Genomic DNA, 262,371 nt, shown 5'->3' with positions numbered 1-262,371 from the left:
GTTCTGTTTCCTCAGCTGCCACAGAAAGAGTGTGGAGTATCCTCTAAACCATGTCCTGTGGATGAGAAATAGCATTCTATGAAATGCGTGTAGGAACACACACACACACACAGCTCGGAGAGCCATTGGTAGATGCTAGGAACAGACAGTGCTGCAGATGTGGGAACAGCCCTGGTAAGCTGGCTGTCGGCATATGTTCCCATAGTCTTCTAACTTAAGCACATTTGTCATTGTAGCCACCACTCTATTTCTCCAGCTCTGCTGTTCTATACCACACTCCCAAATGACTTTCTGAGATGTGTTTGGATACAGGCTAACAAAATGTTGCAACTTGTGAGCACTGAGTTCCCTAATGCAGGTTCTATATTATAATGGTTTACACAATGTGTTTTCAAAGGTTGATGTGACTAATGCTCTTTTTTTAGATCCATGTCTGGTAACTGGAGAGATCAGTCGGTAGAGTGTTTGTCACGTGAGCAGGACTGAGACCAATTTCCCCAGGTGAAATCTGAGTACAGCAGCACTCCTCTATCATCCCAGTGCTGGGGAGGTGGCTCTCCCTCCCTTCCTGAAGGAAAAGAAAGAGCTCAGGAGCTCACTGGCTGAGTAACACAGCAGAATCAACGAGCTCTAGGTTCAGTGAAACACTCAAAAGCTAATAACTAGAGATAGTAACTAGAGAACATATTTAGTGAATGGTGACCTCAGGCCTTGACACACACGCACAAAACCACACAAACATGTACACATACACTCTATATTCTGAATGGAAATTGGTGTATTTTGCTTTAAAAAAAAAGAAAAGCTAAAAGTAAATCCATTTAAAATTGCCCCTTGGCCAACAGTGTGATGCACACCCATAATCACCAAGCTTAGACAGAGGCAGGTGGATTGCTGTAAGCTTAAGGATGGCCTGGTCTATATTGTAAGGGCCAGACCATCCGGACTGCATGGTGAGACTGTCTTAAAAGGGGGGAAAAGCAGAAAAAGGTTTGATGAACAGAATATATAACCCATTAAAAAGTTTTCTCACAGAAAAATCTGAATAAATAAGCACTTGCTGTCCTTGTGACTACCATTGGATATGAAGACCGCCAAAGGTAATGTTCCAAACACAGTTTCAGAAACTGGGATTCTGGAAGGCATTTTCCTGAGGGTCAGATTTGGCTTCTGTGAAAGATGAGAGCAAATAGCTAGATATGTAGCATAGTGTTTCTTATAAATTAATCATTAGACTTAATCTGAAAGAAAAACTTGTTATAATTTCCAGTCATGTTTTTCTTATTGAATTTGATTTTTGGCCATTTATGGTGATAAGGGGATTAATATAAAATGCTCTTCAGCTTTCTGTAATTGTTAAATGGATTAACATGAATGATCAGGAAGTCCCAGGAGAGTTGTAGTCTGACTTTAGAGATTAAAAATCAGGAGTAAATGCTGAGATCTGATAATGTATTTAATTATTAATAATAGCTTTATTGATATACAACCTTTGAAATATATTTGCCTTATCTGGATTCTTTCAAGTAGCATGATGTTTCCAAGATCTTTCTGTGTGTGTAACATGTTTCAGTATGTATTCCTTTTATTACCAGTGACCACCAAATTTTTGTTTATCCCTTCTGTTGACACTTGTTTTCCAGATTTTGATATATTTTGAATATGTACATGTTTTTGTAGATAGTTAGGGTTTGAATGGCTGCCATACAGATACAGACACCATGTTGTACAGTCACCTACTCTTAAGAGGAGTCCGTTAGTCTTTGCCACAGAGACCCTCAAAATTGCCCCTAATTGTTGAGTCCCCATGGACTTATATGTGGTCCTGGGTATTAACCTTTATGGACTCCAGATGCCTGGGCCCCTGTACCCCCCTCACTGGAACTACTTCAGACCTGTTTTCCAGTGTACTGAATGTATGCCTGCCACTGGAAAGTGCCTCACTACTGTCCTAATTGTCTAGCATTCTTATGCTTGTGGCAAACTTTGTGCATGAGGATATTAAAAGAATCGCACATTGGGACCAAATAATATACATCCCTTGGATACAATGCTAATTCAGTGTGGAAAAAAATCAGCCACTACGCTAGACCACAGAATCAGAAAGGAATGCAAAAGTACGTGATCACTCAATAGATGCAAGGTGTTTGTCAAAATTCAGCAGACTTTCATAATAAAATAGGGATACAAGGAACATGTGTCCGTGAGAAACTGTCTCCTATTTCTATAACAAAGTATAGGCAATAACTTCAAAAAAGAAGAAAGATTCACTTTAGCCTATGGCTTTAGAGGTCCCAGCCTAAGGGAGGCTGATATTTTGCTTTTGGCCCGGTGATAAGGGAGGTCACTTGTGTGGGACAGCTGTGATGACAGAGCAAAGCTGATCCACCTCCTGCCCAGGATGGAGAACGACAAGGCAAGAGACAAGTATCCCACAGTCCCTCTAAGGAGCTAACACATCTCATTATATCTGAGTTCTTGTTCCCAAGAGTTCAGTTCTGGGAGACAGCCCTTTAAAACTGTAGCGCTTTTTGGAGACACTTAAGACACAAAGTGTAAGAATGTTGTAACCAGAGGATAAAACTGAGAACATATTCTGTAAGACCTGGAATGAGGTAAAATATCTGCTCTGTTATGATCAGCATGTTCCTGGAAGTCCTAGTCAAAAATTAAAGGTATCCAATGTGAGAGTGAGATGTAAATTATGTCTAAAATGATGTGATAACATAAATAGAGAATTATAAAGATCTATTCAGAAACGGTAGATGGAACTAATAATTAGTTCAATGGAGTTGCAAAATCAAAATACAAAAATCTGTGTCATTTTAGACACCACAATGACCTAAATAAATAGGGAACTTTAAAAAGCAAAACAACTTATATTGGAAACAAGAATAAAGTATGCAGAAACTAAGGAGATGAAAAATGACATGAAAATTATAAAATATTGATAAATTTGAAGACTTGAATCCAAAGACATATGAATTAACATTCCATAGTCAAAGGAAGCTTACTCAGAATTTCAATGACAATGTTTAAATATAATTTTCATATGGAACCATTACACTCTTCAAATAGCCAAAGCAACTGAGTAAGGAGAAAGCTGGAAGTACTTAGACTTTCTGATTTCAAATTACATTTCAAAGCTTTAGTATAACACCATGGCACTGGCACAAAATCAAACACATGGGCAAACAGAACAGAATGGAGAGCTCAGAAGTAAACCATACAGATTTGGCTAACCTTCAGCAAAGATGTCAAGAATCCAAAAGGGATAAAGGAACAAAAATAAATAGTAGGGATTGCACCAAACTATAACACTCCAATAGCAAAGAAAACAGTCAGAATGAAAAGTTAGCACAATGATTAATATAAATCATTCACCCACTAGGTGCTTTGACCATGGAGTTAGGCTCTTAAGAAACCAAGTGGGGCAGAGGTGGCAGCCAAAACAGGGACAGTAGTCCTAGCCATGTCACTTGACAGTTTAAAGGCTCATATGGTAAGTAAAATATTACAAATATGCATTAAAAACAGATTCCGACCAGAAAAAAAAAAACCTCTAAATGGGTTACAGTATGTGTAAAAATACACATAGGATTGGGAAAGTTTTTAAAAATAGAATAATAAAAATATAGTAAAGATGGGAAATACACAGAATCTGGATTCTGCATGTTTTTGTGTTGTCTTTAGATTTTCTAATTGCTAGTGAAGAAACAAGAGCTGCTAAGAAACACTAGATTATGAAAACTGCTAAATAAACCAACCTATTTATTTGAAAAATATCTTAACTTCAAAATGGAAGTCAAAAGATATGTTACTTTGAGAAAGAGGTAAACCAACCTATACACTTAAAAAATGTTTAAATTCAAAATGGAGGTCAAAAGATATGTAACTGTAAGAAAGAGATTATGCTTTTATTTTCACAGGAAAAGAGAAGCTGTGGATTCATTCTAGGTTAAAGATGATCAGGTTTGATTGGGAAAGACTCCCTAAAATCCTAACTATAAACATAAAAAAATATAAACCTAGTAGCACTATAAGACTTGTAATATATATTTTACCTGCTCAAACAAAAAACAAAAAAATTATCTTTAACTAACTTGTGTACCACAAATTCCATACTTATAATGCATATTACTTCTAAAAGTTTATGTATTTTCATAATAAGGGAACTAAACATCAATGAAAATGATTGGCCCAGGTGATATAGAATCTCAGAATGCCTCTGTTACATCTTCTCAAAATTATACATCCAAAAGAACTTCATGGTTGTTGGTTGAGATGGTCCAGCCTCACAGACTACTCCAGTCAGGATGTCATTATTATCCCAATTTTCTCAAGTTCCCCCCAAAGATACCAATGCCCCCAGGCAACAGGAAATAGTCTACAGAATGATGCCCACATTCCCAAAATATTAATTATGGATAGTTGCTATCAAAGGGAAGTTGATTTTAAGTTGCTATTAGTAATGGTCAGGAAAGAATCTGAACAAAAATGATTAGATTTAGAAATCTTGTTCTGAAAAGAAAAAGGGGGATATAAAAATTATAGGATAAAAAGGTATATTATTGAATCTTTTTAAATCCAAAAAACAATTACTAATCTTAAAATATTTTACATTATTATGGATTTTAGTTTGTTGTTACAAATTTAAAGTTATTTTTACTTGACTATATGTCTGTTTCTACTCTTGTGTGGGGTATTATGCTTATGCAACTCATTTTAAAATGTAATGTATAATTAAGAAATACAGATTAATGGTCATCTATAATAGTTAAGCTTGTAATATTAGATATGTTTTCAAGTTTAAGCAGATATATTTAGATAGATAGATGGTCTTTAAACACTTTAAAGACCTACAGAATATGGCATTTAAAATATTTTAATAGCCTAAGGCTTTTCATGACAGTGAGGCACATCTACTTCTGCTTGCACCAACCAATCTACTTCAGAGAAGATGATGGGCATCAAAGAAACTATGTATGGTAATTTGGGCATAACTGCCCTTGCTTCAGTTGCTGACAGTATATGCTCTAAACTGGATCAGCAGGATGCAAAAACAAAGTGTTAGTCAAATTTTGCCAAGACAAGGTAGGCCAGTCCTTCAAAATTCCCTGCTTCTCAAGAAAGTCTGTCAGGTATACTAGGCCTATAGGCCAAAGTGGATGCCCCAACATAGCAGAAAAACTTCGGGTAACTATCCAGGCAGTCAAATGTCCCTGACATTAGATAACATTACATATTCTGGGGTCTTTGATGGAGTTGAAGACTAAATAATTAGACTTAAAGTTTTCCTTATATGTGATAAAAAGGTAAATTATGTATAAAATTTTAGACTCACCAAGATAAGATAAATAATAAAATATTTTCTCTAAATTTGCTAAATATAAATAGACTGGTTATTCTAACTGTAATTCTTATTTGATAACTGTGTTGCTGTCTATAATTTTACTATATTAAAGTTAAAACTTTTCTTATTAAAAAAAAGGGGGAATGCTTTGAAATAATCCTTCTTTACACTGTAAATTATACTGTGATTGGCTTAATAAAGAAGATGACTGACTAATAGCTGGATATCATAAGGTTAGGCAGGAAAACCAGACTAAGGACAATGGGAAGTGTCTCTGGAGTCAGAGTCTCCAGAGAGACAAGGAGAGGAAGCAAGAGGTACAAAATGAAGGATAGGTGATACCACTTGGCAGAATGTAGATTAATAGAAATGGGTTAATTCACTGGACAGTCGTGGTACATGCCTTTAATCCCAACACTAGGGAGGCAGAGGCAGGCAGATCTCTGTGAGTTTGAGGCCATCCTGGTCTATAAGAGCTAGTTCCAGTTCCAGGACAGGTTCCAAAGCTACAGAGAAACCCTGTCTCAAAAAAACAAAACAAAGCAAAACAAAAAATGAAAGAGAGAGAGGGGGGAGAGAGGAAGAAGAAGAAGAAGAAGAAGAAGAAATGGGTTAATTCAAATTGTAAGAGCTAACTAGTAATAAACTTGAGCTATTGGCCAAGCATTTATAATTTATATTAAGTCTCCATGTCAGTTATTTGGGAACTGGTAGATGGGCAAGAAAAGTTCATCACAAGTGTCTAAAAAAACAAAAATTTAGAGATCTTATATTAGCAACTTAACAGCAGACAGGAAAGCTGTAGAACAAAAAGAAGAAATTGTGTTCAAAAGGAGTAGATAGTAATAAATAAACTCAGGGTTGAAATTAAAGAATTCAAACAAACAAAAAATACAAAGAATCAGTGAAAGATATAATTGGTTCTTTAAGAAAAGGTTCTTTAAGAAAATTAATGAAAATAGACAAACCATTTTCCAAATCAAATAAAACAGAGAGAGAGAAGATTCAACTTAACAATATTAGAAAGAGGGGACGTAACAGACACTGAGGAATTCTAGAGAATCCTAAGGACATACTTTAAAAACCTGCACTCCACCAAATTGGAAAAAAATTAAAAATAATAGATGATTTTATTGCTATGAACCATTTATCAAAGCTAAACCAAGATAAGATAAGCAATTTAAACGTATCTAAAATCCCTAGTGAAATAGTAGCAGTAATTTAAAGTAATTAAAAAATAATAAAAATCCCAAGACCAAACAGTTTTCCACCACTTTCAAAGAAGAATTAATGGCAATATTCTTCAAATTATTCCACAAAATAGAGCAAAATAGAAACAGAAAGAACATTGTCCAGTTCATTTTGTGAGGTCACAATTATCCTAATACCCAAATCACAGAAAGGCCCAACAGAGAATTATAGACCAATTTCCCTTGTGAATATGGATGTATAATTCTCAATAAAATACTTGCAAACTGAATCCAAGAACTCATCAAAAATGTCATCTAGCCGGGCGGTGGTGGCGCACGCCTTTAATCCCAGCACTCGGGAAGCAGAGGCAGGTGGATCTCTGGGAGTTCGAGGCCAGTCTGGTCTACAAGAGCTAGTTCCAGGACGGGCACCAAAGCTACAGAGAAACCCAGTCTCGAAAAACCAAAAAAAAAAAAAAAAAAAAAAAAAAAATGTCATCTACCATGGTCAAGTAGGCTTTATCCCAGAGTACAGCAATTGTTCAACATATGTAAATCAGTAAATGTGATTCACTATATAAACAAACTGAAAGACATAAAACAAAGATAGGACTTTAACAAAATCCAACTCCCCTTCATGTTACAAATCCTGAAAAGATTAAGGATATAACCTAAACATAACAAAGGCAGTTTGTAGCAAGCCCACAGCTAACATCAACTCAAATGAAGAGAAACTCAAAGCAATTCCATTAAAATTAGGAGCAAGACAAGGTTTTCAATTCTCTTTATATAATTAGTACTTGAGCAAAGTGCTAGAGTAACAAAACAATTTAATGAAATCAAGGCAATACAAATTGAAAAGGAAGAAGTCAATGTATACTTTCAGATAATATAATCCTATATAGAAGTGACCTAAAATTTAATCAGGAAACTCCTACAGCTGATAAACACTTTCAGCAAAATATCTAAATACAAAATTAAGTCACAAAAATCAGTAGCCCTCCATATACAAATAAACTGAGAAAGAAATTGTGGAAATAACATCATTCGCAATAGTCACAAATAATATAAAACATCTTGAGTAACTCTAACCAAGTAAGTGAAGAACTTGTATGATGAAACTTTAAGACATCAAAGAAAAAAATGAAGATATCAGAAGATCCAACTCAACATTATGAGAGAAAGAAGCTCCAAAGACACCATTTAGTTTGTTTTCTGTTGGCCATGGACTGCTGGGCATTGGGCCTACACATAAGAGTTTACTTCCCCAGTGAGACTCCCTTGGAAAAAAACTAGGTTTTCATTTGTAAACAGCTATCAATTAGAGATAGCTTCTGGGCTAGGGATGGGGGCATAAGGGTGAAGGCTCTAGATAGGCAACAGTTCAACTTCCCTGTGTTCAATGAATTGTATAGGTATTGTCTTCAGCAATAGGGCCTAGCAGTCACTTTGTGAAGATCAACCAGTAACCTTGGCAATAGTCTGAGTTGTTTGGGTGTCCCCATGGGAGGAACCCCTTTGACCAATGACTCAATTATATGTAGCCCAATTCCAGTACTGGATGCTTCATTTGGTGACAAGAGATTTCCAGTTGGAGATCTGCTTTCTCCATGATTTGGTGATTGGATTGCTTTCATATGTGTATATATTTTGGGAAGTTTCTACTGTATTAGGTTTTCATAATACCTCTCAAATGGCTCTGAGTTTTAGCGGTCTCTCCCTCTTCTCCCTTCCTCATCCCTCTTTACTCCCCATCCACATCTGATCCCTTTGAAGGCCTCCGGGTAAGGAAGAAGTGTGAGTGTGTGCATATTTCTTTTACTCCCTGTCCATCCTCGCATATTATTGAAAGTTCTGAAACCAAGAATATCAAGCTTATAATAAGGGTTCCTCTCTATACTTGGTATTTGTATACACAACCTGGCATTTTCCATGTCTGTGAGCTAAGGGAGATGTGTAATCTCAGTCTTATAGATTAGAAATTAGGGATACAAGTCCTGCAGCTCCTGTCAGTCCATCCACTATACAGTAAACCTTAGACTCTAGCCTCAGCTTGTTCACCTTCCTGTTCTTCAAATAGTACATCCAGTAATTCTTCGGTAGATCCAGAATTTGGAAGCAAATTCAGGAATATGTTAAAATCTTGGACAAAATTCTAACATTTAATGCTCACAAGAGATCATATCACCAGCCAGGGAAGGAAAAATCTGTAAGGAATGTGAGCAGAGACACACTTTAACTGACCCGAGAGTTCACAGAAAGCTGCAGTGATAATGGACAGGGGCACAGACAGGGGCCACTTCCTGGGACACTCAGCCATGCTCATCAACCGAGTGACCATACAGTCAAGCATTGCTACGTTTCTGTTAATGTAAGAATTTATACAAGTTTAATTTTCCTGGCTTTGATATAGTTCAGAGAAAAACTTTAATGAAAGACAGTATCTTAGAACATAGGTTAAGAGAATTAAAAACAGGTGAATCTGCTGAGGCTGCCAAATTCGTTAAGGAAACTAATTCCTCACCAATAGCAGGGCAACCACTTACAGCGTTTCTGAACCCAATTTTCATCTCTTCATGAACTAGGATGTGAATAAACTCCTTCCTTAATTTTTCATATAGGTATTAGAGGTGAAATATTTGTAGACTTTTTTCTGACGTTAGGGATTAATACTTTGTTGTTTTGTTTGAATGGTTGAAAAAAGAAACTATAGTCTGAATGGATTCCATCTGTCTTAATAGGAGTACTGTGGATTTTAGGACTGAGAAGACTCAGGTTTTCCCATGAATGTGTCACTGATGTGTTTGTTAGCCTAAGTCATTCATGTTCCAATAATAGGGAAGATGTATGTGTGTGCACATGCATTCATGTGTATATATGTACACACACACACACACACACATCTAATAAATCAGATATAGTCAACTTGACAACCAAGAGTAAACATCACAGTGGTTCAACATAATTAAGTTTTGTAAGATTTACCATAGAGCCCTGATGTGGAGGATGCTGGAGAGCAGAGCGATACAGCCATTCACTCTGGTTCAGACTGAGGTTTCTAAATGATTTCAGTGAGTGTTACTGGGAAGTCCTCAGTTTTGGAAGATTACTGTGTGTTCATATGTGTGTTTTGTATCTGAGTGTACATGTATTATACTTAGCTATCATATCTTACTACATATGCATTACCACTGACCAAAAAAGCAGCACAGTTGTCATGCATGTGGCTTCTGGAATCATATTGATGAATTCAAATCTTCCTTCAATTGTTCAGCTGCAAGTCCTCAGACAAATGTCTTTGATTATCACTTTTATTTGCAAAATGAAGACACCACCACTAGAGTGTAGTAATTTTTAAGATTGCTCATTAATTACCAAGTGCATAAACAATGCTGTGCAATACTAAAAGTTGTACAAAAATGACCATCATCTAACTGGAAATTTATTGGATTAATTCAAAATGCTTATGGGCATGTTGACAATATTTAAAAATTTCTCCCAAAGCAGAAAAAACTATGCTTTCCTCTTCTATGCCCTAGTAGTGGCTCACATATTGCTAATTCCTACAGTTGTATTGCATAAGGAATGTATGTTGGCACGGTGGCTGCAAAATTTGGAGAGGTTTTTGTTGATAATCTTTTTTTTTTTTTTGCCAAAAAGATGAAAGATACCAATTTTTGAGTTAGTATTTTCACGTGTTTATGCTGGGAATGTGGAAACAAAGAGAACAGCCGAGTCTATTGGACTCTTACCCACCAAACACTGAAAGCCTTGGAAGTTCTATTTCTACTTGAAGTTTATAATATGTAACAGCTTAGATTTTATATAGTCTTTGCATTCATTACTCATAATTGTGTCCAAATACCTGACAACTTAATTGGAACGATAAAGTTTTTATTGGGTGACATTTCTAAGGGACACAGTTCATCATGATAGGGGAAGCATGGTGGCAGAAGTTTGAGGTTCCTGGCCACATTGCTCCTGCAATCAGGAAGCAGATAGTGGACAGGAAGTAGAACTGGGGTAGCAAATTTCATGGTTCAACCCCAGGGACCCACTCAAATTCTACTCCCATCTGAAGACTAAGCCTATGGGGGACATTTCACGTTTAGAACAGGGCTTTCTGTTCCTGGCCCTAATAGGTTCATGGCCATCTAATAAAGTACAATGCATTCATTCTTTTTCAAAGGTCCTCAAGTCTTCAAGAGTCTCAGTACTGTTTAAAATCTCTCTTGAAGCTCGAGGCAACCCTTAACTATGAGTACCTGTAAAATAAAAACCAAACAAAAGTATCAAGTAATAAGTTCCAATACACAGTGACTTAGTAGACATTCTTATTCAAAAGGAAGGAATGGAAACATGACCAAGAAACACTGGACAGCTTGTGAATGGACCAGTTACACTGATCAGCTCATCTGCCCCAACTCTAGCACATCTGGGTGAGAGACAAAGCTTCAATCACTCTCAAAGACCCCACTTTCCCCATATCACCAGTGATGGAGCGAGGCAGTTTGTCCATGCTCCAGCGGTAGTTCCACACCCATGCCCACAAAGGAGTCCCTGATTAAATTCAGTGGATCACTAAACAAAAACAAAGATAAAGTAGTGGGAAGGAGACTTGGGGAGAGAGGTGGGGAGGTTGGCACATTAGGGAGAGGGATAATGAATGCAACTGAGTATGACCATAATTTATTATGTAAATGTATGAAATTTTCAAAGAATAGATGATTTTGTAAAGGTTAAATGCACTATGGATCTTTACAACATGAGAAATGTATGTTAAAGATGCTTAGATGGTTACTTTAGGCCAGGACCATGGATGCTGCCACTTTCTTAATGAATGAAGAATCACAGATAATCAGTTCTTTATTTTGATCGAAAAGATATTTTTTATCAGAGAGGAGAGACGGGTTTTAGTTTTCTTAGAGTCACAAAGAGACACAGTATATTTAGGCACTGAGAAAGTACAGTATAGTAAGAAGACAAAGGTAAGTGGTGATACTGGGTCCAAAGCAAGGATGAAATATATGTTGAATTTCATCCAAATTTTTATGATGTCTATAACATTCAAGCTTTGCCTTCTTTTTAAAAACAACTTTGGGCATTTATTTAAACAACACTTGATTCTCATAGTATCATTATGCAAGTGTATCTGACATCCCACAGCACAAATTAAGGCCAAGGTTAGGAGTTCAGTGCTCTGTGCACTTAACTGAGAAGGCGATCCCTTATCTGAAGTTCCAGATGAAGGAAGCCACCAGAAATTCTTCACAATAAATATGGTTTCTGAATTAAATGGAACTTCCAAAACCCTTGTAATAAATACTTCCTGAATTGACTTTTAATCCATCTTTAAAAGTCTAAAAATCAAACAAACCCTCAAGCATCAGGTGAACTACTTTTAAGAATAAATATTGGTAATATAAACATATTTTCTGGCAGTAAACCCTAAACTTATTGTCAAAGATTTTTCAGTTTAAACCCCTTCTGTTTGAGTACGCAGGAAAGGCTTTAGAAAGATAATGTTTGGTTTAAACTTTTTTCTTTAAAGAAGAAAAAGAATGGCATACCAGGATCTTGTCATGTTATGATCTGTAAGGTGTCTGAATTTCTAATGAACAGAAAGTATCTTTCATTGAGTATATACTGCAAACTTTGGGTATACATTGTTGCTTTGGACCAAGAATGAAACTGTATAGAAAATAGGCACAATTTCTTAGACCCCCAAAATTAGTAAAAATATTTTATGATAAACATGTGTCCATATTTTCTAAATAAATATTTACTCTTTAGTTGTACTTTGAGGAATTTCTTGGTGCAGCTTCCATGAGTCCATTATTCATGATGCACTGTGTGGTGATTTGCTGTTTGTGTGTAGCTCCCGGCTCTGAAGATGCAGTTCTGAAGATGGAGAAGACAGGCCTTCATGAATGACTGAGCTGGGTTTTACAGCAAACATTTTCAATGCTAAACGTTCTCGTATAAATAATTCACTAAGTGGACTTCCAAGTAAGATGGCAGGTGAGAACTCTCACTGATTTGACTTAGTGACTGAAACACTCTGGATAGTCTGCCCAGTCTCTGTCCCTGAAAACCATGATCGCTGTGAATGAATTTATCCAATAGTGAGATCTGTCCAGGAAAGCAGTCAGGGAAGCTGGGAACTGGTGTGTGGAAGCCAGCAAAAGGACTGCCTGTGGAGTCAGCGGAGACCAGTGAGAAGTGCTTCCCTTTCCACATCCGCATGGCAGAGCTGCAAAACAGTCAGCTGGACCACCAAGGATGGATATGCCCTTGGTGGGATTTCTGGGAGCTGAAGACTTAAGAGCGTGAGGTGTATGAAGTTCATGTCATTAGGAGTCACCGACAGTGGCTTACAACCCTCTCATCCCCCAACACCAGGATGACAGAACAGACTGACGAAGAGCTATGAACCCTGAGCTGTGGAACCAGGGGTTCCACACCTCTACACCTTTACACCTCTATGGGTATAAAGTATGACACAGGAAAACTGGGGCAGGCCTCCTCCTAAGACCACTGCAGAGGCAACGGGAACCCTCCCTCTAGAAGGGCTTTCTTCTACAGTGTTGCTGAACTAGACAGATGGAGGAGGGAGCTGAGAGCTACACTGCTGATTCAGTGCAGTCCTGGTACAACCCAGAAGGTAGTCAGTCTAAACTCTACTGTCGTAACATGTACCCCAAATATGTTGTACTTGGTTTGAAGTGTAATGTAAAATTATATGCATATGTCCACCAGTACAGTTCACTGTATAAAACACCACAAGGAGAGAAGGTAAAACCTATTCCACCAAGGAAGAAATGTTGATGTAACTTTTAAAATCTAATATAATTTATCATATTTCTTTAAATTTTGTATGTATCTTTGGAATATCTCCCCTTGCAGTGTTCTTGAGTTATTATGTGTGGTACTCCTTCGGGCTGTATGACTGTTCTGTTTGGTTTCCTCATTCTATCACGGAGTACTTATTGTGACAGACTTGTCCTGAGTTGTCCTGAAGAGATGAAACATACGCACGTCTACTTACTCCAGAGAGAGAACTGAGGACAGACAGAGTTTTATTGGGGTTACTTACAGGAATATGGATGACCGGTTACTACAGGAGCAGAACTGACTCAAAGACATCTGCATCACCGAAGTCCACCCCAGCATTGAGCGACAGCTCACCATGACAGAAACCTGAAGCAGTTTGACAGGTTGGAGAGTATCATTCCCTCCCAGACAGCTTGGCGAAGCTTTGCTTTTCTGGGCAGTTTGGCTTGTCTCTGCATCTTTCAGGCTGCTGGGCTGGTCTGAAAATCTCTGCAGCTAGGCTCATCCGAGAGTGGAGTGACTCAGTACACTTACTGCTTGTATGCTCTTGCGAAATGAAGAAGGCTACTGAATCTGCTCAGTTTTAGGTATTTCCTGAGGGCATATCAAATTGTTTTGTTTTAATGAAAATTTCCTGCAGGATAAATATCCTGTTGTTTCACCTCCTTGTAAATATTATATCCTAAAATACCCTCTTATCTTACTTTCCCTTTACATCCTATGTCTTAAGATGTTTCCCTCTGAGATGGAAGGCTTAGCCTCTGAGGAAACTACTATAAAGCTGTACTCTACAATATTCCTCCTCCACACAAACTTGATTAGTGTGGGTTCTCTAGAAGGGCAGAACTAACAGATGAATCTGGTACAAATGTATTTATTAGATTGGCTTACATAATACAGGTTGAGAATTCAGTAACTGCTCAGCCTACAAGGCTAGGTGCATCACCAATGTTGGTCTGATTCTGAAGGACTTCTGGATTGTGGCTGACCTTGAGCCTCTGTAGGAAAGCTAAAGAAACTGTATTCTTATGTCAACAAAGGATGGCAGTAGTGCTAGTAACAAAGGCAAGGGACTCATCAGCAAAGAACAAAGGCAGGCAAACCAGTTCTGCCCTTCCTCAGACCTCTTTCTGTCTGAGCTACTGTCCAAAGGTGCTGGGAACTCTGGGTAGAGTCTTCCTTGTTAATTAATCCTTTCAGGAAACACATACCCTCACAATGAAAACAATACTAAGGTGGAAATCCATACCTATGAGCACTTATATTTTTTTAAAAAAGAAAAGGTAGACCCTGGGAGATCTTAAATCAACAACTTATTGATATATTGTAGAGTCTCATAATAACAAGAAGAAACCAAACCTCAAGATGAGTAAAATAAAAAGACCAATCAGGGTCAGTGCAGAACCTGGTATAAATGAAAACAAAGGAACAGCAAACACCAGGGAGAGTAATTTGGAGATATTTTTGTGCATTTTACTGCAAAATTCTATTTATTGTTAAAAAATTCACTTTTCCTTTGCAGGTACTGCATCCTACATTTTATGTAAGACTCATCTTAACTTTCTTTACTTTTTTTCTAATTTGATATGGGAATTTTGTATTGGCTCTCTGCTATTGCCTTCATATATCACAAAGTAGTTTAACAATTCCCCATTGTTGAATATTAGGTTGTTTCCTAGTTTGTCCAGTATATGTTTAAACTTGGAAAAAGCATGCTTGCACCAAAGGTAAGTCATGTGATCAGTTTATGTAGTGTTCAAGCACAAAGTGGCTGACAGAAGGGTTGCTCTTCTTTCCTTGTTTGTTTGTTCCAGAACTTTCTACTGTTTACATACATTTCAGCCTCACTGCCATTTTCGGAAGCTTTATTTGCCTCACGTTCCTTTTTTGGGTTTGGAGAAGGCTTAAATATAAAAACCCATCTGTGAACCATATTGCAGATTCACACTGAAGGCTAGAAACCCATTTTTAATTAAAACTTTATTCAGCACTCCCAGTTCACTTTGTCCTGTTTTTATTATGAAACACTCCAGTCTTCTCCCCAAAACACATATGTCTGGAGCATTTCAAGATGTTCCTTGTTGTTCGCGCGGAACTAGTCTCTGTATGCTGTCAGCTCACTGCCATATGTCCCGGCTGTTCATTTTGTTTCCCTTTCTGGTGTTTATGGAGGCAGCATCTTGTACTCAGCGCCCGTTCGCTTTGTTCCCTTCTCTTTTGTGAAGCTTTGTCAGGTGGTGGGAAAGCAGACTGGAGACGCCGGAGAACACATCAGTACGCTCCGCGTCGTGGGATCAGGGGAGGCTGTGGCCTTTCTGAAACTCCTAACGTGTGGGGGCAATGCGTCCAGGGACACCTGAATTCTTGGTCCATGTGCATGGTTACAATGAGGAGACTACTTGGTTGGGCTTAACGACAACACACGTGGTAGCAATTGCAGTTCTTTAATATAACTATTAAGACCCAGACTGGGGCTTGGAGAGCGTAAAAATAGATCCGCCCTTTCTTTCAGCAGTGATGCATCTCTCATCATGGTCTCCGAAAGCCTCTGAATGCTCGTCCACACCATCACAGATGTTTTTGAGCAAAGCTGTTATGCTTCAACTTGGGGAGAACTAAGGGACTCTGAGCTAGCTGAAAAGCACTGATGTTTGTGTTGAATCTGGAGAAAGCATTGCTAACTACATCAGAAGGCTTTCTTACCTTTAAGGAAAATTATTAGTCAAAGTAAGTCTTGTTCTCTGTGTAATATAAATTCACAAATCACCAAGGTGTCTGCTGTGAGCTCTAATGAGTGGGTTCTTAATGTCTGAAATACTCAAATAACTAGAGTTAGGTTTTATTTGTTCTAGTAATTAATTCAGTCCGCTCTCCTTAAACATACTGAACATATTTCGTGTTTTCAGATTTATTGAAAATTGCATATGTTTAAGGCATGCCCTGTGATTCTTTGATACATGTATCACTGGGCAATCCTGGCTTGCCCATATGAGCAGCAGTTGTTGAAGCAGCCGGTAAAAGTATGGCTACTGGGGTAGGGAAGAATCCTTTGTATTGGTAGTGTGGCCTCTAAGCTAGCTTGCTTCAGTTTGGGTCTCTCCTCATTGTTATTGTTGTTATTGGTTTATTTTATCATATTTTACAGTTTTAGAGAGATCCAAATCAGAATTTTGCATATAATTTTTATTTTTCCCATTTATATTTTTGGTGTTCATCTTTTTCCCTGGCTGAGGGTGCATATTATTTCAGAACTTCACTTTCCTCTCCAATTTTTTTGTGCATGTTATAGTGCAGCCTCAGAGTCAGGTTATTAACCAAGTCCTATATATCTGGCCACAACCATTAAATTCTTTTTTTGTAGCTATATAGGAATAGTAGTAAAGACAGGCTTCATCAGAAACCTTCAGATTTCTACAGACAGTGCGAGTTGTTTGGCCAACTGCTCTCTTTCTCCTGTCCCTGAGCTAAGAGGAAGCAAACTCCAGGGCTACTACATTCACTCCCAGGGAGCCCCACTCCTACTGTGTGCTGAGGCCCTGCATGTCATGGAAGCGATCAAACATGGGGATTGACACGGAATGTTTCGTATGGAACATTCGAAAGTGCCCAGTGGACTTAGGTCTCTGTTAATCATATAGCTATAACTATGTTATTAATTCATTTGAAATTTCTCCAATTTATAAGAGTTTGTGCATCTTTATTTTTCTTAAGATACATGAGATAAGATTAAAAGATAGACTGTGCTTGTCTTACTGAGATTTAAAGACAGAAACAAGCCAAAGAAAATTAAAACAGAGAAGATTAAATTCCCCTAAACCAATCTGAATGGGAGCTCCCCCTTCCTCATTCTTCCTCATTTTATCCATGCCTGCTCTCTCAGAGAGGTCCCAAATATATTTATTTTTATTGATGATACTTCTCTTGTGTGACCATGCACTGTTTTCACTGGGTACATTTTCTTAACAATTTTGAGGCCCCGAAGCTTTAAAGAGGTGTTTTTACCCATCCTCTTTTATGTCTAGAAGCAAGGCTGTTTAGAGTCAGTTAGTTGATTAGACAGTCTGACTCAGAAAATGGGATGACCATGAACTTGGCTGAAGATTCAGAGACATAGCTAGGGGACAACAATTATTACCAGGCTTCAAATATCGGAAAACACTTTAGGGGTATAGCACAGAGAAAATGAAACACACAGGTCCTAATGGGTTCTGCTGTGGGAATCTGTAGGGCAAGTTGGAAGGAGTTATATGTGGAACACGTGATAGTCTTTTTGCTATTTGTCTGACTGGGTTAATTGAAGCCTCTTACTACTCGGTCTTGAAAACCAGAAAATAGCCATTAGCTCCTCCCCATGATGTGAAGGAAATGGAGAGGTTTGTGGCTCAGCTAGAGCCTGTCTTCAGACATAACGGGGATAGCCTGGATGACCACACGTCTTACACATGGGCAGATGAAAAGTTAAAGGCGCCTGGTTCCCCATTCTGGTCCCATCCCAGACTGAGGCTGCGGCGGGTGTAAAGGATGCTGACTAGGGAATAGTTCGGGATCATTTCCGGTGTTGGCAAGAGAAAAGAAATGGGCAGTGATGTCAAACTCCAGGTCTGACGGTGGTCTTGACAAAATCACCCAGATCTCTGGCACATCTCAGTTGCTTTGTGAGGCCTCTAGAATTTGGGCTGCCTTCCTTATGGTGAGGCCTCTATAAGGAGTCTCTACAGCTGAGACAGCTCATGACCAGGCTGGTAGATGATGGCTGCCTCTCTGTAGAGCAGACTGTACCCATGGCCCCAGGTCCTCTCTTTTCCTTTTAAATTAAATTAAATTTTATGTAGATGAGCATTTTACCTGCATGATGAAAGTACACCATATGCATCCAGTACCTAAGAAATCCAGAAGATGGCGCTGGATCCTCTGGAACTGAAGTTATAGATTGTACTGAGTGCTAAGAATTGAACTAGCATTGTCTGGAGGAGTAGCCAGGGCTCTTAGGAGCTGAGCCATCTCCCCAGCCCCTAGTGTCCCCATGACTCCCACTCCTCACCAAGTGTTACTATAGTGCTTGTGATACAAACCCCTTGGAAGTGTGGCTTGACACAGACAAGCTCCATCACCTCCTTTCCTAATTTCCTCCCCAGGAGAATGTCTGAGGTATCTCTCCATTCTTCAAATTACTACATCAAAAGACATATTACTTCTTCCCTAAAGAGCTGCAGGTCCAGAGTTAAGTGTGGGACTGCTAGTGCCTTTCCAGGTAGAGTTCATACAGACAGTTGCCGCATTGACCCCTTCACTGTATGCCTCCCATACTGATCACATAAGCCTGGCAGAGAAGAGCATCCACAAAGGATGTGCCGAGAGTGGACACAACCGTGGGGGATGGATGAGTGTGTGGGGAGGAGCCCCAGCTCAAGACATGGCAACTCGGAAGTGGGCTTGGCAAGATGCATCCATCCCCTCAGCTCTCAGGCTCTGCTTCCTTGCAAAAGACAGCAGCTCTTAATGAGGCTGAGCGACATGAGGGGGCAGTGTGGAGATGCCTGCTGTAGAGTAAGGAAGGAGGGTTTTGAGTGATTGGTTTGCTTTCTGTGCCCATACTTCTAATCTCAGGGAAATGTGTACCTCTGCAATGGGTTTCCAGATTCCTGGGTTATTTCTTCAAGAAGTCACCAAGAGTTTGGTTCTGATTTTGGAATAGATCATTTGCTTGAGCTCTTTTTCTATTGTTCGCTTTGGTTGGAAATTGCAAATTTACTGACACAGAAGGTGTGACCCGAATGATGGATGCTGAGCCTTAGGAGGCTATCAGCCCCCTTCACAGGAGCTGTGTCAACAGAGGGTTGGAACAGAACAGGGAAGATGTCAGAAAACCTCTGACCCAGGCTAGGAGTACAGGAGGGCTATAACAGGGGCCTCTGGGGAGTCCTCCTATCCCAACCATCTGTAATTCTGAAATTTACATGCAGACCACACTAACAGATGGATCAGACTTGACATTTTATTCAAGAGGCAAGGCATAGAGTGTTCCTTTCTCCCTTTCAGCAAAAGCGGTAGATTTAATATAAGATCACAGTAAAAGTCTGACATTTCTTTTCTGTGAATCTGGGCTAAAGCTGAGATTTGATTTTGAAATATGAACATAAACTGTAACTACCTCAATTTAAGTCACTAGGATTTATATTTATATATAACCTTTAAAGTTCTCCCAACTTTTTACCCCAGAGAAAGGAGGAAATCATAGTTCTCTCCCTGCTGGAGGTCTGGAGCGGCTTTCCTTCTAGGTTAATGGAAAATCTACACTGCTTTCGCCTGGCCTTCCAGCAGCTTCTACCCTCTTGTGACTGATACGAACTCTCACACTTGGGGACATTGCTGTAAGTCTCCCACATTAAACCAAGTGCTATTTGTGGCTCGATCACTTTAAATAACATTTTTTTCTGGATACTTTTAAGCATACTATTTGTTTTGAAACTGTCTCTTCCTAGTGCAGAGTTTCTGCTTAATGTTCTTATTGCTTGTGGCAAAGCCATTTCGACTGCAAATGACTCCCCTGTGATGCTGCTTGTGCGGCTGCCACTCAAGCTGTCATGGGGCTCGTTTTCCCTATTCACCTTCCAGCCACCAATCCACCATGGGCTCAGCTCTCTTTATGTGTAGAGTGGAGTCGGAAATACTTGGTATCAAGATCAAAAGCATCAAATCTTTATGCTCACCTCAATGAAGAGATGGGGACATTGAAGCACAGCAGGAGCACCACAAAGCAAATAGCACAGTTACATAGGAGGCCAGCATTGACCCCTGGACTTGTACCTCTTCTCTGGCACTGAGACGAGGTGAATTGAAGCAAGGTCCCCTACATGGTTGCAAGCAGAGCTGCCAGCTGGCAAAATGGACAAACAGTTTCCTTTCAAGTGAAATGGTAGAGTGTTCTATCATCTTTCAATACAGAGAGAGAGAGAGAGAGAGAGAGAACATAACGAAGGCTAGAATAGTGCTGAAATACCTTATAATATAGGCTAAGTGACTTCGTGTCCACTCACACATAAACAGACAGAGCCTGAACCTGGCACTGATAATGAAACCTTCCAGAAGAGCAAAGCATATGGCAAGGTAACATGGTTGCAAAGCTTACACGGGAGCACAGCTGTGTAGGAGGCTGCTGTGTCACTTTGGAAACTGATCTACAAATGATGGACACGTGAGAGTGATTTGTGTGCCCACAGTAGACTTACCCAGGACCTTGGGGCAAATGCAGGATTCCACATAGCCTTTCCTCCAGCCCCAATTTTATCATAGCTGGCTCACTCATCACCTTTGAAACACCTTTCATTTGTAGCTGATGTGCCTCCAAATTATTGGCGTTCTGGATATGAAAGTGCCCTTCCTTTGAATTTATCTCATGCTGTCCTGCAGCTCACATGGGAGTGGTCATCCTCTCTGGAAAGGTGGTAATGCTTGCCTACCTTCCCTAGGAGTTGTAGGAATTTAATAAGACTTCATGCCCAGCAGGATTGTGGAACCCAAATGCTGTATAGACAGCTGCTTCTAATTATTTTTCTTAGTTATAGTTGGGAATCAGAGAATTAACAGAGGGAAAATACTATGTAGTGAATTCATGAATTAATTTAAATATACCCCATAATTTAATATTCACTCATTCACTGGATGTTTTTTGAGCATTTACTAAGTTTCCTAACATATGTAATCTCTGAATGAACCTAGTGAACACCTTTAAAGTGCATTGATCTATGACAAAGAAGAGATGAAAAGGAATTGTAAAGCCAGCCTAAACTTTTCGTGATTGAAATGACACCACATATGGGGACTCAGAGGGACACAGACCACCAGGTGAGAGGCATCAGGAAGTCATTGGAAGAGAAGGTTCCTGAGATGTGCAGGAGCTAGGAGGCCCAGAGGAAAAGGTAAGGAGCTGAGTATTCCAGGAAGAGGGAGCTCCATGAACAAGTTAAGACAGAGGAAGGACAACTGTGGGAGGAACTCTATAGTCTCCTCTAGACGGCGAAAGTGAGACAAACACATACCACATAGACACACACACATAGACACAGACACACAGACACACACACACACAGACATACACACAGACAGGCAGGCACACACACACACACACACAAGGGCAATTTGTGTGGCCATGATAGACCCACTCAAGACCTTGGGATGGACACAGAATTCCAAATGTCTACTTTCCTCCAGCCCCACCAATGTCAAAGCTGGCTTGCTTGTCACCTCTGCAGCAGCTTTTCTTTCAAGGGACCTGGGTTACTGATGACACCCTGTAGGATCTTAAATATGTCCCACCCTCCCTGGAAGGCTGCATTTTCCCCTGACCTTCCCCTCAACTTCTACCCACACCATTTCATTGTTTGCCTCTGACCCTGTCTCCACTCACAACCTCATATCCCATAAACAAGCAGTTCTTGGAGTTCTCTTTTGTGTATTCAGATCTGGGGCTCTGGGAGCAGAACACAGGTACCCTGATTCCAGCATGTGACTCTTACATTTCCACTGCCTTGTACTCCATTATTACAGCTCAAATAGAGATGTCCTGGTTCTCAAGAGTCCAGATGAAGAGTAAGGTACACAGAAAAACCAACTTAGTGCACCTTCCATGTAGAACAGGGCCAGGGCCTATTGCAGCTTATCTTAACGGTTGGTAGCAAGACAGAAGAAATATGCATTATAAAACCTTGCAATTAGAGGCCACTTCAAAGGTATTTTGTTGTTGTTATTGTTCTCTTTTTTTTGCCTGGCACCTTCTCCCCGGCACCCTTCAAGTGGCTAGAAGTGGAGCGGAGACTTGATAGTGGACCAGCGTTACCTCTTCTGTGTGTGTATGTGTGTGCACACGTGTGTTCAGGGGTCACAGTCTCCAGGCTTTGCCATCATTTCACAAAAATCTGGAAAAGATTGATTTCTTCCTAAAAGACACTTGACTTGGTTTTCCAGTATGCTCCCAGATTAGGTTCTGGGAGTTTCTTGGGAAGATATCTGAGGAAACTGCATTGGGGAAGTAGAAAGAAGAGACAGGAAGGGAGAGGGACATTTGCAGTTATGTGGATGGGCATGCGGGTGCTGTGTTCAAGACCCAACCACCTGAGAACCTTTGCAAGATGATTTAGAACAAATAAATCAGTGACTAAACTGTGTCGCTTGAGTATAGCTGTGTCCTGTTCACCTTGGAGTCAGGGCTGCACCAGGTGTGTTAGCTAACTCTCAGTTGTGCTGTATACCAGTGTCCTGTTCACCATGGGGTCAGGGCTGCACCAGGTGTGTTAGCTAACTCTCAACTCTGCTATATGCTGGTGTCTTATTCACCATGGGGTCAGGGCTGCACCAGGTGTGTTAGCTAACTCTCAACTCTGCTATATGCTGGTGTCCTGTTCACCATGGGGTTGGGACTGCACCGTTATTAGCTAACTCTCAGCATTGGTAGTCACTCAGAACCTTTCTACTACCAGAAAATGGTCACAGGAAAGTTACAGCAGCTCTGAACAGGAAGCCATAGTAAACATAACTCATGAACACCCAGAGAAGCACTGTCAGCCTCTGCTCCACTTGCCAGATACCCATTCTCTCCCTGTCCTTCATCAGTCAATATCCCAGCTCTGCTTTACCAGACAGATACTAAAAGGAAGCCTGACTCTGAGGAAAAACTGGAGTCAGTATTCACAAATGAGTGGGTGTGATCCCTATTTTATGGGAGCCTGTTATATACGCTTGAACTTTGCACATGCTGACCTTTTACTTTGTACAACTTCTCGAAGATTCCACTCCTCCCTCCAAAGTCCAGTTCCAGTTCTCATTCTTCTATTTTGCCCCATCCTCATCAATTACTTCAGCAGCAGGCTGTGCCACCTCTACAGCAGTGTCACTCTGAGGTTCCAGGCCACCCGTGTCTGTCACACCAGTTATGATCTCTAGCTGGGAGTGGGGAGACCAGCACAGAGCACGTAAGCATGGCAAGTTTGCGGCTGCAGCGTGTGGCACATGTCTCCAGGTTCATTAAGAGACCATGGCTAAAATATAAATATCCACCTCTGGTGTCCACATGCATGTGTTTATACATGCATACATGAACAAGAACACATTACATATGATGTGGAATGTCCTTCTGTATGCTGCAAGTATGTGCTGCTTTTATTGGTTGATTAATATGCTGTTTTGGTCTATGGAGGGGCAGAATATAACTACATGGGAAATCCAAACAGAGATAAAGAGAGAAGGGAGGTAGAGACGCCATGTAGCCTTCAAAGGAGTGATATACCAGGATATTACCGGTAAGCTACAGCCACGTGGCAAGACATAGATTAATAAAAATGGGTTAATCTAATTGTGAGAGGTAGCCAGTAATAAGCCTGAGCCATTGGCCAAACAATTACCATTAATATTAAGCCTCTGAGTGTTTATTTGGGAACTGGTACGTGGGAAAGAAGCATTTACATACATATGCTTGCATACACACAAAAGTTCAAGGTCATCTTTTGCTGCATAGTAAGTTTGCAGCCAGCCTGATCTACCTAAGACCTCTTTCCAAACAGAAGGAAGGTCCGTCAAAATTCAGTTTTACACTATGTTCCTGTTGAAACTCATTTCCTCCCAACTTTTCCTTAGAATCTGCTACCCACAAATGACTTGTGTGAATGGTTTGAGAGAAGTCAAAATGAAGCCAGAATTCTCAGTCAGGGTCCATGAAGAAAGACAGAGCATGCTGTCCTCTGAGACAAAGGCACAGTGGTGTCAGAACGTCTCTGAAAAAAAAAATGTTTGGAGGCAGCAGAAAGAGGAGAGATTCAGAGATGTGTCTGCAGGCCAATAAAATGGAGTTTTATTTGTCTACATTTGGAGTGATAGATCATTGACATGGTGATCAAAGGCGGCATTGCGGAGGACCAGAGGAGAGGGAGAAAGCCATTATCAGCAGCATCTGTGCCGTTCAACCAAGATGCCTGAGACTCAGCTGTTTCTGATAGCTCAAGGAGTCTCTTCCTAGGCAAGAAGACTTCCAAGTCTCCAAGTCTCTGTCTCACCATTCACAGAGCAAAGTTCAGGGCCTGAAAGAATCTATGAACCCAACAAGCTTTTATTGGCTTCCTTTATTTATAAGTCCAAAGTCAGGTTGGACATAACCGTTGATTGCTGCTCCTAGGCATGAGTTATATATAGAGGAGACAGTGCTGTAGGACAGTGATAAGGGTCACAGGGACACAGTCTATGCACTGTGGGGTTGAGCGGGACCTTGACCCAGGTTGAGGCATCCATAAAGTTTCCTGGAAGTTGCTCAAGGTCATAGTCTCTGGTATATTGCCGGGAAGGAGTTTTGGCAGATGAAGGCAAATGAATAAAGACTGTGGAGTGCCCACAATAGAAATAACCAGGCTAGCTAAGGATAAAACAATTATATTTTTATTTATTTTAAGGGGAAAACTTATGAAACAGGAAACGAGAAATCCAAGCACAGTACTGTCCAGCGGGAAAAGGTGCAGAGCAAGCACACACGGAGGTGCACACCTTTTACCCTGGGTCCCAGGGAAGCCAGGCCTTATCTAAGACTCACCTCTAAAGATGGTTCACTAACAAGATTCCCCATCAGCCCACCCTCAGGCTGCCCTTTCCTCTCCCTAGGGCTGTTTGATTCTTGTTGCTTTTGACATATTTTGTCTCTCCATCTAGGTTCTAAGCCTCTAGGCTGTGGAGACTGCAGGAGTGGGTGTGAGGGTAGGAGAATTAGAACTGTGCCAAGCAGAATCCTCGTCTAGGAGCACCGTGCCCTGGCCACCTGTCTCTTACGTCTGCCCTTCACTCTCGTGGGATTGGCAGCCACAACTGGGAAACCAATGGCATGATAAGGCCCTCCCCACTGGACTCATGCTACACAGTACTGGGTGCTGAGGAGGGGAAGGGAGGAGAGAGGAAACAGAAAGGGGAAGAGGATAAGGAAAGTGGGAAAACAGTGTATTTGGATATTTTTAATAGACTCTTATACTCATTTTCTTACTCTGAATATATATCAATGAAGATTCTGGAGTAAACCGAGGAAATGTTTTCGAGGTAGGGCAGTGTAGCAGGAAGAGAGCTAGAGCTGGAGACCCAGGGTGAGTCCTGCTCTGTGACCCTGGGCAGTCCTAGTGACCTCTCTCGTCCTCCATGTCTCCATGCGTCAAGGGTTCTGGATGGATGTTCTTCACAAGCGTTCACTCGCTGCCTCTGTGGTCTCCAGTCAGCACAGCGAGATGGGAGGAGAGCCTGCCGCTGGTCTCTGGGCTTCACCAGGGTTCAGAAGTTTTTAATCACTTCAAATAATTCCTGGTCTACGGAGTCACGCAAAATAGCCCCAAAGAAAGATGTTGACGGCCAGCAGGATGATGGCGTTGAGGTTGCAGACACGTCTCCAGAGCGGCTCCTCCTCAATGCTGGTCAGCTTCTGCTCTAGTGCAGCCTTCTCCGCTGAGCTCAGGGCTTGCTGTGGAGCCCCAGAGAGTCCACAGAACCAGTTCCATAGCCATTTCCCCAAGGACCTATGTAGGGCTGAGTGACAGGCCATAATGAGAGAAGGTCAGGACCAGGAAGGAAGAAAGGATGGAGAAAGGGGAGGTTGGACAAGGGATGAAAGAGTGGGGGATGGTAAGACATGGAAGGAGTGCGGGGAGGACATTTTGTAAGGCTCCAAATTGCTCTAAATTGGGTCTCCTGGATGAGAACTTTGTGATAGCAACCAAATAGTCACTGCTCAGAATCATCTCGTTACAGGAGACAGTGTGTTCTTATTCAGAGCACCAGTGCAGAGTGGGGACAGATAAAGAATCCATTTTACCCAAAAATGGGGAGTCTCTAAACCAGATGGACTCGTTTTCCCAGCTATGGGGCCTGACATTGGACTAGAGGTCAGGAACCTGGCAGCAGGGCCAGTTCTGCCCTCAGCCTTGCAACAGGTTGTGTGTAAAAATCATCCACCCCTCCTTAGTAGCAGGTGCTTTCTCCCCCATCTGACTTAGGGACATGTCCTGCATTATCCTAAGAGTTGTTTATGCATCTAATGAGAATGGGGGTTGATAACACTACAGGGGCTACCAGGGCTGGTACTGGGAGAGGCTGTCTAAGTGATGTAGGCCGGGCCTGTCGAGTGAGGTGCAGAGCTTGGGATCACACAGCTCACAAAAGCTAAGCTTGAAGGGACTGCTTCTCCCCTGTCTCGAGGTTTCTTTGCTTCAGCGAGAAGGCTCCCCTGCAGGAGCAGCTGCCTTCCCTGTCTCTCATTCCTCCACAGGGGTGTTTTGTCATGGGGCTGGGCTTGAGAGTTAAGGACTTTATTTCTACTGGAATTTATGGCTGACTCAGAGGACCATTTTCCTTCCTTAGGTATAGCTATTCAGAGGGAGCAGGCATTCCTTGGCATCAACAGGAAACACTTTGCCCTGGACACAGGGACCAGCCATGGGTCTGTCTGTCTCTGTAACAGGGATCCAGTCACGGGCAGTCTCTCCTTTTCCCCAGACACCCTTTCCTCTCCACCTTAATAGCTGCCTCACTTACACTACTGCTTGAAGAACGGTCTTTTCAGCTCATAAACTTTTTAGGGGCAGACTCAGGCTTTGCAGTGATAGAGCCTTTGAGACCCACCCAAAATCAGGTGCAAGGCTATAAAACATATATAAAAAATAAAGCTACAGTTTGTCAATCAAAATACATTGAACCTCAGTGGGGTGACTGGTAAGGCCAGGGAGAGTGGCTTTGGCCTGGGATGCTTATGAAATGAGTATCTCTGACTGTGGTGTCTGCAAGAGGGCATCTCTCCTCTACAGATTGCTCCATGGACCTCTGACTACCACCGTCTGGGCAAGGAGTATTGAGCTCAAGGTATCATTAGCTACTGGCAAGTGGCCATTTGTCTGGCATGAGGACCCCAAAGGAAGGAGAAAGGCCTCAGAAAGCGGGAGTTCCTTCAAGCCTGAGACCAGTGCATACAGAGCATCGGCAACCGTGCGGGTCCAGCAAGGGCTGCTTTGCTAACAGGGTCTCAGTTTAACCTGCTGCAGTTACAGAAGCGGGCACTGCAGAAGCAGGCACAGCACTCAGGCTCTCTGAAGTCCGATAAAAGTTTGCCCAAATCTATGCAGAGCTGCTTCAGAGAATCTCTCTAACTAAGGCTGGAAGGAAATACAGCACTTAAATTTTATTAAATTTCTACTTCATAAGGATACGATAATTGATTTTTGACTTTAACTTGCAACTGATGTGACTTTTGAAATTTTAAATTTTTCTTTGGGAATATTATAACAGAAAAATCCCTATAATGTTGCCATTCTATAATTGGAGTGTCTTAATATTGTTATTTAATCTCACTACAGGAAGGTTATGACCTCATTATATTTTCCACTGGCACATTATGACTTCCATTTAATTATTGTGGTATCCCAATACAGTTAACAATCTCTGGGAAGCCAACTGCTGCTCCAAGAGTCTGGCAGAGAGGTGGCCATTTTTCTCAGGTCTTCCTATGATAACAACACAGGCTGTGGGCATGCTCTACACTCTTCAACGAGGGACAGTCAGGCTTCTGTGTGACTACAGATAGTATCATAGAGACAAGAGGGGAATAAATATATAAATGGATACAGGGATAAAGCTGCCTGCTTCTTTGTGATGCCCGAGGCTCCCTTCCATGTGGAGGAAACTCAAGAGGCATAATGCTGTTTGGTTTTCCGCATGTTCGATTTTTCAGGCTGTGTCATTGGCTAGATCTTTTGGAGAAAGGGTAGACACCCCTGTCTAATGCTGTGTTAAGTATTAGGAAGAACACCCCTCCATGGATAGACTTTAAATCTAACCACCACATGAGTTACCAAGAAAACCTTTCTCCTCTGTCTTAACGGGTTTAGTAGTCACCTACGGAAGTGAAAGGATGGTTTAGATAGTGTTCTTTCAGAATCCTACATCCTCAGTGACCCCAAAATTCATCCTGGGGGAATCCTCAGAGTTATATTTGTCCCCATTGTTCCTTTGTGACATGTGCCCCAACATGCACCCCACCTACCTCTTGATTGATCAGATGCCTGGGTGCTGTTTGCTTCTTCCCCATCTCCTGCTGGGCCCTCTGCATCTGGCCTCTCTGCCAGTCCTGGGGTGTTTTCCCACTCTGTCTCATTCCCACTCACAGAAGCTTCCTTCTCCAGCTCAGGTAAGGGACAGTTCCTTGTCCACCAGGTCAGGCGAGCAAGCTAGAGAAAGAGGAGATGACATTTGGAGTCAGAAGGCCAACCTGCTGTAGAGAAGGAAGTCTCATTCATGGGAAGCCTTCAGAACCATACAAAACAGGGTGAGGAGCAAAGTAAGGTTGTGAGGAGGGCACCTTGGTTTCCTCTTTCTTCAAGTAGGGCGTCTTTCTTGAATAATCACTCTGTCAGCCCTAGGCTGGGTGCTGGAATTGAGATCTGAATCGGGAATTCCCCAGCAACTTGAAACTCAACCCGAAAGAATTGAAATAGATAGGAAGCCTGAACACCAAGGAAAGACTTCAAAGGTCCAGGGGAGGGGTTGATAGCTGGCAAAATCAAAACCTGAAAGGCAGCGAGGGCTACTGCAGACCTTAGAAAATCCTGTAAGCTAGGATGTTCAAAGCTCCCTTGCAGTGAATTGAAGTGGTCCAGCCCAGAAACTGTTGAAAAGTGAAACAAGAAATAATTGAAAGAAATATTAAGTGCTTGAGAAAACAGGAGGGCGAGGTCCATGCATTTATTTATGCATTTATTCCTTTCGCAGTGCAGACCTAGGCCTTACACATATTAACAATCAGCCACCCATCTATCTCTCCATCCCAGGAAACAGCAGCCTCGTGAGACATTAGGAGAGTAAAATGTATAGGACATGGTGACTTATGGAACCATCAAGTGAAGAAGAGGAGAGACTGCCATGGCTCCTGGTTCCTGGTTCAGCTGATGACATGTGTAATAGGACCCCTCCAAGGGAGAGAAGATACAAGGCAAGAGTGGGTTTGGGTTTTTGTAAAAGAGGAGGAGAGTAAAGGTGTGCAGAGACCTCAGAAGCAGGAGGCCATGTCTGGACACAAGAAGAGCTAGCCTTACTTGCTCATCTGTGTCTTTTGTCTGCGGGAGTCATAAGGCCATTTTACTAGCTCACAGGCACCACACAGATGAGAATAAACACAGTGGCTGCCATTCAATGTTTAGGGTCTAGTTTCTACTAGGCTCTGTCAGAGGTCACATTGTGTCCTATCGGAATTTCTATGCTGAAGTTTTTGCTCTCATATTTCATATTATAGCTACATATAGAGATAGGGTTATGAGAAAATAATTAAGGCAAGGTGGGATGAGAGGGGCAGGCACTATGGAGATCGTGTCCCAGACAGAGGACAGAGTCGGGGAGAAGATGGCTATCACTACAAAGATCGGGTCCCAGACAGACACAGAGAACAGACTCAGGAAGAAGATGGCTATCACTAAGCTTTAGAAGAACCCTCAGATAAAAACAACCTGCTGGTCCTTGATCCCAGGCTTCCAGGCTCCAGAAAGGTATGTGACATAGTATTAATGTTTATGTCATCGAGTCAGGGCTAAGTGATTACTATGGCTTTAGTAAGCAAAACAGGCTGAGGGGAAAGCCTTCAACAAACTTGGCATCAGTAATCAGAGGCTAGGGGGCAGTTGGCTCTCTGGTTCCTTTCTCATTATATCCTTCTTTCTTACTATAAAAAAAATGTTATTTCTTGTAGGCCATCTCAGAGCAACATTGCCAATGTACCCACTCCTAGAGCCCTGGGCTTACCCTCTCTCCTTAAGCTAAGTCCTTCTATGCTTTCTACGTAGCTACTAGCTTGTGTTGGCATCTGCTTTCCGGGCACAGTTGTTGGTAGGGATCATTTATCTTTGTAAACCCAGCTCCACGCCTGACACCTAGTAGGTAGACACTGAGTAACTTTGAACTGAATGGGTTACTCCTCACCTGAAAATTCATACCCCAGTGAGCCTGTCCTCCAAGCGATACCTGCTTGGTAGTAGCTGAGACCATAATTCATAAGATAAAACCCAGTGGGGGCGCAGGGAGGGGGAGGTTTCTGGGCATTCGGGACAGAGGAATTGTTCCCAGAAGCGTTAGCCTGAACACACCACTTGCCTTTTCATCAGGGATGGGCTCTGTGTAGAAGCTGATTATGACAATGATGATGGCAGTAAGTCCACAGAGGAGGAGGGCAAAGTACAGGTAGTGGAAGTCCTTCAGAACAGCCGGCCTCCTGTCTGCCTCCCCACAGGCTGGGGCAGGGTATGAGAACTCCAGAGCCATGCGCATGATTCCCACAGCTAGGCCAAACATGAGGCCCCAGAAGGCACCCTAAGGAGAGAGTGGAGACACAACAGGAAGAAACTGGGGTGAGGTAGGTCCAACCTAGGAAGTTGAGGGACACTCTTCCCTAATATCTCCTCCTACTGGCTTATTTCAGGGGAAATTTCAGCCGCGAAGTTCCCCATTGACACTCTCTGTCTTGACTTAAAAGGCAGGCAGAGTGCTGTGCTGAGAGGGACATGAGTTTCTGAGCTGCACTAGAATTGAGATCCCGGCTCCATGAGAATGTCTTGAGCCCATCAGTGTGAAAATGCTGGCTCGGAGCTTTCTTATGTGCAGTGAACAGGGAGATTGGTTAGTACTGAGTCACAGTGCTCAGTATTCAAACTTCCCATCCTGGCACATCTCCCTCCCTCCCATACCTATCAGGATTCAAGGTAGGACAACTGTGTAGACATCTCCCCACGAGCTCACAGTGCATCAATATTGTTGTCCTCGCTTTGCTTATGTGCAGAAGGATACAGGCCTACAGGTGGAGCAGAGACCAAAGAGCCTCAGGCTGCCCTGCGCTTTCACACGTCTCTGTCTCTCATGTCCAGCATTCTCTTCCTCTACCGCTGACCCTTCAGGAACTGTCTCACATGCCACTTCTTCCAGGAAGTCTGCCCCTCTCCTGGAAGTCTCTCCCCTGGCTCTTTACTTTCCCAGAGTGTGTGTGATGTGTGTGGGAGGGGCAGCGTTCTTGCACTCACAGGCTCAGTGATCCTCTTGCTGAAGATGGCCAGCAGGAAGAGGGCCGTGATGGGTGGGGCTAGGTAGCTGGTGATAGACTGGATGTAGTCAAAGAGCTGCCCACTGTTGGAGCTCTGGATGATGGGGATCCAGAGGATGCTGATGACTACCAGGAAGACTATGAACAACCTGTGGGAAGAGCACAGGGCGCTGTGAGCACCACGCACAGGAGCATGGGCAGGATGAGGTGTGCATGGGAATCAGGAAGGGAGGGAAAGTGAATGGTCCCTGGGCCAGAGAAGGTCTGTGGATTAGAATCTCAAGTACTAAATGGTAGAAATTACACAGTTAAAAATCCCAGGAAATGGGACTTCAGAATTCAAGAAACCTTAGTACTCATCCATTGGATGGGTTCAAGGTTGTTCTGTATACCCACTGATGAGTGATAACCCATGCTCCCCCACCCCCAGGTATGCACTGCAAAGTCCCTGCTGAGCTTGCCTTTCTTCCTTTTTGCACTCAGCCACCTAGAGTGATTTACTTCTCCAGGAGGCTTCCAGTCTTACATTGGCCCTGGGTCTCTGCTTGTTCTCTTTAACCCCTCTCAACCGATTGCCACTCAGACCTAACACTTTTGGTGCCTGATTTTATGAATACAAACAAAACAAAAATGACAGCAACAACAAACAACAACAATAAAACCACACTGCACTTTTCTTGGATGGGCTGAATGCAATAATGCATATGACCAGGAGATGGAGCCCAAATCCCACGGATGGAGAACTATAGCCCTGTTGGTGAGCAGAAAGGAGGACTACTTCTAAGATTCTTTCCTCTCCTCTCTTTTAACTCCCACCTGCCCTTTCTCGGATCCTGTTAGACAGGTCCCACCTGTCCTCTTTGATGCTCATTCCCTCTACTGTCCTACTCTTAAATGCTGGGTTACTGTCTGGGTGTGTGCAGATGAGCAGGCCATAGGGCAGAAGCAAAACGCCAGGAATAGACAGTGAGTGCGAAGAGTGGGCTGTCTAGTCCCACATCTTTAACCACAAAAGAGGCTGGGATGTGCTATTCAGCTTCGAAGCCAGAACCTGGGAGACTTGAGTTGTGAAGCAGAGATTTCAACCCTTTACCCTCATGTGAAGTCTCAGTCTGTGGAGACTAAGAAAATTTACCACTAAGTTATGCTTTTAAAAATATAAACTACTACATTCAAGGTGAAGTTCAACCTTCCTTTCTTGATGTTCAAAGCTTGTGAGTCAACTGTTTGGAGACAACCGCTTTATGGACGTCTCCCTCAAGATTACCCTTCACTGTCTCTTGAAGTTCCCTCTTTGTTGTAAGCTGGGGATGCCCCGAGAGCTCAATTGTGTATCATGGATCTGTGTGTCCCCAATTCAACAGTGTGGCAAAGGATGCATGTTCTAGGTATATCTGGCGGGTTCGTAGTATTCATATTGTCCTAGAGTAACAGCCAGAGATTGCCCAAAAGACTTCATGGGGTGAGGTGCTCCCCGAATTCCATGTGATCAGTTAGGGCTTACATGCATTATTATCTCACAGTGAACTTGTTAGTTAAACAGACAAGCGTAGATTTCTTCCCATCTTCTGTTATTCTGAAGGGGGAGAGAGGTGACATAGTTTTGGAGAGGGATTTAATGCAGAGTCACACGGAACCCACTGTCTGACTGTGAGCTTGGGGTCTAAACCTAGCTGATCTTCCCAAGAAGCAGGGATGGGAGAGGGGAGAGAGAGTTCTCCAGCGAGAGGGCGCTTTGGAAGCATAGTCAGCACACCTGCCTACCACCATCAGCTCTTGCTCAGTTGCCTGCCTGCGGAAGCGCTGCCACACATCTATGGCAAACAGGGTGCTGCTGCTGTTGAAGATGGAGGTGAGTGAGCTCATCAGGGCAGCCATGATCACCGCGATCATCAGGCCACGCAGACCTGGGGAGAGACAAGGCCGAGTGGAAAACTGTCAATTTAAGGGCTCTGCCAGGATGTTGGAGGTTGCAGCAGAACCACATAAAGACAAGAATTTTGGGGTGGAGATGGGATGAGGTGGGTGCTAGTGATGGTCCCATCTAGGACAGATATAGAATCCGGACACCCACAGTGCTTGAGTCCAGGTTCTGGTCAGCCTCTGTCTCGGCTTTTTGGCTTTGGGTGGCCCATCAGGACTCTCCAAGCCTTGGTTGCCCTCTGTATATTACAAGATGTGCATGAATCAAGACGATAAGAGGCTTCCTGCAGTCTTGATATATGTTTTGGTACTATGGCCATGGATGGTGGTAGATCCCTGGGACTGGGGCTAAAAGGGTGCTGGTAACATATTTTAATTTTTATGATGCATTGTCTATTCTTTTAAAAACAGCATTTTATACCTCATTGTGGTCATTACCCGAAGTCTCAGCCTTAGAGACAGAAACCTGGGCTGTTTCCTGGCTTTGTGGGTAACTAGATAAATGATCTTGGGACGAGGAGTTTTCTCTACTTGTACCCAATTTTTTCACCTGGACACTGGACATATTAGAGTGTACACTGATATTTGAAATTTCTACCACTGATGGCCAAACTTCTGGAAATGACCTTTCATCACTGGGGTGATGACTCCCAGAAATTCTGAATCATTTGTTTCCCTCTGGCTAATAATACCTTTCTGATCTCCCCACCTGATATCATCATTATCCTCAGCCCTTCTCTTAACTCTCCCTGTCCCGTTTCTTAACTGCTTGGCCCTAGCTGGGCCTTCACTCTCTCTACAATTTCTCTGACTGGCTGTAACCACTAAAGACAAGCAATAACCACTCATCTCTTGCCTTCCAGTTCCTCGACTCATTTATGTTTCCTTGACTTTCCCCTCCCATTCTCTCTCCATACTGAATTCTTCAAGCACAGTGGTCTGTTGAAAGCACAAACTTCATCATTCACGCTTGAACCAAAGCTCCCTCCTGTCTGCAGTGACCTCCTTTGCTCTCAGAGAAAAGGCTGTCCTGTGTGGTGTTTGGCCATGACATTCCCTTGGAAAACGGTCTTCACTCATCCTTTCTGCTGATGGTGCATTGCACGGTCTTCCCACCCTGGTCATTTGCACACACACTATCTTCCTAGAATGGTGTTCCCCATGCTCTTGGTTTTTGACAAGTTGTATCTTGTGACTCAGCAGTCTTTTTTTTTCTTTGGAATATTTTTTTCTAACAGGCTCCAAGATTGGTCAATGCTTCCTTGGAGCTCTTCTGCTCACCATATCCTATACTCTCTAGGAACCCAGGTATAGTCCCTGGAGACCAAAAAGAACTGGGATCAGAGAACTATCTTTTAGAAATGTGTCTCCAATACCTGGAACACATACCTTAGGAAAGCTTGAGGAAGCGTGTGTGTGTGTGTGTGTGTTCTGGCATGGGGCCAGAGGTGGGTCTTTCTCTTCTCTCTTTTCATCTATTTGTAGTGCAGTCCTTCCTGGGTCATGATCCTTAAAGGAAGAACTGGGTGGTGGAAAGGGGTGGGAGCTAAGACTCACCCACAGGCATGAGCGCCATGACCAGCTTTGGGTAAGCAATGTTGGAGCATCCCACTCTGGCGCCACACACTCTTTGACAGATGTCAGGGTCTACGCAGGCAACTTCATCTGCAAAGGAAAAGAGCTGTATGATGCTGTGCCTCCTTAGGTTGGCCTCCTATTTGCTTTATGATACTATGGGAATATGTTCTGGAGACTCCAACTTAGTCTATAGGGTGAAATGACAAGGGGTCTGACCACCTACAGGTATGTTGTGCATGAACCACACTTCAGAGATTGTTAGAGTTCTTTGATAAAAACAAATATCCTTGGGAAGATCCAATAATGTCTTGTTTCTTCTCCATATAAAGGGGAAAAACTTAAAATGGCCTCCAAATGCAGATTTTTTCTACTCCAGTACAAAGTCTAAAATGCTTCCTGTGTTCCCTTAATTGAGAAATCCTCTGGTTCACTTGTCCCAGGAAAGCCTTCCCTGAAAATGCCCTGCAAACCCCACAATGCATAGAGAGCTGCACTAGTTCTTACCTGGGTACAGAGCCCGGCTGATCATGCCAGGCATGACAATGAAGAACATTGGGAAGATCTTTAGGTAGCCACCTAGCACTGAGCCTCCCTTGGCATGGGAAAGACTCTTGGCAGAGAGAGACCTCTGTACAATCACCTGAAACAACGTGAGATATACATAAATAGCAGTGGGGATACATCACTGGTCAGAGAAGGACTTAGTTCAGTGCAGGAGAGCCCAGCACTAGTCACCATTTGCCTCCACTCAGTCCCAGGATGATGTCCAACCCCTTTGTACCCAACGGCCTGCTTGTTTGTTTACTTGTTTTCCTGCTGGGCCAGGCCAGGCTGGGGAATATTACCTGATCTGTGCACCAACACCAGGTGGCCAGGACTGTGAGCCCAAAAATGAGACCTGGCCAAGGAATGTCCCCATTCACAGGGTCACGGAGCATGTGAAAGGCATCGGACCGTGGGAGGTGACAGGTGGTGTTGGGAACTGTGGCATTGGGAATGGCCTGCTTATATAGTTGCTGCAGGCCTGGGTACCAGCCCACCTCCTTAAAGCCTGTGGGAAGAGACATGGTATGAGAAATGGACCCGGAGTCCCCCACCAATAGCCTTAGGTGAGCCTCTGGGTTTGGACTGACTTGAGAACTGGGAATGGATGAGAATGCTGGGTCTTGGGATCAAGGTTCTTGATTTGGAATAGAGAGAATGCTGACTTTAGGGAGGTCTGGCCTAGAAAAGAGGTTTGGCCTTATGCTATAGAAAGTTCTAGGGAGTCAAGGATAGGGTGCGTTTAGACCTCTTTCTTACCCAGAAACATGAGGACTAGAGCGCCCCCTACCATGATCACAGTCTGTAGAGCATCTGTATAGATCACAGCAGTGAGTCCTCCTGGGTACCCAAGGAGAGCATACATCAGTCAGTATCAATGGGAAATTTCTCTCTGGGTACCTGCCCTGTGTTTGGCTACATTGGGGGAGACCAGAGAAGACACAGAGCCCTCTTAGGAGGAAACCCTGGTGACAGATCCTTCTCCATCTCTTCTCTCTCTATCCCACCCAGGGACTATGCTGGCTGGTTACAGACCAGTGTATTCTGATGTAATTCTTTCCATCCATGGCAAGGCCTGGTCACCACACCATCAACAGCTGCTGTTCTTGCCATTAATATCCCCAAGCTCTCTGCTTTCCCTCCCAAAGTCCACCTAGATGTCTCACATCATTCAAAGACGACTTAGCCATAAGTAGTTCTGTCCTGGGCTGTTGTCCCAGGGTACCCAGTTCTATGAACTGAAGGAAACAGAGTAGAATGGGTTCTTGGTTTTGCCATGGTGACTATGGCCCAGACAGCAGTCCATTGATTTCCTACCTTGTCCCACACAGCCAGATCTCAGCAGGACTACACGTCTCTCTCATTACATGCCTTTGCCAAGTATATTTGTCATCTCTGCTTCTCCACTCCCTTTTCTCTTTTGCTGTCTTTCCATCTCCCTCTGTGTGTTCTCTCATAGCATATGTCTGTCTTCATTAGTTTTTCTTCATATCTCCATATCTTGCTGTCTCTCTCTGGATTATCAGTCTTCTGCCTGTCTCTTTCTACCTTTTATCATTCTATCTTTCAATATCTTTGCTAGTGAACACTTCCCTCTTCATCTCACGGTCTCCACATATCAACATGGCCTCTCCCCCTTCCTACCTGCGATGGTATAGACAGCTGTCACCAGTAGCAGGATCACCGTGGAAAGATAGAGGTTCCAGCCTAAGGACATCTGGATGAAGATGGCTCCAGAGAAGATATCAGTCTGCAGAAAGCAAGGACCCAGAATTCCATGCTACCCAATACTTTCAGGATGGTTGTTGTGGGTGTGTCACCCACCTTATCTGATGTCCTCAGCCTTCATCAAACAATGCAGACAAGGCTGGAGAGCCATGCTGGTGGGTTTGGTCTTGGAACTAAAGTGCCACATTATGGAATGTGGGCTTGACCTTGCAGACATGGAGGCATGATAGAATTGAGAGTAAAACAATGCTGAATAATGTTTTGAATAAAAAGATAAATAATCAGCTATCCTTGAAAGATTTGTCTGTGTATTATGAATGTCAGGATACAAAATGAAAGTGGGAGATGGAGGAAGTAAGGCTAGAAGCTGGAGGTAGAGAAGAGGACATTTGGGAAGAGAGAATAGGAACTGTGCAGGTTATTGACTGCTCCACAAATTAGCACAGGCCCACAGGGCTGCCGGGGGAGGCAGCCATGGGTTCTGGATGATCCCTATGCCTGGGTTATTATGGAACTTGGGGGTAAGGAAAGCCTCAGCTAACAATGTCTGTCCTCAAATTAATTTCATTACTATATCCGGCACCTGGTTGATTCTGTTCCCTTCAGTCTATTCCTCAATCCATTCCATGATTGTTCACAAACTGATGACAGAGTCTAAAATATGGTAGTGGGAGGACCTAACCATCTCAGGGCATGGGAGTCAAGATCCAGTTCTGATTCCAGACCTAGTCCTTTGTGTAGACTTGGATAATTCACTTGACATGTCTAGGTTTGTCTTCTAAGTTTAGTTCAATAAAGCAACAGTAAAGATTTTTCATACTCTAACATTCTAGGTGATTAATAAAGAATTGTCCAATGAAGTATCAGTTAATGGAAATGTGATAGAGTGGACTCTAGTTTGATAGTTCATTGTGTGAAAGATCAATATTCACTTAAAACATTTCCTATTCAAGTGTGATTTCCCCACTTCTGGATGGCAACATTCTCTGAAGTCAGGTTGATCTATCTTTCCTTTCTTTTATCCTTCATTCCATCCACAACCCTTTCATTGTATCCCCTTCCCCCTCCCCCCTCTCCCCTTCCTTCTCCCCATCCCTCCCCACCATCAGTGAGCTCAGCATGATGTCCATGGTAAGAAGCCACCTGCAGTCATACCCACCGAAATCTTGGTAAAGATGTAGAGGATGAGAGACAGGACTGACATGTACACCTGGATCCTCTGCCCTCCAAACCGTTTCTTCAGGTACTGGGGCATGGTGACCACACCCGCTGCAATATACACAGGAACAAAGATCCAGCCCAGGGCCACGAGCAGCCATGTTGCCTGGAGAACATAGGGTAGCTATTTTAGCTGTAGAAAGCTTGTCAGCTTCCTGCCCATAGGTAGCATGTTGGATGGGAGAAGCCCTGACGGGGGAGATGAGAGACCTGGGTCCTCCTACCAGCTTTTCTGCATAACCCCAGAGGAGTTCTCTTTCCTCTTTAAGGCCTTAATTTCATCATCTATATAATGGGTACTCTGTTTACCACACAACCTCCCAAGTACCTCTAAGATATCTTTCTTCTCTAAGGCCAGGAACAGGAGATGGTTCTGACCCTCAACACTCTGGAGCCATCAGGTCAGTTTCCTTACATTCCACTCGAAGCCGCCCACAGCAAGGCCTCCAGCAGCCCCTGTCCCGGCCAGGCCGATGAATAAGCCACTGCCCACATTGCTTGACATCAGAGATGCTCCAATCTGCAAGGCACAAGTGAGGTTAAGGGGCAAGGGGCAGAGTCAGTTTGGAGCAATCTGGGCTTAGGATCACTTACTATGAGGAGGCAGCTAAAGGCTGTGATTTTTGAGGCACTGGATAAAGAGAACCTTTCCGAGGGTTTTCTTTCTCCTCACAACACCAGTCATTTCTCACTATCCCTGTGAACTTCTGGGTTCCAGAATCAAACATCCTCAGGTAGTTATCATGTTAAACAGACATACGTTTGCCATCCTTAGATTTTTCTGCTCCAGTTAGCCAAATCTTTCAGACTCCCAAAGGCTGTCAGGGTTTTCTCTTCTTCTTAGAGAGCAGAGTGTAAGCCGTGGTGGTCAGGGACAGTGAGCATCACCAAAATGGAGGTCAAAAATGACTGGCATTATTATGAGTGTGAGAGTAACTGAGTGAGGGAGTGAGAAGGGTGTGCAAGAATCTTTAAGTGTAAGGCTATGTGAATGAATGCATGAAAGTGAGTGGGAGCGTACATGTATGCACATGTGTGAGTATATGTGAATGCTGGCCTGTATGAATGTATGTGTATGACTGTGGGGGGGTGTGACTGGGAGAAGGAGAGAACATGTGAACACATGAATGAGCATGTGAGAATTTGTGTGTGTGTGTTTGATGTGACTAGGTTTCTAGGTAGACCTCATCTCCCTTCATCCTACTTTGGGAAGAGAAGTTAATTTTCAGGGATCAATAGAAATATAGGGTATGGCCCAATGGGAGAAATGCTTGGGGTCAATTTCTGGAGCTGGCTGGGAGCTCGCCCCTGATTCTCAAGTCAGTGTTGTTCAGTATTAAGTGCAGGTGTCAGTCGTTCCAGAAAGTGATTCCTACTTCTTATCCACCTATGGCCTGAGACCCAGCAACTTCATCAACCTATGGGAAATGCAGTGCCTCCCTCTACCCCAGGTGTGAGTATATTATTCCTAAGTCTGTGTGCCCACTCAACTCTGAGCATCCCTAAAGCAGGAAACTCCTTATATATCTCAATAGATCCAGAGCCCTACATAAGGTCCATATCTGGGGACACAGCAGGGGGATGGAACTCTCCCTGGGTGTGAAATACCAGGTTGGATACCTGGTTGAGCACTGCAAGTGTTGAGGATATTTGTTTTATAATTATGTTTTTGTTTGTTTCCCATGAAACTCTGAGTGAAACTTCAGAGAGAGCAGGGAGCAACTGCTCTAGCCTTTGATTGACAGCTAACAAATCCTTCCCTGCAGCCCGGATGCCTTGGTCAGGCAGTTGTCATACTAGCTGCTCCCACTGGGTGAATGCCTAGACTGTCGTCATGGCATCCCAGCTGCTTCAAATGACTCAGTGATCCATTGAGGAGACCACACTCCAGCTTCAGAGAAACACTGCAATTGTGATGCCACAGAAGTTACAGATGGCTGCTTTGAGAGGCTGTGCTCCTGTCCGACACTTCAGAAAACCTGCACCAGGTGGGGAAGATTGCTCTTTGGGCTATATTATCTTCAGTGGATAGCAGAAGACTCTACTCATCCTATAGCTACTCACATAACACAGAAGGGGAAGCAACTTCCCAAGAGCACAGAGAAAGTCTGTGATTGGTGCAGTGTGAGGCTTGTGATTGGTCCTTATTTAGGGAGTGTGATTAGTGGAATTAGAAGCTAGAGACATATTGGCATACCAGGCTGTGATTGTATTCCCCCAAACTTCCTGCTGTTTCTCGGTGTTGAAACATTTTGCCTAAATAGTTGCTTTTCTTATGAGGGATCATTATCGCAAATAGAACATGTTGGTTTTGGTGTTGCATGAAGAGCAGATATTAGATCATAGGGCATAAAAACTGTAGTAGTAAGTAAGCAGCTAAGAGTTCCAGAGACCCACTGAGCACTAATAACCCAGTTATTCAAAGCTCTGATACACAACACTAGGCTGAAAATTAATAATAATAATAATAATATGATGATGATGATGATAATAATGATAAAAGCCATAAACTGCAAGAAGCTTATTATGAAGATCGGGATGGTAGCTGAAAGTAAAGGACTGTAAATTTGGGTCACTGAAAAGTTTGTGGGAGACAGTGAGGGTTAAAGATTTGAGGGCTTCATCATCTAAAGCTAAACTCATTTAGGCCCTGGGTGTTAGAGCTCCAAGCTCAGAGTAACAACTCCTGCCCTCAGCACCCAGAACAATAACTCTCTGGTCCTAAAAGCCAGGGCCATGAGACTCCAGTTCTAGTACGGAGCTGTAAGTATCTGTTTGGAATCCCAGCTTATAACTTCTAGAACTGAGTGCTATCAATACTATGCTTTTTCCCCTCCCTGCCCCCCGGCCACCTCTGGTTTCTGTCTCCATAGAGCAAAAGACTCCCAGACAGTCATCTGTGACATGCACAGGAGGCACCCAGGGAAGATGGTTCAGGCTGCTGGGTAGGTTGTGGGCAAGAAAGGAATCCAAAGTTGGGCAAAAAAGGAGGAGGGTGTTGATGAAGTTCTGGCAAGAAAGGCTTAGAGAAGGTTATAAATGGCCAAAGCTGGGAATATATGCTGGGAGAGGAGGGAGGAAGGTCAACTCACTGGCCACCAAGTCATGGATCTTCCAGCCAGGAAATAGCCACCAATGGTCCCTCGGCTTGCACGAATAGAAGACTAGAAAGAATATGCAAAGATGTCAGTACTTCCCAAGCCTCCTACAGTCCCCACCTTCCACTCCTTTATTAATTGCCCCCTTGGTACAGGCACCTTGGTGACAGAGACGACAGGACCTGAGGCAGAGCAGGGTTGTCTGTATACTTATGGCATCACCGTTTTATAAACTATGGGTCTGTGGGAGAGTCACGCCCTCTTCATTAGTTTCGCTCTCCTTCTAGTTCTCAGGACTCATAGAAAAACAAAGGAGGCAAAGGCTGTCCAAGGTCTTCAAGAATAGCAGAATGTCGTGAAAACTCTCTGGAAGGTAATTAGTGCCTCCTTATTTTCCATCTGTTGGTGACCTCTTCCAAGGGGTGGGTTGGAATCTGTCTCAGGTTTTTAGTGACTGACTCTTCCCTGAGCTAGCCTCTTCCTTCTCCTCAGACAGATACCCACATCGGACCGGGTACTGTTCTAGTCATTCTGAACACTGGCCGGAATGAAGAACTCTATTTGGGACATGTGTTGATAAGGCCTGGAGTCAGAACACACCATTGAACCCATTGAGGATTCTGGAAGAATCCAGTAGGTGACCAATCCACGGCCTGTTTTGGGGTGTGCTCTGAAGGGTGAGGAGACACAAGGAGTGTGAGCTCTTTCTCTGGGGACATAAGCCCAATCTTCTTGGTCAAGATGCTAACAGGACTGCAGTGATAGCTGAGCTTTCTCCACATTTGTGCTATTGATGTGGAGAAGAGGGCATAAGATAGGCTCAGGGTGGCTAGGGGTGTCTCTGCAGGGCACGATGAAAGTCTGTGGTGTTGGCTGATAGTGGGGAAGGGTGTGCTGAAGTTTGTGTTTGAAAGATTCCAAAGCCTTGTGTGTTAAATACTTAGTCCCCAATGCACTGTCAGACATGGGATTTTAGGAAGTGTTTGGATTATGAAGCGTCTGACCTAGTCAATATATTAGCCCCTCTGATAGATTAAAAATTGAATGGGATATTGTGAAGCAGTAGAAACTATGAAAAATGAGCCCTGGTTGGAGCAAATGGGCCATGGAGGAGCTGTCTTGCCGCTATTTTCCTCTCTGTCTGTTTCCCAGCATCCATGAGATGACCACTCTCCTCTGTTGCAGGCTCCTTTTGCCTTCTCACTCACCCATTGTAATGGAGTCAGCTGACCATGGTCTGAGCTCTGAAGCCTGAGGCCTAAATACATCTTTATTTCTTTAAGTTAATTAACAAAGCGTCACAAGAGAAAGCTGACACAGGAGTGGAAGTTACTTCTGAGTGGGAAGCAACAAGTCTGACCAGATCTGAGAAAAGAGAAATCTTTGAAGTAGAAGAAGGAAAAGCAAAAGGTGTTTAGTCACTGGAGAGTGATGCACGCATGTACAGGGCCTGACGTGTGTTAAACTTTGGCTAGAACATTCTTGTGTCACCTCCGATCATCTTGGTGGCAACAGTAGCAGTGGAAATTCATTTCACAGGTGATCAATTGAGCCACAGGAGCAGAAAAGGATTTGTCCAACACACATGGGAATTAGGGTTCTCATGCTGGCCGCCTTGCAGGGACTGTTGAGCTCCTGTTTGCCCACTTCTTCCTCAAGCCAAGCCTGGAAAGTGAGGGCTAACACCCCCTCCCCTCACAGAAGAGAGGCCTGAGGTCATAGGTGTTCCTGACCAGCTGAGACTTGAGTGATAATCTACCTCGCAGCAATCTGAAGGGACTGGCCTCTCAGCAGAATCCTGTCTTGATAAGAGCAGCTGTCTATGACCTGCTACCTGCATGCTGGGCACTGTGCCAGGTGCTTGTCCTGTTATTGAGTGATTGTGTCTTTCAATAATATTAGCAGCAAACACATGGGGAAACAGAGGTTTCTATGTCCCCAGGGTCACATGGCTCTAACCGCTAGAGTAAGATCTGGGCTCTCAAAGCCTTGCACCTGCCCGCAGCTGTGTGGTTTCTTTGAACTATAGGAATATTGGAATCTGGAAGGCATTGTTGCCTGACAGCATGTGAGTTTGAGCTCATTGTTCAAGACAGTAGTAGGAGAGGAAGGCTGGGTGTTGAGCCTACTCTGAGTTGGGAGTCCTAAGGGAAAGGAGAGGAGAGCCAGACTCACAGTGACTAAATGGGTTGAAGTCAGAGCTCCTGGCTTGACCTGCCTCTGGTTCACTGTGTATTGCTCAGGCAGGCCACAGGTCTCTCTGGCCTCAGTCATCCTTCTACAGAAGGACAGGATGGGAATGGGTGATTCCTGAAGCACCATAGTATCAGCTTCCTACTGTTGTGTATTCCTCATTTTTTCTTCTCTCCCTACCCCTCTCCCAGCTCAGGATGAGAGGCTTCTCTGCCTGTCTGTCAGGCTTCAGCATTATGTAGTTCTCACTCACCCAGATTCCCACAGCAAGGACGAAGACAAAGTAGATGACCACCACCACGATGTCATAGGCATGCAGGCCGACTCCAGAGCCCAGGGCTGAGTGTGGTGCTGTCTCAGCACTGGCTGCATCCACTGAATCTCCAGGCTCCATTGCTGCTAGCTCTTTGCTCATCTGTTACTGTCCTTTCCGGCAGATTGGACTTTGATGTCCTCCTGGCTTCGTTCCTTCCATTTAATGATTAAACAAACCCAAGTCTCATTAGCATCTGAGAAAGTGAGGATTCCTGCTGGCAGGTGAAGTCCTGCCCACTCTTCTCCTAACTGCAATGCCTTCCCTTGTGTTACTTCTTCCCGCCTCCCTCCCTCTCTTTGGCGGCTGCCATTGTATAAATCTGCATGCAACATGAATCTGCATGCCTGTATGTGGATGCACGCGGCGTGCACATGCACACACACACACACACACACTTTAGAAATCAAGGTACTTAAGCAGCTGTTCTGTGTAAGAACTGAGGAAAGTGAACGTGGAGCTGCGGCTGAAGTTCAGTCATCAGCTTAATACAACTTTCCTTTATCCAATAAGAGCAAGAAGAGGGAAGACAGAAAGAGTCTGTGATCATCCCTATAAAGCCACTGCTGCCCCCTATGCCCTCACCTCTAACCCACCAAGGTTCCTTGTTTTACAGTGGAGGAAATTGAGACGGGACAATAGCTAAAGTTTTCTTGCAAAGAACGGGATCGTTTGTGTCCTGGCAGGCCAAATTTACATCTTCTGATGCTCAATCCACACTTCCCATCCTGTGCTATGACAGATGAAATGGATGAGGTCAAGGTCTAGCTGGAAAAAGGCAGAGTTCTTCTAAGACCTGGTTTCTGGTCCTCACCTTGTCTTTTACTACCCTTCTGATAACTTTCGGCAAGTTGTCTTTGAGTTTAAGTATTCTTCTTATCATCAGGCCCTGTGTCCTGCCTGCCTCACTGCATCAAGGAGGTTAGAATGTGCTGCCAAGATTCTTTGCAAACTCCGGGCTACTTGGCTGTCAGTGCTAATATAGATATACTAGGACCAGCCACCACCTAGCTAACAGACCCAGATACCAGGCACAAGGCATGCCTGTTAGTATCATCCTGGAGGAGCTACATTTGTACCTTTCAGTCTGTAAGTGTTGTGTTTTTGTCCATATACAGGCCAGTCTCAGATTGGGGTGGATAAAATCCCATTGACCATGCAACTCCATCATCTCAGCCACAATCTCCTCTCTTTTCATTAGGGGATAAAGAAAGTAAAAAGCAGAGCCATGGATTTCTTTTGGCTTGGCCCTCTAGCTCAGAACAGCAGGTATAGGGCATCTGGAGCTACAGGAATTGGAAGTGGATGTACCAGGGTAGCCAATTGGAACTGGGTATAGCAGAGTATAACATCCATTTGGGTTAGGGGCCAAAAGGACAGAGAGGCAGATTTGTAGCAAAATGTCTTTCACATGCATTTACATGTAATAAGTGTTTATTAAACAAATGCAATGGGCAAGGAGCTCAGCTATTGTTAGCAACATCAGAGAAATGTGAAGGACAGGCACTGGTGTGTGCTCTGTGAGAAAGGTAGCTTGCAGTTGCATGTTAGGGAGGGACGGAGGCTAGGTGTGAGCTCAGGTCATGGAGGATGACTTAGGGCTGCCTATGGCCCTTTCCTTCAGAGAAGGATGAGGATATAGCAGGAAGTAGAGAGCTGAGTCTAGAATGTTCCACCTTACCTACTCAGAAAGGTCATCTGGATTCTCAGGGCTCTGCTGCCTCCTCCTAAGCACTGAAGGCTGTGCCCAAACCCTGCTGTTGGTCTGATCCTAACCAACAGGTTTGGCCACACAGTATCAAAGCTGAGAGAACAAGGCAGCCAACTCTGCACTGTTGCAGCCATGGAGCTGACCTGTCTTGGTGTCACATTGAGGGACCCTACACCCAGAGACATCCCTAGGAAAGAGCCAGCCTTATGCCTATTCTAGGTTCTCCAGTCAAGCCTTCTCAGGAGAGCCCTGTTCAAGTCAGAGCATCTGTGCCAAGAGCTCATCTCTGTAGGGATATTTAATCTGTGTTCTAACCAACAAGGCTTGCCTAAGCATCCAGAAGCCAGCTCTAGAGAGGGCAGGATGCACAGGAGAGAGAAGGTTGCCTGATGAATGAATACTGAATTATTAAATTGTCCGAGGCACTTGGAATTACAATTTCTGAGTACTTGAGGCTATACCTTCAAGCTTAAAATGTTAGAATTTCCATGTAATTGTAACCAGAAAATGGCCTGGACTTTAATTTAGGAATGTGGAAAGAATGTCCCACTGAGCAACCAGGATCATTTTCCTGAGTCCAGCCTATTTTACCTTCAGTTCACAGAATATGGAAGCAGACCCACATGCCCAACATCTTAGCCTCCCTGGGGCTCTTGGTTGGATCTGTGTAATTCTTCTTGGATCCTGGCTAGTAGACTCCCTAGCTTCTTGGCCTTATCATTCTTGGTCACCAGCTACCATGTCAATCCTCTAGAATAGCTCATGTCTTCCATAGTCTTAGCATTACCTGTTGTGTCTGTCATGTTCTTTTCCCTTTGGTGGTTTTGCAGCATGTAGATGAACAGATGGCCCTGCCAGCTATCACAGGGCACTGTCCTGTGGGCAGCTTATGTGCATTCTCCTTTCCCCACAGCTCTCAGAAGTGGGGTCATGACATTTCCTTGCTGTTTCCTTGCTACTAGACTGAAATATGGCAGGTGGGGGAGGGGGGCGGTTGACTCTGGTATGCAAAATGCTAGCTCTCCTCTCCAGGCCTTTGTGCATGCTATATCCCCCACCATCATCTTTCCTCTGAAACTCTCTTGGCTCCCATCCTGGGAACATCCTGAGCTCCAGGACATGCTGACTAACTCTCCAAATGCATCTGCTGATTTGCAGCCTGACCACCTTAGACATGAATCCTAAGAGTTTTTGTCTTGCTTTTTATTCATGTCTCTCACTGACGGGAGCAAAGCCATTGATGGGAGGTAGTGATATTGCCTTTTAGAAATCCCTCTTGAGGCCAGTGAGGGTGACAGGCAAGAATGAAGCAGCTGATGATACAGTGCAGACAGAGGAGGCCATGGGCCAAGGTGGAGAGGAGAGGCCCTGGCTACTTTCATGAGCAGGATGTGTGCCAGCCTTCATGGGTATTTTCCTTAGGGTCTTCCCCATCACCTGCAAGTCCTTCCCCTCACTTTATCCCTAGTGCTGTATGTGTGGGACAGACTCAGTTTCGATTCAACCCTAAGGACTGACCTTGCCTCCAGGAAAGATCTCGTGGAAGGTTTTGACTAAGTAAGGAAATTACTAGTGGGGAGGCTTTGAGCACATGGCATCAGCTGCTTAAGCATCTTGATTACTACCCAGCCTTCCCCTTTTCTATGTACCATGGAATCAAATCATTCTGTTTCAGGAAAGGGAAGGCCCTTTCATCCAGCTGTCTACAAATCCCCTATCTCCTTCCAACATTGCTTACCTTAGTAATTCTGGGCAGGCTCTGTGTACCTCCTACTGGCTTGCACCCAGGCTGCTTGCAAGTACTTCCTGTAAAACCACTCTTTTCCAGGCTTCTTCTGACAACTTCCTCATCCACAACAATGAAAGGCAGAATGTTTAAGACTACTGCCCACGGTACTGGGTCACTCCCATCACAGGCAGTGACATATGAGCATCTCAGTTGGCTTTATTGTTCCTACTTTAAGTTAGGAAAAGAATTTATTAGTAAACTCCTGGGGTTTGTTTGGGTTTTTAATTTGGGCTCAAATGACTCTAAAATTGCCCAGCACCATGTCCCTTCTCTCCTAGTCTCATGTCGGGAGACAGAGAGAGAGAGAAGAGAAGAGAAGAGGAGAGCAGAGGAGAGGAGAGGAGAAGAGAAGAGAAGAAAAGAGAAGAAAAGAGAAGAAGTATCCCTCCTTATTGTCCAATCCAGTTGGATCACTGAGCAGGGTGCAAAGGCAGTTCAACTGGGTACAGCCCCCCATACTGAGTCTGGGTTTTAGTTATATGCCAATGAATATCACTGCAGTCTTCACTCTTCCTTCCCATTGGCTTTTACATTCTCAGACCCCAATGCCTAGGGATGCTGGTTTTGTATGCCTGTGTTCAGTTCAGTACAAATGCAGAGCCCATTCACGCACTAGCACACTGTGCCAGGGCCAGATCTGGCTTATCCATGAACAACCCAGGGCACTACACTACCCCTAAGAGTGCAACACCAGCAGCACCTCACCATAGAACAAGGCTCACTCACAGGGGTGGAGGGAGAGGCAAGTCTGGAACCTGGCAAGGAAACCATATGGTTTGTGAGGCCAAAATGGGTACCCACTTCTTTATAGGTCCTTCGCTCCAGCTACCGAAGGCCAAGGAATCAGAAGTCTGCTGTCCATATGGTACCTGAGGAAGATGCTTAATTCTAAGAGGAAAGAAATACATAGACGTGTATGTCTGAGTAAGATGGCAACATAATACCAGGGATGGAGAAAAGTGGAGGAAGGGAAGGAGGAAGACTTACATTCTAATCACCAAAGACATACCTGCACAGTCTGGCCTGATCAAAACCTCCTGGGCTCAGTGTCTGTACCTCAGGCTCCTCAGTGACAAAAGACTGGGAAGGAGCCGGGCTCCTCCCCCAGAGGGTGGCAGGCAAGGCCCTGAAATCTCACTCCAGTTCTTGGACCTTGGGTTCTGAGGGACAGTGTCTGCTCTTGTGGCAAGGTGTGATCTTGGAGTACAGAAAACACATTTTGTCTGGATTCAGAGTAGCTCAGGCCCCCAGGAGGGGCAGGAAGGGAGACCCAGCTCGGTATAAGCTCTGTCACTGCTGCTGGGGTCACAACCTTCTCTCACACAGGGCAAACAGGTTTTACAAGGGCAGGATTACAGAGTTTCGGTTTCCAGAAGAACAAATTCTGGCCTCTTAGGTATATCAGGACGTTGATCATATCATACTGTATCTTAAAACACAGTAAGAAAGTACAGCTGGAGAGTTCTCATCTCATGCTTCAAATGTGAACTTGCTGGAGCTAATCGTTTTACAATGTAAAATTACAATTGTTAAATGAAGACATCAAACCATCGTACTATGTATAATTTCTATTGTTAACTATAGTTTAAGAAGACTGGAGAAACTAAAATGAAATTCTCTCCTGTTCCCCCCAACACATGAGGAATTGACAGCTGAAAGCCACCAGGGGAAATATTGGCAGTCAAGATATTTGAAGTGGTATTAGAATTGGAGAACACATCTCAGCCTGACAAGGGACAGGAAACTGAGGAGTAATAGTGAAGACACTGAGTCTAAAGTACTACAAGCCAAGATTCATTTAGATTCTTCCACCCACTAGCACAGGCATGGGGACAAAATACCTCACAGTTCTCTCACCCGTTTGTTTTTTAGAAGAAGAAGATAATTACCATTTCACAGGCCGATGGAGGAACATAAAAGTCACTGAGGTCCCAGCAGATTCCAGGATGGAGTGTGATAGTCTCTGTCTGCATGACCTGACACTGAAGCTCAGTGAAGCAGGAGACTGAGACCTAAGTGTTACTGGGAGGAGTATCTTATAGACAATGCCCAGAGACTTTGCGTTTATATAATAGGAAGATAGCACACACGTTCTAATCCATTGGAAACAGCAAAATATGACAGTAGTTAAAGAACAAGGTGCTTAAATAGGACTTCTGTCTCACTCTGACTGAGACCTGGAAGTAGATTAAGAGACTCCAAAGCATCATAGACTATTGTCTTTGCCTTTCCTCCTAATTGCCTACCAGAACTTAAAGGTAAGACCCTATTGTTGAAGACACTATACATTTTGGATATACAACTTGGAGAAACTGAGCTGGAATGGACATGGAAGCCTCTTCCCTGAGGACCAGCTCTCTCAGTTGCTGAAAGTGCTTTCCAAATTATTAAAGGAGGAAAGTAATCAGTAGTTCTCCACAGATGTGAAGTCTATAAACCACAGCAATGACCAGCCCAACAAGATACCACCACTGGTGCAACAGAGACACTTGGGTTAGTGGATAGCCAATAGTCACATAATTGGACTTGAAATTCTGCTTAAATGAAGGGAATTGTGTTTAATCACTGTAGACCTAGCCAAATACCCATGGCTGCTAAGGCCATGTAGCCTTGAGAATGTACCACTGCTCTTTTCCTATACTGTCTTCAAAATGCTTATCCTCATATGCATAGATAAGTAAGGCTATCATGCCTCATCAAAGAAGCTTATTTTTTCAACAAACATAAACCACTAAAGAAACCCCCATCTGGTCAAACATAGAGACAATTGATCTCAGGGTGCCCAACACAACACATATACCTAAGGCTTAGGGAACATTGAGGAAGGAGGGGAGTACTTTACATTGCAAGAACCAGAGGATCAGGATGTCTGCTGTGAGATGGTGTCTTCCATATGTAACAGGAAAAATGACACAAATGAGATTGCAACAATGTGGCTGCAAGTTGACATGCCAACAAGAACTCTGTGCCTAGATGAAGAGCTATGGACAACTGTTGGCTGCACAGAAGGAGTCGGTCTTCTCGAGGGATGAGCTCCCTCATAGGTTAGCTAATCCCCAGTGTATCTATAAATACATATACATACAGCCACATTAATGACATCAATAAAATGTATGTGTGTGTGTTTGTGTGTATGTGTGCGAACAATAATAATTAAAAAACATGTCATAAATTTGAAAGGGAGTACAGAAAGAATTAGAGGAGAGAAAGGTAAGGGGAAATGATGTAAATATAGCACTTGTGTATAACATTTAAAAATATTAGAATGAAAAAAAGTCTGTGGAGTCCCTTGGGACATGCTCATGCTTATTGTAACTATCAGTGATGGGATAAGCACATGTATATACGTATACACACGTAAACCCATCTAAGGTCAGCTAGGAGAGGTAGAGTTCACATATGAATTATTTAAGAAGCTCTTGGTGTGGAAGGGAAGTAATTAAGAATAATCATTTATTTATCAGCAAAACTAGCTATTTTCAAAATTGCAGTAAAAGACACAAACACAAAGAGGCAAATGGAACACTGGATCTTCCATACAATCTTTGTGAGCAGTGAGGCAGACCCCAGGTGCCTGAACTCCTTCTCACCTTATTTTGCCTTATTTTGTCTGTGAGGCTAGAGGCCCACATCCCGAATCTGTAGGTAGTGATGGGACCCATTGGGATTTCATTTTTACATCCAAGGTGCAAAATAGCCTGAGACATTCTTGACAGAATCCAGCGTGTGAGAAAAGTATCTGATGATGCTGATCTTGGCTCAATCTTGATCTGCTGTTTGCAGGTCTCTGTGTAATTTTCCTCAAATCCTCACTTCTTTATCGGTGACTCTACCCCCTCACCCTCCTCATTCTCCTTGCTTTTCTTCTCTATGCCTTCCCTTCTCCCTCTCTCTCTTTTTCAAAATCTACAGGTTTTACAACTGTGAAGTTTCAGAGAACATTCTTAAGGACACTGCTAGGATATCTCTAAAATTTTAGAAACGTTCCAAGATAACTGTTCTTTAAATCTCTGAAACTCTAGATCTCTGTGAAAGTCTTTCACTTCCCTTTCTCATTGGAACCATATCCTCAGAGACTCACTCACTTGTCTTCCACAGCCCACTATCATTTGGCAAATGTACACTGGTCAGAGAACCTGGTGATTTCACAAACACGCCACACTCACTACTTTCACCTGTACTTTACAAAGGTGTTCACATCAAATTAAATCCAGTGAAGAGGCTGGCATTTGGGGTGAGTCTATCTAAGGTTCGATTTTGTACTCTTTATGGTACTGTTTGCATGGCCTTTGGAAAATTGTTGGCCTTCCAAAATTTCCTATTGTAACCTACAGAAAATAATAGAGGATACTGTGGGATTTTTATATTTATTCATTTACTTAAATTTTTTGAGACAGAATTTCTCTGTGAAACAGTCCTGACTATCCTAGAAATTACTCTGTTGACCAGGTTAGCCTCGAACACACAGAGATTCACCTTGCTTCTCAAGTCCTGGGATTAAAGGCATGTTCCATCACTGCCCAGCTATTGTGGGATTTTGTTGTGAGGATTGGAGCGATAGATTACATGCTTCAGCTATGTTGTTACGGTTCTGAAGACAGACGTAGCTAAATGCCAAATGCCTGGGAGAACACCTGTGACTCATGATTTTTCTATCAACTAAGAAATAAGGAATGAAGAAATAGTGCTTATGTTTTATACACCATTGTTAGGAAGATAGAATAACTGGAAAGTCCCTTGAATTTTAGAAGTACATTATGTAAGTTCATATTCTGTTGTACTATAGATTTGACTTTGAAAGTGAAATACCAAGAGTTGGACACAAGGTGGTGCCATGAAACAGGTTTCAGCATCTACCCTGTTTGCATTGTGAGAAGAGAAACGGAGCATTAGGTAATATGGATATCATCTGTGAGTCCATCAGCTTGCAGTTTCTAGCATCAATGAAATTGGCTGAATAACAGGAAGTCTGAGCTGTTCTGTGATAACACATCATTGTTTTGAGTGTGTAGAGTAGTATCATTCAATAAAACCCTCAAATGACAGAAGTGTTCTGAAGATGGACACTTATCCCACACTAGCTCAGAAATGAATATAATAGAGGGTTATTTATTTAAGGGTAGACTCACAGATCACAATCCTCTGCTTGAACGAGGAACAGCAACCGAAACTCACAGCCAGAAGAGAGGCCAGATGTGCACTTTATACAGGCATTTATAGTATAAGGGGCTATGCCCAAGTGGGCTGGGTAACTTAAGGGCTACTGGCAGTAGGAATTCCTACAGCAGTGTTCTGTAAATGTGTTATTTGAATTTATACCCTTTAACATACATGTAAATACTTGAGGTGTGGTTACTAACTAATTTAAAATATAAATAACCAGAATTCTAGAACACTGCAGGTTTTTTAATGATAAACAAGGACTATTTAGCCAAGACTCTCTTTGAATTTTAATATTTAAATTCATTTTTCATCCCAAGTTTCTCATGGTGGTGAGGAAGAAGAGTTGGTAGAGGATGCAAAGATGAATTCAAAACACTGTAATAGAAGTGAGTCAGTGAGCCTAATTTCAGTAAGAGGTAGAAATGACTATTGTCTTTTTCTCGAAGTGCTAACCAGGTGAAAAATGCTTTCCATGGTAGCCTAATATACAGCATTCCTACGACACTTTGAAAATGAGAAAAAAATCATGGTTCAATATGGCCCAAAGACTTCTTACTTGTGCCGTGAAATTTAAGTGTCCATCTAAGTGAATGAGCCACCCCTCTCTGCATAAGGCTGATCAGTTTAAAGTAGAAGAAAACCACACCCACTGGGGCTGCTACAGGAGGATTTCTGAAGGGGGCTGACTTTGAGATGGGCAGAAATAATGTAATAAAGCTTTATTAAAGGGAGGGAGACATGGTACCAAGTGGATAGATAACATGGAACAGTGAACAGAAAATGCTCTATGTTCAATACTTTGAACATTATTAAGCAATATTGAGGAAGATTTTATTCTCTAGTCTGAAACCAGTTAGGCACAATTTAGTAGGTCCTAACTTACAAGAAAACAAACAAGACATGCTTCATGACGAATGTCACTTCAAACTGCTGGTGTGAGAGTCAGAATAAGAAGTTCCCATAGGAGACGGAGGGTTCTGCAGCCCAGGGAGGAGAGGAAGCAGGAAGGAGACCCCAGAGTCTCTTTGGAAATGTTTGATGAAGTTGTAATGGTTTATGCTGTCATGGCAACGTGGGGACAGCTCTCCACCAACCTAACAATGTAGCTGTGTTTTGGGCCAGGTGTTTCTTGACTAATGTACTAAGTCATCCAAACAAATCCTTTTCTAAAGAGTTATCAGATGTATCACACCTTTTTGAAGTGCTTTTGAATGTGATTGACAAGCATTTCAGGCAATGGTGTTTGTATCTATATTTACAAGGGATATTTGTGGTTTTCTTTCTTTGCTGTATCTTTATGTAGACAGAATTTTCTTTCCCTCACAGTCTTTCAGTCATTCAGTCCCAAAGAAATACACAGAGGCTTATATTAATTATAAATTATTGGGCCTATTAGCTCAGGCTTATTATTAACTAGCTCTGAGAACTTAAACTAACCCATAATTCTTACCTATGTTTAGCCACATGGCTTGATACCTTTTCTCAGTAAGGCATTCTCATCTTGCTTCTTCTGTGTCTGGCTGGTGACTGTGTTTCTGCCTTTCCTCTTCCCAGAATTCTGATTGCCCTCCTATACTTCTGGCCTGACTACTGGTCAGTCAGTATTTTGTTAAACCAATATACGTGACAAATCTTTACAGTGTACAAGAGCATTAACTCGCAGAAGCAGGCTATTTGTGGCCTCATCAAAAGAGTTAGGCAAACTCATGGCTGCATGTAGAAGACTAAACATAGATCCATATTTATCACCCTAAGCAAAACTCAAAACCATATGAATCAAATACATAAACACAAGGCCATATATCTCAAATCTTATAGAACAATAAGTGGGAAATAGTTTTAAACTCATTGGTACAGGAGAAGACGTAATGAACAAGACACTGATTCATTATTGCACTGACACTAAGACTAACCATTAATAAATGGGATATTCTTAAACTGAAACCTTCTGCATGACAAAGGACATCATTATTCAGACAAAATGTCAAGTTTCAGAATGGGAAAAGATTGTTATCAATTTAATTACACATGCAATAGAGAATTAATATGTGAATTACATAAGGAACTAAAAAAGCCTTGAGCATCAAGAAAACAAAGAATACAATTAAAAATGAGGTACAAAACTAAATAGAGACATCTCAAAAGGTGTAGCATAAATGGTTGGGAAACACTTAGATAAGTGTTCAATATCCTCCATCATCAGATCATACAAATCAAAACGACTTTGCATCTTCATTTTACTCCAGTAAGAATGTGCTATGGGACAATGGTCTGTACCCTGTCAATTTTATTTTAATAAAATGCTGATCAGCCAGTAGCCAGGAAGGAAGTATAGGTGGGGAAATATGAACAGGAGAATTCTGGGAAGAGGAAAGATTCAGTCTGCAGTCATCACCCAGCCACAGAGGAAGCAAGATGTGACTGCCTTGCTGAAAAAGGTACCAAGCCACATGGCTAACATAGGCAAAAGTAATGGGCTAATATAAGATGTAAGAATTAGTTAATAAGAAAAGCCTGATCTACTAGGCCAAGCAGTTTGTAATAAATGTAGAACTCTGTGTGTTTCTTTGGAGCTGAACGGCTGCAGGATCGGGCAGGACAGAAATCTCGGTCTACAAGAAAGGCCAAGATTAATAAAATAAACAACAGCTCTTGCTGGTGAGGATGTGGAAAATTAGGAACACTTATTCATTGCTGGTGAGAGTGAAAACCTGTAGAGCCTCTATGGAAATCAGTTGATGGTTCCACAGGAAGCTGGGAATAGATCCATCTCAAGATTCAGCTATAGCACTCTTGGACATACATTCAAAAATGTCCACATTCTACTACAGAAACCCTACTCATAATAGCCATAAACTGGAAACAACCTAGATGTCTAACAATGAATGAATGGAAAATGAAACTGTAATACCTTTACACAGTATTATGTTACTCACCTCTTAAAAAAATGAAACTGCATGTACTGGCTTTGTGGGAGCCTAGCCTGTTTGGATGCTCACCTTTCTAGACCTGGATGGAGGGGGGAGGACCTTGGACTTCCCACAGGGCAGGGAACCCTGAGTGCTCTTTGGACTGGAGATGGAGGGGGAGGGGAGTGGGGGTAGAGAGTGGGAGGAGGGGGAGGGAAAAGGGAGGCGGGGAGAAAAAAATGAAATAAAAAAAAAGAAAAAATAGAAATAAAACAAAACAAAAAAAATGCTGTTATAAAAAATGAAATCATTAAAATCATAGGCAAATTGATAGAAAGCTCATTCAGAGTGCTAACCTAGACCCAAAGAGACAAATACTGTATGCTTTCTTTTGTGAGTGGATGTTATGTTTTAAGACTTCAACAGGCTTGAAACAATCCACATAACCACAGGGGTTAGATATAGAGTAATGGACTAGAGGAGTAAGAGAGGATCTCCCAGCGAAGAGGAAACAGCATTTATAGTTATGGAGACACAGATGAGAACTGAAGGAGGAGGATTAAATTGGGAGGAGGAAGAAGAGAAAAAAAGAAAGGAAAATTAACACTTAGGTCAAATGGAAACGTGGTATTGTAAAAGCTTCTTCAAATATACATATATGAAAGAAATCTAAATGGAATCACACAATAACAGAAGAGAGAATCTCTGAAATAGACATCTTTGTCATCCAAGTGAACCATCTAATGCCAGGGATGGGTCACATCTAATTCAGTCAGTCATTGACTAAAGTGGTCATGGAAATCCCAGAATAACTCAAGCTGAAGGCTTTTGGATGCTCTCCACAAAACTGATGGTAAGATCCTGCTGCTGAAGACAATACTTACATATTTACTGAAGTCAAGCTAGTGATTAACTAGAGCCTTCCCCCCCTCCACTGACTAGTGTTCATAATACTAGAATGCATTCTTCACAATACCAGACAACCCAACTAAAATTCTAAGGTCTTCATTATTTTCTGATATGCTGGGGCAATAGTGGCACAAACATCCATGGCACTAGAACTGGAGACCACAAAAACCTGGAGAGCCAGGGTGAAAAAGTAGAGATTGGCTGTAAAGAAACCCCACGAACAGGAGAGGCTGTTTGTTGTCTGTGTGTTTCTCTTTAACTGAAGATTCCACTTGAAAGCCAGGGTTTCTTCACCAGGCTTCCACTTGAGAGAGTTCAACGGAAGGAGGGAAGCTAGTAGAAAACATGGGCAGAAAAAGACAGCAAGTTGCTGGTTGGGTAGACCAGGCCTTCCTGCTTCTACTCTGTCCTGCCTTAGAGTCTGGCATGAAACAAGTCAGATAGGACCTTGCTTTGGTTCTTCTTCCTGACTAAGTCAGCTCAACCTCCTTAGCGATCAGAGAAATGCAAATCAAAACAACTTTGAGATATCATCTTACACCTGTCAGAATGGCTAAGACCTTTGCAAAAGTAATGCACAATTTGGTGTATGTACGTCCAAAATTTTACACTCTGGTGAAATCATTGAGTGGTTAAATCCCATTGTTGTTCACATCAGTCTAGATGTCCTGAGTGCAGTTTACTGACCCCCAGTGGTCTGTCTCTGCACCTGCATTTCATCTCACTCCTCACTGGCTTGTGCTTTCCTTGATCCACCTACTGTGAGCTTCATTCTCCGGCACTGTGGTGTGCTTTTCTTTGCTGCCATTGCCTTTGCTCTCCTACTCCTGTCCCTTTGCCTTTGACTCTCACTATTTGTGTTCTTCCCATAAGCTCCAGTGAGCAAGGATGGGCTGATCTAGCTCATATATTATCCCCTGCATATGCTAGACACATACTACGTGTCTGCTCTTAATTGGACCGAATTTTCTTTCCAAAGACACCACCTATTCTGGCAATGGATATGTTAGTTCATGCCAGACACACTGTTGGTTCCAAGAAGCTAATTTTAGTGAATGGGTCATAAACAGAGAACACACCCACATAGAGAGCTGTGAAGGAGAGGAGATGCCAGTTTTAACAGCAAGATACCTGTCAAACCTGTTTGTTAAAGCTGCTTAAGCTTCCAGCTGGATGGAAGGATTTAAGTGACAGAAAATAGATTAACAGGTGGAGAGTATATAAGTTTTATTAAACATTTGTATGTTCAGAGTAGAAATTGTTAATACTTTAAAAAGAAAACATCAACCGCAAATTCTATGGTGTTATTACTCTTTACAGTGGAATAGAATTCCATTGTGAATATGTATCATATTTTCATCATCCATTCATCAATTGTTTCCCTTTCCCAGCTATTGTGAGTAGAGCAGCAGTGAACACGGCTGCGCAAGGATCTGTGGAGTAGGATGTCGAGTCCTCTAGGCATATGCCATGGAGTGGTGTAGCGGAGTAGTTTTTCTCTTTAGCTTTTGAGAATTCTGCACACTGCACAGGCTCTGTGTTGTATATTTTGGATTTATATCCTCTACTGTATGTATGAACGGGGAAGATTCCCACCTGTTCTGTGGGATTTTACTTCACTCAACTGATAACTTTCTTTGTGGCAAAGAAGCATTTTAATTTTGATGTCATAATCATTGGTTACAATTCCTGAGCATTTAGAATCCTAGTCAGAAAGTCCTTCTATGCGCCTAGCAAAGGGGGAGGACAAGTAACACTAAAGTGTCTGAAAAAGCCATAGAAAAACATTGTGTTGACTTAAAATACATACTAAGTGGAGTTGTTTCATGGGGTGATAATATTCAATCCAAGAGCCATAGACTATATCAGAAAACCCTCAGTGGAAGGCATGGGAAACCTCTTGACAAGTTGTCTTTCAAACAATATAAGTTCTTTCCATTGCCATTAGTTGCCTTGAGGACATTGAAGGAAAGTTGTTGAAGACATCATAGGCTTCGGGCACAGAGCTTGGAGAAATTCCACTGTACTTATCTGGAAACCTCCTCCCTGAGGACTAGCTCTTACAGTTCCTGAAGGTGCTGTATTAGTTCCAAGGGAGAAAAGGAATTAGTAATCCTACCCAGCTGTAAAATCTATGAACCACAGCAATGACCAGCTCGGTAAAATGCAGCCAATGGGACAATAGTGGCATTTATATTTTGAGGGCAACAACAGCCATGTCATTGGACTTAAGACCCACTTAATAAGAAGGAATTTATGCCGGGTACTTATTTTGTTAATTTGATTTATATATGCATTTGACATCCTGATGGGTTTCCCCTACTGTTCCCTCCTCCCACTCCCCTCCACCTCCTCAATCCACTTCTCTTCTGTTTCTGTTCAGAAAGGAACAGGCTTCCCATGGGTATCAACAGAGCATTTGTGTTCTGCAGTTTCAAACTAGTTAAGTACCTGAGGATAGTGAAGGCATGGAATCACTTTCCTAAACCAGAATACTCTCTCTAGCTTCATTTTAAATATCTACCCTTAGACCACAGAAAAGTGGAGCTCTTGCCCCTTGTCAGTGACTGCCCTGACCCCAGCCTATGGAGACTATAACAAAAATCCACAGATGGTCAAAATGCAGAGAACAATTGATCATGGGTTTCCTACCCCCAACTGATACATCTACAGTGCAACCCTTACATCTAAGATTCAGGGAATATTGAGGAAGAGGATAGTGAAGAGAATGGGCAAATCAGGAAATGCTGTAAGAGACTGTTGTTTATACATGATAGGAAAGTTATACTTGTAAAATCATAATAAGGTTGATTAAACAAGAAAGACATACATAATGAGAAAATTATTTGACATGCCAATGTGGATAGGGAGGTGTTTTATAAGGCTTTACCTATGCCTTTGATGAAGAGCTACAGACAGTCAGTGGCTACCGAAAGAGCAAGAATGGGTCTTTTCCTGCGGCTAGCCTTCTGTCAGGTGACTCCTTTCACACCAAGAAGTCATCCCTCAACGTTTATACATATGAACAACACTAAAGACTCAGCAGGCTGGACATGGAAGGACTTGAAGGGGGAGAATAAGAGGTGGAAATGGTGTAAATATAGTACCCATGTATGAAATTCTCAAAAAATCAATAATTAAATTAAAAAGAGGTAACAACCCAAGGACATTAGAGCTGGGCAGCCAATGGTGAGAGAGTTACTAAGAGATATGTGTGCTCATGGAAGAGGTGGAGTTAGCAAGGGAAGACAAAGATTATTATAACGAGAATATTTGCACTGCTCCATTTCATCATCAGTTATCAATCTCTGATAGGTCTTTGTTTTTAATGGAACAAGTTGGTTCTTTTCTCATGGGAAACTTTGCAGCTAACTAGAGACAATGAATAGGAATCACATCTTCCATGTTTCAAATACCCACAGCTGGAAGTACTCGTAGGCTAGCATTAGTTGATTTGGGTTTTCTTAATGATGGTGACTCTAATTGGAATCAGATGACATCTCATATAGGTTCAATTTGCATCTCATTGATAGCAAAAGATATTGAATACTTTTTCTTATTTATTGATGATCTGTATTTCATCTTTGGAAAACTTTATGTTCATTTCATTATCCCATTTATTAATTGGTTTGTTTGCTATTTTGCTGCATGTGTTCTTGAGTTCTTTGTGTATTCTGTACATTAATATTTTGTAGAAGTATACCTAGAAAAGAATATTCCTCACTGAATACACACTATTTTAACAATATTAAAATATTAGAAAATATAAGAAATTAGAAGGGGAAGTATTTGGAAAATAGAAAGGGGCTACAGAATGGTGGGGAGGACACAAGAAGAGGAGATGAATACGATCAAAGTACATTATATACATAAGTGAAAATGGGACAATGAAGCACATCATGTTATACATTTAAAATATAGCATAAAAATTTAAAGCACAATATATAGACTTCTCATATTCAAGAAGATACTCTTCATGCTATCAGAAGAGAAAGGTAAACACCAACCTCGCTATAAATCCTGTAATCTACAATAGTGACCTGCTTATATGATATGCTGATTCAATAAGGGCACAAACTTTGTGGGAGTAACATACCACATATGATTGGATTTATAGCCTACTCCATAATATGGAAACCATGTGTGATACTGCCTAGATGACCAAGAACCTCATATTAGACAGGCCCAGGGGACTAGGGAGAAATGAACTGCTATTATTCTGCTAAAGGAACAACAATAAAATTATTCCTAACTGCATTCTGCTATCCCATTAATTAGTGCAGCTAACTAGAGGCAATTTCCATTTTTCAAATACCTACGGCTGGAAGTACTCGTAAACTAGCCATTAATTGATTTTTGTTTTCTTAGTGATGGTGACTCTAATTGGAATCAGATGACAACTTGTATAGGTTCAATTTGCGTCTCATTGATAGCAAAAGATATTAAATACTTTTTCATATTTTACTCTGCCATCCTTAGAGAACCGTGCTCCTTCAGTAGATGGCAGCTATCAGAGAGATCCACACTGGATTGTATGCAGAGAGTGAAAGACCGAAACAGTGAGTCCTCAATGGAATGTCGTCATCAAGCCTTCCCACCAGGACTCAGGAAATGATGTAGAAGAGGAGGCAGAGACATTGTAAGAGCCAGAGGGGATGGATCGCACTAAGGAAACCGTGTCCTTCAAACACAGTGGGACTGATGCACGTATGAATCAAAGATCCTGTGACAGCATCACAGAGCCTGCCCATGTTCAAGCCAATGGGGTCCCAGTGTTCAAAGTGGGAAGTGGACACAAGCTCCCATTCCCAACTAAGACGCCATCTCCAATAGAGATATGCTTGTAATGGATACAAATCAATTTTCTATAATGGAGTATCACTGTGGTATTAATCATACTGAAGGTTAATCATCATGCCTATGAGTAGATGGCCAACACAAAGTGAACTAAATTGTATTTTTTTGTAGATTTTTTGTCTCATATCAATTTGTTTGGACATTTTTGTCTTATTGGTCTTTCACTTATATTTTGGTTCCTGGATTTGTATTTAACAGTTTGTGTGTGTTTTTTTCTTATGCTTTCTCTGTGTTTTTTTATTTGTTTGTTAATTTTTAAAGCTGGTTTGTTTGCCTTTTTGGTGCTTACCTGTTTGTTTTCTAAAGACAGGGAGAAAGTGTGGAGTTGGTGGGTGGAGGAGGGGAGGATTTGGGAGAAATTGGGGGTGAGAAAAATTATTTTCAATAAAAGCACTATGATCTTGCTTATGAAAAAGTCTTTGGCAATTATTACTTGTCTTGTTCTTACCGTCCACTAAACTGAAAATTGAAAATATTTAGGAATGAAATGTAATTGATATCCAGAAGTATTTAAAGCATTTGTTAAGTAGTGGAGTGGAAAAAAATTAAATAACGTATTTATAATGGTAATTTTGAGATTGTATGATTGTCAATACAAGCAAGACCAGTGTTGTATGTGTGTGTGTTCTCATAAATGAAAAAATAATTTATTTATTAAATTTAGAAGGAAACTATTTAAAAAAAACATGCCTGATCTCAGATATCATCACAAAACAAGTAGGTTGTGTTGGAACAGCTCTACTCTAAACAACAGAGCTCAAAAGTGACACAGCGCAGGATGCTTGTGTGTGTGAGCTCATGGGGCTTTTGCAGAAACAAAACAAATAGAAACCTTCCCGTTTTCTCAGTGAAAGGATACTGATTTTAGAATGGTGAATGACAGACACCACCCTGGAGGAAAGTGGTTGGACCTGGAGAGAGATTTCCAGCTCTGAGCTCCAGGAGGTGTTAGTGACTAGTGGCGATGGAACTTTGCTGAAACACCTGCAGACACTGAGAAATTTTGAGGGACCGGGAAAGAAATTCTCTCTGGATTCTGGAGCTCAAGTAGGTGACCTGTGTGTGGATGTTGGACACAGGGTATTTCCTGCCTCTCTAAGTCTAGATTTTAACTCTAACTTCCTACTAAATAGACAGTTCTTCATTATATGTGAGGCTTCGAAATCTGACAGACAGTGAAATCCTTCAAAAGAAAGGGTTTGCTTTTCAAATTCATTATCAAGATAGTTGGCGTTGTTCAGTGTGCCATGAATTTCAGAAAGTATGCCATTTCCACAGACTTTTTTTTTTAAAAAGAACCCAGAGAGGAAATAGTGGGACCGATGGTTTAGACTTGACATTCATAACACGTCTGTCTCCAGTTAGTAAGTTCTCCTTACTGATTATAAGTTATATAATAAGACATATGTGATAAAGTTTGTACACATAACTATCCAACAAAAGATTATCACCAATACTTCGTTTATTTAAAAATACTCTTTATCAAGGGATTTTTATTGAGGTTTAATTGAAATGCAAAAAGTCTGCATTATATTCAAGATAAATAATTTGTAAAGTTTTAAATATGTGTGCAATCAAGAAATTATCACTAGAGTAATATAACAAGTAACTGTGACCTCAAAACTGTCTTGGTGAGCTTTTGGGATCATTCCTTCCTATCTCTTTTCTTTGACTCTAGGAAACCACTGATATACTGTTATAATTATTTGCATTTTCTAGAATATTTTACTTGTAATTATAACATATGTACCAATTTCATCAGACTCTTTTAACTTATCCAAATCCTCTAGAAATTGATATCAGTCACTCATAAAGAAATCTGTCATATTTTTATTGATGCATATATTATAGGACTAGTTTAGCTTGTTTATCCATTCTTCAGTCAGAAATATGTTGAATTATTTCCAGTCATTGGCTTTTATACACTGTTCTTACGTACAAGTCATTGTCTTCTTTTTTTTCTTAGTATTTATAATAAATTTTATTTTGCTAGTACCTAACATGGGCCTCCATAGTTTTCTGACTATATAAACATGCAGGTTATATGTCATATTACAATATTAATTACTATCAAAGAGTTAAATAGACAGTTAAAAGACAACTACTTAGAATACCTGCTCAGCTCATACATAATGATGGATTTTCACTGAATATTTCAGTCCTACTTTCAAGATTTACTGAGGAACGGTATTTGTGTCAAATTTCTAATTTCTAGCCGGGCGGTGGTGGTGCACGCCTTTAATCCCAGCACTCGGGAGGCAGAGGCAGGCGGATCTCTGTGAGTTAGAGACCAGCCTGGTCTACAAGAGCTAGTTCCAGGACAGGAACCAAAAGCTATGGAGAAACCCTGTCTCGAAAAATCAAAAAAATATATATATATATATTTCTAATTTCTTTTTTATCTTACCATTTTTATCGAAAAATGATCTTACAATATATTCTAAATTACTCATTTCCCCTCATCCAACTCCTCCCAGATCCTCCCTACCTCCCTATCTCCCCACCCAACCCCATGTCCTACCTTGTCTTCTTTTTTTATCATCTTAGATATATTTTTATTACTTTATAGATAATACCAATCAAAATTTCCACTTCCTCCCCTTCTCCCACTTCCCTCCCTCTTCCCCACTTACCCTCCTCCCCCCCTCCAGTCCTGTGGGAAGTCCAAGGCCCTCCCCCCTCCATCCAGGCTTAGGAAGGTATGCATCCAAATAGACTAGGATCCCAAAAAGCCAGAACATGCCATAGAGACAAATCCCAGTGCCATTATCATTGGCTTCTCAGTCTGCCCCAATTGTCAGCCACATTCAGAGGGTCCAGTTTGATCCCATGCTCATTCAGTCCCAGTCCAGCTGAATTTTTTGAGCTCCCATTTGCTCAGGCACATTGTCTCAGTGGGTGGACCAACCCCTCGTAGTCCTGACTTCCTTGCTCATATTCTCCCTCCTTCTGCTCTTCAACTGGACCTTGGGAGCTCAGTTCAGTACTCCCCGTTGTGGGTCTCTGTCTCTATCTCCATCTGTCGTTAGACGAAGGTTCTATGGTGATATTCAAGATAGCCATCAGTCTGACTACGGGACAAGGTCAGTTCAGGCACCCTCTCCTCCACTGCCCGGGATCCTAGCTGGGGTCATCCCCGTGGACTCCTGGGAATCCCTTCAGAGCCAAGCCTCTTGCCAATCCCAAAATGGCTCTCTCAATTAAGATATCTCCTTCCCTGCTCCCATATCCGTCCTTCCTCCATCTCAACCATCCCACTTCCCCAAGTTCTCCCCAACCCTCCCCTTCTCCTTTCTCTCTACCCCTCTCCTCTTCCCCCCACCCCACCCCCATGCTCCCAACTTTTGCCTGGCTATCTTGTTTGCTTCCAGTTTCCAGGAGGATCTATATATGTTTTTCTTTGGGTTGACCTTATTACTTAGCTTCTCTAAGATCACGAACTATAGGCTCAACGTCCTTTATGGCTAGAATCCACTAATGAGTGAGTACATACCATATTCATATTTTTGGGTCTGGGTTATCTCATTTAAGATAGTGTTTTCTATTTCCATCCATTTACATGCAAACTTCAAGATGTCATTGTTTTTTTTTTTTTTGTTTTGTTTTTTTTTTTTTTCCGCTGAGTAGTACTCTAATGTGTATATGTGCCACATTTTCTTTATTCATTCTTCCATTGAGGGGCATCTAGATTGTTTCCAGGTTCTGGCTACTACAATTAATGCTGCTATGAACATAGTTGAACAAATGCTTTTGTAGTATGATTGGGAATCTCTTGGGTATATTCCTAAGAGTGGTATTGCTGGATCCTGAGGTAGGTTGACTCCCAATTTTCCAAAAAACCGCCACACTGATTTCCAAAGTGGTTGCACAAGTTTGCATTCCCACCAGCAATGGATGAGTGTTGCCCTTACTTCACATCCTCTCCAGCATAGGCTATCATTGGTGTTTTTTATTTTAGCCATTCTGACAGGTGTAAGATGGTATCTCAAAGTTTTTTGATTTGCATTTTCCTGATAGCTAAGGAAATTGAACATGTTCTTAAGTATCTTTTCACCATTTGTAATTCTTCTGTTGAGAATTCTCTGTTCAGCTCAGTACCCCCTTTTTTAATTGGGTTATTTAGAATTCCAATGTCTAGTTTCTTGAGTTCTTTATATATTTTGGAGATCAGACCTTTGTCTGATGTGAGGTTGGTGAAGATCTATCATTTAGTAGGTTTTCTTGTACTTTTGTTTCTCTTGTCATTTGATATTAAGAATGAATATCCTTAATAAATTCAAACATCAGGTTAATTTTTCTGAAAGTAGTGGGGGGGGGGGTGATGGGAGATTCTGGGATCATATCAGTAATTCAGTGATTACATTTCATATCATGTCTCCTTGTTGGCTGTAGCCTGCTTTTCCAGGTAGTGAGCCAATTAATGGTCCTCCCACATCATTGAGTGTAAGGCATATGATGGAAGAACATTATAGTGCTATACAATGTGCTATTTATTAGATAAATAAAACATATTCCATGAACTTTTAATGTGTGTACACTAATCACACAAGGGCCAAGGAGACTTCCTCTTTCTTTAATAGTAGAGGGATTTTGCTTATCTCCATGACCATAGGGGTTTTACTCCTCATAATCTTGACTCACATCTACAGCATATGGTGATAGGTTAAAGTCCTGTATTTCTCTATTGTTTGAAATCCTTTATTATTGTTGGCTGCTAGGCTGATTTAGCAGACTGACACAGAGAATCAATTTATGTCTATGACTTTAAGGTGATGTGTGCTTACCTGATAAAATGCAGGATACCCAGCTAAATTTGAAGTAATTTATTCATCTAAATATGCCATATACAAATATTTGGTTATATTTATATAAAAATTAATCATCTGCTTAAAGCTAAAATTCAAATATATACCATAATTTTGCTTATAGGGATAATTTAGATAAAATTTGAAGTTTCAATTTATCAAGACCCAATATTTTGTCTATTTATTTATTTATTTATTTATTTATTTATTTACCCTGTTATTAGTCCCTGGAGACTTTCTAGTTTTCTACAATGAGTTTTGATCATATTCATCCACCAAATCATCCCATATCCATTCCATCCCTGTTAAGTCAACTTTGTATCCAATTTTTGAACTCTTCAAGATCAATTTTATGCTGCCCAGATATTCTAGGAATTACAGTCTTCCCCTGGAGTGTGGTCAACTTTTAAATACTTGTACTCTGAGAAATCTGACCCTTCCTTTCCCAGAAGCTACCAATTGGTGATTGCTCTATGCCCAGGGATAGGATTGGTGCCCAGCCACCTTCTATGTTTGGCATTGATTGAGTTTTCACAGGTTTTAAGCATGCAGTCTTATTGCATACCCAGAAGGATATCTGAAGGTGTTTTCTTGTAATCATACATCATCTCTGGCTCTAATACTCTTTCTGGCTCCTTCTAAACAATGATCTCTGAGCTATGGGAGGTGGAGCAGTGAGGAATACATATTCCCTTTAAGGCTAATCATTTCTTAGTCTCTTATTTTCTGTACCTTGACTAGTTGTAAGTTGTAGTTATCTGTCTTAATCACCATACACTGATAATAGAAGCTTCTGAGATGATGAATGGGAGATGAATTATTTGATGGGTACAAGGATATGTCATTAAGAGTCAATTCAATATTATGTCAATTCAGCAGCATAGTAGAGTTGGTATTCCCTAGGGTCTATGGGCTGGTCTAGCTGTACTTAAGTAATAGACCATGATGAAATGCAAGAAATTGAGGCAATACAATAAAGGTACTGAGACAATCTCTCCTGATCAGAACATGTGTGAGAACATAGGCATTCTATCAAGCACTGGAAAGCCTTACTCTATAAAAGGGAAAGTATTAAGTTTGTCCTTTTTTATAGTTATTAAGAATAGCTGTCTATCTAGAGAATCTATGCCTCATGTCTCATTGTCTACGACCACTTTCTAGTCTCAATTCTAGATATTATAAAGCTTAAGTTCTCTTACTTTTCTGGATACTGTGGATGCTTTCTTTTTCTGCAAGTGATGATGTCTTCAGGTAAGAAGTTTATTTAATTTTCATTTATATTTTTCTTTAAAATACTTTCAAAATTCTTTTGACCATTTCATACATGTGTGTAGTGAACTTAAGTTATGTTCAGCTCATTTCTTGTTTGCACCCCTTCCTTCTCCTGATCAGACCTTTCTGCTTCCCTACAAGTCCCACAGTCCTTCTACTATCTTTTTGTGCCTGGCCCTTTGAGTATAATTAGAATTGCCTGCATGGGATTGGACAGAAGGTTATTTACTAGGACACAGGCAACTTATTCTGCTAATGGTTTCTTCCAGAAACCATTAATTGTCAACAGACTCTCAGGCCTGAGTGGAAAACTCTACTCCTGAACCCCTGCTTCACCCATGATGAAATATTGATGGATTTGATAATGTGCAGCACTGTGTCAATGAACCCAGGGCAGAGCACTCCACCATCAGTGGGTGATGTAGAAGTCCCATTTGGGGCAGACCACTCCACCATCACTTATTCTCAGCATCCTGGCCAGTTATGGGCAGAGATCAACACAGATCTCAGATGGAGGAAGGGACTTGAAGATGAGTGACTCGTTTACTTTTTTCTAATTGGTTTTTGCTGTGGAGAGAATGTAAGACACTCTTGCAGTGACTCATCCTGCACTGAAGGAGCAGAACGTCATCACTCCATTGTTAAAACAAGTAAAACATTAAAAAACAAAACACTGGAAATCAGAAAGTCATTGTAGCGCCATAAAAGTGAGGTCACTAGGAGACCAGAAACCAAAATAAACATCCCATTCTAAGTTGTTCCTATGGGGGAAATCCAACATAGTTCCCAGCAATTAACAATTCTACGGCCCTGTGAAATTCCAAAATGGCTGCATCGGACAGATTCTTCCCCCATATGACTGTTTTTTTTTTTTTAAATAGAGAAATGAATTATTGTTGCTTCCTGCTCCCCCATCTTCCCAAATATATTTTTATAAGTGCAATGAAAGTATTGAGTTTTCAAAAAACAAAACATTGATGGACTGTAGGGAATATAGTCAGAGCTGAACATTTGGATCAGCTAGGTATGATGGGCAGTTTTTAAAGTTTTTTAGAACAAAGTTAAGAGGCAGCGGTGGTTTTGGCGTCAGACTTACTTTGGTATTCTTTGTTCTTCCACAGAGAAACTGATGGTAACCACTCCCACAAGACATGTGGTAGCTAGAGCAGGAGGCCAGGCTGAGCTCAGCTGCCAGGTGACCCCACCACGCAGTGTGGAGTCTATGGAGATGCGTTGGCTAAGGCATGGCCATTTCCGATCTGTTAACCTGTACAGAGGTAGCCATGGAGCGCATGGAGAAGCTGCACCTGAATATGTGAACCGCACAGAGTTTGTGAAAGATGCCATTGGGAAGGGCAGAGTGGTCCTCAGAATTCATAATATCAGCATTTCTGATGATGGACCTTACCAATGTTCATTTAATGAGTGGTTTCATTGATGTGGCCAGCTTGAACCTCAGTGTGGCAGGTAAGTTGTTTGTAGAGCATAGCATGCCAGTGTTCTTGTGTCCAATAAACTGAAATACTTGAAAATTATCTTGGTGGCTTTTAAATTTTTTTTCATATTTTAAGTTTTTAAGTATCAAAGTTTTATTATCTATTTTAAATAAATATTACATATTTATTCCAACACTAACAATTATCCTGTACATATAAACGCTATTTAAAAAGATTCATGAAACTGAAATCTCTCTATAGATATATTTCTGATAAGATATGATCATAATTTAAAAGTTAATTAATGATTAATACAATTATACTAATTATTTTTGTGCTTTGACAATTTTCCATTATATAGAGACTTATAGGGAAATACATGTAGAGGAGATTATAACCATTTAGAGCAAAAAACATTTTATTTTATTTTATTTTCAGCATGACTTCCCAACAATAAGTGAGAATTTTATGGGTTATAGGGGTCCCAGCAGGGCTTCCTTTATTCTTTTATTTCCTATCATCTTGCTAGACAGGTCTTGGAAAAAAATATGTATAGTAAGATTTTTCAAGCATCTCTATTGAAAATTCCAACTTTCAGCCTTTAAATTTATAAAACCAAGGGATAAAAGAAGCCCTGTTAATTATTGTCCAATGAAAATGAATACATTGACATTCAAAATGTAATCACAGAGATTCAAGCCAAGGGGGAAAACACTAAAACCCAATCTCCTCTGGACATATTCACTCAATCTGTGCTTTCCCTCACTCCTAAGGATCCTGTAGGAGAAAGTATGAGGAAGCACAAAATTCAGACAAAGAAAATATTAACTTCTAGATTATCCCTGATCATCAAAGAATGTTTTTCAAATTTAGTGACCATAAAGGAATAGTAGAAAGTTATTTGGAAATGATAACTGTAAGTTGAGCTGGATTATATGTTGAGTATATTCATAACTCTCTAAGTAACTGCTAGGATGCACCAATTTACATATCCTTAACAATGGACAAAGGAATACTTGCCATTGACCTGTGTGTTTCATATGTGTTGATCTTTGAGCATACATATAGATTGCAAATATTTCCCCTCTTCTCTCATCTCTATAGTTATCTTTTTACTCTGGTTTATTCCTTTTTTTTGTGCAAATTAGTTTCCAGCAGCTTCTCCTAATTTTGTTTCATTCATTTCTGTCTTTGGTGTTGTGTTCAAGAAATTATTGCCGAGGTCAATGCCAACCAATCCCCTTATGCTTTCTTTTAGAAGTCTTATGATTTCAAGCCTTAACTTTACATGTTTAAGCTATTGGTCTGATATTTTTGGTATATGGTGTAGTACAGAGGTTTAACAACATTTCTTTACATGTGGATACCTAGTTTTCCCAGCAACATTCATTAAAGTGACTGTTCTATCTCCATTGCATATATTTGATGCACTTGTCAACTTATATTTAATACAAATACATGAGTGTGTTTTTGAGCTCTCTCTTTTGTTTCATTGATGAATATATCTGCTTATATGTCAGCATTACATGCAGCATTTTCATTGATGTATCTTTATAATAGACTTTTAGTGCTGAAGATTTAGCCCGGTGGTACAGATGAAGCCTAGGAAATGTAAGACTCTGGGTTCAATCCTTAGTACTGAAAAAATTATGTAGTTGGAAGTATAATGTTTCCAATTTTAATTTTCATTTAGAAGATTTCTTGGCTACTTAAGAATCTCATGTAGAGCCATAGATACTGCAGTATTTATTTATTTATTAAATTTAAATAATTTTCTTCAGTATTCCATACATGACTGCTTTAATTACATCATTTCCATTCTTTTCTTTCTCACCTTCAAATCCTCGTGTGGCACTCCTATCTCTTACTTTTATGATACCTTTTACTTTAAATTTACTGTTTATTTATGTATATACTGTTTATATATACTGTTTAAATATGTATTATATATAATGCATAAATATTACATATTGATTCCATTTAGCGTTGCTCATATGTATATGTGTTTATAGCTAACTATTTGGTATTTGATAACTTATCAGGGCATTGATTCCTGGAGAAGATTGATTTTCTCTTGCTCACTAGCCATCAATTGTTTGTAGCTCTTCATCTAGGCGTAGGGCCTTGTGAGAGTTCTGTGAGCCATACTCACTTGTCAACTGCTGTTTACATTGAGCAGATCCTGCTTAAGAGACCATACTGTTGTTCTTTTGTTGGTGCCTCATCCTCCTAAATGCTGATATTACAGGTGTGCATCACAGTACTTAGTCCTAACTGTAGACATTCTATAACACGTAAAGGAATATTAAGTGTTATTTTAAGAATTGATCATGTAGTACACAATCTCACCAGTTTCCTAACTTTTTCACCTTCTCCAGTCTCTCTTTCAGACCTTCAATTTCCGTTATACAACTCCTGGATAAAAGAATTGCTATTTGTGATAGCTTTCCTGGTGATATTTTTCATGTTACCAATCACTGGCCTATTATTGAAAGAACTTGTTACATTCTCATCACTGATAAGACCAAGAACAACTCGGACAGCCAAACTGGATGAGGAAAAGTCCATGAGGCCTCAATCCCCCACAAAGAACTATTGGCAACTGAGGAAAGCTAGAAGCAGGAAAGGTGACTTCCACAGGAGAAGAAATGCCAATTCACTGTCCAGTGACAAAACATTAGCCCTGGAACTATGCATATGAGTCACTTTTTGATTATTTATTTAGATTATTTATGTTCATAATATATACATCTATACAATAAAAAACTGTTAAAAAAGAAGCTATGAATTTGAAAATGAGCAGAGAATCTTATATGGGGAGATTTAAATGAAGACATAAAAATATTGTAGTTAAATTGTGATCTAAAAAATTTTAGAAAAGTCTTATTAAAAGAGAAAAATATGTGAGAAAAATTATGACTGATATATCCTACTGGTACTAATTAAATTTATAGATTTAATAAAATCTAATTACAAGATCCCAGTTTATGAATCATTATTATCTAAAGTTCTGCCTGCTCTTAATAATAAAAAAGACATATGTAGAACTTGAGTTTATTTATGTGAACTATTAGAAATCTAATGGAAAATTTCAGCTTTCTCTTCCATGAGTAACTTATATTTTACTCCTAAGTGTGTCATCACAGAGGGCTTGAACTTCTTTTATGCTGTCTTTTCAAAAGTAACTCATGAAGTCATTATTGTACATCTGAGTGATTTTTTTTAATTCTTCTCTTTCTACATGTAGATCAGTTTGCTGACTCTCTACCTCAGCATCTTCTAGTGTGCCTACATAGATCAGGTTTCTCCAAGCACATATGTGAAGCAGATCATTTTACACTACTCTTATAGATTACAGCTACTGAAAATTATTATTTTAATCCTCTTTGACCATTCTTTACACACTTACCTCTTTAAAAACCTATCTCATTTCTATTGCTGTGAAGAGCCATGACCAAGCAATTTATAGAAGAAAGGGTTTATTGGGGCTTGTTTACTGATTCAGAGGGTCAGTCTATAACCATCGTATGGGAAGCAATTCAACAAGCAGATAGGCATAGTTCTGGAGCAGTAGCTAAGACCTTACATCTTATTTACAAGTTGAAGAGAAGGAGGGCAGGTAGGGGGAGGGAGGAAGGGGAGAAGGGCAGGAGGAAGAGAGGGTGACAAAAGACAGACAGACAGACAGATGGACTGACAGATGGACTGGGCCTATTTTGTGTTTTTGAAAGCTCAAAACTCATTCCCAGTGGCACACCTCTTCCCACAAGGCCATATTTCCTATTCCTTCCCAAAACAGTTCACCAACAAAGGACCAAGCATTAAATACATGAGCTTATGAAGGCCAGTATAATTCAAATTTAAGTACAATTCATGAATTTCCATGTTTATTTATTCAGAGTATCCTGTCAGAAGTATCAAGGAGGAACTAACAACAGTCTTGTTTCAGAACTAATATTTATGGCATAAATGAAATCCAATTGTATTTCTTATATGGATAGTTTTATACTAAGGTGGTAACTCATAAGGCCATGATTAATTCCTACTGATTTCTTCATAGAATATTTCTAAGACTTGACATTAAGTAAGCATTTAGCACATAATTTTTATCACTGTATGTTAGAAGCAATATTGAATTATGGGGAATCTCCACTGCAGTGTGTGTAGATTAAACAGTACACTGGGTGTCATAGAATATATGCTCTGGTGAGCACTCAGAGTTCCCTACAGAACTGATGTTGTGGGGTAAGCCTTTTGTTCACTGTGAAGATGTATCTCTGTTAACCTTATCTGCCAAGGCACCTTCTGATTCCTTTAATAAAGAGCTAAAGACTCAATAGCTAGAAAGGACAAGACAGGTGGGGCTTCTGGACAGAGATAAAAACTCTGGGAAGGAATCAGAAAGGCTGAGATTTACCAGTGAGATATGGAGGAAGTTGGACATACAGTGCCGAGAAGAGGAAACAAGCCATGTAACAGAGCATAGATTAATATAAGTTGGTTAATTTGAGTTATAAGAGCTAGTTAGATACAAACCTAAGCTAAGGCAAAACTTTCATACTTCTCTGTGTTATTACTTGGGAGCTGGCAGTACAAAGAAAGTCCTACTGCAGACTGAGGCACCATTCTCCAAGTGATTGGGGAGATTATTACTTACAATTTCCCAGTTAAATGATTTCTGGGAATATTACTCAGCAAAGGCAGACTGTCTTTGTTCATCTTCTAGCACAGGGGTAGCTTTGTACTAGTGATGGTCCTTTATTGTTGTTTAAAGATCTGACTCTACAGGGCCTTCATAGTTTCCCAGAAGAACAATCTTTATTTCAATCCCAGAATCCTTCCTCCTTAATTGTACTTCTTGCATTTGACCACAGGTGTTTAAACTATGCACATGACCTCAGTAAAGTTCCTGCACACAATTCTATGTCTCAGAACCTAATTCCCAGAAATCTCAGTTAGACAATAATTTTATTGTGTGATTTCCAGAATTAAAATCTCACAATAACTATCCAATGGTCTATAAATAAGAAAAGGGTGGATTTAAAATCTGAAAATGATATTTGTCTTTTATTTGAACTCTCAATAACTGGAAATTGTTAAATAACTTTAAACATTTATGTGGATGAAAGAAGAGACATTGTATGTCTTTGTGAAACTCATTATTCTGGTCTAACAGAAACTTAGTTTGTTAAATTACAAGTGGTGTGGCAGAAGAAAGAACTTTTATGTGGTCCCTTTTTGATGTTCTGATAAAATATTGAGGGAATGAAAAAACAATTCTCTTTTTGTATTTAAGATAAAGAAAATTATCAAAAAAACAAAGATTACATGTTTTGTGTTCCATAATTTTCTGTCTACATTTTGTGATCTTAGTGGTCTATAGCCTCTAATACAAGGTAATTACTAGAATTTTCCTATGGAGAGCTTAGAGGTAACGCTGCACAAGTCTTGATCAGGTTCTTCTTAGTTTAACATTTCCTAATTTATTTCATAAGAAAAAAAACTGACAACTATTTTCCCAATGCGTCTCCTATCCTGAGCCCTCCACATGACTAAATTTAGTAGAGATTTCAGGAATAGAACATAACTGATATCTATAAGTTTAAAAACTTATAGACACTATGTGGAAAAAACGAAGTTTTTTATAATGATAATTTCCAGAGCACATTCCTGTTGATGCAAGCGAGAAATCCCCAGCATTAGCTTGTTTTTAGGGGACATTCGGGTGAAACTGTAAAAGAAACACAGCTTGCCTCAGATATCATCATGAACCAAGCCGGTCATGTTGGAACAGGCCTGCTGAAGACAGCAGAGCCCCGGAGTGGCACAGAGCGTGCTGCTAGTGAGAGTAAGCTCACGGGCTTCTTTACTGGGCAAAGCAGCAGTCGTCCTGCTTTCTCTGAAGCGATACTGATTTGATATGGACAAGAGGAAACGGCATCCTGAAGGAAACTAGCCAAGGCTCTGAGGGAATACCAACCCTGGAAGAGCAGAGGTGTGTTAGCGACTAATGGTGAAGAAACTTTGTTGAGCAACCTGAACGCACTGAGAATATTTGAAGGGTCGGGAAAGAAATTCTCTACAGAATCTGGAGCTCAGGTAAGTGATTTGGGTGTGGACAATGGTTGGAGACAAGGGTATTTCCTACCTCAGTAAGTCTAGCCTTAGAATTTCACTACTTTACCTCTTTTATCCATTGGGACTTAGAAATCCGAAAAGCAATGAAGTTCTTAAAAAGAGAGGTTTTGCTTTCATATCTCATTCTGCTGATAGGATCATTTGTGCCCTGAGATTCAGGAACAATACCATTTTCACAGTTTCCTTCCTCCTTTTTATTTTTCCTTTTTTTTTTTTAAAAAAAAAAAAAACTAGTTCTCTGAGAGTTTTACACAAAGATCATACACATTCCCTTTCCCCAGTTACTCCAGGATCCAACGCATTTCTGTCACAATCCAACTTTGTGTCTTTTCCCATCCCCCTAAAAACCCACCATGTATAGTTTGTGCTGCCTTCTTCCAAAGTATCTTCGATCAACTGTGTAGGTACCATATCCTGAAAGGGCTCCCAACAGTTCTAAATTGCCAGCAGAACCTATAAAAAACTTTATTGTCACAGTTTGTAGACTTGACAGTCACCAATGTAGGTGTCCACAGTTTCCAAGATTCTACTCCTGAGATTTAAGTTATACAACTAAATAGCCACTAAAAGATCACAACCAATATTTTATGTTTATCTTAAAGTATTTTTTATGAAGAGATTTGTTGAACCATAGCTGACCTGCAACAAACTCTGCCTGATATTTAAGGGAAATAATTTGTAAACTTTGAAATATATATACAGTTATGAAATTGTCACTGCATTCCATATACCAAGTATGTATCTGTGAGTCCCAAAACTATCTCTGTGGACTTTTGGTGTCAATCTCTCATCTCCCTTTCTCTTTTCCTAGAGACTTACTAATTTACTTTTACTTTTATTTGCATTTTAGAATCATATATTTGTGATTGTAACATGTGAACCATCTTTGTCTGACACCTTTAATTCAACAAATCCTCGAGAGATCAATATCTGACATTTATAAAATTGGATCATTACCTTTTATTGATGCATATATTATTGGACTAGCTAGAACTTGTTTTGCCATTCTACCGTCAGGTTTTTAATATACTTTTATTGCTAGATACAAGTCTTTTTGTACTTTTATTTCTCTTGTCATTTGCTTTGAAGAATAGTATATTTAACAAATTCAATTGGGGTGTTAATTGTTCTGAAACAGTAGGTGGTATGGGAGGGAAATACCAGAAACATACCTGTCATTTAGTGATTAAATCTCTATATGTCTCTTTGTTGACTGTAACCCACTTTTCCAGGTAGTAAGCCAAATCACCTACCCACATTGCATGGGAAAATCATATGCTAGAACAATGTTAAATAAAATCACTTATGCTATTATGAGATATCTAAAAAGCATACCATAACTTTTAAGTATTTTCATATTATTTGAATTAAGGCATCACACAGAAGTCTCATGTATGAAAGTATCAAGAAGACAAGAAAACCCTTGGGACAACGTTCTTAGTGACATTCCAGCTTTATCTATCTAGCCCATGAGACCCAGCTCATTTTATATTATTTTGTATTCATCTTTTTATTAGTTGTATTCACTCTTTTACAGAGGAAAATGTTTTAAATTTTCTAAATTTCAATTGATCACCTTTTAAAAATTTATGCCTTGTTCTGTAATTGTCAGACCAAAGAGCCTTTTCTTTGTGTAGATTTTCTTTCTGAATTATATAAATTCAAATTTATATCTTTGATACCTCTTGAGATATTGATAAAATGTTTATATTATAATAATTTTGCATATGAGCTCCTAATTAGGAATCATATTTTCAAAAGACAAATTTCCATTTGAATCTTTTTAGTACTGCATAAATTGCTTAGGCTAATGTGCCTCCAATTCTGTGTTATACTGTTCCCTATGGAGGTTCATTACCCTTTTGCCAATTCCATACTATTTTCACCATTGAAGTTTTGTGTAAATCTTGATGATAGCATGATCTCTGTAATCCATATTTAGAACTGTTTTGATATTGTCTGGCTTTTAAAAAAAGAGTTATTCTTTGCCTTCCTATACACATTTCACATAACGTCATTATATGTACAAAAGTTTGGTCCTGTGTCTTACAAACCACTTAAACTGCTATAATAGAGTATCACAAACTGGGTAACATATGAAGAACAGAAATTTCTGGCAGATAGAAGTGAAAATGTTATCATCTGTCAAGAACTTTTTATGGTGCTATCCATGAGTGAAGAGTAAAGGGTAAAAGGCAGAAAAACAACATGGGGATGGTTTGTCCTATTATAAAGATTTCACCCTTGATCGTAAACCCTCACTCATAATAATGACATCAGTTCATGTAGAAGAGCAGAGTCTCTATGCTCTAATTACCTGTTTAGGCTGTTTACACTCTCACTTCTTACTACTGCACCATGGCAATCAAACACCAACCTGGAAGGGGGAGGAGACATGCGGGTCACAGCACCTGGGGACAAGACTTGCCTACACTACTACTTTATGCTGATTTTCATTCAACATATAAAATATCTATATAGTTTGATAAAGTTACACCCAATCATATAATTCTAGTACCATCATAAATTGCATTGTTTTAAATTCAAATTCAAAATTATCATGGCTTATGTACAGGGATATAATTTACATTTGAGTATTAACATGTAACTTACAAGTTTTCTTGACACACTCAGATTTTTCATGGGTCTAATCATTAATACTGACCGTCACATGTTATGTCAATTCATGAGCTTTCATTCTCAGTATCTTTTTTTAAAATTTTATCTTCAGTTTTTATTTATTTATTTATTTATTTATTTATTTATTTATTTATTTATTGTTTTTACATCCTGACTGGTTTCCCCTCTTCACCCTCATTCATCCCTCCTCTTCCATTTTTCTTCACAAAAGAGCCGGCCTCCCATGGTTATCAACCAGCCATTGCATATCGAGCTTCAGTGAGACTAGGAACCTCCTCTCCTATTAAGGCTACATAAGGCAACCAAGTAGGAGGAAACAGTCACAAAAGCAAGCAACAGAGTCAGAGATGGCCCTTGCTCCCACTGTTAGGAGTTCCAATAAGAAAACCAAGCTACACAACTATTTATCTCTTAATACTGGCCAGTACTTTCATGAAATATTTCATTACAGTAAAAATGCATGAAGTTTTGCACATGGATAACATATCTCCAATTTCTGTCTAGGGAATATGTTTTAATGTGACATTGCCTTTATTAAATAAAGGTTATTCTTTTGTTTATAGCTTACTGAGAGATTTCACCATGAATGAGCACTGAATTCATTGAGTGCTATCTTTCTGTTTAGTTGGTAATCTAATTCACATCAGTGTGAATCATACTCAGTGATTTTCAAATGTTAAACCCGTTTGAGGACTTCACTGTTCATAATACACAGTATTATTTTAAGTTATTGCTTGACCTTATTTATTAATATTTAGTTTATAGGAGTTATTCATTTCTTTGTGGGAAATGTTACTCTACAGTTTTTTCTTTTCTTTTAAAATAGTTAATGGCTGACCATAGCTCATGAACTGAGTTGTGATATCTCTAAATTATTTCACTTTCTGTACATTGTCCAGTTGTGTGTCTCCTTATCAATTACAATTTGCTTCTAGGAGAAGCTTGTTTGATGAGAGCTGAACAGTGCATTGATCAGCAGGTACAGTAGTATATCATTAGAAGTCACTTTATTGCTATGGTCATCCAGCAGAATAATAACTAGGATTTCTACCAAATCCATGACATGTCAAGTCTTGGAATCTTAGACACTTTGGCAGTGTCAGGTATGGATTCCATCTCATAGAGCAGGCCTACAATCCAACCAAAAGTGATTAGTTACTCCCATAACATTTGTGTCACTATTGTATTAGTATATTTTACATGCAGGCAACTCTTGTAGGTCACAAAGTATGTAGCTAGGTGATACTGATGATTATTTTTCTCAGTAGCATTCATAGTAACTTTCTAGTTGTGTACCAGCTTAGTTTCTACATGTTTGATGACGTAAGTAAGTGGTGTCCTCAGCAATAGGGCCTTACTGTTATATTGTTGGAGGTAACCAATGACCTTGTTAATAGCCTCTGATGTTTAGGGGCAGACTCTATGGGATACCTTTGACCAATGACTTAACACTATTTAACCCGTTCTCAGCACTGTGAGTTTTATGTGACAGCATTAGATGTCTGAAGGGAGTATTGTCTACACATTTTAAATTCCTTTTATACATGTATATATTTTAGAAAGCTTCTACAGTAGTAAGCTACCATGTGGCATTTCGAAGGCCCTTTCATGTTAGTTTCCCTCCTCATGTTTCTTTCTTTCTCTACCCTTCCAAATCTTCACCAGCTTTCTGTTTTGGATGGTTTCCTTCATGTCTTAAGTTTTCCTTTCATTCCTTTTCATAAGCTGTGAGTTTGCTGTGTGGAGTCTTGCCTTGAGATCACCACTACCTTTATTCCATTTAGCATAAGGCTTTTCTTTAAACTTTTTATCTCTTTGTGCATCAGACTTAGCTACATAAACTTTCTGGTGCTTCTTTTCTCCTCAACCTATACATTTTGTAGTTTTCTTTTGTAGGCTCCTTTTCATTATAGCTCTGCATAAGAGTGGCAGTTAATAATCACACAAAACAGTTAATACTAGGCTCTCTTAAAATCTCTGATAATGTCATTAACCTAAAACTCTTCAGTTTAGACTCAGGCAGATATTTTGGGCAAGGGCAGAAGGCAGCCTCATTTTGTGCCAAAATATCACAAAAACTATCTCTAGGCTACTTACTAATATTCTTCCCCTTTGAAACTTCTTGAGTTGGGCCTCACAATTCAAATTCCCTCAGCACCAGCTTCCATGCTCCTACTAGTCTGACTCATTGAGTCATGCTTAGTGCTTAGAGCATTCAACTGGTTTCCTAATCCAAAATTCCAAAGTCCAGATTCTACCAATAAGCAGTATGGTCAGGCCTGGCATAGCAATACCTTGCTTCCTGGTACCAACTTCTGTCTTAGTCATTGTTCTCCTGCTGTGAAGAGACACCAAGAACCATTTAGCAACATAATCGTAGTGGATTTTCTTCTAGGGCCAAGGGCCAATCTCCTCTAGGTTCTTGGTTCAAAAAAATGGTACCAGACATGAGTTTCATCTTATGTAGTACTTAAATCCATTCAGAAAGTTGTTAGTTACTCCCACAATGTTCCTGCCACTATTCTACCAATGGGCATGTCTTGCCAAGCCAGTCATTGTTGTATCATGCAGAGTTCATGGCTGGGTATGATTGATGTATTTTTTTTATCATAGGCTTGAAAAAGTCATTAATGTGAAATTCATCCAGATCTTTTCTTTTGTAAGGTTATGTTTTTTGTTTTCAGTTTTGTTTTCAGACTATCAACAACATAGTCACAAAACATTTTCATATTTAAAGTTCAAATTACCATTAAAGATTACTAATTAAGCAGGGCAGTGGTGGTACACACCTTTAATCCTAGCACTAGGGTGGCAGAGGCAGGCGAATCTCTGTGGGTTCAAGGCCAGTCTGGTCTGTAAGAGCTAGTTCCAGGACAAGCTCCAAAGCTACAGAGAAACCCTGTCTCAAAAAAAAATTGCCAATTAACAGGTTTAAACACTGTTCCACTGATTAGAAATGATATATATATTATATATATAATTGTTAACAAATGTCATTCCTTTGCTCACACTTTGATTTCAATTTATTTTTTCAATACATGGACTACAGATATTTTTCTTAGATTTTCCTTCACATTAATGCATGCATGCCTTTAGACTGCCTGTTTTTGTTTCATAAATGCATTAATTTACTTTAAGTATTTTTCTTCCACTGTTTGTTAAATACATTTACTGGGGGTAGTGCTCACTTAGAAAATTTGGTTAAAAGGTTAAAGTAACCACAGAGTGTAAACAAGAGGGGTAATGAGTTCTCCTCTGATCAGAAACATGTGTGATAACAATCTCTTTTTTCAGCACTGTGAAATTTATTCTTTTTTTCCTTTTTATTTATTTTTTATTCTTTTTTTAATTAAAATTTCCACCTGCTCCCTGTTTCCCATTTCCCTCCCCTCCTCCCAAATATTGCCCCCTCCCCCCACTCCCCTCCCCCTATCCCCACTCCTCTTCTCCTCCCCCCACACCATTCCCCCTCCCTCTCGATACTGAAGAGCAGTCCAAATTCTCTGCCCTGTGGGAAGACGTCCAGGAAGGTGAGCGTCTAAACAGGCTAAGCTCCCACAAAGCCAGTTCATGTATTAGGATCGAAACCTAGTGCCATTGTCCTTGGCTTCTCATCTGCCTTCATTGTCCGCCATGCTCAGAGAGTCCAGAATCAACCCATGCTTATTCAGTCCCAGACCAGCTGGCCTTGGTGGGCTCCCAATAAATCAGTTCCACTGTCACAGTGGGTGGGTGCATCCCTCGTGGTCCTGATTTCCTTGCTCATGTTCTCCCTCCTTCTGCTCCTCATTTGGACCTTAAGAGCTCAGACCGTTGCTCCAAATTGAGACTCTGTCTCTACCTCGATCCATCGCCAGATGAAGGTTCTAAGGTGATATGCAAGATATTCATCAGTATAGGATAGGGTCATTTCAGGTTCCCTCTCCTTAGTTGCCCAAGGTGGAAATCAGTGTGGCGATTTCTCAGGAAATTTGGGATCAACCTACCCCAAGATCCAGTAATACCACTATTGGGAATATACCCAAGAGACGCCCCATCAAATGACAAAAGTATCTGTTCAACTATGTTCATAGCAGCATTGTTTGTAATAGCCAAAACCTGGAAACAACCTAGATGCCCTTCAATGGAGGAATGGATGAAGAAAATGTGGAATATATACATATTAGAGTACTACTCAGCAGTAAAAAACAATGACTTCTCGAATTTTGCGTGCAAATGGATGGAAATAGAAAACACTATCCTGAGTGAGGTATCCCAGACCCAAAAAGAGGAACATGGGATGTACTCACTCATAATCGGTTTCTAGCCATAAATAAAAGACATTAAGCATATAATTTGTGATCCTAGAGAAGTTAAATAAGAAAGTGAACCCAAAGAAAATCATATAGTCATCCGCATGGAGAGGGGAAGTAGACAAGATTGCAGGGCAAAAACTGGGAACTTGCAGGTGAGGTGGCATGGGGCAAAGGGGAAATGGGATGAGAAACATGAGAAGGGGAGGATGGGAGGAGCTCGGGGGATTGGGATGGTTGGGATATAGGAAGGGAGGATACGGGAGCAGCGAAGTATATATCCTATCTAAGGGAGCCATCTGAGGGTTGGCAAGAGACTTGACTCTTGAGGGGTTCGCAGGTGTCCAGGAATATGTCCCCAGCTGGTGAAATTTATTCTTAATGGAACTTTAAAGTTGTCTCTTTTTAAAATTATGAATTAATTGTGTGTGTCTAGACAATCTATACTTCATATCTCATTGTTTCTTATCTTGTTATATTGACCTTTTCAGATATGATGAAGCCCACAGACTCCTGTTTTTCTGGATATCATGTGTGCTTCACTTTCCTGCAAGTGATAGCATTAGCATCGACTTCTCGTAAGAATACTTACTTTTTTAAAAAAAACCATTTCAATTATAAAAATGATGCAAGATAGACTTCTAGTGTCCAGTTTGTTATTGAAAGAGATTAACAAAATCACTTCTTTGCAATATCAAGTAAAATAGTCAAAAAGAGATCAACGACTCTTGGCCAAGGACAATGGCACGGGGTTTTGATCCTACTTCATGTTCTGGCTTTGTGGGAGCCTAGACAGTTTGGATGTTCACCTTCCTAGATCTGGATGGAGGGGGAAGGACCTTGGACTTTCCACAGGGCAGGGAACCCTGACTGCTCTTGGGGCTGGAGAGGGAGGAGAAGAGGAGTGGGGGGAGGGGGAGAGGGGAGGGAGGAGGGGGAGGGAAATGGGAGGCGGGGAGGAAGTGGAAATTTTTTTTCAATAAAAAAAAAAGACTGCCATAAAAATTTAAAAAAAAAAAAGGAGTAAGATTACAGGGTCTACCAACTGTCCCTCAGCTAGAGAGCCAGAAAGGAGTAGAAATCTACCAGGTCAGGAATGTCTTAGAAGAGAAGAAAGATCTGAGGAAATAAGTGGTAAACAAGAAAAATATGAGCTGGAATCACTGAGTTACTAAAGCCTCAATGCAGAATGATTTTAACCAGAAACACCCCATCATTGGTAGGCATTGGTCATTACCTTTTACTTCCCATGTTTCTACCGGGTTCTAGTGGTTAGAAGAGAGTGATGGAAAAAGTAACCATTCTGAAATAGGTTCACCTTAATTAGTTCTGCATTCAAAATGAACTGTTTCCCCACAGCATTATCTGTTGAATTTTATGCCCTGACTGAACTGACCTGGGAGAAAGAAGGGTAATACTGAATTCAAGTCACCTTTTTCTGTCCTGTCTTTCTTAGAAGACAGAGACCTTGAAAAACTTCAAGAAGGGTCACAACCCAAAGACACGGGTTCACTTATAGGCAGAACTCAAATCATGAAACTGCAGAAAGTTTCCTCTCTCCCCAACACACATCACACATTAGTATGACATCATTAAAACATACCATCTAGGTACACTGATCTTAGCATTTATCTGTCTTCCAATAAAACTTTCCAGGACACACTGAGAATCAAAACCATAGTACATAATGACAGAGCAAGTGAAACCACACAGACAGTCTGGAATTGTCAGGACCTAGCATGTAGAGACAACCCACAGAGGTTGGCTGTTTCCTGCGTTATGGGCTCCAGGAACTGAACTCACCTCATTAGGATTGCTAACAATTGCCCTTACCCACAGAGTTGTCTGAGCTTCACTGTGTTTCTTTCTTCCTGCCTTCCTTCCTTGTCTTCCTCTTCCATATCTACCTTAGAAATTGATATTTAAGTCAGGTCGACATTCTGTCTCAGTGGGGCTGAGAAACAGTGGAAAAACACCTACCATGAAGTGAAGCCTCTGCTACCAGGAATCAAAGCAATATTTTCTCATTAAAATTATTTTCTTAGGTATTTTGTCAATATATACTATCACGGAAACTGACAATCAGCCTTCTGTAGGTTTCAGAATTCCAACACAGTTATACCAGACACAGTTTCTTCCATACAATTTTTTTTTTATTTATTTTGTTTTGTTTTTCGAGACAGGGTTTCTCTGTGGTTTTGGAGCTTGTCCTGGAACTAGCTCTTGTAGACCAGGCTGGTCTCGAACTCACAGAGATCCGCCTGCCTCTGCCTCCCGAGTGCTGGGATTAAAGGCATGCGCCACCACTGTCTGGCCTTCCCATACATTTCTTAAGTAGTGAGACAGATCACTGGGAATTCCTACTTCACTAGAATCTATTTTAAAGAATGAGCTAGCATTAGTATTCAAAAATATTGAAAGATAAAAAGCAATGTAATCAGAGTTGAATATTTAGATCAGCTGAGCCTTGTGGGCAGGATTTGATATGCTCTACTAAGGAGTGTATGGCAACAAAGTCTTGCTAATTTCAGATTGATTTTGATTTTCAATTTTTCTCCACAGAGAATCTGATGGTGACTACTCCCACTGGACATTTGGTGGCTAGGGTAGGAGGGCAGGCCGAGCTCAGCTGCCAGGTGTCCCCACCACGTAGTGTGGAGTCTATGGAGGTGCGCTGGCTCAGGAGTGACAATTACAAACTTGTTTATCAGTACAGAGGTGGCCACCATGGGGTAAATGGAGAAGCTGCCCCTGAATATGCGAATCGTACAGTGTTTGTGAAAGAGGCCATTGGGAAGGGCAAAGTGGCGCTCAGAATTCATAATATTACAATTTCTGATGATGGACCTTACCAATGTTTATTTAATGATAGTGGTTTCAGTGATGTGGTCAGCATGAACCTCAGTGTGGCAGGTAAGTTGTTTGTGGAATATAGTATATCACTGTCCTTGTGCCCAATAAACTGAAATACTTGAAAATTGTCTTGGTGGTTTGTTAAGGCTTTTTCATATTTAAAGTTTTTAAAATAGCCAAGTAATGAGTAAAAGTCACACATCTATCTCAAAAAATACACTATGTAGAAAATAGACATCACATAGTAGCAAATTAGCCTAATTTGAAAATAATGGATGGAAGTTAATTCATTTGTGATATTAGACTGCAGAACATATTATTGAGGCTTCTTTTTTCCCAACCTGTCAGTCCAGTTTCAGAATAATTACTTTGCTTTTATCTTCTTGTCCTTTCCGCCAGCATTTGGATTGAAGACACAAATCCATGTGGAGAGTTCTGCTAATGATGAACCCAGTGTGGGTTGCTTTACAGAGGGGTGGTTCCCACAGCCCCGAATGGAGTGGAGAGACAGTCAAGGGGAGGTAGTTCCGTACTCTTCCCTCTCATACTTCCAGGATGAAGACAGATTTTTCCGCATCAAGATGACTCTTCTTCTCAGAAATCAGTCACAGAAAAGTATTACGTGTTGTGTTCTAAACCCTCTAACGGGTGAAGAGAAGCAAACAAATCTCATCCTACCAAGTAAGTACTCAGTCATGAGAGGTTAATTATCAACTTGAAAGTACATAGAATAAACCAGTCTCCATTAAAGGACTTACTGCCTTGCAGAGCATCCTTTGATTGTACCTCTTTATCATTGATACTGGTTTTGGTCAGACAAATGATAAGTGCAGTGTATTGGAAGAAAGTCAAAGAATGGAAATTTATAATTAAGCATATATTAGAACTCTAGAGACATATCTCAATAAATTATCTACTTATGTGTAAGTTTAACAAGATGCTAATTCAGTAACATAAAAATGGTATTGATAATTTTGAACTATTTTCTCTTCTTAGAAAAATAACCATACTCTATGGGTTTTTATAAATTCTAAGTCATTAGGACACATTGATTATTGTCACATAGATTTTCTCTGTAGTTGCCTCAAAATCAGGTCTACCAGTATGTAGTTCTGAGTCAGATACAAAAACTGGGAAAGGTAGGAAAAAAGGAAGTGAGAGAGGGATGGAGAGAGATTGGAAGGAGGAATCAAAGAGAAAGAAATGGAATGAAGAAAAGGAGGAAGAAGGGAGAGAGAAGTGGGAGAGAGAAGGAAGGAAGAGAGGGAGGAAAGAAAAGAGATGGGGTGAGAAGAAGATATGGAGAAAGGGTGGGATGGAGAGAGATGGAGTGGGAGGGAGAGAGGGAGAGAGAGAAGGAGAAATGGAGAGAGATGGAGCAGGAGAAAGATCGGAAGGGAGGAGATAAGGTTAGGAAGAGTTGCAGGATATGAACCTGCTCTCCTGACAGCAGCTTCCTGGTCTGGTGTGGCTCTTTAATATGTGTATCTTAAAAATGTTCTCTTCTTTTTTTTTTCACAGATGCCTTGTTTGAGAATAACATGGAGAAATTAATTTACATTTTCCTTTCAATAACATGTTTTTTATCTTCATTTTATGTTTTAGTTTTTTGCTTCATGAAATCAGGTAACTGATCCAAAAAAGATAGAATCATTAAGGCATTTTCCACCTAACTTTATTCCTAAGTAACAAGTAGAATTCAGTTAAAATTAAATGATATTCATTTCCTGCTTTTATGCACAGCTTATTTCTTATTTTACAGTTGTTGAATTTACATCTCTCAACTCTGAGAATGCTAAAGCAGTTTTAGTTTTAGGGATAAAGATCACTATGAATAAAAATCTGTGCTTTTTCAGATCCACAGTTAATTTTTATATCCCTTAAACACAATACACTGAAACACTAGAAGAAGTACTAATTGAAACACTGAAATTAAAGAGGTCTTCTTCTTTTTTTTTTAAGAAATGTTATTTCCATCACAGTAAAGTCACCTTCTGTCACCTCAAGCTTCTGAATAATTGATGTATGTGAGCCTTATTCTAGGGTAGATTTAATGTGATCACAAATTCCAGAATACAGTTTTGTGGGGACAGTGTGTGTGTGTGTGTGTATGTTATATGTGTGTATGTGTGTGCATATGATGTGTGTGAATATGGTGTATGTGTGTATATATGGTGTGTGTGAGTGTTTACATGGTATATAAACATCTTTGTGTTCAGGTGTTGGACCTGTGCTTCTGCTCTCAAAGACCAGAGATGAACTTTGGGTTTTCTACTCTAACCCTTTCAATTTTATTCTTTTAAAAGAAGGTCTCTCACTGACCCTAGAACTAGGCTGACAGCATGAAAGCCCAAATGATCCACCTTTTCTGCCACCTATAGCACTGGATTTATAGGTGCATATGCAGGCACACCCAGCTTTGCTATTTTTTTTTAATGTGGGTGATAAGTTGGAACTCAGATCTTCATAATTTCACAGCAAATGCTTGCCCTCTGAGCCATTTCTCCAACCCCTCATATTATTTTTAATGTTCTACTTTTTAAGCCTTAGTCTTGAATAAATTAATATGAAAAGAGGTACTTATATACATCAATAACCGCTTTACAATCAAATTCTTCTCTCTCATTTTATAGAAACTAATTGTATGCACCATACTCTGTAATGAACAATACTTATTTATAAGAATGACCTTTGGGACTGGGGAGATAGCACAGCAATTAAGAGCACTGGCAGGTCTTCCAAGGACTTGGGTTCAGGTCCTAGCACCAAAATGGTGGCTCACAACCGCCTTAAACTCCAGTTCCAGGAAATCAAATACCATTTTCTAGCCAGTTTGGGCATCTTGCATGCAAATGATGCACAAACATACATGTAGGCAAAACACCTATACATATAAAATTAAAGGAAAAGAACAGCTCTTTTCTAACTCCAATGACAAAACAAAATTTATTGTTTACTATAGAACAGAGTAAAGCTGCTATATGGAGACACAAGAATTCAGAGGCTGAGTAAATAATATAGCAGAGAATAGCAATTAGATAAGTCACTAAAAAATCTGAGACCAAAGTGATGAAAGAAGGCTACAATTTAAAGAAGGCTACAATTTATCATTGATTCAAAGATAATGTAACTCAAAGGAGAATTTGAAATCCATTCATTTTATTAATGTATCAAATCCATAGACTCCTAATTAATAAATCATATTTAGAGGGTACTTCCTAATGCAAATATTATGATAATCAATTTATTGAGTTTAAGTGATTCTTGAAAGGTAGTTCTGTTGCTGTCATCTTATTAGGGTAAGGATACAGTGGATTACACAGATTGCAAAGGAAAAAGCTAAGAATAGCCTACAGATATGTTTGGCATTAAATTTCATGCTATTACTTCCAGTACTTAGTGCTGTTTTAACTCCATTTTAGTGGCTGTGCCTTAATCTACTGCTATTTGAGCCACCAAAAGCAACTCCACAGTTACCTGCCTGCTTCTGGCAGTGGCCAGGCCACACAAGCTGCAACCTGAGAGGAATGCTGTTCCTGGAGGCATCAGCTCTGTTGCTGCCACGAAAGTAGCTTTAACTCAATCTGTATCATTTTATTTATAAATAAGACTTGAGATTCAAAGGTTGGAGTGAGAATATGCTAGCTCAGAGAGGTTAAGTAACAACTATCGAACCTTCTCTCCGTGCTGGCATCTCCCAAAAGCATGTTCTTCTGCTCCACCAAAATAAAAAATATTTGCCATTCAAAATCCATCCTTGCTACTTCCAGTGCATCTATCACTCCTAGATGCCCTCTGAGGCTCTATGATTACTTTCTGTCAACAAGAAGCTAACTCAGCCTTCTGACCCCAGGTTTATTTTATTTAGTTAAAGCAAATGCAAACTTGTAGTTCACAGTGTGATTGAATATCCCCCAACAACTTGGTTTCAAGTTTCTTCTTGTGCATCTTCCAAACTGTGGAGACCACTTAGTCATTAAAATTGTCTACTCCAAGGTGGTTATGGGAAATTTATTCTCTTTTGTTGTCAGATAACTTCTACATGTTATGTCCAATGGTGATTCTGGAAACATACCCACACCCAAAAGTTCTGATTCCAGATACTAAAAGTCAAGTCGAAATTGTGTTCTTTTCTAAAATATAATTCTAGTTACTTCAAAAATCTCATTCATCCTTTTCTGGAAGGTGATATGAAGATTAACTATCCTGTGGATATATATTCTGTAATCTATGAAGAAACACTTGTGTACTGTCTGCTCCGCTTAGGAAGTGGGTCTCTGAGCAGGGTCCTAGTAGCTCAAAGGTGAGAGCGTTTTGCTGACACTGATGAAAGAACCAACCACTTCAGTTCTCAGAATCTGTGGATTCAACTAAATCCCCTCATTTTAGCTAACGCCATTCTCACAGCTGCTGTTGTCCAAGACTGAATCTGATGAGGACTCCTATGAGCTGAGTTGTCTCCACTCCCCATAGTCACTGATTTTGTATTAGGTTAGGTTGTTATGATCAAAAAAGGAAACTTCTGTTATCTCTGGTAATCTTACAGCCAACTGAAATGCCTGATACAAAAAAGTCTGTTGCTTCCGTTCTATTTAGTGAGTATGACTGGAATCATGCTGCTCACCTTTTCATGTGGTTGTCCTTGGGTGACTCTCTGACACTGCTAAGCTCCTTTTACTAATTCTAACTCTCTCTGTTTTAGGACATGAATCTGGATGTATAAAACAATTGCATAAATTAGACATAATATCAATGATCTTACAATTCCTGTGTTTTATAGCCTTCTCTGGAACAATCGTTTCTAAGTATCTGCAATTGCGGAACAAAGGTAAATAGTATTAATGGTGATAGAATATCTCTGGTCCTCTTGTTTTCAGAGATGTAAGTCTCTTTGGGATTGTTTAGTTATGTGAAACTTACATCATCTCCGGGAGCATCTGTGGTTTGGGTGTAATCTCAGAGGGTCATACTCTAACAGAACGATATGGGAGGCAACAGCTAAAGCTTCCCGTGCTTTCAGCTGTGTTAGCAACCAGATCCTTCTGCTCCTGACACAGGAAGAAAGAAACAAAGCTTCAGAAAATATTGTGGAATGACCTTGTGTTTACTTGCCATTTAATAATCAATATACATATGTGTCTATGATTTAAAAAATTTTAGCAGTTTTTATCTTAGAATCTGTATTGAAAATATATGAATTTCTGTTTCATTCCAATAATAATATTTCATTAATATGAAATGTCATGAGGCTTTTTAAACTAAAATCATTCTGTAGATCTATTAAGTATGAAATAAGGTCATTATTTATAGGTAGAGTTTATGATTAATAGGATAACACTAAAATATGGTTTTACATTTGACAATATTTTATTCCTTAAAGGCTTATAATGGAAATATGTATAGAGAATTGTTAACAGCAATCAGTGCAAAATGAGACTATGTACTAATATGCACATTTCTTCCAAACCACAAAAGAGGACTTTGTAGTCACAGTGGTTCCCAGAGGGTCTCTCATCATTTTTTCTTTTTCTTACCACTTGCTAGAGAGGCCTCAGATCATAGAATGCTTAGACCTATACACTTCTATGATTCCTGTCTAAAATTCTTCCTTAGAATTTATAAATCCAGGCAATAAATTTTCCTATGCTTTTATCACCAAAAGCAAACAATTCACATTTATATTGACAATCAAGTACCCAGAAAATAAAGCAACAAAGACAAAATTACTCTGAACATCTTTGTTCAAGTAACTGCTTATTATAACTTCTGAAGATTCTGCAGGAGAAAATGTCAGGAACAGAGACACAATACAGATCATCTCAGCCATTTCAAGAGCCATAAATATCCAGTTCCTCCTGATTATAAGAGGTTTGTCAGCCTTAATGACTACTGGAGTCAGCTATTGTGGACAGAATAATAAATTGAGCAGGATCATGACTTGGTGCATGGATACCTTTATAAGCAACTGATCATTGTATCATTTCCCATATCACTAACACTGGGTTAGAAACCCATGAGCAGGCAAGAGTCTGAGATACACCCACTCCCATTCTTAGAAGATCCATAAAAACCCCAAGTCAAACTATCACAGCATGTGTGTAAATGGCCTAGCACAGGCCCATGCAAGCTCTGAGATTGCTGCTTCAGTCTCTGTGAGACCCTAGAAATGAATCTTACTTGTTTGTCTTGTGCCATCAAACCTTTAGCTCCTAAAATTCTTCCTCCACCTTCATCTGCAGGCTCCTCTGAGCTTCACCTAATGTTTTACTGTGTGTCTCTGTCTCTGCTCCCATCAACTACTGCAGGAAAACTCACTGATGATGATTGCACTAGGCACCCATCTATGAATATAGCAGAATATCATTAGGAGTCATTTTATTGACTTTTTGTTGGTCAGTCATGAATGGTTTTACCCTAACCATTTACCCTAACTAATCAGAGTTTCATTTGTACATGCCCAAATTTGTTTATATTGTTGGATAGTTTCTTGAAACTGTGGTTATGGACCCCCATTTTCTTGCTAGTTGTCATGTGGAGAGTAAATTGAATTAAAAATGCTTTCAGTGAGACTTGGCAAACAATGATGGACCAGGCATCTTTCCATCTTACATCACTATGTGTCTTTTTCTTTCTGAATCCAGCTAGTGAAAGTCTCTGCATTTAAGAATTTATATAATTAGATTGGGCCCACCCAAATAGTCTTCTTATTTTAGGATTTATAACTTTAATTACATCAGAAGACTCCTTTTTCCATATAATATATCTCAAATGTTGAGGAAGTATGTGTAGATATTTTGGAGAGCAATTCTGTTTGCTACATTATGGCCTCCAAATATTTATCTGTCTCTTAAACATATTAATTCAACCCACTCTGAGGTTCCCCTAAATTTTTATACAACATAACATCAAATCAAAGTCAGCAATTGCAAATAGTTAAGAAAGGATATAAGATACCTAATTTAAATAGTTGTAAGAATTTTTTCAATCAGTCCATTGTAAATAGCAAAACAATGTTTCTACAGATTAAATTATTTTTCTTTTCATCCTCCTCCTCCTTCTTCCCTCCCTTCCTTCTTTCCTTCCTTTTTTCCTTTCTTCCTTCCTTCCTTTTCTATTTTGATACAGGACTTCTTATTTAACAGAAGCTCAATTCAATCCTCCTGCCCCAGCCTTCTCAATGCTGATTATAGGCATCTATCACCACATTGAGCTCTGAAGAATCCTAAGAAGTAGTAAAATAATATTAAATGATATTATCTAACTTGTCTTGGTCTAATATACACAGCCTCATTAATTTTCTAATTTTTTTAACTTTCTTAGTTTCTATTTCAGATCCCTTATTTTCTTTGTACAATAGTTGGATGTTAAATATGACAGAGGTGGTAGCTTTCCTGGTGATAATTTTCAGCTTTACAACCATAGCATTATTATGGATACACATAAAACGTAAGTAAACAAGAAGAGTCATAATGTTAAGACAAACACAGACCTCTCATCTCTTGAATGTCTTGCTTTATAATTTATTATTTGCCAAGGTTTACTCAGTTTCTCAAGAGAGACGAGAGGTTAATACCTAGACTCAGCTTTTATTATGTTATATGTTAGTATTTTGAAGTTAAGTTGTAGCTTTCTCCTGCTTGAGTTTCTATGTCAAGTGTGCAATAAGGAATAAAGGGTAGGACTTCCCACAGGGCAGGGAACCCTGATTGCTCTTCGGGCTGACGAGGGAGGGGGACTTGATTGGGGGAAGGGGAGGGAAATGGGAGGCAGTGGCGGGGAGGAGGCAGAAATCTTTAATAAATGGGCTGGAAAGATGGCTCAGAGGTTAAGAACATTGCCTGCTCTTCCAAAGGTCCTGAGTTCAATTCCCAGCAACCACATGGTGGCTCACAACCATCTATAATGAGGTCTGGTGCCCTCTTCTGGCCTGCAGGCATACACACAGACAGAATATTGTATATATAACAAATAAATAAAATATTTTTAAAAAAGAAATCTTTAATAAATAAATAAATTAATTAATTAATTTAAAAAAAGAAATAAAGGGTATGGACTGTAAAGATTTCTTAGTGGTTAAGACAACTGGTTGCTGTCTAGAGGACCTGGGTTTGATTCACAGCATTCACATGGCAGCTGACAACTGTCTGTCATGCCAGTTCCAGGAGATCTGATGCCTTCTGACCTCCATGGTGCTATATAGTACACTGACATATATGAAGTGAAATACATACACATAGAATAATGACATAAGTTTGAAGACATTTTTAAAGTAGCCGCTTCTTTTGTTCTTTTACTAATAGCAGGCAGAATCCGTGTTGCTGAGATTTTATTACCCCATGCTTCAATGAATGAGCCAATTTGTTTGTTGACATTATTAGAACCATCCAAAAATACAGAGGTTGCCTCTCCAAAGATATGTAGATGACATTATTTTCTACACAGATCATTTTGCCCCATCCATCTATTTCATGAATTGAAAATTGTTGCATTTTAATCCTCCTTAGACATTCTTTAACTGTTTTGCAATATATGTTAAGAAAGCTCACTGTTTTCCATTTTTGTTCTGTCAGAAAATTTAAGGCAATGGTTAATAAGTTAGAGATGACACTGATTTTTATCATCAAAATGTTTCTGTTATAATGAGAATCAGTGTGTTTTCACTTATGTAAAATTCCCCAATATTTCTTTTATTCAGTTGGCAATTCATAATATCATATTTAATTTCACTGCTTTTCTCACTAAAATATCTCTAAATTAATATTGAATGACTAATGCATATTAATAAATATTTAAAAATATCAATGTATAAAATCTTGAGCACATAAGTTTTGAACACATTAGTTGACCCATCCCAAACAGTTTCTCATTAGAGTAAAAGAAATTCAAAGATTTTAAAATACACTAAATCAATTGAATCTATGAAATAATATGAGTAATTTTTCTTTCCCTCAAATGAGAATAAGGAAAGATAAAAATGTGAACATATACAAAGCATACAAAACTAAATTATTGAAATATTAATGTAAAAATTATAGTGTAGTTGCAAATTAATGAGTATTTAAATGATAGGATGTGTAGTCACAGCTGGGTCCCTGAATCTACATATTGTACCTCCCCAGATTACATCAACTGTAGATCAAAATATTTTAATTTTTAAAAATATTTTACTTGACTGGAACACCAGCCCTGTCCCAAAGCCTTTCACCTACAATCTGTCCTGCCTGCAAGATGTGCTGGGGAATTGTGGGTGGCACAGAACTTGAACCAATGTGTGTTCCAACCAGGGGCCCAATTCACAAGAGGAAACACACACCTAGCACTGCCTGGACCCCCAAAACCAGGGGCTGGATAGACCTGAGACCTAGGATAAAATCAAAAATGACTGGCAAAATAAAGTGAATGAAAGGATCCCTAATGGTAGCCTTCGGTACTCATAGACCGGTGTGATGATGGGAGCAAATGCAACACTCAGAGTCAACACTACAGTTTTTCCTCCCCCAGAAGCTCCCAATTGCCCCTATACACGGGCTTTTCTAATTTTTAGCTCTAGCTGACCAGCATCAAATATTTCAGCAAAGCAATATTTTGCTTGAGTATGTCTGTTATCTTGTTAATCACAGCTTATTATTCAACCCCAGCTAACTAGAACCACAAGATCTTAATTCAAAATAACCAATGGCCCTGGTAGAGTCTTTAATATTACCTCTGAATTTTCAAAAGCCAGGCCTCCATCTTCTGCACTGCTTCTTTCACTCTTTCAAGTTCCACATAACACCCCACTGAGCTCTTAACATTTAATGGCTCTTCTAGTTCAAGTACTTCCACAAACTTCCCCAAAACACGCTCAGAGTTGACACAGAAACACCACACTCCTAGTACCAATTTGCTTAATTAGGGTTTCTATTGCTATGATGAAACACCATGACAAAAAACAGGCTGTGGAGGAAAAGGTATATTAGGCTTATACTTTAGCATTGTTAGTCACTGAAGGAAATTAGGACAGGAATTCAAGCATAATAGAATCCTGGAGGCAGGAGCTGATGCAGAGGCCACGGAGAGGATCTGCTTACTGACTTTCTTCACATTGCTTGCTCAGCCCACCTTCTTATAGAACCCAGGACCAACAGCCCAGGGATGGCACCACCCACCATGGCCTTGGGTTCTCTCCCACTGATCACAAAATGAGAAAACACCTTACAGCTGGATCTCAAGAATGCATTTCCTCAGATGACATTCCTTCCTCTAATGATTCTAACTTGTGTCAAGTTGCCAGGAAAACCAACCAGTACACGTCTTAGTCTACTTTCAGACCATAGGAAAATGGACAGATGGAGTTTGTGTCCTTCCCTATAAAGGAATTATAGCAACATGGTCCTGAAACTAATATTCCATGAATATCAGCAGAAAACTCAATATTTATGGCTTAGCCAATGAACATCAATATCTGGTACTATCACTAAAACAAAGATTATGCTGTTAATGGAGATAGGATAGCTAATCTACCTATTATATTCATTTACCTATTATAGCTTCTGATAAAAGAACTTGAAAGATCATGATTTTTCCTGTGTTCTAGGCTTATTTACAGGAAAGAGAAAAAGAAACCATGAAACAAACAACAGAATGTAGTCAACAAAATTCAGCCTCCTGCTCCAGATTCTTCAGTGAATTCGTTCTAGGAAAAAAGGATGAGAGAAGCTTCTACAGCTTAAGACAGATGTAAAAGAATACCCAGTGCTATTATTTACATTTTAAGTGCCCTCCAAAAGTCCAAGTGGTAAAAGCTTGGTCTCCAGTGTGGTATTATTGAAGGACAGTGAAACCTTCAAGAAGCGAAGACTAATAGGTGGTCTCTGGGTAATTGTGAGCAAACACTCAGAAAGATAATGGGAAATTAGCTTCATCTTATTTCTTTATTTTGTTTTCTAATCATTGTATGAGTGGTTTTACTCTGCCATGTACTCTTTCCATGATGCACTGCCTCCTGTCCAGAGGCTCAGAAATAACGGGCTTTCTATACATTTTACGGGGGAAATCAAGAGAGGTGGGGAAAGGGGCAGACTTACCCTCAAAGTGGGTGTTTCTTTTGAAATCTGAAAATGAGTTCTGTCATCTGCCTAACCTTACTTCTTATTGAGCAAGTGTGTCTACGACTGCTGATTCCATCCTCCTTGTCCTTCAAATGTGGACCGAGCATCAGTAACTTTCCATGGAACTTCCACAACTCCCACACTGTGTTTGGGACTGCAAAGGCATCCAGATTCATGGATTGGAAAATTAATGGATTCTATGCCTCTCTAAATCCTATTGCATAAACCAAATCAATAAATTGCATTTTAAAATATACACATATTCTGTTGGTTCTCTTCTTATTGTATCTTATAGGGTTCACAATAGCTCAAATGTTTTGAGCATGTTGAATCCCATTGTCTAACAACTCAAGAAAGAGTTACTCATTCCCGATACTGGGCATTTTATTTATTGTCATGAAGTTTCTAATTGGGGAATTGCTCCCTTATTATAGGATAGCCCTATTTATTTTTAACCTCCCACTAACAATGAATGTTTGTGCCTCTTTCTTCACATCCTTGCCAGTATGAGCTGTCATTCATTTCTTTACTGACAAATGTAGTTGAAGGGTGTAAGATAAAATCCAAAGGTAGTGTTGATTTGCATTTCCCTGATGGCTAGGGCTGTTGAACATCTCTTGAAGTGTTTCACAGATATTTGAGCTTTCTCTTTGAAAAATATTTGTTTTCATCTGTGCCCCATTTACAGTTTGGCTATTTGCTTCCTTGACATCTAGATTTTTAATCGATAGATAGATAGATGATAGATAGATAGATAGATAGATAGATAGATAGATAGATAGATAGATAGATAGAGATATTAGCCATCTATCATATGAAGAGTTGATAAAAACCTTTATTCAAATGATAATATTCTTTGCTATGCAGAAGCTTATCAGTTTCAAAAGTTCCATTTATTTATTAATTGTTGTTCTTAGTCCCTATGCCAAAGGAGTTTTGTTCTGAAAGTTTTCTCCTGTTCTATTGAGTTCAAGACTATTCCTCACTTTCTCTTCTATCAGATTCAGCTTTTCTGGACTTATGTTGAGATCCTTGGTTCATTTGAAGTTAAGTTTTGTGCTGAGTGATAAGTATGGGTTTGCTTACATTCCTCTACATACAGCCATCCAGTTTAGCCACTTATCATTTAAAGATGCTGTCTTTTTTCCAGTGTGTATTTATGACTCCTTTATCAAAAAGTAGGTGTCCATACATGTGTGGACTACCTATGTTTGGAATTTCAATATGATTTCAATGACAAATGTGTCTGTTTTGTTCAAATACCATGACGTATTTATTCTTGTAGCTGTTTAGTACAATTTGAGATGGAGAGTGGTTATGCCTCCAGCAGTTCTTTTATTATTCAGGAGTGTTTTAGCTATCCTGGACATTGTATTTCAATACAAAGCTAAAAATTGTCTTTTCAAGATCCATGCAGAAATATTTTGAAATTTTGTTGAGATTTAGAATTTTATTTAATAGGTTGCTTTTGTCAGAATGGACATTTTTACTGTATTAGTTCTATTGACCCATAAGCATGGGAGATCTTTCCATCTTCTGAAATCTTCTATGTCTTTTTTCAATGTCTTAAAGTTTTATTATACCTTCATTTACTTGGCTAGAGTTACCATAAGACATTTTATATTATTTGAGACTACCATGAAACGTGTTGCTTCCCTGATTTCTTTCTCATTACATTTATTATTTGATTATAGGAAGGCTGATAATTTTTTGAACTTATTTTGTATCTGACTACTTTACTGAAAGTGTTTATCAGCTTCAAATGTTTCCTGATTGTATATTAGATTCACTTATGTACACCACTATAATATCTGCAAAAAGTACTATAACTTCTTTTCTTTCTATTTGTATCTTTGGTATGTACATTTTGTACTTTTAGTGTATAGTATGCTATGGCAAATTTCTTTTCTAGTCTGATTTATTTGGTGTTCTCTATGCTTTTTGTACCTTGATATATAATTATTTTTTTTAGTTAAAGAAATTTTCATCTATGATTTTGTTAAAAATTATTTTCTGTGCCTTTGACCCATGTTTATTCTCCTTTTTCTATTACTATTATCCATAGGTTTGTTTTTTTCATAGTGTCCCAAATTTCTTTGATGTCTTGTTCCTGAATTTTATTAGATTCAAAATTTCTATAACCAAGACATCCATTTCTTCTATCTTGTCTTCAGTGCCTAAGATTCTCTCTTCTATCTCTTGTGTTTTCTTAGTTCTCTTTTGCCTCTGAGGTTCTTGTTTGAGTTTCTAAATTTTTCACTTCTAATTTTTCCTCAGTTTAGGTACTTATTTATTCTATTTTACTTTCATGTCTAAAAAAAGTTGTCTTCATTTTCTGCCACTGTGTTTTCATAGATTTCTTTAATAGATCTCTTCACTTTCCTTTTCAAGAGCTTGAACATATTCATTATAGCTATTTTGAAGTCCTTGTCATGTGCTGCAGCTATGTTTCATTTCTCAGGACCTAAGTAGTAGGGTCATTGGTCTCTATTGGAGACATGTTTGTCTTGGCTGTTATTGGTGTCTAGGATCTGGGTTTAGGATAGCTTTAATTTCTAGATGCTGACATTTGTTTGTTGTTGTTGTTGTGTGAGTGTCCCATTCCTTGGTTTCCATTGTCCTCTCTGGTTCTTAGGACAGTATGGTAGCTGTAAGTTTGGTGTTGGAAAAGCTTTTGAAATCCTTCTAGTAATTAAGGGTCCTGAGTAGAAAGGAGTTCTAGGTATTGGGAGCTGACATTAATAAATGGAACTAGAAAGCGAGCCTGTAAATGTCCGGTGTATGGAGGAAAGTTGGGTGTGTTACCAGGTCTGCATAGACCCTCCTTCTGTAACATGTGGTCTGCTACAGAGCTGATGATAAGGCTGGGAGACTGGAACTGGAAGACATGTGAGAAAGTGAATATTGCCTACACGATTCCCTTGCCATCATCCCCAGTATGTTTCCAGGGGTGACCTTGGAAGTTGGCAGAGGAGCAAAAGGATGGTGTGGTGGAGGTAAACTGGCGGAGTTCTGCATGAAATGGGGAGAGGAAAGTAGGGGAGGCCGCAGCAGGTGGTTTGCTTCAAAGCTGAGGGTGAGCCTGGGGGATTGGAATTGGTGGAAAGAAGGGAGAGTGAAGGTCTCCTACCTGATTGTTTCCAGAGAGTTCCTAAGGTGGCTGTGACAAAAGAATTTTTATTTATTCTTAAACTTTCAGATAAAAAATAAAATCTAACAATTGTTACATTTTGTCTTTATTTTGATGAATAAAGTTGAGTATCTTTTTTTTAAAGTTACTTTTCCCCCCGAAGAGTTAATGATGCCCTAAATCCTTATTTCTTTTCCATTGGTAGATATTTCTTCCTTACTTTTTTATTCATTAAATTTGTTCTCTGGTAATTTTATATATGTCTGTAGTACATTATGATTAACTAATCCCTCCTTCTCTTGCTTCCTTCCTACCCTGGTCAGTTTCCCCTCTTTCCTCTAGGTTCCTTTTCCATGTTGTTTTTGTTGTTGTTGATTCGTGCCCTACTGAGTGTAATGAGGGCCATCTGTGTGATCTATTTCTGTAGACTCAACCATGATGAGCTCAATAGAGGCCTGAGTCTCGGTAGTTTTCTCTAAGGCAATACCTAATTGCAAGAAAGATCACAAACTGAGACAACCCAGGCACCACCCAGGAGAATACCATTCAAAGGAAATTCCTAACGTTCCAACCATCATAGATAGGATCACCTGCCAGCACACTCCCTGCTAATGTAACTTTTCTGGGTTTTGCCTTTAAATAATGCCCTCTAGAAGGGCGGGGTACCTCCTCTTGCTGTTGTGCTGACGTGACGAGGTCCCGGCCAGCTTGTAAAATGCACACAATAAACCTTGCTTTTACATTTCAGTGAGTCCGTATCCTTGGTGGTTTTGGGGTCTCCACAGAATGGGCATAACATCCCCTGGAGTTTGATGAGCTCATCAATGGGTAAACATATGAAGATAATCTTTCCTCTCCCAAAATCTTTCAACAAACTACAGCTCAGCAAAGGAGCAACAGTTGACAGGTCTAGTCTGGTACAGGCCCAGAACAGGCTAACTCAGTTACTATGTATCTATGATTGCACTGGCTAGCTTGTATTCAGACAGTAACATTTTACCTCTCTTCACATTGTCTTCTAGTTCTTACATTCTTTCTATTTTTTCTCCTACACTTTCTTTAAGGTAGTAGTTAAGTCTTTGTAGGTAGTTTAGATACACTGATTAATGCATTTCTCTAAGGAATAAACAGGGATGTTTAAGAATCAGTTTGGCACCACGTCATCAATTTAGCTAAACAGCAGTGATAAACTACCCCATAGGGCACCTGACCTTCCCAATAACTGTTTGACAATATTTACAATGACTTGCTTGAAGTCACTTCTTCAGGGCAAGCCTTGAATCCTGGAGATTAGTCTGTTGCTCTTAATGGCCATGCCACTATTACAGCAGTGGGCACATCTTGTGTGGTGTGTTGATATTTTAATTCACAGCTAAATTAGACCTTGATGCCTTTTCTCCCCAGGCAGCCTAAATAGAATCTTCTGTCATTTTGAGAACTAGCTAACATGAAAGAAGCTTCTAGCCCAGTTCCATTTTGAATTCTTTATTTCTTGCAATAATTGTGTGGATGTCTTTAGCCATAGGATCTTATAATTATGTCTGCTGGGCAACCAATTAGGCTTTTAGAGAAGTCTTTGATACTAAGAATTATGTTTGAGCCCTATTATATCTTGTCTAAAATTTTCTTACAAGGTAATAATTTAAAATTTATTAAGTATATTTTGGAGGTATATAGAATTCATTTGCATTTATTTTCATTTTATTTTATGAATTATAAATCCCTTACACATATTTATAATATGCTTTTAATTTTCTTCTAATTGACTTTTTAGTACTTTTAAAATTTTATAATTTTTTCTTTAAAACTTTTATATATACCCAGAATGAATGCTGACCATATCCAATCCAAATCTCCCCTTCACTTCCTTCAAGCCACCCCAATACTTATACATCTACCATTATATCACCGTTTTTCTAAGGCTGATTAGTACTATATGCATGCACATGGGTGTGAGACTCTCCACCCACTGGAACCTGGGCAACCTGCTATCAGTCAACTCTGAAGAAAAATAGTTGCCTCTCCTCCAAAAGTTATCACTTGCTAATAAGTTTCACAGTTTATTGGTGGGGCTTCCTGAATTGGAATGTTGACTGCCTTGATTCTATGCAGTTCATCTACTGTTAATTATAGCTGTTTAATTAATAAGTCCAACAGGCAGGTTGTGTGCAGGATACAGCATTTTACAACACTCCTCCCCATCTTTCAGCTCTTACATCTATTTTTTTTCTAATATACCATTCTAATATGTACTTGAGCCCTTAACAACACTGGTAAAACATGCTTTATTTAGGGTTTAGACAAAACAGTTACTTATTCTCAGCAGTTGACAAGTTATAATCCTCTTAATTGATTGTTGTCTACTGCAAAAAAAGATGCTTCTCTAATGAAGACAGAAAGCAGCATTAATCTATGATAATAAATGTAAAAATATGTAGCAGTTTACACAATTCCATTTAACAAAACAATGGTAGTAATTTGCCACTGATCTATGACCTCCCCAGCCACAGAGTTTTGACCAGGTTTATAGTACCAGGCATAGTATTCTCTCCTGTAGCACAGACTTCAAACCCAATAAGGAAATGATGGTTATCCCCATACACAGTCCTGTCACTATTGTACAGGTAGGTGCATCTTGCTTGACTCAGTATTGAGACATGCAGAGTCCACTGTTGGGCAAGTCCATTGATGACTTTTCTCCCCAGTAACTTTCATAGAAATTCCATCACTGTGAAAGCTATCCAGCTTGGAGAAAGCTTCCAGGTCAGTTCCAGTTTGATTTTGCTTTGGTCTTCAGCAAAGATGTTTTATGTCTCTAAAAATAAGGATTTGGCATCTAGCTATTAAAGGGATGATGACTTTTAAATTTTAATAAACTTGGAGCTGGAAAGATGGTTCATCTCTTAGAGCAGCTGTTGCTCTTCCAGAGGACCTATTTCTATTTCCAGCACCCACACAATAACTCAAAATCATCTGTGACTTCACTTTCCATAAGATCTGATGCTCTCATCTGGCCTCTACTGGCACCAAGCGTACACATAGCATACATATACAAGCAAAATATTTATGCACACAACATAAAAATAATACTTTTTAAAATTTTAATAAACTTTATTTTCTTTTATTTATTTAACTTTATATTCTTGAGCACTTTCTTGTTATTGAAAATCTGTGTATTGAATGAATAGAATAAACAAGTAACTGTACTTTTCTATAAGACAGGTTTTACCTTAATATTTAATATCTTGACTTGGTATGGTTTGTTCACTAAACCTAAATAACTGTGGATAGGTTATCACTAATTAAAATTCAAATTTATATTATTGTTCACTCATGTTCCATCCTGAGTCTTAACACTTTGTTGTATTGATAAGATAGATAGCTTTTGCTTATTAACCTTACATTGCTTCTCTTAAAACTGAGACCCATTAATGAAAAAGTCCATTATGTCAAATTCATACTTTTGCATAGCTGATTATTTTCAATATGTTACAAATAAGTTGGTTTTTATTTATTCAGTGCCATAATACTTTGCGTACTGTGGAGGTTGCTTCTAACACATGCTAAATGAAGACAAGACAAAACAAACTCTGTCATTGTGAAAACAAACAAAAACACTGAGACTTCTGATGATGCTCAGAGTTCTTTGCCCATAGAATTTCTTCTGTGCTGTGGAGATCTCCCCTCTCTTACACACACAACACACACACACACACGTGCACATGCATGTGTGCCTTCTCTCTTAACTATGGGATTTCCTTGGTCCTTTTGTCCGTCTAGATGACATTTCTAGTGCCTCATATTTGAGAGATCTCTCCTGTGAAACTGCTAAAGTGCTTTTCAAACAGGAGAGTTTTGTGTGCTACTTTTGTCTTGTGATTTTTGTCTTTGTCCATGATTAGACACAAAAATCTTGTTATTTATTGTATAGATTCATAATTCATAATGTCATATATCTACCATTACAGTATCATGAAGAAAAAATTTCAACATACCAGAACTTCCATAAGCTATGAGCATTCATCTCTTTTTTTCCCTTCCCCAAAACAAAAGATTACAGCTCTTTGTGCTACATCTGTGCCTTTGCTTCTTGAATATAACATAACTAGTAACCTACAAGGTAAATCCACTTTAAACTGACTTTTTCACTTACAAGCATTACTTTAAGCTTCATTCATGTTACTCATTTTGATGTGGGATTCCCCTCTGTATGCTGTGAATACCATTGGCTAATTAAGAAACTGCCTTGGGCCTGTGCAGGGCAGAATAGAGCTAGGCTGGGAAAGCCAAACTGAATGCTGGGCAAATAAAAGCAGAGTAAACAGTCAACAGGCAGCCCTGCTGGAGACAAATGCTCAAGACAGAACTTTATCTGGTAAGCCACAGCCATGTGGCGATACACAGATTAATGGAGATGGGTTAGTTTAGGATATAAAAGTTAGCCAGAGATATGCTTAAGCTATTGGTCAAACAGCATTACAAATAATATGGTTTCTGTGTGATTATTTTGGGAGATTGAGCAGCTGCGAATAAACAAGTGGTCTCCTACAACATCATTCCTATTTAAAAGTTATTTTTTGAAACTTTCCTCTCTGTGTGTCTCCCTCTTTCTATCTCATCCTCTCTTTCTCCCATTTTCTCTTTTTTCTTTTCTCTCTCACTCTTTCTCTCTAGCAAGAACAAAATAGAATAAAACAAGAAACAAAAGCAAAACAAGAAAAGAAACACACACCAGAAAAATCAAAATGAACAAGTAAAAGACCAAAAAAGTAAAAAAAAAAAAATGTGATAACAAAGGAAAACAAAATGCAAAGTCCTCCAAAATACCATTGAATTAGTTTTGGGTTGGTCAACTATTCTTGGGTGTGGGGCTTGCCCAAATCTATATCCAGTGAGATTCCGTTTGAGAAAACTGAGTTTCCCTTTGCCAATGGAATCAATTGCAGATAGCTCTTATTATTAGGGGTGAGATGCCACTTCCCACTTCCCAATCTCAGTGCTGGGATCCCGTCTGGCTTAAACCTGTGCAGATTTTATGTGTGCTGCCACAGTCTTTGCGAGTTGATAAATGAATCCGTCTGTTGTGTCTGAAAGACATCGTTTCCTTGCAGTCATCCATCATGTCTTGCTCTTACAGTCTTTCTGATTCCTCATCTACATAGATCCCAAAAGCTTATGGGAGAGGGGTTTGATCAAGACATCTATCTCATTTAGCATTGAGAGTCCCAAAGTCTCTCACTCTCTGTATATTGCCCAGCAGTGGGTCTCTGCATTGATTCCCATCTACTGTACAAAGACACTTCTGGGTTGAGCAGCTCACTGCTCTATGAGTATAGCAGTGTGCTACTATAGTCATTTTACTACTATGTTCTTTTAGCAGACTAGTAGTATTAGGTTTTTCCCTAGGTTTTTGACTTACTAATCTCAGATTGTTGTCCTCTTTAGGAGTGTTAGATATGATTGCTATCTCATGGAGTAGGCCTTAAATCCAATAAAAATTCATTGGTTACTCCCCTGACATCTTTGTCACTATTTAATCAGTAACATTATTAATTAATATTATTTATTGTATGAATGTACCAGAGTTGGTTTCTTTACTCACCTATTGAAAGACATTTTTGATTACTTTCATTTTTTAGCAACTGGTAGCAAGATGTTATTAACATTTGTGTACAAATTTCAATGTTGACATACTTTTCAACTCATTTGGGCTACATCCAGGATCATGCAAATAGAAAGTATGGTAAGCCCACATCTAGAACTGTTAGAATATGCTAAACAATCTTTTATAGATCACATTGTTCTCATCTTTTGGAATAATTTTGTATTGCCAGTGTTTTGGATTTCAGCTATAGTTGATAGCTTATTGAGGTTTTGATTCACAGTATTCTAAGGAGAAAATATTGAGCTATATTTCATCATTATTTACTGTAGAGCTCAGGCTATTCCCTGATCCACTTTACATCATGTGGAACAGTTGCTTTCAAGCTGAGTATTGCCTTTAGTAATACCATTTTACAGTGCTGAAGTTTGATACATTTTGAGTTTATATGATGAATAAGAATAACTATATACCTTTGTGCAAGTAAGCTATCATTACATACCCAGTATGAATCATGAGAAACAAAATTATCAATAATTTAATCATACAACTAAAGAATATAAGACCAATGAAGTTATCAGGGTAGAGCAGAAAAATCTGGGCACAAGGATATATCAAGACTATATCATAAAACCCTGTAGTTGGAGGCTGCTTGTTAGTTCCTGGCTGCTCAGACCTGAAATAACCACATAGAAACTGTATTCATTAAACACTGCTTGGTCTATTAGCTTCAGTTTCTTACTGGCTAGCTCTTGCATCCTAAACTAACACATCTCCATTAATCTGCATATTGCCATGTGGCGGTGGCTGTGGCTTACCAGCAAGGTTCTGTCTGGCATCTGTCTCTGGTGGGGTTGCATGGCTTCTCCTTTGACTTTGCCTTCTTTCTCCCAGCATTTAGTTTAGTTTTCCCTGCCTACCTCTATTCTGCCCGGTGTAGGCCCAAGACAGTTCTTTACTAACCAATGGTATTCACAGAGAGGAATCCCACATCAAAACCCAAGTTTGTTATTTTTTTCTTTTTTATTGAATATTTTTTATTACTTTATAAATAACAATCAAAAATCCCACTTCCTCCCTTCTTCCCACTTCTCTCCCATTCCCCCACACACACCCTATCCTCCCCCTCCAGTCCTAAGAGAGGGCAGGGTACTCTGCTCTGTGGGTAAATGATAAGGAGCTGAACCATTTACCACAACAATGCAAGGTTTCAAGGTTTCTGGTGTAAGACTCTGATCAGAGGACAGTGCACAATGCCCCGTGAGAAAAGCTACAAGACATACATTTTTACCAGCCAAAATTGGCAAGTGAAGAATTGGCATGCTTATTAGGTTGCTTTGTATTATTGCCTTGGTTCAACATCTGCAACTCTGACCTTATGCTTATCTGTAAAGTTTTAAACTGATGATTCATTTACAGAAACATTCAGTCTAGTTTGAACTTGCTCTGAGATTAATAGGAGCTAATTGTGTGTAGCTTGTCTTAGACTGGGGAGAAATTGTTCTTTTCTTATGTTAGTCTGAGTAAAAGGAACAAAGCAGACTTTTAAATGTCTTAGAGTCCTAGTGGAACAATAGATCTAGGCGTATCCTAGTATATTTTCTATATATCAAAATTAAACATTTTAATGAGATGTTATGTTCCTGATCGCCCAAGGGCATATGTGCCCATAAGTTTGAGATGCAATCGTGAGATCATATATATATGTGTGTGTGTGTGTGTGTGTGTGTATTATATATATATATATATATCATATGAAATTACACACTATAGTGCAGGTATTGGGGGAACACCATAACTGCTTTAGAAAATGTGAAATTATAAACAAGAGCAACAGTTTCCAGAGTCAGTGGTCCTGTAAGCCTTGCCTAGATGGGATTCTCCTCCATGAGGGAATCATTCCTCTGGTAGGTTGACATCTGAACAGTAGTTGTCACCTGCTGCAACTCACATGACCTTCAATGGGAAAAGAGGCTATTTTGATTCACTTTTACATCTTAGTACATCATTAAGGGAATCAAGATCACGAGCTGAAAGTAGGAACTTTGAGGCAGGAACTGAGGTAGAAACTACAAAAGAAAACTGTTCATTGGCTTCCTCTCTATGTTTTCTTGGTTTACATCCTTATGTGTTATGTTCAACACAAAAACACTTGATCAAGGATGGCACCAGACATCCCTGGGGCCTGAGCCCTACCACATCAATCATCAGTCAATAAAATACCTTCAACATAGGGCTAACCTGTCTCAAAAAGTAAAAGTAAAAATAAGTAGAGGTTAAAATAAAGCCACATAAAGATGAAAAACACACAGAGAATCTTGATACTGTATGTTATTATGCTCTCTTTGAATTGTTTGAATGCTGAGGGAAGGAGCAACAGCTGCTAAAAGATATTTGCTTATAAATGCTGCTAAATTAATCCAAGATAGGTATTTTGAAAATACATTGACTTCAAAATTGAAGTCAAAAAGTATGTTACTTTGTAGAAAAGATTTTGCTTTTGTTTCCACAGGAAATGAGAGGCTGTGGATTCATTCTGAGTTAAGAAAAATCAGGTTTGATCAAGAAAGATCACCTGAGAAATCTTTGGTAGGAACAGATGGCCTGGATGTCTGAGTTCTACATCCAGAACAGATTCAAGACTGGTGCCTGAGATGATCAAGACTCACAGGATACTCCAGTCAAGACTTGATCATAATTCTAAATTTTTTTAGGTCCCCATAAGATTATCAGCACCCCCAAACAGCAGGAAGTAGCTTGGAAAACTATGCCCACATTCCCAGAAAATGGACTATAGATGTTCTTGTTTTTTAAAAAAAAGAAAGAAAAAAGAGGGGGAAGTGGTTTAGGACAATTGTCTATATTCTGTCAGTTATGTTTTAAATAAACACTGATTGGCCAGTAGCCAGGCAGGAAGTATAGGCAGGACAACCAGACAGGAAGTAGAGGTGGGTCAATTTTGGGAAGCGGGAAGCTCTCTCTGCAGTCCTGTCCAGATACAGAAGACACAAGATGTGACTATACCTCTGCAAAAGGTACTGAGCCATGTGGGCAACACAGAGGAGAATAATGGGCTAATGTAAGTTATAAGAGTTAATAAGAAGCCTGAGCTAATGGGCCAATCAGTTTATGATTATTGTAGACCTCTGTGTGATTTCTCTGGGACTTAACGATTGTGGGAACTAGGCAGGAGGACAGAAACCTCAGAAAACACACACACACACACACACACACACATATATATATATACACATAAAACTGGTTTTGGAGTTGGACAATGGCTCTGTCCTTCTCTACATCCAAGCATGTTGTTAAAAGAAATATTCAGAGTTTCTTTCTCATGTCAAGAGCCATCTGGTAGGAGACAGAAAGGAAAAAGAATTTAGGAAAAATTTACTTTTCTTCATCACTATTTTTGTCTCTAATGTACTTTTCACTGAATATATATGTCTGTATATGTCTATATAAGTAATGTTCACTGATAGAACAGCAAAGAACATGAATAAACAAGTATCTCTTTAGCAGGATATTACGTCCTTTGGATATATGCCTAAAAGTCCTACAGCTGTATAGTGTAGTATCTATTTCTAGTTTCTTGATCATCCTACACACTTATTTCAACAATGCCTGTACCAGATTCCACTCCCACTAGCAGTGAATAAGTATTTCCCTTTCACAACATCCACCACTAATGTTTATTACCATTTGTTTTGTAGATCTTCGTTATTGATTGCCTGTAACAATTAATCTAACATGAGTGCCCATGAAAATTTCTATATCCTCATTGTCATGTTACATAAGCCTTATTTAGGTTATCATTGTTATTTTGTGGGTGCATCTTCCCTATCATGTATAGGAAACACTCTTTCACAATGGGCAACCTGGTCCTTTAACTCTTATTATCTATATTAGCTATTACAGTCACTTATTAAATATTCTTTGATTTCTTCTTTAACCATTTTTTTGTCCTTTTTGCCTCTGCTTTTATCCTACTGTTAGAGCTAACACTTCAGGTTCTATGGTAAACAGGAGTAGTGATAGTATACATCCTTGTTTCTTTTCTGATTTTAGTGGAAATGTATCCAGCTTATCTCCCTTAGTGTGATGTTGGCTGTGAATTTGTTGTATACTATCTTTATTATGTTGAACTATATTTCTTCATCCCTATGTTGTCCAGGACTTTTTATCATGAAAAGATGTTTCATGATGTTCAAGGCCTTTTCTACATCTAATGAAATAAACATTTGGTTTCTATTCATTTATTCTGTTTATATCTGTGTTATATTTATTGATTTGCACAAATTGAACCCTCCTGCATTTCTGAAGGAAAACAGACCTGTTTATGATGGTTAGTCTTTTTATGTGTTCTTGAATTCAGATTAGAGATATTTCATCTGAGAATTTTTTAATTATGTTCATGATAGAGATTGATCTATAATTCTCATTTTTGGTGGTATGTTTGTCTCATTTAGGCATTAAAATGATTCTTCCTACATATAAAGAATTTTGATGTTTTTTTCATATTTTACACAATAATTGGAGATGTATTAGTGTCAGTTAGTTCAATGAAGATCTTTTAGAATTCTATGCTAAGTCCTTCTGACCCTGATCTTGAGTTACTGTTTCTATCTTGTTGGTGGTTATGAATCATTTAAAATTATTTATTTCCCTTTGATTTAACATTAAAAGGTCACATACATCTAGAAAATAAACCATTTCTTTTCTGTTTTTCCAAGAGAGAGTTTTTAAGTCAGCGCATCTGCCTCATAGTTTTTATGTATCTGTTTAAATTATTTACAGCATCTTTATTCATCTTTGGTATGTTATTGTATTTAGAAATTCAAGTATATCTTTTATGGTTTTTATCTCCCACACAAACTCACACCATTTGGAACAGTATACACAAGACTGTACAACATCAAGCCAGACAAAATTCCAGCATGGAAGAGTTGGGGGCTCCTGAAGTCCAGTCTATAGTTAAATAATTACTGGCAGCTGATGGCTACTGTCTGTGGAGTGGCTGTTGACAGCCAATTTCTTAATGTGGCTTCAAAGAGTCAGTCCATGCTACAGTAGATATTCCCACAGCTTCATACACACAGTCACCACTAAACTGATTCAGTGAGAACAGGAGAAAGAGGAGAGAGAGAGAATATGTGAAGTAGGAAAGAAATTATTAGGTATTCAATTAGGGTGAATAATCTGTGTAATATGTTTGATTTCAGTTTGCAGATGTTACAATTTTACCCATCTGTTCATCAAAAGTACTGGCTTATAATATTTTCCTTGTTGTGTCTCTCTCTGGTAAGGTTACTAGTTTAACACTGCCTTTAAAAAAGGGAATTTTAAAATATTTCTTCCTTTCCTCATTTTTGAAATGTTTTGAAAGATAGTCATAAGTGTGTTAGCTCTTCTTTGGAGGCTTATTGGTATTCTGTGCTGAGTCTTTCTGGCCCTGGGATTTCTTTGTTAACTTTTTAAATTTTTAATTACTGCTTCTATCTATTTGGATATTATAAATCTATTTGGGGTATTTTATTCTATCTCGCTTTAACTCTTTTTGGTAATAAATATAGACCATTGGCTTTATAGACAACATTTCCTAAAAGGGACCTACTGCTATTATCCTGATAAATGCCACAGTGCTAAACTAACTCTTGATGGCCTATGTCTACAGCCATAAACTAATGTTCTCAGGAGAGAAGCTTCTACTTGCACATAGACCCTCAACAGGCCAACGTGTAGAAAATAAGAGACTGAGAAATGCCTTAATGAGACATTCATATCACTCCCACTCCTCTCAAAGATTACGGATCATTGTTGAAGAAATGGAGGAGTCCAAGCACTAGAGACAATACATTAACACAAGGAAACTGTTTTCTGGACATTAGCAGGATATTTGCATATATAAACTCTCAGTGGTCACAAAAGCATGTGCAAATATATTCAAACTCACACCAGACAGAAATTCATCATGGAAAAAGATGTTTGGTATGAAATTGCCCCTCATAGTTGAGGAGTCATTGACAGTTGATAACTGATGACAGAGGGAGAGGGAGTTTCTCTAACAGTGTGGTTCCTGATAAGCCAGCTGTACTAGCATGAAAGATAGTACATCCAGAAATATTTGAGTAGTACAAATTGATCGTAACTGATGTATTGGTTAGATTTTACAAACTTGACTCAAACCAAGACCTATCAGGGAAAAGGGAATCCTAACTGAAAAAAAAATGCATTCATAAGATTGGTGAGTAGATAAGACTTATGACAATGTCTTGTTAATTATTGATGTGAGAAAATCTGGAACACTCTGTGTTGTGCCAACGCTGGGCATGTGGTAAGAAATCAAGCTGACCAAGTCATAAGGAGCAAGCCAGGAAGCAGTTTTCCCTCCAAGTCTTCTGCTTTACTTCCTGACTCCAGGTTCCTGCATTAAGTGAGTTCCTGGTTTTGTTTCTATCATTGACAGAATATGATTTGAACTGTAACTGAAATAAAACTCTTTACCTCCATATTGCTTTTGGTCATGGTGTTTTCTCACAGCAAAAAAGTAGTTTGTTTGTTTAGATAAAGGACACCAAGTTGACTGAGAAGGGAAGGACAATGGATCTGGGGAGAACTGGGGGTGAATATGAGCAAACTACTTTGTACAAAAATCTCAGAGAACTAATAAATACATTTTAAATCATTTATGTTTGTACATTTATAATCCATTACACATGCATGATAAATTTACTGAGGGTTATATGATTTTTTGTAGAGATATAATTACTATTTGATGAAATATACTTTTATATTCATGTGTGCATACATGTATAAAAGTCTGCAATATTTTATAAATATATATATGTACATAATTTTCTAAGTGCATTCATATTCATGGCTGATCTATACTTATATATGTATGACATCTATATTAAACATTCATACATACATCTGTGTATTAAAAGACTTGATTCCAGAGATCACAGTCCTCTGCTCTACCAACTAAGCTATCAAAGGGAAGCATAGAGAAAAATGCAGAGCTCAATAAAAATCAATAAAAAAATAATAAAAACACTTGACTTCACATAGATACACATACATATATATGTTTTCTAAAGTTTCATAATGTCCCTTATTTCTCCCTGAAACTCACCTATCATAATTCCTCACAATTCTTTCTCTCAGTAGCTACTGCCAGTTACTGGGAGTTTTTTGAATTGACTACTCTCTTTCGTGTCTTCAAGATAGAGTTGCTCCGTCAGCCTGGAAAACTACTGTGCTCCTTTGCTTAACTGGACCAACTGGTCGTTTTGCTTCAAGGTTATTCCATAAAACTATATGAAGTTTCATTGAATGCTTCATCTGGACTTAAAGTCATTTACTTGTGCTTCTGCAATTCCCTCTCCCTACTATGTATAGATCCAGCATTTAAAATACATTCATCATAGTTTTTCTTTTTTTTTTTAATTCTTTTTTAATTAAAATTTCCACCTGCTCCCCGTTTCCCATTTCCCTCCCCTCCTCCCAAATATTGCTCCCTCCCCCCACTCCCCTCCCCCTATCCCCACTCTTCTTCTCCTCCCCCCACACCATTCCCCCTCCCTCTGGATACTGAAGAGCATCATAGTTTTTCATTCAGTACTCAGTATAGGACAGGGGCGGATCAGGTTTTGTTTTGCTTTTTCCGTAGGCGAGGCGAGTCTTGCTAGTACTTGAGTAATACCAGTCACTGAGCTAAACAAAGGTTTCATTTATGGGTTGATATACCAGCACCTTAATAACTTTCCTGGGAAAGAGACCTAAGCACCATGCTTGCCGGAATCATGGGGACAGACTTTCAGATTATGAGAGGAGAAGTTTGGTGTTAGTTTACCTGATCCACATCTCTGGCATGCTTGGTGGCTTCAGAAAAATTGCTGGAGCATTACCAAAATCTCAGATGTTTCAACTGATACTTTCACAGGGACAACAGAACTGACTTGGGATCATCAGGTTCAGGTAAGTAAGGGGATTTAGTAAGATTTTAGGATATTGTTTTATCTTCACAGATAATTTTTCTTCTTTCTTTTCTTCTTCCTTGTGCCTCCTGGGTGGAATACTGCCCCTCTAGAAAAAAGACTCAAGGACTTACAAAGCATATATCCAAAGCTAGTAAATCTTGGGGTTAAAGAATGGAGAGTTAGTGTCTTCTGGGGGAAAAAACCTCCTAAGTTTTGTTTCTGAATGAGTATCCTAGTGGATACTGAGATCAGGCTCTGGAGTTTTGTTTGATCAGAACTAAAGAAAATATATTTCTATGACTACTATTTCTCAACCACATAAAATGAGATTTGTGTCCATCCCATGTTCTTCTCAACCAGAATAACTTCTTTATTTTTAACTAGTTGTAATAAACAAATTCAGAAAGGCATAGAAAAGTAAGATGTCCCTGTTGAGTTTTTACAATGTGCCTTTAAAAACTCAATTTCTACATCGTCTAAGACAAAAAGACAAGTACTTCATGTTCTCAGTCATACACGGGAATTTAGAAATTTATCTTCCAGAAGTAGCTACATAAAAGTGGGACTGGAACAAGTGAATGAATAGACATATTAATACAGAAGGGGAGATTTTACAGGAGTCCCACACTGAGATAAGGAACTGCAGACCACTAATGACTCCTGGGAGAAGGAGAATTAGCCTGCCCCATGGATGAGTTCGCTTAATGGTTGTTCAATACAAAATGGTCAGCCTTGAAACCATACACACACAAAATATGCACATAAATAACCCAATGGTGTGTATATAAGTTTTGTGTATATACGAAATTCATATATACATATATATACATTTTCTTAATTGTTGATATTACAATAACATGATTTTGTATATTACAATGAAATAATGTGGCTACACACACATACATACATACACACAAATATGTACTCATCTGTGTATATATGCATATGTGTGTATGTGTATACATATAAAACAAAAATAAATTAGTAGAGCCTGATGGCTTGAGAGTGGTGATGTGAAAGAAGCTGGAGGGAAGAAGGGGAGAAGGAAGTAATATAAGTCTATTTCAAATAAACATAGTTTTAAAAAGTTGATATCTGATAGGATGCAGATCTGTGTCATTGGACTGGAAAGGGGAAGGAGATGAAGAAGTAAGATATGGGTGTTCTCTTCAAATGTATTAAAACACAATTATCTAGGAGAAATAGTTATCATAGGGCAACTCTGGTTTAAAACAATTTGCTCCTGGTGCTGCATAGATTTAATCCCAGCATTTGTGAGGCAGAGGCAGGCAGGTCTATGAGTTTAAGACTAGCCTTATCTACAGAACAATTTCCAGGACAGTGAAGGCCAAGGAGATAAACTCTGTCTTGAAAAATCAAAGTAAATAAATATATAAATAGAAGCAATCATAGTATGCTTTTGAAAAAAACTGGAAGAGATCAACAATAGGCTCTAGTTTGAAAAGTTTATATATAGAAGCATCATACTGTAGCACATAAAATGTACAGTTATTAATTTTCAATTAATAGAATGTTAAAGGAAATTAAAATTGGACTTTCTGAATTAAATATATAATTTTCTTGGAAGCATTTTAACTCACAGCGACTGTGATTACATGCAGAAAACTTGTTCAGGATTAGTGTCATCATTTGCAACAGAAGAAATTCGCAAGACCTCATCCAACTCAGTGACTTTATGTGAAGCTAGTAATTGCTGGGGAAGGGAAGAAATGCTTTTGCCATGGTGTAGCCACTGGTGAGCCATGTTCCTGTAAACAAACCTTTTCCCATGGTCCTGTAACATATCTTTATTAAACTCAAAAGATTATCAAATAAAAAGACATGAAATTATGAGGGAAGTAGTTGGAAAGAGGAAGATTAACAGAAATGGACAGGCATAAGAGAGGGCAATAGAGATGTCTAGAAAGTATATACATGATTAAAATGTCATAATGACATCAATTATGTATAAAAAATGAAAAGGTATGGAAAGATAACTGAGTAATTAAAAGTATATATTTGCTCTGGAGAGGACCCTGGTTCAGTTATGGCAGTCAAAAGGTGATTCACAAACGTATTTAACTCCAGTGCCAGACTATCCAATAACCTCTTCTGACCTCTATGGAAACCAGGAATGTAAATGGTCCATAAATATATGCAAATAACACACACAAAATAATTTTATAAAAAAATTGTGAAACTTATTTGATTATACACACACAAATATACATGAAAACATTTTATTTTGTTCATTCAAAATTCAAGAAGGATATATCATAAACATTTTTATATTACTACAATAAATAACATATTAGATTAAGGTATAGTGTAGTGATATTTCATTTGTATTTTAATAAATAAAGCTTGCCTGAAGATTAGAGAGTAAAACAGCCCCTCTTGTCAGCCTTACAGACCAGGTAGGTGTGACACACACCTTTAATCCCAGTAGCCACACTAGTTTGCCTTAGAAACTGGGTGGTGCATGTCTTTATTCCCAGAGGAACTTGATTTTTGCAACTTGTTGCTTGTGTTTTCACTGGTCATTAATTTTTGTCTCATGAAAGGTATAATGGGAGCTACAGGAGTACTTCTTGTCACACACTGTGTTGCCTTGTTCCTCCTTCAGATGGTAGCACGGAGTTCAGGTATGAATCTCTCACTTGCCTTTATGAGCCTTAGCAATGTCAAGTATGCCAGGAAGATCAAGGGATGGTACAATGAGAGGATATTTAAACCACAGTCCCTAACATTTGAATGTAGCAATTAAGTGAAGACAGTTACAAGATTATCCAGCTTAGCCGGGCGGTGGTGGCGCACGCCTTTAATCCCAGCACTCGGGAGGCAGAGGCAGGCGGATCTCTGTGAGTTCGAGGCCAGCCTGGTCTACAAGAGCTAGTTCCAGGACAGGAACCAAAAAAGCTACGGAGAAACCCTGTCTCGAAAAATCAAAAAATCAAAAAAAAAAAAAAAAAAGATTATCCAGCTTAGAGGAGCAAGTAATTATGTCTAGTCAGCACATAGTCTTTCCTTGTGTTTGTTTCAGCTTCCAGGAAGACAGTACAATGAAAGAGATCGAATGCTTGCCTCGAGGACTCAATATTCGTAGTGAATGCATAGAACTTACATATCACTTCTACACTGAGGAATTGGTATAGGCTGCAGATACCTATTAAAATCCATTCAAGCTGGGCGGTGGTGGCGCACGCCTTTAATCCCAGCACTTGGGAGGCAGAGGCAGGCGGATCTCAGTGAGTTCGAGACCAGCCTGGTCTACAAGAGTTAGTTCCAGGACAGGAATCAAAGCTACAGAGAAACCCTGTCTCGAAAAAACCAAAAAAAATAAATAAATAAAAATAAAAATCCATCTGAGTCAAGAATATAATAGGAGGAAAAGATGAGAGAAATTAAAATGGTATAGGAGAATGAGATTTTGACTTTGTAGGGACATCTTTGCAAAGCACAAATAAATACAGATCATCCAAAGACATCTAAATGAAAAGACTTAGATGAAAATGATATTTAAGGTGTAGAATATTGCAACAAAAGCTCATTGTCCAATGACGAAAATCTCACTGATGGACATTTATTTGGGTTTCATACCTATTAGACTTATTCCTGATGCTATAAGTTTCATTTGGTAGTTAAAGATGTTGAACTGTGATTTTATCTCCCCTTATTACTTGGGGATTTTATATGGATTATCTTTATATATGTATGAAGCAATTTTATTAACCTACTACTGTATTTGATTTCCATGTGGCCTGTCATATCAGCCTTAGTTTTAGCTGTCCCTGGTCTCCTCTTCATTCCCCCATCTCCGTTTGATCCTCCCATTACTTTCCTTGTCCATCCATAACTACGTTTTTTATTTTCCCTCCCCACTAATCACTTACTCTGTATCTAACCTCTGGTTATATGGGTGGTAGCTTTCTTATTGAAGACTTAAAAGCTAGGATCCTCATATAAGTGAATACATTCTTGCCTTTCTGGGTCTGGATTACCTCACTCAGGGTTATTTTTTCTAGGTCCATCCATTTACATGGGAATTTTATTTTATATTTTGAAATGGTTGAATACAAATATTCCATGCTACAGATGTACAAAATTTTCTTTATCCATTCATCCATTGAAAAGCATCTAGGTTGTTTCCAATTTTAAATATTATGAATAAAGCTGCAATTAACATGATTGAGCAAGTGTTTCTATATTAGGACAAGTCATCCTTTGAGAATATTCTCAAGAGTAGAATATTCTCAAGAGTAGGTCTTAAGGTAGACCTATTCTCAGCTTCTAGAAACCACCACACTGATTTCTTTCGTGACCGTACAATTTTGAACTCCCACTAGCAATGAATGGACATGCTCATCTCATTTTTTTTACTGTCAACTGCAATTGAAGGGTGTAAGATGAAATCTGAAAGTATTTTTGATTTGCATTTCCCTGGTAGCAAAGGATATTGAACATTTCTTTAGGTGTTTCACAGTCCTTTGTGCTTCCTCTTTGAGAATTCTTTGTTTGGATCTGTACCACAATTTCAATTGTGTTATTTCTTTTCATGATGTCTAGATTTTAATTTATTTTATATATTTTAGATACTGGTCCTCTATCAAAAGTGTAGTTCATAAAAATATTTGTTCAAATGATAGTGTTCTTTGCTATGTAAAAGCTTATCAGTTTCACAAGGTTCCATTTATTAATCACTGTTCTTATTCCCTATGCTAAAGATGTTCAGTTCTGAAAACTTTCTCCTATGCTAATGAGTTGAAGACTATTCCTCAATTTTTTTCTATTAGATTCAATAAATATGGACTTCTGTTGAATTCCTTGATCTATTTGGAGTTAAGTTTTGTGCAGAATGATAAGTATTTTTTTTATATTCTTCTACATACAGCCATCCTGTTTGACCAGTACCATTTGTTAAAGATGCTGTTTTTTCCCAGTGTGTATATATGATTCCTTTATCAAAAAGTAGGTGACCATAGTTGTGTGGAATACTTATGTTTGGGACTTCAATTTGATTTAAGTGATAAAAGTGTCTGTTTTTGCTCAGATAGCTTGCTGTTTTTATTACTATATAGCTTTGTAGCCGAAAATTGTCCTTTTAAGATCCCTACAGAAGCATTTTGGAATTTTGTTGGGTGTTTCATTGAATAGGTTGTTTTTCTTAGAATGGTCATTTTTGCCATATTAATCCTATTGATCCATGAGCATGGGAGATGTTTTCATCTTCTAATATTCAATGTTTTAAGGTTTTATCATACTTTCATTTGCTTGGCTAGAGCAATCACGATATATTTTATATATTTTTTAAATACATTTATTTATTTATTATGTATATAATATTCTGTCTGTGTGTATGCCTGCAGGCCAGAAGAGGGCACCAGACCCCATTACAGATGGTTGTGAGCCACCATGTGGTTGCTGGGAATTGAACTCAGAACCTTTGGAAGAGCAGGCAATGCTCTTAACCTCTGAGCCATCTCTCCAGCCCCTATTTTATATTATTTGAGGCTACCAAGAAACGTGTTGTTTTTCTGATTTCTTTTTCAGTTCATTTGTTATTTTTATATAGGAAGACTACTAATTTTGTGAGTTTATTTTAAATCTGACTACTTTATTGAAAGTCTTTATCAGCTTTTAGGAATTTCCTGGTTGTATTTTTAGGGTCACTTACATATGCCATGATAATAATATCTGCAAGAGTATGATAGCTTATTTTCTTCTTATTCGCATCTTTGCTATACATGCTTTGAGTAGAATGCACTCTGGGTAATTTCTTTTCTGGTCTTGTCTATTTGGTGTCCTGTATGCTCCTGTACTTTGATAGACATCTCTTTTTTTTTAATTAAGGAAATTTATCTCTATTATTTTGTTGAAAATATTTGTGTCTTTGACCTGTGTTTATTCTCCTATTATTTGTAAATTTGGTTTTTTTTTTCGTATGTCCCCAAATCCTTGAGTGTTTTATGCTTAAGTTTTATTAGATTCAACATTTTCTTTGACCTAGGTACCTATTTCTTCTAACTTGTCTTTAATGCCTGAGATTCTCTCTTCTGCTTCTTGTGTTCTATTGGTGAGTTTTGCCTCTGAGATTATTGTTCAAGATTCTAAATTTTTCACTTCTAAGTTTTCCTCAGCTTAGGTGTTTATTTATTCTATTTTCACTTTCATGTCTTGAAACATTTTCTTCACTTCAATCCACTGTTTGTGTTTTCATAGATTTCTTTAATAGATTTCCCTATTTCATCTTTAAAGATATTGAACATATTCATAACTGCTATTTTGGAGTCTCTATCTTGTGTTTCAACTATTTCATTTATTGGGGTCGATGTAGTAGGTCACTGGGCTCTATTTGAGAAATACTGTCTTTGCTGTTATTTATTGTTTTTTATGTCATTGTCTAGGCATGTGGGTTTGGGATGATTGTAATTCTAGATGCTGATATCTGATTTTGTCTTTGTTGAGTGGGTGTTCCATTCCTTGGTTTCTGTTGCCCTCTCTGGTTCTTAGGAGAAAGTGGGTGGCTATGAGTTTGGTGTTTGGAATGCTTCTGAAATCTTTCCAGGTGCAGTAATTAGGGATCCTAGGTAGAAAGTATTTCTAGATATTGGGAGATGACATTTGGGAACGGAAATTAACTAGAATGGGAAGTTGAAAGGATCCAATGATGGGGGAAAGTTGGATGTGTTACCAGGCTCTGCATAGACCCTCCTTCTGTAACAGGTGGTCTGCTACAGAGCTGAGTATAAAATTAGTAGATTGGAACTGGAAGACATGATGGAGAATGAATATTGCCTACATGGTTTCCTTGTTATCCCTAGTATGTTTCCAGGGAGTGCCCTTGGGAGTTGGCAGATGACACCAAAGGATGGTATGGTAGAGGTAGGTTAGAGGAGAAAATCTGCATGGTTCAATGGTGATAGAGATAGGAAAGGAGGGGAGGCCACAGCAGTTGGTCTGCTACAGAACTGAGCATGAGCCTGGGGCATTGAAATTGGAGGAAGGAAGGGAGAGTGAAGGTCTCCTACCTGATTCTCTTGCAAGTAAATTTCCAGGGAGTTCCTAATGGAATTGGTAGCTGAGACAAAGGAATTTTATTTATTCTTTAGCTTTCAGGTAAAAACAAAATCTAAAATTTATTGCATTTTACATTTATATTGATGGATAAGGTTGAATATCTTTCAAATAAAGTTTCTTTTTCTCTGAAGTGTTGTTTTTGCCCTAAATCCTTATTATCTTTTCTATGATAGACATTTCATCCTTGCTTTTTATTCATTAAATTTATTCTCTGACAGTCTTACACATGTCTGTAATGTCTTATAATTACCTAATCCCTCCTTCTCTTGTCTCCCTCCCACCCTTGTCAATCCCCCCTCTTAACTCCAAGTTCCTTTCCCATGTTGATTTTTTTTCTTGTTTTGTGACCTACTGAGTTTAGTAAAGGGATTCTGTTTGATCATAAGTATGGAACTAGTCACCAGAGCCTGGTGAGCTAATCAATATGTACACATCTGAAGATAATAACTTCTCCTCTCCAAGAATCTTTCAATATCTAACAGTTCAGCTAGGGGTGGTGCAAAGGGTGACATGAGGTACTCCTTTATCCAGCAGTTGACAAGTCTAGTCTTGTATAGTCCCAGAACAGGCAAACTCCGCTACTATGTTTCTGTGATTGTGAAGACTATGTTGAACCAAGACAATAACATTTTATCATTCGCTTCGTTTTCTAGTTCTTACATTCTTTCTATTCCTTCTACACATTTTCTGAACTTAGAGAGGTAGTTTAGATACACTGATTAATGCATTTCTCTAAGGTATAAACAGGGATGTTTAAGAATTGGTTTGACAATACATCATTAATTTAGCTGAACAACAGTGGTAATTTACCCATTAGGACACTTGAAGTTCAATTAGTACTCTTTGTGCTTCATGGGTGCTTTTGCTATCTAGAATGTAACATAATTAGTATCAAACAAGAAATGTCCATTTTAAACTGATTTTTTTTTTACTTACAAAGGATACTTTAAGCTTCATTCATGTTACTCATTCCTGTCTAGAAGTTATTTTTGAAACTCCCCTGCTCTCTCTTCCTGTGGCTCTCTCTCTCTCTTTCACCCTCTCTCTTTGCTCTCACTTTCTTGCTCTTCTCTCGCTCACTCTCTTGCTCTCTAGCAAGAAACAAAAAAGAAAAACCAAAAAACAAAAACAAAACAAGAAAATACACACTAGAACCAAAATCAAAACAAACAAGCAAAAGACCAATAAGGCAAAAAGAAAAAAAAAATGCAGTTACACAGGAAAAAAACCCACAAAGTACACCAACATACCACTGAGTTAGTTTTGAGTTGGCTTGGGGCCTGCCTTGGAGTGTGGTTAATATACCCAGTGAGATTCCATTGGAAAAACTGAGGTTCCTTTTGCCAGTGGGTATCTATTTCGGACAGCTCTTGTTAGGGGTGAGAAACCATTTCCACTTCCTACTCTCAGTGTTGGGACCATGTATGACTTAAACCTGTGCAGGTTTTGTGTGATGCCACAGTATCTATGAGTTGATATGTGAATCAGTCTGTTGTGTCTGAATGACATTGTTTCCTTACAGTTATCCATCACTTCTTGCTCTTGCAATCTTTCTGACTCCTCATCTACATAATCTCATGAAGATTAATGGTTAAGGGTTTGATGAAAACATCTCATTTAGCATTGAAACTTCCAATATTGTGTTGATTCCCGCCTACTTTAAAAAGAAACACCTTTGATAAGCTTTGATCAAGTCACTGATCTATGTGTGTAACAGTATGTTTCTAGAGTCATTTTATTATGTTTTTATAGCAGAATGATATTATGTTTTTCCTAGGGCCATAACTTATCTCAGGTTGTTTGTCTCTTTACAAGTGTCAGATATGGTTTCTATCTCATGGAGTAGGTCTTAGATCCAAACAAAATTGATTTGGTTTATGCACTAACATTTGTGTAACTATTGCACCAGATATTTTATTAATTCATAATATTTCATAAAATCGTGAAAGTAGCAGAGTTGGTTTCTTTACTCACCTAATGAAAGACCTTTTTATATTTTTCCAATTTTTAGCAACTGGGAATAAAGTTGTTATTAACATTTGTGTAAACTTTCAATATTTGTGTATTTTACAGCTCATTTGGACTACACGTAGAATCATGACTAATGGAAAGAAAGTATTGTAAAGCCACATCTAACACTGTCAGAGAGTGCCAAACTGTCTTCCGTAGTGTCTGATCATTCTGTGTTGCTGCCAACAAGAAATAACAGTCATACTGTCTTCACCTTTTGCCCTCATTTTGTGTTGTCGATGTTTTGTATTTCAGCTATTCTAATAGTTGGTTGATGGCTTGTTGTTGTTTTGATTCACAAACATTCTTTCCATTAGTCATGATTCTACATGTAGTCCAAATGAGCTGTAAAGTACATAAATATTGAAAGTTTACACTACCTACTGTCCATGGAGCCTCAGTTCAGCAAAATTCCCACTACATGACATGACCTACTCATGTTGAAATTTCTTCTGACCTGTTCTTGGACATTGCCTTCATTTATCTTGAGCCCAACCTGTCTTTAATTGACTCAGAATCTCCAATTGTTCCTTAAAATCTCCTGTAACCATTTATAGTAACACTTTGTGCATTAGTATCAATTAAGTAATTAGTAATTACAATGTCTTCAGGATAAACCAAGTGACCTTCTGTGAAGTATTTATGGATGTTTGAGAGAAAGGAAGAGAAGACAGAAAAGGAATAAACAGACACAATGGTTTCAACATAAAGTGTGAGCATGTTTACTGATTCATACTCTTAACTTTTGATTATTCTCCTTCGCAGAAGCATTCACAGTGACTGGATTGACTAGGCCAGTCTTGGCTCCAGTGGGTGGAACCCTTGAACTCAGTTGTCAGTTGTCCCCACCACAAGATGCACAGCACATGGAGATTCGCTGGTTCAGGAACCGCTATACACAGCCTGTGCACCTGTACAGGAACGGTAAAGACCTGCATGGAGAAACCATCCCCAAGTATGTGGAGCGGACTGAACTGCTGAAAGATGACATTGGAAAAGGGAAAGTGACCCTCAGGATCTTTAGTGTGACTGTTGATGATGGTGGACCATACCACTGTGTCTTCAAAGATGGAGAATTCTATGAAGAGCACATTACAGAGGTCAAGGTCACAGGTAGGCATGAACTCCTCTGAGACTGCTAGGTACCCATGATTCAAGGCTTATCTTGGATTGAGTGGTAGAAAAATTATCAGTGTTTGACTCTTACTGCATGATTTTATTAGTAAGCTGAAACTAAGCATTTGGTTTTTTAATTACATGCCATGGAAGATTAGAAATGAAAATTGCTACAGTGCAGAAATTGGTTCTATCAGTAAGCAAATATTGTTATGCATATACAAATTGTTATATTTCTACCACATCATCACATTCCTTTTGGGTTGTTGTATTATCCCTTCAGATATTACTAATATTACTTTAGTAATTTTCTAAATGAACGGAATTTTTAAAATATGCTTCCTAGTATAAAGTTGGGTGAGCATGGAGTAGAGAATATATGGAGAGAATTGCAGGAGGGGATAATATGATCAAAAATATTGTATGAAATTTTTAATTAAAGAAAGAAAATATTATTTTTTCTGATAATACTTACATTTTTCTCTGAATCTATGTACTGATTACTTAGTACCCACTTAATTTTCCTAAATCTTTTCCAATATCCTCAGATATACTATACATGAAATATGGGAACTATGTGACATTTATGCTCCTTTCCTTAATCTGAATTATTCTAGATTAAAAATAAAAGAAAGGGAGACAAAGGGTTTAAAGCAAACTGAACAAACACCATAAATGTGTGCTCCTACATGTAGAACTCAATACCCAGCCAACTAGTCTTATTGTATGTCAAGCAGCATTTGATGCTGTAGTCTACAGAAAAGCTACACAGTGTAGGTAATAGCCATTTTTCATAGTCTTATGTGATAAATATCTAATAATTGCCATTTTTAATAATCTTGTGAGTCAAACAGCAAGTGTGTTAGCACACACACATAATATTTTGTTATCCCAGGGACATTTTACTAGACAGAACAGCTTTGGTACGGTGCTTTAAATCTCCACTTATTCTCTTTTTGCCTATATATTTGGTAAGTTTTATAATTCAGAAAGTATTATGAAAAATTTCAGACATGTTTATTTCCTCTAAATTAATATGTACTTTTCATACTTCAATGTATTGCCTGTTTTATAAGAAACATATTTTATATAAATTACCTACTATGGAAATACACAAAGTTTTAACTAAAGAGCCACAATTGTGTTTATAGTGAAATTCATTTTTATAATCTATTTATAGTGGCTCTAAAGTAACTAGTGATTACGATAAAAGAAAGCATAAATTATAAATTTTTGAGTGTCTGAATTTTGGGTTCTGTTCTTCATAGTCCATAGACCTAGCTTAATTAGACTTGGTAATTAAGCAAAATATTTAAAATAAATGAATAAATAAATGAAACAGGCATTTATCAGATGACTTAGTTTGGACAGGTTGCTGACTGTGTATTACAGCATTTCCATCTATTTATTGATGTTTTCATGAGATTCTTATTGTAACCAGAGTCAAGTAGAATTTTGCCTATTAATGCATCTTTTGAAACTGAGATTAAAACTGAATGAGTATTTTTCATTGCTTCCTCTTGCATTTATACCTAACAATATTAATTTCCTCTGTTGTTTTCAACCAGCCACAAGCTCAAACATACAGATTCTTCTGCATCCCCCAAATACCAAAGGAGTGATGTTGGAGTGTCATTCAGGGGGTTGGTTCCCACTGCCTCATATGGAATGGAGAAACAGCAAAGGAGAGATCATTCCAGAGACATCAAAATCCCATTCACAGGATGGAAACAAACTGTTCAACATGACAATGGCCCTTTTTATTAACACCAGCTCCTACCAGAGTGTCACTTGCTATCTTCAAAACCGTCAAAGTCTACAAGAAGAAAGCACAAGTATCATCCTATCGGGTAAAATATGTTTTTGTGCTTCAGGAACAGCAATTGTCCCACATATTATTTGTTTTTTCTCTGAATTTGGTCTCAAGGACTTACTTTCTCTTGCTATTACTCATCACTTTGTTGTCACTTACTTTCTTGGATGTTTCTTCTATTTTCTTGCTTTATAGTCTTGACCATTGCAGATTGCTTTTCTGTCACTGTGATAAAACATGGTAATCAAAAACAAGATGGGGAGGGGGAAGAGTCTCTTTGGATTCTATTTCTGCATTTTAGTGCTCCTTCAAGGGAAGAAAGAGCAATAGCTGAAAGTAGGAACTTGAAGGCAGGAACTGAAATAGAGACCACAGAGGAGCACCGTTCACTGGCTTGTTCTTTATAGCTTCACTGATTTGCTTTCTTCTACAACTCAGATACAGGTGACCAAGGAGGACACCACCCACCCCCAGTGTCCTGGGCCCTACTACATCAATCATTATTCAAGTAAAAGCTTCCCACGGAGGGTTACAGGCCAATCTTATGAAGGTCATTATTCAGTTGGGGGTTAATTTTCAGAGATGACTCTAGCTTGTGTCAAGTCAACAAAACTGATATATTGACACTGACATTCACAGGGCATAGCTTTTGAGTCCTTACTCTCTTATGAGTACTTTGTGATTGTGTACACTAATCACCCAACTGTTTCAAATTTTGGATTACACATTGTAGTTAAACAAACAAAACATGATATTTTAAGAGAATTAAATAAAATCAAAAGAAAGGGTTGCAAGCATGAATCAGTATTGGGATCTATCCATAAAAGTAGACATATTTTCTAGAAGAGACTTTTAAAAAGACATACTGTTATCAGATAGCAGTCAAAGAATCCCAGGCTAACTCTAAGATAAAACAATTATATTTTGTTTATTATAAGGGGCAAACTCACAAAATAGAAATGAAAAGTCCAACCTTAGTTTTGTAGTTTTTTAGTGCCCTCCATTTTACATATTTTCACTACAGTTGTGAATTGTAGCCTGGTTATTCTTTGCTTTGTGTTCAGTTTCCATTTATAAGTGAATACATACTCTGTCTCTCTGCATCTGGATGACCTCATTCAGAATGATTTTTTTTTCTTGTTCCATCCACTTGCCTACAAATTTCATGATGCTATTGTTTTTTACTCCATTATGTAAATGTATCTTATTTTTGTTATCTATTCTTTACTTGAGGGGAATCTAAGTTGTTTTCATTTTCTGGCTCTTGTGAATAATACTACTATGAACATAACTGAGCAAGTGACCTTGTGGTATTATTGAATATCTTTTGGATATATGCCCAATAGTGGTATTGCTGGGTCTTGATGTAGGTTTATTCTTAATTTTATAATAAACTGCCATACTGATTGCCAGAGTAGATATACAAGTTTTCACTCATAGAAGCAGTGGAGGAGTGTTCCCCTTACTCCATATCCTCTCCAACATAAGCTGTCATTAGTGTTTTTATTCTTAGCCATTTTGACAAATGTAAGTGTCATTTTGACTTGCATTTCCCTGATGACTAAGGATATTTTATGCTATTTGCAGCTATTGTAAAGAGTACTGTTTCCCTGATTCCTTTCTCAATCCCCTTATCTTTTGTATATAGGAGGTCTACTGATTTTTTTTCCAGGAGATTATGTATCCTGCCCTATTACTGAAGGTGTTTATCTGTTGTAGGAGTCCTGAGAGAACTTTTATGATCACTTACGTATACTCTCATATCTGCAAATAGGGAAACTTTAAATTCTTTCTTTGCAATTTGTATCCTCTTGATTTCTTTTTGTTTTCTTATTGCTCTAGCTAGAACTTCCAGTAATATATTGAATTGATATGAAGAGAATACACAGCTTTGTCTTGTTCCTGATTTTAGTGGAATCACATTGAGTTTCTCTCCATTTAGTTTGATGTTGGCTGTCAACTTGCGGTATATTGCCTTTATTATTTTTAGGTATGTTCCTTGTATACCTGATATTTCCAAGACCTTTATCTTGAAGGAGTGTTGGATATTGTCAAAGGCCTTTTCAGCATCTACTGAGGTGAACATGAGTTTTTTTCTTTCATTTTGTTTATATGGTGGATTATGTTGGCAGATTTTCACATTTGAACTATCCCTGCATCTCTGGGATGAAGCCTACCTGATAATGGTGGGTGATTTTTTGATGTGTTCTTGAATTTTGTTTTTCGGTATTTTATTGAGTCTTTTTGCATGTATGCTCATGGGGAAGATTTGTCTGAAATTCTCTCTTTTTTTTTTGTTGAGCTTTGTGTGCTCTGGGTATTAGAATAACTGTAGCACTGTAAAAGAGTTTGACAATGTTCCTTGTGTTTCTTTTTTTTTTTTTTTTTTTTTTGGTTTTTCGAGACAGGGTTTCTCTGTGGCTTTGGAGCCTGTCCTGGAACTAGCTCTTGTAGACCAGGCTGGTCTCGAACTGACAGAGATCTGCCTGCCTCTGCCTCCGGAGTGCTGGGATTAAAGGCGTGCGCCACCACCGCCCGGCTGTTCCTTGTGTTTCTATTGTGTGGAATGATGTAAGGAGTATTTGTATTAACTCTTCTTTGAAATTCTGGTAGAATTCTGAACCAAAACCATATGACTCTGGGCTTTTTTTTATTTGTTTGTTTTCTTGGGAGATTTTTGATGACTACTCCTATTTCCCTAGTGATTATAGGTCTATTTCAATTGTTTATCTGTTCTTGATTTAATTTTGTTTTGGGAAATGTCCTTCTTCATTTATTTTGACTATTTTTAGTTTGAAGTGTATTTTGTTAGATATTAGGATAGTTACACCAGCTTGTTTCTTAGGTCCATTTGTTTAGAAAATCTTTTCCCAACCCTTTACACTGAGATGTGTGTTTTGAAGTTAAGGTATGTTTCTTACATGCAGCAGAAAGATGGGTTCTGTTTTCCTACCCATTCTTTTAACCTGTGTTTTTTATAGGTGTACTGAGTGCGTTCATATTAAGAGATACTAATGATCACTGATTGTTAATTCCTGTTGCTTTTGTTTTTTGTTGCTAGTAATGGTAGTGTTTTGTGTTTCCCCTTTTCGAGATTCGGTGGTTTAAGGTTATCTGTTGCCTGTGTTTTCATGGGTGCAGCTAACTTCCTTGGATTAGAGTTTTCTTTCTAGTACTCTCTGTAGAGCTGGATTTTTGGGTAGGTATTGTTTAAATCTGGTTTTGTTGTGGAATATCTTCTTTTCTCTTCCTATGGTTATTGAAAGTTTTGCTGGTTATAGTGATCTAGGCTGGCATCTGTATCTCTTAGTGCCTACAGAACATCTATCCAGGACCTTTTAGATTTCAGTATTTCCATTTAGAATTTGGCTATAAATCTGATAACTCTGCATTTGTATATTACTTGGACTTTTTCCTTTGCAGTTCATAATATTATTTATTTATTCTATATGTTTAGTGTTTTGATTATTATATGGTTAATGGACTTTTTGGGCTAGACTATTTAGTGTTCTGTAAGCTTCTTAATGTGAAATACCCTGTATATGCTGTAAATATGTTTTATTACTATTGGTTAATAAAGAAGCTGATTTGGCCAGTATCCAGGGAGAATATGGCTAGTTAGGAAATACAAACAGAGATACAGAGAGAAAGAATGAGGAGTAAGGGAGATTCCATGTAGCTGCCAGAGGAGTAAGATATCAGAACATGACCAGTGGCAATACATAGATTGATAGAAATGGGCTAATTAAAATGTTAGAACTAGTTAGTAGTATCAAAGATCGGATATACCAGAGAGTTTGTAATTACTACTATAACTCAGAATGATTATTTTATAAGTGGTTGTGGAACTAGGTGGGGTGCAGAAAAGCTTCCAGCTACAGAGTCTTATACTATCGTAGTCATGTCTTTAAGTTGGGAAAGTTTTCTTCTATGATTTTGAATATATTTTCTGTGACTTTCAGATGGAGTTCTTCTCCTTTTTCTATCCCATTTGTTCTTGGGTTTGGTCTTTCATGGTATTCTAGATTTCTTGGATGTTTTATATTAAGATTTTAACCACTGAGCCATCTCTCCACATTGGAGCACTGGACTGAAGTCTCACGATCCAAAGGAGGAGCAGAAGGAGAGTGAGCACGAGCAAGGAACTCAGGACTGTGAGGGGTACACCCACACACTGAGGCAATGGGGATGTTCTATCGGGAACTCACCAAGGCCAGCTGGCCGGGGTCTGAAAAAGCATGGGACAAAACCGGTCTCGCTGAACATAATGGACAATGAGGACTACTGAGAACTGAAGAACAATGGCAATGGGTTCTTGATCCTATTGCACGTAATGGCTTTGTGGGAGCCCAGGTAGTTTGGATGCTCACCTTAATAGACCTGGATGGAGGTGGGTGGTCCTTGGACCTCCCACAGGGCAGAGAAACCTGCTTGCTCTTTGGGCTGAGGAGGAAGGAAGACTTGATTGGGGGAGGGGGAGGGAATGGGAGGTGGTGGCGGGGAAGAGGCAGAAATCTTTAATAATTAAATAAATTAATTAATAAAAATAAATAAATAAACAAACAAACAAAAAAGATTTTGTTGGATATAACACTTTCTTTGCCAAATGAATCTATTTCTTCTATCATATTTTTACACCAGAGATTCTCTCTTCCATCTCTTCTATTCTGTTGCTTAATCTGTACTTCCTGTTCATTTACCCAAATTTTCAATTTCCACTCTTCCCTCTGTTTATGTTTTCTTTATTACTTCTATTTAAATATTCAAGTCTTATACTGTTTGCTTCACCTTTTTAGTTGATTTTTGTAGACTTTCTTGAAGGGATTTATTGATTTCTTCTAATTTTTTGTTTGCTATTTCTTCAAATTTTTAAGGAAATTTTTCATTTTCTCCTTAATGGTCTTTATCATCTTCATAAAGTTATTTTTAATGTAGTTTTCTTCTGTTTCATCTGAATTGGGATGTTCAGGTCTTACTGTTGGAGAACCACTAGTTTCTGGTGGTGCCATATTGTTCTTTGTGTTGTTGAATATGTCCTTACACTGCCTCTATCCATCTCTTCCTCCAATAGGTACAGGTGGGATGCTGTTTCCAGGTGTATTGGACTGCATTGAGTGGGGGCAGGGCATGGAATGTGAACCTGGGGTTAGGGCCTAGAGAGCAAGGCTGTCCAGTCAGGAAGTCAAACACTCACATCTTCATCCTGGTGAAGGTGGGGCTAGACTCTTAAATGATAACAAGCTTCAGAGGAATCACCATTCCTAACTAGGTGTATCTAAGCAGGTTTTGTCAATCTTAAGATTTGTGACTCACTGTTTCAGGTGAACTATTTGCCTGGAAAAGTGTTTGGATATGGATTCTGAGTATGATAGCTTTTATGCTGATACCCTTCCTCATGACTTCCTGTGCTCATCAACATCTCATACGAGGTAAGTAGTATTGAGTGATAGTGAGTACAATTTGGAGATTGGAAAGTAACTAAAGCTATACAGCCCTTGGTTCCCAAGCAAGTCTGCCTAGGAGGTCCTAAACTCTTGGTCACATGTAACAGAACCTTACCCACTTTTTGGTACAACATTCTTTGTTTTTGCTGTTGAAGTTTCCCATATTACTATCTCCAAAGGTAGTGCTGTCTTTACTCAAGTTGAAACCCCTTTTACAATAGTGGCTGACATCCAAGTTGACCAGGGAGCTATAAACATTTAGCTTTTGTATATCATCAACCATGCTGTAGTGAGTCACTCAGTAATATAGATATTTATCTTTGAATCATTCAGGCTCAAGTAAGAAAAGGCTTACCCATGACCTTGCACGTTATCCCAAATAATCTCATTGGCTTACTAATCACTTACATAGAATCTTTAGTCTGCCATGGGTGCCTAGCTGAATTGAATAAATTTTTCTTTTTGTCTACCCAGAAAGAGTTTGGAAGGATAGGTTGCCTAGCATGTACAATGAGAAATTTGATGTTGATCAAAGGGCAAGACCTCTCTGCAGGCTAGTATCAATATCAATACATTTTCCATGTTTTATGGGAAGATTAGCCTCTTTTTTGTAGTGACATTTGCATGCTCATGGTGATGATTTGTAAAGCATGCAATCAATGCTGAGCTGTCTGTGAACAGACCATCCTTTGGGAAGAATTTTCTTAGTGAAAAATGCCTTACTTTACATGGTATCAGGCAGAATGCCTCATTGAAGAATGGGGTCTACTTCATGTGCATATGGAGATGCACCCCAAATGCTTAGAGAACTATACATTGCAATCTCTGAAAGTAATCCATAACACAGAAGATTACAAGAAAACTCTGTCTTTATGCATTTGCTGTGCTTGATAAGACATGACACTAAAGCTCATCTGTCTGTCCAGGAAGTATTTTCTCCCATGAGCAAGGGATGATTATATTAAAAAGTCATAAGGATATGGCTATCTTCCACAGTAGTTTCAGATTTTCCAGGAAAATGAATGATGTGAGAATGAGAAGATGTCAACCTGGAATTTCTCACAGCTGAGCAGAGGGAATGAGTTAGATCATTGCTAAAGTGCTATACTTTAGAATAAAAATCTTAGAACCCACTATAAAAAATCGAATGATAAAAAGGAAGAACATGAGTAAACAGTGATAGAATATACTCACCAAGTATTATTTTCAGTATCAGGAAAAGAAAGGAAATGAAATTACAGTATTTAGAAATACTCTGGATCTAAAATCCTTAAAATTTGATGTGAGTTAAAACAAAGGATGTGTTTCTCAGTACCTAGATTATGAGGCTGGGGGATATGCCTGCCGATGGGACCAAGGTGGATATCCGAGAATAGGAGAAATAGCAATGTAACATTCCATCCTGCATAACCTAAGGCAATGCAAGGACATCAGTCTAGATGGACGGCATCATAGCAGACATTGGGAACACTTAACTATCCCCATCCATGATTTTCACAAATAGCAGGGATTAGAAGATAATGAAAGATGAGTAGACATCAACAAGTTAATTTGGTATTCAGAGGGTGACATCAGTGCCCAGTTCCCCAGGATGGTTAGAATCTGACAACTATAAACTTAAGAAAAAAGTTAATGTCCCTGGCATGGAACTTTAGTAGCTTTGCTGAGCCCCATGGCTGCTGTAGAAATTCCTACAGTCAGTAGACTTTAAGTTATCTGCCCATTTAAGCATAGCCTCTTATACTATAAATGCCAATGTAAAGCGCGCATTGCTCCCTATTCTGGCTGCAGGATTCAGTAGCTGTTCCCTGTTAGAGCTGAGGACTGTGATCTGTGAGTCTACCCCTAAATAAATAAACCTTTATTATACTCAATTCTGAGCTAATGTGGGATTTCATTTCAGCGTCCATCTTCATATAGTAGGATGTGATCTTTGTATAGTAGAAGAGGTTTTGAAAGATCTAGATGACTTACATTGGTATGTGGATTGGGTTCTTAAATAACAGGTGCAATCAAGATGAGATGAACAGAGAGCAAAGTGGACTAAAGGGTCTTCTAGTTTCACTAAAAAACAAATGTTACTACTGGAATGGTAGGGAGAATCATCATCAAAATATCAAATGTTATATACCAGTGAACTGCTAGAAGGTTTAAATCCTAGAAAACAGTTCAATGAAGGTAAATGTTAAGATAGCATAGAAATATTACTGAGTTTGTTATAGAGATGAGCAGTTATCATCTGCCAGAGTATATGATGTATATTTCTCCAATGCAAATAATTTTGTCACACATAAAGATTTTCCTCTATCATCTGTCCATAGCCAGATATGACTGATGAAGAAAAGGGGCTCTGGTGCTGACTCAGAGCTGGTCAGAACCAGGTGGCCAGCTAAAGTAGTAAGAACAACAGGTTACATATCACCTGTTCCTTCTTAGGCCTAAGCCAGAAAGAGCAGCATAAAATGGCACAGCTAGGGGATCATCAAGAGCAGAAAGATCCACAGGATTCCTGAAAGAGCAGGGCCACAGGATGTGGGGAAAGATGGCTGATGGATTATGAAAGGATTGTAGAGGGCTATAGGGTAGTCTCTCCTGAACACACACTTGTAACAACATTGCTTTTTGTAATGAAATAATTGGTTAAGATAAAGGATCTTTTCATGCAGTATTTATTATGGCTCATGCTTCTCTATTAGTGTTCTCTTAGCCCTCCAGAACCAATTGACTCTTGCTTGAGTGGACACTGTTGAGCCTTCAAAGATGCTGTCCACCTTCTGAAAAAGAGATTGTATTGTGTGACGCTAACTCATAAGTGTCTTATAGAATTGGAAAAGCATTTGTGAAAATAAAAGTTAAAGAGTTTTTTTTTTTTTGGAAGCCCCTGTGTATAAATAAAAAACATCAAAAAGACATTGCTAGGAGCAAACAGAATGTTAGATGAAATTTTCATTGTATGAGAACTAACTGTTGAAAACCTCTGAGACCACTGAAGTCCTAAGTCCTCATAAACTGCAAAGGCTATTTCTACTGTTGTTGGTTGTGGTAAAACTAGGTACTAAGAGTCTATTGCTAAAGACACTGCACCCTTTCACTACATAACATAAAAAATAGGATAAGACAAATCTGGAAACTCTCTCTCTGAATGCTTACTTTCACAGTGCCAGATGATTCTATGTAGACTACTATTGTTTTAATAAACAGCTATGAATTGTCATCAAATTGCATTCTAAACATAAATGTTTCTACTCATAGAGTAATTCTGCTACTAGAAAGTAGAGGAAAATTTCTCTTTGCAGATTCTGTGGAGACTCATAACTGGCCAAGCTACTGGAAATAAGTGACCTTTGGTATAACATAGTGACTCAAATCTTAACCATAAAGAAATAATAATAGATATTTACACAACTCTCTCCAGAGTTCAGAAAATGTCATAAGAATAAATCAAAAGAATATAAGTGCTGGGTGAAGGGATGGAGTGTTGTGTAGCACTTTCTCTAACTAGAAGCATTTCTTCCTAAAAGAGTGAAGGGAAACTCATAATACTTCTCCCCATAAATTCATACAGCAAGGTACTTCAAAAACCTAAAATTAGAAATTTGATACACAGTATTACCAGTACTAGGTAGGTATATACTCCCAAAAACCCCAAGTTACCATACATGTAAGATATACAACTCAATTTATTGTAGGACTACTCACAATAACCAAGTACAAGGTCAGTTTTGATGACCATAAAGAGAGGAGTAGATACAAACATATGAGACTGTAGTATGCATTAATGATGGAGTTTTAGTCAGCTAGAAAAATATAATTGTCACTGGTAGGGTATAAAGTTGATATTTTAACTTATATAACTCAGAAATATATTTTACAGTTTCATCATTTGTAAATTATAGAGTTTACAAAGATACAAGAAACTTTTTAAATATTTATGATGTGATTATAAAAGCCAGATTGTTTTGGGGAAGTAATCCTAAATTGGGAGGGAGACAAAAGAATTGTGGTGGAGATAATATGGCCAGTGGTTATATCTCCATGAAAATATCCTAAGGAAATTTATCTCTATATGTGATAAACATGTACCAGTAAAAATTAAAATTCTCAATTGTGTGTCTATGTTTTGCCATAGTACTAGCTCTCAAGAGTATCTCAAGTCTTCTCGACTTGCTCCAATTCATACAGTATTCCAATTACCTAAGGATTTGGAAATGAATGTTTCTGTATTTCTCTGAAGAATCTGACTTTCCTCTTTTATGTTTTTGCCTACCCATCTGAACACTGCTATCTAAGTGATAGAACTTTATTACCCACCTTTCTTTTGTGGGGAATAGGGATGGCCCATACATTTGAAAGCCACAAATCTCTACTCTCTGTATGTTAGTGATAATATCATAGATTTTTACATCTCTCTTCAAAAATAAGGAATAGAGATGGGGAGAGATAGAGAAACACTGGGAGGAAGGAAGAATTCTTGGGAATGTCATAGCCCTCTCCCAGTAATGTACCTCCTCCTAGAAGACCACATCTCTTAATTCTTCCTAAAAATCCCAACTGAGGACCAATACATATGATCCTATGGTGGCCATTCTCAATAAACCCCCACAGTGACTATAACACTCTAGTACAAAAAGGGAAACTACCTATGATAATAAGTTCTCACATTATGGAAACTGGAATCTCTTAGGCAGTTTAGTCATCTTCAGAGCTATCCTGTTTCAGCCAATTTAAAACTCATATAAAAATGAAAATGACAACACACACCTCTGTCTGTTGCTATTAGTAGTGCCTACTGATGACAAGTGAGATGGAGTAAAAACAAAGGTTAGCTACTTCTCTCTGGGCCTGCTTGGTCTCCATCCTAAACTTGCCCCACCTTAAAAACAGCTATCCATTTTACTCCTGTCCTCTTATATTACATTCCTAAATCTTTCCCTCTTCTATGAATACAAAGAGAAACCATTAAAAATAACCTTTTCATTCATACCCTGATGCTCCCTCTCTACTGATTTCCAAATTACCCAGAAACAGTCCCTTTAAAAAGGGAAGGGAGAAATGATGTAATTATTTTTTAATCTCAAAATTTTAAAGAAATATTTTTAAAACACAAGTTCCATGCACAAAACTCAAGTCCAAATGGATTAAAGACCTCAATATTAGTCTGAACACACTGAACCTGATAGAAGAAAAAGTGGGAAGTACTCTACAACATATGGGTACAGGAGATCACTTCCTACGTTTATCCCCAGCAGCACAGACATTAAGGACAACATTGAATAAATGGGACCTCCTGAAACTGAGTAGCTTCTGTAAAGCAAAGGACACTGTCACTAAGACAAAAAGGCAACCCACTGACTGGGAGAAGATCTTCACCAACCCTGCAACAGACAAAGATCTGATCTCCAAAATATATAAAGAACTCAAGAAACTAGACTTTAAAATGCTAATTAATCAAATTAACACCCTACACACACACACAAACACACACATACCACACTAGTTCTTGCTGTCTTGATGTATTGTATCCAATGTAAAGCATCTCTATACAAATATCAAGTCATTATAACAAACTTTTTTTCTTTAGGTAGTTTCTCCGTGAAAAATTATCCTTGGATAAAGAGTGCAGTGGCATTCATGGTCTCGATTGTTGCAATTATAGGAGTCATTCTCATCTTGCATCTAAAACAAAGAGGTATGTGAAAGCAAGAGGCAAGTGCCTTCTTGTAAAAGTCTTCTCCCACCTTCCCAACTGCCTTGTAAGACATTTGGAAAAAAAAAAAAAGAGTGATTGTTGCCTAAATTACAGTGTCAATAGGCCATGAGAACACAAGCCATAATGTCTAGACTACAGAGCCCTAAATTTTAGACTGAATATCAGATGCAGCTGACTGGTTATTCTGCTCCAAGAGAAAAATTTCTTTCAAACTCATAGTGGATTTTATCTTGGAAAAATTCAGCAGTCATCATTACCTAATAAATTATTCTGATTGCTTCATACATTTAGCATAAAGAAGACAATAATTTAGTATCTTGAACTTTTTTCCTTTTGAATTTTATTTATGTTTTGGGTGTTTTTCCACATGCCTACTGCCTGTGGAAGCCAGAAGATGATGTTAGATTCCCCAAATGGTTGGTAGCCACCATGTGCGTGCTAGCATTTCAACCCAGGTCCTCTGAAGGAGCAGTTAGTGTTCTAAACTGCTGAGTCATTTCACTAGCTCTAGTATCTTAAACATTTGAGTCAACACCAAACCTGTTAAAAATTTCAATATTGAAGTACCCTGATCTTCTAAGGCTCCTAGTAACTTGTAGCCCACAAACACCATTCAAGTGCTCCATAATAGAACCTCCAGAAAGAGACAGAGCCATCTGCACCACCAGCACAAATCAGGAAGCTGTTTCTTAAAGGAGAAGCTCAGGTTTGGCTGATAATGCTGAGTCAGGAAGCCTTCTCTTAAAGGAGCTGCACCTCTGCTTATCACTCAGCAAACAGCCTATCTGAAAATATGAAGCTCCCAAGAAGCTCCAATTGAATACTGTTTTTTTTTTGAGTCTAGAAGCCTTTTGTTGTTGTTGATTTTGTTTTTTGAGACAGGGTTTCTCTATAGCTTTAGAGCCTGTCCTGTAACAACTCTGGTAAACCAGACTGGCCTTGAACTCACAGAGATCTGCCTGCCTCTGCCTCTCACTGCCCATCCTAAAAGTGCTTTTTTCAAAAAACTTTCTTGGGATTTATATAGATGTATATAGGTGCCATTTTATAAGTAGAGATTTTACTTTCATTTCCTGGCTGCTCAGATCAGAATAAAAACAGAGACACTACATTAATTATAACACTGCTTGACCAATGGTTCAAGCATATTCCAAGCTAGCTCTTATATCTACAATTAACCCATTTCTATTAATCTGTGTATTGACACAGGCTGTGGCTTACCAGCAAGGTTCTAGTGCCATTCTCCTTTGGCAGCAATATATATCTGTTTGGATTTCCCACCTGGTTTTATTCTGTCCCACCATAAGCTGAAGTAGCTTTTTTATTAACCAACGTTAATAAAATATATTCACAGCATACAGAGGGGAATCACACATCATCACATAAGAATTTCAGAAAAACCCTACTGACTACTCAGAAATTATCTGCGATTATATCAGGCAGTAATCTTTAAACTTAACTGTCACTTTAGTTTTCACAGGATCCCATAGAATTAACATCTCTCCATGACAGCTGGAAGCAATTCTAGAAAATGACATCCCCTCCCCCAATCAAGTTTGCACTCAAGGTTAGGGATATCTATTAGGGGTTTGTTATAAGTTGTATAGGGTTTGGGGTAGAAATGAAGTATGCTCAGGGGTCTCTTTGGAACAAAAAGAGAATGGAAGGGATGGGATAATAGGTACATTAGTGTATTAGTTGTGAGCTATTATCAATAGACAATTTACATTAGTATAGATTCTTATATATTGATACAAATTCAAATTACATGTGTTATATTGAACATTCTCCTATTTCTGTTTACAATATTTGTGCACCTATACAAAGTTATTTTGTCATATTGTATGCATGTATATTTTTACCTCTGCTTAAGACATTCTGCATATTGATACAATTTTAAGGTCATTGTCCTCATTTGCTGCACATTTGTTTAAAGATTGTTTAATTTTTAATATGAAGCCTTAGCTATATATAGTTATTGAGAATTACAGGTCAAATAGTTATCCATGTTTATCATACTTATAGTTAGACTAGTCAGGTTCTTTAGATGCATAGAGATTGTATTATGCATATATAGCTAATCTTCAAACACTTCAAAGATATGTAGAATATGACATTTAAGTAACTTAGGATTCTGTTGACCTGAGACACTGTTGCTCCTGGCAGCACCAATCTATTTCTGAGAGAATGTTGAACACCAAAGATACTCCACTTGGAGTTTGTTTTCTTCTTGATAAAATTGGCCTTTTAGGCAAATAACTGCCCCTGCTTCAACTACTGACAAAATGTACAGTGTCTAAATGGGACAAATAGGATACAAGCAAAAAGACTGTAAAACCTTACAAAGATGGGGTAAGAGTTTTGCAAATTTTCCTGCCTCTAGAAATGGTCTGTCGGTTACCCTAGACCTTAGCTAAAGTTGGTTGCCCCAACATTGCAAATGAGACTTTGAGTGATTACTCAGGTAGCTGGTTGTCTCTGTCATTTCCTGCTCATTTTGGAAGCTGCCTGAATGCATTTTCTATATATTCATGTAAATATTATTTACTATCTCAGGTCTTTTATGGGATTGAAGACTAGATAGTCATAGTTACTTTCCTCTCAAGACTTAGCCAACTTGTTTTTAATATAAGCTTTAGACTCCTTAGGATAGGATAAGTATTGAAACATTTAGTGTATGCTTCTTGTTTGATGTTGTTCATGCTGATTGTAATTCTAATTTTTATGTATTTTTGCCTCTTCTTTTCCCTGGACAATACTTGGTATTTGTTTTTATTGTATATAGTTTTGTATTAGCCTTAGAACTCTTCTATTTAGACAAAAGGGGGAGGTGTTGTGGGAACTCCTTCACCCAATAGCCTTTATGATACCAACCCACTTAGGGCAAGATCTCATGTACTATAAATGCAGACACAAAGCATGCACGACCCTTTCTGCCAGATTCAATTTCCAGTACATGTAAAGGACTGTGGATCACTACCCTTACTGCGAGTTTATCTCCAAATAAACCTTTGTTATACTCCATTCTTGACTATTGTGGAACTCTTTGGTACTAATATATGTGTCAAATTTTTGTATTGTTCTTGTACATGTAGGAGGCATACAGCAAGAGAAACCTGAAAAACAAACCAACCTTAAATGTGTAATCTAGCCTTGCTTTGCTGACTGCAACTATCCTAATTCTTACATTCTTTTTCAGCCTTAGTTTCAGACTCATATTTTGAATTGGATACTTTTTGGTTGGAAGATATTAGTGTGATCTTCTTTGTGTTGATAGTGTTCAAGATCAAGTTCATTTCATTTACTTACTTCAGATTGAAAGGTAAATATGATGGGAATGGTGACTGTTCTTCATGTGACTAATGCTCAGATGTCTAGAAGGTGTCCTTCTGTCTTAGTAAGTATAAGAAAAATCAGATAACTTCCCTTGGTCCCTGGCTCATTGGGGCTACCAGGAGTCCCTGTGTAGGGCTGAGAAGTTCCATCTGGACGGGTGAGTGTGTGCTATCCTGGAGCAGACTGTCCTGGTAGAGAGCACAAACGCCCCTCCCCCAGCTCCTGCTGCAGGGCCTTCTTTCCTACACACGCGCCCCCCACCCCCACCCCCAAGCCTGCCTTGCCTGCAAGGTCCTTTGCTGTGGAACAGCTTCCTGCCCTTTCACTAAGGCTACCAACCCAGAGCAGTGAGTGCCTGACTAGAGGGCAGGCCTCAAGGTCCCTGCCAGGGAACGCGGGACCCTGCTGCTGGGGCTGCAGTGTCTGCTGTGCTCTCCTGGACCCGCTCTGCCTGCACCCTACTTCCCTTGGTCCCTGGCTCATTGGGGCTACCAGGAGTCCCTGTGTAGGTGCTGAGAAGTTCCATCTGGACGGGTGAGTGTGTGCTATCCTGGGGCAGACTGTCCCGGTAGAGAGTACAACCCCCCCTACACTAAGGCTACCCAACCAGAGCAGTGACTGCCTGCCTAGCGGGCAGGCCTCAGCAACCCGCGAAAGGGAGCGCAGGCACCACCAGCTTATACTGCAGTGTCGCCTGTGTTCTACTCAACCCTGCCCTACCCCTTGCATTCGCCCTTCTTTCCGCGGGTCATTGGAATACCGGGCATCCCTGTTTTGGTGTTGAGGAGTTCATCTGAAAGGGAACGGTTCCTGCCCCTACACTGAGGAGATACACCCAGAGAGTTAGTCACAGCAAAGACTGGTCCAAGACATCAGGCCTCTCCTGGCTCCATTTGAAGGAAGAGATGGGCAGGCGCCAATGCAAGAATTCCCCAACAACTTGAAAGGCAACGTGACATCACCAGAATCCAGGAATCCCGAAATAAGAAGTGTACACCCTAATCCAGAAGAATTAGAAGAATTCGACTCAAAAGTGAATTATATGAAAATAATAGAGGACCTTAAACAGGAGGTGAAAAACTGCCATAATCAACTAGAGATTACAAACAAAAAGGTAGAGGAAATGAATAAATCTATCAAAGATACCCAAGAAAACCAAGAGAAACAAGAAAAAGTAATCAAACAGGTAAGGGAAACGGTTCAAGACTTGAAGAATGAAGTGGAAGTAATAAAGAAAACACAAACTGAGGGAAGGATGGAGATGGAAAATTTGGATAAGCAAACAGGAACTACAGAGACAAGTACCACCAACAGATTACAAGAGATAGAAGAAAGAATCTCAGACACTGAAGATACCATAGAGAAAATAAACACTCTGATCAAAGAAAACAGCATAACCAACAAATTCTCATCACAAAACATTCAGGAAATCTGGGACACAATAAAAAGACCAAACCTAAGAATAATAGGGATAGAAGAAGGAGAAGAAGTACAGCTCAATGGTCCAGAAAATATACTTAATAAAATTATAGAAGAAAACTTTCCCAACCTTAAGAAAGATATTCCTTGGAAGGTCCAAGAAGCATACAGAACACTGAATCGACTGGATCAAAAAAAAACATCTCCTTGTCATATAATAATCAAAACACAAAACATACAGAATAAAGAAAGAATATTAAGAGCTGCAAAGGAAAAAGGTCAAGTTACCTATAAAGGTAAACCTATCAGACTTACACCTGATTTCTCTATGGAAACCATGAAAGCCAGAAGGTCCTGGATAGATGTGCTGCAGAAACTAAGAGACCATGGATGCAAGCCCAGACTACTATACCCAGCTAAGCTTTCGTTCACTATAAATGGAGAAAACAAAATTTTCCAGGATAAAAACAAATTTAAACAATACGTAGCCATAAATCCAGCCTTACAGAAAGTAATAGAAGGAAAATCACAAACCAAGGAGTCCAACAATGCCCACAATAACTCAGACATCTAATGACCCTTCACCAGCACAGCTTGAAGAAGGGAAACACACAAACTCTACTACCAAAAGAAAAGAAAAAAAGAAAGAAACGAAAAATGAGCGGAGTTAACAACCACTGGTCATTAATATCACTTAATATCAATGGACTCAACTCACCTATAAAGAGGCACAGGCTAAGAGATTGGATACGAAAACAGGATCCAACATTCTGCTGCTTACAAGAAACACACCTCAACCACAAAGACAGACATCTACTCAGAGTAAAGGGCTGGGAAAAGGTTTATCAAGCAAACAGACCTAAGAAACAAGCAGGTGTGGCCATACTAATTTCTAAAAAAGTTGACTTCAAACTAAAATCAATCAAAAGAGATGGAGAGGGACATTTTTTACTCATAACAGGAACAATTCACCAGGACGAAGTCTCAATCCTGAATATATATGCCCCTAATATAAAAGCACCCACTTATGTAAAAGAAACGTTACTAAAACTCAAGGCAGTCATCAAACCACACACACTAATAGTAGGAGATTTCAACACTCCTCTCTCACCAATGGACAGGTCAATCAGACAGAAACCTAACAGAGAAATAAGAGGATTAAGGGAGGTAATGAATCAAATGGACTTAACAGACATCTATAGAACATTCCACTCAAATAAGAAAGAATATACCTTCTTCTCTGCAGCTCATGGAACCTTCTCGAAAATAGACCGCATACTTGGTAACAAAGCAAACTTACACAGTTACAAAAAAATATCGGTAACCACCTGTGTCTTATCAGATCACCATGGATTAAAGTTAGAATTCAACAACAATGCTATCCCCAGAAAGCCTACGAACTCATGGAAACTGAACAGTCAACTACTGAACCACACCTGGATCAAGGAAGAAATAAAGAAAGAAATTAAAGTCTTTCTTGAATTCAATGAAAACGAAGACTCAACATACTCAAACCTATGGGACACTATGAAAGCAGTGCTAAGAGGAAAGTTCATAGCATTAAGTGCCCACTTAAAGAAAACGGAGAAAGCACACATTGGAGACTTAATAACCCACCTGAAAGCTTTAGAAAAAAAAGAAGCAGACTCACCTAGGAGAAGTAGAAGACTGGAAATAATCAAACTGAGGGCTAAAATTAACAAAATAGAAACACAGAAAACAATCCAAAGAATCAATGAAACAAAAAGCTGGTTCTTGGAGAAAATCAATAAGATTGATAAACCCCTATCCAAACTAATCAAACGGCAGAGAGAGAATACGCAAATTAACAAAATCAGAAATGAAAAGGGAGAGATAACCACAGACACAGAGGAAATTCAAAGAATCATTAGATCTTACTACAAAAACCTGTATGCCACAAAATTGGAAAATGTTAAAGAAATGGACACTTTTTTAGATAAGTACCATATACCAAAGTTAAACCAGGACCAGGTGAACAATCTAAATAGACCTGTTAGTCGCGAAGAATTAGAAGTAGTTATAAAAAACCTCCCCACCAAAAAAAGCCCAGGTCCAGACGGCTTCAATGCAGAATTCTACAAGAACTTCCAAGAAGACCTAATACCTATACTCCTTAATGTATTTCACAATATAGAAACAGAGAAGTCATTGCCAAATTCCTTTTATGAAGCTGCAGTTACTCTGATACCAAAACCACACAAAGACACAACCAAGAAAGAGAACTACAGGCCAATCTCACTCATGAACATCGATGCAAAAATACTCAATAAAATACTGGAAAACCGAATCCAAGAACACATTAGAAAAATTTTCCATTATGATCAAGTAGGCTTCATCCCAGAGATGCAGGGCTGGTTCAACATACGAAAATCTATCAATGTAATCCATCATATAAATAAACTGAAAGAAAAAAACCATATGATCATTTCATTAGATGCTGAAAAAGCATTTGACAAAATTCAACATCCCTTTATGATAAAGGTCTTAGAGAGATTAGGAATACAAGGGTCGTACCTAAGTATAATAAAAGCTCTTTATAGCAAGCCATCAGCTAACATCAAATTAAATGGAGAGAAACTCAAAGCTATTCCACTAAAATCAGGAACACGACAAGGTTGTCCACTCTCTCCATACCTCTTTAATATAGTGCTTGAAATTCTAGCAATAGCAATAAGACAACATAAGGGGTTCAAAGGGATTCAAATTGGAAAGGAAGAAGTTAAACTTTCATTATTTGCAGATGATATGACAGTGTACATAAGCGACCCCAAATACTCCAGCAAAGAACTCCTTCAGCTGATAAACACCTTTAGTAGCATTGCAGGATACAAGATCAGTTCCAAAAAATCAGTTGCCCTCCTATACACAAAGGATAAGGAAGCAGAGATGGAAATCAGAGAAGCATCACCCTTCACGATAGCCAGAAATAGCATAAAATATCTTGGGGTAACTCTAACCAAGGAAGTGAAGGATCTATTTGACAAGAACTTTAAGTCTATGATGAAAGAAACTGAGGAGGATACCAGAAAATGGAAGGATCTCCCTTGCTCTTGGATTGGGAGGATCAACATAGTAAAAATGACAATTCTACCAAGGGCAATTTATAGATTCAATGCAATCCCCATTAAAATCCCATCAAAATTCTTCACAGATCTTGAGAGGACAATAATCAACTTTATATGGAGAAACAAAAAACCCAGGATAGCCAAAACAATCTTATATAATAAAGGATCGTCTGGAGGCATTACCATCCCTGACCTCAAACTCTATTACAGAGCCTCAGTATTGAAAACAGCTTGGTATTGGCATAAAAACAGAGAAGTCGATCAATGGAACTGAGTAGAAGACCCTGATTTTAACCCACAAACATATGAACACCTAATTTTTGATAAAGGAGCTAAAAGTATTCAATGGAAAAAAGAGAGCATCTTCAACAAATGGTGCTGGCAGAACTGGTTGTCAACGTGTAGAAGAATGAAAATAGATCCATATCTATCACCATGCACAACAAGTCCAAATGGATTAAAGACCTCAATATTAGTCTGAACACACTGAATCTGATAGAAGAAAAAGTGGGAAGTACTCTACAACATATGGGTACAGGAGACCACTTCCTACGTTTATCCCCAGCAGCACAGACATTAAGGACAACATTGAATAAATGGGACCTCCTGAAACTGAGTAGCTTCTGTAAAGCAAAGGACACTGTCACTAAGACAAAAAGGCAACCCACTGACTGGGAGAAGATCTTCACCAACCCTGCAACAGACAAAGGTCTGATCTCCAAAATATATAAAGAACTCAAGAAACTAGACTTTAAAATGCTAATTAACCCAATAAAAAAATGGGGCACTGAACTGAACAGAGAATTCTCAGCAGAAGAAATTCAAATGGCCAAAAGACACTTAAGGTCATGCTCAACCTCCTTAGCGATAAGGGAAATGCAAATTAAAACAACTTTGAGATACCATCTTACACCTGTCAGAATGGCTAAAATCAAAAACACCAATGATAGCCTTTCCTGGAGAGGTTGTGGAGAAAGGGGCACACTCATTCATCGCGGGTGGGAATGCAAACTTGTGCAACCACTTTGGAAATCAGTGTGGCGATTTCTCAGGAAATTTGGGATCAACCTACCCCAAGATCCAGTAATACCACTATTGGGAATATACCCAAGAGATGCCCCATCAAATGACAAAAGTATCTGTTCAACTATGTTCATAGCAGCATTGTTTGTAATAGCCAAAACCTGGAAACAACCTAGATGCCCTTCAATGGAGGAATGAAGAAAGTGTGGAATATATACATATTAGAGTACTACTCAGCGGTAAAAAACAATGACTTCTCGAATTTTGCGTGCAAATGGATGGAAATAGAAAACACTATCCTGAGTGAGGTATCCCAGACCCAAAAAGAGGAACATGGGATGTACTCACTCATAATCGGTTTCTAGCCATAAATAAAGGACATTGAGCATATAATTTGTGATCCTAGAGAAGCTAAATAAGAAAGTGAACCCAAAGAAAATCGTATAGTCATCCGCCTGGAGAGGGGAAGTAGACAAGATTGCAGGGCAAAAACTGGGAACTTGCGGGTGAGGTGGCATGGGGCAAAGGGGAAATGGGATGAGAAACATGAGAAGGGGAGGATGGGAGGAGCTCGGGGGATTGGGATGGTTGGGGTATAGGAAGGGTGGATACGGGAGCAGCGAAGTATATATCCTAACTAAGGGAGCCATCTTACGGTTGACAAGAGACTTTACTCTAGAGGGGTTCGCAGGTGTCCAGGGAGATGTCCCCAGCTGTTACCTTGGGCAACTGAGGAGAGGGAACCTGAAATGACCCTATCCTATACTGATGAATATCTTACATATCACCTTAGAACCTTCATCTGGCGATGGATCGAGGTAGAGACAGAGACTCAGTTTGGAGCAACGATCCGAGCTCTTAAGGTCCAAATGAGGAGCAGAAGGAGGGAGAACATGAGCAAGGAAATCAGGACCACGAGGGATGCACCCACCCACTGTGACAGTGGAACTGATTTATTGGGAGCCCACCACGGCCAGCTGGTCTGGGACTGAATAAGCATGGGTTGAAACTGGACTCTCTGAGCATGGCGAACAATGAAGGCTGATGAGAAGCCAAGGACAATGGCACTAGGTTTCGATCCTAATACATGAACTGGCTTTGTGGGAGCTTAGCCTGTTTAGACGCTCACCTTCCTGGACGTAGATAGAAGACCTTCGTCTTCCCACAGGGCAGAGAATTTGGACTGCTCTTCAGTATTGAGAGGGAGGGGGAATGGTGTGGGGGGAGGAGAAGAGGAATGGGGATAGGGGGAGGGGAGTGGGGGGAGGGGGCAATCTTTGGGAGGAGGGGAGGGAAATGGTAAACAGGGAGCAGGTGGAAATTTTAATTAAAAAAAGAAAAAAAAATTATATACATATATATGCACGTGTGTGTGCTACATACATGTGATGCATGTGTCTGTTGTATGGTTTGTTTTTTTTTTGGTTTTTCGAGTTTTAAACTGAATTGAACTTGCTGTTTTAGTTAACTGTCTTGCCTGCACAGCCCAGACATGCTGTTATCTCTGCCCACACTGGAATGCTAGAGTTACAGATGTCTGTTGTGACACCAAGGTTTTATGTGGACACTGGCAACCTGAATTTAGATCCCTATGCTTAAGTATGAAACATTTCACTCACTGAGCCATCTGCCTAGCCCAAACTTTAGGCTGATTTAGGTTATATTGTTTGTCTCCTGGTACTCTCTCCTTGAGTCCCTCCCCACACATGATCCCATTCCCACTAAGGACAGAGGACTGAAATAGGTGAAAATTTAGGGGGAAATCTGGCAACTTCGTGCAGTGGAAACTTCCCAGAACCTGTAAGGCTGATCCTAGCAAAGACTCCTAATAACAGAGGATATGGAGCCTGAACACTCTTTTTAACCATGCCTGGTTCTCAGTGGTAAGACTGGAATACCAACCTAGCTATAAATTTGATGACTGACAACAGACCCTACTTTCAAGATGAGCTGGGACAAAGGTGGTCCAGAGTTGTGGGAGTGCCCCCCAAAAGACTGGTCTAACCTGAGGCCCCCATCACAAGAGGGAGGCCATGCCCAACACTGCCTAGGTAGAACCAAACATATCGTCAAAAAAGTCATGAGATGATTCCTAATATTTTTGCTATTCTCATAGTGTCTGTGCCTAGTTCTATGGCCATCAGAGAGGTTTCCTCTAGTTACTGATGGAAGCAGATGTTAAGACTCACAGCCAACAATAGGTAAAGCTCAGGAAACTTCACAGAAGATGCTGAGAAAGGGTTGTAGGAGTCAGAGGACTCCAAAACATCAAGAGAACTCAGCCCACAGAATCAACCAAGCAGGGCTCATAGGGGTTCACAGAGGTTGAAGCAGCATCCACAAAACCTACTTGAGTCTTCACCAGACCCTCTTCAGACATGTTGCGGTTCTTTAGTTTGGAGATTTTGTTAGACTTCTAACAAAAGGAGTAGAGATATCTCTCAATCTTTTGCCTGCTCATTAGACCCTTTTTCCTTCTACTGGTTAGCCACATCCTGCCTTGATACAAAGGTATTTGCCTAACTTTATTGCATCTATTATGCTGAGTACTGTTGCTATCACTGGGAGGCCTGCTCTTTTCTGAAGGGAAATGAAGGAGCAGTAGATCTCATGGAAACAGGAGGTGGAGGTATTGGGAAGAGATGAAGGAGAAGAAGGAGAGAGATATGCATTTGGGATGTATTATATGAGAGCAAAATCAATAAATAAAAGTTTGTGAATTGTAAAAAAATAAAAAAAGAAAAATCAGATAAAGAACTGCATGTTTTATAATTGCTGATAGTTTATAGCCTTCATTTTATAAATATTGGGGCTTTAACTGGTAACAGTGTTGATACCTCACACACTGTACCAGTTCTTACCACATGGTTACAAAAACCCTCCCAGGTAGTTTCATCAAACATTCTAGAGAGCTTCTGTATACTGAGCTTTTGCAAGAACTGTATATTTTTTTAAAATTTGATCTCTGACAGTTTACAGTAAAATTTTAAAGGGTACAAATAGACATTTCATCTTTAATAGTTTTCTCCTTTAAAACCATGAAAAATCCCTTAAGGAACAGACAAGCAACATTTATAAACTTTTGTTCATGAATGTTACACATTTAAAACATTCTCTAACCCTTGTCTGTAGCTAAAAGTGCTGCCTTTACTGTACAAGCATAGTTTACATATGGACATAGATGAGAGTATAGAACTTCTATCCAAAAAGAAAAATTTCTATAATAAATTCCTATAATTTATCAATAATATACAGTCCATTAGAAATGTACACAGATAGGACTGGTGACATGAGTCAACAGTTAATGAGCACTTGCTGCTCTTTTTGGAATTATTTGTTCTGAGAATTTCATATATGATTACTATATTTATGTCATTTCCTTTAGAAGAAACATAGGTACCTGTGATCACCGACAAGAACAAGGGAAGCCAAGGATGTTAAATACACATGGTTTCCTCTTTAAAGAAGGATTTCTGTTTGAGGGTTTGGGAGCCGAGGTGATTAATACCTTTTGACCTCTTATCAATCTGAAAAACCAAGTCACACCAAACAGTTCCCCATACTCTTTCCTTGAGCCTGTTTATTATAGCCAATCTATAGTGTTATCCTCCCCAAAACCCTTCTCATAAACTTTTGTTATTACGAATCTGATTCCTTAATGTATAGAACCTATCTTTACAGATGTCACTTGTAGTATACAAGAGTTTTAATATAATCATGTTTTATGTTTTTTTGTGCACCTGGAATTGAGCTAGTTATCATCTGGATACTTTTTCCAAATTCAGCTGTGCTTAAATATACCAAAATAAACTACCCAGGTGCAACTCTCAGATGTTTGGACCAACACTGACTACTGAGTCGTGTTGAACCAAACTGCCTATTTCTCATATGGAAATCAACACTTTGCTGAACTTGGCAGAAGTAGAGACCCCCGAGCAACTGAAACCCAAGTTGAGGGACTGAACACCCAGAAAAAGTAAAAAAAAAAAATTCTTCACACAGAAACAGGTGTTAGGAGTTTGGTTTTCTTACCAAGGAGTTGCAACCACAAATATACATGATTTCTTTTCAGTCTTTTGAGACAAAGCATTTAATACAATCATTGAAATGTTTGTTAATATACAGAGGAGCAAAAATAATCAGAACAACAGTTCTGTAACTCTGTACAAGTAATTATAAATTCAATATACTTGGTTACCTGAACAAGGAACCACAGATTTTGATAATTGGAAGTTCAAGAGAGCTAATGTGAACTGAGCCCATGAAAGGGGAGATAAAAACTCTGTCAGTTATTTTTGTGAATGTACAGTAATGTATATTTGGATCCTCTCAGGAGATTGACCTAAGGATATGTTTGTCTATAAATTCCATGCCATATCATTATGCTATTACTTTTAGTACTTGGTTTTAAAATTCTTCTTGTACATTTACCAGACTGTAGAAACCACTTAGTCATTAAAATAGTCTATTCCATGGTAGTTATGGGAAATTTATTCTCTTTTGATATTAGAAAATTTCTTCATGATATGTCCAATAGTGATTCTGGAAAAAAAATATATGTTGTAAGCTGTTTCCCTCTCTTCCAAAGACTAAACGTCAAAATGGTATTATATTGTCTAAAGTATGTTTCTAGTCACTTCAAAAGTCTTATACATCCTTTTCTGGAAGGTGATATGAAGATTAAGTATCCCATGGATACATATTCAGTAATCTATGGAGAAACACTTATGTACTATCTGTTCATCTGAGGAATAGAGTACTGAGAAGGGTCTTAGCAGCTCAAAGGTGAGAGTGTGTTTTCTGTGGCGCTGAAGGGGCTGACTACTTCTGATCTCAGAATCTGTGGGTCCAATTCAGTCCCTTATTTCAGCTAATGCTATTCTCACAGCTACTTTTGCCCAAGATTGAATCTCGTGATGATTCCTATGACCTAAGCTGTCTCCAGTCCCCATGGAAACTGATTTTGTGCTAAGTTATGTTGTTAGATCTGGTAGTCTTACAACTCCAACTGAGATATCCTAGTCACAAAACAAGCCTGATTCTTCAGTTCTACCTGTGAGATGAATAGGAGAGGGATAATGATGCCCACCTTTTCAGGTGGTTGTTCTTAGGCTGCTTACTGTCTCACACAGCTAAGCTCCTTTGGTTGATTCTAACTCTCTCTGTTCTAGGACATGTACCTGGATGCAAAGCATGTTCCCGTATATTTAACATAGTTGTAATACTCACACAAATCATGTGTTGTTCAGTATCACTTGCAATAATCATTCCCGTGCATCTGCAAGGATGGACCAAAGGTAAATATTATTAATGGTGATAGCATATCTTTGGTTCTCTTATTTTCCTGGATAGGTGTCTCTTTGGGATTGCAGTGTGAAACTTTCACCATTACCAGGAGGTTCTGTGGTTGGCTATAATCGCAAAGGATCACACTATCACAGAGTGTTGGGGAAGGCAACAACTAAAGCTCCACCTTTCTCTGCCTCCTAAGGGCTGAAATAAAAGCAGGAAATCAATTTTCCTATGATTTTATCACTAAAGACAAACAAACTGCATTTCTATTCACAATCAACTACCCAGAAAATAAAGAAACTAGACCAAACTACTCTGAACGTCTTCATTCAAGTAACTGCTTATTATAACCTGTAAAGATTCTGTAGGAGAAAGTGTGGAGAGCAGAGACATAATATAGATCACCTCAGGAATTTCATGAGCCATCAGAGTTTAATTTCTCCTGATTATAAGTGGTCTTTCAGCCTTAATGGCTACTGTAGTCAGCTATTATGGATGGATTAATGAACTGAGCTGGATCACATGATGGTACATAGATACCTTTATAAGCAACTTCTCAAGGTATCACTTTGTATATCACTAACAATGAATAAGAAATTCTTTGTTACTCACTTATATAAGTGTGTGCATGCGTGCATATGTATGTATGTGTGTATGTGTTATTACATTTTATAGTGTCTATAGCTCATAAAATGTTTTTCTGGCATTCTGAAGGTCATCATGACTTTACACGTTGTTGATCATTTTCTTTGCTGTCCACAGACATTTCTGCTTCCTGCAATTTTACATAATCATTCTGCTGTCTACTGTGACTTTGAGGTCATATTTATGAAACCTTTGCTCCTGGTTTTTCTTTTAGAAATCTTATAAACTCAGGTCTTAGCTGTACAATTTAATCTGCTGGGTTGATTTTTGTATAGATTCCAAAACAAGGTATTAATTTCATCTGTGTGGACATCCAGTCTTCCATTCACTGAGGAGACTGTCCTGTTCCGTTGAGTGTTCTCAGTGTCCTGACAACTTCAGTTGAAAATACACACTACATTCATTTAATTCATCTCTATTTTGTCCCTCTAGGGTCTGTTTGAATGCCAGCTCCGTGCTATTTCCATTATTTCTGTCGCTTTGTATTTGGACGAGTAAGAAGCGTGATGCCTTAAAACTAGCTATTTGTTTACAGAATTCCTTTGGCTTTTTTGGGGGGTGGGGGAGCTCATAGACTGATGAAATATTAGCATTGTTTTCCTTTCATTTTGGGACTGGGTTTCACTACTGGGTAAGATTGGGATCATAAGACTATCCTATTACACGAATGTATTTGCATGTTTGCTTGACTTCAGACATGAGAATGCACTAGGACTTCTGTCCACCAAAATACAAATCCTTAATATTTATTCATTCTAAACAGTGCACCGTAGTGTAGAAATACAGGTTCTATGGGTTGTAAAAGAGTTAATGTGAATTTCTTCTTTGAAGCAAAGCTTCTGAACAGAATCCTTTCAACTATGACTGCTGCATAATCGAAATTCAGGACTACAGTGAATGCAGAACACTTCTGTTGTGAAGACTGACAGTGTTTGTATTGGGCTGACTTTGCTTTCTGATTTCTCTTTCCACTATGACTGGAATACCTTCTATTGGGGAGCCAGAGTGTTCTGTACCTCTCTCTTTGTTGCTGTTTCCGTTCTTTGTATCTTAAAGGGTCTATGACTTTCACTTGCTTAGTTCACATTTTCTCTTTAGCTACTCTAGTACAAATATATATTTCTTGTTTTATTTCTTAATTTACTAAAAACTGGTTTTCTCCATTCTGTCTTCTTGGACTCTGACTTAACATCAATATCATCATCATCATCATCATCATCATCATCATTATTATTATTATTATTATTATTATTTATTGTGTGATTTTCAAAACAGGATCTCTCTGTGTAGCCCTTCTGTCTGTCCTGAAACTTGCTCTACAGCACAGGCTAACCTCAGAGATACACCTATGACAGTAAAAAGCTAGAATTAAAGGAATGTACCTCAACCACACCAGACTTGGCAAAAACGGGTCAGGTGTCTTTCCATCTTACACCACTCTGTGTCTTCTTTATTCTGACATCAGCTAGTGAAAGTCTCTGCTTTTAAGAGGTTATATTATTAGATTGTGCCCACCAAAATAGTTTTCTTATTTTAGGGTTTATAGCTTTAATGACATCAGAAGACTCATTCTCCATATAATGTAACATATTACAAATTTCCAAGGGAGTAGGTTTGGGTATTTTGGAGGTCAATTCTGTTGATTACAGTATGACCTTCAAATACTTATATCTCTCTTAAACACAAATCCCGTTCAACTCATTCTACAGTTCCCCCACATTTTTATCTTATTGCAGAATCAAATCAAAGTTGGCAATTGCAAATAATAGAAAATGAATATAAAATACATATTATATATAGTTGTAAGACTTGGTTGAATCAATCCTTTGTAAATAGCAGATTAAATTGTTTTATTTTGCAATTTCTTTCTTTTTCTTTGTTTTTTACTTCTTTCTTTATTTCTGTCCTTTCTTTTTTGATACAGAATTTCTTATGTAACAGAGGCTGGACCCAATCCCCTCTTCCTCATTCTTCTGAATGATGATTACAGGCATTTATCACCATATTCATACCTGAGGAATCCTAAGAGGTGGTGAAATGATATTAAGTGACTATCATTTATCTTCTCTTTATCTAGTACATAACATTATATTTGTCTAATTCTTGAATTTCTTAGTTTCTATTTCAGATCCCCTATATCCCTTATACAAAATCTGGATCAAGGATTTAGAAATGGTGATAGCTTTTCTGATAACAATTTGGCTTATTACAAGCATTGCAATATTATGGACATACATAAAAAGTAAGTAAACAAGAGTCATTCTATTAAGAGAAACACAGACCTTTTCATCTCTTAAAGTTCTTGCTTTATAATTTATTAGCCAAGGTTCACTCAGTTTCTTGAGAGAAGACAAGTTAATTCCCAGACTCTGTTTTTTATGTTATATATTTGCATTTTAAAGACAATTTGTCATTTTCTCCTGCTTGAGTGTCTACTTCAAGTGTGCAATCAAAAAAGTAAAACGTTTGGAGTGGAAAGATGGTTCAGCTGTTAAAAGTACTGGCTGTTATTCCAGGGACCCTGGGTTTTATTCCCAGCATGCAAATGGCAGCTGACAACTGTCTGTCATGCTGGTTCCAGGAGATCTGATGCCCCCTTCTAACCTCTGTAGGTACCATGTAGTACACAGACATATATGAAGCCAAACACTTACACATAGAATAATGAAGCAAATTTGAAGACATTTTAAAGTAGTAGACTTTTTCTCCCTTACTAATAGCATATAGACTCTTATCTATATTACTCAGATTTTATTACACCATGTCTCAATGAATGAATCAATTTGTCTGTTGAAATCTGTGGACCCTTCAAAAAATACAAAGGTTACCTTTTCTAAGAGATTTTGATGGCATTATTTTCTAAATAGATAATTTTGTGCCACTCATATATATTGCATGTAATGAAAATTACAAATATTTAATTCTCCTATGAAATTCTTTAACTCTTTCACTATATATGTGAAGGAAGTTCTTTCTTTTCTAATTTTACTCAGTCAGACAATTAAGGTAGTAGGTATTAAGCTAGAGATGCCACCGGTTTTATCATCAAAATGTTGTTTCTGATGTATTAAGTCAGTCTTGAGGTATTTGATATTCCCCAATGATTTTTGTATTCAGATGACAACCCATAATGTCATATTTAATTCTATTGCTTTCCTTACTAGAACATTTTAAGTGAGTGCTGAATATCAATAAATCTCACAAAAACAAAATAATGTATAAAATTCTGAAAAGAAAGGTATATTCAGCTCCCAATTTTACCAATTCCAAATACTTTCTCATAAAAGCCAAATAGTCAAAGATTTGGAAATACACTAATACAAGAGTCTTCAAATTTGTTTTATGACTCTATGTATATGTATTTGGTTGCATATATGTGAATTTATGAAATCATTTGAGAAATATTTCCTTCAAAGGTAAATAAGGAAAGAAAATATGAACATATAAGATATATGAAAAAGTAAATTATTGAAACTGATGTAAAATTATATTGCAATTATAAATTATAAATATATTATATATTAGAAATATATAAATAATTACTAATTATAAGTTAAAATTATATTTTAGTTATACCTTAATGAGTATTTAACTGACAGAATTTAAATCATAGTTTGGCCTCTAAATCTACATGTTATACCTCTCCAGATTCAACCAATTTTAAATCAAAAATGTTTATACAGTATTGTATTTGTCTGGAATGCAAACCAGTCACACAACCTTTCACCCACAATCTTTCCTGACTACAAGATGTGCTGGGGCAGTGGTTGCACAAAACTTACAGTAGTGGTCAACCAATGACTAGTCTAACTAGAGTCCCATACCATGAGATGGAGCATATACCAGACACTGCCTGAGTGGCCAGGAACTGGAGTCTGAATAGCCCAGAGTTCCAGGGATAGAACCAAACAAAATTGTATGGGGAGGAAAGTCAACAAAATGATTCCAAATATTATTCTGTTTTTCTCATAGATCTTTGCAAAACCCTTGAAGTCCTCTACAATACAGACATGTGAGCGAAAATTCTAGAGGAAAATTAGTTAAAACACAGAACCCTGATGAAGAAGGGGAGGAAGAATTGTAGGAGCCAGATGGATCCTGAATACTCTAAGAACACGGCATACAGAATCAACCAAGCATGACTCAAAAGAGCTAAAAAAAACCCTAAAAGGAGAAGAAGATGTAGTCAGGATGTATTATATGATAGACGAATAAATAAAATGAAAGAAATCATAGAACACCAATTTAAAATTTTCATTACATTATGTATTAAAAGAAACTTTGAGAGTATTTAACTTACGAAATATATAGTATAAAGATTGCTGGATATAAGAAAATTATTTACTATTTTATATAAAGGACTAGAACACTGAGCATGCTTTGTATGCACAGGGGCTGTTTTGAATGACTGAGTTCTAAGCCAAGGGACAACAATCTTGGGGAGTTTAGCTCTATCACCTTGAAAAAGAATTTTCCTATCCAGGCATGTCTAATGACTGTGCCTCTTTACAGAGGGATAAAGAGGGTAATAAGAGCCTTACTTGAGTGTCCAGAGGCTCCCTATCATGTGTTGTATAAAACTCTTCCTTAATTGAGTGAGGCTAGAATATACAGGTTAAGAGAAAAGAGAGACTCCATCTATGAGACTAAGGGGAAATCTTCATCTCTGCTTGCTAAAAGTTTTCCAAGGACAGTCTGTTGCAGGTAGAGGGGGGAGCAGCTACATCCCTGTAAATAGTTCCTCATCTTTCCTCTATAAACTCATTGATTCCTCAGCATGAACTTTGGAGGGATCATGCCTTCGGATCTTATGAGTGAATAGATGTTGCTTATGTCTTCTCCTTTGAATGAATTGTAGCAACCAAATCCTGGAACCAATATTCTGTGAATATCAATATGTAACTCTATATTTATGAGCTACTCAAACAATATCAATAGCTGTCACTATCACAAAGACAGAGATTTTATATTTAATGGAGATAACATAACTAAACTACTTATTAACAATACTCCAACTTTTATGGCTTCTGGTAAGAGAACTTGTAGATAATGTTTTAATCTATATTCTAATCTCCAGTTGCAGTAACAGAATAAAAGAACATGATAAAGAAAATGACTGAGATGCAATAAAATGTTGATTCATTCTCCATTTTTGTCAATGAGTTTTGGCCTAAGAAGATAGAATGGAAGGTGAAGAGTCTACAGCTTAAGATAATACAGAAGCATACCCACTGCTACAGTTTAGATTTTAAGGGTCCTTCAAAGGTGCAAGTGGTACAAACATGGTCCCACTATGACTATGATAATATTGAAGGACAGTGAAACTTTTCAGAAGGAAAGACTAGTTAGTGTGTGACCATTGTGGGCATGTCCTCAGGGGAGGAGGAAGCATGGCTCCATCTGACTACTTTATTTTGTATTCTAACCATTGTATGAGTGGTTTTGCTTTACCCTTTACTCTTTCCAGACGAAAGGCCTAGAAACAATGGGTCTACCTGTGTATTTGCCAAAAAAATTGATTGAGGTGGGAAAAAGGAGGAGACCTACCCTCAAAGTGGATCTTAAATTGGAAGTCTGAAGAATAAGCATTGCCACTTACCTTCCTTTGTTTCTTTCTTATCAAATATGTCTATCACTGCTGCTGCCATTTTCTGATGACATACTCAAGTATCTTTGGTCTTCTAATGTTAACTGAGCATCAGTAAGTTTGCATGGAACATCCCAAACTCCTGTAGATAATTTTTTTGGGGGGGCTTCCAGTTTACAAATAATGACATGGAGATTTATTATTAATTATGAAAGCTTTGCCTTAGCTTAGGTTGTTCCTAACTAGATCTTATAATATGAATGAACCCATTTCTATTAATCTATGTTCTACAAAACACCACTCATCCTGCCTCTTCCATGACTCTTGGCAACTTTCTCAATTGCCCTAGATTCCTTCTTATCCTTTGCCCTCTAACCAGAAGGCCTGCCTATACCTCCTGCCTAGCTATTGACTGTTCAGCATTTTATTAGACCAAGAAGAGCAATACAGTTTCATAAAGTGTTCAAGTGTTCAACAAAAAACTCCCACACTGGATTCATACTGCAAACATAAAGAATCCATTTTTTTTAGGAATGTGGGTGTTGTTTTCTAAGCTACTTCCTTCTGATTGGGGGAAATGATAATTTAATGGGACCCAAAGAAAATTTAGGATTATAGTCAAGTCCTAACTGAAGCAGTCTGTGACAATGGATCATCTCAACCAGCAGACTTCAAGCTGGATGCAGAACTCAGAGGAAAGTGCAACAAAGGTGCTCTGAAACATGGGATCGTCTGGCTCATCTGTCATAACTGGATATTTTTTTATGGGGTCTTCCTTGATCAAACCTTATTTTCCTTAACCTAGAATAAATTAACAGCCTCTCATTTCCTTATCTCAGTGTGGCATTTTCATCTTGCTTTCTCTGTGTCTAGGTGGTAGCTGCAGACTGAGCCTTTACTCTTCCCAGAATTCTCTTAGTCTTGTTGCCCTACCTATACTTCCTGCTACTGGAAAATCAGTGTTTTATTAAACCAATATAAGTGACAAATATTTACATTATACAAAAGAATTTTCCCACAGCAAGAAGTGTGTAAGGTTGAGAGACAAGAAAATAGTTTTAAATGATAATGTAAGTTAGGTTAGAATGTGGATTAGGTATTACATTTTGAAATCACCAAAATAGAACAGATAACTGAAGTATTTTCTCTAAATTTGTCAAATGCATGTGGACTAGACATTGTTAATGTAATTCTTACTTGGAAATATTTGTATACAGTTATTGTACTTAATGTTTTACTATTTAGTTAAAAATCTTCCTTTTTTAATCAAAAGGGGATATGTGTGACCCTTTGATTATGTTCTGAAATGTAAAGCTTGTTTGGAGTCAGAGAGCAGAGCTAGCCACTAGCTTTCCAAAATTAGCCACAGGGGTTTTAGAAGACTGTGGATATATAGGACAGAAGTAGTAAGGCATGGCAGAGTGGGATCTTGGCCCTTTAGGAGGTAGGAAGAGAACAGGTAGACAACAAATTGTGGCTTCTCTAAATCCATCAGATTCTTACTCCAATATCTGACTCCTGAATTTTTACTGATAGAGAATCTTTAGATTAATGCTTCAAACTACAAATTCACTTTCCAAATCAGCTTAATTATATTTCATTGTATAAATGTACATTTTATTATCATTTTTTTTCAGTTACGGGACACCTCCTAGTATATATCTATTTCCTGGCTATCACTGATAGAACAGCAATGAACATGAATAAGCAAGTATCTCTTTAGTAGGATATCACGTCCTTTGGATATATGCCTAAAAGTCCAACAGCTGGATCTTGTAGTAAATCTATGTCTAGTTTTTTGAACAACCTACACACTGATTTCCATAATTGTTGTGCCAGATTCCAATCCCACCAGCATTGAATAAGTATTTCCCTTTCACAACATCCACCACTAATGTTTATTACCATTTGTTTTGTAGATCTTCATTATTGATAATCTACAGCAATTAATCTAACATGAGTGCCTGTGAAAATTTCCATATCCTCATTGTCGTGTTACATAAGCCTTATTTAGGCTATCATTGTTATTTTGTGGGTGCATCTTCCCTATCATGTATAGGAAACACTCTTTCACAATGGGCAACCTGGTCCTTTTACTCTTATTATCTATATTAACTATCACAGTCACTTATTAAATATTCTTTGATTTCTTTAACCATTTTTGTCCTTTTTGCCTCTGCTTTTATCCTATTGTTATAGCTAACACTTCATCTTCTATGGTAAACAGGAGTTGTGACATTGGGCATCCTTGTCTCCTTTCTGATTTTAGTGGAAGGGTATCAAGCTTTACTCCTTTAGTGTGATTTTGGCTGTGGATTTGTTGTATACTATTTTTATTCTGTTGAGCTATGTCCCTTCATGCCTATGTTCTCCAGGACTTTTATCATGAAGGGATGTTTCATTATGTTCAAGGGCTTTTCTGCATCTAATGAGATGAGCATTTGGTTTCTATCCATTTACTCTGTTTATATCTTGGGTTATATTTATTGATTTATAGATATTGAACCCTCCCGCATTTCTGGAAGAAAGCAGATCTGTTTATGATGGTTAGTCTTTTTATGTGTTCTTGACTTCAGATTACAGATATGTCGCTGAGAATTTTTCATTTATGTTTCATGATGGAGATTGATCTATAATTCTCATTTTTGTGGTATGTTCATCTCATTTAGGCATTAAAATGATACTTGCTTCATATAAAGAATTTGATGTTCTTTTTCATACTTTACATTGGAGATATATTTGGTGTTATTTCAATGAAAGTCTGTTAGAGCCGGGCGGTGGTGGCGCACGCCTTTAATCCCAGCACTCGGGAGGCAGAGGTAGGCAGATCTCTGTGAGTTCGAGGCCAGCCTGGTCTACAAAGGGAGTTCCAGGATAGGCTCCAAAGCTGCAGAGAAACCCTGCCTCGAAAAACCAAAAAGAAAAAAGAAAAATAAAGAAAGTCTGTTAGAATTCTATGCTAAGTCCTTCTGGCCCTGATCTTGGGTTACTGTTTCTGTCTTGTTGGTGGTTATGAATCATTTTAAATTATTTACTTCCCTTTGATTTAACATTAAAAGGTCGCATGCATCTAGAAAATAAACCATTTCTTTTCTGTTTTTCCAAGAGAGATATTTTATGTCAGCAATATGTCTCATAGATTTATGTATCTGTTTAAATTATTCACATCATCTTTATTATTCATCTTTGTATATTATTGCATTTAGAAATTCAAGTAATCCTTTATGGTTTTTATTTTAGTGGAATAAAAATCCATGTAAACCTCAATACTTATTAGAGGAGCTCCTATTTGCAGTAGATGATGATAAATACAGATACCCCAAATCATGCAATGCAAAGCTAAAAGAAAACTGATGAAGTGCTCAGATCTACATGGAATATTTTTACCACCTGGGATTTCTAGTTAAATTTTTAAATTTTTAATTACTACTTCTATCCCTTTGGATGTTATAGATTTATTTGGGTTATTTATTCTCTCTCTCTTTAACTCTTTTTGGTAATATATATGGACCATTGTCTTTATAGGCCACATTTCCTAGAAGGGGACCTACTGCTATTATCCTGATAAATGCCACAATGCTAAACTAACTCTTGATGACCTATGTCTACAGCCATAAATTAATGTTTATATAAACTCTCGGGAGAGAAGCTTCTATTTGCAGTACATGGTGATTAACACATAGAACCTCAACTGACCAAGGTGTAGAGAATAAGAGAATGACTCTACATAGATACACCTCCACTTAAATATATATCATATGTTTCCTAAAGTTTTATAACTTCCTTTATTTCTCCCTGAAGCTCACCTCTCATCATTCCTCACAATCATTTCTCCCAGTAGTTACTGCCAATTACAGGAGTGTTTTGAATTGACTACTCTCGTGTCTTCAAGATAGAGTTGCTCTGTCAACCCGGAAAACTACTGTGCTCCTTTGCTTAACTGGACCAACTGATCGTTTTGCTTCAAGGTTATTTCTTGAAACTATGGGAAGTTCCCATTCTTTCGTGGAATGTTTCATCTGGACTTAAAGTAACTTGCTTGTGCTTCTGCAATTCCCTCTCCTTACTATGCTGTGTATAGGTTCACCATTAAAAATATATTCATCATGGTTTTTTATTCAGCACTCAGTATATGACAGGGGCAGATCAGGTTTTGTTTTGCTTCTTCCCTAGGCGAGACTAGTCTTGCTAGGACTTGAGTAATACCAATCACAGTCACTGAGCGAAACAAAGATTTCATTCGTGGGTTGATGTACCAGCCTCTCAGGAAGTTCACTGGGAAAGACAATTATCAGGCTTGAGGAATCATGGGGCCAGACTTTCAGTGTAGGAGAGGAAAAGTTGGATGTTAGTTTACCTGATCTCCGTCTAACTCTGGCATGCTTGGTGACTTCAGTAAAACTGCTGGAGCATTACCAAAATCTCAGGTGACTCAACTCATGCGTTCATAGGGACAGCAGAAAGCTGATTTGGGTTGTCATGCTCCGGTAAGTAAGGTGATTTAATAATATTTTAGGCTTTGGTTCTATCCTTACAGATAATTTTTCTTCCTTTTCTTCTTCCTTGTGCCTCCTGGGAGGAATATTCTTCCCTTATAAACAAGTTCCAAAGACTTAGTAAGGAGTATATTTAAGGATTAGTAAATCTTTGTTGTTAAGAAGGATGACAACAATGAGGACCCTAAGAGAAACTTACATAGATCTAATCTGCATGGGAAGTAGAAAAAGACAAGATCTCCTGAGTAAATTGGGAGTATGGAGACTTTAGGAGATGATTGTAGGGGAAGGTAGAGGCAGGGAGGGGAGCAGAGAAAAATGTAGAGCTCAATAAAAAATCAATAAAAATAAATAAATAAAATATCCTACTGGAAAAAGAAGATGAGCAGTTAGTGCCTTCTAGGGAAGAAAACTTCCAAGTTTTCTTTATGGATCAGCTGAATAAAATTCTTTAACATTCAATCTTAGTGGCTCCTGAGATCAGGTTCTGAAATGTTGCTTGATCGGCGCTGAAGAAAATATATTCCTAAGACTATGATTTCTCAGCAACATAAAGTGAGACTTGTGCCCATCCCATATTCTTCTCAACCAGAATAACTATTTGATTTATAATAAATGAAGTCAGAAAAGCATATAGTATGAGATGTCCCTGTTAAATTTTTACATTATGTTTAAAAACTCAGTTTCTAAAACAGACTAGCACAAAAAATACTTCATATTTCCAGTCATACATGGAAATTTTAAAAGTTAATTTCCTAGAAATAGTTACATAAATAAGACTGAAGCAGTGGAATTAATGGGCATGTTAACGTAAAGGAGGGAATTTTCTACAGGTCCCACACCTATTTAAGGAACTACAGGCAACTGATGACTCTTAGGAAGTGGAGAGTTAGGCTTCCCTAGGAATGAGACCCGTTATTGGTTTTCCAATGTAGAGTGACAGTCAGTCTTGAAATCACACACACTCAAACCTTAAAAAAATGACTCGGTATGCTTTGTGTGTGTGCATACATATATATACATTCACATATGTATATTCGTATGTACATATGTGTGTATGCATGTGTAACAGTAGAAATAGAGGCTGTTGGCTGATAGTGATGATGCGAGAGAAGCTGGAGGGAGGGGCAAGGGATAGCACTATAATTCTATTTCAAATATAAAATATTTTTTGAAAGTTGATCTCATAGCAGAGAGTAGAATCATTGTCACTAAACTCTGGAAAGGGGAAGGGGATGGAGAAGTGAGAGACACATGATCTTTTTAAAATGCATGAAAATATGATTAGCTAGGTAAAATACTTCTAGTGGGGCAGCCGTGATTATCTGCAGAGGACTAGGGCCACCATTTGACACTGTGGAAAGGAAGAAACAGGGAGAAACTCACAAGACTTCATCCCACTCTGAGGCTTCATAGGAAGCTAATAATTGCTGGGGAGGGGACGGTACAATTTTTCAGTGGTGTAGCCACTGGTGAGCCATGTTCCTGTAAACAAACCTTTACCATGGTCCTGTAACATATCCTAATTCAACTCAAATTATAATAAAAAATTAAAATATGTGATATTATAAGGGAAAATAGTCGGAAAGAGAAAAGTTACTGGGACTGGGAAGTCCCATGAGAGTGCAATGGCAGTGAATACAAAGTATATGTATGTGTGTGTGTGTATATATATATATATATATATATATATGTATATATATATATATATATATATGTATATATATATATCCAAGTGTCACAATGACGCCATTACGTGTAATTAATATGTACTAATAAAATAAAAGAAAGACAGCTGGAGAGATGGATCAGTAACTAGGAGTATGTTTTGCTCTTGCAGAGGATCCAGTTTTAGTTCACAAACAGATTCTGGAGATCAAATAACCTCTTATGACCTCTGTGGGCCCCAGGAATGCAAGTGGGTCATATATATATATATATATATATGCAGGTAAAACCCACACACGCACACACTCAAAATAAATTTAGAAAAAGATTGTAAAACACATTCGATATATATATATATATTATATATATATATATTCTATTTTGTTCATTCAAAATCCAAGAAGGATATATCATAAACATTTTGATTTTTTTAAAAATAAGATGCTTAGTATTTTGGCCTTGATCTAGCAGCCAAATGTGATATAGATGTTTATGTTTATCATACACACATCAAGCAAGATAGTAGGATTATAGAGAAACTGGAAATTGAATGGAAAGTTATCCTTTCATCTACTGTATTTCATCACAGGTGTAATGGGAGCTACAGAAGTACTTGCTGTTGCACACTGTGTTGCCTTCTACCTCCTACAGACAGTGGCGCTGAGTTCAGGTATGACTCTCTCACTTGCCCTTATGAGCATCGGCAATGTCAAGCATGCCAAGAAAAAAAAATCAAGGCATGGTACAAAGAACAGGACATTTAAATCATTATCCTTAAATATAGAATGTAGCAATGAAGTGAAGACAGTACAAGAGTATCCAGCTTAGAGGAACAAGTAATTATGTCTAATCAGCAAATATTCTTTACTGGGGTTTGTTTCAGCTTCCAGGAATACAGTACAATGATAGAGATAGAGTACTTGTCTTGTGGACTCAATATTCATACTGAAAGCACAAGACTTATTGATAAAACAGATTCATATGAAAATCCATCCAATCTAAGAATAGAGTAGGGGGGGAAGATGAGGGAAGATAAAGCAGACTAAGGAAATGAGAATTTGACATTGTAGGGACCTCTGTGCAAAGCACAAATAAATATAGATTACTTGAAGACATTAAAAAAGAAGATAATTAGACAATGAATAATATAAAAGATGCAAAATACTGCAGCAAAGCTGATTGTCCAGCAATAAATTTACTGATGCACATTTATTTGGGTTCCACCTGAATTAGACTCATTCTTGGTACCAGAAGCATTGTTTGATGACAAAAGATATCCAGTTATGGCTTTGTCTCCCTCTTTATTAGGCGATTTCATTTGGATTACTTTCCAATATGCATGAAGCAACTTCAGTAATCTCCTACTGTACTGGGTTTCCATATGTCCCCTGAAATGGGCCTGTTTTGGCTAGCCCTCCCTGTATTACACCATTTTCTTTCCTCTTCACTCCCTGTCCCATTTGATCCTCCTATTGCATGTGTGCCCATCTGCAGATACATATTTTATTCTCCCTTATGAAGGAAATCCATCTTTTCTAACCCCTTACTTTATACCTAACCTCTGTAGTTATACAGATAGTAGTTTTCTTATTGCTTTCATTTTTAGTAACTGAGAATAAAGAAGTTATTAACATTTTGTAGAAATTGCATTATATTTGTACTTTACAACTCATTTGGACTATATGCAGAATCATGACTATGGCAAGAAAGTATGCTAAGCCTACATTAAGCACTGTTAGAGATGCCAAACTATCTTCCAGGGTGTCTGGATCATTCTGCATCGCTATCAACAAAAAATAAAGTCATATGTCTTAATCTTTTGTGATCATTTTATGTTGTCAATGTTTTAGATTTCAACTATTTTAATAATTGTTGATGGCCTTTCTTATTTTGTTTTACAATATTCTCATGGCACAATGTTGAGATAATTTTCATTTTTATTTGCTATAAAGGCTATTTTTGTTCTATTTTACTCTGCATCATGTGGAATAGTAGCTATCAAGCTGAGTATTGCGATGAGTGGCTCCATTTTACAGCGTAGCGTTTGTTACATTCTGAGTTCACATGATGAGTCAAAATTACTGTACACATTTGTGCAAGTAAACAATCATTACCTCATTTCCTACCCAGTATGAATCATGAGGAGCAAAATTAGAAATAGTTTAATTATACAAGTAAATACACATATTAAGTTATCAGAGTGGATGGGGAACACCAGGGCACATGGTCATATCAAGACTATATTATAAAATGCAGTCCTGTTATTGAACACACCAGACTAAGGGAGATGGTAGCTGCCTCATCTGTGTCATATAGCAGGTAGATTTGACACAAAGTGAAAACAGTACCACCCACATTCCTTAACAAACCTTATGCATGTATCACAAAACATACCAGCTGTAGATTGCCTACTGTCCCTGGAGCTTCAATTCAGCAAAATTTCCACTATGCGACATGGCCTACTCATAGTGTTATTTTCTGACCCAGTCTTCCACTTTGTCTTGATTCATCTCGAATTCAGCCTGTCTTGGAGTGGTTCAGCATCTCCTGTAATTCCTTGAAATCTCCTCTAACCATTTATACTAATAGTTTCTGCTTTAGTATCAATTAAGTCATGAGTAATTAAAACGCCTTCAGGATAAACAAATTGACCTTACTTCAAGGATGTATGGATGTTTGAGAAAGAGTAGAAGAGAGAAAAGGGATTAACAAAGTCAATGATTTCAACAAAAGTTGTAAATATTTTTACTAACTCATACTCCTATCTTTTAATTATTCTCATTCACAGAGAGATTCACAGTGACTGGATTGACTAGGCCAGTCTTGGCTCCATTGGGTGGAATCCTTGAACTCAGTTGTCAGTTGTCCCCACCACAAGATGCACAGCACATGGAGATTCGCTGGTTCAGGAACCGCTATACACAGCCTGTGCACCTGTACAGGGATGGTAAAGACCTGCATGGAGAAACCATCCCCAAGTATGTGGAGCGGACTGAACTGCTGAAAGATGACATTGGAAAGGGGAAAGTGACCCTCAGGATCTTTAACGTGACTGTTGATGATGATGGACCATACCGCTGTGTCTTCAAAAATGGTGAATTCTATGAAGAGCACATCACAGAGGTCAAGGTCACAGGTGGGCATGAATTTCTCTCAGACTTCTCTGTACATATGAATCAAAGCCTACATATGGTTGAGTGGTTCAGAAATTATAAATGCTTGATTCTTATTGCATAGATTGATTGGCATGATGAATTCTCTGCAACTAGTTTTTTAACTGGATGATATGGAAGATCAAAAAATGAAAATTACTAGAGTACAGAGATTGATTCTATCAGTAAGTACTTTCTTATTATGCCTACATACATTGCTATATTTCTAACATATAATCAGATCTTTTTAGGTTGTTTTATTATCCTTTCAAATATCTCTAACAACACTTCAGTAATTTTCCAAATGAACTGAATTTTTAAATTATGCTTCTTACTATAAAGTTAGGTGAGTATGGGAGGAGTCGAGGGAAAAACATGATCAAAACTATTGCATGAAAATGTTCAATGAAAGAGAAAAATAATCTTTTTACTAATAATGCTTATTTTCATTTCTTTCCAGATTGGTTCACTAACTACTTAGCACCCGATTTATTTTTCTAAGTCTCTTTAGAAAGATTTTAACTACAATAATCCCTATCCTCAGATGCAATACTATATGTGATATATATATGTGTGTGTATATATATATATATTTATGTGTGTGTAACTATATAGCATTTATGCTACTTTTATTACTTTGAATTATTCTGGATGGAAAATAAAAGAAAGGAAAGGCCGGGGGGTTAATGTAAACTAAACAAATCCATAAGTGTATGCTCATATATGTAGGATCCAGGTGATGAATCTTCATGGATGTCATGAGACACCTCTGCTATCTAGAGCAGAGTCACACATGTAGTACATTTCTGTGTTTTATGTTCTACTGGGACAAAAAGTTACTGATTGTCATTTTTAGTAGTTTTATGGGCTAAACAGCAACTGTGGTAGCAAAGATGTGTAATGTTCTTGTATTTCAGGGACACTTTACTAGACAGAGCAATTTTGGTATGCTGCTTTAAATTTCCACACATTCTCTTTTGGCCTAAACATTACACAATCTTTCCCACTTCTCCATCACCCCTTAGTTTGTTTTAGTGGCAATGGGAGCTACATTGTGTCATGCAGTATTTGCTCCAAATAGCTTTATCCCCAAATGTTCACAAATTATAAATTAGCTACTATGAAAATACATAGAGAATCAGCTAGAATTTCAAAATTGTATTTATAATGAAATTCATTTTTATAATCTATTATGGTGACTCAAAATAACTAGTGACTATGAAAAATGAAAAAATTAAACTATAAATTCTATAAGGGTGAAAAATCTTGATTTCTGTTCATCATAATTCAAGGATGTAAGTTATTTCTTCGACTTAGTAAATAACCTAAAAAATATGCTTTAAGCTGGGCAGTGGTGGCACATGCCTCTAATCCCAGCACTCGGGAGGCAGAGGCAGGCAGATCTCTGGGAGTTCGAGGCCAGCCTGCTCTACAAGAGCTAGTTCCGGGACAGGCACCAAAGCTACAGAGAAACCCTGTCTCGAAAAACCAAATATATATATATATATGTTATAAATAAATTAATAAAAAACGAAACAGGCCTTTCCTGAGCTGACTTAGTTTGAACAGTGGCTGACTGCATATTATAGCATTTCTATCTGACTCTTGCCATTTTCATGAGATTTTATGGAAATCTGGACAGTATGAATATAAATAAATCTTTTGAAACTGGAATCAAAACCAAAGAGAGCTTTTATTTTTCTTTCCTTTCCTCTACCATTGATACCTAACAATATTGTTTTCCTCTCTTATTGTTCAACCAGTCACAAGCTCAGACATACAGATTCTTCTGAATCCCCCGAATATCAAAGGAGTGATGTTGGAGTGTCATTCAGGGGGTTGGTTCCCACTGCCACTTATGGAATGGAGAGACAGCAAAGGAGAAGTCATTCCAGAGACATCAAAATCCCATTCACGGGATGGAAACAAATTGTTCAACATGACAATGGCCCTTTTTATTAACACCAGCTCCCACTGGAATGTCACTTGCTACCTTCAAAACCGTCTAACTCAACAAGAAGAAAGCATAAATATTGTCCTATCAGGTAAAATCTGTATTTGTTCTTCAGGAAAAGGCATTGTTGCATATACAACAGTGCATTGCTTCTTCCTTGACTTGGCTCCCAATGCCTTGCATTCTCTTGGCCTTACTCGTCATCTAGTTTATTGTCTCTCTTATTCTCTTTGATGTGCATATTTTCTCAATTTATATTCAATACTATTGCAGTTTGCTCTTCTGACACTGTGATAAAACATCATGATCATGAACTAGTTGCAGTGAGGGACGGGTCTATTTGGATTACGTTTCTACATATTAGGCTGCATCAAGGGAAGCAAGAGCAGGAGCCCAAAGTGGGTACTTGGAGGCAGGTACTAAAGTACAGACCACAAAGGACACATGGACTTGTTCTTCCTGGCATTCTCAGTGTTCTTTCTTATACAACATCACAGATAGCACTACCCACCCCCAGGGGCCTGGGTCCTATCAATTCAGTCATCAATCAAGAAATTGCCCCACACTCATGGTCACAGGCTGATCAGATAGGGCAGGTCTTCAACTGGGGTTTCTTTTACTCAGACGACTCTAATTTGTGTCAAGTCAACAAAACTACCGGCCATATTGACATTGAAGATTACAAGGCTTGGTTTTTGAGCCCTTACTCACTTCTGACTTCCTTTTATCTCACGACCATCAGAACTCTCACTCGTCCTATGCTATAACTCCCCTTTCCTCTGCTCTCATCTGAAAAGTCATAAGCCAACCCAAAAGTTTAATATACCATAAGATGGTATATTAAGAGCTAAACTCATGCTCACTCCCACACTTTCTTAATTTACTGCTTTTCAGTAGCATTTCATATTTTCACTATCTCAGAACCAAATCATTAAAGTCACATGTGACTTTCATTTTCTATCACATACATATATACAGGGAAATAATGTTAGGTCTCTTTTTAAAATATACCAGAGTCTCATTGTTACCGGAGTCCTAAGACAGACACTTGACTCAGGGTCCTAGACTGCTGATATCCCAATGATGTGGATTTTGTCATATATCCTTTTAAAAAGGTATAAAACCTGATGATAAAAGAAGGACAATTTAATTTTACTCTGGTCACACACATGACTAAGGACATTCTCTCTGTGGCAATATAAACCTGAGATTATACAAATAGGAATGAAAAAAGCTAGAGTTGAGAGGTTTTTAACACTCCCTTGAATATTCTTCACACCAAGAATGTTCATATCTTGAAAGTTAAAGGGGCCACCGTCCACTTTTGTAAACCTGCAATCCTGGGTCTTTTTTTTTAATTGATTTTATCGAACTATACATTTTTTTTTCTGCTTCCTTCCATTCCTCCCCCTCCCCTTCATCCCTTTCCCATAGTCCCCATGCTCCCAGTTTACTGAGGAGATTTTGTCTTTTTCTACTTTCCATGTAGATTACATCCATGTATGTCTCTCTTAGGGTACTCATTGTTGTCTGCAATCCTGGGTCTTAAGATAAACTGAGTAATCAGTAAATCAGAATAGAGTGAGTCAGAGAGACAAAAAAATCAGGTTAATAAGAGGATCTCCTTCTTCATCATTTCGCACCACCTTTTCACTGCCATCTAAGCCTGAATTAGAGATTATGATTTAGAAATAGTACCCTAACGCGCTGCCTTTGAGCCCCCGGGACTCCTCCACGTGGCGCCGGGGGTTAAGCTGCGGCCCAAATCATTGCTAGCCCATAACTGGGGCCGCCTGCCCATCACGGGCGGTCCTTTCAACAGCTAGCTACAGATCGAAAAAAGGAAAAAAGAAAGAAATAGTACCCTGAAGCTCTTCTGTTTCTTTTCTAGTTTATGATGGTATTTCCTGACTTTAGGGATAGGATGAATTACTTAAAATACTGTCTGTGTTAAGTACCCTAAAATTGCTTCCTTTTTAGTTATAGTTAAATGTCCCCCAATTTTTCAGTTATCAGTGCCCCTGTTACCTTCATGACATCACTTCCTAATGTTCTTCACCTCATCTATTCACATCTATATTGAGGAGCTCTGCCTTTAGATATTTCCTCTAGTTGCTTCTTCTTCCAGAATAATGCAAACTCAAATAACTTTCGTTATCTCCTTCAAGTTCATATTCAAATCTCACTTCCTCATAAGTATTACCTAGATGGCCAACCTGAAGCATATGACCTGCCTGCCTCTATGCACCTGGGGTTCATGTTTCCTCACAAATTTGACCTTGCTTCTTTTCTTATTAGTACCATTTTAAGTATTGTGCAGCTGTATTATTATATTATTTCTCTATATCTGTATCCTTTCCAGAAAAATCCCGTGGTGATTTTATACACCAACCCACCCAACTGCTTCAGATATTGGGTGCCACCTTACAATTAAACAAATAAAATGTGATACTTTAAAGGAATTAAATAAAATCAAAAAGATGTATAGCAAGCATGTATCAGTGTTGGTATCTATCCATGAAATTAGACATTCTTTCTAGAAGAGGTCCTTAAAAGAACTAAAGCCACCAATTTTATAGATCATATGTGTATGCACATATGTTTATGTATATGTATATATGAAGGTGGACGCTTAAAGGAAATCCCACACTAGCTCAGAATTGAGACTAATACAGAGTTATTTATTTAGGAATAGACTCCCAAATCAATATCCTCTGCTGGAATGGAGAACTGCAACCAAATCCTGCAGCCGGGAAAGAGGCTTAAATGCGTGCTTTACATTGCCATAAATAGTATAAGAGGTCACTCCAAGTGGGCGGGTAACATAAAGGCTACTGACTGTAGGATTTCCTACAACATTATATATATATATATATATATATATATATATATATATATATATATATATATGCATATATATACACATATATATCACATATAAATGTGTATATAAATGATGTAAAATAAAATGGAAATATTTGTTAATGTATTGCACCTTCATTGAGTAACAAAATGTATGTTTTATGATCTTATATGTTCTTTAATTATTGATGAACTCTAAACAGTATGTTTTAAAGTAATTGAAATAAGCACAAACTTTGGACTCTGTGTTATACTGTTAGGAAAAAGAAAATGTTTAACCATTGTTCCATTTACAGAACATAAAAAAATTGAGTTTGATGATAAAGGAAAGATCATAATCAAATTTAATCATGCAGGAATTTGTTACTGAGTGACCGGCAAGCCGGCGAAGTTCAATTTGGACCCAACTGGTGTAAAAGGCATGATAGTTTATTTGGATAGGAACTAATCCTGGGAATTACATTCACAAAAGTAACAACTCAATACACGTTTATTCCACTGTAAATGGAAGTTTCTGTCCCATCAAGTACCACAGCCTTTCAGTCCAAAATAAACACACAGAAGCTTATATTAATTATAAACTGTTTGGCATATAATAAGCTCAGGCTTATTGTTAACTAGCTTTTACAACTTAAAATAATCCATAATTCTTACCTATTTCAAGCCATGTGGCTACGTACCTTTTCTCAGAAAGACATTCTCAACCTGCTTCCTCTATTTCTGACTTGTGACTGCATGTCTGCCTTTTGTTTTCCCAAAATTCTCCTAGTCTGGTCACCCCACCTATACTTCCTGCCTGACTACTGGTCAATCAGAATTTTAGTAAGCCAATATAAGTGAAAAATCTTTACAGTGTACAAGAGCATTATCCCACAATATTCCACAAATAAAACATTAAAAATGCTTAAGGAGAATGCTTGATGATCTCTAAATACCCCCATGCTAGACATAATGACATGTTTTAGATTATATATATATATATATATATATATATATATATATCCCAGAAATTATATCTGGGAAGAAAGATGCAATATTTCATATGAATAAGAAAAGGTACATTTTCACTGACGTAGGTCATGAGATATATTCAGAAACAATAGTCCCAAATCCAATGAGTACACTGAATAGAGCATGGCACATATCAAGGTAAACAAGACATGAGGACTTTAGCATTGATTTGTACCAACACTATATTTCTCCTTGGAAGCCAATATCTGAGCACTGGGGTCAATTTAGCTCTCCCTTTTTCTTTTTACCCAGGAAGCTTATGAGGCAGGGTTGATGAGAAGAAATGAGAGGACTGCCCTCCACATACATTTTTCTCAAATTCACTCACACCTGGCTTATTTTTACTCATGATCTGCTCTTTACCCAACTGTCATAACTGCATCTCCAAACTTCCATAATATTCCAGGGTAGAAGAATCTAAATTGTAACAAACATTAAATAAATCACCACTGCTAAGTTTTTTCTTGAATTCATGTTTCAGGTGAACTGTTTGCATGGAAATGTGTTTGGATAGGAATTCTGGGTATAATAACAATTTTGATGATAGTCTTCCTCATGACTTCCTATGTTCAGCAACATTTTATACATGGTAAGTAGGCTTGAGTGGCATTGAACAAAAGTGGAAGTAGAGGAAGAAGCTAAAGCTATTTTCATTGCTTCCAAAGCCTGTTTGCCTGGGTGGTTCTAAAACTTTTGGTCACATAATATATAGAACTTTATCCACATTTTGGTCCAACATTATTGCCTTTGTTAGTGGAGTTTCCACAATACTGTTCACAAAAGTTTGTGCTGCCTTTAAAGTAAGCTAAATGAAATATCATTTCTTATGTTGACATCCCAGTTGACTACGGAGCTCTAAAGATGTAACTAGTGTATGTCATCAACTCTGCTGGAGGAAGACATGTAGAACTAGAGTTATCGGTTTTTGAGTTATCTGGACTCAAGAAAATAACTATTTACCCATGATCTTGCAAATAATAACAAGTAAACTAATTGGTTCCATAATCCCTTATGTGGAATCTTAATTCTGTCATAAGTGTCCTGTTGAAGAGAATAAACTTTTGATTTTTGTCTACAAAGGAGAAACTGGGGAATAAACTTGCAAGTCAGGTATAAAACTTAAGGCTGATCAACCTGAGGGTGAGTTATCTTGCCCAGACCAATCTCAACGTCAATACCTTTTCCCACATGATGTAGGATGATGAACTTCATTTCAGTAGCAATATTTGCATGCTCACTGTGGTGAATTATAAATCATGACATAGAGACTGAGATTTCTGAGAGAAGAGCATTCTTTGGGAAGGCTGTTTTTGGTGTGGACGTCTCTCTTTACATGAAATCAGGGCTTAAACGTGGCATCAAGTGTTTGGATTTGACTTCTGAGTATAATACCCTTATTGCTGATAGCCTTCCATGTCTACTTATTCTGCTTAGCAACATCTCATACATAGTAAGGAGATTTGAGTGCTGTGGAACAAAAGTGGAAATAGGGGACGTAACTAAAGCTATCTGTTTGTTGCTTCACAAACCAGCCTTCCCAGGAAGTCCTAAACTCTTTAGACACATGTTACATAGGACCTTAACCACTTTTTGGTCCTACATTCTCGGCTTCTACTAGTGAAGTTTTCCACAATACTGTTTACAAAAGCTGTTGCTTTTACTTTTATCAAGTTGATACATTTTTCCCTACATTTGTTGACATCCAAGTTGACCATGGATCTGTAAAGGTGTAGTTAGTATATGTTATCACCCATGCTAGTGTAAAATGTTCAGTACTAAATATTTGAATTATCTGGACTCAAGTTGACATAAACTGTGGGAGGCTAATTCCAAGGTCTGCTCCACTGTGACAAAGAGAAGGCCTCAGACTGGGGAGGTCTTAGGAAAAATTTATTTATTTATTTATTTATTTATTTATTTATTTCATTTTACCTTCAATCAATAGTTCTCTTCCCATCTCTCCTCCCACTCCCCCACCTTTCCCCCAGCCCAAACCCCATCCACTCCTCCCAATAAGTAAGGTCTCCCATGGGAAGACAATCAAGTCTGGTACATTAAGTTGGGGCAGGACCAAGCCCTTCCCCCTGCATTAAGGCTGAGCATGGCATCCCACCATAGGAAATGGGCTCTAACAGGCAAGCTCATGTACCCGAAATAGATCCTGCACCTACTGCTAGGTACCACATAGATAGTCCAGGCTTCACCACTGTCCCACACACATGGAGGGCCTAGTTTGATCCCATGGAGGCTCCACAGCTAACAGTCTAGAGTTTGTGAGTTCCTCCAAGTTTGGTTCAGCTGTCTCTGTAGATTTCTCCATCATGATCTTATCTGAGGGTTGCTAGACTTTTCTATCAGAGGGGACACACATGATTTCTGCCAGTAATCTACAAAAAGGAACAAGCACACACTTTCCTGATGGTAACCTTCTCTTTTACATCATCTTAAATAACTCCTTTTCTTGAAAATCTCTCTAAACAATTACATTTCTTTACGTATATACAATTTTCTCCTACATGGCCATACATCACTGCACACAGTATATCTATTTTTAATTGGCTGAACATACATTTCTCTTCTACATCTCTGCTATACAGCTTCATCCTCCTTGCCTCCACACAGTTACAAATTCTCCCCACAGCAACAGCTATACACTTCATTTACATGACTCTCTTACCACACAGCCCTTTCCAAATTCCTGGGCACAGCTCTTCCATATAGCAGCAGCTCTTCCACACAACTCTCTCATACACACTCACTCACACACACAGCCTTCTTCTACATTATTCATTAATTGTTCACAAATAGTGGAAATAACTAAAGCTATCTACTTGTTGCTTTACAAACCAGAATTCCCAGGAAGTCCTAAACTCTTTGGTCCCATTCTACATAGGACCTTATCCTCTTTTTGGTCCAACATTCTTGGCCTTTGCTAATGGAGTTTCTCAAAATACTGTTTACAAGAGCTCATGCTTCCTTTACTTTAAGAAAATTGAAATACATTTTACCTATGTTGATTGACATCCCAGTTGACCATGGAGCTCTAAAGATGTAACTAGTGTATGTCCTTAACTCTGCTGGAGGAAAACATGCAGTGCAAGAGTTAACCATCTTTGAGTTATCCAGACTCGAGTAAATAACTGCTTACCCATGATCTTGCAAGTAATCCCAAGTAAACTCCTTATGTGGAATCTTAATTCTGTCATGAGTACCCTGTTGAAGAAGATACACTTTCGATTTTTGTCTACACAAGAAATGTTGGGGAGGAGACTTGCAATTCCAGTGTGAAACTTAAGGCTGATCAATCTGAGCGTGACCGATCTGAGGGTAAGGCAACTTGTCCAGGCTAATCTCAATATCAATACCTTTTGTCATGTAATATTGGATGATGAGCTTCATTTCTGTTGTGACAGTTGCATGCTCACTGTGGTAAATAACAAATCATGAAAGACAGACTGAGATATCTGAGAGTAGAGCATCTTTTGGGAAGAATGTTCTTGGTATGGACATCTCTCTTTACATGGTAGCAGGTGGAATTCCTCATTGGTGAATGGGGTCTGCTTCATGTGATTATGGAGATGCATCTCAATTGCCTTGTAGACTGTGTACTGCAGTCTCTGAAAGGAGATCATACTATGTTCATAAGAGAGCTCTGTCAGCAGCCAAGTGCCTCCGCTGTGAGTGGTAAGACATGAAACTGAGCCTCTTCTGTCTGCCTCAAGTGAATTTTCTCTCATGAGTCTGGGATCATTATATAAAATGTCATTAGGATGTTGCTGTCCTTGACACTAGTCTCAAATTAGACAGCAAAAGAAAAACAAAAGTGGGGGAGAATGAGAAGATAAATGTGCAATTTTAACAGTTGAAAGGAGGGAACAAAGCAGATCTTTGCTAAGTAGCTCTTCCTTGTAATAAAAAGTTTAGAAGCCACTGTAAAAATCAAATTATAAGGAGGAAAATAATAACAGTGAAGGAATATTCACATTAATCATGTTTTTCATAATCAGGAAAGGAAGACAATGAAATTATGATCAGCTAAAATCTGAATGGCTAAAATTGGAAAGACTTTTTTTTAAAAAAAAATGAGTTTCTCAGAACCTGAGTTGTGATGCTGTGAGATACAAGAGCAGATGGGACCAATTTTGGTATCACAGTACTAGAGAAATAGTAATATAACTATCCATCCTGCATAACCTGAGATAATAATACAAGCACATCACTATGGAGGGACTGACTCACAGGAGACACTGGGAACTCTTAAGTGTCTCAAGCTAAGATTCCCACAAGTAGCAAGGATTGGAAGACAATAGAAGAAGACTAAGCATTAGCAAAGCAATTTAGTATACAGGAGATATACATGTCAGTGCCCAGGATACCAGGTGGATTAGAAATTGTTTGCAGAAAACACAATGAAAACGTTAACTCATCACCTGGTATCTTCAATAGCTTTACTGATCCCCATGGTGGGATATGATTTTTGTGCGGTAAAAGAAGCTTTGACAGATTTGAATAATTTAAATTGGGTTGTTAAATGGCTCATGAAATGAAGATATGGATAAACAGAGGAAATTATAGACTAAAGAATCAGCTATATTCACTCAAAGACAAATGTGACAAATGGAATGGTAGGGGAGATTGTCACAAAATATCACATTCTATATACCAGTGAGCTTTTAGAAAGATTTAAAGCCTGAGGAACAGTTCATTGAAGACACAGATCATAAAACAGCATAGGAAAATTATTAAGCTTGTCATAGAGATGGGTAAGCATCCTCCACCAGAATACATGGTGTATGCTTCTCCCATGCAAATAAGTAAACCACAAGTGAATATTTTCATCTGTGATCTTTCAGTAACCAGATATGGCTGATGACAAAACAGGGCTATGGTGTCGGGTAAGAACTAGTCAGAGCCAGGGAGCAAGCTCCAGCAGTAAGCACAGCAGGCTGCATCCCACTCTGTTCCTCCTTAAATCTGAACCATGATGAGTGTCATAAAATGGCACAGACTGTGAACCATCAAAGGTAGAAAGATCCACAGGATTCCTGCAAAAACAGCACCCCAGGATGTGGGGACAGATGGCTTCTGGAATATGACTGGAATTATAGAGGCCTGATGGGTTGTCCCTCCTGTATATGCACTTGCACCAACATTGCTTTCTGTAATGAAATAATCGATACAAATGATGGAATCTTTTCATGCAGTATTTCATCCCAACTCCTGTTCTTTATTAGTGTTCTTTAGCTCTCCAAAAGCAATTGACTCTTGCTTGATATTGGCTTTGTGTCCCCTCTGTAACAGAGATTTCACTGGGGAAGGCTAACTTACAAGAGTCCTAATGATTTGGAAAAGCATCTATTAAAACAAAAGTTAAGGAGGTTTTTGTTGTCATTGTTGTTGTTTGTTTCTTTGTTTTTCCAAGCCCCTACAAAAAAGATACTGCTGGGAGCCAAAATGATGATACATGAAATTCTCATTTTATAGGAAAACTAACTCTTTAGAAAGTCACTGAAATCAATGAAGTACTAACGTTTTGCAAACCACAAAAGACTTTTTCTATTGTTGTTTATTGTGCCCAAATATATGTTAGTGCCTATTGCTAAAGACATTGCACCCTGTAGCTATAGAGCATAAAAATCAGGATAGGACAGAGATAGAAACGCCCTTTGTGACGGATGACTTTTATAGTACCAGATGACACTATGCATACTAATAATGTTTTGATAAAGAGTTGTGAAGTGTCCATCAAATTGTATTTTAAACACGAGTGTTTCTACCTATAAAGTACTTCAGCTATTAGAATGTAGAGGGAAATTTCTCTTTTGAAGTCTCTGTGGAGACTCATAACTGGCCAAGTTCCTGAGAACCAAATGATTTTATGTATAACTTAGTGACTCAAATTTCAGCCATAATGAAAAATAATAAACAATTACACAACTTCCTTCAAAGTTCAGAAAATGTCACAAGAGTGAATCAAGGAAGATAGAGATGGATGAAGAGGTAGAATGCTGTATAGCTCTTTCTTTAACTAGAAGTATTTCTTCCTAGAGAGTGAATGAAGACTCATAACACTTATGAAACTAAGGAAACTCAAAAGGATCAGGAAGCTCATTTAACTTACAAATCTCATGACTCTCATCCTCATTATTGCTTACAAAATCAGTAAACAAATTCTAGGGAGAAGATATTGTCAGTGGAAGTTCCTTGTGAGACAAGCAAAGAACTCCTGGGAAACAATTTTCATGACTCATCATTCATACTGGGAAGGATGTGAGATTGCAAGTTGGAGTTTTTTCTGCCGTAAAGAACAGAAATATCATTAGTAGGGTATAAAGTGAATTTTAACTTATAATTCAGAAACACAAATATCACCATTTTCCTCATTTGTGGATTGTAGAGTTTATGTAGTACTAGAAACATTTTAAATGTATGTGAGATGAATGTAAAAACAAGATTGTCTGGGGGAGGGATCCTAAATTGAGGGGAAGACAAAAGATTTGTGAGAAGAACAATACGTCCAATGATTATAATATATCATAAAGAAATTATCTCAAAGAAATTCATCACTAAATGTGAAGAACATGTGTCAATAAAATTGTAATTATTAAACTCATGTTTATTTTTTGGCATAATTTTTTCTCTTAAGGGCACATTCAGATCCTCTAAATCTCCTCCAAGGAATGCAACGTATCAATCACCTAAAGATTTGGGAAATGAATATTTGTTCGTTTCTCTGAAGTATCTGCATTTCCTCTTTTAGGTGTCTGGCTGTCCTTCTGAAGCCTCAATCTGGCTGAAACAACTGCCATTTTCAGTCTCTGTTTGGTGGCACATAGGGAGGGCACACTCATCTGAAAGCTACAAATTCACAACTTTATGCTAGATAGCACCCTGTAGAGATCAGTTTTCTCATCAGTTTTCTTAGTGGCCCTATCCAAGATTTTTACGTCTTTCTTTGTCAATAAGTGGTGGAGAGGGAGAGAGGCAGAGAGAAAAGGAGAATGGAAATCAGAATGGAAGAAATCTTTTACAACCTCAAAGTCTTCCCCCCGTGACACACCTTCTCAACAAGACCACAACTCTTAATTCTTCCAGAAAATTTCAACAATTGAGGACCAATGTATGTGAGCCTATATGGGGGTCATTCTCATTCAAACCACAGAGACTATACCTCTCTGGTAGAAGAATGAAAACTACATATGGTAGTGAGTTCTCACATTATAGAAATTGGGGTCTCTTAGACAGTTAAGAAGTCTTCAGACCCATCCTCCTTTCAGCCTCTTTCAAACCCATAAAAATTGACAATGAGGAAGACATAACTCTTTCTCTTGCTCCCTTAATGATACCAGCTGATGAGAAGTGAGATAGAGTATAGGGGAGCGAGTTTACTCAGGGCCTGCCTAGTCTCAATCCCAAATCTGCCCCCCTTAAAAACCACTGTCTCTTTTACTCCTGTCCTCTTACCTTCTAAATCTTCCCATCTTCTATGAATACAAAGAGAAAGCATTGAAAACTCATCCTTACACCTGTATCCTGACATTCCATTTTCTGCTGACTTCCACATTGCCTTGGAAATGGTCCATCTAGAAAGGGAAGTGAAAATGATGTAATTATATTATAATTTCAAAAAATTAAAAAAATTTAAAATGCTACTTTAAAATAATACACACAGAGACACAATAGTTCATGCTTTTGTGATGCATTTTTTCCAATGTAGTGTGCCTCTATCAAATGTCAAGTGATAATAACATTATGGTTTTTTCTTTAGGTTTCTGCTCTGGGAGATTTTCTCATTGGCTAAAGGGCTTAGTGGTGTTCATCACTTCCATATCTACAATCATAGGAACCATGCTCATTTTGAATCTAATACAAAGAGGTATGAAAGCAAGAGGTTGGTGCCATCCTGTAAGAGTCTTCTTCCAACTGCTCATTAAAACATTTAACAAAAGAAGAGTAATTGTTGCTTGAATTACAGGGTTAATAAATAGGTCATGAGAACACATGGCACAGTATATGATTCCAGAGCTCTAAATTTCATAGACTTAATAGTAGATGCAACTGGTTATTCTGCTCCAAGAGGAAGAATTTCTTTCAAATTCATAGTGGATTTTTCTTCCTGGAAAAAAATCAACAGTCAACATTATCTAATAAATTATTTTTATTGATTTATACTTTTAGCATAAAGGAGGTAATAATTCAGCCTCTTAAACTTTTTGTCTTTTTTAATTTTATTTATGTATATGGATATTTTACCTTCATACCTAGTGCCCATGGTAGCCAGAAGATGGTATTAGATTCACCAAATGGTTAGTAGCCACCATGTGGCTGCTGGAAATTGAACTATGTCCTCTGAGTGAGCTTTCAGTGATCTTAACTGCTGAGCCATGTTACTAGCTCCAGTGTCTTAAACTTGTTAAGATCAAACCTGTTAAAAATTTCAGCATTAAAGTAACAGGAACATGTGGGGCTCCATTTATAGCTGAAAAGCTATTAGCAACTAATGGATCCTGAGGTAGAAAGAGTTTTTGTGGGAAGTGTGGTCATTGGTAGGTTGCTTATGCCTCAGTGTATGACCACACACCCTGCGCATGGGCAACACACATTAAGCTCATTGGTTTGTCAGAAATAAAAGGAAGGTAAGAAGCTGGGAGGGAAATGTATTAGAAAGCTCAGAGTGGATATGTGGAGTGAGAGTGAGGTGAGTGGATGTGATCACACGACTCTGTAACATGGTATCAAATATGAACCTTCCTAAAGCCAGAGAATTAAATACCACTCGACTTAGGTAGGCATGGAAACTCCAAATAGCATTATGGAAGCCCTGCTCTTCTACCTCCTTCTTCCATTTCGTTCCAACGCAGCCCCAAAACTAGAAATTCTCTTTTCCAAATTGGATCAGGATCCTAGTTACTTCCTTCCCAAACATGGAAACCCCGCTCTACCTTCCACATCTTTGTTTTTCATAGCTGGACAGGCAAAGATTCTCTTGCCTGCTTTTGGCAGTAGGCCTTAAGGACTTCATCTTGGAAAATATCCATACTACATCAGGGAGAAAAAAAGAGAAGTCCTAAACAGCCCAAACTGGCACACCCTGTTGGGTCTGTTCTTCTGTCTTATCATATCTGTGCATAGCTGTTCATCTTTATCAAACGGGCTTGCAAAAGTGGATATTCATCCTGAGTCATGGGTCTTCATTCTAAAGGATGCTCTATCATATAGAACTTTGAGGAAATCTATCTGGTATTCTTTTCTCATATAAATCTGTCTCTTTCAGTTTCCTTTCATAACGAGCCACAAACTTGAGGAGGGACAAGGAAATTTTCCTCACTTGAAGTGTTTCAGAAGGATGCAATAGATGAATCTCCGTGCCCTATATTGGAGGGTGTATCTGTGGGTGGACGGGGAGAAAGCAAACTTCCCTCTTCACACAGATCTAGACTGTCAATGAGTGGGTCTTGAGAAGATTTCCTGGTTGGACAGAAAATGGTACAGATGGGTGTCAGGGAAGATATATAGCAGCTGAAATGTGAAGACAGAGAGAGATGAGGATGGAGAGAGAATGCTCCCTAGGGAATGTGATACTTGAGAATTGTGAGATCTCTTCCATTTCACAGATGATGATCATCTAAGGATTTTCTGTTTCATTATACTCTATATGGGCCAGAACTCTTGAGGGTATTCAGCCCTAAATAAAACAGATAAAAAACATAATCAATTCATATGCTCTTCAGACAGACTTGTAAGGACAAAAGTCACGTGCTTGAGGAAAATGGGTGCCTGTCTCCTCATAACCTCTTCCAGGATTAACAAAAACATGCTCATCTCCAAAATCAAGTATGTCAAATTTCTCCTGTACTGTTCTTGTACATATGTGAGGCATAGAACAACAGGAACCTGAAAAGCAAAGCCGCCTTTAGTCTGTGATCTAGCCTTCCTCTTGGTTGCAGCTGTCCTGATCCTTTTCTCTTTTCGCAGTTCAAGTTTCAGATCCACACTTTGAATTGGACACTTTGTGGTTAGAAGATATTAGTGTCGTCCTGTGTGTGATGGTAGTGTTCATCTTCAAGCTCGTTTCATTTATTTACTTCCGGTTAGAAGGTAAGTATCCTGGGAATGGTGGCAATCAGAAGATCTAGTTGATGTGGCTCATGCTCAGATGTCTAAAAGGTGACCTTTCTGGTCCTTCTGTCTTAGTAACTATAAGAAAATCCCAAAGAAAGGCTGATATGCAATAGTCTCCTTCTTGGGACAACTGTGTTTTCCCTTCTATGAGTGTTGGTGCCTCATGCATTAATGTCTGTCCCAGCTCTCACTGAACAATTATAATAAAGCTTCCTGGTACTGATGGGAAGGCAGTTATTAAATTCACATATTCTTGAAATTCTCTGTTTACTTGAATTCTTTTCAAGAGATGTGTGAGTTTTTAAAATTTGATCTCTGACATATTGAACTGAAATTTTAATGGTCAAATTAAACACACATTCATTTAAATTTTAATAGTTTTTTTTAAAGATTTATTTATTTATTTATTTATTTATTTATTTATTTATGTATACAGTGTTCTGTCTATCTGTATGCTTGCTGGCCAGAAGAGGGTACCAGATCTCACTACAGATGGCTGTGAGCCACTGTGAAGTTGCTGGGAATTGAACTCAGGACCTCTGGAAGAGCAGTCAGTGCTCTTAACCTCTGAGCCATCTCTCCAGCCTCAAGCCATCTCTCCAGCCCCTTTAATAGTATTTTTTAAAACCATGTAAATGCCACTAAGAACCAGACCAGCAACAATTATAAACTGTGCTCATGAAAGTTAAATATTTGAATCATCTAGCTCATGTCTAAAGCTAAAAGCCGTGTCTTTATTATAAAAACATATATTCTATATGGACAATGATGAGAGTATAGAACTGATAACCCAAGAAGAAAAGCTTCTATAATCAATTCTTTCGACTTGTCAATAACATACAGTCCTAAAATGTTTCAGTAAAAGTGCATGCACATGGGGCTGGAGAGGTGACATTGCAGTCAAGAGCACTAGGAAAACCAGGAATGTTAAACACACAGTCTTGTCTCTTCAAAAGTATTATCTGTTTTCTGCCTAAAAGTTTGGGAACTGAGTTGATTAACTCAATTAGCCTGGTGACCTCTGTGCTGGGGTGGCCCAGTTACAGCAGCTGCACCAAGATCCTTATCTTGAGCCTATTTGTCTCAGTCAATTTAAAGTGCTGTCTTTCCTAGACTCCTACCTTGAGCTTTGTTTACCTTGAGCATAATTCATTAATTAATATATAGAAACTATCTTCATGAAAGATGTCATCTGTAGTTTACAAGAATTTTGATGCAATTGTGTCTTTCGCTTTAGCTCAGTGTGCACATGGAATTGAGTTAATTATCACTGGGAAACTTTTTTTAAAATTGTGCTTTCCTTACACACGCCTAAAATAAACTCTGGTCTTAGACTCTTGAAGTTTCAAACAATACCCACTACTGAGTCTTGTTGAGTCAAACTACCTTCTTTTCTCACCCAGATCATCACTCTACTTGCCATGATGTTAGAGATCCCTCCCCAAAAACTGATGTGCAAAGTGAGGAACTCAACCCTCAGAAGAGTTAAGAATTTTTTTCTTAAATAGAAGCAGGGAGTGGGAGTTTGGTTCTCTCACCCAAGGGGTTGCAACCACAAATGAGAGAATAAAATGGTTTCTTCTCTGTCCTTTGAGAAAAAGCATTTTAAACAATTATTGAAATGTTTGTTAAGATCCAGGAGAGCAAAATAAGCAAAACAACATTTCTGCAACTTTGTAAAATTCAATCCTTGGTTTCCTAAATAAGCAGCCATGGATCTTGTTAATTGAAGCACATAGGAACTAATGTAAAGAGAGCCCATGAAAGGCAAGATAAAATTCCTGTCAATTATTTTGCAAGCTAGAGCACAGTAATTTATGCTCAGACCCTCCCAGGAAGATCATTTTGAGAGAGAGAATTCTCAAGGACATTATCTTGGCAAGTCTTGGCTGGGAGTCCTTTTCCACTGCTCAGATGCAGACAGATCAGGATCTATAAAGAACCATGAGTCCCATGGAGTGGCAGGCGAGGCTCCATAAGCCCCACCTGTGCTCCAAGGCTCAGCTGTCTCAGTGCTTAGCTTTTTGTTTCCCACACAGCAGGAATAACACAGTATAGGTTGATCAACAGCCCCTTCATGGAAAAAAGTTAAAAGAGTCCCAACATCTAGTACAGGAACATTTGTAACTAGGACATACAGAACCTACAGCCAGTCCTTGAAATTATTCCTATTTTTGTAATTCATAAGTAGGTAAAAAAATTTTCTGTGGTTATTTCTCATGTACTTCTGAATATCCTTTTACCTGGTAGGAGAGTCTTCTTGAACTCAAAATTGTTCTAAAATTCAAAAATCCTAAATATTGTTTAAATCCTTAAACTTAAACCTTTAGAAATTAGTTTCCATTGTTAATTAAGTAGGTTTTATTTGTTGTTTTAGTTTTGTGCTTTCCTTTGGTCTGACATGAACAATCAGACTATGACAAGAGAGAAAGTTGGAGGAGATTCATGAGCGCCTTTGCTGTACTGAAGGCTTATTTCACACAGTATTCGAAGCTTCTAATGCATAATTAGTGGGTGGTTCTAACATCAACATAGTATCTGTACCTAGGGCTGTCTGTGTCTTGTGACTTCTCTACTGTTAACTTGTGTAGAGACCCATGCTCGGAGTGCGCTACAGGCATGCACAGTGCCACTTCCCAGTTAGTATGCCACAGAACACTGTCCCAGACCTGGCATGGGGCCCTGGGAGCTCTAGGAAAATACCATAGTGTCTCATGTAAAACTTGACTTTGTCAAATTTTAAACTTTATTTTTGGATTCCAATTACAACTAAATATTAACTGTTGTCAATGTTTCTGTCCTTCCCAGTTCCCACAGTCATTAGGTCCCAAAAAAATCACACAGAGGTCTACATTAGTTATAAACTGATTGGACCATTAGCTCAGGGTTTTATTTTATTTTTTTTTTTTTTTTTTTTTTTTGGTTTTTCGAGACAGGGTTTCTCTGTAGCTTTGGTGCCGGTCCTAGAACTAGCTCTTGTAGACCAGGCTGGCCTCGAACTCCCAGAGATCCACCTGCCTCTGCCTCCCGAGTGCTGGGATTAAAGGCGTGCGCCACCACCGCCCGGCCTCAGGGTTCTTATTAACTCTTTTTTTTTCTTTTCTTTTTTCTTTTTTTTCTCTTTTTTTATTTATTTATTTTCTTATTAACTCTTACAACATATATTAGCCCCACTATTCTTGTCTATGTTAGCCACCTGTCTCAGTACCCTATTTAGCAAGGCAGTCATATCTTGCTTGCTTTGTGGCCAGATCATGACAGCATACCAAGCTTTCCTCTTCCCAGAATTCTCCTGTTCTTCTTGATCTGCCTCTACTTCCTGTCTGGTCGTCCCACCTATACTTCCTGCCTGGCTACTGGCCAATCAGCAATTATTTAAAATATAATTTACAGAATACAGACCATTGTCCCACACCAATTGACAATGATCCCAGTTGTACTAAAAAATGCTTTAAAATATTTTGTAGTTTGTAAGATATTAATTACGTTACTGAAACCCCCTATAGTCCACAGGATCAAGCTATTGTGGAATGACACCAACAAATATTTAAATTACAGATTTTAAAAATAAAGAGATGTTATATACATGCACTGAAATCCCTAATACTGTGCTACATTTTGCTATGCTATCTTTGTTTTCACTTTAAAGGATAATACTTTTTCTGCTGCCTAAAAGCATTTTTCCCTAAAGGAGATGCAACCTAAAGTGCATGGTAAATGAAAAGATCTAAAAACTAATCAGTGGAAAGGGCCTGATGTTTTTGTAACGTCAGGGTAAGGTTATGTTTGTTTCTTTCCAGAAAGTGAATAAAGTTCCCAATGTTTCCTGCTTCAATACATCCAATGTGGACGACATCCCAGAGCATCTGAACATGGACAGTTAACTCGTTGGAGGAAATGTTTCAAGATGAAGACGAAGCCAATAACTTTGGGGAGACAACCAGACTAACTTATCAAGCCGAGACCTTGGAGAAACAATGAGGACACAATAATATGGCTTTCCTTATTACTTGGCCCTCTGTTAACTATCTTTATAATTCACTTATGACTGCCTATGTTAGTTAGAATGGCCATGCATGTGAGCATTTAACTTTGGCCTCTATTACAGCCAGTATTTTCCCTTCATACAAACAAAACAGAGGAGACGTAGGTACTTGTGTTAACAGAAAAGCACTAGGAAACCATGAATATTAAATACACAAAGTTATCTCTTCAAAAAGAGATATGTATTACTTGTTTTCCACCCTGAAAGCTAGGAGAAGTGATGATTAATAATAGGTGGTAAACTTAGATTGTACATATCTGGAGTCCATTTGTCCTGTATCAGGTAAGTCCAAGTCTTATGACTCCTCCAGCACCCTGATGCTTATATGAATACTTAGTTTACAAAAATTTTTAATATATTTGAAGCACAATTAATAAAAATTCAGGGTAAGAAATTGGGATTCAACCTGAAGATCTGAAAAGCAAAACAATCAGCCAATGGCTCTTACCTTGACCTCAGCCTGAAATGGTGATTCTACCTCTTGGAATCTCAGAAGGAGACTGCCTCTGGATGCTATCTCACCCTGTCCTATATTCCTCTCCAGGACTGGGACTAAAGGCATGCACCACTAGGACTAAAGGCATGCACCACCCTATTTCTATGGCAACCAGGGTGGCTACTGGGATTAACGGTGTGTCTTCCTATAATCTTATCTGTAGGGCTGACCAGTGGGACTGTTTCACTCTCAGATCTTCAGGCAGTCTTTATTTATTAAAATACATTTGAGAGCCGGGTGGTGGTGGCGCACGCCTTTAATCCCAGCACTCAGGAGGTAGAAGCAGGCAGGCGGATCTCTGTGAGTTCGAGGCCAGCCTGGTCTACAAGAGCTAGTTCCAGGACAGGAACCAAAAAGCTACGGAGAAACCCTGTCTCAAAAAATCCAAAATAAAGAAAGAAAGAAAGAATAAAATACATTTGAAATGTCACTACATATATTAGCATTACCACTACTCGTAATCTATACTAAAATTCACATTGTAGAAAAGGCAGCTATCAGGTGTCTGTAAAACAGCTGGAGCAAACTCATGCCTTCAAGTTATAGCAAAAGCTATGGCTTGGGGTTAGAAAGTATATAGATTGGGCAGAGATGTTTTTAACCTGATGAGAATCACCTTTAAGTCTATATTTATAAAAAAATTTTAAATCTTGAACTTGTAAATGAACTGTAGTCAGTGCTCTACTAGCTCATCAGAACTCTACTGATCAGTTCTAAAACTCTGAACTTTCGGGGTCTTAACATAACAACATAGTAAAAGAGGAAAGAATTCTGAAATGATTCCCAGTTTTCACATACCTTAAATATTGTTCCTATATTTTGAGAACTTGCGTTTACATACCTTAAGTCATTTTCTTAGACCCTCAGAACTTTCTTAGCTTTCCACGTCTTCAGACTTTCATACACCTTAGAACACTTGTTTGCAATGTTTATGCCTCATTCCCACATTTTTGTTTTATTATTTGCTCACTGGATATTAATTACATGGACATTATTCTCTCTGGATGCTTCCTACTGACATTAGGGTATTTTTGTTGGAGAATCAAGGAAGCTGTAATGTTGGTCTGGAATAGGAGACTATGTCAGTCATTATCCAGATTCTGTAGGAATAGGAGACTATGTCAGTCATTATCCAGATTCTGTAGGACCATCTGAGGGCAGGTGTGTGTGTGTGTGTTCGTGTGGTCCGAAAGAGAGAGAGAGAGAGAGAGAGAGAGAGAGGATGAAAAATGAAGTTACTCTGAAGGAAAGTGGGGATAAACTTTTGGAAGTATAGGATATGAAATTTGAGGCAATCTGTGTTTGTGAAAGCTGAAGAGGGAGTTCAGAAGCCTTGAGACTACAGGTGAGAGCTAAGACATAACATAGTCTGTAGATGGACATCTAGTTTCAGGGCAGAAGAAAATGTTAAGAAAGTGGCTGATGAGGAGGGAGAGGGCAACGAAGGTATGAGATGACAGGGACATAAATTATATTGCTGTTCCTGGGGAAAGAAACTCTTAGTCAGGGTTTCTATTGCTGTGAAGAGACACCATCACCACAGAAACTCTTCAAAAGGAAATTATTTAATTGATGGGGTAGTTTACAGTTCGGAGGTTCAGTTCATTATCATCATGGCATGGAACATGGAAGCTTGCAGGGAGACATGGTGCTGGCTACAACTTGATCAGAAGCAACAAGAAGTGGACTTAGACACTGGACAAGACTTGAGCATACATGAGACCAAAACCCAATCCCACTTGACAAACTTCCTCCAATAAAGTCATACCTACTCCAACAAAGCCAGACTTCTTAATAGTGCCACTTCCTATAAATTTATGGGGACCAATTACATTCAAAATACCACAGAAACCTAAACAGAGAGAAAGAAGAATGCAGGGAAATCTTGGAGAGGCAATTAGAAGCAGGCAGAGAAGTAGGTTGGATAGCCAGAAATAAGAAGCAAGCAGAGACAGGTAGAAAGGAGAGGTGGGAAATGAGGAGGAAACAATCCTTTCTTCAATCCTTGTGCTCATATAATTATAAAGATTGCCATTTTGCTTAGTTTTTTCAGAGAGGATAAAGTATTTTTGAGTGTTAGGATGCATCAGTAACATTGGGTGTGCATTAGAGTTTTTATTTGGAATGGAGGGAGAAGATTCCCCTTGCTAGAGGTGGCTGGGGCAAAAGACGAGGGTGTTCCCTGGACTTCACATTGCTAAGCTACGTCACAAAAAGATGGACACAGTGGAGCCAAGGAGAAATCAAGAACATTTCAACAGGATTTTGATTGTAAGACCTTTGAGTCTCAGGAATGAGTCAGTGGCCAAATGTAGGGATAGCACTTGAGGGCTAGCTTTATGAATGTAATCTAATGGTTTTAGCAAAGGAGAGAAAGACAAAAGGCAAAACCTGTTGGTGCTATGTTTGCCAAGCTTGGGCCTGTTAGATAGCCCTTCAGGTGGCCTGAATCTTGCTGGAGCCAAAAAAAAAAAAAAATGTTAATCACATCATTTAAGAATAAGACCACTACCACAATTTTGAGGCAAAGATGAAGCAAGCTTTATTTAATACTGGCCAAGGTGATGGACTCTGGCCAGGCTCATTACAGAGTTCCCATAAAATGACCACAAGTCACATTTTTCAGAGGCTTATTAAGGCAAGTCCAATCATGGATAAGCAAACATACTGACGTAATCCTGTCCACATACCTTCTGCCTACATGTGGTGAAAGCTCATCCACAGCAGGTGAGTCAAACAAACTTGTTTGGGGAGAAAAATATATGGCTTGCTATCTTATGTAAAAAATACCCTCCAGAATTTCAGGAAGAATCTCTACTTGGGCAAGGGACTTGAAGGTTGGAGGTATTTTTGTTTCATGGATCTCTTAAGAACAGTAATTAAAACTTAAAATATAACTTTGGCTCTCACAGTAACAAGAGCATTTAGTGCTTCATTCTTTGGGATGCTACACACCCCATTTCCAGACTGTTTGGAGGACTAGCTCTAAATATCACCCACTACCTTCTGGCATGCCTTTAGCTACTAGTTTTGCCAGAACAAAACTCTATGAAAGCAGTGCTAAAAGGAAAGTTCATAGAACTAAGTGCCCACATAAAGAAAATGGAGAAACCTCACATAAGTGATGAAAGCTCTAGAACAAAAAGAAGCAGATTCACCCAAGAGGAGGGGAATAAAAGAAATAATCAAATTGAGGGCTGAAATCAATAAAATAGAAACAAAGAAAACAATACAAAGAATCAATGAAACAATGAGCTGGTTCTTTGACAAAATCAACAAGATTGACAACCCCTTATCCAAACCAATCAAAAGGCAGAGAGAGAACATACAAATTAACAAAATCAGAAATGAAAAGAGGGATATAACAACGGACACTGAGGAAATTTAGAGAAACATTATGTCATACTACAAAAACCTGTACTCCATAAAATTGGAAAATGTAAAAGAAATGGACAAATTTCTAGAGAGATACCATATACCAAAATTAAATCAAGACCACGTGAGCAATTTAAATAGACCTATAAACTGCAAAGAAATAGAAGCTGTCATCAAAAACCTCCCAACCAAAAAGAGCCCAGGGCCAGATGGCTTTAGTGCAGAACTCTACCAGAACTTCCAAGAAGAGCTAATACCTATACTACTCAAAGTGATCCACATAATAGAAACAGAAAGAACATTGCCAAACTCTTTTTATGAGGCTACAGTTACCCTGATACCAAAACCACACAAAGACTCAACCAAGAAAGAGAATTACAAACCAATCTCACTCATGAACATGGATGCAAAAATACTCAAAAAATACTGGCAAACTTAATCCAAAAACACATCAAAAAAAAAAAAAAAAACCATCCACCATGATCAGGTTGGCTTCATCCCAGAGATGTGGGGCTGGTTCAAAATATAAAAATCTATCAATGTAATCCATCATATAAATAAACTGAAAGAAAAAACATATGATCATTTCATTAGATGATGAAAAAGCATTTGACAAAATCCAACATCCCTTCATGATAAAGGTTTTGGAAAGATCAGGGATAAAGGAATGGAACATATCTAAATTATAATAAAAAGCAATATGCAGCAAGACGACAGCCAACATCAAATTAAATGAAGAGAAACTCAAAGAGATTCCACTCAAATCAGGAACAAGACAAGGCTGTCCACTATTTCCATATCTCTTCAACATAGTTCTTGAAGTTTTGGCAATAGCAACAAAACAAAAAAAAAAAATCAAGGGGATTCCAATTGGAAAGAAAGACGTCAAATTTTTGCTATTTGCAGATGATATGATAGTAAATATAAGTGACCCCAAAAACTCTACCAGAGAACTCCTACAGCTGATAAATACCTTCAGTGATGTGGCAAGATGCAAGATCAACTCAAAAAAAAAATCAGTAGGCTTCCTATATATAAATCATAAAAAAGCTGAGAGGGAAATTAGAGAAACATCACCTTTTACAATAGCCACAAAGAACATAAAATATCTTGGGGTAACACTAACCAAAGAAGTGAAAGACCTATTTGACAAGAACTTTAAGTCCTTGAAGAAAGAAACTGAAGAAGACATCAGAAAATGGAAAGATCTCCCATGCTCTTGGATAGGAAGGATCAACATAGTAAAAATGGCAATCCTACCAAATGCAATCTATAGATTCAGTGCAATCCCCATCAAAATTCCAACAAACTTCTTTACAGACCTTGAAAGAACAATAATCAATTTCATATGGAAAAACAAAAAACCCAGGATAGCCAAAACAATCCTGTACAATAAAGGAACTTCTGGAGGCATCACCATCTCTGACATCAATATCTATTACAGAGCAGCAGTCATAAAAACAGCTTGGTACTAGCATAGAAACAGAGAGGTTGACTAATGGAATCAAATTGAAGACCCAGATATTAATCCACACACCTATGAACACCTGATTTTTTATAAAGAAGCTAAAATTATACAATGGAAAAAGAATCTTCAACAAATGGTGCTAGCATAACTGGATGTCAACATGTAGAAGAATGAAAATAGATCCATAACTATCCCCTTCCACAAAACTCCAATCCAAACGGATTAAAGACCTCAATATAAATCCAACCACATTGAACCTGATAGAAGAGAAAGTGAGTAGTAGTTTTCAATGCATGAGCATAGGTGACCACTTTCTAAATATAATCCCAGTAACACAGACACTGAGAGCAACAATAAATAAATGGGCCTCCTGAAACTAAGAAGCTTCTGTAAAGCAAAGGACACAGTCAATTGGTGTAGGAGGTTCTGTTCATGTCTTGCTTTTATTGGCTAATGAATAAAGAAACTGCTTTGGGCCTGATAGGGCAGAACTTAGGTAGGCAGAGAAGAACTGAATGCTGGGAAGAAGAGCAGAGGGAGAGACGCTATGGATCTCCTGCCTGAGACAGATGCTGGTTAGAATCTTGCCAGTAAACTACATTCATGTGGCAATATACAGATTAAAAGAAATAGGTTAAATTAAGATGTAAGAATTAGCCAATAAGAAGTTAGAGCTAATGGGCCAGGCAGTGTTTTAATGAATATGGTTTCTGTGTGATTATTTTGGGTGTAAGTTAGCCAGGCAGCTGGGATACAGCCCACTCCTCCTTGCAACAGTCAAAAAAGCAAAAAAGCAACCTACTGAATGGGAAAAGATCTTCACCAACCCCACATCAGACAAAGGACTGATCTCCAAAATATATAAAGAACTCAAGAAATTAGACATTAAAATTCTAAATAACCCAATTAAAAAATGGGGTACTGAACTAAACAGAGAATTCTCAACAGAAGAATCGCAAATGTCCAAAAGATACCCAAAAGATGCTCAATCATACTACAAAGGCATTTGTTCAACTATGTTCACAGTAGCATATTTATTTTATTTATTTTAATAGCCAGAACCTGAAAAAATCCTAGATGCCCCTCAACCAAAGAATGGATAAAAAAAAATGTGGCACATTTACATATGAGAGTACTACTCAGCAGAAAAACAATGGCATCTTGAATTTTGCATGCAAATGGATGGAACTAAAAAACACTATCCTGAGTGAGATAACCCAGACCCAACAGGATGAATATGGTATGTACTCACCCATAAGTAGACATTAGCTATCAACAAAGGATATAAGCCTATAGTTCATGAACCTAGAGAAGCTAAGAAATAAGGTAAACCCAAAGAAAAAGCAAATATATATCCACCTGGAAATTGGAAACAGACAAGATCACCTGCCAAAACTGGGGGCATGATGGGGGGGGGAGAAAGAAGGGTGAAAGGGGGAGAAGGGGAGGGGTGAGAGAACTTGAGGGAATGGGATAGTAGAGATGGAGGAAGGAAGGAGATGAGAACAAGGAAAGAGATAAATTGATTGAAGGAGCCATTCTAGAGTTAGCAGAAACCTGGCTCTAGAGAAATTCCCAGGAATTCACAGGGATGACCCCAGATAGGACCTTAAGCAATAGAGGAGAGGGCGTCTGATCTTGACTTGCCCTGTAGTCAGACTAATAAATGTCTTCAATATCACCATAGAACCTTCATCCAGCTACTGATGGAAACAGAGGCAGAGACCTGCATTAGAGCACTAGACTGAGCTTCCAAAGTCCAGTTGAAGAGTGGGATAAATGAGAATATGAGCAAAGAGGTCAAGACCATGAAAGGTTCACCCACAGAAACAGTCTTCTTGAGCTAGTGGGAGCTCACCAACTCCAGCCGAACAGGAAAGGAACAAGCATGTGAACAAACTGGTCCCTCTGAGTGTGGTTGATAGTTGCATGGCTGGGGCAGACTGAAGGGCCACTGGTAGTGTCACCAGGATTTATTCCTACTGCATGTACTGGCTTTTTGGGAACCTATTCTCTTTGGTTGGATGCCTTGCTTGGCCTGAAAATAGAAGGGAGGGCCTTGGACCTTCCACAGGGCAGTGTGACTTGTCCCCTCTGAGGATTGGAAGTGGATGGGGTGAGAGGGTAAGTGGAGGGAGTGGGGAAAGTGGAGGGAGCAGGAACTTGAATTGGTGTGTATAGTGAAAAAGGATAGTTTCTTTTCTTTTTAAATAAATAAATATAAAGATAGCTAGGCTGGTTTACTTCAGCAGTCCCTCTTTCAAGCCCATGTCTCTTAACAATAAGCAAATATTCCACAGCATAAATGAATGAAACATATCTTAAACTAATATTACAAAATAGGAACCTCCATTAACCTTCTCAAAAAGATCAACCCTATTGGTTAAGGGATCCTAATTTCTGATCAATCCAGACTGCCTATATCATCTTATATACTCTTCTTGATGACTGTTATATAAAATCTGTTTTCTTCTGGGATGGAGAAATGGTTCAGTGATGAACACTGTCAGCTCTTCCAATGGTCCTGACTTCAATTCCCAGCAACCACATAATGGTTCGCTATAATGATTTTTATTTATGTTTTAATAAATATAGCTTGCCTGAAGATCAGAGGGTAAAACTAAGACATAAGAGGTCAGGCTGCCGGGCGGTGGTAGCGCACGCCTTTAATCCCAGCACTTGGGAGGCAGAGGCAGGCGGATCTCTGTGAGTTCGAGACCAGCCTGGTCTACAAGAGCTAGTTCCAGGACAGGCTCCAAACCACAGAGAAACCCTGTCTCGAAAAACCAAAAAAAAAAAAAAAAAAAAAAAAAAAGGTCAGGCAGTGGTGTCACACACCTTTAATCCCAGGATTTAGGAGACAGAGGCAGATGGATCTCTGAATTCAAGGCCAACCTGGGTTATACAAGATCAATACAGAAAGAAATCCAGGTGGTTGTGGCTCACTCACACCATTAATCTCAGTACTAGGGAGTCACCCACCTTTCATCCAAGCACTAGAGGGGAATATATGATGGGAGGAAATAGAGTCTCAGGGCTCAGTCTACAGTCACCCAGTCTTGATAGTAGTAAGACGTCTCTAGTGGTTTGACTGTTTTGCTTTTCTGATCTTCACCTTGAACCTCAATATCTGCTTGCTTCTGCATCATTTTGCTCTTCTCCCTGACCCCTCCTGGGACTGTCTCGGCAGTTGGATTTCCCAATGAACTTTTCTTTCTATTCATGAAGTTGTCTTGCAAAGAACAAAGTGATGGCCGTGTTTCATAGTTTCTCCAGATCTCTTTGGTATTTGCTTTTGTAACCATCCTGCTTGGCTATATAGTATGGGAAATATTTTTATGACATTTCAGACTCCTGGGTCAACAGAACATTACAAGAAGCCCTTGGTGAAGAGGATGGAGCTGACTTCAGGACAAAGAAACACTACTGGATTTAGCTATTTTGGTTCCATTTTGCCAGTCACTGGTCATATTATATATGGGGTCATAAAGCAGAGAGATGAAAAGTGATGATCCATATACTTATGCTTTTTTATTCAACCCAGGATCACAGTCAGTGGAAGGGTTCTGCCCACATTTTGGGTAAGTTTTTCCACTTAGTTATGCCTTTTTGAAAATTCCTCAAGGGAAAAAATCTAGAGGTTTGTCCATTTTTTTAATTATGTAAGATTGATAACAAAAATTAACTATCACATGTCTACCCCTTTTCAATTTGAAATACCAAAACATTACTTTTAAGTCATAAATTTCCTCCCTGGTCCTCAAAAGCCCATGGCCATCTCATAATACAAAATGGACTTAATGTGTTAGGAGTCTTTTAAATCCAACAATTTTAACACTGTTCAAATGCCTAAAATAAAAAATAAAAAAACAACTCCTCTGAGACTCAAAGCAAACTTTTAACTGTGAGATACTATCAAATCAGATGTGTTATATACTTTAAATACTCAATGTCAAAAATAAATATTCTCATTCAATATGTAGGAAATTGAACCATGGTAAGGAAATACTGTGCCAAAGCAAGGCTGGAGCCCAGCAGGGGAAAGCCTAAAACCTGTTGCTTCATGTCAGCATCTGCCCCTCATGATATAATCAATGTTCTACCAGTTATTCCACATGAGGCAAGTGAGCCTCTCCCTTGGACTTATGCCTTTTCATGTGCACAGCTTTTCTGGGCGGAGGTTGAACAACCCTGGTATCTCCAACTTCCAATGATCTCTTTTACTTCACATTCACAGTCTCAAAATGGCCTCTTAGAGTTTCATTGTAAAACCACTAACACTGATATACTTTTTCCAACCTTAGCAAATGTCTGGAACCTTGGGACCATCCTCCAAAACCCCATGCTTCTTATATATTGCAATATATTTACCAATTCACTGCATGGAGTGAATGACAATGCCAAAGGGGAGGAACACTAAAGTACTTTTGAAAAAAAAACATATAGAAACCTACTATATCATAGAAGCTTTCTAATAGATATAGATAGATAAATATAGATATAGTATCATTTATATTGTTCGTCAATAAGGTCCCATAGAACTTCCAACATTGAAAGTATAGCCAGTGTTGTTGGTTATCCTTTGGAACTTGAAAGTAAGACCGCATTGCTGAAGACATCATGTATTTGTGTCATAGATTATGTAGAAGTCTACAGATGCTCTACTAGAAGTCTTATTGGCTAGCATTCATATGGATGGAAGGTGCTCTATATGCTAGCAGAAGAGAAAGTAATAATCAATCTCATCCAGATATAAACCCTGCAAACTATGATGACTGTGGTGGTTTGAATAAGAATGGTCTTTATAGGCTCATATATTTAAATGTTTGGTCACCAGAAAATTGAACTGTTTGAAAGGATTGGAGATTAGGAGGTGTGACCTTGTTGGAGGACAGGTATCATGACCGTAGGCTTTGAGCTTTCAAAAGCCTCTTTTCTTCCTTCAGATCAGAATGGAGCTCTCAACTATTTCTTCAGCACCATGCCTGCCATGCCTTCTGCCATGTTCTCCACTGTGATGGTAATGGTTTAAACCTCTGAAAATGTAAGCAAGCCCCCAATTAAATGCTTTCGTTTATAAGATTGCTGTGGTCATGGTGTCTCTTCACAACAGTAGAACAGTGAACTCTGTTTTTGTATATTTTTTTTTCCATTTTAGAACAAAACCACAAGAAGTTTGGTGGGGGATAGGGAGAGATGAGGGTATCTGGGAGGAGTTAAGGGATGGGAATGAATATGATCAAAATATATTGTATGCAGTTCTCAAACACAAAATAAAAGTATAATTTTGAAAAGATTTTAAAAATATTACAAAGGAGAAAACAAACTGAGTATCAGCATTCATTGAACATTGCGTGATGACTTTGACCACAACGTGACCAGCAGGATTTGCCACACCATGATGTACTTTCTTTTGAACTATTAGCCAAATAAATCATCCCTGCAAGTTGTTTTTTCCAGGTATTTGGTCACATCATCTTGGATAATAACTAATACATATGTATTATGTAAAGATACCATACTGTATACACAAAAAGTACACACATATGCTTGTATCATCACTAGCACACATGCTAAGTTTACTTTCATAATTGAAAGTGTGTTTATATGCATCGTTACATATATGCATAGAAACACATTCATTTTCTTATACTTCTATATATGAGAATATACATGCATAAATGTGTGATTATTTTTATAAATATACACAAATATGTACCTAATTATTTTTAAAGTGCAGTTATAACATTATGGGCAATAAATCCTCACACTCTAAAGTTTCTTCTTAACAGTTATTTGGTCACAGCAATGAGAAAAATAACTAATACACCTTATGTGTGTGTGGATATATGCTTGTGTATGTGTGTGTGTGTGTGTGTGTGTGTATATATATATATATATATATATATATATATATATATATATGCTTTTTAAATTGTCCTTTTCGAAATCAGGACCACGAGGGGTGCACCCACCCACTGTGACAGTGGAACTGATTTATTGGGAGCCCACCAAGGCCAGCTGGTCTGGGACTGAATAAGCATGGGTTGAAACTGGACTCTCTGAGCATGGCGGACAATGAAGGCTGATGAGAAGCCAAGGACAATGGCACTAGGTTTCGATCCTAATACATGAACTGGCTTTGTGGGAGCTTAGCCTGTTTAGACGCTCACCTTCCTGGACGTAGATAGAAGACCTTCGTCTTCCCGCAGGGCAAGGAATTTGGACTGCTCTTCAGTATCAAGAGGGAGGGGGAATGGTGTGGGGGGAGGAGAAGAGGAGTGGGGATAGGGGGAGGGGAGTGGGGGGAGGGGGCAATATTTGGGAGGAGGGGAGGGAAATGGGAAACGGGGAGCAGGTGGAAATTTTAATTAAAAAAGAATAAAAATAAAAATTTAAAAAAATTGTCCTTTTCATAAGGTTATCCTTTTACTTTCAGTAGTTCATCTCTTATTGTGCCTCCTCAACCTCTCCTCTACTCTAGTCATCTTAAACTACTGATGTGTTGGGAATCCTTCACATTTTGCTATGTTTTCATGATCAGCTTATTCTATCACCCTGGAAAATTGCTGGGCTCTTTAACTTCATGGGTTAGCTGGTTAATTTGTTTCAGACGTCTTGCTAGCCATTGTCTGCTCTCTGAAAACTGAATTGAGAGTCTATTGCTTGTACTTTTATAAACCGAGTCTTCTGCCATGCCCAATAAATTAATCATATCTTTTTTGGGCAGTACTCTGTGCATGACAGGTATGAGTCAGATTTTGTTTGTTCCTTCCCTAGGTGACAGAAGCCTTGTTACTACTTAAGCTATATCAGTTGCAAGCTGGTTTCACTTGTCTGTTGCTGCAACCAGATCATTAGAAATTTCTCAGCAAAAAAAAAAAAAAAAAAAAAAAGAGAGAGAGAAAGTTGTCAGGCAGGCAGAATCATATGGCCAGAATTTGAGAAGAAAGAAGGCTTGATGGTCAAGATTGCCTGGTCCTTATCTGACTCTCGATCATCTTTCCCTGGATACTGAAAAACACCTGACCAATATCAGAAATATGAGCCAACTGGGGTTGTCTATTAGAACAGCAGCGTGCTGACTTGCAACCATCAAGTTCATGTAAGTATCAGAATACAGTAAGGTTATGTACTTAATGTCTATTCGTGAAAGGTCTCTTCTATTATTTTCTGTTGCTTTTGCCTCTGGGAAAATTCTTGTCCTTACATCTTTAGGGAGGCTTCTGAGATCTGGAAGTTCAGAAGGAGGAGATCTTAGTAATCTCTAGAAAGTGTTTCTCGTGTTTTCCTTATGCATTTCTTCTGCTGCATAAAAACTCGGCAAATGTTGGCTCAACTTCTGGAATGTAAGGTTTGATAACAAGAAAAAAATATACTTATTCTTCTGTTAGTTACTCAGTCTCACAGTCACAAGACTGCTTTCATCCCCATAATTTTCTTTGCAACAAGTACAACCTTATTATTGTAGACAATTATGACTAAGAGAAGCAGAGAGTGAAAGAGAAATGCCTTGTTGTACGATATTTGTAGTGAAATTTTTAAAAATATGACTGATTTTTTTTTCTTTCCTAAATAGTCCATCAAAGAAAGAAAAGATCCGCTGATTCTTATTCTTCTATGAAAGTTTTGAGATTAATTTTACAGGAGAAAGTAGAACAGTTGTCACTAAAAGCTGAAAGAGAAAGTGGCATGGGAAGCTAGAGGGAGGCTAATTTGATACCTATAATTACAGGTATCAAAGATAATTGTTAAGAAACAATAGGCTCTATTAGTGTGAGTTACCCAATAAAGTAATTTATTATGCTTTACAAATAACTGAAAGGGCAAAGTTTGAAGGTATCCATTAATATTTAAGGAAATAAAACTGCTACTACTCTGACTTGAGCATTGCACATTAATTTATCATGCTGAAGAGATGGCTCAACTGTTAGGAGTGCTTGCTGCTATTACAGAGGACAGAAACCTGCTTCTCCACACCCACACCTGATTGTTTGTGGCCCCTTGTAACTCTATTTTTCCAGCCTCCATGGATACACACATGCACACGTGCATACTAACTGTAGATATATATTAAAAATAAAATAACTGCCTGGATAACACAAAATGCTATACTTATATATTTATTTTTAATGAAAAAATTTTGAAATGTTAAAACAAAAAATTATAAAATTTAGAGAGAATAAAAAGTAATACAAATCATAGTCAGCCAATCAAAACAGTAAAACTTATTTGCATGTGTTTACAGTGGTACCTGTCTTTAAGTCCAGCAGCACCTTAACATTCCTCCTGATAACTACAGAAATAGTGCTAACTCATCCCTTCGCTTATAGCTGTTTGAGCTCAACCGAACTGTTTATGACATATTTTTGAATTTTGATTAAAACTCAAGATAAAGGGTTTTTAGTTAAAGCATTATCACATAACATCCTCTCTCCTCTTTCTTCTAATCCCTCCTATGTCTCACCCCCTACTCCCTCTCAAAATAATGGCCTCTTTTTCTTTTATTGTATGTATGTGCATATACATATATGCATAGGCATAAATACATGATCTGTGGAGTTCATTTAGTGTTGCTTTATGTATACGATTCAAGAACAGACCACTTGGTATTGGGTAACCAATTAGGGATCTCACCCCCAAAGAAGACTAATTCTTTTCTTTCTCAATAGTTATTAGTTGTCTGCAGTTCTCTGTCTAGAGATGGAGCCTTGTGAGATTTCCCCTTCCACAACAGCATGTCTATTGGTGTTGTCATGCTCTGGTCTTGTTTAGGCAGCCATAGTGTAATAGGATAGATGTGTAGCTTTTCTGTTATTTCTAGAAGACACACTCTTATAACAGATCCTCTGGATCTTACAATCTTCCCACTCCGTCTTCTACAATTTTTATGATCCTTGAGTATAGAGATTGTGTTATAGATGTACTTACAGTTATTCTATGAATTTTGAACAGTTGTGGTTTTCCTGTATTAGTCTCCCTTGGCAGCAAAGAAAAGATTCTGGATATAGGAATACATAATTAGAATATGGTTAGGAAGTATACTAGTCTAATAAAATAGCAGTGGAAATTTATCCTCTAAGATCCATGACCTCATTAGCCCTGGGCAGTTGGCTCTATTTCTGTACCAGGTATGATTTTCCTATTGGTGAGTGCACCTGAGATCTAATTAGAGAGCTACTGATTGCTGCAAAGATATGAGTATCACTATTGCACATTTTGAGATATTTTTCCATGTGAGTCATGATTATAGTTTATTGGTATCATGGCTAAATAAGAGCATTGATTGTTTTCTCCTTTGGCAGCTTGCATAGAATCTTCTGGCACTCTTAAAGTTAGTCTTCAGTGAAGGCTTTCAAATTGGACCCAACTCAAATCTTCTGAATCACATGTCCAAAGTACATGAGGTCTTCAGAAATAGGGACTTACCTCAAACTTCTGGGAGAAAACCAAGGAAGATAGCAGTAACCTATATTGATTTTTCAAACATCTTTAGTGTTATTTATCCCTTATTACTGACTCATCTTTATTGACCTTACTCTCTGTTTCCTCTAGAAATGCCCATTCCTGTTTTCTCATTTCCACCTTCATATTACTTGTATACTTCTATTCCCTGCCATGTTTTTTTCCTGGTTTCTGAAGTTACTCGAGGCTATAGACTAACATCTGAAGATGTACAGCTAGGAACCACAGATGACAGAGAACATGTGGGCATTTGTCTTTCTGTGTCTGTGTTTCCTCCTTCAGTGTAATACTTTCTAGTCTCATCCATTTACTTGAAAGTCATGGTTTAATTTTTTCTTTATATCTGAATAACATTCTGTAGAGTTAGGTTTCTCACCTATCTATATTCTATCCTGCTATAGGCCAAAGCAACTTCTTTATTAACCAATGTTAATAAAATACATTCATAGCATACTAATGGGAATCACACATCATCTCCCCTTTTCTGTCTAAATAAAAAAGGTTATAACTTTAACATAGAAAATTAAATATTATAAAATACATGTCAAGCAAGAATTACAGTTATAATATTTCTTTGAGAGTCTAAAGTTTAATATATAATTCATCTTTTATCCATAACTAAGGAAAACTATAACTATCTCTCCTCAACTCCATTGAAGACTCCATAAGGATATATTACCTAAGTAAACAGGAAGTACATTGTAAGCAACTTATAAAGTTCTAGAAATAACAGAGACATCTTGCTGCCTAGACAGTCATCCATAGTTCTTTCATAATGTTGGGGCACCCTTCTTCATCCTGTAGGCCCATAATATCTGGCAGGCTGAAGTGAAGCAATAATTTGAAGATCTATTCTGCATTGTGTTAGCAAAGTTCAGTAGTTGCTTTATTTTGTGTCTTGTAGAATGTCTGGCAATTTTTTCTGTGAATCTGTAACTCTGAAAGACCATGCCATCTTTTGAAAAGTACAGCAGTCATTTTTCTATGGGTCCTGCATGAGTAGTTTATACAGCATACCATCAAGCAGTTCAGGCAAAAGTAGTTTCTTGCCCAAATGGCTAGTCTTGTTAAATTGAAGGCAAATTTCATAACAAATTTCTTCAGTGCCCCTCAGCCTCTCTAAGTTGGTACTACCAGAAGCAGACATGGGCCATTGTCGAGAAAAGTCTAAGTTCTTAAAACCTTTTAACCTTTTAAATGGCATATTCTGTAGGTCTTTAAAGTGTTGAAGATTATCTATATAACTGAAATATCTAGAAAACCTAACATAAGTAAAAGTCTGATTATTATAGATGACTATTAATCTGTATTTATTAACATTACATTACATTTTTAAATGAGCTGTATGACCATAATACCCTAAAAAAGAGTAGAAATGCATATACAGTGTAACAAAATCAACCTTAAATGTGTAATAAATCAACGTCTACACCAATATATTCATTTCTATCTAATATCCCCCTGCTTTTTTAGAAACAGATTGACTGTAACCATTAACCGCTTATAATTTATCCCCTTTCAATGAAAACTAACATTTATAAGCAATAAATACAGGAAACTTGGACATTGTTTTCTCCAAACTGCTGCCTACTGTTCTTTGGCAAAGTATGTTTAGTGTTTATCTTTCGGGGTCTTTTTCCATCAAACCACATTAGCCTGGAAGGAATCCGCAGGTTCTCATCTATGTGGAAACAATGCAGAACCTCTTTTCCAAAGCAACATATCCTTAAACTCAAATTTTCAGTATACCTTTAAAATACGCATGTTGGTTTAGCTTAGCAGCCCCCACAATCAAATGTCTCTCTACAGTTAGCTCATTAACAGACTAAAAATTCAAAGTAAACACAATAACATACATAATCCAGACTCTCTGTGTATTTTCCAGCTTTATAAGACTTTTTCATATTACTTTTATTTTTAAAAACTATTTGTTTCTTTAACTGTCCATACCCATTTTCTTTTTTATCTAAAGCCTACATACATTTTTAAATACACTGTGACACATTCAGAGGGTTATTCTGTCTGAATCTGTATTTATTGTGTACCTGTAATCTTTTTTGATCACAATTGTAAACTGCAGAGCAGACAGTCATGGTTCTGAAGAAGAAGTTGTGAGTTCTACATCTTGATCTGTAGGCAGAAGTGACTTGACACATTAGCCAGACTTGTGTTTCTGAGACCACAAAACCAACCTCCTAGTGACACACCTCATTCAATAAGGACACACCTACTCCAGCAAGGCCATACCTCCTAATAGTGGCCCAGGGGAGCCATTTTTATTATTATCACCACATTCTATTCCCCGGCCCCCATATGCTTAAAGGCTTATCATAATGCAAAATGCATTTAGTCCAACTTCAAAAGTTCCCATAGTCTAAAACAGTCTCATACTTGTTTAAAAGTCAAGGTCTAAAATCTCTTCTGAGACTCGTAGAAATCTTTCAACTATAGTCCTCTGTAAAATCAAAATTAAAAGCAGATCACATATTTTCTTATATCCTTGACTCTAAATGTCAGAATCATGTGGCCAAACTGCCAAGTTTTACTGCTTGCTAGGGCTGGCATGTGCCCCTCTCATTCAGTTACATCTTTACTTGCTTTCTGGTTTCAATGGTTTTCTTCACTGCCTAAGCTTGGCTGTCCTGAAACATTCTCTATAGACAAGGTGGGCCTCAAATTCAGAGTCTATCAACCTCTGGCTCTGGAGTGCTGAGATTAAAGGTGTGCGCCATCATATCCATCCCTAAGCTTTTCCTTAATTCTTTTTCACAAGTGGGAAACTTAGCCAGGTACAATCTTGTCCTGAGGTCACAATTCCCTTTATCCCATTTTTTAATCCATTTATCTCCTTAAGCACAGGACTTAGCTCCATTCCACTTCCTGGTGCTCCTTTTCTCCTCAGTTTGCTCCTTTTCCCTATAAATCTTTATATGCATGAACACCAGTAATGGAAAATTAGATAGATAGATAGATAGATAGATAGATAGATAGATAGATAGATAGATAGATAGATAGATGATAGATAGATAGTTTTGAAATCTCCTCTGCCAGTATAATTAATCCAAATCTCTTCATTTTAGCATCAAGTAGACTCTTTGGACTGTTGAGGGTGGGGCGGTGGGCTGCGTTCCCGGCCACCCTGGCTCCCACATGGCTAGCTTATGGCCCAAAATAACTACATGGAAACTGTATTCTTTTGAACACTGTCTGGCCCATTAGTTCCAGCCTCTTATTGGCTAACTCTCACATCTCGATTAACCCATTCTTAATAATCTGTGTAGCCCCACAAGGTGTGGCTTACCAGGAAAGATCTTAACCTGTGTCTGTGTCGGATGGGAGGATCATGACGACTGCCTTACTCGGCTTCTTTCTCCCAGCATTCTGTTCTGTTTACTCCACCTACCTAATTTTCTGTCCTATTAAAGGGCCAAGACAGTTTCTTTATTTAACCAATGAAATCAACACAAAACAGAAGACTCTCACATCATTGGACAAGGGCAAAAGGCAGCCATATTTTTGCCAAAATACCACAAGAATGATCTCTGGCCAACATAGTAAAAACCCACCCACAGTTAAAATCATTCTCAGCATAATTGTCCTCCATGTTCCTACTATATGGCCCACTAAGCAATCTATAGCTTTCCTAATCCAAAGTAAAATTCCTCCAAACAAAAAATATGGTCAGGCCTAATATGGCAATACCCCATTCCCTTGTACTAACTTCTGTCTTCGTCAGGATTTATATTGCTGTGAAAAGACACTGTGACCATAGCAACACTTAATAGGGGTGGCTTACATTATCAGAGGATTAGTCTATTATTATCATGGTGTGACATGGTGGCATAAAGGCAGATATGGTTTTGAGGAAGTAGCCAAGTATCTCCTAACTTGCAGGCAGCAGGAAGTGATCTGAGACACTGGATGGAGCTTGAGCATATATGAGACCTCAAAGCCCACCTCCATAGTAGCACACTCCTACAACAAGGCTATACCTACTTCAACAAAGCCACACCTCCTAATAATGTTATTTCATATGAGCTTATGGGAGCCAACTGCATTCAAGATACCACACTCTGCCAATACAATAAATTTAAATTTCTTCATTTTAGCCCCAGGCAGACTTTTTGGAAAAGGGCAAAAAACAGACATATTCTTTGGCAAAATATCACAAGAACAGTCTCTAGGCCACATACTGAAATTCTACCCATCTAAAACATCTTGAGCCAGATCCCTACAGTTCAAATCACCCTCATCATCACTCTCTTCTGTGCTTCTACCAGTATAGTCCATTAAGCCTCATTTAAACTGTTCAACTGATTTTCTAATACAAAGTCCCAAAATCAAGATTCTTCCAAAGAAAAACATGATCAAGCCTCTCAGAGCAATACATCAGCCCCTGGTACCAACTTCTGCCTTATTTAGGATATCTGTTGCTGTGAGAAAACACCATGCCGACACTTATAAAGGAAAACATTTCTTTGGGGCTGCCTTACAGTTCAGAGTTTTAATTCATATTCTCATGGTGGTATGAAGGCAGACACGGTACTAGAAAAGGAACTGAATCTTTATCTTAAGGCAGCAGAAGTGACTGTAACACAATAAACAGGCTTGAGTTTCTGCAACCTCAAAGCCCACCACCTAGTGACACACCTCCTCCCTCAAGTCACATGTCCTCAGGCCATGCCTCCTAATAGTGCCTCTCCCTATGAACCTATGGGGTCATGTTTTTAAATTCAAACCACCACAAATTCTAATAATAAATTCAAGGATGAAGAAAATATTTCCTATGGTTAAAAACCTGAAGTGATAGAGTTCTAGTAACTTGCTTAGGCCTATTTAAATAAATGGTAAAGTCAGAATTTCAACTTATGTGATATAATCTGGGATCCTGAGTTAGCTACTATGCATGCTACCACTTATTCTCTTTATAGTTTGCTTATCTTTAGGTAAAACTTAGGTTAATATAGCATATGAAGTTGTTATAAAATTCCATTGGCTTCACTCTTCAATAATACTGTTTTCCTCAACTCTCTATTGCTCAACAGCAATTCTGCATATGATATCTGATATATGTCATTATTATCTTTATGATTTTAGAGAAAGCCAGGTCACTATTCACAATGTAGTTATACCATTTTAGTAATTTGAGAATCTAGATAAGGCAGAGATTACTACTAAATGTGCCCATGTAAACAAGGTCTTACAGTATTTTTATATTGTTGTCACTATTTAAGTGTTTGTTTTTCTATATTACAGTACTTGGTAAGTATCTCTTTGAGTACAGAAACAGAGAACTCCTACATCTGTTTCCAGAGCTACATATTAAATAGAACTTACAAAATTCCTTTATATTTATCTGAGAATATACAACTTCATCTTATCCTTGACTTTGCACTGAAGAGTAAGGGCCACAAATATCTCTTCGGTGGTTAGAAAAGGAATGGCCCCAATAGATTCATGTATTTAAATGCTTGGCCCATAGGGAGTGGCACTATTAGGAGGTGTGAATACAGGTGTGAATACAGGTGGCCTTGTTGGAGAAAGTGTATCACTCTAGGGTGAGCTTTGAGGCCACAGATGCTCAAGCTAGGCCTAGGTTAACATTCACTTCTGCTGCCTTCAGATAAGATATAGAACTCTCAGCATCTTCTCCAGCACCATGTCTACTTGCATGCCACCATTTTTCTTAATATGATGACAATGAACTAAATTGTTGACTGAGGTTGTCTTTGTCTTGCTCAGTTCCTGCAATTGTTAAGTCCCAAAGAAATCATGCAGAGGTCTACATTAGTTATAAACTGATTGTCCCATTAGCTCAGGCTTCTTATTAACTCTTATAACTTATATTAACTCATTATTCTTGTCTATGTTAACCACATGGCTCGGTACTTTTTTCAGCGAGGCAGTCACATCTTGTTTCTTCTGTGTCTGGGCTGGGACTGCAGAGAAATGGGCTTCCTCCTTCCCAGAATTCTCCTATTCTCCTTGACCTGCCTCTACTTCCTGTCTGGTTGTCCCACCTATACTTCCTGCCTGGCTACTGGCCAATCAGCATTTATTTAAAATACAGACCATTCTCCCACACCACTAAACCTCTGAAACTGTAAGTCATGACTAATTAAATGTTGTACTTCATGAGAGTTGCTGTAGCCATAGTGTCTCTTCAAAGCAAGTGAAAATTTTAACTAAGAAAATTCAGTGGGGTTCTTAAAATATGAAAGAAAGTTACTTCCTCTTTATAAAATTGTTATTTTGTTTCTACCATATAAGGAAAATTAATATATCTTTAACTTTTTCTCTGTGTAGCTATTAATAAATACGTCAAATGATTCCACTAATGGAGGCTTTGGAAATCTGGAACTATTCTCCATTTCCCTAAACTTTGGAGAAGAAGGCAACTAGATAGAATTTGCAAATAATAGAAAATAATATCAAATCAAGCCTTAGAGAAGACAATCTTGCAGAAAAATAAATAAATCTCTGGGAAGATATCATCATTATATTGAGCATTCTTAGCATAAAAGTCAGATTTGCTAATAAAATCTCAGAATGCTACATAATACAAAGTAAATGCTTCCCCTAAAATGCATTTATTGTTTGCTTTGGGTTAAAAGATGAGGGATGACAATTGCAGCTGGAAGACAGTTGCTTTAGACAAATGTAGATCTATCTGATTTCTGCAATTTCCCACTCACATTTTTACTGGTTATGAATTTGCTTTGTTTATGCAGCTGTAATGGATGAAGAAAGACTACTCATTTACAGACTTGGTGTTGTGTTCATATGCCTCCTTCATATGGTAACACTGCGGGCAGGTATGAATCTCTCACTTCCCTTCATGGACCTTATCAATATCAAGTTTGTAAAGAAAGAAAATGTTACAGGCTCTTTTGGCAACTTGATGAAATCTATAATAACTTGGGGACAAGCCTACATTACACCCATAGGAGATTATATTAAGTAGGTGAACTGAGATGGTAAGACCATTCTACTATGAGTGGTCCAGTTCCCTGGGATGGGATCCTGGATTGTATTAAAAGGAATGAGCACAAGTACTCATTCCATATTTGGTCATTTATAAAACCAGTTCCAATTATAGAAAATATTTTAATTTAAGATTTGAAACTCAGAAATAGATTTTTAGATTTAAACACAGGCAATGACTTTCTGAATAGATCTCCAATAATTCAGGAAATAATGCCAGAATTGCATGAAATTAAAATGTCTCTGTACAGGAAAGAAAACATCAATTTAATGAATTCCTGCAGTACAAGAGAAAATATTTTCTAACTCTATATTTGACAGAGAATAATATTTAGAATACATAAAGAACTCGTAAAACTATATATCAAGAAATCCAAAAGTCCAATCAATAAACAGTCTAATTAAATAGAAAGTTCTGAAAATAAAGTATAAATAACCAATAAAGTTATGAAAAATTTCAACATGATTATCAGAGAAAAGCAACTTAAATTACAATATGATTTTATTTACCATTGTTAGAATGCCAGTCATTAAGAAAACAGATGAATGCTAGCAAAGTGTAGAAAAAAGTGTGATATACAGTACTGGTCACAATCTAAATTAGTTTAGACACCATCGATACCAACATGTAGGTTCTAAAACAAATCAAAACTAAAGTTCATCAATGATATTATCCAGTGGTACTACCCTTGCATATTTATTTAAAGGATTCTAAGTCAACATACTGCATTGTTACTTGTACACCCATGTTTACTACACCACTATCCACAGTAGCTATGGAGCTGACCTTTGTGTCCATCAATAGAAAAATACATGAAGAAAAGGATATTCAGCTATATAATAGAACAAAATGTCATTTGAAGGAAAATAGATTCAATACATTGATGCAGACAATACATTTTAAGCAAATTAGTTCAGACAAAGAAAGACAAATACTGCATGTGTCTTTAATTCATGAGTCCTTATAGCGGCATTTCAATTTTATTTTAATAAATAAAGCTTTCCTGAATTTCAGAGAGCAAAACAGCCACACTAGTCAGCCTTACAGACCAGACTGCACTAAAACACACCTTTAATCCCAGTAGCCACACTAGTTTGCCTTAGAAACTGGGTGGTGCATGCCTTTAATCCCAGAACTAGAGAGGATTATAAAACAGGAGGAGACAGTTCTCCGTCTCAGTCTCATTCTGAGATTCCTGGAGGCAAGATCACCATTTCAGAATGAGGTTGAGGTAAGAGCCAGGGGCCGGTCCTTTTGCTTTTTGAATCTTCAGGTTGAACCTCAATTTCTCTCTCTAAGATATTATTAGTTGTGCTTCAAGTTCTGTATTTTAGATAGATATAAAAAGATGTGCTTGTATATTTATAGCATGAAAATAGAAGTCAAACTAAGGGGTTGAAGACAACAGCAGGAGGAGAAGAGAGAGAAAAGTATTTCTCCACACATCCCATCATCCTTGTCACAAGTCAAATTTACCTATTATTTGTGTCTCTAAACTGTTCCATTGAGATCTCTTCTTATGGACCAATTTGAGATTATAAGAAAATTCACTGAATATATACAATAAATTTTAAGATCTTGTAGAGATATTCTATACTTAACTGGGGGTGTGAAAGCAGAAATTTCCCTAAGAAGTTCATAGATATAATGTGTGTGTGTGTGTGTGTGTGTGTGTGTGTGTGTGTAAAATACAGAAGAGGCTATGTGTTTCAGAAGGATAGGAAGAGCTGTATAGTAAGAGAGAGTGGTAGAAATGATGTAAATATGGTATGTATAAAGAAAAACATAATTTAAATTTTTTTGTTTCCTATATTCTCTAAGTTTTTTATTTATTATGGAACTCTTTAATTCTTTTTTTTTTAGTTTTACCAGCAAGATATACTCACTCACACACATACACACACACACACAAACACACATACACATGCATACACACACACATGAGCACTCACGCACACACACCCTACTGGGTACATTTAGTGTTGCTCATATGTATGGGTATTTAAACTGACCACTTGGGAATGAATAGCCTATGAGGGGCTGATTCATGGAGAAGACTGGTTCTTCACTTTCTTGACCACCGTTGATTTTTTTTGTAGCTCTTTATCTAAGGGTGAATGAAACCTAATGAGATTCCTCGCTTTCACAATAGCTTGCCAACCTGCATTGCCATTACACAGGTCCTGTTTAATTGACCACATTGTTGAGGTTTCATGGGCACAGTTACCCTCTCATAAGGAAAACACCATCTCACAGCAAACATCCTAGTCCAATGATTTCTACAGTTATACCACCCATATTCTGTGATGTCCCTTAAGCCATGTGTGTAGGTGTTATTTTGTAGATGTATTAATTGGAGCTGTGCACCCCATAGTTAGTTGTTCTTTGCATTTTGACAAATTGAGAATTTCGGTAGTAGTTTCAAATGCTTTAAAAGGAAGTTTTGCCTTTATATTCAGTATATTTGATCATATTATTTTCCCTCCAAACTCCTCCCAAATTCCCATACATCCTTTACCTACCTGCATCATTCTCTCTCTCTCTCTCTCTCTCTCTCTCTGTCTCTCTCTCTCTCTCTCTGTCTCTCTCTCTGTCTGTCTCTCTCTCTCTCTCTCTGTTTCTCTCTTTTTCAAAAAAAGTCAAACAGAAATGACTCAATCAGCAGAGTTCTTGCCACAAAAAGTTTTGTATAATAGGAGAAAACTACACTTATATAGAGATATGAGGATATGTCTTTTAGAATACAGTTAGAAATTATACTATTTTAGGAAAATGGCAGTAGTAGGTTGTTAAAAAGAAATTTGAACATGCAGTAGATAAGAATTTTTCAAAATAAAAAAGTTAAGAATAATTCAAGATTGTGAAACTTAAGCATAAAAACAAACACACACAAGAGCTCATTACAATTACAAAATAATAAATCATAGAATCACTCAGAGAAAGAATGAAATTGAAAGAAAGAAAAGTCAACTACTGAGCTGATATAAATTATCTTAGGAAGTCATATAACAGCAATAGAAATTATACACATTTCATAAGGGGAATAGTTTGATGAGCCACCATAAAAATATGTAAAATTAAGATTTTTTTTCAGGTATGCTGAGGGAAAATGACCCACAATAAAAGCGCATTTGTGCATTGATTAAAGCTTTCACATTCTGATTCTTGTTTCTCTTCCCAGAACAATTCACAGTGACTGGATTGGAAGGTCCAGTCTTGGCTCCATTTGGGACAGTACTTGAGCTCAGCTGTCAGTTGTCACCACCACAAAATGCTCAGCACATGGAGATCCGTTGGTTCAGAACCCACTATACACAGCCTATTCACCAATACGAGAATGGCAAAGACCTGTTTGGAGAAATTATTCCCAAATATGTGGAGAGAACAGAGCTGCTGAAAGATGCCATTAGAGAAGGGAAAGTAACCCTTAGGATCTTCAATGTCAATCCTGATGATGACGGGCAGTACCACTGCTTCTTCAAAGATGGCAAGTTCTACGAAGAGCACATCACAGAAGTCAAGGTCATAGGTAAGCATGGATTTCTCTGAAACTAATTTCTAACTTCATTAAGTTATTTACATAAGAAATGTCCACTTATAAATTAAGCAAGATTCACTTATAAATTGAATCTTGGATAGTTTTGTTGATTTTTTATAATCTAAAAACTTAACACAGTTGTTTTGATTTAATAAATAGCAGATATTTTACCAAGAGAAAAACTAAACGAAACAAAGAAGCCTATCATCACCAGATTTCTTTAGAACAATAAATCTGCTTATTAGAACAATAGTTGATAATTGTGTATTATGATCTCTCCATGTTTACATCTGGTGCTGTCTCTTTTCATTGATTATAACAATTAAAGTCTTGTAGAGTTTTGACTATCCTTATATCTACAGACACTGGATTTAACATGGAGGAAGAGTGGTGTTCTTTGTCTCTTTCCAGCCACTATACACAACTGATTTCCCTTTGTTTATAACCAGCTGGGAGCTCCCAGATTCAGATTATTGTCCATCCTCCTACTACCAAAGGTGTGATAGTGGAGTGTCACTCCAAAGGTTGGTTCCCACGGCCTCACTTGGAATGGAAAGATAGCAGAGGTGAGATCATTCCAGCTGAATCAAAATCCTATTCACGGGATGAAGACAAATTGTTCAATATGAAGATGACCCTTCTCCTTCAAAACATCTCCCTCAGGAACATCACTTGTTGCCTTTGGAACCCTCTAATAGGCCAAGAGGAAAGCACAAGCATTGTTCTACCAGGTGAAATTCATGTAATCACTCTTGAAATAAGTTTTTGCGTAATTTGGGCTTGAAACAAAAGTTGTGTGCTTTTTCACTTGGTTTCAGTTCATTACTTTCCCTTAATTTCATTTCTCTTCTAATCTGTTGTCTGATTGATTCCCCCACTAGATTCATTTCTTTCATCATTTTTCTAATACTGGAGATTTTAGTATGTGAGATCCTGTTTTTTGGTTTTGTTTTGTTTTTTTTGTTTTTGTTTTTTCGAGACAGGGTTTCTCTGTGGTTTTGGAGCCTGTCCTGGAACTAGCTCTTGTAGACCAGGCTGGTCTCAAATTCACAGAGATCCGCCTGTCTCTGCCTCCCAAGTGCTGGGATTAAAGGCGTGTGCCACCACCGCCCGGCCCTGTTTTGTTTTGTGTTGTTTTAGAGTAAAGTGTTGTTTGATAATTATGATGTTTGGCTAAATTGTTACTCGTTTCTTAAAATGTTTCAACATTGTTCATTGTAAAGAATATAAATGCTGAGAAACTCTTAAAAAATATTCAACATCCTTATGCATTAGGTAAATGTAGATTAAAGCTTCTTTGAGATCTCATCCCAGTCAGAATACTAATGTTAAAAATAAGAATGACAAATGTTAGCATGGATATGGAGCAAGGGGGAAGCTTAATCGCTGGTGGTAGGATCGGAACTGGCAAAACCACTGTGGGAATCAGTGTAGAGATTCCTCAAAAAGCTAAAACCAGATCTACCTATATTCTTTTCATGGATGTTGAGGGGAGCAGCGGGTTGCATTCCTGCCGCCCTGTTCCCAGCCACTTGGCTAGCTTATGCTCCAAAATAACAACACACAAACTGTATTCATTTAAACACTGCCTGGCCCATTTCTATTAATGTGTGTAGCACCGAGGTGTGCTTACCCGGAAGATTCTAGCCTATGTCCATCTTGGGTCGGAGCTTCATCGCATCTGCCCAAGAAAGCAGAGCTAAGGCATATGAGCTCACTTCCTCTTCCTCCCAGCATTCTGTTCTGTTTACTCCACCCACTTAAAGGCTGTCCTATCAAATGGGCCAAGGCAGTTTCTTTATTAGCCAATGACCTTCCTCCATCACATGGATACTTCAAAGTCTCTAGAAATACTATTATAGAGACACTTACTTACCCATACTTATTGTTGTTTTGTCCACAATAGTTAGGAAATGGAAACAAACTGGATTGTGAAATGTATTTACACAATGGAATATTATTCAACTATTAATAAAAATTAATTAAAGCTGTTTTTATTACTATGGTTCTGTAGTATAACTTGAGTTAGATGTTGTAATACATCAAGCATATGCAATCAACAACAAAGTTTGATGTGAAGAAAAAGGCGTTGGTAGTAATGTAAATTGTTCTAAGCACTATGGAAATAGGGATTGTGGCTTTACAAACTACAATAGGTTGCTAGAGAGATGGATCAGTAGTTAAAGCACTTGTTGCTCATGCAGAGAACCCATGTTCAGCTCCTAGCACCCACATTGTGCCTCACAACTTTCTTTAATTCCGTTTCCAGGAATTCCAATATCTTCTTCTTACCTCCATGAGCACCAGGCATGCACATATTTCATATGCATACATAAAAGCAAAGCACTCATACACATAAAATGAAATAAATATATCTGTTTGAAAAGTCCTTCAAAAACTCTACAAATAGAACTACCATACATGAGTTATAATCCAGATGTAATACTTATATATGTAGAAAAAAGAACTCTAGAACTACTTGCACATCTATGTTTATTTCATCACTTATAATAATGAAATTTTGAACATGCAAATGGGTAAGCAAATGTGATATGTATTTTATTCAGCCATAATGAGGAATGTAATTGCATCACTTGCTGGAAAACATGCAGCTAGTGATCACATAAAGTAAAATAAGGCAAATTCAGGACAAATACCACATTTGCTGTCATTTGTAGAAACACACACATAAATAAAATCAGAGGGGATAATGGGAGAAGGTCTAAGAGTATTGAAAGGAATGGTGAGAGAAGAGGAAGGGAGGGACATATAAAGCCTGTGACTGTGAAATTGTCAAATTATGAAACCTGGATCTAAATGCCATGAATTTAACCAATGTTAAAAAGAAATTAACTACATCAATATATGGTGCAATACATCTTCTTGATGCACTGTTCCCTTTATCCATATACAATATAATATATTTTAATAGAGATAAAGAGATATTCTTAATGCTTGTAAGTTTTTATTGAATCTCCCTCTTCCAATGTAAGCATCCACGCTGTCCTAGTTTGCCTTCTATGACTGTGATAAACACATGACAGAAAGCAACTTGGGGTGAAAGTTTGATTGGGTTTACACTCCCAGGTCATAGTCCATCATTAAGAGAAGTCAGAGCAAGAACTCAACTAGAAATAGAGGCAGAAACCATAAAAGAGAGCTGGTTACTAGATTGTTCTCCATGACTTAATCAGTTTTCTTTCTTTCTCTTTCTTTCTTTCTTTCTTTCTTTCTTTCTTTCTTTCTTTCTTTCTTTCTTTCTTTCATTTGTTCATTCTTTCTTTTTTTCTCAAAACAGGGTTTCTCTCTGTAGCCCTGGCTGTCCTGAAACTCACTCTGTAGATCAGGCTGGCCTCTACTCACAGAGCTCCACCTGCCTCTGCATCTGCTTCCTGAGTTCTGGGCATTCTTTTTATCTTATTCAACCCAGGACCAGATGCCCAGAGTTGGCACTGTTCTAGGTTCTTCCTCATCAATCATTTTCTCTCTCCTACATGAGTCATTAATCAATAAAATGTCTCAGAGATAGGTCCATGGGCCAGTCTGATGAAGGCAATTCCTCAAACTGTAGTATGGAGTGGTGGGCTGTGTTCCTGCCCAGCTCCTGCATGGCTAGCTTTACACCCGAAATAACAACACACAAATTGTATTCTTTAAATACTACTTGGCCCATTAGCTCTAGTCTCTTATTGGCTAATTCTCACATCTTGCTTTAACCCATATTTAGTAATCTGTGTAGCACCATGAGGTGATGGCTTAACCTGCGTCTGTCTCAGAGAGGAGAGGCATGGCAACTGCCTGAATCTACTTCTTTCTCCCAGCATTCTGTTCTGTCTACTCTGCTTATCTAATTTTCTGTCCTATCAAAAGCCAAGGCAGTTTCCTTATTAACCAATGAAAGTAACACATAGACAAATGACCCTCCTCCATCACTCAAACAATATCCTTTCCTCCAAGATTACTGTAGTTTGTGTCAAGTTGACATAAGAACTAACCAGCACACCTGCCTTTTCATTGCTTCTGCTCTCTGTGCTTATAATTTTACCATCATTCAGTGAGAACATTGGCATTGCATGTATCCTAAGAGTTCAGATAGAACTGAAGCACTGATTTGGAAATGACTGTATTAGCTCCCTGGAAACCTGTGACTTATTCCTGTGGGGAAAGAATTTTGATTTCCCTCTTACATTATAGCTGTGGATTTCATGAGACAAAAATGATGGAAAAAAACTAGAGAGAATGGCTTTTAGTCTTTGCACTGACCTCATAGAAATATGCACCTATGATACTTTTCATATAGTTCATATATACCTCTCCAAACTGGCCTAAATTTACCATTCCAAGGTGATAGGATTGGAGAAGGCTTGTATATGGCTCTCCTGTTTGGGTTGATCCAAACATTCTGAATTATCTGGGTTGTAAAATGTGTGGTTTTCTATTTCAGATGAAATATTTTCTTGGAAAAGTATTTGGAGCTTGATTGTGACTGTAATTCTGATTATGATGGCACTCTTCATCATAACTCACAGTTATAAACTACAAGTCATGGAAGGTAAGTATGTTTTCAGGAAGAGAGAATAAAAATGGGATAGGGAGAGAGAACTAACACTGTATGACATTTTATTTGGAAGAGTGTCTGCAAGAATATTATCATGGGTCATACATTAGACATATATATTTGTCCATAAAAGTCCCTCTCTTGCTGATAAAAGATTTTTGTAAATACCTCAATTTATTTGCATCAGTCAAAATGAAACTTCCTATTCCTGTGATGACAGATACAAAAATTGGAAAGTTTCTTATTATTCAACATTTGTACATCCTTCTCTTTTGACTTCTTCAGGGTTCCATTGGGCTCATTGAGGGCAGAAAGTAAAGATCTAAACTTAACATTGCAGAAATGGCTGCATAGTTTTTATTCAATACAACCCCAGGGAAACTGAACCTATAGGGAGAGGTATGCCAGTTGGACTATCAGATGATCTGTTTTCCCAAGAGGAAAAAAATTTCATTCCTTTTCAACAGTGTTATACTTGGAGGAAGTGAACTTGGAAAGTCGCAAAAAAATTAAAATACACATATACAGATGTTCAGGTTTTAAAGATGTACTAATTTTAAAAACCTTGAACTGACAGATTCCCTCATAAGCAGCTCTATCTTTTCAGTGCATATTCAAGATCTTTGGAAATTCTCCCATGTGCAGCTTAGTTGTTAGTTAAGGATTTGGGTGTCAGCACTTCTGTGTTTCTCTCCTATTCCTTGACTTCCCCTTTTATTCCCAGCTGAACTGCCCCCCCGAGCTCTACTATCTGAATTAAAACAGCTGGCATTCTCCCAAAGTGCATCTAACTCTTGCAGCACAAAGCCAGACTTGCTACATTTATTCTTCTTCTTTATTGCTGTTTGGCAAAAGTAAACTCACACTTAACTTGTTCACTTCTTGACACAATCTGGTTTTTTTAAGAAGTAGGGCGTTGTTGTTTCCCTGCACCACTGCATGTCCTTCTTCAGAATCTCAGACCCCTCTTGAGAGAATTGTAGTTAGAGACTCTTCTAAGTAGAATTTTGCCATCCAAATCCCATCCAATTATTAAGGCTTTATCTCTGGTGCATGTTGAGCCAGCAACATTTTATTCATCTTGTCTTCAAAGTGCTTCTAGATCATTCTAAAAGATGCAGAGTTGATCTTATAGTAGAAATTAGTCATATTATCATAAGATGCTAGCACTAATTGAGGCTGAACTATTGACAAACCTTACTCCAAAAGTCTTACAAGTAGTAAGTATTGTAAGCTGTGTTGTATATATTTAAATAATATTATTACTAAAGAATTATCTATTAAAATTATGAACAAATATAAGATTTATTAAATGTAAAGGTTTAATATTAAAATAGCAAAATTAAATTTTGAACCTAAATCATATGGATACTAATGCTAGGTAAAAGACAATATAAGTCACACAAATACTCATATCTTACACTATATTTATTTAGATATGACTGTGCCTATAATTTCCTTGCAGAGGAATGAATACTACCTAATTGTGAAACACTTTCTTGTTTTATAATTTTTTTATTTAAAAAACTTTTTTCATTTTATATGCCAACAAAAGTTCCCCCTTCCTCCTTTTCTCCTGCACCTCACTTCCTCCCTTCCCACCCCACCTCCTCCCTTCATACCCCCATCCACTCCTCAGAGGATGTAAGGCCTCCCTTGGAGAGTCAAAAAAGTATCAAGGTTGAGCAAGATATCCCACCATAGGGAAGGGGCTCCAAAAAGCCAATTCATGAACCCAGGATAAGTCCTGGTCCCACTGCCCGGGATGCCACCAACATGATAAATGCACATAACTGTCACCCACATTCAGAGCGCTAGTTTGGCCTAATGCAGGTTCTCCAGATGTGGAACACTTTCATGAAGAGAAGACACACCTGAATTCTTCCATTATGATATACACTAAAACATATTTTAAAGGTCCTTTCATCAGTAAAATTCTTCATTATTTAAAGCTTTATATTTGACAAGTTACTAGATTGAATATTGTGTTTTGGGGCATTTTAACTCTCTCATTAACTCTTTGACATCCCTCATAATCCCACTGAATATCTTCTTCACATGAAATACCCTGGCTACTTTTATGTTACATTTTTCTTTTGTTTTATTGGGTTTTGAAATCCATTGACTTTAATTTATGAGACGTTATTTCCTGAAGCATGGGAAACTTAACAGTGACTGCATCACCGAAGAAAGATATTTACACTTCTCTAGCAACTACCAGCAGCCAGACACTCATAAGTGTGTGGGGGTTAGGTCTTTTAGGAGAAGAAAAAGCTAACAAAAGTTATTAAAACAGATATCTAAAAGGGTGAAATGTGGCGAAAATGATGTAGACAAGAGCAGAGCAGAACAGGGCTGAGATTTCCTGCTCAAAGGATCTCATCTATTCATAAAAATCAAATGGGACCTGAAAAGTGACAGACCTGATGCTGGTTTTCATCCAGACTTGCTCATGTTCTTTCCCCACTCCTGGGAATTCCACTGTTAGGATTAGTCCTGTTCTCATTGCTGAGTGTTTCTTTGGTTGATTGGATTACTGATGCTTTCCTAAGACTATCTTCAGTGTTTCACAGGTGGAATTCAGATCTGCTCACACCTGTGGAAATTCCTTCTAAATTCAATTGTGAATGTTAGCTTCATTTTCATGCAGTTCCTGAACATTGCTTGGAATCTGTGTAAAGATTCGTCTCTCCAGATTTTTAGCTCAATGAATAATATTCAGGCCTGATTCATGGTCCACTTTTTTTATAATCTCATAGTGTTCTGTTTATGGATTTTAGTGTATAGTTCTATATCACTTCGCATGATTCACCTAGGGTCCTGAGCTACTGAACCATCATGATAAGCAAAAGTCTTTTTGAAATGGCATCTTGCTTCTGCTTTATTGATTGTCAGCGTTCATGCATCCTGTGACAAGTGGAGAATGTTTCCTTGTTTCTTTATTACTGCTGTCTCCCTGGCCAAGCTCTTATTGCCCACCTGTATCCAGCACCCTTCAGATCACAGTCTTTCTATTTTTCCTTGATTATCTCCTGGAGAGCCAGGCTGATTGTGTCTGAATGACAAGGACCATCTTCAGTCCTCCTAATGAAATTCTTATATTCAAAGAGTACAGATCTCAAGCAGTTAACAGTTCTTCAGAATTATCCAATTCCCAGCATATTTCAGGCTCAGATAAAATGACAATGACAACCATGAACATTATATTCTGCTCTCTACCCCACTGATGGATAGATGAGAGAAAGACAAACATGATCTGTCTTTTCTAAGTATGTTTATCCTCCACCCCAAACCATTTCCATCCTAAAATCAACTGTGTTTTTTGTTCCTGTGACCAACAGTTCTCTGATCTTTTACTTTTTGGCATTAGCACTATTTGAAATATAGAAAGATGACATTAAAATGTAGACCTTGCCAGTTTTCCTTAATTTAAAGTTCCCACCAACAAATAACCAGTGATTTTAACACTCTCTTTCTTTAGGTCACTGCTGCACATGCAGCTCCCCATGCTCTGTGGCCATGGTGATAACCGTTCTTTCTGTTGTTACACTTAAATTACTCTTCTTCGGTTTGTACAAAAGAAATAGAGGTATGTAATGTAAAGAAGATGGTATCTTTCTATAAATCTTTTTTTCCCAAATGCCTAGTCACAGCTTAGTCAATAGAGACTTATATCAGTTTGAATTTAAAGACGATAGGTTCTGGAACACATCATGATGTTTGGATTCCAGTCTCTGGGGTTTTATGGGTTTAAAGACACAAAGTAATGGTACATCTGCTCCTGAACAGTTTTCTTCAGTTTGATAATATTATTTTTGACATCACCACTTTACTTAATAAATTAATTTGATCATCCCATATCTTTAGGCTAGATATATAATATCCAACAGGAGGAGATAATAATCCAACAGAGCTTAAATGTCTTAAATGACAGACTTCTTCTTGCAATTGATGTCCAAAAAATGACTTGCTCCTCAAAATTACCCATATTTTCTCAGATTTTTTTCTCAGTTTCATGATGGACATTAACACCCATAATGGACTCCTCTTCTCTTTGAGAAGGAAGTTGACATGGCAATCGTGAAACTTCAGAGGTAGCTGGATGTAACTTATTAAAATGTGTGCTCTGGTTTACCTTTAATTTGCACGATAAAGCATTTAATTAAAAATAAGTGCAACTATGCATGAAAAGCCCCACTGCAGAAGTCTTAAATTAGAGGACATTTTGATGTTGGTTAGATGGATTGAAGGCGCAAATTGCCTTAAATAAAATTAAGCTGAAAGAGAATTTTGCAGTTATCTTACACTGTGGGTCTACTACATCCACACATGGGCAAACATCTAAGACATTGTGATTAGTCATAAAAGACAAATACTATACCATTCCATTTTTATCGTTACATTTCCACTATTCAATAGTGTACAAGTGTTCCAGCTTTTTAAAAATATTTTTTCTGGTTATCAACACCATGCAGGTATAAAATAGAGTTGTGGTTGCAAGAGTTGCAAGTAGAAAAGTTGTTTAATAGATTAATGTTTCAGTTTGTGAGATTAAATAGAATTCTGGAAATAGATGGTACTAGTGGTCACATAAAAATATAAACACATTCACTATCCAAATGGAGAAGTTAAAAATTTCTAGCATAGTAAAACTGATGTATGTCCATTTTAGCATAACAAATAAATTTAGTGTTAATATCACTTAAAAATTAAAATAAGTCATTGATTGCTGCAAAGTATTTTAGAAAAAATTAACAAATAATTTGTATGTAAAACATTTATTTTTCACTAGAAAGTTAAGATTAAGCTTCTGTTCACTTTTCTACTATTTTATCAAAGACTGTCTATTTATAATGATGGAACACAGCCCCGAGTGGTTGAAGTGCATGTTGCACACTAACATTATGCATAATGCTACTATGAACATAAAGACACAAGTATTTCTTCTAGATTCTGATTTTAATTCTTTGAAGCTGTACACTAAGAAGAGGAACTTCAGAATACTATGATACCTCTGTTTGCACACATTTAATGAATTATTATTCCATTTTCCACAGTGTTCATTTGACAGTCCCACAATTCAATAGTGTATGTGTCCCAGTTTCTTTTTTAAATATTTTTTATTTAATTTTTAAATTTCATGTTAGATTCCAACTACAGTTCTCCCTCCCACCCCTCTTCTAGGCTCCCCTTGCCCCCTCCTGCCAGCACACATCCCATCCACTCCACCCAAAGGGTACGACTTCCCATGGAGAGTCAACAAAGTCTGGCCCATTAAGTTAAGGCAGGATCAAGCCCCTTCCTCCTGCATCAAGGATTGTAATATGAATGGGGGCTCATGAAGGACCTGTTTGTTGTTTGGGGTTTCTGTCCTGCCCGGTACCCCACAACTGTTTAGCCCCAAAGAAAATCACACATAAGTCTCCATAAATTATAAGCTGATTGGCCCATTAGCTGTAGCCTCTCATTGGCTAACTCTCACATCTTAATTAACCCATTTTTCTGATCTATGTTAGCCATGTGGCTCAGTACCTTTTTCAGTGGGGCAGATCACATCCTGCTGCTTCAGTGATCTAGGCAGGAGTGGGAGGAATCAACTTCCTCCTTCCCAGAATTCTCCTGTTTAGTTTGCATCATTTCTACTTCCTGTCTGGTTTTCCTGCCTATACTTCCTGCCTGGCCAATCAGCATTTATTTAAAAAATGATTAACAGAATACAGACAATTCTCCCACACCAAAGGACGAGCACAAGCACTCCATCTTACCTTAGGGAATAGACTCCAAAAAGCTAGACCATGCACCAAGGATAGATCCTGCTTCCACTGACAGGAGCCCTTTGGATTGACCAAGCTGCACAGCTGTCTCCCACATGCTGAGGGCCTATTTTGGTCCTATTAGGGCTCCACAGCTGTTGGTCTAGAGTTCATGAATTCCCCAGAACTTGGTTCAGCTGTCTCTGTGGATTTTCCTGCCATGATCTTGACCTTCCTTGCTCATATAAGCCCTCCTCCCTCTCTTCAGGTGTTTTTTGTTTTTTTTTTTGTTTTTTTTGTTTTTTCTGGGGTTCAGCCTGGTGCTTTGTTGCGGATCTCTGCATCTGGTTCAATTAGTTACTGGATGAAGGCTCTATTATGACAGATAGGGTAGGCACCAATCTGTTTAGGGAGGAAGGCCAATTCAGGCACCCCATCCACTATTACTAGGGGTCTTATCTGGAGTGATCCTTGTGGATTTCTGGGATTTTCCCTAGCACCCAGTTTCCCCCTAATACCATATGTCTCCTTCTATCAAGATAACTCTTTTTTTATTGCTCTCCCACTCCACCCCTACCCAACTGGGCCACCTTGTTCCTTCATGTTCTCATCCCCTATCCCCTTTCCTCTATCACCTCCCTTGCCCCAAGGTTACCCGAGAGATCTCATCTAATACCCCTTTCCAGGGCAATCCATGCATTTCTCTTAGGGTCCTCCTTGTCAGCTAGCTTCTCTAGAACTGTGGGTTGTAATCTGGTTATTCTTTTCTTTACGTCCAGTAGCCCCTTATAAGTGAGTACATACCAGGTTTAACTCAAAGAAAGTCAGTAGCCTGTTATGTAAATGGGCCACATTTTCTTTATTCATTCTTTGGTTAAGAGGCATCTAGGTTTTATCCAGGTTCTAGCTATTACAAATAATGCAGTTGTGAGCATAGTTGAGCAAATGTCTTTGTGGTATAATTGATCATCCTTTGGGAATATGCCCAAGAGTGGTATTGCTGGGTCTTAAGGTAGACTGATTCCCAGTTTTCCTAAAAACTGCCATACAAATTTCCAAAGAAGCTGTACAGGTGTGCACTTCCATCTTAATCCACATCCTTTCCACAATAAGGTGTCATCAGTGTTTTTGGTCTTAGCCATTCTGACATGCATAGGATGATATCACAAAGTCATTTTGAGATTGTTACACTTAGGTATGTTCCTTGTATTTGTGATTTCTCCAAGAGCTTTCTCATGAAGGGATGTTGGTTTTTGTCAAAGGCTTTTTTTAGCATCTAATGAGATGATCAGATTTTTTTTCTTTCAGTTTGTTTATACGATAAATTGATAGATTTTCATATGTTGAAATATCCCTGCATCTCTGGGATAAAGCCTAATGGTAGCCCTCAGTCTTGTGGTGATACATAGATTAATAGAAATTGGTTAATTTAAGATATAAGAGTTAGTTAATAAGAAACCTGAGCTAATAGGCAAAACATTGTTATAATTAATATAGTCTTGTGTGATTATTTGGGTCTGTGTGGTGGGGAAACAAAAAAATGCAGCCTACATCTACAGAAAGTAGGTTTTTATTTCTATCTGTCTTTTGCATCATGTATCTTGATCCCACCCATTTTCCCATCTCTTCACATCCACCCTCTCCCACTATTCCCCCAGAGTCCCCAGTAAAAGAAAATTTAAAATAAGAACTAGGAAAAAATATTAAAGGAAAAAAAAATTTAAATCTCATCATGGAAGCTGCAGTGTGATAGTGAGTCATGCAGTAAACCTCTTTGTCCATGTATCTTTACTTGTAAGTGTTCATTGCAAAGACATTGGTCTGGTTCGAGGCCTCTGATTTCTACTACACTATTGATGCTGGGCTCTCACTAGGACTCTTCCTATATGTTGTCCTGTGTTATGGAGATCCTGCAGTTTTGAGTCTGAGGACCATTTCTCTTCACATCTCCAGATGGTCATAGATGGGGTGGATGATGGGGCAGGCCAAGTCACAAACATGTATTTGGGCCTGGGCATCTGTAGGGTTGGTCCGCCAGATGAGAAATGGGGACAGTTCTCCCACGCTTACAATTTGGTACTGGCTCACCCACACCGAAGCTAACAATGTTGGTTTTCCTGCTCTTATGACCACAGGGACAGCTCTCTCACCTGCCCTTAGACTTTGATGGGTAATTACTAAGGGTGGGGTGAAAGGGTAACTCTCACCCAACCATACATGCACAAGACAGATGGGTAATGGAGACACCTCTCTCATGCTTGCAATATGGGAGCTGGCTCATGCAGGAATGTAGTTTCTAATCAACATAATTATGCAGCAATGAAACAATCATCCCTAATTTTTGACATGGGGTGCTACCATTACAGAGAATAATGATAAATTTGAAGATCTGAGAAGGTTTTCCACTTTAACTAGAAAATATATTTTTAATGGATGTTTATGCTATACATGGGCATGCTACTTTTGAAAGTTGTAATATCCCTTCAACTTCTTTTCATCCTAAGAGAACACTATTTCATCATACCCTTTAGAAGACCCTGGATTCTTGGGCCCTCTCACCTTTCATAAAGGAGATAAAAGTGTAATATATACTCATGAGTTCTTCAGACTCTGGCCAGTCAGAACATGTGTCAAGCTCCTTTGAATAGTATAATATATATCTGTTTTCTTATAGATTCCTCCAGGTTTAACCCAAGAGCATTCATTTTTAGATTCATCCATGTGACTCAAACTATTTCTTCCCCAACTTCATATATTCAGAAATACAGAACAATTGGAATCAGAAAGGTGAATCTATCTAAATCTGTAATGCAGCCTTCCTTTCTATGCTTTGAACTTCCTAATTCTTGCATCTCCACCCAGTCTTTGTTTCAGATGCACAGTTTGACTTGGATGCTATGTGGCTAGATGACATGACTATGATTCTGAGCATGCTGATGGTGTTTGCCGTCATGCTTATTTTCTTTCTCTACTTCATACTGAGAGGTAAATGTTGTGGGGAAGGTGGGGAGCTCAAATGATGGCTGTCTAGATATCCAGGAAATTGACTTTCTGTTCCTTATGTTTTGATAGCTGGATTAAGAAAGACAACAAGAGTTATTTAAAGAATTCTAAATCAGAGCCTTCTTGGGACTCCTGGAGCCTCTATTAGCACCAGTATTAATTCTTTCAATGTCAATGACATATAGGTCTGATGGTAGATTAGGACAACTGTCCCTGATAAACATGGAAAGCCCACTATGGTCTCATTCAGACATTCTCTGGAACTTCTGGATACTGGGATCTTTGCCATATTTACATAATTTCTTCACATTTGGTTTCAAAGTTTGAACTACTCTATCAGAAACATCCTCACTTTATCCAGACAATGCATGCACATGGCCACATAGTAAACTCTCTAAAATCATCTGTAAAATATTTCTCCCTTAAATTGATTAACTTGGGTATTTCCTACAATGACGGGAAGCTCACTGACAGAAAAGTGGGATCAGTGTTGTAACAACAATGAATACATGAGTGTGGCATGCTTTGGAACTGTTTTCTGAGTGCAATTTGAAAAAGTTTGGAGATTCTGGTTCAAAAATCTCTAAAACATTTCTAGGGTGATTCAGATGGGATCTGGGATTCTTATTGCAGATAGCAAAGACTGTGCTCATAGGTGTTTGGGGAGAAGAAGAACTCTTTTGATATCAGGACCAGAGAGAAGTCATGTTACAATCTGACATTGTTGACATTTTGTGAATTTACTACTGACGAACTAATTAATTTTGCAGAATATTGCAGTGCTTTACTGTAGCATGAATTAATGTCTGCCTTTTGTCATTTACAGGTAGAAATATGAAATAAAGCAGAACAAGTTTATTTTTGGAAAATTGCAGTTTGTGCAAATAAGAAGGGAACTTGAAGTTTTGGCCAAGAAAACCATGGCCCTGAAGATGCTGGGGTCATTAGGCAATGGAGAATTACCTTGAATGCATCTCAGTAAGAGGCCACACCCCACACATCACCGACTGAGGCTACTAACTCAGAGAAGTGTTTTAGAAGAAATCTTCAGGGTAACCTGTGAACCCAGGGTCATCAGAATAAATATCCTTACTTCCTTTAGTCCAGGCACACAGAGACCATTGCAGACATTGTACAAGAGGGTGTAATTATTATCTGAGCTTGCAATATTCTTTGGTGTCACACATGGGATGCTGTTTGGGGCACTGTTACATTAAGTTTTCCTAAGAAGATGTGAACATCTATTCACTCCATATTGAGCATCAGGCACAGGCCAAATAAAAATTCCACCCAAGTCCAACTTGGTGAGCCACTGAGATTATTGGTACTTGAGGAACATGAGTAGTAGGCTGCTCACAAGTCCATGAGTGGTCCCTGAGCAGCTTCATCATAGCAAATTCCATCATTTGGCCTGCATTAAGTAGCCCCTATTCAGTTAAATTTTCCCTTCTTGTATATTCTAGAGTCTCCCAAGACGATGTTAGCTGATGGAGGTGGGTCTTGTATTAATCTGTTGCTTTCATTGGTTAATTAATAAAGAAACTGCCTAGGCCCATTTGATAGGCCAACCCTTAGGTGGGTGGAGTAAACAGAACAGAATGCTGGGAGAAAGAAGCCGAGTCAGGAGTCGCCATGATTCTCCCACTCCAGACAGACGCAGGTTAAGATCTTTTCTGGTAAGCCAGCTCGTGGTACTACACAAAATATTAGAAATGGGTTAGATCAATATGTAAGAACTAGCCAATAAGAGGCTAGAACTAATGGGCCAAGCAGTGTTTAAAAGAATACAGTTTCCGTGTAATTATTTTGGAGCATAAGCTAGCCATGCAGGCGGCCGGGTGCCGGGGACGCAGCTCTGCCGCTCATATTACAACAGTTAGGAAGGGTGTGGTAGGAATGAAGGAGGCATAGCTACAATCTCAGATAATAAGCCTCCTTCCTACGTCTACTGCTGAATGTCAACATCATTACCAGCACCACAGACTTTGCGACCCTCTGTATTGTCCGGGTGGGATCTCTCAGTTTCCTGACCCAGTCACCTGCTATATTACTTATCTGTCTATACATCAGGGACCCCACACATCCCTGAAACCATAATCAAAAATAAAGATTCTTTTGTAAGTCACTTTAGATTGTGGCATTTTACCACAGTAATCAAAAGTAACTAATGAAGGTGTTAATTACCAAAGGGTTGGGTATTGCTGTGAAGAATCCTAACCTGCCGGGTTTTGAAGAAATGTAAAAGACTTTGGAACTTTGGACTAGAAAAGTACATGGACCCTATACAGAGAGAGAACTTAGCAGGCCACTCTACTAGGAGCCTGGAAGACAGTGCTAAGATAAGTGTGTTTGAAATAGACCCAGCTCAACAGCTTCCAAGGGAAATAAAGTCTCTGTAGACAACTGGGCTAAAGGCCATTCACAGAACATTTTGGCATAAAGTCTGGCTATCTTCTATCCACATCCTGCTAATTTTCATAAGGCTGAACTTAAAAGTAATGGACTCATTTCTTTGGCATAGGAAATTTCAAGGGGGTCATAATTTTAGAAATCTGTCTCTCCTTTTCCCAGAAGCTAACAATTGCCAGTAACTCCAAAACTGAAGATAAAATTTCATGTCCAATCCCCATTACTTGCTGGGGTTTGGTCTGGTTTAGGCTTGCATAGGTCTTTCTCAGGCTGGTACAATTATTGTGAGTTCGTGTATGTAGCTAACCTGCTGTATCAGAATATACTGTTTCCTTGCAGTTATTCACCACTTCTGGCTCTTTTGTGCTTCTATACGTGCTTCTATAGTGACCCTTGATCCCTGAGAGGGGATTGGAGTATACAACCCTGTAAGGCTGACCATTCTGTAATTGTTTATTGCCTCTACCCTGTCCAGTTGTGAGTCTCTGTGCTATTTATTGTTTACTACAAATCTGAGCTTCTCAGGTGAGTTTTCAGAGATGCAGTGATCTATAATAACAAATAATTAAGTATTGGTTTAATGCTACGTCCATCTATCAGTATCATGGCAGTAGATTTCCCCACGCCTGAAGTCTACATCCTGTTTAATCACAGGTTCTTTGCCTGATAATGGAGCCAGATATGGCACTCATCTTGTAGATTGGAAACTTAAATCTAATGAATAAGTGGTTGCTTAATCTTTTGATGTTTGTGCCATTGTTACAGCAGCAGGCCTGCAGGGTTCGCAGCTAGGTATAATTAATGATTGCTTTTACCCTCTGGTAGCATACATGGTACATTCCAGAACTATGAAAGCTAGCTAATATGGAAGGAACTTTCAGATCTGAGCTGGAAAGATGGCTTAGTCATTAAAGACTACAGGTCACATTTACTGATTGCTTTTCTATCTCTTTACATTGAAACTGTTTTTATCATTGCTTAAGGATATATTCTAAAATAGCCAAGCACCTATTTTTTATTTCATTTAGTTTCAGCATCATCTTGAATACTATATTTGGGTCCATTTATATTTCTAAGTGATGTGTTTTAAGGATTTTTTTCACTTTTAATTGTGTGTATATTTTGTCTATGACTGTGTGCGGGTATGTACATGTGCGTGCATATTGAAAAAGAATCTTGGAGAGGGTTTTGAAGTCTCTGGAACTGGAGTTTACATGGTTATGGACCATCTAACATGGGTACTGGGAACCAAACTCTGATCCTCTGGAAGAGCAACAAATACTCAACTACTGGGCCATCTCTTCAGCCATTCTCATTGATATATTTTAATTCATTCAGGAAATATATAGACTTTGTGATTCATTTTATGTTTACTAATTGCGTTTCTATAAATCTGGTGGTTATTATTTATGGTGCTATTATATTTACTTTGATACCATTTTATGAAAATTTCAAAACTAACACATAGGTAACATAATTTTAGAATTTGTAATAATTAAGAAAACATTTTATTTTGCTGCTAAATATTGACTATACACAAAAGTACATTATTTGTTCTAAAATACTTTTCCTTAAAGTTTGTATCATTGCTTTTATTGCCTTCAATCATACTTTCTTCAAAAATAAAATCCTATGTTCACATTTGAAGAAAATTTGTCAAAAAATTATTTTTTACAAATCCATATTGATTCAGTCCTTACTGAGTTTAAGATGTGGAGGTGCATATGGATCACAGACCAAATGGACACTCATTGGTACCTACATTGTGACAAAGCTCAAAATCAAAATCGATATTTTTGCCCTGAAACTACATATATACACAAAAACAAAAACAGTCTTAGCATGTTGTATTTATATATTTGTGCATACATATACATGTATGTGAGTGTTTAACAATAATAAAAAAGAAAAAGAGCCTATCAATTTGACAGGGTGGCATGGGATGGGTTGGAAGGAGGGTACATGAAAAGAGCTAGGGAAGAAAAAGAAGGAGGGAAGCAATGCAATTCTATGTTGATTTAAAAATGTATTTTTAAAAATCTACACTTTTTTTCAATGTGAACATCATTAATGATGGAAATGGCAAGAAAAGGTTCTTTCTCACAAGAGTAATGAACAGTTTATAAGTGGAGTAAGTTAAATCTGATATTCATTAATGTCTTTTGCATAAGCTGCCCAAGGTAGACAGAACAGTTTAGGGTTGGTGGAGTATTGACTAGACATGGTGATAGAGAACCGAAGACTGGACAATCAGAGAGGGAGAAGGAAACACGGTGGAGGAAATGATGCCTTCTGCACAAAAGGCTGAACGTGAATGGGCCATTTAGGATAGAAGACTAACTCAAGCTTACCTCTACAGGGAAATTTTTATTTTTTTATTTAAATTTACGTATTTATTTATTCATTTAGTAAAGATTTCCGCCCCCTCCCCGCCACCGCCTCCCATTTCCCTCCCTCTCCCCCGTCAGCCCTAAGAGCAATCAGGGTTCCCTGCCCTGTGGGAAGTCCAAGGACCACCCACCTCCATCCAGGTCTAGTAAGGTGAGCATCCAAACTGCCTAGGCTCCCACAAAGCCAGTACGTGTAATAGGATCAAAAACCCATTGCCATTGTTCTTGAGTTCTCAGTAGTCCTCATTGTCCACTATGTTCAGCGAGTTCGGTTTTGTCCCATGCTTTTTCAGACCCAGGCCAGCTGGCCTTGGTGAGTTCCCAATAGATAATCCCCATTGTCTCAGTATGTGGGTGCACCCCTCGTGGTCCTGAGTTCCTTGCTCGTGCTCTCTCTCCTTCTGCTCCTGATTTGGACCTTGAGATTTCAGTCCGGTGCTCCAATGTGGGTCTCTGTCTCTGTCTCCTTCCATCGCCTGATGAAGGTTAATATTCAGGAGGATGCCTATATGTTTTTCTTTGGGTTCACCTTCTTATTTAGCTTCTCTAGGATCACGAATTATAGGCTCAATGTCCTTTATTTATGGCTAGATGGATTAAAGACCTCAATATCAGTCCGAACACACTGAACCTGATAGAAGAGAAAGTGGGAAGTACTCTACAACACATGGCACAGGAGACCACTTCCTACGTATAACCCCAGCAGCACAGACATTAAGGGCACCATTGAATAAATGGGACCTCTTGAGACTGAGAAGCTTCTGTAAAGCAAAGGACACTGTCACTAAGACAAAAAGGCAACCCACTGATTGGGAGAAGATCTTCACCAACCCCGCAACTGACAAAGGTCTAATGTCCAAAATATATAAAGAACTCAAGAAACTAGACTGTAAAAGGTTAATCAACCCAATTATAAAATGGGGCACTGAGCTGAACAGAGAATTCTCAACAGAAGTTCAAATGGCCAAAAGACACTTAAGGTCCTGCTCAACTTCCTTAGCGATCAGGGAAATGCAAATCAAGACAACTTTAAGATACCATCTTACACCGGTCAGAATGGCTAAAATCAAAAACACCAATGATAGCCTTTGCTGGAGAGGTTGTGGAGAAAGGAGTATACTCATCCATTACTGGTGGGAATGCAAACTTGTGCAACCACTTTGGAAAGCAGTGTGGCGGTTTCTCAGGAAATTCAGGATCAATCTACCCCTGGACCCAGCAATACCACTCTTGGGAATATACCCAAGAGATGCCCTATCATACAACAAAAGTATATGCTCAACTATGTTCATAGCAGCATTGTTTGTAATAGCCAGAACCTGGAAACAACCTAGATGCCCTTCATTGGAAGAATGGATGAAGAAAGTATGGAATATATACATATTAGAGTACTACTCAGCAGTAAAAAACAATGACTTCTTGAATTTTGCATGCAAATGGACGGAAATAGAAAACACTATCCTGAGTGAGGTAAGCCAGACCCAAAAAGAGGAACATGGGATGTACTCACTCATATTTGGTTTCTAGTCATAAAAATCTACACTTTTTAGAAAAAAATATGATCAAAAGAACCCCTCAATTATGTGTTTTACATATAATTTTTTTAGTTCAAATCTGTATCCTTCTCTGTTTTTCTTACTACCTCAAGTTCCCCAGCTGAGACTGCAATCTGATCTTAAGCGCTGAAGAAGATTTAAGATTTCATTGTCACAGTTTCTTGGCACAGCATGATTTCATCTCTGCAACTTTTTTGATCCAGGATGATTTCTCATGGCAACTTCCTTAGTCCAGGATGATTTCCTCATGCAACTTCCTCAGTCCAGGATGCTTTCGTCTCTGCAACTTCCTTAGTCCAGGATGCTTTCCTCTCTGCAACTTCCTTGGTGCAGGATGATTTCCTCACTGCAACTTCCTTGTTCCAAGATGTTTTCCTCACTGCAACTTCCTTGTTCCAGGATGTTTTCCTCACTGCAACTTCCTTGTTCCAGGATGTTTTCCTCACTGCAACTTCCTTCCTGGGTGATTTCCTCTCTGTAAATTCCTAGGCACTGAGCAGATATATAGATATTTTACTCTGAGAGAGATCTGAGTAAATGTAAAGAATCATTAGGTCATACTTTAAAAATGTACACTGCACAAAATTGGAAAACCTAAAAGAAACAGATAATTTCCTTGATAGGTCCTCTTACCGAAGTTAAATCAAGATTAGACAAATATTTTAAACAGATCTATAACCTCTACTGAAATAAAAGCAGTCATTAAAAGTCTCCCAACCAAATATGTCCAGGGTCAGACAGTTTTAGTGCATAATTCTACCAGACATTCAAAGAAGAATTAATACCAATACTCCTCAAATGATTCCACAAAATGGATACAGAAAGAACATTGCCAAATTTATTTTGTGAGGTCATAGTCAGCCTGGTACCCAAACCACACAATGACTAGACAAAGAAATAGAATTACAGACCAATTTCCCTTAGGAGGTATGTTCACCACCAGCTCTGCAAGCTATGTTCACTGCCCCAGCTCCAAGGACACAGCTGGTTTATGTCATCATTAAGCAGTTTGTAACAAGCTGCTCACAGACCCCATTTAAGTGCTCCATAACAGAACCAGCACAAACAGGAAGCCCTCCCCTAAAAAAGTCACACAGTTTTCACTGCCAATGTTGAATTAGGAAGAATTCGCTTAAAGGAGATGTGCCCCTGCTTGCCTCCAACAAACAAAGCACATCTGAAAAAAAAAATGTGGCTACCAAAGAGCTGTGCTTAATTCTGTTCTTTTGTGTGTATAATTCCTTCCCCAAAAAATCATCATGAGTGTGGTAATCTAGACATAGAAAGACAAACATGGTGTGTACCTACTAATAAGTGGATATTAACTGTAAAATTAAGGAGAATTATGCTACAATCCACAGACACAGAGAGAGTAGGTAACAAGGAGGGTTCATGGGAGCACACCCAGATCTCCCTAGGTAGGGGAAATAGAAGAGACTTTATGAGTGGACTAAGGGTAGGTGAGGATGGGAACGTGAACAATTGGGCTGTGGGGGGCAGAAGATGAGAATACTGAAAGAGACTACTGGAAAGGGGGGCACTTTATGGTCAGGTAAAACCTGGCAGAAGGAAACCTCTCAGCCATCTACAAGGAGAAGCCTAGCTTAGACTCCTAGCAATAGCTGATATGTTTGCTTTATTGGTCATCTCCTGTGAACAAATTGCTGCCTAGCACAATTGACATCAGAGAGGCATCATCCAACAAATGATGGGAAAAGATGCAGACCCACAGGCAAGCATTAGATAGAGTTTGGAGAATGCTGCAAAAGAGGAAAAGAATGGAGTGTAAGAGCCAGAGGAGTCAAGGACAGTACAACAAAACTCGCAGAATCAACAATCCTGGACTCATATGGGTTTAGAGAAACTGCAACCGATAGCCAGGGAGCCTGCATGGGACTGACCCAGGCACTCAACATATATATTGCAGTTGTATAGTTTGGTCCTACTGTGGGACTCCTAACAGTGGGAATAGGGGCTATCTCTGTTTTTTTTTTTTATAAAGGTTTTGAGACCCTACTTAACATACTGGATTACCTTGTCCAGCCTTAATACATGGGGAGGTGTTTAGTCTTACTATGACTTGAAATGCCATGTTTTGTTGATACTAATGGGAAACCTGTTCTTTCCTAAACAGAAATGGAGGCGTGACCTGGGGTATTAGAACAGAGTGGGGTTGGGCCAGATGGACTTGGAAGAGAGGAAAGAGGGGAAACTATGGCCAAGATGTAAAACAGACAGACAGCCAAACAAACGAACAAATAAATAACAGTTACCAAAAGTGATGATATTTCTTGATCAACTTCGTGTGAAGTTTGGCTTAAACGATCCTGTTGGTTCTGTTCTTTGGCTGATGTAAACAAAACAGCAGAAGAAAATCATGTTTGGGGATTGCATTAAGCAAGAAGAAGAAGGAGGGGAAGGAGGAGGAGGAGGAGGAAGAGGAGGAGGAGGAGGAGGAGGAGGAGGAGGAGGAGGAGGAGGAGAAGAAGAAGAAGAAGAAGAAGAAGAAGAAGAAGAAGAAGAAGAAGAAGAAGAAGAAGAAGAAGAAGAAGAAGAAGAAGAAGAAGAAAATATTCTTAGAAAAAAATCCATATCAATCAATAAATAAAAGGATCTCAAATATATGTTGCTTCCTTTTAGAACATGTGTTGGAAGAAAACCTGTATTAAAATTTATGTGGCCATTATAAAATGTTGTGACTTTATAAAATTTTTACCTTATGGCTTCAACCAATATTGTTTTAAATAAAAAAATGAACTTATTAAAGTATTTTAGGTTTTTGTGTCTTTTCCCTTTTTGTTCAATCTTTTTTTCTTTCTGATAGTGGACAAATGCCTAAGCATGGTTTGCAGACACTGGGCTTTCTCATTCACTTTATAAAACAAGTGTTCTTTTCTGGGTGTGAGTACTTGCCAGTCTCAGAAAAGTACGGCTGTCTCTCTTCCTCTTCTTCATCTCCCCATGTCAACAAATGCCAAAATTTACAGTTTGTGTGTGTTTTGAAATACTATTTTAAGATGTGTTGCATTAATTTATGTTTTAGAATATTTGTTTAATGATGCAAAGATGTGTTGTATTCTTTTATGTTGCATTTGTTAAACTGAAAAGCTGTGTTACCTGCCTGCCTAAAACACCTGTCTGATTTAATAAAGCAATGAATGACCAGTAGCTAGGCAGGAAAAAGTATAGTCAGTGCTGCCAGGCAGAGAGACTACAAAAGAAAAGGCAGGAACAGAAGAAGGAGGAAAGGACTCCAGGAACCAGCCACCCAACTACAAAACCAGCTGTGAAGTAAGAAGGAAAGAAAGGAGTAGAGAATAGAGAAGCCCAGAGACAAAAGGTCAATGGGATAACTTAGATCAAGAAAAACTGGCAAGAAACAAGCCAAATTAAGGCCATGAATTTATAAGAAAGAGTAAGTCTCCATGTATTTATTTGGGAGCTGAGTGGTAGCCCCCCAAAGAGAAAACAGTAAAAAACTATATCCAACTACACATGGGTTCTGTTGTTTTTCTTTTAAACTATTAAAATTGCACCATAGTTTCCCTTTACCTATGTTTAAATTATTTTATTAATGAAACTAAGAAGCCAACCAAAAAAGGCCAGATTCTCCCTATTTTAAAAGACTTAAATAGCTCTGGAGTCTTATTTTCTCGCTTGTAGCCTCCTAGGGACCTTTCCTAAGTCTACTTTATTGAATATCTTTGTAACCATTCAAAGAGAGTTAGATACAATAGCTGGATAAATGAAAATCTATGAAATTAGTAGTATTGGTAAATTATAGAATATACTTCCTTAAAACATAATTCAGTGAGAATCAAGCATTAAATATTGGAAATTAGACTTCATCATAGAGCAAAGCTCAGTATGGTAACATAGCACTGCAGAGCAGAAGACTGATAGAGCTCCCCTTAGCTGAGGTTAGCATCACAGAAAGTACTTACAAGAGGAACAGTGAAATCCATAAGGAAGTCCTCAGGAAATGTCAATCTTCCACTCTCAACTAATTTAACAATAATAGTGACCCACAGGCTAGCCTACATGCTAACCTAATGAGCTCTTGGCAAGGCCAATCTGCTTATAGAAGTAAAGAAAAATAGCAATAATCCAAGTCTCTAATTTCCTCCAGTTTTTACCAAGTAAAGATTAGATTCATGGGGATTTAGGTAGAGTCAGGAGACTGATCCTTGGAATTCCCGCCCCACTGATTCACTTACTCTTTAGGGTATAAAGTAGAAGCAAAATGAGTCCAGTGAAAAATATCATCATCACAACCAAGATTATGCATACATCCCACAGCCAATTACTATACAATGGGTATGCATCGTCCAAAATAGAAGCTAGGAAAAAAGAGAAAGAAATGTTAAACATGTTTTAAAATAAATAAAACAGAGACAGTTGAATATGCACAAATTAATAAGCCATATCACAGGACCCTAGTCCATAATAAAGAGAAAAAGGAGGCTTTGAGTAGACTTCATTTGGAGAGCAAAGTTTAGGCCACCGATCCAAAGTTATATGACATAACTTTCCAGTTTGAGGGAGTCAAAGGGTTTGTACAGTTTAGTTTGAGCCATGCTTGTAAATTGTAAAATGTTATTTTTACACATTTATCCACAAAAAGAAGAGAGCACCCTCTGGTTTATTTTTATTCTCTGGTTTAGGAGCTGCCAAAACAAGATGTTGCAGGTAAAGCAGAGAGGAAATACATTAGTGCAGTGAGCAGTTGAATAAGTCAACATGCTCTGTCATTGCAGCTCAGTAGGACAGCAGTTTTAATACGCTGCATACCAAGAATATAATTGTAATATTTGAGAGTTCAAAGTCAATCTCAATCCACATAAATAATAAATGGATAGGTTATTAAAATGTGGTGTGTGAGATTAAGAATGAGAAGTATGGGTTCTGAAATAGGTTATTATAATTGCAATTACTTCATTTGAGTTGGAGTTGAAAATTTTTAACAGAGAGGTGAAAACACAGTAAGAAATAGAATCAAGTAGTAAGCTGGGATCAGCAGTCATCTAAAAACATAAAAGGAGAGCTAAGCAAAGGAGAAAAGGAAGCATTTGATGCAATGATAAGGATCTTCTAGACATTAAGGAAAATTCTAATAGAGGAAATTGTGGTGACAAACAGATATTTATTATGAAAAATAAGAGTACTCTCACAGAGAGATGTATGTGTATATGTGAATGTGTGTACACGTGTGCACTCACACGTGCGCATGCACACACGCACACACACTCACACCTAGTACAATTTGTGCTGCCTGTATATTATTGGATGTGTTCCTTCATTGGAGCGTGGTCAACATATAAGAGTCCACAGCCTTAAAGGAAACTGATTCTCCCTCTCCCAGCAGCTATCCGCTAGCAATACCTCTATAGCTAAGGGTGTGACTTCATGCCCAACCCACCTCTCTATGCTGGAGTTTTATCTGGCCCAGTTCTGCACAGGTCTTGTGCATGCTGTCTCAACTGCTGTGAGTTCATATGTGTAACTGCACAGAGAAAACAATTTCCTTGTAGTCATCCACCACCTGCAGCTCTTACATTTCCTTCTCTTCTTCTGCATTGATCCGTGAGCCTTTGCAAGTAGACGGGCTATAAATATCCTGCTTAGGAATGACCATTCAGACTTCTTTTATGCTCGACACCGTAATCTCCTTGCTGACTGTTACCTACTGAAAATTGGAGCTTCTCTGATGAGAGCTAACTGGTGCATAATCTGGGCTTGTGCCATGTGTGGTAGCTATGTACACACTGTATCTTTCCTGATATCTGAAGTCCAGCTCTTTTTCATTACATTTGATCTCCTGTCTAATGCTTCCACTGAGTTATTTTTATTTTATTTTTGTTAGTATAAATGTATCTATATAGATGTTCTACTTGGTCTTTTGAAATATTCTCATATTTTATAATATTTTTTCATTGTCCATATTTTAAGTGCATTCTTCCATTTTTAAATACAAAAGGTATATTTCATATGCTTAATATACATAGAAAGTCTAGACCATCATTGCTAATTTTGAAAATTCTAAGTCTTTTCACGACTGCCCCTCTATACACAATGGGAGAGCTTGTCAATTGTCTTTGTCTCCAATTTTTGCATGAGATTGGTACCAGTTAACAGCTGCAACATTGCTAAGGGAAAATAATTTCTAAATTCTATTGTCTTTTAACAAATATACTTATTTTTTATTCTATACATAAGAGTTTTAGAGGCCAGAAGAATTCTTCAGAACCCCAATATTGTAATTCTAGTGAATTTTGGCTTACTATATAGATGCTGATGCAAAAACCAGACGTCTTCAAGAGCAAGAAAGACTTTTAATCAACAAGCCATCAGCTCCTAAATTCTATTCTTCATAGTATTCCATAAGATGTACTGTTTTGTGTGATTTTTTACACACTATTTCAGTGTTCACTACTTTGAACTCCTCAAATGAATGTGTATATTTCTATGATGCTCCTTCTTATGAAAGTTCTCAGAGTTAGAATTAGTCTGTTTAATCCTGATATGGTCTTTATAATCAGCATATAAGGATATCAACAGAAAATTAAATTGGATGAAAGAAGGAAGATGGGGAGAAAAGATGCATATATATTCATATTTCCTGTTACTCAAAATATTGTTCTTGCTTTCTTGGTGGCCAAAATCACTTTAAAATTGCATAGCTGTATAAGTGTTAGATGGATAGAAAGATATACTATAATCATAAGGATTGGTTTAGGAAGCCGGGTGGTGGTGGCGCATGCCTTTAATCCCAGCACAAGGAAGGCAGAGGCAGGCAGATCTCTGTGAGTTCAAGGCCGGCCTGGTCTACAAGAGCTAGTTCCAGGACAGGAACCAAAAAAAAAAGCTACAGAGAAACCCTGTCTCGAAAAATCAAAAAAAAAAAAAAAAAAAAAAAAAAAAGATTGGTTTAGGACATTTAGTATATTTCATAGTGCTGGAAGTTGCTTTTATCTTCAGTTTCTTTATAGAGTTTTGCTATTTTAACATTGACTCGCAGAAAAGTTTCCTTTACATTCATTTGTTTAGGATTTGAGGCTGGTTTGTATGATTTGCAGTGAAATAGATTGAACGAGTTTCATTGACAGTCATTATGAAATACAGGTTAAACTAGAGGAAGGTACATCTGAATCTAACATCTGATACGATTTTGTCTTATAGATGAATGCAAACTACTTATAAGTAATAATTAGATTGTTTGGGTGACTTTATTGGTTGTTTTCTTATAAAATATTTCCAGATATCCACAATGAAATTAAAGAAATTTTTAAATTTTCAGATACTATCCTATAAACACTCTCTGTTACAGAACAACCACATACTTTGAATAGCCTGCAAATGCTTATCCAAGAGAATCCAACATCAGCTTTCAATCATCTCAGAAAATGTAAAGGAAATCAAAAGAAAAACCACACTTGTTTTTTTCCATTAATTATCAGAGGGGATCCCTAAACCAAAAGTATTTTTCAATGTTTATGAATCGTTGGCTTAATGTAAATGATAGGAGACACCAAAAATTGTGCTGTGTAAAAGAACGTCTATACATTTGGGATGAAACAGAGGCAAGACCTAGAGAGATCATCCTTTACACTGCTTTACAAGCAGATGTAACTGTGAGTATGAACATATAAGCAGCCATGATAGAAGCCTAAAATTTAGGAAAGTAAATAGTTCCAATGTCAGTAATTGAAGACACTGGGATGTCACTGGAACCATGACTGCTAATGCTGCAACAGACTACTCAGGTTTAAATAGTTCCAAGATGAGAAGGCACCGGGAAGAGACAAAGTGAAATGACAGACCCAGTTCTCGTTCCACTCACCTTGGCTCCTGAATGTCAAGTAGAGAGGAAGGAAGCCAATATACAAAGCTGAAAGTAGACATTCACAGACAAGCTCATAGCCAAGTCTCCTTCTCTTCGGATCTGTAAAAGAGTGAGTAATAAGATTTAGGAAGCTAGAACTTTGGTAATGAATGCACTGGAACAGCAAGAGAAATGCTGAATAGAGGAAGTGTCTTGAAGGTCTCAGTGTTGTACCCATTTGTTTATTAAACCTCTTTCAGGGCTAAAGCCTCGCAAGCAAGATTTTTAGGGTTAGGGTTAGGAATTTTTAGTGAAGATAGAACTTAGAATTGGGCGAAGCTAAGATCTATGGCCATTTAAGATGAAAGCAGAGAAGGCTTAAAAAACAAAATCAAATAATAAATATCTTCTCATTTTTCTTACAACTGTGCAGCATGTAATCAGCCTGAAAAATATAACTTGGATGCTGTGGGGCCCTGTTCGCTATAGCCTTGTATCAATGCTTAAGTGCCTAAAGACTGTAGGATTCATGGAGTAGGGTTTCTGTGCAACTCAGAGCTAGCTAAAGGGGAAAGAAGCTACCTTGGAAACCAAGACTTCAGCAGTTATAATGACTTTTGTGCACCCAGCAAGATTTCTATAGCATCCTTTCTATTAGCCATCCATTTATTCTTCTCTTGAGCTTCCATGTATATTCTAGGAAGCTTGCTACAATGTGAGAAAGATTGCTTCAAGGCAGTATGCTGTTGCTTACCAAACCTTGCTTCCTTATATTTATCTAGATTAGAAAAATGATTGATTGACTACTTTGAAACATTTATAGAAGAAAGCAAATAGTAAGATAGTTGTGTTATTCTGAATTATACCATGCAAGAAATAAGTAACTATGAACAGTAACGGTGAAAAGATCTAGAAAAATTTGTTTTGTTGTTACCTGCTTCTTTTGGTTTGTATTTAATATTGACTTTGTTCTCTTTGTGTGTATATTAGTTTACTTGTTCTGTTTTTTGTTGGTGTTTGTTTATTATATTTGATCATAGGTATCAGCAACTACCAACAAGAACAATAAGGGAATAAGGAGTTTTATCATTCAAAATTAATTCTTATCCACTCTTTTACTCTATATTCAATGTCTATAACAGCTCTAATATTTATGAACTATCCAATATACAAATGTTGATTAAATGAATAAATAAGTCAAATTAGCTAGGGAAGTAGTAGCTACTTCATCACTGAAAGTGTATAAGGAAGTTTGACCTAGTCCACATCTTGGTGAAGAGTATCAGGGTTGAAGCAAAGTGTCTAGCAGTTTCTGAGAAAATTAGAACTCAATCTACCTTCAGGCCTATCGATACCACTCTTGGGCTTATACTCAAAGGATACATAGTCATACCAGAAGGACATTTCCTCAACCTTGTTCATAGCAGTATTATTGGTAATAGCCAGAACCTGGAAATGACCTAGATGCCCCTCAAACAAAGATGGATAAAGAAAATGTGATACATGCTTTTTCAGACCCAGGCCAGCTGGCCTTGGTGATTTCCTGATAGAACATCCCCATTGTCTCAGTGTGTGGGTGCACCCCTCGCTCGTGCTCTGTCTCCTGCTCATGATTTGGACCTTGAGATTTCATTCCGGTGCTCCAATGTGGGTCTTTGTCTCTGTCTCCTTTCATTGCCTAAATGTTTTTCTTTGGGTTCACCTTCTTAATTAGCTTCTCTAGGACCACGCATAATAGGCTCAACGTCACATATTCATGGCTAGAAACCAAATATGAGTGAGTACATCCCATGTTCCTCTTTTTGGGTCTGGCTCACCTCACTCAGGATAGTGTTTTCTATTTCCGTCCATTTGCCTGCAAAATTCAGGAAGTCATTGTTTTTTACTGCTGAGTAGTACTCTAATATGTATATATTCCATACTTTCTTCATCCATTCTTCCATTGAAGGGCATCTAGGTTGTTTCCAGGAATGGACAATGAGGACTACTGAGAACTCAAGAACAATGGCAATGGGTTTTTGATCCTACTGCACGTACTGGCTTTGTGGGAGCCTAGGCAGTTTGGATGCTCACCTTACTAGACCTGGATGGAGGTGGGTGGTCCTTGGACTTCCCATAGGGCAGGGAACCCGGATTAGTCTTAGGGATGATGAGGGAGGGGGACTTGATGGGGGAGGGGGAGGGAAATGGGAGGTGGTGGCGGGGAGAAGGCAGAAATCTTTAATAAATAAATAAACAATAAAAAGAAAAAAAGAAAAAAAAGAAAATGTGATACATTTATACAACAGAGTATTATACAGCAGTTAAAAAAAATGGCATCTTGAAACTTGTAGGCAAATGAATAAACTAGAAAAAAACATCCTGAGTTAGGTAATCCAGATCCAGAAAGACAAACATGGTATGTACTCACTCATAAATGGATATTAGATGCAAGCAAATGATAAGAAAGCTATAAGCCACAACCTCAGAGAAGCTGGCTGAAAAGGAGAACCCTAAGAGGGACACACATGCAGGGCCCAGGAAGGGGAAATAGTTAAGGTCTCCTAGGCAAACTGGAAGGAGGGCAGATAGGAAGGGATGGGGGATGGGAACATGAGTGATTGAGATGTCAGAATTGCAGGTGGAACAGAGAGGGAGCGCAATGAAAGAGATATCTTGATAAAGGAAGTCATTATGGGGTTACGGAGAAACCTGGTTGTAGTGGTATATTGTTTATATTTTGATAAATAAATCTTGCCTAAAGACCAGAGGCAAAGACCTTTAATACCAGTATTTGGGAGACAGAGTCAGATGGATATCTGAGAGTCTCAATACCACCCATGGCTACACAAGATCAGTACAGGTGGTGGTGGCCTACACCTTTAATCCCAGTACTAGGGAGTCATATGCCTTTAATTCCAACACTAGAGGGAATATCAGATGAGAGGAGAGGAAGGTTTAGTCTGTAGTCACCCAACCTTGGTAGAGATAAGACTTTTCTAGTGGCTTAGCTACTTTGCATTTCTGGGTTTTGGGTTGAACACCAATATCTATCTCTGGGTTTTTATTATTCCTGCTACATCTGGCACTAGAGAAATTCCCATAAAATATTTTAAGGTCTTATTCTTCTTCATCATCTGCGTTGGGATGTCCAGGTATTGCTGTTGTAGAATCAGCTTGATGTTGTAGGTCTGGTTGTGCCACATCGCTCTTTATGCTGTTAAATATATTCTTACAATGCCATCTACCCATTTGGATTTGGCACAATTATAGGTGCAGGTGTTGATTCTTCCTTCAATTAGTGCCGGTTGTGCTTGTGCCTCTGGGGCCATTCATCCTCTGATCAGTACAGGTGGAGCCTATGCCTCTGCAGGTCACTGATGCTGTAGGGGATGGATGGGGGAAGATGCTGCTAACCAGCTGTGATGGGTAGGGGAGGGGCACGGGATGTGCCCAGGAACCTGGGGCCTAGAAAGCAGAGCTGTACAGCCCAGATCTCAGTCACTCACCTATTCTTCTAATCAGCGCCTGACAGTTTTCTTCCATCCCAGAATGGCATGCAAGTGCAGAGCAAGAGCTTCTTGGAGAGGGAGAGCCAATGCCATCGTCTTGTGGCGGTAGTGAGCTTGCAACTTCTGAAATTCAGGAGAAGAGTGAGGTGAGGCTGTATTTTTCTCTTTCTAACAATGTAAAAGAACCTAGAAATTTTCAGCAATAACTCTAAAAGCTGACAAGTTCCTACAGAAGACAAAAGGTCTATTATGATTATAATTCCGCAAACACCAAAAGTGAAAGAAAATCATTAATGATGCCTGTAAAGGAATTCTGAGACAATGAGATGAATTGGGATGATAGCTGCATGCTAACCCTTAAGAACCACGCAAGGAGGTAGCAGCTTAACACGAGGATCTTTGAAGATTTTGGAACCTCTTTTGACAAACAGTATTGAGATGAACTAAAGTTCAGAGTTACATAGTTCTGTATGTATCACATCTGAGTATTGAGTTTCAAGAAGAATTGGTTTCAGAACACTTTACCTTCTGTAGATTTATATTTTTTCCATACAAAAGAACCAAAAACAAGTATGCCTCTGAGACAATGAAGAACTAATATAATGATCAAATATGTTACAGGGCATGGAGGTCTTTTTGACATCAATGACATATATCCTGGTTTGAATAGGACATCTATAAAAGAACAGAAGGACCTGGTGTTAAGAACTGGATACACATTTCTAATGTAAAGTTTCACACTTCCGTCTTAGTCCTCATTTGGCAGACCCAATCACTGAGAAATGTCTGGATTATGAGGGCTCTGACTTTGTCAGCAAATTAATCCATTGATGGATTCATAATTTGATGGGATTTTTGGAGAATGGCAAAAATGTTAGTCAATGAGAGTGAGTGGATAAAGTAGGTGATAAGGGACATGCATTTGAAGGGTATATCTTCTCCCTGTCCCACCTCCAATTGCTCTTTCTTGGACACCTGGGAGTTGGTTATTATTTGAAACTGAAATAATCTATGTACCTGGAAAGGAAGGTTAAATACTCGGGGAGGCTAGGGGCTCTTGCCACAGTGATTGGAAGGAGGATAGCCACTGAGACAGCTGTGGAGAAGAGGAAGGTCAGATACGGAAACACTGAGAAGTGTAGACAGAAGGAAATTCTGACCATCACAATGGTCATAGCCCAATTCAAGGTGGCCAAGAGCAGGACCTGAGGATTGTAGTAATGTTGATTTCTCAGCATCTCCACCTGTTTTTCTACCACATGTGCTTTGTTGCTGGAAAGGAGAGAGAGAGAGAGAGAGAGAGAGAGAGAGAGAGAGAGAGAGAGAGCGCTGAGGCCAGGTGTAGTGGATTGCTTGGTTTCTAAAGCCTCTTCTCTGAAAGGTGGGTTACTTGAGTAGGGCCTGAGAATACCAGGATCAGCCTGCAAAGTGCTAGGTTCACTCTATTCTCCTTGTCTAGTTCAGACTATAAAACAATGTACCCCCAAAGAAATGAGAATTTCCAAATCTTGAAATAGAAATTTATGTAGAAATCATACAGTTTTTGAATCCTTAACATGCAACACAAAATGAGAACTCTTTGTCCAATTATTTCAATGCCCTCTTTAAGATGTATTTCTTATGAATGTGGGAGGGTGGATGGCACATGCCCTCAGGAATGTGTGGGGTAGAGAAGACAGCACTGGATCACCTAGAACTGGAGTCACAGGTGGTTGTGAGCCATCCAGTATGGGTTCTAAAATCCAAACAGCCCTCAGAGAGAGCAACAAGGGCTCTTAGCCTCCAAGACTTCACTCCAGTCCCATTGCCGTTCTTTAAAATATTCTCCATAGCATAGTATTTTTTGATTTCCAGCCACTCAAATAGTGCAGCTCTACAGTTTGTAACTTGTAACATATTTCACATTTATATTTCACTCAATTCTCTCTTTAATACAATTCATCTTTGATAGAACCAAGTCATAAGAACTTACCTGGGAGGAAAATACTTCTCTTTTTCTCCTGATTAGTAGTTACATTGTAAATAGAACAAGTAATAGGACCTTGTGTTCTGTTTTTTAGAAGAATATTGCTCTTCAAGTACAATAATCCAGCTCTATCCTGAGAATCAAATTTTGACGAGGGTGGAATTACTTTCCCCTTGCTGTCTCTCCATGTAATCTCAGCAGGTGGGATCAAATTTCCTGAAGTACACTCCACCAGTACACTTTCTGCATCTGGAACCTGAATGCTAATTTGTATATCGGAGCTCATTGCTAGGAAGAAGAGAAAGATGACATTATGATTGGTAGTGTGGATTCAAGAGTTGAGAAGTTTGTGGAAGCTCTCATTATCAATGGGCTGCTGCCTGTGTCCTATATATGAATAGGAACAATTAGGGAAAAAGCAATACTTTAATATAAGCCACAAGCTAGGAAAAATAAGAACAAATCAGAGAAAAACTGATAAAGTCAAACTTCATAAAATTTAGTAATTTTTGTATATCAGAATATGGGCAAAAAGAAAAAGCCATAGACTGGAAGATATCCACACTCTTTCTAAGAAAGAAACCCCATTCTAGATAGGTGACAGATGCTATAAATCAAGCTGCACTGTCTATTTTGGCATTTACATCACCACATCTTGAACATCGTCACTGAATCACTGAATAAAGTTCTTTCAAAACATTAACTTATCTGGAAAAGGAATTAATTATTTTCTTCCTTTTAAATAATTTAAGGTGATGATTGATGAATTCTCAGCTCCATGAGGTAAAGATGATGTTGGTTCAATTCATCTCATATTCAGGAGAACATAAGAACAGAGAAAAGAAACCACTGAGCAGTTTGGAGGCCTGTAGGAGCTAGGGGAGCTCTTCTCGCAGGGAGTTTAGCACCTGCCAGTGCAGAAACCTCACTGTAGAAGGGAAAGCTGTGTGTGTATTGTGCTCTTGTAAGAGCCACACCAAAGTAGAAGGAACTAGTCTAGGTATACACAGAGGTGTCAGAACTCTCTAGAAAGTTCAATCAATTTAGTGAAGTGTAATTAAATAACAAGGGATGATGCAGAGTTACATGTGACTTGAGGATTAATACTAAAATTTTCATACATACACACACTTATATATCTGAAGTTTCATATTAACAATTTAAATTACTAGCATTGAATTTGAATAAACAATATCTTGAAAAAATAAATCATTCTTATTTTAGTAGTATAAGTTTCTGTAACATATCTTCTATTATTATTTAATGGTACAGCACAATAATTCTGTAGATTTATACAGTACAACAGAGGTACAGTGGATTTGAGTGATCACAAGGTGGGAATTCTCCATGACTATAAAAATGATAGCAAAATATTCACATAAAATTACTTAAAACTCATATTTTAAAAGTAATTTTCAAAATATATGCATAGTACATTTCATTTTATTTAAAAGAATATATAGATACATAAGTACTTTAATACATACATGCATGTATTTCTGTACATATATGCACATGTGTGTATTACACTTGGTGCATATATGTGCATTCCTATGCATATAATCTCAGGCATTTATATAAAAGAAGTAAATTATATTAGCTTCATTTGGGAGATTAATTCATGATTTTGTAGCTGTGGGAAGGATGACATTTCACAATGGCTCCATTAGACATTTTTTTTATTTATGTCCTGTGATGGAAGTGAAACTATCACCCTCTCATCAAAGAAATACCTCTTTATAGAAAATGGAGACCATACCTGGAACTATAACCAGGCATAAAGCAGAGATAATTTCCCTCCTTTCCTCTCCTCCATCCAACCCCTCCCATGCATTCCCTTGCTCTCACTCAAATTCATGGCCTCCTTTTCTCAATTATTGTAACAGATGCACTCCTTTTTGTTATTTTGTTTGGTTTGGTTGTTTTGTTTTTGAGACAGGGTCTCATTACGTAGCCCTGGTTGACCTAGAAGTTCTGATGTACACCAAGCAGGCTTTCAGCTCAGACATCTACCTCTGCCTCCCTAGTGCTAGGAGTAAAGATTCTTCACTTGACTGACGTTTCCTTTGCTTGCATAAGCTATTTAATTTCATGAAATCCCATTTGCCTATCGTTGGCCTTATTCCCTGTGCTACAGGGTGGTAGATGGAGAGACTAATAGGTGTTCAAAATAATTAGAATAAATGATAATTAAAGGTTCAGGAACATTGGGGAAGAGGAAGCAGGAAAAAATGTAAGATCAAAGAGAGAGGGAAAACTGCTATAAAACGTTGTCTTCAAGAATGACACAGGCATTGCAAACATAATCTCACAGCCACTGAAATAGCCAGCACTTTGACCTGCATGAGATGGAGCCTATCATTATCATTCAGGGTACTCTCGGGGCCCTAGTCCTCCATCCTAAACTACTGAATACTGATGGATTCTAAGGCAGAGACAGTCGTTGCTTTCTGTTGTGTGAGTCTACCACGCATCAACAGATAGTCCCAAACTTGCAATCACACAGACAGTCCTTGTTAAAATCAGTGGGTTACAAAGCATAGCAAAAAGCACAAATGTAAGAAAGAGAAGTAACGAGGAGAAGAAATGATAGGGCAAAAGGAAAATGAGAGAGGATTAGGGGAGAGTAAGTAAAATGCCTTGTAAGCATGTATGAAATTGCCAAAGAACAAATTTAATCAATAAAATGGGGAGGATATCTCTACCTTGGGCAGGTACTGTGAACTGTAAGAGAAGAAAGGCCAAAAGGAATCCCAATAAACAGGAAGCTGCAGGCTCCATCACACCTGGAAAATGAAATTGCAATCATGGTATCAATATTGGGGCAATAAGAACCATGACAACACAGAGAAAAGCAGCAAGACACCATTCTGAAATCCTATCATTTGAGAAAATTCCCCCTGCAGGGAAAACTCTCAATGGCTGCTGCCAGCCCCCTGGGGTGATTTCTTCTAGGGCCCTATCTTGTTTTTCACTTAGCTCTGTGCCTTCAGGAGATTAACTTCACTGAAAGGAGCGTTATTAATCCATAAAGAAGAATGAAATCATGCCATTGTAGCAAAATGGATAGATCTGGGGGACATTATGTTTTGCAAAACAAGTCAGACACAGAAAACTAATTACACTGTGCATGTCTGGACCCAAAGTCAACCTAGACAATTACTTCAGAACAAAAATCAACCTAAGTAATTCCTTCAGAAGACCAGAGACATAGAATCACTACTTCACACCATACTTAAATATGACCTATGTAAATAAAAATACAAAGGTAAATGACAAAACTATAAAGATATATTATTTTATAATGATATGTTTGATGAAATTTGATCATAAACAAATGTATTAACCTAAGAATAAAATATCAAAAGAAAATGTTCAATACAACCCCATTATATATTTATTTTTAATTTTTCTTTATTGAGGTGTTACTGACAAAATATATGTAGCAATGGCATGCAATACAATGTGCTGATACATCCTGAGGTTATGAAATTATTTCCATACCAAATTATTAAGATATCTATCATCTAAAATAGTTACCTTTGTGTGGGTGAAAGGAATATTCAAAATCTATTGTCTTAGAAATTGTCAAATACTCTATACACTGTTATTAGGTATAGTTACCACCCAATGCAACAGATTCCACAACTTACTCATTCTGTCTAACTGAAACGTTGTCCCTATTCTTTGCCCAGTATTGCCCAGATCACACACCTACCACCTAGAAAACATTATTCTACATCCTGCCTATATGAGTTCAACTATTACACATTATGTGTATTAGGAAGATTATGTATGTTGTTCTCTGTCTGGAATATTTCACATAGCATAATGCTATCCAAGTTCTTGAGCATCATCACAAATAATAGGATTTCCTTCTTTTGAAAGTCTGAACTTTATTTTAGTACATACATATATGTCATAATTCTGCATTTGACAACCCTCTGTGAATGTATAGGTGGTTTCCATTTCCTGTAAACTTGTGAACAGTGTTGCATGAACATGGAATGCAAGTTTCCCTCCAACATATTGATTTTACTTCCCCTGGATCATATAATCTCTCTATTTTCAAACAAACATATACATGTGTTTAGAATAAGTAGAGTTATATGTAGGGAATTATAAGTCATGATCTTTTGAAATTATCTTTGTTACTAAGGACAGTAGTGGCTTCTCTCTGTGTAAAATGCAGCAAATAATGAGTCTTATTTTAGTTATACTTAAAACAAAATAATTACATTTTCAGAAATATCAGAATCACATTCTTCATTATCATCGGGTGCTGAAAATGATGAATGATATGTATTTGCCACTGTGCTCCTCAGTACACTTTTATTTCTCCTTACTAATTTTCAGCTAATGAAAGTTAATAGAAATATACTGCTGATGGAGGAGGGTCTTCTGTCTATGTGTTACTTTCATTGGTTAATAAAGAAACTGCCTTGGCCCTTTGATAGATCAGAACATAGGTAGGTGGAGTAGACAGAACAGAATGCTGGGAAGAAGGGAAGTGAGCTCAGATGCCATGGAGCCAGCCACCAGGTCAGACATGCTGAATCTTTCCCGGTAAGCCACCACCTCGTGGTGCTACAAAGATTATTAGAAATGGGTTAATCAAGATGTAAGAGTTAGCCAGTAAGAGGCTAGAGCTAATGGGCCAGGCAGTGTTTAAATGAATACAATTTGTGTGTTGTCATTTTGGGGGAAAAGCTAGTCGTGCGGGAGCCGGGCAGGACGAAAAGCAGGCCTGCTCGACTCATCACTACAGAATGGGCCCACACTCCTACTACACACTGCTTGCAGTAATAAAGATCTAGAGTGTAAATTTCCTTGCTTAAATGCTTAATAATATCCAAAAATGAAAAGTAAGTAAAAACAAATAAAATCTTGACAGAATAAATTCCGAAGTCATGCAGAGCATATGGCTAAACAAGTAAGCAATGACTGTGAAGGACCACTTAAAAAATGCTTGAAAGTTTCCTACATCCTTCACCAAAGAAAGTAGAGGACAGATAAATGACGAAGGCAGCCACTGTAGAAAAATTATCACCTGATTACACTGGGGATCTGAGCATTATCAGCTGGGTCCCTTTTACTACAGCAACCACTATGAGATGTACTATGGACATATCACAGTCAGTAGAACTGTCTGGGGGAACTCTGGAGAATGGATGCACCCAGCAGCTTATTTTTCCATTCTGACATGTACATCCCATTTCAATAGAAACCTGAAGGCAGCACCCCACCCCTGAGTATGATTGTTTGTTTAAATTCATCTTTAACACTAGGGTTCCAGCAATAATGCTCAAGTGGTCATGAGTTTTAGATTGATGTAACTCTCCCTGAAACAATCGTGTTATTTATTATATGATCTGGGCCATTTAAAATGTCTATAATGAAGAAATTTCCATAAGGTGTCATAATGATATGACATAGGAAAATGTTGTAGACTATGTTCTGAGTCTTTGAAACTAAGGGACCTTCCTTATCTTGATAAACTTTTTTAAAGTTGCATTAAAATAATTGTATAAACATCATTTTTAATAAGAAAAAAATCTTTAAAATCTTTCTCTTTAATTTTGGAGAACCAAATATTTTATCTAGCACAATGAGAAAATAAAGGTATCAGTTATACATAAAAATTTCAAATAAAAAGGAAATTAAATAAATATAGATACTATGACAGTATACACAGAAAGGAACAAGAAAACTGCATAATATGAATAAGCAAAACCGGTATTTTATTCTTCCAGTTTCCATAAAATTAAAAATACATTAGATCTTTTCAGAGTTTAAAGATATTATGTCAGTATTGCTGAGTAAATAAATAATAGTCACAGATAGTATAATACTAATTATTCAATTTACAGATACAGAATGCCTTCATATTAATTTATATATTCGATAAAATTCTTAAATAAAGCTTTAAAATATTTTAAACTGCATTTTTTATGTATGAGAATTTTGCCTGCACATATATCTGTGCACCGCAATATTACAGTGCTTTCAGAGGCCAGAAGAGGGTGTTAGATCCACTGGGGCTAGAGTTACAACTGGTGAGCCATCATGTGTGCAGGGATTGAACCTGGGTCTTCTGGAAGGGCAGTCATTGAGCCCTCTCTACAGTTACATGTTCTCAGAATAGTAAGAGCCGTGGAGCAGCTTAATCTCAAAATTATTTGAAAGAAAAGGAAGAAAATCTTGACATATACAACACACTTGAAATTTTGGTATATTCTTCCATAAAGAAAGGCAATGTGGCAGAAAGAGGCTGTGGAGTTAAACCAAATAATCACTTTGAAACCCTTTAAGCTGCAGCATTAAAAGGTGACATAGGTATTGAGTTATAGAGGAACAAGGCCACATATCTCCTTCTAGCCTATAATGAAGCTTCACTTGGAAACTTGTATAAATAATTCGGAATGTTTTTAAACACATTGCATAGATATATAGTGTATATAGCATAACATATATGCCAGGAGTTTTACATTTTAATATTCTAAGTTATAAACTAGAAAACATGCCAATGGGGGCAGACTGAGAAGTCATCGATAATGGCACTGGGACCTGTTTCTACTGCATGTACTGGCTTTTTGGGACCCTAGTCTATTTGGATGCACACCTTCCTAGGCCTGGATAGAGGGGGAGGGCCTTGGACTTCCCACAGGGCAGGGTTCCCTGCCCTCTCTTAAGGAGGGAGGGGGAGAGAGGAGGGGGAGTGGGGGAGCGGGAGGCAAATAGGAGGAGGGGAGGAAGTGTAAATTTTTTAGTGGAAAAATAAAAAAAAGAGAGAAGAGAAAAAACATCATCAACAACAAAAAAAAAAACCTAGAAAACGTTCAGGATATAATTATTGCAAGATAGGAGATTTGGAGATTTTTAACATATTTATAAATGATATAAAGATAAAAATAAAGAGAATTAAAACAAAAAGAAATGGAAAGAGAACATTCTAAGATAACCGTGAAACCAGAAACCACCCCTGCCTCTAATTCCCCACCTACTGAAGAGAAAAGAATAGAATCTAATCAGGAAATTGTTAACCCAGAGAATCATATTAAATATTTAAGTAAATTAAAAATGGTAGAAAGGAAACCTCAGCAAGCAAACCCTTAACTGATCTCTAAGTCTGATACTGTGGAAGACTTTAGGGTTCTATACAATCTTATCTGGTGTCTAGTAATTAAATGTCTGACTGTGACTAATCACTTTTTCAGGATAATATGGAGCCTAAATGTGAAGATGAGAAACAAACACAGAGACAAAATGAGCTTGATCACTTTTGGCTAGACTGTGCTGTGCCTTATTGGAAAATCTTCAGATGGCTGCAGCGGTGATGTATGTGGAGCTCTTGCTAATGTCAGAGCTAATGGTGATACGATAGCGGTATGGAGTCCTGTGTGTGAAAACAGAGAAACAGACATGCACATACAGAAAGTGTGCAAGGAAAGGCTAGGACTTGCTCCAAAGATAGCGGTTAGTTATCAGTCCCAAGCACACACTACGTAGAGGGGCTCCATCACTACAAATAGGTTTGCTGTTTAAGAAAACACTTCTAAGTATTCTTACAGGAAAGTAGTCTCACAAGCAGTTGAGATTAGGAGCTGAAGCAAAGCCTCATCAAAGCTGAGTGACTGTTCTAAAATTTGACTTCATGTAAATATTACTAAGATACAAGAGAAGCTGCATTCACTTTCGTCTTGTCCTTCTGTGCTCATTTTTTTCTAGAGTGCCCACTATCCTAATCATAGAATTACAGTACACACCACCACCAGAATCCAGGAACACAAATGTGTTCCTGGCTCACTCCATAGCAACTGATTAGAATTACCATTGCAAACACATTTGCCTTTCCACAGCACTCAAGAAAGAATGTGCATTTCTATCACCCTAGCAGGACAGAGACCTGCTGTTCCACTCACGCAGGAGCAGATATGCTGATTTAAGAGTCTCAGTACAGTTTCCTAGGAATCTTCTATTTCTTTTCATGTTTTCATTGCTGTACTCTTGCTGATGAATCTAGATTTTAATGTCTTTCCCTCCGTGATACAATTTAGTGATTCTGATTTCAGTTTTTATTTGTTTTGCTTTTGTTTTTTTTCCTCTTGAAACTTTGGTGAAGGATCCAGAAATATTACAGGAAGGTGGGAAAAACATTAAATTTGTGCAAAAAAAAAAGTACAGTAGAATGAACAAGTTAAAAATCACTAACATTTCTTCATCTGACTTTGTATTTAAGCCAGAAACATGAAGCAGATTGTGGAACATACTTCCAATACACACCCAGAGGGAAGATGGGAGCAGGGGAAGGAGAGGGTTGATCTGTAAACTGAATGAAGTGACTCACACATGCAATCCCAGAACCTGGAAGATAGAAGAAGGAGAATGGCTATGAGCATGAGCCCATCCTGGGCTACCCAGTGAATTCCAAAGCAGCCCAAACTATAGAGCGAATGCCTGTCCAAACAATAACAGCACAATATAAGTCAATTTTTTCAAAGAAGAAAAATGAAGTCTTTCCATACCTGAATAGCACAATTAGATGACATTATAATAAGAGATTATAAAAATAACCCATTCCCTTTTAATTTCTTCTCATGTTCTAGCATTATACAATTAGAGCTGTTTATCTAGTAGAAAAGACAGTCTTCAGTAAGCAACGTAAACATTGGTTTCAATGAAGTAGTCACAATGGCATTCTGGGACTGGAGAGATAATCGGTGGTCAAGAGCACTCGCTGCTCTTCCAGGAGACTGACATTCAGTTCCCAGCACCCACATCTAGTGCTCACAACCACTTGCTCACCACAGCTCCAGCTCAGGGAACCTGAATCCTTCCTTTTCTGGCTTCTGCAGGCATTGGCATCTGTTTGACATATTCCAACACAGATACATATTCACATAAATAAATCAATCATTTTTAAAAGAATTATTTAAAAATTGCCTCCTGCTCCACAGTGAGCTGTTTTCTCTCCTCATTTTCAGACTGGGTCATATCTATATATGAGTCTCTGGCAAATGGTTTCTATGAATAGAGCATGGTTTATGTCACAATATTTTGTACTTCACTAATTAATTCTGTCAAGACTTCACAAGGAAATGAAAGATGTGTATTCCTTCCTTTTCAAACAAGTTACAATCCACCACCTACTGAAATGGAGGACAGGTAAAAAGCCATGCGGCACAGCATACTCTGATTCTCTAGCTCCTACCATCTTTCTGCCCTCTCCTGCAGTGTTCCCTCAGTCTTGGGGGCAGGAGCTAGATCAGCTCATTTGAAAATGACTGACAGTATCAAACATTTGGAATGGTGAAGATAAAAGTTAATTTTTAAGTATTTCTAATGGTTATGATTTAGTATGATTGGATGGTGAGTGCTTAGAAGTAGAGAACAACAGAGCAATTCAGAAATGCAACTGTGTTTCAGTAGCATGCTGAACCCAAAAGGTTCTCTAAATATTATTGCACTAAAGGGCCCACAGGTCTTTGGACAACTAACGCCAAGGCCAGAATATGAAAAAAAAAAATATTGATCCTGAAATAATAATAAGAAGAAGACATGGGATTTGGGGTTCACTCTGGCTAAACTGGCGAACAATTTGAGCTCTGAAGTAAATTTCTTAACAATAGATTGTATCTGCTAAATAAAAATATCCATGAATTCAAATCGATATAAACAAATAGATTTAAATAATCAAAAGAAAAAAATAAATGAGAAAAAAATTATTTCTTTACAGTAGAATGTCAACTCATAAATGAATTAAAATGTTGAAATTAGTGAGCTTAACAAAAATCCACTCTGGTTTCAAAGCCTTCTACAACCATCTGTACACTTTCCTATAGATGTTTTAGAAAAAGAAATATTCGAAACTGGTCTAGCAGGAATTCCCCTCTTAGATATCTAATATCTGATCTGGTTCTTCTTCTGTCATCCATTGTGATGTCTGCTAGCAGGAATCAATCCTGTTAGTACAGTTCAGACAGAATTCTCCTCATGCCTGTTCACGCTTCGAAATTCTCCCTCAACCCACATCCATCTGCCCTTGGCTATAAGCTCCTACTTGTTCATGTTGTGATCAGTTGAGTCAAAGCTCATCTCCATCAAAACCCCATTGTATTGGCTGTCTTTTTTTTTATCATGAATATGCTCAGTAAAGTCATCCCTGACAGATTTAACAAATATCCTTAAATTATTGTCTGGTAATACTAGAAATACCTATTTGCCCTTGTGATGCTAATAATTAATTTATAAAAAAAAAACATAGACACAAAAAAACCTAGTAAATAAAACTAAAAAGTGAAATGAGATTTTATGTAGAAACAATGGTGCACCCAACCCCCAAAATAATTATGAATAGAAGTTAGAGGGAGGTAACTTTATAATAGAGAAATATGGTAGGCACCATTTAAATCAAACAATCAGAAGTTTCTAGCCAACAATAGTACAGATGGGTAAGAACATAGGATAATCATATTTGATGGCCCAGGCTAAAATAATTATTATGCATCTAATCATCAAGATATCTTTCAAACCCAAACAGGTAGGTATTTTATAATATGCTTGCCCTATAACCCTTAAGAAAGGATTTAGAAACCTTCCAAGATTTAAGAAGACTTCAAAGATCTACATCATGGGTGCCTTGCATAATCCTTGACTGATTTATTTCACTAAAAACAATATTGCACAAACAAATAGTAAGGCTGGAATGGATTCTCTGGATAGATTGGACTTTTATACTGTTTTTGTGTGAACTGAAATTCCCAGGGGAATAAAATCCTGACCTTGTTAAATATCTGCAAGATTAATTGTTAAAATGTCTGTGATTATAGAAGGTCGGGATGTTGAAGGTCCAGAATCAATTATCTTGAGCTTCCTTTAGACATCTAAGTCGACATTTGCTGCCCAGACTCTGTTTGACTCCTGGGGCTACCAGTGAAGCCTTTTTTTAACAATGTGTTGACAGTGAGATTACAGAAATGGTTCAGTGGCTAAACACACACACACTCTCTTGTAAAAAACTCAAGTTCTACTCCCAGCACTCACATCAGGTGTCTGACAACCACCTGTAATTCCAGCTTTACTTCTGAAGGCACCTGAATTCACGTAGAGATAAAATGAAATAGTGGTATTGCTGGGTCTCTGAATATTAACCTTCATCAGGCGATGAAAGAAGACAGAGACAGAGACCAACATTGGAGCACTGGACTGAAGTCTCACGATCCAAAGGAGGAGCAGAAGGAGAGTGAGCACGACCAAGGAACTCAGGACTGCGAGGGGTGCACCCACACACTGAGGCAATGGGGATGTTCTATAGGGAACTCACCAAGGCCAGCTGGCCGGGGTCTGAAAAAGCATGGGACAAAACCGGTCTCGCTGAACATAACGGACAATGAGGACTACTGAGAACTGAAGAACAATGGCAATGGGTTCTTGATCCTATTGCACGTAATGGCTTTGTGGGAGCCCAGGTAGTTTGGATGCTCACCTTACTAGACCTGGATGGAGGTGGGTGGTCCTTGGACCTCCCACAGGGCAGAGAAACCTGCTTGCTCTTTGGGCTGAGGAGGAAGGAAGACTTGATTGGGGGAGGGGGAGGGAATGGGAGGTGGTGGCAGGGAAGAGGCAGAAATCTTTAATAATTAAATAAATTAATTAATAAAAAAAAAAAAACGAAAAACCAAAAAAAAAAAATGAAATAAAAACTTAAGACTAAGCTGGGCGGTGGTGGCGCATGCCTTTAATCCCAGCACTCGGGAGGCAGAGGCAGGCGGATCTCTGTGAGTTCGAGGCCAGCCTGGTCTAGTTCCAGCTAGTTCCAGGACAGGAACCAAAAAGCCTACGAAGAAACCCCGTCTCGAAAATCAAAAAAAAAAAAAAAAAAAAAAAAACCAAAAACTTAAGACTACGTAAGCAGACCCTAGCTTCCACCAACTCAAAGGCTAAGGATTTCATCAGGTAGCACCTGAGAGTTAACGAAGTTTCCCCACCTTGCTTATAGCCCAGTTATCTGATGTCCCCAATGATGTATTTTTAAAGTATCTTGATTTATGATTTTCCTTACCCTGTTACTTCATGAAACTCTTCCCAACAGTTTCTCCTAAATCTGTGTTCCTGGACCATGGCCACTCATATGTGGCTGTAGAATAAATTGTGTCTTATTCTCTGAGATGAGATGGTTTTGCACTAATCTTGAAGCAATGATGAATGTCTGAAAGTTGTTTCAAAGGTCAACTTCTGAGAGACAGTTGCTCCCACAGGAAAAGTGAAAATGTGGTAAGCCAGAGGATTACAGGCTGGCAATACCCATGACAGAACTAAACACACAAAGAACTAATGAACCTGACTCTGGAAAGTAAGGAATTTTTTTTTTTTTTGATGAGGAAAGCCCTGCGGCTGTTTTCACTTCTGATAAAATCATGGGAGGAGGAGAAATCTATCATAAACAAAAATGAGAGAAATGTTAGCAGTCACATGTGGACTGGAATAAAGTATTAGAGGAGCCTTCACAACAGAGCTTCTGTGCATATCCCCATATAATGCAAATGAAAGGCAGGATGTAGAGGCATAGACCTGTAATCCCAGTGTTACGAGTGGGAGTGGAGATAAGAGGATCTCAGAGGCTTGTTGGCCAGCCAGTCTAGCCAAATCAGCGAACTCGGGGTTCAGTGAGAAATCCTGATCCCAAAGTGGAAAGTAGTTGCGGTAGAGACCTGGTGTTGGCTTCTGAGCATACACACACACACATCCCACACACACACAAAAAGAAAAGCAAATTTTGTTTTAGGTACCATTCTTAGGACATTACATCTAAAAAACAACTGCTGAAAATATTAGCAATATTAAATATATTAAAATATAATTTATAAATAGGTCAAAATTAAATATAATTGCACAGTAAAACTATAAAAATTTTTTAGAGAAATTAAAGATCCATATGAATTCAAAGCTGTACAAGTTCATAGATTGGCAAAGTATTTTTTATAAGTTTACTGTTAATTTTTATCTATACCTTAAACAAATTCTTAAAATACAAACAGGTTCTTATGGAAGTTGAATATATATCACATATATAATTTTCTGGGGAAGCTCAGGATCTTGATTATCCACAAATAACTATTTATTAGAAAATAGTGGAGAGGGTGCCTGAACTGGCCTTGCCCTGAAAGCACATTGGTGACTACACTAATTGTCATCACAGAACCTTCATCCAGTAACTGATGGAAGCAGATACAGAGATCCACAGCCAAGCCCTGGGCCAAGCTCTGGGAGTCCAGTTGAAGAGAGGGAGAAGGGAATATATTAGCAAGGAAGGTCAAGATCATGGTGGGGAAACCAAGAGACAGCTGACCTGAGTTTGTGGAAGCTCATGGACTCTGAACCAACAGCTAGCGAGTCGACCTGGGACACCTAGACCATCTGCATGTAGATGATAGTTGTGCAGCATGGTCTTCTGTGGGGCCCCCGGCAATGGGACCAGGACCTGTTCTGGTCCATGATGCATGAGCTGGCTCTTTGAACCCAAGGCATCCTGTGGTAGGATGCCTTGCCCAGCCCTTGGTGCTGCCTCTACTTGGTATGGCATGCTTTGTTGACTCCCATGGGAGGCTTTACCGCTTCTGAATGGAGACAAGGAGGAGTGGATGTTGGAGGGATGGGGTAGAAGGAGATTGGGGAGGGTAAAGGAGGAGAATATGGGGAGGAAACTGTGGTTAGTATGTAAATAAATAAAAAAAGAAAAAAATAACATTTATTTATTTACTTTCCAGAGTCAAAGTCATTCTGCGTTGTTCAAGATGGCTTTGAACTGCTTGGCTCAAGCAAACATCCAACCCCTGAGATTATTAAATCATAAAATGCATATTTATGGTATACACTGCCAGAACAAGGCCCAAGACCTTAGCACAATTGACTCCTAGGAACTTCCAAACCCAAGGAACTCTAAAAATTATCCATTTGCCAGAAAATTACAGAAAGTCTTTATCACTTATCCTATGGACACAGTCATGGAGGTGGTAAAATTTGTGAGCTTTTTCTTAGTGAATGGCCCCAAACTGCAACTGACATATACAAGGATAGAATATTAGGTATTGGTATTATATAGATGGAGATGATATAATATACAGAAGGAGCACAGGCTGAAAGATAAGACAGTAGTGATAATCATAGAAATCAGCCCCAAATGCAACAGCTCCGAATGCAAACAGGGTGTGGAAAACACTGAGTCGCAGCTGGACAAGGATGAGCATGGCTTATTCATAGGACGATGCAAATCAATTTCACAAAACAAGGAACCATGAACTTCAGATTCATCCCTGTACTCTTCCCAAATGCCAAGAAGGAGCATGGGCCCACCTGGCTCCAGAACACTCATGTTTCCAGCCAGTCCAAGAATAAAAATCTTGCTGTGGCCGCTAGGGAGGAAGAACATGCGGCTCCTTCCTGATGTCCTCTGCCCAGCCCTCAGGAGACGCCCTTGTGGCATCTGTAATCTCCAGATCAGTGGGACCCCATTCTCACAGTGTTCTTCTAGCTGGTACTGGGTGATGGTGCTCAGGGCTATTTCTCAGTGTCTCCTGGGGGCATTCAAGGCCCAGGACACCTCCTCTACAGAGTTCCCTGTCTTCCAATACTTTGACTGCTCTGTATTTCCTACCTTTGAAAAACTCACAAGATTCCCATGTCCTCCTGAGGCTGAGTTGTCCATGCTGGACTTCCAGGACTTAGTGAACAGATGGTACAGGGGATGGCAGCAAATCCATATGACCATAAACACTCTATTACCACTTCAGCTACTTTTTATGTGTTTGACAGATGCTTGTGTGTCCTCAGACCAAACTGATTCATGTGCAAACAATAAAATGAATTTTAGAACAATTTTACTTAGAGCAATTGAATCTCTGGTAGAGACACTAAACGACTGTAAAGGCTTACACTGACTTAAAACAACTATTATATAGACCAGCTTGTTACTTAAAATTTGGAATAAATTGAGTTGGACGAAAGTGGTCCAGGAAATGTATGACTGGATCTGTCAACATGCCCAAGAATTCTGACCATAGTCATGTATAACTAGCATTGTTGGCCAATAATCAAGTGAACAGGGTGCTTCAACCTACAGTTGTCCTTTATTCTGTCCAACTCTTGTTTTTATTTATTGAGCCAGCCATTATGAAGACATGAAGGTTTATAAGGTAAAAAATGGATTTTCCCTCTCACTTTTTTCTCCTACTAAAGCCACTGATTGCACAGCTGTCATTCGTAAGGACTAAATATCCACAGATTTTTCCACTATTTCTTATTATGTTGGATCATTCTTCCACACAGAGAAGAGTAATTCATCTTCACTGAATTAGATAACATAAAACCATATCTTGTTGAAGAAGTACTAGAGTCATTTCCCCATGATCTCTTGTTGGGGCACTAGATTAAAAAATTGTAGTTAAAACTATCACAGCTGATCAAAAAACATGGTGTTTTAAGAAACATGCTCCTGTTTGTTTACAATACAGATGTATGTCTACATGTAAGGTTTGAATGCAACCTTTCTATAGTCATCAGATTGGTGCACCAGACTCCAGCATCTCGGGTTTCTAACAAGTAGCACACTGAACCCAAGGGAGACTGATTTAAACGGTTTGGACCATGTGGAAAAATAAGGATAAATCCTTGTCTTAAAGAGGAGCAAGTGTCTGAGTTTTCTGTTTTCATTTCTGTAAAACCCTGAAGAAGAGATCTGAAACCGTCTTTGTCAGCATCCGTTTGCCTCTGAATTGTGAAGCACAAAATTTTGATCTTTGCGAGCTTTCCCCAAACGGGTCGATAGGAAACACAGCAGAAGCCAACGTGTTGGGAGAATTCGAGCTCAAAACCAATTTACAGACTAGACCCTACAAATGTCCACCATCGGGCTGTAAGCAAAGAATTAATTTACTCACCCAAACGTGATTTAATCAATGCAAAATGTCAGTATGTCCTTGCTCCCTCCAGGTTTCCAGAAACAATCCCAGCCAGTGCTGCTGTGTGCCGAGAAAGAAGGGCAGAGCTACACTATCAGCCTGCTCAGCGGCACTGCATAATTCAAATCAGTAAACCTGAGCCAAGCCACGGCAAGTCAGCACCAGAAACAGGAAGCCTTTTGGACCAGTCTAGCAGCCTACTCACGTGTGAAGAAAATCCCTCACTTACATGGCACAAAACCAACTTGATTTTTTTCTTTCAGTTTTATTGAAGTATAGCTAATAAACTAAAACAGTCTATATTTAAGGTGTGTAAGTTAGTATTTTGACATAAAAAACCTGGATTGCCACAATCGAGCTACTTTGCATGCATATTACCTTGTATGTGCCCTTTTTGTAATACATACATATGCATGAGAACTACCTGCAAGGTACATTTAAGATAGTATATTAACTGTATATATTAACTGTAACCACCTTGTATATCATATCTATAAAATGTGGTCAGTTTGCACAGCTAAAATGTTGATTAGTTATCACATCATCGCTTCCTTTTTCTGGTTTATTGCAAACAGGGCCAACACTGTTCTACTTTCTACTTTTACCTTGCATGTATGAGTGAGATCAAGTATTCCTCTTTCTATGCCTGGTATTCAAATCATATGAGGTACACCTGATGCCAGATGTGGAACTACAAGTTTAAAATCCTCCCCTGTGTTTTGTCTTTCTTCGGTCCCATCATGTCTTGTTATTCTAGTATTTCTCTCAGAATGAGGGTGGTTTTTTTGTGCTGTATTTGCACAACCACAGCCAAGTGTGCCTTTGAGTCTAAGAAGAGTCTTTGAAGTCAGATCTTTCAAGAATATTAGTACTGGTAAGAACTTGGAGCGTCTGGAGATGGACCAAATGCATTCTACCTTATGGGATGGTCCTGAACCTGTAGAGGCCAAGGGTGCAGTGCTATGGTTGGAATATTAAATGCCTCTGATGGCTCTGTCTTGGAAGCCTCCGGAAATTTTAGGAGCTGAAGAAAATACACCACAGGGAGCTTCTTGTCCCCAACTCCTTCCTGTCCCACCCATTGCAGCCCAGACAAGGTGATGAAAGCTGATAAGATATTCCTATCAGGATAAAAAAATTAAAACCATGACATTATCTTAATAGATTAAAAAATAAACATTTGATGAAATTCAACCACTTATCAGTGACAAAGAATACTACTGGAATATTATAAAAGAAATTTATCATGAATGCCATATGCAAAGTTATTTAATGTTTTATCTCTCACAAAAGGAAAGGTTTCCTCTGGGGTAGGAAGTTTACAGATCAGTTATCACTGTATCCTGAAATACATTCATCCTTCTGTTTCCATATGATACCATCCTAGGAACCCCATGTCTAATCATGGATGCTCAAGTTCCTTTTATAAAATAATACATATTTACATCTAACCTATTAAAATCTCCCCAGTGCTTTAATTTATCTTCAAATTAGTTGTGGTAGTCAATACAATGTAAATCTATAATACTGTTGCTATATGATATTGTGAGGATTAATATAGTCTCATGAGATGCCAGGAAGCTTCCCTTAGGAATAGACTGTTAACAATAGTTGAAGGGTGGCCCCATTATAACCTGTACTGGCATATTTTGTCTTTCACAGATAAGAAAATAAGATCAGTACATGTTTGTATGGACAACACAATTTCATAATAATATTTGGTTATATGCTGCTTTCACCCATAGATGCACAAGTGTAGAGACCATGGGTATAAAAAAAGCTGTCTTTATTTATGGTTTTAAAACAGTACTTATATCTTAGATAAAGAGAGGTATAGACTCAGCGAGGAGCAGACTCTGACTCCCCAGCCGTTATAGTAAAAAGAGTGGAAGAAATTAGGTATTGCACAAATTAGACGTCAGGGTGAGGATGTGATTTCTCAACAACCATTGAGAATGGATACTTTACCAGCAGGGACTCACAGGACTCATGCTCAGACAGTATCTCAGGTCATAAATGTAGTTACATCCAAACTGAGGACTTATTGATTTATGAACCCATTTGAGAACCATTTGTAGTATGACCATTTTGTTCTCGCTTGTCAAGAACCTTTCAGGCTAACCAGTAATTACCTAAGAGACTTCTAATAGACAAATCTTCAAACCCTAAGTCACAGTCCCCATAGAACCCTGGATGGACTGAGACCAATTCAGCTTTGGTATTATTTGAAAACGCACAAGAATAGTTAAGTCTTTAAAATCTTAGAGAACAGAGGAGTGGTTATGCAGGAAACTATGTGGTAAAGCTTGCAAATATAAAATTATGATCAAAGATTGATATTTTACATAAGACTTCAGATTGGTATTGTAGTTTCTACTGATGACAACCGAGGCTAAGTTATAGATTATCAGAAGATTGCTTTACTGCGCTTGTAAATATTGATTGATTGTAAGAACCTAATGGAATCTTTCACTCTCCCTTCTCATCCATCCTACTTAACTAATCAATCACTCCATGACCACCTATAAGTCAGTTTCTGTTATAACAAATATGCATGACATCTGGAATTTTAAACAGAGTCTCGGTTCAAAATTCTGAATCTCTACAGCAACCGACTTTTGATAAATTATTCCCA

The 262,371-nt window shown here is 38.5% G+C and overlaps 7 protein-coding genes, 1 non-coding gene and 1 pseudogene across 8 annotated transcripts; 7 read left to right on the top strand and 2 right to left on the bottom strand.

Moving 5' to 3' along the window:
• Nucleotides 1–25,711: 25,711 nt before the first annotated feature.
• Slc5a9 (solute carrier family 5 member 9) lies at nucleotides 25,712–44,158 on the bottom strand. The gene is made up of 14 exons (XM_057784640.1): nucleotides 43,997–44,158; nucleotides 41,545–41,616; nucleotides 38,868–38,972; nucleotides 38,394–38,558; nucleotides 37,151–37,256; nucleotides 36,266–36,346; nucleotides 35,809–36,014; nucleotides 35,468–35,603; nucleotides 34,943–35,050; nucleotides 33,219–33,369; nucleotides 31,443–31,611; nucleotides 30,523–30,738; nucleotides 28,427–28,610; nucleotides 25,712–25,920 (listed from the first exon to the last, which is right to left on the bottom strand). Exons 1-14 carry the CDS (start codon nucleotides 44,156–44,158, stop codon nucleotides 25,712–25,714), a joined length of 2,070 nt encoding a protein of 689 aa, XP_057640623.1.
• Nucleotides 44,159–67,437: 23,279 nt separating this feature from the next.
• Nucleotides 67,438–68,909, top strand: LOC130884464 (selection and upkeep of intraepithelial T-cells protein 7-like). The gene is made up of 2 exons (XM_057785574.1): nucleotides 67,438–67,450; nucleotides 68,593–68,909. Exons 1-2 carry the CDS (start codon nucleotides 67,438–67,440, stop codon nucleotides 68,907–68,909), a joined length of 330 nt encoding a protein of 109 aa, XP_057641557.1.
• Nucleotides 68,910–82,470: 13,561 nt separating this feature from the next.
• Nucleotides 82,471–85,537, top strand: LOC130884339 (selection and upkeep of intraepithelial T-cells protein 7-like). Its single transcript, XM_057785443.1, has 3 exons — nucleotides 82,471–82,555; nucleotides 84,540–84,890; nucleotides 85,230–85,537. The coding sequence occupies exons 1-3, from the start codon at nucleotides 82,471–82,473 to the stop codon at nucleotides 85,535–85,537; spliced, it is 744 nt and encodes a 247-aa protein (XP_057641426.1).
• Nucleotides 85,538–115,206: 29,669 nt separating this feature from the next.
• On the top strand, nucleotides 115,207–139,170 carry LOC130884338 (selection and upkeep of intraepithelial T-cells protein 2-like). The gene is made up of 6 exons (XM_057785442.1): nucleotides 115,207–115,282; nucleotides 122,490–122,837; nucleotides 124,409–124,690; nucleotides 129,975–130,082; nucleotides 135,679–135,786; nucleotides 139,007–139,170. The coding sequence occupies exons 1-6, from the start codon at nucleotides 115,207–115,209 to the stop codon at nucleotides 139,168–139,170; spliced, it is 1,086 nt and encodes a 361-aa protein (XP_057641425.1).
• Nucleotides 139,171–156,917: 17,747 nt separating this feature from the next.
• LOC130884337 (selection and upkeep of intraepithelial T-cells protein 2-like) lies at nucleotides 156,918–195,876 on the top strand. The gene is made up of 10 exons (XM_057785441.1): nucleotides 156,918–156,934; nucleotides 162,947–163,029; nucleotides 165,148–165,495; nucleotides 167,275–167,556; nucleotides 171,820–171,927; nucleotides 174,561–174,595; nucleotides 174,635–174,665; nucleotides 179,107–179,214; nucleotides 181,314–181,436; nucleotides 195,791–195,876. Exons 1-10 carry the CDS (start codon nucleotides 156,918–156,920, stop codon nucleotides 195,874–195,876), a joined length of 1,221 nt encoding a protein of 406 aa, XP_057641424.1.
• On the top strand, nucleotides 169,170–169,299 carry LOC130884532 (small nucleolar RNA SNORA76). Its single transcript, XR_009058058.1, has one exon. It is a non-coding gene; the product is annotated as a small nucleolar RNA SNORA76 (small nucleolar RNA).
• An 11,169-nt stretch (nucleotides 195,877–207,045) lies between the features above and the next one.
• Nucleotides 207,046–224,989, top strand: LOC130884336 (putative selection and upkeep of intraepithelial T-cells protein 1 homolog). The gene is made up of 6 exons (XM_057785440.1): nucleotides 207,046–207,124; nucleotides 210,476–210,823; nucleotides 211,282–211,563; nucleotides 215,277–215,384; nucleotides 224,006–224,128; nucleotides 224,973–224,989. Exons 1-6 carry the CDS (start codon nucleotides 207,046–207,048, stop codon nucleotides 224,987–224,989), a joined length of 957 nt encoding a protein of 318 aa, XP_057641423.1.
• A 9,721-nt stretch (nucleotides 224,990–234,710) lies between these two features.
• LOC130884335 (selection and upkeep of intraepithelial T-cells protein 10-like) lies at nucleotides 234,711–246,579 on the bottom strand. The gene is made up of 6 exons (XM_057785439.1): nucleotides 246,486–246,579; nucleotides 243,787–244,068; nucleotides 242,333–242,489; nucleotides 238,750–238,789; nucleotides 238,342–238,414; nucleotides 234,711–234,841 (listed from the first exon to the last, which is right to left on the bottom strand). Exons 1-6 carry the CDS (start codon nucleotides 246,559–246,561, stop codon nucleotides 234,711–234,713), a joined length of 759 nt encoding a protein of 252 aa, XP_057641422.1. The 5' UTR covers nucleotides 246,562–246,579.
• A 4,137-nt stretch (nucleotides 246,580–250,716) lies between these two features.
• On the top strand, nucleotides 250,717–251,325 carry LOC130884334 (eukaryotic translation initiation factor 4E-like; annotated as a pseudogene).
• The last annotated feature ends 11,046 nt before the right edge of the window (nucleotides 251,326–262,371 follow it).

The sequence above is a fragment of the Chionomys nivalis genome, chromosome 11 (assembly GCF_950005125.1).
Source record: "Chionomys nivalis chromosome 11, mChiNiv1.1, whole genome shotgun sequence".
NCBI lineage: Eukaryota > Metazoa > Chordata > Mammalia > Rodentia > Cricetidae > Chionomys > Chionomys nivalis.
Note: the sequence above shows the minus strand (reverse complement) of the source record. Positions and strands in the feature narration are given on the sequence as shown.

Bases quoted from the DNA above. Each gene is read 5' to 3' on its own strand.
- LOC130884335 (XM_057785439.1), bottom strand. From the start codon at position 246,561: ATGGAGCCTGCAGCTTCCTGTTTATTGGGATTCCTTTTGGCCTTTCTT. The intron at 242,490-243,786 runs GTAAGTTCTTAT...GTTCTTTTATAG, and splicing joins GAGAAGTATTTTCCTCCCAG to ATGTCCTATTCAAACCAGGA. The intron at 238,415-238,749 runs GTTGTAAGAAAA...CTTGGCTATGAG, and splicing joins GGCTGATTACATGCTGCACA to CTTGTCTGTGAATGTCTACT.
- Slc5a9 (XM_057784640.1), bottom strand. From the start codon at position 44,158: ATGAGCAAAGAGCTAGCAGCAATGGAGCCTGGAGATTCAGTGGATGCA. The intron at 35,604-35,808 runs GTAATATTCCCC...ACGTTGTTTCAG, and splicing joins GGTGTTGGTGCACAGATCAG to GTGATTGTACAGAGGTCTCT. The intron at 30,739-31,442 runs GTGAGTGCAAGA...CTCTCTCCTTAG, and splicing joins GCAAGAGGATCACTGAGCCT to GGTGCCTTCTGGGGCCTCAT.
- LOC130884339 (XM_057785443.1), top strand. From the start codon at position 82,471: ATGATGAAGCCCACAGACTCCTGTTTTTCTGGATATCATGTGTGCTTC. The intron at 82,556-84,539 runs GTAAGAATACTT...TTTTCTCCACAG, and splicing joins AGCATTAGCATCGACTTCTC to AGAATCTGATGGTGACTACT. The intron at 84,891-85,229 runs GTAAGTTGTTTG...CCTTTCCGCCAG, and splicing joins CATGAACCTCAGTGTGGCAG to CATTTGGATTGAAGACACAA.
- LOC130884336 (XM_057785440.1), top strand. From the start codon at position 207,046: ATGGATGAAGAAAGACTACTCATTTACAGACTTGGTGTTGTGTTCATA. The intron at 207,125-210,475 runs GTATGAATCTCT...TTCTCTTCCCAG, and splicing joins TATGGTAACACTGCGGGCAG to AACAATTCACAGTGACTGGA. The intron at 211,564-215,276 runs GTGAAATTCATG...TTTCTATTTCAG, and splicing joins CACAAGCATTGTTCTACCAG to ATGAAATATTTTCTTGGAAA.
- LOC130884338 (XM_057785442.1), top strand. From the start codon at position 115,207: ATGGGAGCTACAGGAGTACTTCTTGTCACACACTGTGTTGCCTTGTTC. The intron at 124,691-129,974 runs GTAAAATATGTT...TCACTGTTTCAG, and splicing joins CACAAGTATCATCCTATCGG to GTGAACTATTTGCCTGGAAA. The intron at 135,787-139,006 runs GTATGTGAAAGC...ATTCTTTTTCAG, and splicing joins CTTGCATCTAAAACAAAGAG to CCTTAGTTTCAGACTCATAT.
- LOC130884337 (XM_057785441.1), top strand. The intron at 163,030-165,147 runs GTATGACTCTCT...TCTCATTCACAG, and splicing joins GACAGTGGCGCTGAGTTCAG to AGAGATTCACAGTGACTGGA. The intron at 179,215-181,313 runs GTATGAAAGCAA...CTCTTTTCGCAG, and splicing joins TTTGAATCTAATACAAAGAG to TTCAAGTTTCAGATCCACAC.